Here is a 277,485-nt window from a genome sequence, read left to right as displayed (position 1 = left end):
TAGGCTGGACTTAGTGACTCACTTCTGAAGACTAGCTTGTGGGAAGAGAGAGCTAGTAACTGGACAGTGGGAAACCTGCAGACACCGCTAGGCGACAAAGGCCAGTGTCACCAACGGCAGGACGTGCTGCTTTCACACCCACCCCAATGTGCTGTACCAGGAAGGCACTTCACCTCTGCGGTACTTACCGGAAGTCCTATAGCCTTAGTCTAACCTTAGTCCAAGCACCAAACAAATTGAGGAGCATCTACAAGTGTCCGTTCCTCCCAGAAATGTCCAGGTCATGCAAGACAGGAACAGATTGAGGAATCAACAGAATGGGGGCTGGGGACTGAGGCCTGATAAGAAATGCCACATGGCATCCTGGCTGGATCCTGCAACAGAAAAGGGACGTTACTGGGAAAACGGGGGAAATCCAAAAACAGCCTGAGGTTTAGGTAATAGTTCTGTGTCAGTGTCTGTCTTAGTTCTGACGTACGAGGCGGTAACATCAGCTGGGTGAAGGGCACGTGGGGGCTCACTGTCTCCCGGCAGCTCCTCTGTGCCTCCAACAAAACACTTGAAAGAAGCTGGGATCAGCCCTTCCTGTTGACACTCCTGATGGGAAACCCCCTCATTTCAGGGATGATGCAGTGTGTGATTGCCGTCGCGGACAAAGTATTTGACGCCTTCCTGAACATGATGGCGGATAAAGTAAGCCTGGCCAGGGCACAAGTGCATGCCTGCCGTAGCATGTGGAGGGCGCCCGCTGTACCTCCCTCTCCTGCATCTCCAGGCTAAGACCAAGGAGAACGAAGAGGAGCTGGAGCGGCACGCGCAGTTCCTCCTGGTGAACTTCAACCACATTCACAAGAGGATCCGGAGGGTGGCTGACAAGTACCTGTCTGGCCTGGTGGATAAGTAAGCTCAGTTTCCTTTTATTGCCATTTGTACACGTGTGTGAGTGCACACGTGTGTAAACTTTCAGATTTGAAATGCAGGGAAGAATCATCCTTAGACTGTCGGTACAGAAAAGAAATGGAGTCAGAATTCAAACTCCCAGCTGGCAGTGCAGCCCCCACAGAATGCTGGTGGGTCTGCTGCGAGTCAGCTTTGGTCCTGGGACCTCTGCTTATTTTGAGGTGTTAATGCCACTTTCATTGTGTCTCCTGGCTCGGGGAGTCATCCCGGAGTCTCTGCTTCCCACTCTCCCTGGGGAGACCTGGCCCTCCCTCCCTGCTGCAGGGTCTCTGTGCTGGTCTGGGGAGCTCACGGCCATCCTCAGTGTGACCACCTGGCCCAGGCCCTGCCAGGTGTGCCCGGTAGCATTGATGTCTTGAAGGCTTCTCAGAGAGGAAGGAAAGCCCACACTGCCCATCCCACTCCAGGTGCTCTGTGCCGGGAGCCAGGCAGACTCTCGTGGAACATGGACAGGAACCGTCAAAGGTGGCCTGGGCCAGCCTCTCGGCAGTGAAAGCCAGAGGCAGCAGACAGCCATGTCAGCCTGCCCCAGCTCTCTGCAAGCATCCAGGACTGCTGGAGCCTGCCACACATGCTGTGTGCCCGGGCCAGGCTGAGCCAGGGGGCACGTCCAGCACATACGTGGCGTGTGTCTGAGCTAGACCCGCTCAGCAGTGGGCCACTAGGAGTCACAGGCACGCAGTCTTCTCCCCTCAACCCTGGGGCCACCACGTTCAGGAGCAGCTTCTCCGTGCCCCAGGGTTTCATGCAAATATGGCTTTTTCCTATTTGTGCCATGGTGTGAAAATATTGGGGAGCCCCGGTCAAAAGCGAGGAGGCTCACTAGGGAGTGTGGCCTAGCCAGTGCATAACCAAGATGCGTGGTGTCAGGCTGGGCGGTCACTTGGTGCCGTGTCCAGTCCTCTGGAGTGGGCCTGACGGGCCTGGAGAGTGTTTCCCATGGCTTCCCTGCCGTGGAGGCCTCCTGACTCCCCTCAGCCCTCAGTGGGGCAGCAGGAGATGGGGGCCCCTGGCCCTGAGAGGTGGCTCTTGTGCAGGTTTCCCCACCTGCTGTGGAGCGGGACGGTGCTGAAGACCATGCTGGACATCCTCCAGACCCTGTCGCTGTCCCTGAGTGCCGTGAGTGTCCTGCTCGCCATTCACCCAACCTAATTATCGCTGCAAGTGGCCGAGTGAGGGGTGGGGCCCAGATCCCGCCCTGGCCTTTGCCAGTAAGCCGCAGCGAGTGTGACAGCCTGCCAGACAGGGCAGGCCGGGGAGGGTGGCTGAGGGACGGGTCCCCTTGTGCTTTCAGGACATCCACAAGGACCAGCCGTACTACGACATCCCCGACACCCCCTACCGCATCACCGTCCCCGACACCTGTGAGGCCCGAGAGGTAGGCCTGAAGCAGTGCCGTCTCCCGAGTCTGTAGGGCTGGTACATTCTGCACATTGTTACCCAGCCCCCAGCAGTTTGAGGGGCGCGTGGGATGAGCCCCCTCCCACGTGTGAGACCACAGCCGCTGAGGTCACCCCTATGAGTGGGGTGCCAGCGCACCCAGGCTGGTCTGCCCACCGAGCTTCCCATCTCCACTCAGCCGGGCCGGCTCTCGGCCCTTCTCTTGGTTCAGCTGCCAGTCAGTTTTCAGCATCTCAAGGCTGCATGAGCAAGCGCGGCTTGGCAACAGACAGCGCTGCTCTGAGCTGGCCGGCTCCCTCCGTTTCTGTTTCTCTGGCTTTGTAACAGACGGAGTGAATGGCTCCAGGTAAAGAAGGTGTGCTGTGTCGGTCCGACTCGGAGCCCTCCTGTGAGGCTGAAGCTCCGCTCAGCCCAGAGCTCCCAGCCTGGGGGCGGGTCATGTCCCAGCCTCGGGGCCGCCCAGCCAGACCCGCTGCCAGTGGGGAGTTCTGCATGCAGTGACCCTGGCTTTTACTTCCCGTACCTTCTCCTTCAGTCACTGATTCAGGACATGTCACACAGTAGTCGTGTGATGGGCTGTGCCTCGCAGCCTGATGCAGGGATTTCAGACCAGGACGTATATATACCCAGAGCCCTGGTGTTAGAACACAGTCACGGTATTGGTTTGCCGGGACAGCCGTAATGAAGTGCCACAGGCTGGGGGACTTAAACAGACATTTATATTCTCACAGGTCTGAGGACTTTGGTCTGAGATTCAAGGTGTTGACAGGGTTGGCTTTTCCGGAGCTCCCTCCTTGTCTTATAGATGCTGCCGGCGTCTCCTGTCCTTACGTGACCGTCCCTCTGTGCCTGTCTCTGTCTTGGTCTTCTCTTCTTAAAAGGGCACCAGTCTTACTGGATTAGGGCCATCCTAATGACTTCATCTTAGCTTAGTCACCTCTTCAGAGACACTGTCACCAAACATAGTCACATTCTGAGACTCTAGGGGCTAGAGCTTCAGCCGTGGATCTTACAGGGACGTGCTTCCATCCGTAACAGTGACTGACTCCAGCATAGCGGTGACTGACTCCAGTGCAGTGGTGACTGACTCCAGCGTAACAGTGACTGACTGCAGCATAGCGGTGACTGACTCCAGTGCAGTGGTGACTGACTCCAGCATGCAGCCGGCTGTTCTTTGGCAACCCAGACGCACTGACCTTGGGTTGGTCACACCCTTTCCAGAGCATCGTGAAGGACTTCGCTGCACGCTGTGAGATGATCCTACAGGAGGCAATGAAGTGGGCACCTACGGTCACCAAGTCCCACCTACAGGTACTCTCTTGAAATCACCAAAAAGCAATCTTGATAAGCTCCTTCCAGCTATCCAGAGAGCTTTCACAGACACAGTAAACTCTCAATACCAGTTGCACTAGTGAGAATAAACAGAGACCAAAAACATAAGTGCCTGAGAAAGATAGAGGCCTCGGAGGCTGCCGCGCATTAGGAGCACGCCGAGGGTGAGGAGGGCAGGGTGGTGCAGTCTGCAGGCTGGTGGCCCAGGGACCTGACCGCTCACACCAGGTGAGGTGGCAGGGCTTGGGGCTGCTTGCGGGGTGGGCGAGGGTGGCGTGGTAGGCTGCCAGGGAGGCCTGGAGGCCAGGGCTTCAGAGAGGCTGCTGGAGCAGAGGCAGGGCTCCTGTCCCATTAAGGCTCTGTCCAGCCTGTGTATGTGGCCACTTGTGAGTCTTTTCAGACCAAAACACTGGCTTGTAAACACCAGTGACCACAAGCTGAGCCATTGTTCTGAAGATGGGCAAGAAGAGATGGACCCAAAATACCACACAGTACATGAGAGGTAAAAGTCGCCTTAGAAGGGGTCAGGGGTAAAAATGCCACTGTCTTAACGAGAAGGCACATTGAGGGGAGTTTTTGAAGTTGATCTTGGCAACCCTGGTCAAGGTAAAGCTAGTTCCAAAGTGTTCCTGGGTGTGGAGTCCAGGAGGGACAGAGCTGCCAGCTCCAGGGGCCTGGGAGGACGCATGGGAGTGTGTTTTGCAAGAACCCGTGGGTTGTGCCAAGGCTTGCCACACAGTTCTTCCCTCCACGATGATGTTGGAGTGCCGAGGGTAGAGCCGTGAGGGAAGGAAGAAGATGGAGCCCCTGTTCGGGCAGACTTGGACAAGCTAGGCCCTGTGACTGAGCCACACCTGGAACGTGACTAGCGATCTGGTGTATACACTGGAATTCTCAAGACTGGCAGCTTCTCAAACTATGTGTGAGAAACGCCAATTTCTTACGGTCCATGTAGAGGAGCCCTCAGCTCCCAGTGCTGTGGCCTGAAGGGGGAAGCCCCTTGAACTCCTTAGTGGGCTCAGTGCACAAAAAAGGGGTCAGTGGGAAGAGCTGTTTCTCTTCTCCCTGGCCTGAGAAGGAAGGGGAACCAGAAAGGCTTGACATGGTCTTCACACCTTCACACCCGTCCCCTTGGTCCCCTCTCCCTGCACTGCCAGTCCGTCTGACCCCCACCCACCTGCTGCCAGTCTCGGCCCGTCCTGGCACGTCCCCCGTGCTGCCATGCACCAGCCCACTTCCAGCAGCGAATCTGCACGGCGTGCCTCCCTGCCGCCCCTCGTCCCCACGGGGTCCCTGCTTGGGAGTTTGAGGCTCTGGGAACCCTCCAGAACCACTGGCCCCGTCCTCAGGGCAGTTACGGGAGTCATGCTGAGCTCCCTTGCCTGGTACCTGAGGCCTGTCGGGCCTGGCCTGCCTCTGACCTGGGCTTGCCCCCCGCCATCTTGCCCCTTGTACTTGCTGCTCCTGCAGTGCTGCCCCCTGTCCCCTGCTGGTCCCCAGAGCCCAAGGCCTCCTCCAGGCTCTGCCAGGTGCCCCTTTGCCCCTGCCCCGGGTGGCCACTTGGACCCGGGCACTTGCCCTGCCTTCCTGCTGCCCATCAGGGCCACCACCTCAGGCCTGCCTGCAGGACCAGGCCTCGCAGCTCTTCCCCTGGCAGTCGGCACAGCACGTGGCCTGTGGCACATGCGAGCGAGGATGTGCTGAAGGAGTAGGTGGTCCTCTCGCATTCGCTGTGACGGCCCCTCCCGGGAGTCCGTGCCCGCTCACACGTGGGCAGCAGCGTCAGAGGGACTTCAGCTTGTCGGGAGGGGGCAGGCGCAGCCGTGAAGCCAGCGTGTGCTCTCCTGCCTCACACCTGTTTATAAAGTGTTATTTTTACCTTTAAAATAAAACCGCATCTTTTTCCTGTTTCAGGAATATCTGAACAAACATCAGAACTGGGTGTCGGGACTGTCCCAGCACACGGGGCTGGCCATGGCCACCGAGAGCATCCTTCACTTTGCCAGCTACAACAAGCAGAACACGACTCTTGGGGTTCGTGTGCACCTCTCGGGAGCGGCGATCTCCTTCAGCTGTGGGAGCCACAGTACGGGGCAGGGGGGACTGACACTGTATGTAGTCTTCACGAAAGGCACCTCGGCACCCGCTTGCCGCGCGGGTGGCTATGCCTGCAGTGTCTTGTCCGCAGCCCGGAACCCCGTAAGAGACCCTCAGGTTCAGGGAAGAGCTGGTCAGCGAAACGCGTGTTCTTGCTGTGTTTCTGCTTAATTGTGCGGATTGATGGACATCTCGGTTTGATCCACTGAGGTCACATTTGGATTTCTGTGCGCCCACGAGGAAGGAAACTGACCTCCGTTAGACACGGTCTGCGTTGGTGTGTAGTTGTGTGTTGGTCTGAAGCATTCGTTGGGCCTCCTGGTAGTCCCGTTTACAGCGGGTGCTGAACTGCGTGTGTACAGTCTTCAGTCTCGTCTCTTCTGCTCAGGATTAGTTGAGAGGGCTGCACACCCTCTAAGTTGTACTTTCTGAGTGAAAGTGGAGCTTAGGATCAAAGTGGGGTTGGCACTGGGCAGTCTGACTTGGCAGCATTGCATTTTGGCATCTCTGACTTCAGGGCCTGGCGTGGCCTCCAGCCGTCCATCTGAACTGAGTGTGGCTGTGTGGCTCCCGTCTCCACGGAGTGGTGGGTGGGAGGCAGGCTATGGTGGAGGTGCAGGGGCTGAGCACCAGGGAGGGTGGACGGCCCTGCGACTTCTCAGCATGGCCACAGCCCTGCGCAGGAAGGAAGGAGCCATCCGGCAGGCTAGGTGCCCTTGGCCTCTGTGCGGGGCCGGTCGCAGTGCCAGAGGAAGCCAGTGTCTTTCCACGCCTCATGTCACCCTCAGGGCTCTCAGCTGGAGGTCACTGCATCTTCTCTAAAGATATTAGTGTCTGAGAATGTGACCAGCAGAGCCAGGCGCACCTTGTGTTCAAGGCTGGGCCCCCAACTCTGGGTCTTCGAGTTCTGGCCGGGCCCAGGGGCCTGGCTCGGCTCTCTGACCCGGGTCTCCACCACTCTGAGGACCCAAGCAGAGGCCAGAATCAGGGACACACAGGCGAAGAGTGCAGTGATAGCCCGTAGCCCTCTTCTAGGCTCTAGCCTGTGGAGGTAAGAGATGAGTTTTGCCTGAAAGATTTAAATCTTTTTCCTCAGCATTTGATTTAGGTGAGGTTTTCCCCTTTTCTGTTGCTAAAAAAGAAGGGATATTTGTGTTGTGTGCTCTGATCATTGGTTGCACTGGTGTTCCTGGCCAAGGCCTCCACCCCACGGGAGCCTGCAGGGTGAGGTCTTCCTGCCACACAGTACTCGGCGAAGAGCAGCCGCCAGGCGCTGTTTCGGAAGTGTGATTTCAGTCCAGTGGGTCACATTGCCCTGAGAAGTGAGTCAGAAAACAGAGCCGGGCAGTTGGAGCATTTGTGCAAGGGACGAGCTGGCTGCCCTGGTGCCGTCCGCTGCCTGGGGGCTGTGTGGGTGTCACTGAGCCCCGCCGCAGTCGGGGAGAGGGCCGCTGCTGTCCCACTCTGCAGGGGAAACGTTGAGGCACAGGACCAGCCAGGACCTCCCCAGGGTCTAATGACTGGTCGGTGCCAAAACCATGTTCCAGCGCTGGCCTGTCCAACGCAGAAGGCCACACTATCTTCAAGAACAAAGCAGTTTTAGCTTAATTTGATAAAAAAGCCATATATTTTTGTTCTTGCTTATATTCTCTTTTTCCCCAAAAATTCATTATTTTCTTCCCCTGATCCTCTTTCTCCCCATCCATTCTCTCCAAAAAAATTCCTCAGACTCTTAACAATTGAGATACTCATTTTCCCCAGTAGTATCCAAAAGTCAACAGGGTGTGTCAGTTTGTCATAAAATGTGCCGAGGGGAAATGTGAAAGGTGGTCACCTTAGACCCATCAGTGCCCTCAGTGACTCTGGGAGCGAGATGATAGCAGTGACAAGCCAGGGTTAGGTGGGGCTCCTGGGGCCCCGGCCCTGGCGTGGGAAGGTGGGCTGGGGCTGAGGCAGAGGAAGGGGGGGGATGTGTGGAACCCCCATTCTGTGGGTTGCTCGGTGCACTTCTGTCTTCTGCCATTAGACTGTCGCAGCTCGTGGGTGTTTCAGAGGCCTGCTGGCTCCATCACCCCTGCACTCCATTTCAGTCACCTCCACCGTCTTTAAGTCATGTGCATACGCAGCACCCTCACCTGCCACAGAGGAGTCAGCCATGACCGGTAACCTCGTGGCATTTGCATTGTGGATCGCAGTGATTTTCACACCATCTGGGGGTTATTTATGTCGCAAAGATTTATTTGCCACTGGGGTGAAAGTAGTAGGGGCAGCAGAGTGGAGCTATAGTACAAGCTTCCTCCCAGAGAAATTGTCCATACAAAATTTTTTTTAAACTCTTTATTTCATGGGACAAATCAGATAGCAGAGGGTGTACTAAACTATTTCATTTTATTAACTTGCCAGTACTGAAGATTTTTAATGACCCCTGGACCTGAATTTGACTTCGTAATAGGACTTGGGCTTACCCAGATGGAGATAGCATGTCGCAGTGGTCTGAAATAATTATCGACATTTGTCTGTAGGCAACTCAGCTAACTGAGCGCCCAGCCTGCGTGAAGAAAGATTACTCCAACTTCATGGCGTCTCTGAATCTGCGCAACCGCTATGCAGGCGAGGTACTTTTCCCGCCCTTGCACCCAGAGCCCTTCAGAGGGTCCTCCTCGTTGAAAATGAACAAGGGATCTGGGTGAATGTGGAACTCACTCATTTAGGTGGACTCGAAGGTGTTTTTACAGATAAAGAAACTAGGGCTCCTGAGATGAAGTAACTTGCCAGAGTCACATGGGCGCAGCAGGATGGGGAGCCACGTCTGACCCCCATGAGGGCTTTCGTTCACCTCACCACTGTTTAGCCCAGCCTGGCAAGTCGATTCCTCTCTGGGTAAAACACAGAAGTTAAGTTACACCATTTCAGAGGTCCCTGAAAGTCCACTGGGCCTGGTCTCGGGGGGCTCACCTCCCACCGAGAGCCCCACAACTTGCGTATTCCAGCAGTTGCTCTTCCTTGCACCTTGGCAGGTGGGACCCGTGCTCTGCTCAGCGACTGCTGACCCCCTGTTCCCAGTCCCGGGAATTGCTGTGAGGGCCAGTCCCACCTGTTCTCAGTACCCCAGCGGTAGTGGGAGTTGTCTTTGGGGGTAGGTGCGGCTTCTCAAAGAAGTCGGATCTCCTCTGTGGTCGGGTCTTCTGAATGAGAGCGGCACTTTCTTTAAAAAAAAAAGCATAAACTTAAAAATAGGCTGGTCTTCTTGTCTTGAGTCGTTAATTGACTTTGAAAGTTTATTTATTCAGCCCACATTCATGCAGCCCCACTCTGGGTCAGACCCCAGGCTCAGTGCTGGGATGTGAGGATGCCCAGGCCCCTGCCCTTAAGGACTGTCTAGAACTGTGGGGATGCCAACACATATTTCCAAATGAGAAGTTCCCAAAGAGATGGAGCAGAGGTAGCATCACTGAAAGGAGCCTGTCATTCTCCACATGCAGCAGCTCTAGTTTGAGACAGTGAAGCATCTGCCATGCCTCATCCCTGTGCCCGGATTACCTGACACCCTGCTGACGAGCATGCTTCTTGCAGGTGTATGGGATGATTCGCTTCTCAGATGCCACAGGCCAGATATCTGACCTGAACAAAATGATGGTCCAGGAGCTGAATACAGCGTTAGACCTCAGTAACCCTCAGCACTACACGCAGGCCATGTTCAAGTTGACGGCAATGCTCATCAGCAGCAAAGGTAACGGACAGAAGCGCCACGGAGCTCTGGCTCATTGTAAATGGGCGTTTGCCCTCATCATCCTCAGTGAGCTGGAGACCTGGGTCCAGCCTGCGTTCGTGGCCCCTGAGCAGGGTGTGTTTGGCTTCAGATTGTGACCCGCAGCTCCTCCATCATCTGTGTTGGGGTCCCCTGCGGATGTTCGACGAGCATGGCATGGAGACCGCCCTGGCCTGCTGGGAGTGGCTGCTGGCGGGCAAGAATGGAGTGGAAGTACAGGTAGGGCGTGCGCTGTCCTGGCCGCTTGGCTGGTGGGCATGGAGATCCTGGGCAAGCCCCTCACCCTTGGGGCCTCAGTCTTCTTGGACGTAAGATCTTGCTGTTACTGCCTGACCGCAACAACTGTCATGAGCATCAGCGGGGAATATGTGTTAAAAGTGTCCCTCCCAGTGGTGTCGCGAAGCTGGTGTTTCTCACAGCCTCGGTAGGGGGAGCCATTTATCCAAGATGATACCTGCCGGCGAGGCCGTGACTGGGGTGGCTGGTCACCCACAGGGCGTTTGTGGCCTGCGGCTTTGGAGGGCAGCCTTCCTGATGTCCCTGTTCCTGAAGCTGCTACTAGACGGGGGGGCCCATGGGGAGGTCAGATACTCCCTTTCAGAGTATGTGACTGGATGAACACCTACGAACTTTTATTTTTCAAAGATCCTTTTGATGTTTTTTGTTTCTTAAGATGAGGTAAGTGGTCGGTCATAAGGGGTGTTTTATCTTTCTTGATCCCTAAGGGAAATTGGGATATTTCCAAAGATGGAATTGGATTGTTGCGGGCAGGTGGGTGGGTGTGTTAATCATAGTACCTCACCTTTGCCTGGCATGTTCTAACTGCAGTTCGTGACGGGCACACCATTCAGAGTTTGAGGAAGTGGTTTGGTCCAGGTGGCTTCTGTGGGAAATGACTTGGTCAGGGAGAAGAGGCAGCCAGCTGGGGACCTGGGCTGACCGGCGGCTCTGGCCCCTCTCTGAGTGGAACTAAGGTGGACCCTGGGTTCGTGGCCTGACCAGCGCTATTCTCACCGGGGAGCACGAGCAGGGGCCGATGGGAGCCGCACGGTAGCCCGCAGAGGCTGATCCAGAGCAGGGCTCCTGTCAGTATAACGGGGGTCACAGCAAGGGCACCTATGGCATAGGGTGTGAAGACCCAACCACTGAATTCGCCTCTCGGTCCCGGGACAGGGCACTTAGGAAATGCTGACCGTTGCCGTGGTGGCGGTTTTGTTGTCTCCAGTGGAGGGGGCTGTGTCAGAGGCGCTCTGCGTAGCCGTGCAGCTGCCGCTGTCACATACACCTACCCATGCTTTGTTTTCACCTATTCTACTACTACAGTTGATCCTTGAACAACACAGGTTTAAACGCTGGGGTCCACTTATACGCAGATTTGTTTTCAATAAATTGGAAAATTTTTTGGAGATCTCTGACAATTTGAAAAAAGCTCACAAAAGAACTGCATAGACTAGAAATATCGAAAAAAATAAGATATCATGAATCATGAAATATATGTAGGTAGCAGTCTGTTTATCATTTACTACCATAAAATCAACAATAGGCTATTAGTAGTTAAGATTTTGGGGACTCAAAAGCTGTATGTGGATTTTTGACTCTTCAACACCCCTAGCTGTACATTATTCAAGGGTTAACTGTACATGTGTTATAAACCTTATAATAGTGTCATTTTTTTTTCTAAAAGTCAGAAGCCTTTCAAAGAAATTCAGAAAAGGATTTTTAAAAGCCTTACCCATTTATCCAAATATTTCCCATTTCTTATACTCTTCAGGTTGTCCCATAGACTCAGATTTGCCATTTTCTTCAGTCCAAAGAGCTTTCTTTCTCATTTTCTGTAGTGCCAGGTCTGCTGGGATGAATTCACTCAGCCTTAGTTCATCTTCATTCTTTGTCTATGTGGGTATTTTTCCTGGAGTGAGGATCCTAGGTCGACAGTGTCTCATTTCGCCTTGTTGCTTTACCATGTCAGGTGCGTCTTCTGCTGGCTGTTGGCATCGTTTCTGGGAGAAGTCAGCAATCATTCTTATCTTTTTTTTAAATCTTTGACATTTAATAAATTGACTATAATGTGTCTAGGTGTGGTTTCTGTGTATTTATCCTGTGGGGATTCATTGAGCTTCTTAAATGTTGAGTTTTTCATCAGACTTGGGGAATTTTAGGCCAATATTTCTTTAAATATCTTCCCCATTCACTCTTCTCATTTCGGGATTCCAGTTACACTTACGTCGATGACCTGATATTGTCACCAATGTTAGTGCCGACAAACGTTCTCTTCAGTCTTTCTCAGTATTTTTTCTCTCTCTCTCTGTTCCTTTTGGTTCACTTTAATTGGCCTGCCGTCCAGTTCACTGAGATTTTCTGATGCCTTATTCATTCTGTGGTTAAATCATCTCATGTGTACATTTTTATTTCAGATATTATAATTCTCAGAAACAGGATTTCTATTTTGTTTTATAGTTTGTATTTCTCTGCTGAGATTCTCTATATATTCACCTATTCTTTCCATCTTTATAAATCTTTGGATATGTTTATAGTATTTATTTTTAAATCCTTACCTGGTCTGTTCCAGTCATCAGGGTCATCTGTGAGTCCATTTCTGTTGATTTTTTCCTTAGGACCCTAAAGTTTTCGGTTGTGTACCAGGCACTGCGCGTGGACAGCAGTGGGGACTGGGGAGCACTGCTAGAGAACAGGTCTGTCTTATGTTAGGTGGCTGTGATGAAGGTCATTGTCCTCGCCCCTGAGGCAAGAACGGTGGGTTCTTCCTGCTTTTTGCCCCACCTTTATTTTCTTCATTTTTTCCATCAACTCCAGGAGAGGGGTCATGGAGGGCTTTTTATGCCAACCAAATTGCATTTGGGGTCTTTGAGACTCTGGTCTGCCCCCGCCCCTTCAGCCCTCCCCTGTGTCCCTGCCGCCCCCTGGGCTCTGCTGGCTTCCGTCTCTCAGCCTCCAGCAGGCCTCGGCCACCCAGACTCGGGTCCACCCACTTGTACCCAGACCCACGAGCTGCTGGGACTTGCTGCCTCCGGAAGTCTCTCTCTGCCCGCCGGTTCCTTGTGGGCATCTCATCTGCCGCTCCCTAGCAGCCCAACCGACGGGCGTGGTTTCTCATCCAGATCTTCCTTGCCGTTACCTTGGGGCTGAAGGTCGTCTGTCGCCTCTCACTCCCCATCTCTGCCTCTGCAAGGCCCTGCTGTCCAGGCCCAGCAACACCCTGGGAGTCCTTTCAACTTTTGTTTCTGTGTCTTTTGTATTGTTGGATTCTGCTTTTCAATTTTTTCCATTATAAAGTCAACATGTGCTCATTATGGAGAATTTGGAAGATATGAGTGTAATGAAAAAAACAAGTCATCGTAATTCCAGCTTTAGACAGTTGCTCACGGCATCTTGCGTCTTTTGCATTCATGGGGAGACAAAAGAGCAAGCAAGCTGGCGATCTCTTCTCAGTGTGGGGACCCTTCTCATGAGGGCCTGAGGCCTTTATTCCATTAAGGTAGGAAAGACCTCTGATCTCTTGGTATGGTGCTCAAAGTCACAACCCAGAACAAATGAACTGGGCCCGCACTGGCCTCCACCTGTCTCCAGATCTTCCCTCTGCTCAAAGACAGAATCCTTGCAGCCTTTCACACGTCCCATAAATGATGCTCAGCAAATCCTGTCAGGTTTATCTTTTTGCCTTTTAAGTATATCCAGAAACTGACCGCACCCAGCATCCCAACTGCTGTCCCCTGGCCTCCCTGCTTCCACCTGGGCCCTCTCAGTATGCACTCAGAGCAAGCCAGTAAAACGTGAGTCAAATCAGGTTCCCCCTGTGCCCCAGACCTCAGGGCCCCCCCAAGCTCACTCAGAGTTGAAGGCAGGCTTGTTTCTATGAATGTGTGTCTCACTCACACACTCACTCACTCACCCTCTCTCTCTGCAGACCCCTTCATGGCCGTGTTCCCCCTTAGCAGGTATCAGTGTCCACTGTCTCTAGCTTACTTCTCTCGTCTGCAGCCCTGCCTTAGACTGGGTGGGTGTGTTTGTCGTGTTCACCACTCCATTCCCTGTGCCTGGAAGGCTCTGGCCTGTAGCCTGGGACCGAAGCATGCTTGTCAGACAAGTGGGGGGGCTGCCTAGGCTGTGGCTCATCGGCCCTGCAGTCCTACCGTGAGACTTAGACTTGGCTTCAGAAAAGAGAAAGCAGGAAAAGAAAAAAAGAGGCAGAAACCAGGCACCTGCTTTGACCACCAGGGGTTCATCTTCCTGTCTCAAGCCGGCTCATCGCTCTCTGGACTCCTGTCTCACTGCTTCCCTTAGTGTGTGGGCTTTGTCCTTACCCTCAGGACCTCTAGGTGGCTTCTGTGCCTCCAGGCAGGAAGGGGGGCCCTGACCTTTTCCTCTAGGGGCGCCTCATGCAGTTGACACTCATCTGCTCTTTAGTGCTCATGAGAACCCTGGGCACCCCAACCAGCAGAGGCCTGAGTGAAGGACGTGTGTCTGGCTGCTTGGCCAACTTTAGCACCATAAGGAAGGAGGGGATGGATGTTGGGCATCTGCCCAGGCACCAAACCTCAGCTGCCCCCTCTCTGCAGAGGGGATAGATGTCCTCGAAGGAACCGCTTGGCGTCATCAGGCCCGAAAGGGAGGCTGCTGCCCTGCAGAGCCACGCCGTGTTGGTCGGACACATCACTCGGCTCCCGTAGTTATTCCCAGGCCCGGTTAGCGGCTTAAAGATGTGCAGCCACCGTGGGGGTGGAAAAAAGGAAATGGGTTCATGGCCAGAATTCAGTCCTGTGCTTGTCGCCTTAGAGGGCCTGGGAAGGCAGCCTTCGCCCTAGACCTGCAGGTGGTTTTCAGGATGGTCAGGAAGGTTCAGCCAGCCGAGGCCGGTCGAGGACCCACACAGCACTGAGTGTGTCATGGGAGTGCCCCGCCACGAAGCGGTGCCCACAAAACCCGGCCTGGTGCTACTTCAGGAGCGGGCTTTCTGGTGAAGGGAGCTGGAAGCGGGGTCAGACGTAAGCACGTTTCTGTACGGTCTGAGGAGCTGACGGTCACTCACTCACTCGGCAGTTCATGCGGGAAATGGCAGGCGCCTGGCAGATGACAGTGGAGCAGAAGTTCGGCCTGTTTTCTGCAGAGATAAAGGAAGCAGACCCTCTGGCAGCATCAGAAGCGAGTCAGCCCAAACCCTGCGCCCCCAAAGTGACCCCCCACTACATCTGGATTGACGTATGTGCCTGGTCCCCACTGGCTCCCCAGGCTCAGCTGTGCTGTGCCTCCTCTCCTTGGGGGTCGGGGCTCCCCCTGGGGCCATGGCCCAGCAAGCACGGGCTCAGGCTTAAGGCTGCCCTACCTGGGGAGGGAGTCGGCCGCTCCAGCCACCCCATGCCCTCCTGTCAGCTCAGAGCTCCTGCTCAGCTGGCCTGGCCGGCTCTGGGGATGGGCCGGCCAGGCCCCAGCTCAGCAGCATGTTCTTCCCACGCAGTTCCTGGTGCAGCGGTTCGAGATCGCCAAGTACTGCAGCTCCGACCAGGTGGAGATCTTCTCCAGCCTGCTGCAGCGCTCCATGTCGCTGAACATCGGTGGCGCCAAGGGGAGCATGAACCGGCACGTGGCGGCCATTGGGCCCCGCTTCAAGTGAGGGCCTCTCTGCTCTGTGGGGGACTGCGTTGCTCACGCAGTGGTTCCCCTCCTCGGGTTCCCCATCGTTGGTCATTTATTCATCAGACACTGGCCGAGCCCCCAGTCCGTGTAGGGCCCCCAGGTGGGGATCTGGATGTGCCCGTTCTGATCCACTGTGCCCGGGAAGGTTGGGCAGCATGCTGTCCGCAGCAGGGGAGTGTCCGGGAGTGTGGCTCACTCGTGGACCTTGGGTGGCTGAACATGGGCAGCCTTTCTAAACTGGTTGTGGGTGGGTAGCAGCAAAAGGATTCCAGTGACATGGTGGTGAGTAGAAACCAGCAGGCATTGTGGCACAGCTCAGGCATGGCGAACTCAGACTGGGGGCTGGCAGTGACTCTGAGCAGGTCTCTTTGCCCCTCTGAGATGGTTGCAGGAAAGTTCTAATGCCAGCTGAACACCAAGGCTTGTGCACAACACCAGCCACTCCTGGCGGCGTGTGTGGTCTGATAGGGGGCCAGGTCCTGTGGTCCTGGGCACTAGACAAGGCAGGAGAGGGTCGGCCTGGTGTGGGGAAGGGTCTGAGCTGGGCCCACAGGTGCCTGGGTGGTCAGATAGCAGGACGTAGGGGGACCCCTACCAGCATGTGCCACTGGTTGGGCCTTACCCCTTTCCTGCTGCCTGCTGGTGACGCCAGCTCTCTGCTCCTTGTCTGAGCTCCAGAACCGTGTGCCTGCAGCCACTGGGCTCCCCCTGGGGCCACGCTACTCAGACCACTGTGGGGAGGAGTTAGTTCTCTTTTCCCCTAATTTCCAGTCTGTCACGGACTCAAACCTTTGTAAAATGCAATGAGAATGAATTACTGGGAAGGGGTCCACACTGGATAATCACAGCAGTGTGAGTTGCCGTAGAAATGAGCAGGCGCCCTCTCCGCATTTCCACGCCTTGTCACCGACCAGCACCTTCTGCAGATTCCTGTTAAGTAGCCCTGACCTGGCAGAAACCAGGTACTTGGTGAATTTCTTTCTGTTTTTTTGTTTTTGTTTTTTTAGCTGGAGTTTAATGTTTGACATTTGTAGCACCTATGGGTGCCTGCAGCCCAGGGAGTAGTTTGCAGGTACTTTGTTAGACTGAAGGTTCTGGCCTAGGCAGAGTAACACACAAATTGTTCATTTTCCCCCAACAAAAGTAATCACCGGGCTGATGTCACAGGCATCTGTTGTCCAGAGCCATGCCCTGAGCTCAAAGGCCGGGTGGCTTGCACAGGAGACAGGGACCCCTAAAAGGGTCAGCCCAGGCCCAGCAGCTCAGACTCGCCCCTGTTCTGTTTCCTAGACTGCTGACCCTGGGGCTGTCCCTCCTGCACGCCGACGTGGTTCAAAACGCAACCATTCGCAATGTGCTTCGTGAGAAGATCTACTCAACCGCCTTTGACTACTTCAGGTACTCCCCAGCTGTGCTGTGCGCCGTGCCAGAGGTAGCCCAGCCATCCCATGCCCCCAGTTACCCGCGCCCACAAAGTCACCCTCAGGGGGAAACAGTTTGCCTTCTTATTCGGCAGCACTGGCGCCCCTGGGTTTGAATACCCGCAGCCCTGTGCTGTGTTTCCATGTGTGTACTTACAACTAGCCTCCCTGTGAGACAGACACACGTTTTCCCTCGGTTCAGTTGACTTAAGAGATCAGGTGCGTCCACTTAACTGTCTAGTTAATAGGAATGGTCATCGCACGAAGAATCACAGGGACCAGCTGCCTGGGCTTTGCACATGTGGGTTTTGTCCTGTGGACACAGCCACAGTTGTACGATCTGCCATGAGCACACCACTCAGCCGGGCACTGTAGACACGGGAGAACAGTGGGGGGGGTGCTCGCAGGAGTCACCGCGTGTTCCCGTGCCCATCAGGGAGTTAGCTGCCACTTTAAGAGCCCCTTGCGTCACCTCGCCACCCTGGGGTGTGCCTGATTCCAGACACTCAGCTGCTGTCCCCTTGTGGTTGTTTGAAGTTGTCCACCGAAGTTCCCTACTCAAGGAGAAAAGAGGTTGCGTGAAGACATAAGCATAATGATTAAATTTTGGACCGCCATGTTCTCAGATAAGAAGTACCTGACTGCCAGCCAGCTTGTCCCCCCAGGTAAAAGCATTGCTGTCAGTGGTGCAGCTCAGGGCCAGGTGCGGGGGTGCGCAGGCCGGGCGGGCAGTGGGCAGCCCTGAGGGAGCCGGGTGGGAAGGGCAGTGAGGGCGCAGCCCTGGCCACGCTGCAGTCATGGTGACCCACAGCCTGCCTGGCCCCCCTGAGCAGCACGAGTGGGTGCGGGAGGCCCTGAGCAGGAGCTTGCTTCTCAGTGTGACTTGCCCAGCACCAGTGCAGGGCTCAGGCACCCGCTGCATATCTGAGGCCTGTGCCGGGCGGAGGCCAGCGTGCCAGGATGCGTGTGGTGCAGTCCGTGTCATCTGTTCGGAGACGATGACATGGACAGGTGGTGCCAACATATGAGGGGGTCACGGGGGCAGCCCTCAGGACGGGCACTCGGCCTGCCAGGGCTGGGGAGCAGGGAAGGGTTTCTGGGAGAGGCGACGAGAGCCCCTGAGGATGACCAGGAGCTCCCCGGCGGGTGACGGTAAGGCACCGAAGCGTGAGCGGGTGGCAAGCCTCCAAGGAGGAACCACACTCTCGCTGCTCCGAGCACGGAGCTGGCGGCACCGCCAGGTGTTGACTCCACACCCCGAGCAGAATCAGCAGGCCCAGCTGGCAGCCCGACTGCTGGCGAGAGGAAAGGAGAAGGGGAGGGCCAGCCCGGCAGCTTTCTCAGTCGGCTTCCTGGCTCTGCCTGGAACTGGGCGAGCAGCGCTCCCCGCCATCACCTGCCCCGTAGCCGCAAGCTGCTGCCATGCAAAAGGGTAGCCTGGCGCTGGAGACGGAACACTGCCATAGTGCGTCAGGATGGCTGCTCGTTCCTGTTTTGTCCTCCGGTAAAGGCTAGGCGGAGTGTAACTGGTAGTGAGCTCTCATCTGGAATGGTCAAGTAAAGGACATGGCTCTGGTTCTGCAGAGCCAACAGTGGCTGTGTCCCCCCACTCCTGATGGCCTCACCTCTGCTGAAAATCTAGACGCCTCATTCTGGAAGCAGCAATGTGTTTGCCCACAGATAACCAAGATACCCGGAGCAATCTGGACATAGCAGTTGGCTCCCGCCAGCAGGCTACGCAAGGCTGGATCAACACCTACCCCCTGTCCAGTGGCATGTCGACTATCTCCAAGAAGTCCGGTGGGTTGAAGGTTTGCCGATAGGTCCCTGAGGTCCAAGTCTCCTCCAGGCAGCTCAGGTGGCGGACTGCTGAAAGCATCCTGTGGTCCCACACTCGTGCCTTCTCCTTCCTGCCCAGGCATGTCAAAGAAAACCAACCGGGGCTCCCAGCTGCATAAGTACTACATGAAGCGCAGGACACTGCTGCTGTCCCTGCTGGTAAGGCACTCCCACCATGTGCCCAGCGCCAGGCAGGGGAGCAGAGAGGAGCAGCACGTGGTGCACACAGAGCGCACATTGGCCTCTGTCTCGTATCACCAGGCCACCGAGATCGAGCGCCTCATCACATGGTACAACCCGCTGTCCGCCCCGGAGCTGGAGCTGGACCAGGCTGGAGAGAGCAGCGTGGCCAACTGGAGGTCCAAGTACATCAGCCTGAGCGAGAAGCAGTGGAAAGACAACGTGAACCTTGCCTGGAGCATCTCTCCTTACCTGGCCGTGCAGCTGCCAGCCAGGTGGGCCCAGGTCGCACCCGCCTGACAAGGGCCTTGTCGGGTCTGGGGTGAGGGCCACTGAGTGGGGAGGAGCGTGATGTGTGGGGGAAGCAATCCTAGCAGGCTGGTCCTCTGCCCTGTCCTGTGCGGTGGTCATACACGCACACGCTTCTGTCTGGAGCCCGAGGAGGTGACGACAGGGCACATTTAGGGCCCCAAGCCTACTTGAGGAGGAAAGGAAGCTCATGGAGACTGTCACCTCAGAGAGGTGGGCCTGGGGGTGCTTTCACTTTGTCTCTGGGGGTCGCCTTTGAGCGGGAGGCTGTGAGAGGAGGTGGCCAGCAGCTGAGTGACCCTTGAACACTCTCCCCTGAGTGTTGCACAAGAACGGAACTCCTAGACCTGCGGTGGCTGAGAGGGACTGCCGAGGTCTCGTGTTAAACCCCACCAGGGGATTGCATTTCACCCCGTGTGACTATGTCCAGGGGTGGACCTTTTTCCTCTGTGAGCCCACACTTGCCTTCTCCTTGTGGTCCCAGTAAGTCCTCTGGGTCAGGACTGCAGCTGGACAGGTCACTGAAGGTCTTCCTAGTGGGAGCCCGGGGCAGTGACACCTGAGGTCGTGCACCACCCTCCCACCTGCTAAGGGGCCTTCTGGCCCATGAGCTGCCCTGCTGCAGAAGGGCTGTTTTGGGGGCCAGGGACAGAAGAGGGAGGCGTCCTCTGAACGGTGATGTAGGATGATCCCTGTTGGAGAGAGTTCTGGCACTTCTTCACAGCCTATCATGATGCTTTGATTGTAAACATCCCTCGGAGTTACCAGTATGTCAGCGGCTAGAGAGTTTAGAAGTCACTTGGCATTGATCTGCACCCCTCCAGTTCAGGGCTCGGCCGCTGAGGCCGCCCCACCCATACCCGCTGTCTGCTGTAGGTTTAAGAACACAGAAGCCATTGGCAGTGAAGTGACGCGCCTGGTTCGGTTGGACCCAGGAGCCGTTAGTGACGTCCCTGAGGCCATCAAGGTGAGTGGCCCATGCTGGGGCCTGGGTTCACAACACAGGAACAGCACTGCCTCCAGAAACGCCTGGAAACGAGAAACCGACAAAAGCCTGGTGACCCTAGTGGTGTAATAATTGTTCTAATTTCCTGGATTTTTTACTCTCATATTAAGCATTTATTATGTTTACAGTAGAAAATACTGAACAATCTCACCCCAGTCTGAACTGGGTGTTTCACGTCATGTGTCAGAAGCATTTCCCCACGTTGCTGCAGCTGCTGTGGTCGCCCCTCGGGGAAGTCCCTGGGTGCGGGCGGGGCCCGTGGCAGAGGGCAGGGCACTGCCTGAGCCAGGCTGCCGCCCTGCCTCCCCCCAGTTCCTGGTCACGTGGCACACCATCGACGCCGACGCGCCCGAGCTGAGCCACGTGCTGTGCTGGGCGCCTGCGGACCCGCCCACCGGCCTCTCCTACTTCTCCAGCATGTACCCCCCACACCCTCTTACGGCGCAGTACGGGGTGAAAGTCCTGCGGTCCTTCCCGCCGGTGAGCCCGCGGCCTGCCTGGGCTGGGGGACTGCCCGGCCGTGCCCCGAGACGGGGGGAAGACGGGCTTTTTGTCAAGCCTCGGTGAAGGCGTGATGAATACTGGCCCATCTTAAAGCATGTCAGCACTTCCCATTTCTGTTCAAGTAGGCACAGAATGTAGATTCAATTCTAATTTTATTAGTGTTTACTAGTGGGTTTAACAGCCATATTTGTTTTTAATTAGGCATTTTGATTGAAAAGGGAAGTCCACTTGTGTCTGGTGCCAGTTGGGGCTCTGTGGGCACATCACGTGGCCTCAGGCTGTTGGGAGCCCAGAGACCCCGTGTGACAGCCACTGTGACAGGGGTTTGGTAGAAGGTTCCAGAGTGCCAGGCCTGCTGTATGCTCAGCCTCGTCCCCTACAGGCCCCAGCGGTGAACACAGACGGGCCTCCCCCGCCTTGTAGGTGCGGGGGGCTTGCTGTTTCCCCTTTTTCGCACCCACCGTGTGTTTCAGGTCTTTGGCCATTTTCCTGGCTGTCCTCTGGGCTTTCCCCAGTTCTCAGTTCTCTGTCAACAATAGGACAGTGTCCCTTAAGCTGAGCCAACAGCAGGGCTGTTCCAGGTCGGGGTGGGCCCCGGCGGAACTGGAAGCGAGGAGCTACCCCCCTCTCCCTGGAGGTGACAGCCCCTCCTCCCACCCCTTGCAGGACGCCATCCTGTTCTACATCCCCCAGATCGTGCAGGCCCTCCGGTATGACAAGGTAAGGCTGTGCCAACCCGTGCTGTCCGTCGCTCTGGGAGTGGTGCTGGGCATGGGGCCAGAAGCCTTCAGCGGCCGGGCAGGGCCCCCAGACTGCGACCATGGCCCCCAGCACCTCTCACACAGCCCCACCATGATTCCCTGGCACCCATGGCCAGGAGGCCCCAGTCCCTCCCCGACCCGAGGCCCAGTCTTGCTGTGTGGGTGAGCAGGTTCTGGAGGTGTCGCTGGCCACTTCCTCTGGGTGGCAGTCTGGCCTGGGTCCCCCACTTGGATGGGGGTCTCAGCAGGTCCCCTCATTCCCTGAATCTAGTTCCTTGTCTCTTCAGTGGGAAATAGGATTAGACAAGGTGACCTTGTGTGTATTTGCTGCCGTAGTGAAGTACCACAGATGGGGGCCTAAACAACGGATTATTTCACAGTGGGGGGGCTAGAAATCCAAGATCGAGGTGTTGACGGAGTCAGTGTCCTCTGAGTCCTCTGTCCTCTTCTCCCTGTGGGCGCAGCGGCCTGCGTGCCTCTCTGCCTATTCCTGATCTCTTTTCGTGAGGACACAAGTCGTGTTGGGTCAGAGCCCACCCTAGCGACCTCACTTTAATTTGCAAAGGCCCACCCCCAAACAGTCACACTGCGAGGCGCTAGGGAAGAGGCCTCAGCAGAGGGATCTTGATGGGGCACAGCTAGCACAGGGCCTGGCCCGCAGAGCCCTCGCCAGAGCCGACACCGCCCCTTCGCCCTGCCCCAGCACACCACGTCCGAGCGAGGCAGGAGCAGCTGCCCGTCCCCTCTGCACAGGGCGCCAGGCCTCACCAGGGTCCCGGCCGAGCCTCCAGGCCCGACCCACTTGGGAGTCGCCTCCTGCTGCTCCTGCCCCCAGGGGGGCTGCCAGCCCGGTGCCAGGTGTTCTGGGCTGGCTCTTTCCCCACAGATTGGCAGGCTGTCCCTCAGTCTGTAGGCCAGAGTGCCTCTGGAGCCACAGCCAACCCCTCGGGAAGGACTGAGTGCTGGCGTAGCTAGGTAGCCACCAGGACCCTTCGGCTGCAAGCAGACAATTCTGATGATGGGTAGAACTCCAGCACGTGGACTGTCATGAGGCAGCTTTTCTCCCCTCCTCTCCCTGGCCCAGCATCGTTTCCTGTCCTCTTTGTGTCTCTGCTCTGTCTCCCTGTGAGGGCGCGGTGGCGGCCACGAGAGAACGCCACGCTCCCCAGCTGTGTGCCTAGGCCGCTTGGCTGGGCTGTGTTGGCGTGTCGGGGCGGGGGTGCGGCTGAGCCCATGGAGACTCGGGCCTGCAGTTTGTTTTATTGGGCTACTGTTTTACATAGGCTGCTTCCAAAAAAAATCCTGATATATTTTTCCTTTATTCCTTTTTTCTAGTTTTCAAAATAATGAGTTAATTCTTTATTTAGCATTATCCAAAGGTGACCAAGGACGTTTTCTCTCTTTCCCCAAACATCATTATAAACTCATGGACTTTGGTGTTTTTGATGTGTACCAGTCCACTCTAGTTACTTAGGGTGCCCACTGGGAGCCCGATTACCCACTCTGTTCTTTGGTCTTTAGTCCTCGATAACCCCCTGCATTCCAGAAGGGCTGTGTATTCTAGGCTCTTGCCCTTTTTCTGCCTCATACCTGGACTCACCAATTTTCCAAGGAACTCTGGGTCATTTAGTGAGAAACGGTATTGAGACCGTAGCACTGGGCTAAGCATGCTCGCTGGAATTGAGGCGGTTGTTTCTAGGCCTTTTTCGTAGATAGAGCCTGCCTTTTTTCAAGATTATACTGATACATCCAATTCAATTGTAGGGTTACAGGGGTTTGTGGAGTTGGTTTTTTGCCTTATTTGATTTTGTATGAATCTTTTAACTAAATATTAATTCCTAACATATTACCTTTTTACTTCTATATATTTTCAATAGTTTCAGAATCACAATACTAGTATTATTCACTCATAATATGATTACTGAAAACTGGGTGAGATTTTTTTGCCTTTTAGTTCTTGGTATAGTTTCCATTAGGGACACACAGTCATTAGGGATCATGTTGATGCTGGGGACACACAGTCTGATTATTTTAAAGTCACTTGACATGACTCTTCTCTGTGTGGTCACACCAACTCCAGACTCAGCAGCTTTCCTGGTTTCTTCCTTGCTTTCCATTTTTAGAGGGTTTTTTTTTTTAAGTGTAAGCTTGAGTGGATACAAACATATGTATGTATTTGCTTTTATTAAGGTATCGTTGATACACAATCTTATGAAGGTTTCACATGCGCAGCCTTGGGATTACTACATTCACCCACATTATCAAGTCCCCCCCAACCCCACTGCAGTCATTGTCCGTCAGTTAGTAAGATGCCACAGAGTCATTACTTGTCTTCTCTCTGCTGCATTGCCTTCCCCATGACATCCCTACATTATGTATGTTTATCATAATTTGCTTATATTTTTTAAAAAAAGAATAAACTAATAAAAGTGGCTGCAGAGGGAGCAAGCAGGACAGAAGTGACCATGCTCAGTAATTTTTTACTTAAGTAGATGTATTTGCATAATTATAAACCAAACTTAGATTTTTTTCAATCCAACTAGCTAGCAACCTAACCTATACATTAGATGGACTAAGAAACACGTGGGCACAAAATGCTAACGTTTTCAAAGCGGGTCGCCGTGGCCCTGCCTGCTTGGGCTGTGCGGCCTTGGGCGCCATTGCTGTTGCCATCGGCCCCTTATTACACCGAGTCACCCTCCATGGTCTTGCAATACTGACTAGATTGTACTGTGAAAGCACGGGGCTCAGGAACAGCCGGAGGGACGGGATGCGCTGGGCACCACGTGGGGGGGGCACGGGCTGCCCTGTGCCTCGGGCCCCGCTGCCCTCGCACCTCCAGGAGCCGCAGCCCGGGAGCTCTGCCAACTCCCATTCAAGCCACTACCAGCTGAACAATCTTCATCTATCTTTAGGTCCATCTCAGAAACCCACCGTGACCGGTCATTTGGAGTCTAACCCACCCACGCCAGTTGAGGATATTCACCTGAGGAATTCTTTAGGGGGGCGCCACAGATGACTAGTCAGGGAGAGGCACCCCCTCCAGGATCTCAGAAAGGCCAGCCAACTTTTTAACCGAGGAGTAGGGTTATGAGTGGCAGAAAATTACTAAGAAAGAAGAGGAGGAGAGGCCCTTAGAATGGTGGCCACGGGACGTCGACTCATAAAGTACCTGTACCTGAGTTGGAACCTGCCCATCATGGTGGAACGTTGTTTTAGACAACCAGCTTGCAGATGAGTTTTAGGCCCAGCCTGCTCATTCCATTTACTTGACAGCAGCAGAAATGGGCCAGAAAGTCGTGGTTCTTAGAATCCAGGGGGAGGAACAGAGGAAACAAAAGCGGGCTCATGGCTGCCTGCTGACCCCACTGCCCGGGGCTCCAGCCGCCAACAAGCTGGAACTTGGGCGGGACGCCACATGGAGGGGAGCCCGCTCACGTAGCTGGGGGCCGCGCAGCCTCGCTGCTGCTGGTCCGTGAGAGCGGGGAGCCATTTCCTGCATGGGGCGAGGAGGAGTCTGTCTTGGCAGAGAGGCACCCCAAACCCGGGCTGATGGTGGCCTCCTCCCCTGCAGATGGGCTACGTGCGGGAGTACATTCTGTGGGCGGCATCCCAGTCCCAGCTCCTGGCACACCAGTTCATCTGGAACATGAAAACTAACATCTACCTGGATGAAGAGGGGCACCAGAAGGACCGTGAGTATCCAGCATCTTCCCCGAGACGTCACCCCACCCTCAGCAGCTTCCCAGGCTGCCCAGAGCCCTCCTCAGCCCCCGGGGCCCTCGGGCCTATGCTTCGCCGCCAGTCGTCTGCTCCCATCCTGGACAGGACCACCTCACCTGATGCGCAGTAGGCAGGGCCCCCTCGCTCACGAAGCCTCTGTCACCCGCCCTCTGGACACCCTGCCTGCCCTCGTGCTCTCCCAGTCACCCTGTGCTCCGGGCAGGATGGCCACCCAGAGCAGCGGTTCTCAAACCGAGACGTCTTTGCGGGCCTCACACCCTGGAGAACTGTTGGGACCCTCAGACATCTCTGCTTTATGTGGGCTTTATCTGTCCTGGTTAACGTTAGAAAGCAAAGCACACCTTTCAAAATACAAACCCGTTACATGTTAACATAGCTCGTTAAGAATACTAAGAAAACCCAGGAGGACCAGTGACCACTGACGCCCACGTGCAGCCTCACCACCACCTCTATACAGTGAGGCAAACAACCTTTGGGTGTGGTTTTGACCGTGGGGTCCACTGAGAGGGACCCCCAGGTGTCTGCAGGCCACACTGAGGACAGCTGGTCCGGGTGCTGGGCGGCACCTGGGCTATGCCCTTGGCCAGTGTGTGCGGTGCCCTGTCGGGCCTTTCTGTGGCCCGGCTGCAGGCTTACCCTCTTGGTCTCTGCCAGCCGACATCGGTGACCTCCTGGCGCAGCTGGTGGAGGAGATCACAGGCTCCCTGTCGGGCCCGGCCAAGGACTTCTACCAGCGGGAGTTTGACTTCTTTAACAAGATCACCAATGTGTCAGCCATCATCAAGTAAGTGGCCCTCCTTCCAGCCCAGCCTAGGGGACTGCCAGGAGCCAGGCCTGCCCCACGGTTCTAATGAAAGTGGGGGCCAGGAGTCTCTGCTGTGAGGATTCAGGTCTCTTGCAAATGTAGCAAAATGCACGGCCATGCCAATTTCAGAAAACACCTTCATTTCGTTTGGAATATTGTGCCAGAGTTAGAGGCCACACTGCTCTCTCCAGGTGGGGGGCAGAAGCAGACCCCTCTGCAGCCACTGTCGCCCTCACCGAAGCACCCGGGCCCTCCTCTCCCACAGAGCTGGGGCCGTCCTTGGACATCTGTGGCCCTGCCCGTTTGTGGTGGATGCGCACTGACAAGTGCCGGGGGTGGCCCCAGCAGGGCACTGGGGGCCATTTCTTCCCAGACACCTGTCTCCGGGGCTGTCCCCCTGTGCCTAGGTGTCTCCCCGTGGTCTCTGAGTGGCCTAGTCCTTGTGTCCTGTGGCCCTTTCCTGGGCTGGGTACTAGATTGAGCAGTGATGTGGCAGCAAAGATAAGGGGCGGAAGGTGGCATTCCCTGGGCATGCACCCGTAGCTGGAGCATGAGTCCCCTGTGCCCCTCTCATCCTCACCCCAGAGGCCACACAGGAAGTGAACACAGGCGGCATTCGAGCACCAAGCTCTCTGTCCCCACAACCAGCCGTGTTCTGTGTGCCTGTGACAGCAGAGCGCCCCCCATACAGGAGAACAGCAAAAACAGCTAGAGAAATGCCCAGCCTCGGTCCCCAGGGCCACCGGGCTTCTGGATGAGGAGTGCGAGGCAAGGGCCGCTCTGAGGGGCCTCCTGGAGGGACTGCGCCTGGTGGGCCTGCAGGAGGAGCTAGAACTAGGGAGAGAGGAACAGAGGGGGCAGTCGGGGGGGACCCCTGGCTGTCCCCAAGTCCCGAGGCCAGCTGCTACGGGAGACAAAGCAAAGCATTTTTGTCTGGTCCCTCAGGCCCTACCCAAAAGGCGATGAGAGAAAGAAGGCTTGTCTGTCGGCTCTGTCTGAGGTGAAGGTGCAGCCTGGTGAGCACGCGGCCTCCCTCCGTGGGCTCGGGATGGGCCTCGTCTGTGGGCAGGCTGCTCTCTCCCGGTAGTGCAGGGTGAGCCCCACTCGCACTTGGGACTGGTGTGCCTGGCACCCCCTAGAACCTGTGCCCTGGGAGTCGGGAGTGCTTCTCAGCGGGCACTCTATCCTCTGCTGCCTCCTATTGTTCTGAATGCCAAGACACTGTCCTCAGCCGCTGCTACTCCGGGTCTCTGAATTCCTCTGTAACAGGAGCGGTGCAGGCCGCAAGGGTGGGGGTCGGGTCACAGATGTGCGGGACCTGCTGGCCGAGGGTGCCCAACCCCAGTGAGAAGCCGCTCTGAGGGGCCTGCCGGAGGCTGCTGCCGCACATGGGGGCATGAGCCCGCTGTGGTCAGATCCGTACTTCCTCTTAGTATGGAAACCTAGGCTTCGCTGCACAGCTCTCCATTTATAACTGTTGGTGCAAACAGGTTACTTCAAAACCCCGGCTGCCCTGTGCAAACCCACACAGTGGCTGACCTCTGTGGGGGGAGTCAGGCAGGCTCTGGGGCAGAGGACAGGTGCGGGAGGGGATGCTGCCCTGTCCCCCCACCCTCCTTTCCCTGCTGGGACACCCAGCTGCCCCCCACAGCAAGCCCTCACTTGGCTCCCCAGGAGATCCAGGCCTTTCTGTTTCAGGACCCCTCCTCAGAGCTCGCCCATGGGGGAGAGCTGTCCCACCTTCCGGGGCTCAGGGAGCACCCACCCTCCTGGGAACTGCCAGGAATGGGCTTCCTCTTGGCCTACTTGAGCCATGTGAGCAGGATGAGTCCAAGAACGCAGGGCCTCCGGTGAGCAGAGGCGGGGCTGGGAGCCCCGTGTCCTTCAGCCCGGGCAGCCACATGCCCGGCACTGCAGACACGGGGTCCCAGGAGCAGCGTGCCAAGTTGTCAGGCCCAGGGCCTGTGGGTCCTCTAAGAGAAGGGTCCCCCGGGAGGGGGTGGTGCCTACATCACGTATCAGAAGGGATCCAGGGAAAGAGCACAGGTCAGGGGAGGCAGAATGAACTGTCCGTGCCTCAGATGAGGACCTAGCGGCCCCGAGTGCCGCCCCGTCAGCAAGACAGTCTGTGTTGAAGATGGTTGTGTCCTCACCATTGTCACCTGTAGCTCCGTGTGACTTGCCTTCCATCCCTGCACAGGCTGCTACCTACCCAGCAATCCCGAGGCCATCGTGCTGGACATTGACTATAAATCTGGGACGCCCATGCAGAGGTGAGGCCCCCTGCAGCTGCTCCCTCCCGGGCTTCCTGTTTGCTCCATCCTGTGCTGTGTTCTTGTCTTTGCAGTGCTGCGAAAGCGCCATATCTCGCTAAATTCAAGGTGAAGCGATGTGGAGTCAGTGAGCTTGAAAAAGAAGGTCAGTGAGTCTGAGTCTGGGCTCTATGCGTTTCCCCTGTAACACCCATTTCTTTTGGCACACTTAGTTTATTACCAGCTCCGCATGAAAGATGCTGTCACGCTCAGTCTGACCCATTTGGGGATGGCACAGAGTTCGTGTGCAGTGACAGAGGCCCTGGAGGTCGGCCGTTGGGTCCTGGGCCAGCCAGGGCTTCGAGGGCAGTGCACAAACGACCTCAGACTGGCGGCTTCAGCAACGGGAATTGATTCTCCCGGTCCTGGGATCAGACGTGCAGTGTCAGGGCGCCAGCAGGGCCATGCTCTTTCTGAAGGGACTCTTCACATTTCTCCTCACGTCTGGTGTTGCTGGCAGTCCCTGGTGTTCCCTGGCTTGCAGCTGCATCGGCCACCTTCTGTCTCCACCCTCACGGCCTTCTCTCTGGGTGCCATGTCCACATTTCCTTCCTCTGATACGGGCCCACCCTAACCCAGTGTGGCCTCATTGACTCAGTTACCTGTGCAGAGACGCTCGTTATATGCACAAAAACTCTATTTCCAAAGGAGGTCACATTCTGTGGTTTTAGGTGAGCATGAATTTTGGAGGGACACTGGTCAACCCAGGAAAGGGCGTGTGGCCCCTGGCCAGCATGGGGATGCACCTTCTGTGGTCTCACCTGCACCCCGGCCCCATGTCCTCCCAGGCAGCCTAGGGCACAGACACTCCCCCAGCTCGCAGTGCCCACAGCCAGTCCTGGGCCTCCTGCCTCGTCACTCCCGATGAAAAGAGGGCTCTGTCTTCTGTCCCATTTAAGGCTAAACATCCTTAGGAAGAGACCCTAGTCCCAGGCCTCCACCTGCTGACCCCGATGTCTGCTGGGGCTCCTTAGCCTCCAAGAGACTGTGCAGAGACAACCCCCAAGACGCCCAGGGTTCCTCCCAGGCACGTGGACAGGGCTCGTCCTGGGACCACAGCACTGCCCCTGGGCTAACGGGCCTCCGCCTCCACACACAGGTCTGCGCTGTCGCTCGGGCTCTGAGGATGAGGGCAGCTCACAGGAGGCACGTGGCCAGAAGATCTCCTGGCAGGCGGCCATCTTTAAAGTGGGAGACGACTGCCGGCAGGTGTGGGGCCAGGCCTGCCTCTCCCTGAGGCTCTGGGTATACTTAGGGGTTAAGCCTCCACGCAGCAAAGCAAACCACTGTATCCCCCGTTCAGTCCCGGCGTGGTGGGGTAAGTCGGCTTTCTGCTGAACCGAGAGACCTCTGGCAGCTCCCCTCCCACCACACACCCGCTGTGCCCCTTATTCCCACCCCCAGCCGGGCAGCATGGCCTCAGGCTCAGCCCAGTGCACAGGACTGCTGCTCAGCTTAGCCTCTGCCCCTCCTCACTGGACAGACCGCCACGTGTCCATGAGCTGGAATGCAGGAGGCTGGCTGACCACTTCCATCTGCTTGGTCCCCAGGACATGCTGGCCCTGCAGATAATCGACCTCTTCAAAAACATCTTCCAGCTGGTCGGCCTGGACCTCTTTGTGTTCCCCTACCGGGTGGTGGCCACCGCCCCTGGGGTACGTTCCCCACAAAGAACCCAGATGGCTGCCCCTAGAGGCCGCAGGCCTTGGCACTCAACCCTTCCTCCCTAGTGTGGGGTGATCGAGTGCATCCCTGACTGCACCTCCCGGGACCAGCTGGGCCGCCAGACGGACTTCGGCATGTACGACTACTTCACGCGCCAGTACGGGGATGAGTCCACGCTGGCCTTCCAGCAGGTGACCAGCAGGGCCAGCAGCCCGCCTGTGGGCCACACCCGGCTTCCCCCATCTCCCTGCTTTTCTGTGTCCTTGCACATTTGGGGGTACAACCAGGGTGCCCGTGACCTTCACTGGGCTTCAGGGGAACCTCAGGGAGGGCTCCCTAGGAGAAAGCTGGTTCTGGGTATGGGAAGGAGGGTCTGCTGATCCTGAACCTCCCCAGATGGAGCCCCTCGTCACCCCCACCGCTAAGGTCTGGCTTACTGACTCGAGCTCCCCTCCAAGGCGGGGGCCGGAGCTGGGGGAGCGCCCGCAGGCCCCAGGAGGCGGGGCTGCTGGGGGCCGTCAGCGCTGGGCCCTGTCCGCACAGGCACGCTACAACTTCATCCGAAGCATGGCCGCCTACAGCCTCTTGCTGTTCCTGCTGCAGATCAAAGACAGGCACAACGGCAACATCATGCTGGATAAGAAGGGCCACATCATCCACATCGGTCAGCCGGGCCCCAGGGCCCCCCTCCTCGCCCTGCACCCACAGAGCCGCGGCCTGGCCGCCCAGCCAGGAGGGTTGGGGTCGGGGCTCAGTTCAGCTCTGAGGCCGGAGCTGCTGGCCAGAGGCTCTCCTGCCCCAGTAGCAGCCAGGCGGCAGGGCCCGGGTGCCAGGGCTGGAAACGCGCCAGGCAGCGCTGCGCTCTGTGCCTCGGCTCAGCCTCGCCTGCCCCAGCCGTGCGCCCCATGCCACCCCCATGCCGCCTCGCCAGCCCCGAGCCCCGGCTGAGACGCCCTCCCCCATGCGCTGGCGCCTCTACCCCCTCCGTCAGCTTCTGGGGTTTTGCAGACTTCGGCTTCATGTTTGAGAGCTCGCCCGGCGGCAACCTTGGCTGGGAGCCTGACATCAAGCTGACAGATGAGATGGTGATGATCATGGGCGGCAAGATGGAGGCCACGCCCTTCAAATGGTTCATGGAGATGTGCATCCGCGGCTACCTGGCCGTGCGGTGAGCCCGGGGAGAGTGGGCAACCTGGCACCTGCCCAGGCACCCCCATTCAGCCCCTTTGTGGAATGGAGGGACAGTGGTTCAGGGAGAAGGGACGGAGGTGCTGGAGGCCACCTGGTGGCCCCAGTGTGCCCGGGTCTTGCCTTCCTGTGGCCCCTGCCCACCTTGCCTGGGCGTTTCCTGCTCTGGGCCTCGAGTGCCGCTGTGTCCTGCCACACCTTGGGGCCCCCAGAGTGCCCTTCCCCCGCATCTGAGCGCCGGCCACCCCACTGGCTGCACGCCGCAGACCCACTGTCCTGGCTGCATTGACGCCTGGGCTCCAGCCTGGAGTCTGTGGGAGTCTTGCCTCATGCCTGATTGGGACCCACAGCCTGGCAGGGAGAGGAGGGGCAGAGCACCTCTGTGTGGCACAGAAGTCTGCAGGCCCTGTGGGGGGACACAAAGCAGGGCTGCTGATGGGTGTTCGCAGCCTGGCCTGGGCACTGCAGGGGCTGCCTGGGGACCTGGAAAAGGCAGGGAGTAGCCAGCACTTGGGGACATTTGGGGACAGCAGCTGGGCTGCAGGACTGCCAGCAGGGCCGCCCTGCTGAGGCCAGCCTTTGTCCCCTCCCCTCCCCAGGCCCTACATGGATGCAGTCGTGTCTCTGGTCACCCTCATGTTGGACACCGGCCTGCCGTGCTTCCGCGGCCAGACAATCAAGCTCTTGAAGTAGGTCCTGGGCACACGCACAGGCCGCTTGAGGACCATTGTTCCCTCCGAGGTGGGGAGGACAGACAGGTTTCTCGGCGAGGTGCTGTCAGCAGACTGGGTTTGTCAGATGCCCTGGCTTCCTCCGGCCACAGAGGAGGACCTACCAGAAGCCCCCTCTTGTCTCAAGGATGCAGTGGCAGCCCCCACAGTGGGGAGCCCAAGGCCACGACTTGGCCCTTGCTAGTCCCCCGTCCTGGGGGGGCGGGGCAGGCCCAGCTGAGACCACTGTCCCCATCACAGACACTGCCCCCGGGAGGGAGCATTCCTGGGCCTGACCCTCAGCCGCACCAACTCCCACACGCCAAGCTGAGTGCGGCCTCCAGAGCAGACCCGTCCTGAGGGGAGGGAGCCCCCCCTGATGCCGCCCTCCCCTCCAGGCACAGATTCAGCCCCAACATGACTGAGCGCGAGGCTGCCAATTTCATCATGAAGGTCATTCAGAGCTGCTTCCTCAGCAACAGGCGAGTCACCCCCAGCCCTGCCCTCCTGCATCACCCCCTGCACCCCAGTGTTCTCTGGGCACTGCATGGGGCCACACTTGGGCCAGGTGACAAGGGTCCTGCTGTCCCAGGAGACTGGGTCCCATGCACCCTGAAGGGAACCCTCCCAGGGCAACGGATGCTGGTTTACAGGGACTGGGGACAAGCTGAGGGGAACACTTGGCCAGAAACCATGCCCACCTGGGACCAGGCATGGAGGCCAGGGAGGCAGGTGGCCTGGTGACGGGGGCGCGGGTAGCAGAGTGAGTGGTGGTGGAGTGGAGGGGAGTTCTGAGAGGCTTCGGCCCACGTCTGCCCGCTCCACCGCCGTGGCTGCCTAGGTGGTGAGCGACAGGAGGCAGGGTGTGCGTAGCTGTCACCACTGCTGTGACAATTGGTGGCGCCATGAGGAGATAGGGCCCCAGGCTTCGAGGGCGGGCTCCGGAGGATATGACGTGGGCACCATTGAGGTTTTGGGCTGAACAACTGGGTGGACATGAACCCAGCAGGTAGCTGAGGGGCACCACCCACATGGTTGCTGAGGCCCGGGAGGCACAGAGACTGTCGGGGCCCCAGGGAAGATGGAGAGCTGCCCCTGGGTGGGCTGCGTGGGGTGCGGGCTGCGCTCACAGCACGGGAGGGGCAGAGAACTGGGACGCAGCTCAGGGCAGGGTGGGGAGCACGCCTGTCAGAAGGCAGGACACGGAAGGGCTCTTCTCCGTGCTGTGCTGACAGGTTGGGGGGCTGAGCACATTCACTCACTCGGTCGCCACATGCCAGGCTGAAGGGCTACAGTGGCATCTGGCATAAGGGCAGCTGCAGACTCACTCCCAGGCCCAGGGAGGCCAGCTGAGAGTGAGATGGCCTCCGAGCGGACCGAACAGGGGATGTGGCGGAACAGGACTCACAGGCCTTGGCCACTGATGGGAATGGAGTGTCTCAGGACGAGGAGAGGCTGGTGGGGGCGGCCAGGGAATCTGCACAGTTGCAGTTTGCTGGGAGGGGAGCAGGGCCCCAGGCCCACGTGGGCTCCTTAAAGCCTCCCGTTGCCCCCCTAGGAGCCGGACCTACGACATGATCCAGTACTATCAGAACGACATCCCCTACTGAGGACGCAGGCCACCCCAGAGCCCCCCAGTCACGGGGCAGCATGAGCCCCGGCTGCTCGGCATGTCGGTGGGGGTGGACTGCTCGTGGCCCCGCTGTCGTTTTTACAGAACAAACACGCACCCCTGCAGAGCCTGGCAGCCTGGCTTTCCAGGTGTCACATTTCCAAAGTGACAATCATCTGATGGCACTGTGCACAGGTGTGAACACACCTTGTTTGTACTGGACACACAACCAACACATTCCCTACCTGTTTCATAGGTACATGAAGTATTTTCTTGTGTATAAAAAAAGTTATATTCAACTTAAGATTTGACCAACATGAACAAAATTAAAGTGCTGTGTTGGAACTTGACTGTCAGCTTCTGTGTCAAGTGCTAAGCGCGCGGCTGAGGGGTGACACCACTCCGCTCCCTGTCAGCGCCTGTGCCCTGGTCATGAACTTCACAAAAACAGCAGAGCACAGATGTTCCAAAAATAACACCGTATCTTCCCTGCCAGCCCTCCCCCGAGGCTGACTGCCGGGGCCCCCCTCCCTGCCGCCCGCTGCCCCCTCTGCCCCGGCCTGCCCGGCCCTCCGGTCCGTTCCCGCGCTCCGCTCCGGGCGCCAAGTCTGTGTGCAGCCCGCCGCTGGCGGCAGCCTCCCCTGACGCTCTAATTATCTTAAGCAGGTAGGAAGACCCCCAAGTTTAAAAACAGAACTGGAAATGAATCTCTGAAATAAAAGATGCAAAAGACGAGTTAAAGAGCAGGGAACGTACAGGTGAAAACCAACCGATGAAAGAACAGCGGCGTCACCAAAAGAAGCGCCAGCAAGAGCGAAGATGGGCGAGAAGCTCTAGCCGACCTCCGACGGGGGGAGAACAGCAGGTCGGCCTCAGGAAATAGAGTCCTGAGCAGCAGAAACCAAAATACGAATGAGCCAGTGTGTAAGTGAAAAGAACTAAAAATACTGAAACCAAAAGCAGGCGGGGAAGGAGGAAGAAAGAGCCGACGAGACAAGTTACTCGGCAGTAGATGCCATCTGACTCCGTCATCAGTCACGTCGGGTCCCAGCGGGCTGGCCGCTCCGGTGAACAGGCGGGCCCTGTGCACAGGGATTCTGCTGATGACAAACCCACCTTATATATAAAGTCACAGACCTAAGGCAAAAGTAAGAGGAAAAAGGACACGTAATCATGTATGAACATTTACGAGGAAAATTTTTACAGAATTCAAGGGAGAAACAGCTCCGCAGTCAGCCAGAGACTTGACCCCACTCTCCACACCTGATGGATCAGGCGAGAAGGTCGGGCGGCGGGCACAGGAGGCCTGAGCGACGGCGTCCCTGCCACCAGCAGGGCGCCGGGTCACAGTGGGTTCTCCGATACGGACTTAGGTCAGGAGTCAGCGAGTATCCGGAAGAATCCTAAATATTTAGAAAGAGTGGAACTAAAATTCCAGACAAAACACACCTCAGCCCTGAGGGAAATGACCAGTTCACATGCTTTGAGGTGGTTTTTGGGGGGATGATAGAGATGAGCCGAGTTCAGTAGAAGAGATATCAGAATATGGGGTGTAACTTTCAGAAAGATCGAATGCAAGGAAGGCCAGAGAGAACATAGAAAGGTACCGCAAACATTATAAAATGGTAGAGGTATGTTCAAGCATAATAGAAATGATCTCAAACCACACTCAAAAAGGAAGCTTGTCAAACTGTCTTTGAAAAGCGAGCCAGTCCCATGCTATGTACACAACTCCAGCAATATGGCAAATTATGTATTTTGGAAAATAATCAATGCTATTTACAATATTGGGGAGAAAATCTAAATCCACGAGCCAAGAAGAAAATAAGGTCTCTATGGAGACTAAACACAAAATGAAATAAAATCTTGGGAGACAGAAGTCCAACCCAGGAGCCCAGTGCCTTTGAGTCTATTAGGGAAGCTTGGCCTGCACTCCGGGCCTACTAGGAACAAAACCGTGTCCTAAAGACTGGGGGCTTCTCAGCGGGAATATCTGCAAACACGGAAGTGTGCCCCCAGATAAAGGACGAGGTGTGGATTCAGGCGCCTACTGTCACTGCCCCTGTTCAGCATTGTACTGGAGGCACTGGCCAGCCCAGAGGGGCAATAAAAAGCAGTTTATGGATCTGGAAAGTGGGTAAAACTCAGATACGGCATTTGTGTACATAAAAATCCAAAATCTATGAATATGATCTATAAGGTTACAGGGTACAGGTCAATATACAAAAATCAATTGTGTGTGGGGTGGGAAGCTGTGCATACACACATCTCAGCAAATAGAAAACTGCCCTTTATAGTTGTATCCCAAAACATCAGATACTCAGCAATAAATCTCATGAAAGATTGCAGACCACAAATGTTGAAAGAAGATCTAAACAAAGTGATACATTCATGGAAGACTCAACATAATACAAATGTTTGCTCTCTCCAAATTGTTCAAATGCCAATCAAAATCACAGAAAGTTTTATAGTGGAAATTGGCAAGTCTAAAATTTATGTGGATATGCAGCAAAGACCAAAATACAGCTATTTCAATCTTGAAGACTAACAAACCTAGACACCAAGACTTATCCTGAAGCTGGTGTGAGGGAAGATGAACACACAGTGGAAGAGATGAGTCCAGGAACGTCCCGACCTACGTACAGCACCCTGCAGGTCTGTTCAATAATGATGCGTCAACTGGACACAGATACAGGAAAAGATTTCATCTCGACTGCCTATCTGATAGCAGACATAAAAAGCAATTCCAGGTGAATTGTAGAGCTGTATGCTAAAGGTAAACTTTAAAGCCTTTTAGAAAAAAATACATTAGAGAATGTCTTGATGACCTCAGGACATCCAACGATTTATTCAACAGAACCATAAAAGCAGTAGTTATAAAGGGAAAAATCTATTTTAGACTACATGGAAAGGCATGTCACAGGCCTGGGAAGACATCTGGAATATGTAATCTGTTCAAGGAACTTATATCCAGAATACACAAAGAACTACTAAAAATCAGTAAGATACAATGGAATAGAAAAATAGACAACAGACCTGAATGAGCATTTCACAAAAGAGATTATCCACACAGCCACTAAACATAATAAAAGGTGTTCAACTTCATTAGTCACCAGGGAAATGCAAACTGATACCTACTTACCCACCTGCATTTCTGAAATATAAAAAGGAAGGCAATGTCAAGTGTTGGGTGCAACTGAAAAACCTCAGAAGCTGCAGGATGACAGGTAAACTGGGACAAGCATTTTGGAAACCTGAAGATTTTCTCCCCAAAGTATGAAGCTGAGCTCATACTCTGACCCATCATTCACTGCCAACGTCTGTGCACCGAAGGACACAGGACTGTTTGGAGGCACACTATTTGTAACAATCCAAAACTGCAGATGACCAAAATCCCTTCAACAACACAGAAATAATTGTTGTTCCTACAATATAATGCAGTGATGGAAATAAGTGAAGGGCTGCAACAGGCAATGTGGGTCACTGTCACGATGTTCAGCAGGAGATGCCAGACACAAAGGAACACCTGCTGTGTCGATTCCGTTTGGAGTTCGAGAACAGGCACAAATACCTGATGTATAAGTCAGTAAACAAATTATTAAGGGGTAATTTATTTATTTTTCACCATAAAGCCAAAATGGGTCTAAACGTTCAAGGAAGAAATAATGCCAAGTTACACTCTCAGAAAATAGGAAACACTTCCCAATTTATGTTTTATGAGGGGAGCACAGCCCTGACATTGAAGACAAGGATATTCCAAGAAAATATAGAGCAATATCCCTCTCACGAACATAGATGCAAAAACCTTTAATGTCCGCAAACTGAACACAGTGTATCAAAGAGCCCGCCATGGCGGTGCGGGCCTTTCCCAGTAACGCAGGACTTGCCCTGACATTCGGGACTGGGCGGTGTACTTCACAGTAACAGACCAATGAAGGAAAGCCCTATGAGCATTTCACTGGGTGCAGAAAAAGCACCGGACAAAATCCACCACCCATTCATAATAAAAACTCAGCAAACTAGAAATAAGAGGAAACTTCCTCAATCTGACAAATATCATTTAAGAAAAAGCTAACATCTTAATGATAAAGTACTTAAGGTGGCCCCCTAAATTCAGGAACAAGACAAGGTACCCATTATCAGGACTTCAAAGCGTTGCACTGAGGGTGTGGCCAGTGCAAGGCCAGGGCGCGCAGACTGAAAAGGACAAGAAACCGTCTGCTTCACAGACAACGAAATTATCCAGAAAATCCAAAGAAATCTACAGAAAAGTTCAAGGAGCAAGGGAGTTAAGCAATATGGCAGTATACAAGGTCATTATACAAGTCAATTTTATTTCTATACATGCAATGAACAGATGGAAAATGAAATTTTAAAAAAATCTTCACGATTTCTAATAGCATCCAAAAACAAAATACCTAAGGACAAATGTAAGTGCAAGACCTCCACACTGAACAGTACAGAACATTGATGAGAAAATGAATGGAGACGGACATCATGTTCCAGGATTGGAAGACTTAATTTTCTGCAAATTGATCACTAAATTCAGTGTAATTCCAATCCCAGATATTTTTATGGAGATTGACAAACTGAGTCTAAAATTTATATGAAAATGAAAAAGATCTTCCTATCATAAAGCATGATAAGTCTGAAGCTGACCAGAGGTTGAAATGTGAACTAAGAAACCATGCAAATTTTGGAAGACAGGGATGAGTTTCCTTAATAACCCAGAAATGAGGAAAACTTCCCAGACAAAATCCAGAATCAGTACAGAAGTAAACTGTTACCAAAACAACATATGGTAGCAAAGAACTCCATGAACAAAGTGTAAGACAAACTGCAAAAGTATTTAGAACAGAATGCAAATTTAAAATGCCTAGAAAACGCCCTCAATCCTATATTTTTAAGATGGGCAAATGACATGACCAGTTTACAGAAAAAGAAAGGCAACTTCCCTTAAACATTAAAAATTTCTCAACCTTGATCATAAGAGAAGTACAAATAAAACTACACCCATCAGACTGACAAAAACCCCAGTGTGAGAGTATTCCCGGTGGGCAAGGCTCGGGGGGAAGGGCCCTCATATCCAGCGATGGTGGGAATGCAAAACAGTCCAGCCGCAGGGGAACCTGGCCGGTCCCTAGCAGTACGCTGCCCCACAACCCCACGTTCAGGAATCCATCTCAAAGGCTCGCTGGCAAACACAAGAAGTTCGCAACGGTCTCCTCTCCACCCACATCACTACCTGACCTAAGGCCGCATCTCACCCGACGCCACCCAGAGCCCGGTGCCCGGTGCTGAGGAGGGCAGAGGCCTGCGGTGCTCACCTAAGAAAGGAGGAGAGGGCCGTGGCTGTGTGTTTCGTTCAGTTAAGGGGAATAAAGGAAGGTCCATTTTTAAAAATAGTTCTTATAAAGGAGTGGGGGTAACAGGGTAGGGGGGCATAGGGATAAAACTTGTCTTCCCTAAGCTGTCCTGTTTTATAGGTTCGACTTTGTAATCATAAATGACAAAAATTAGAGAATGCAATCTCTAAAAATTGAAAGCAAAAAAGTCACACCTTTAACATACAACATTAACATACAACAAAACAGGAAACAACAAGTGTTGGCAAGGATGTGAAGGAAATGGAATCCTTGTGCACTACTGGTGGGAATGTAAAATGGAGCAGCCGTCAGGGAACACAGCCTAACAGTCCCTTGGAAAATTAAACACAATTACCACCGGTCCAGCCATTCCAGTTCTGGCCACAAATGCAAAAGAAGTGAAAGTGGCAACTCAAGTATATTTGCACCCCGATGCTCACAGAGGCAATTCACCACAGCCTTTCGGTGACAACAATCCGAAGGTCCATCTACAGATGAATCCATAAAATGTTTAGCAGCAAAGTGTTACAATGAATGGATAAACAAAATGTTTACACCAATTAAAATTATTCAGAGTGTGAGAATATCTTCATGACTTCCAAACAAAATGGATCTTTTAGGACACAACGCACAGTTCTTGAATTTGGTAAAATATGACACAAAGGAGTCCATAAGCAATTTAAACAAAAAATGACTAAACACAAATCAAAAAAATTGTTTAAAAGCCATGGCAAAAACCCATGTATGTGTGCACAAGGAGATACACAGAGCTTCATTACCAAAGATAATAATAATAAAAGTAGGGCAGTATTGTATCAGACAAAATGAAACTTTAAGTGTTTATTTCCACAAAGCAGAACATTTCACATTAAAAAAAGGATTTCCCACGAAGACTGCAGTGGTGCGCGCGCTGCCAGCAGTGCTGGGACGCACTGCGCCTGGGGCTGAGCCCACGCAGCGGACCAAGGGAGCCGCGGGGGAGACGTGACCCGCCAGCTCCCCGCCGCCCCCCGCTGCCCCCGGCTCAGGCTCGCTAGCAGGGGAAGGTAAGTTCAACAAGATACTGACCACCTTCCGACGTGGCCCTTGTGCAGAGGCCGGGGCTGCGGGAGAGGGGCTCGCTCCGGGCGCGGGCCCGGGTCGTCAGCTCCGCCGCGGGGCGCCCCGGGGCAGCCTCTCGAAGCGCGGGGTCCGCCTGGAAGGTCCCGCCCCCGCCGAGCCCGCGGTGCCAGGGCCCGCAGCTCTGCCACCAAGGTCACACGAACCCACACCCTCCCCGGACGCCCCCCTGCAGGCGCCCAGAAACCAATCGCCAGGGTCACACGAACCCACACCCTCCCCGGACGTCCCCCTGCAGGCGCCCAGAAACCACACGGGACACTGAGGTGCGGGCGGCCGCGGCCGGCGTGATGCGCTCTAGGTGGGCAGCGGCCCGCGCGCGCGCAGCTCGAGCAGCGGGGACAGCGCGTAGCGCAGGCGGCGGAGGGCGGCGTGCGAGCGGAGGCGCGGGAGCGCGCGGCGGAGGGCGGCGGGCTTCACCGCCACCGGGAGGACCAGCGGCAGCGCCAGGAAGCCGAGCGCGAGCAGCAGCAGCCCCAGCGCCCACAGCCTGCGGGCAGACCGACGAACGGACAGGTGACGGGCGGGGGCTGCGCAGGGCGCGGCGCAGGGGCGGACCCGAGCCCAGGCGCCCGCCAGCCGCTCACCTGCTGCCTGCCGAGCCCGCGCCCCCGAACAGCCGCTTCTCCTGCGGGGGGAGGGAGCGGGATCCAGCTCGGGGCCGGGGCGCGGCGCGGGGCCCCGTGCGAGGAGGGTCCCGACTCCAGCACCCCCCAGCCCCACCCGCCGCGCGCTCACACAGTCGGCCTTGGCCACCTCCTCCATGAGCGAGCAGTCCTGCACCCGGCGAGGCTGTGAGCCGCATCTGCGGGGTCAGGCATCAGTCTAAGTGGGCGACGCGCCCCGGGCCCACAGCCTCCCCGCCCGCCACACCCAGCAGTCCTAACCCCTTACCGCTCCGGGCCGTCGCGCGAGGCGTCCAGCGCAGCCGCCGCCTCCATCACCTTCCCCTGCAGCTCCTGGCGGAGATGGGAGTGAGGCCTCAGGACGGGGAGGTCTCGAAGGGGCCGGGGGCGGCCGCAGCCCGGGGAGGAGGGCCGGAGGCCGCCGGTGGGGTCGGGGGGAGCGCTCTCGGCGCGGGGCGGGGCGGCACCTGCAGGACTCCGCTCTGCTCCTGGAAGCTGGCCCAGGCCTCCTCCGTCCGCTGCGCGCCCTGCGGGGCGGGAGCCCTTACACTCGGGAGACACACCCCCTCCGGCCTCCCGCCCCTCCCCGCAGGCCCGGCTCTGTCCGCACCTGCCGCAGGCTCTCCGCCTGCCTGGCGTGCTTGGCCTCCACCAGCTCCAGCTGTTTCTTCCGGAAAATCCCAGGAACGTCAGGAGGGCCTCCTGCCGCTCCCCCCGCCGAGCCTCGGGGCCACGCCCAACGCCGCTCACCCCGACCCGCCCCCCCCGCCCAAGTCTCTCGGGCTCTGCCCGCGCCGCCCCAGCGGCCGTCGGGGCCCCACCCGAGCACCTGCAAAGCCATCAGTTGGGTCCCAAGGTGCCGCTCCGCGCGCTGCTGTCTCAGCTGGTCCGCTCCGTAATAGAAGAGCTGCGGGTGGGGCTTGTGAGGGCGGGCTTTGCGGCTCCTGGGGCGGGGGACGACCTGGGGGGCGGGGACGGGGGGCCTGGGGGCGGGCACTGGGGGCGGGAAATGAGACGGGCCCGTACCTGACTGGACAGCTCTTCCCACTGCTCCTGCAGCTGCAGGTTCTGCTGCTCCTGCGGACAGGTCGCGGGTGCGGTCCGGCCTTTCCGATGCCCGCCCCGCCCCACCCAGGGCCCTGTCCCCGCCCCCTCCCGCCCCACGCAGGGCCGCGCCCCCACCAGGTCGCTCTGGCGCCGCTCGGCCGCCTCCAGCAGTCCGCGCGCCTGCTCCGCGTGCTGCCGCGCCGCCTCGCGTGCCTCCCGTCGCAGGGTCCGCGCCGTCTGGCTTCGCCTGCCCTGCAGGCTACAGAGGAGAAACTGAGGCAGTTGCCACGGCGGGAGGCGGCGGGTGTTCAGACTCCCGTGGCCCCGAGGAAGGCATAGCCGCAGGTCGCTTGTCGCCACAGCCTCGAATTCGGAGGTCCCCTGAGCCAATGGCCCTGGTCCCGCCCTCCTAGAACGAGGTCCGGGCCCGGGCGGGGCGGACGAACCGACGGGGCCGCGGGACGCCCTGCGAAACCCCGAGTGCCCCGCTAGTGGAGCCGCGTTGTCCGCGCAACGGCCGCACCTGCGCTCGCGCTCGCGCAGGTCCTGCAGGCGCCCAGTGAGGCTCTCGCTCTCGGCCTCGAGCCCGCGCACCAGCTCCTCCAGCTCCTGCTTCCGCAGGCGCCCGTCGCGGTTGTCCTTCCGCAGCTGCAGGAGCTGCTCCTGCATCTCAGCGCCGGCTCCCGGGGCTCTGCCCACGGCCTCCCGCCGCGGGACCCGGTTTGCGGCCGGCGTCACAATGGGCGGCAGGGGGCGCCCGCTCAGTAGCCCTTTGAAGGAATGTTACGGAAGAGCCACAATTGGATCAATAAAGGATTATTAGCACTTGACTACCGATCAATCTCTCTTGTGGAAAAGGCTTGGAAATACATATCAGGATCCATTAATATGTTCACATGTATTGATCCCGTTATCCCACTCCTCAAAATTCATGCCGGGAAGAAAAACAATTTTTAAAAACCAGTGTGTATTAAATGGTCCATTGAAGTGGTTACAGTACAGTAATCACACAAAAGGGAAACAATTGTGATTATTAAAATAATCTATTACATGGCATGCATAGATGATGTCTAGTGGAAAAAATATGATTTAGCATTTATACTAAAATAACTATGATTATAAAGAAGATGGACAAGATCTTTAACTGAAACAGGAGGACAAGCTGTTTCATTGTTTGGTGAGACTGCAGGTAAACTTGTCCTTTTAAAATCTGCCTTTATTTGGCTGATTTCAATGATGAACTTGGATGCCAAAATCCTAAATAAAGTATTTACTAGCCACACCCCAAGGGGTACATTGAAAGGTACTTGGAAACCAACCAGAGTTTATTCCAGGGATTGTTCAAGATCAGAAAATTGATGTTCCCCACACAGACAGGAGGAAGGACACCACCATTCAGCGGTGCGTTTCAGCAGACGCAGAGTATGACAGAGTTCAGCATCTACTGATGGTTTTAAAAGGTATTTTGAAAGAGGGATAGAAAGGGACTCTCTAACCTAATGAAGGCTACTTAGTAAACAGAGTAGAGGAAGTATTAGCAGCTTCCCTTAAAGATTTTAAGAGAACAGTGACCCTCCTAGTAAGTTCTAATAAAGTGCTAGAGGACCTGCAAGAAGGAAGAAAAAGACGTAGAAAAGTCTGAAGAGTTTGTCTACCCTAAAGCTACCCCTGTCCAGTTCCTTCTTGGCAATACAAGCCCCTTAGGGCATCTCTTTGCCAAGGGCCTTGTTCTTCTGGGGCAGCAGGCCCATCCTTTGCTAGTCCCAGGCGTAAAGCAGGACTGGTCTAAACCCATCCCTGGCTGTCTTGCTTCCCTGTGAAACTCAAGGGGTGTCAGCTGGGGTTTTCTGGGAGGCGTGCCTCACTACAAAAAGAGATACTGGGGAGATATCTTGTTGCTGCTTATTGATGTTGTCTTCATGTGATGCCTGCAATCGCTGCAGCCACCGTGTAAGCATGAGGGGCCTAAAAGAACAAGTCAATCTGTTCTATCTTGTGGTATCGCTCTTAGATTTTCCCTCACCTCTCCTGGGCCAGAACTAGGGCACATGCTCATTCCTCGAGCAGCCACCAGCAAATGGGAATGGGGCCAAGGTGAAGGTACAAAGGATGCTGAGGAGGCATCCCCATGGCCACATGACAGATGGTGCTGGGAAAGCTGGCTCATGATAAGAGAAATAAAACAAGATCCCTACATCAAATTCTACATAAAAGACAACACGACAAGGATCAGAGACTTAAATTGGGTAGTCGTAGATTTGGGACTTTGGTTCAGGGAAAGATTTCTTAAGCAAACACAGCCTCTGGAGGGAAACTGATGGACTGGGCTCTGTCAAACTTAGGGATTCCTGCTTATGGAGAGCACCATGGCACCAGCAGTACTGCATCCTGACTGGAGGTGACTGGGGCACCATACCCAAGTGTAGGCAGTAGTCAAAACTCATCAGATGGAATTCTTAAGATCTGTGTATTTTACTGCATATAATCACACACTTAAAAACAATCCACTTAGACAAGTAATGACTCTATGGCATCTTACTATGCTAATGGACGGTGATTGCAATGGGGTTGGGGGGGACTTGATAATATGGGTGAATGTTTAAACCACAATGTTGCTCATGTGAAATCTTCATAAGATTGTATATCAATGATACCTTGGTTTAAAATAATAATAATAATAAAACGGTCCACTTGGAACAAAAGACACCATGGACAGATGTTCTAAGTGGATGATAGAATGGAAAAAGACCTGTGCAAACTTTGTAATCAAATGATTAATAACTAAAATATATAGGAAATCCTGGGCCCAATCCAAGAAAGACCAAACGTGGAAGAGCAAAGGGTCTGATCGGGCAATGCCCTGTGGGGAAGCCTTCCACACCCAGCAGAGTACAGACGGCACTTCCCTTCCCCAGGCAGCCAGGATTAAGACGATGGTTAACGTCCCATATGAGCAATGAGCTGAGTACACAGAGGTCCTTGAGCGCTGACACCAGCACCATCCACGGGCCATTTGGGGGACCAGTTGGGTAGGAACATTGACCAGGTATGGCGGCCCTCCACAACCCACAGCTCCACAGAGGAAGTTTCTTACATGTTCTCAAAGCACTGGGAACAGTAGTCCTCTGCCTGTGGTGTGGGACTGAGTGAAATGTGTTCTATGAACTTAATATTTAAGGGAATCCAGTAGAGAAGTTAAAATGGGCTAGGAGCTGCTAAAATCAACACAAAGAGACCTGAAAATAATGTTGACAGTAAAAAAAACAGGAAATAGAATGAGCTGTACCCATGATAGCAGTGACATAAACTATAACGCGCAGGGGTGAGTCCCAGGGGCCACCCAGGACGAGGAGAAGGACCCGGGTGGGAAGAGGGGATGGTGTACGGGCCGGGGAGGGGGTCTAAGGTCCCGCATGCTGTTCCCCAGGGCCGGCAGCGGGTCACCAGAAGGGCAGGCTCTCGGGGGAGCTGAGGAAGCCCACTGCAACCAGGGGCTGGGCCTCCCTCCACTCATGGTGAGACATGTAAGCAAGACTGAGGTCGCTTGGTTACTTACAGTAGATTAAAAATGACCCCAGTTTCTCTGTCTTTCTGCCAACAGGAGCTGGAGTCTGCATTCCAGAACAGGAGTCTTGTTCTGACAATAGAAGGAGGCAGAACTGACCTGGGAGCCTGGGCCTCTGAGCCCTGGCAGCCCCACCTGCCCTCTGAGGACGAAGGGAAGAAGCCCTGGGAGCTGGCGGCCAGAAGCACCCACCTCCCGTGCAATGCAGCCAGATCAGACCATGCGGCTCCCGGATACCCCGAGAAGATGGCAGACCCCAGGCAAGATCTGCAGAAATGTGCAGAGCCCAGCTGGGCCCAGGTCAATTTGCTGCCCCAAGAGAATCAAAAGCAAATGAATTGGGTTTTGGGGTGGTATGTTTTGTTTGCAGCACGAGGTCTGCTGTGTGACAGAGGATTACTAGATGTTTGGATTGCTAGCAAAGGATTACTAGTTACCAGATGGCACTCATATGAATGTGACACCAAGCAGTGACCAGGTCATGGGGTAGGGTGACTTTACACTGGTTACTTTGGGCATCTCATGTGTTGGAATCTGTCCCCTGGAAGTCCAAAGTGACCCCCAGGTGGGGCAGGGGTGGGCTTGGGGGCAGAGTGGGCAGCGTAGCTGTGTCTCCCTCAGCAGACTCGGGACCCTGTGAAGTCAGCGGGGGAAGGCGCGTTCCCCCTCTTCAGCTGCCTGTTCTGGGGATAGAGCATTTCTGCCCTGTTCTGTAAGTACTGTCTCGGGCTTCCTATGAATGAATGTTCTGTCATTTTCAAATACGTTAAATACATTTATCAAGGCTATACCTATGTAGTTTGTATTTTCTGTTACTATTATGAAAAGACTTCTAAAAAATTCTATTTTCTAAATGGCAATTGTGGTGTTACGGGTTGAATTGTGGCCACCAAATTCATCTTTTAGGACCAAATTAAGATCTCAGTACCTCAGAATGTGACCTTATTTGGAAACAGAGCCATTGTGCATGTAATTCATTAAGATGAAATCATATTGCAGAGGGGGGGCCACCCTCATCCCTGCCCCACCTGGGGTTCATCTTTGACATCTAGGGGACAGATTCCAGCATAAGAGATGCCAGAAATAACAAATGAAATTCATTTATATGAAATAATACATGCTGACAAGTCATCTCCTGGGAGCACAGAGCTGGCCCTGTGGGCGACATTGCATCTCCGCAGCCCGGCAGGATCCCTTTCACCTTCAGGTCAGCCTGTGTGCTCCTCAAGACCCCTGCCCATGCCAGGCAGGCATCTGGATCCCATTTTACAGATGGAGAAATTGAGGTCTGGTGATGACAGGTGCACCTTCCCTCCCCTCTGCCCCACACTCACCTGGGTTTGGGGGAGAGGCTGGAAGCCAGCACGGAGCCACGATGGGTGGTAACATTGGCCTAGCCCCCGTGTGCCCCAGGAGGAGGGGATGGACCTTCTGGGGCTGTGCTCCAGGCAGGGCATCTGCGGAGCAGCCTGTCCCAGCCCCGGTCGTGTGAGGCCGGGACGGCCTCTGCGGGGAGAACCCAGCACTGCCTTGCCTGAAGGCTGAGCTGCTTCCCCTCAGCCCTGGAGGTGGGTGACACTAGTTCCGGAACAGCCCCTCCTGGCTCCGGTGCCTCCAGGCCCCGCTGGGAACTGCCCAGCATGGCCAAGGCCACAGCCTCTTTGCTGGCCCACAGCCCTGCCCAAAGCACCAGCCTTCCTCCCTCCCGGGCCAGCTGGCCCGTGTCTGCCCTTCCTCCAGGCTCAGGTTCAAGGCCCTCCTCTCCGTGGCCTCCCTCCACCAGGCTGGGTTAGGGGCCACCTCCTCTGAGACATCTGCTTCCCAGGCATCCATCAGGGTCACGCTGGACAGACTCTATGCATCCCACTAAAGGCCACACAGAGCAGGGGGGAGGGCACTGCCCACCAGACGACCACCTTGCAGGACGCCAGAGGTTTTAGTGTTTTGATACTTTCCAAATGACAGTTGATTATAAACAGCCTAGTGTGTGTAGGCTGCCCTTTCCCCAATGTTTATGAATATTCGGGATTTATGAAATTTGTAAATTTATGAAAATGTCCAATCATATACAAAAGCTGAGAGAATTTTAAAGTGAACCTCCAGCAACCCAGGCCCCACAGTTTGCTTGCTGCCAGCACAGCCACCCAGCAGTCCCTCCGAAGGAAGCGCCAGCGTCAGTTCCTGGCTGGTGGCCGGCTTGTGGCCCCCTCTGCCCTCCTCTGTGGCTGAATATTGTAATTTCATATTTATTGCCTAGTCTTGTGAGAACATCTATATGATGCTAGAAGATCAATACATGTCTGATAAGAGAAAGAACAATTATAAAAACTATGTCATGCGGGCCCTCTTTATTTGTATTTGAAGTTTTTATTTTGCCCAATAATAGAAAAAAGATTTAAGTAAACTATGACAGATCAAATATTGGAGGAGTTTGCTGAAAACAACTCTGTGGTAAAAAAGGTTAGGTAGTTTTAAGCAACAAACACAAACATCACATTAACTTAAATAATAGAATCTAAAATCTTTTGCGTGGCATTCAAAGTCCTCCGATGCCCGGGCCCTGCCTGCCTCCCCAGGCTCTTCTTGCCACTTCCCTGCTGCAGCCAAAGTGAACCCATCTCAGTGCCTTAAACAAATCACAGAGTTCGTGCCTCGGTGCTCCCATACGCGGTGCCCTGCCCGGGGAACCTTCCCTCCAGACCCTTGGCCCCGCCCTCCCGAGGGCGCGGCGTCTGCGGCCCCGCCCGCCCAGCTCCCCCCGCTCCCGCCCGGGACCTGCCGTCCCTGCTGAACGCGCAGTTTCCCGAGACGGACTAGTTGCCTCTGAAGATCAGATGACAAGACGTCTCGTTTGACCCTTTTGTGCATCTAGAGGGTTTTAAAGGCTTTTTTCCTGCTTGACATTTGTTGCTTGTATCGTAAGAAAAAAAGATATTTGTAATTGGAAGGAGGAAAGCTCGACAGCTACCGCACGTGACAGAGCCCGGCCAAGGACCCGCGCGGCCCGCCTGGTTTCCCGGCCGGAGCGCCGCTCGCGGGGCGCCGTGCGGACCTGACCGAGGCCCGCCCCGCGGGGGGACCAGGGCCTCCTGCAGCCAGGCTCCCTCTGGACGGAGGCAGGACCCCCACCCCCCGTCAAAGCCCCTGCTCCGGGCGGGGTCCCTGCCCTTCTCGCCGGCTGGGGAAGGCGGACACCGTGCCCCCATCCTCCGGGGCCTCCCGGGTCACAGCCCCCTGGGGAGACAGCTAATCCTAGGTTTTCTTTGCTGCACCAAGCCAGGCGACCCTGCGTGTCCACGGTGGCCTCCCTGCCCCCCGCCCCGCTGCTCCTCCTCCGGCCCCTCCCCCACGCGGAGGTCCCGCCCAGGGCCCGAGGTCTCTGCAGGCGAGGTCCGGATGCCATCTGGATGGGCTCCCCCTGCCCCGCAACTCCCTGCTCCGCATGCCCACCAGGAGGTCGGCGGCACCGCTGCTGCCACCACACTGACCCCATGCTGGCCCCACGCTGGCCCCATGCTGCCCCCTCTCCTCCAGCTGTTGTCCTGATTCCTCGTGTCTTCTCACCCTTTCTCCAGCTTGTCCCTGGTCCTGGGGCCCTTCCATCGCAAATTACTGCCCAACCTGTCTGTCGCTCTTCTGCGCCAGTAAATGGGATGTCATCTACCTTGTCAACGCTCTTAAAAGAGTAAATGAGCCGGTATTTGCAAAGTGCTCAGAACAGTGCTGGTATACAGCAAGTGACACACAAGCGTTTGCTCCGGAAATTTGAACACAGAACAAATTCTGACTTCTGACCACCTTCAGTGCCATTACTCTGGACTAGATCGTTCCAAAATTTCTTAAGTAGTTGGTCTGCTCCCCACAGTAGCCAGAGGGACCCGCACTCGGGCAAAAGCCCACACCCCCCCCCCCGCAGACGCCCAGGCCCAGCACGCGTGCACCGTTCCCTCCTGGGAGCCCGGGAACCTGCCTCCTGCAGCTCGGCAGTCTGCCCGCCCGCTCGCCCGCCCGCCCCAGGGCCTTTGAGACTGCTCCTCTCTGCCAGCCCGTCCCTCACACGCTTCACCCAAAGCCCCGCTGCTCAGCAAAGCCTTTCCTGGCGACCCTGCCCCAAACTGCAACTCCCTCCTGGCAGCGCGGCTTTCCCGTGCCCGCCCCAGATACGTTTCCTACCATCTGTACCGTCTCCACCGCTGGAACAGGAGCTTGACTAGGTCAGAGCCTGGCACATATTTATGTGTCTGATGGACACGTGGACAGCCTTTTTCCACTGCAGAGATGTGGCATCTTGCCCCAAACCATAGACCACGATCGGAAGAGCGGGCATTCAGACGCTGACAGGTGTGGCCCAAAGCCACGCTCTTCCTCTGACCCACAGCCAGCCCCTTGCTGTCTGCCAGAACCTCCCACTGCTCCCATGCCCTCCCTCTGCCCCGCATAGGGACACGCTTGGACGCGGGTGCCCGAGCCACCTGTCCTGCCTGGCTGGATCACTATCACTGCAGCCCGGAGCAGCTCCACCTCCTACCAAGAGGCAGAGGCTGGTGGACGGCTACCTCCCGCTGCTCCTGACCGCTGGGTCCCCTCGGCAGACAGGCTGTGTAGGACACGGGAAGGTGAGATCTCAAGGGGTCTGCTGACAGCCCACTGGTGAGAGCCGGGAAGTGGGGACAGAGCTGCCCACTTCCTGGGAGGCACACCGAGTCCTGGAGAACAGGGCGCCCAGTGTCTCCCACCGCCTGAGAAAGCCACCACCTCAATCCTCGTGGCTACTGCAGGCTTCTGATGGTCACAACCAACCGTGCCACACACCTGTGCTGTGGCCATGGCGACCGTGCACTATGACAGTGACAGGGAACCCATGCAAGTGGCCAGAGCATGGTGCGGCCCCTGTGGGAGGTGTGCCCGACTGCAGGACGTGTGACCCCAGCAGGCGCTGAGAGCGGAGAGCGTCTGAACCCCGAGGAACAAGGCTGTGAGCAGGGCTAAGAGCACTGGGGTCACCGCCCCGAGGAAGGAAGAGGCTGAGGACGGGGCCTGCCTTTTGGCAAGGATGCGGGCAGGGGCTGCACACGGCACATGGGTCCCCATTAGGGGCTGAGCTGTGTCCCCGAGTTATTGGGGACCTTGCCCCAGCACCTCGGAATGTGAATGTATGTGGAGATGGGGCCTCCACAGAGGTGATGGGGTTAAAACGGGATTGTTGGGTGGCCCTAAGCCAATCGGACAGGGGTCCTTATAAGTAGTCAGGACACAGTGGGATGGCCAGGTGAGGACACAGCCCCCAGTGATGGTCTACAAGCCAAGCACAGGGGAAACCACTCCTGGTGACATCCTGGTTCTGGGCCTCCGCCCTGCAGACTCTGGGAGGTGGGTCTGCACTAAGGCCTGGGGCCTGAGGGGCCTCGTTTCTGCCTCCCCAGCCAACTCACGCCCGCTTCCTTCTCCCTGAGGGTGGTCCAGGCAGGGCCATTGGGGGCTCCTGGGGGGCAGGGCCCATAGGAGGCAACAGTGGGGGGAGCCCCTTTGCCTTGGGGCCCAGCCTGGCTCTTTGATTCGGCTCCCGGGCCCTTGGAGACCCAGCTGGGGACAGGGCACCTCTCCCGCCGCCTCCCACCTCTAGGCTGCAGGGAAGCTGCTTTGGTTCTTGCAGCCTTTCCCCTGCCGCCATGTACACGGTCCCCTGCCCTGCCTCTGCTGTCTCCAGGCGCTGTTCTCCGAGCCTCTGAGGGCGGCCTACAGAGCCGCCTGGGGACTGTCCCGTCACTGCGCTGTCTCCTCGGCCTGTGAGCTCGGGGCAGCACACCCACTCCCCCCAGGGCACCAGCGCGGCTGCGGAGGACTCCTTCCCTATGGCCGCCCCTGCGTGACGGTTATTGTCTCCTCCGCGGGGCTCACGGGCGGGGAGGGCAGAGACCACGTTTATGCATCGGTTCTCTCCCTCAACAAGGTAATCTCTGTTCAGGCCCACAGCCTGCGGTGCTGTCCCGGCTGCCCGCGCCAGCTCACACCCCCCTTCCCCTCTCCCTGAGGGAAGCACATGGTGCCCTGTCCCGGGCTCCTCAGAGGTGACGTGGACACATACCCTCCTTCACATAGACGCCAACAGTAGTGTCCCGTTGCTGCTGGCCCTGATCTTACACCAGAGACACCTGGAGGTAGCAGTTGGCTTAGTTACCCACGGCCAGAAAGTTGGGCCAAACATAAAGTAGGCTAACAGCAAAAGCGTTCAGAGCTGCCGTTTCCTGACTTGACTGGTCAGCGGCATCAGGAGAGCGGTGTGGGTGGAGGGGGCCCAGTGGGTGCTCCTCCCAGGCCAAGCGCCTGGGGCGGGGGCTTTCTTACAGCTGGGCAGTGACTCCTAAGGCTCCAGCTTGTCTGCCTCCTACACTGTCAGGGGCCCCCCAGGCAGGCTAGCCTCCTGCACTGAAGTCCACACCTACCTAGCGCCTTGACCTTCCTCAGAATCAGACCCTTTCTCTCTGCCTGTCTGGTCTCTATAGCAGGGAGGCCATCTTTCAGTTGGTTGGAAGAACGGTGGTCTGCGGCATACAGCCACCTGGTTTCCCAGAAGCCTATGCATGCAGCCCTCAGCTTGACTGCCCTCCCCAGTCAGCTGCTTGGTGACCACCCCCTTTAGTGCAGGAAGGCCAAGGCTGGCCAGGCTAGGTGGGTGGACAGCACAGGCTGGGTCTCACATGTGTCTACATGTCCTCATCCTGGGGAGGTGGTGCCGGTGTGCCCAGTAGCTGTCAGATGACCCACAGAGCTTGGCATCTCAGAATCACCAAGTGACACTCTGCAGCTGAGACCTTTCAATGACATGCCTCGACTCTACTAGGCTTTGGGAAGGAGCCAGCCAACAGCTTCCTCAAAATTTGCTGTCCAACTTAGCAAACATCCTCGTAGAAAGTCCTACAGGAACCATTTCTTGAAATGTTTAGCTTTGGGGATACTTCCTTATGCATGAAGATGGAAACAGCCATTAGTTCACTCTCCTTTGAGCCCTATTTTCTCTTTCCCTCCCTATTTTGGACACCAGGACAGGCAGAGCCACTGTGACGCTCAATCACAATTTTGGCCCCATGGCAGCACAGTTTTGTTCCTCTGCTGGCTCCTTTTTTTGGCCCAAATATTCTCCACTGTTTAGAATTCCTTCATTACCATCTGCCTTAAATGGCTTTGGGAAGAGGCATGTTTGAAACAAAACTTTATGAGAGGAAATAGCACCTACCACTCAAAGCCTGTCACTTATCTACCCAGGGATTACTCCCCAACCCAGCCCTGACTTAAGCTCAGTCTGCAGAATTTCACCTCACCTTTCATCCTCCTCTGGACTGTTCTTCAAGTCCCTGGTGATAAGAAGCTCCAGGAGAGTTTGACGTAAGGTCCTCACCTTCGCCTCTCTGTCAGACGTTCCTCAGGCTGGCTCAGCACGGGTGAAAGTGAAGCCTCACCTCCCTCCATCCCACCATGCAAGGGTGAATGCAAGAAACTCACATCTTAGGGAACCACTGCATCGGCTCCAAGCAGCTTTTCAGGGCCTCATTCTTAAATATGAGACCCTGTCAAGGTCATCCAACATTTGAGGATAGCCTTCAAAATTATTTAAAAAAAAGATAAAAATAAACCAAAATTGGGGATCTAAAAGGGAGCTAGATACAATGCAAGGAGAGGAAAATGTCAAAAAATTTAAATTTCCTCAGGAAGAAATTATATCCATGAACAGAGAACAAAATGCAATAATCAAGGAACAAAGAAAATTAAAAATAATTGCTGAGACATTTTAAAAGTCAGTAAGAGTTTACTATAGGGAATGAGTCTCTAGAGTGAAACCAACCCATCAAGTGCCCAGCCCAGTGAACAGACAAACCATCTAAAATAAAGAGATGGCATTAGAGGCTTCCAGAGAGGAAACTGCGCCACAAAGGGAACTGGACTTCTCATCACATTGGAAGCTAGAAGCCACTGGAGCAATACCTTCAAAGTTGAGGAGAAAATTTTTCATCCAACCTACAATTCAATACCCAGCCAAACTATCAGTTCTGTGTAGCTTAAAGGCATTTTCATTCAAAAACATTCAAAGTCTCAAAAAACCTACTTCCCATGTGTTCTTTCTCAGGATGTACTGAAGGAAAACATGCTACCAAAGCATGTTTCCCATGAAAAGACATGGGATCCAGAAAGCAAGGCTTCCAAGGCAGGACAGAAAGGCAGAAGAACTCCCATCCAATCTGTGCAGGGTAACAGCGGCTCCAGAAGGAAGGTCCCTGGGGAAAAAATAGCAGAACAGATAGTGCCTGATTCCGTGAAACGCTGTACTAGGAGGCATTTCAGAGTTAAAGGGCAAAGGAAGAGACACACACCAAACCAAGCAATTGAAAAAATAAGGTAAGCTAACCTCAAGAAAAACAAGTTGTACCAAAAATACCCAGCACACTCTTGGCTCAAATGTAAACAAACTTACATAATAATAAGTATGGATCAGCCAACTGCACGTTGCACCAGTTTTTATGAATGAAGTTAAATGGGACATAGTCATGTCCGTCTGCTTACATCATCGATGATCGATGTGATACTTTGACAGCTGAACTGAGTAGACACACAGAGACTGTATGGTCCACAAAGCCTAAAATATTTACTGTCTGGATACTTTACAGAAAAAGTTTGCCAACTCCTATGTAGGAGAATATAAGGGAAGGGGAAGAAGGTATAAATGAACTAAAATCTTCATCTTTTAAGTCTAGACTCTAAAAAATGTTGAATTAAGATAGTAAAATACTACTATTGAAAAATGTAGAGATAAAAATGCCAGAAAAAAAGTGCTAAAAATCAAGTGTTTGCCTGCATAATGTGCAGTGGGGTTGGGGAAACAGAAAACTAGTTTCAAGCCTTTATAAGAACCATTTGGTTACACTATATTCAGGTATTTCTTTGATACAACAAGAATTTTAAAGCAACTAAATGGGACTTATCATGATTTAGAGCAGCAGCGCCCATACTCTTCTGGAGGCCTGGGATCATGGGCTCACCTGCTGCTCCTCTGGAGCCACTTGGGCACCCACAGCCTGCGTCAAGGGGTCTAGGCCGGCCCCATCCCTGCTCCTCCTCCCGGGTCTTTACTCGTCTTGGGACTCCCACATGGTGGCTGGGACAGTTCCCTGGGTACCAGATCTACGGTCCCAGCCCCTAGAATCTAGGATGACCCTCCTGCCCACCACCTCTGCCTTGACCTCAAGGCCAAACAGGGAGCAGCAGGCGGGAGCAGTGAGCAGCAGAGTCCCGACCCAGCCCTGCCGCTCCAGTGGGTGGCCCCAGGGACCCACTGGATGACACCTGACGTTGCCTCTTCCACGCCACCGGGTTCACACCCGTCTACACACCCACTCTTCCTGAACTGCCTCAGCCAACTCAGGCCAGCCCTGCCTGACGCTGAGCCCAGTCCGGTTTCCTGGCTGTGTCCAACCCGACACATGCACACGCCGCCAAGGGAAGTCCCAGCCCCATCTGAAACCTGCTCTTAGGAGAGTGTGGGCAGAGACCCACCCCAGCTCCCATCCCCTAGGTGTTGGAAGCTCTGGACAAGGAGGAAAGCGGTTTGTCATTTAGGAAGAGAGAACAGTCACAGAACACAGAGGGCCCATGCAAGACAGTTTTCAACAAAGCTTTTAATGAAAAGATCATAAAATAACAGTTTCTCATCACTGTACATTAAGACTGCACGCTTCTGAATGGAGATCAGTTGTCGGTGAATTGCTTTTCTGACACTTGAGGGCTGCACATCTGCAGCTCTGACCTGAATTTATCCTCTCTCAAGGGAGGGGAAGTCAATGTGATGACGGACAGCGGCGGTGGCCGGTACAGGAGTGCGATCACGGTGTCCCTCCCCCTTTCTGGGAAGGGCATAAAACAGGACATGATCCCTCCTCTTGCAGTTCCCATAAACAAAACAGCTATAACCCCATCCCTGCCCCTCCCCCTCGAGGTATTTGCGAATGGGCCAGTGCCCAACCTGGGTCCCCCAAGGGGGGAAGGGGAAAGTAATGGGTGGGGTACAGAGAGGTTCCCCTCAGCACCTGGCCCCACAGGGCCCCGCCAAGTGGAGGGGGGGAGCCCTGGGGATCCTCCCTGCCCTGACTGAGGTCTGTTATGCAGCATTTTTGAGGTCAATAAATTACAGCAATAAATAGTGAGGTAGGGGGAGGGGTTCCCGGTAGAAAATTAAAGTGAGTTGACTGAAGCCAGGGGGTCCTATGAAGGGGGTCCTGGGCAGCCACAGTTCCCACCGTGCACGCCCACCCTGATCTGGAATGTCAGACTGAGGCCTGGCCAGGCCCCTCTCCAGCCCCACTCCAGCCACTGGAGTCACAGGTTCCGGAACGTCTGCCCCAACAGGCCTCTGGGGAGCCAGGGCCTTGGTCCCTTGGAGGGGGGTGCGTGGCAGGGCTGAGACCCCTGATCTATTTTCCTATGGCCTGGAGCCTCTGCTTTGGCCCCAAGCAGAGGGTACAAGGCAGACGCAAATGCCTCTTCCCTGAGCCCTGCCTTTGTGGCTGCCCAGGGCTCGCCTCAACTCAGGACGCCTGGGGAGGGCCGCTGGGATGTGTGTGCCCAGCAGCCCAGCCCAGATCGCACTCCTGCACTCGGCCGAGTCCAGTGAATACTGATGGGGCAGGGTGAGCAGCCCGGCAGCCCATGGAGACACACGGAGACACGTGGCTGCATGAAGCTCAGAAAGTCAGTCTGGGTCCGGATTGTTCATTTCACAGGCTGAGGTGTATGGCTATGCTGCGAGTCTCTGAGATTCTTATTTGCTTAAAAGTTTGTCTTTTCTTTGTCACCTTTTTTGCAATCCTAGAGGAGCCCTTGCGGTGGCTCGGTCTGGCGGGAGCGCGCGGTGGCAAAGGGGCCTGCCACTCACTCACCCCAAGTCTGAGAAATAAATACATTCATCACTGCACAAATATATTGATACAAAAACAACACTGTTCAGAGTGTTTGCACCGTCTGTGTTGGTAAGGACCAGCCCAGTGAGCCCCTCCCACTGCTGGGGGTCAGGGTGGGGAGCCCCTGGGGTAAGGGACCCACTAGAGTCAACAGAGCTGTGCAAAGGTCCCGACTTTTTGGCTTGAGAGGGACCCTCACATCAACCCCCCTCCCCCCCACCAGGGTCCGGAGCAGAGGAGCAGGGGAAGCAGCCCCTGAAGTTACACCCCGGGGCCCAAGCCCAGACTCAGGTCCTGTGGCCAGAGCTGACAGCCAGCCCCTGCTGTGCCAGCTGGCCAGGACCACCACAGTCCGGCCAGGCCCGGGAGCTGGTCAGCACTGCCCAAGCTCTTTGGTGCCAGCTGGGCTCAGAGGGCCCGGGGCTGGGGAGGAGGGCTCAGGTGAGTCCAGGGGGCTCCACGCCCGCCTCTCTGCCCGTGAGCCCTTCCAGGGCTGACTCTGAAGGGCCTCCAGGGGAAGGCGGGGACTCACTGGAACTGGCCTTACAGCTGCTGAGGTCTGAAACTGTAAAAGTTTATGTAAACAATGAGATAAATATATTAGTATCTTTTTTCTGAGCCCATTGAGGTTCCATACTCATTCAAAATGTGCTTTGGTTTAAAAAATAGGTTTTATGAATTTGGATATGAGCTTTTTTTTCTTTTTTGTTTTTCTCCTCTCTTTCCTACATGACATCTGCTATTTTCTCTGTTTCCTGTTTCTCCGAAACATTCAGGAATAAGTGACTAAAGCAGAGAACTGTAAGCCGCCCTTGGCCTCCAACGGCCTAATTTCCTTGGGAGGTTCCTAACACATCTCCACGCATACTCACAAGCACACACACTTTTCACATGAAATCAAAGGAAAAAGAAAACAAAACCAAACCAAGTGTTGTGTTAATCCCACCCCGTCCCACAAACCCTTAAAATCTTAAATAGGAAACTAGTGTTTTGCTTTCTTGGTAGATACAGAAAAGGCTCGATACAATACTCAGGTGGGCACAATACTACGTCGCACGGACATCGTCGAGTGAGGGGCCTCTGCGCCCAGTCCCTGAAGCTCTGCAAATGAATCACCTACTTTCACGGGTCACCTCACTGATGTGGCTGCCCACGGCCTGAGAGGCCACGCACTTCCGTGCGGTACAGACTTTGTGTCGTGTGGCTTAAGTGCTGATGGAGTGGGGTCAGGAGAGCAGAGGGGCCCGGAAAGGGCCTGACCCTCACTGGGTGGAGGAAGGAGCCCAGGGGTCTCCCCCAGCCAGATTCTCAGACTGGCCGGCTGGAACACGAGACCCGGGGTCCAGATCCCCGTTTCCCACCCGAAGGGAAGGGCCAGCAGGGCAGCCTTGGGTGGGAACTCCCTGACTTGCAAAGCATGCCCTTCACCACTAGGGTCCCTAAACTCAGGCTGTTTTCAGCGGGACGGCCTCTGAAGGGGCGGGGTGGGTGGAGCTAGGGGATGACTCCAGAATTTTTTGGTCTGAACTTAAAAGTAGAAATAAAAGGAAGAAAGAGCACAAAGCAAAAGCCACTTGCCCAGCCCTGTGGCTCCAGGGGGCCAAGGACAGCGGGGCTGACCATGGCGACCTTGGCCTGGCCTTGGGAGCCTGGCTTCCAGCCCAGGGAGGTATCTGAGGCTGGTGGAGAAAGCCCAAGGTGAGAGGGCAAGGGTGGGACTCCACACAGGGCAGGGCCCCCACCCCGCCCCTCAGGGGGACACAGTGCTTTGGTCAGCGCCCCCCTCAGGCCTCTGCACTGGCTGAGCAGGGGCTGCTCTCCCAAACTTCTGCACTCACAGGCCCAGGGGACAGGATGAGGGGGGGCTCACTTCCGCCTCATCCTGGCCCTGGCAGGAAGCTGCAAGGACCTTGATCCTGTAGTGTGCCTCCTGCCTCCCAGGTGCCCAGGCCTGGCCCAGCCTGGGAGCTCCTGTGGGACTGGAGCACCCGCTCACCTGGACCCAGATCAGAGACACGCTGGAGCTGCCCGACGCTCAGCAGTATACCCAGAACACCTGCAGAGTGGACACAGCAGCTGCACGCTCATGGAGAAGACACACAGGCAAGTCCCAAGACTGCAGTGGCAGGAGCCCCCCTCTGAAAGCATCTTGGGCCACAGCTGGGTCTCAGGGAAGCTGAGGACCTCCCAGGCCAGCCCAGGCCCGCCTCACTCAAATTCACGTCTTCCTTTGTGCACTAACAGGACAAAAACAAGTGTTATAGCCTCAACTGCCAGTCACCAACATACTGTTCTCAGGAACTGAAGAGGTAGCAAAAGGCCCGCATCTCTCCGCCTTGATGGGGAAGGAAGGGGGAAGCACAGGAGCTGCCCAGGCGCACCGCGCACACCACACACACAACGCACAGGAGCCAGGGGCACCGACAGCCTGGCGTCAAATCCAGCGCCCCCCACCCCCCACGAACCCCAGACCTTCCAGTTCAAACATTCGCATAAACGTTACACTGGGTTTTCTCTCAATAAAAAAGAAGTACCTCTAAACAATATTCCTCGGAAACTATAGGAAAAGCACTCTCTCTCCTGAGGCAGCCGAGGCAGGGCTCGGGGCCCAGGGAAGCCTTTGGCCAAGAAGGGCTTCTGGGGCCTGGAGGGCGGGGAGGGGCAGTGGCCCCCTACATTCAGTCTGCAGACCCAGGCTCAGCCCCAAGGGGGCCAGAGGAAAATAAACTCTTGTTGGTTTTGGTTTAAAAAACAAAATTTGAAAAGAAAAAAGGAACACATCAGTAGGAATAACAGCAACGCGGGCCCAGAGGGCTCTTCAGCTGTGGAGAGGTAGGCAGAGGGGCCCCTGGCTGTCCCAGTGCCAGAGAACAGCGGCCCCTGGCTCAGGGAAGGAGGGCTCGGTCCCGCTGCTCCGGCACGGCTCCCGAAGCCAGGGTGGCCTGCACACACAGGCATCGGCCCTGGCGCAGAGGGAGCTGCCTTCTCCTGCTCAGACCCGGCCTGCAGGAGAGGGGCCGGGCCCAGACAAGCACCCAGACCCACTCCCTCAGGCCTGTGCAGCCCTCTCAGGAGCTGGGGCACACCAGCGGCAGCCCCCTCCTCTCTTCCCTTGGTACAGACTGTGGATTAAAGCTCTGGGTGTGGGGGGCTGGCCAGAGTGCCGCCAGGAGCCACCCCTACTGGACCTGGAGGTCCTGGCCCGCCCGGCCTCACTTCTGCTTCCATGTTGACTCCTGAGGCCGAGTCTACGCAGGGCCCCTCGGGCCAGGGAGAAGGGTCTTTGGCTTCTAGGAGGGGGAGGTGTGCATGCGCAGGTGGCTGATGAGGTTGCGCTGCTGCGTGAACTTGCCCCCGCAGAGCTGGCACTCGTAGGGCTTCTCGCCCGAGTGCACACGCATGTGCTCCGTGAGGCGGTACTGGCGGGTGAAGCGCATACCACACTCGTCACAGGCAAAGGGCTTCAGGCCCAGGTGGCTGCGCATGTGGCGTGTCATGGTGCCACGCTGCGTGAACATTTTCCCACAGATGTTGCAGGGGAAGGGCCGCGTCAGCCAGTGCGTCTTCTCGTGCTGCCTCAGCGTGGCCGGGTCCTTGTAGCTCTTCTCGCAGACGGAGCACTTGAAGGGCCGGGGCTCAGCTGGATAGGCCGTGCTGGGCGCTGACAGGTCCTCAGCCTCCTCCTCGGCACCCCCGCTGCCTGTCTCGTAGGCGCCCTCCTCCTTGATGAAGAGCTCCTCCTCCGTGTGCGTCTCCACATGGGCATTGAGCTGCTCGGAGCTGGGGAAGCCCTTGGCGCAGGGGATGCACACGTACAGGTTGTCCCCGTAGGAGACCGTCTCGTAGCCCTCCTGCCGGTACATGTAGTGGGCGCCAGTGTGGCCGCTGCCCCCCTCACTCCCACTCTGCCCGCTGTCCTCACTCCCGTCCTTGCCGTTCTCCTCCTCCTCCTTGCAGGGGTACGGGGGCTCCCCATAGGGCCCACTGGGGCCGCCCCCTGCAACACTGCTGGCTAGAATGCCATTGGGAACCCTGTCCCCAAGCCCCTCACCCTCCTCCCCGGGGCAGGAGCTCTTGGGCCCCACTTCTCTCTGCTCAAAGGGAGAACCCGCCAAGGGCTCCTTCTTGCTCCAGTCCTTCTTGCGGGCTGAGTGCCGGAGGCTCTTCCGGGGTTGCCCGCCAGGCCCCTCCAGCAGGCTCAGGTGGTTGTCCTCAGCCCCCTCCAGATCCATAGGCTCAGCGGGGGTGCCCCCAAGCTCGGCATAAGAGGCACTGCTGGCAACAGGAGGGGCGGAGGCCGAGAGGGGTGAGCCGAGCTGACTGTCACTCAGCCGGGCTGGGTCGTCAGGGCTGAGGGGGGCTCCGGGGGTGGCAGGGGGCAGCGGGGGGCTCTTCTTGGACAGGTCCAGGCCCAGCTCTTGCTCACAGCCCCCGCTGCTCCCACTGGTGCTGCACCCGCCCAGGCTGGCCTCCCCTCCGGTGGGGCAGATGGCCCGGCCCAGGCCACGCGCACTCTCTTGGGTAGAGCTGCCGAGGAAGAGCTCGTCATCAGAGCCTTTGGCCTGGGGGGGCTCCTGGGAAGTGTGGGCCCCCTGGCGCCCGTCTACAAGCCCTGAATACCGAGCCTGGATGACGGAGGCCGTGGACAGCCGCTGGCTGCGGGGGGGCCGCCCCATGCCAGCAGCACCCACCCTCCCAGAGCCAAAGGGCTTGCCAGCTCGTTTGAGTTTGCGGCGGCAGAGGGCTGCCAACTCGGGCAGCTGGAGGTAGCTGGCAGCAGTGAGGAGAGTGCTGAAGTTGGGCTCAGCTGGTTGGCCGCTGGGCAGCAGCTTGCCTGTGTAGATGAAGTCCAGGACCTGCTGGAATACTGTGGAGCTGACCATGTCCGTGTCCAGGCTGATGAGGTTGTCGTGCAGAACCAGGGACTTGAAGTAGATGCTGCTAGCGGCCAGGACATTCTTATGGGCCCGGAATATGGAGTTCTCCACCATGATGACGACGTCACACAGGAAGCCCTTCGTCCTCTGCTGGTTCAGCTGCAGCAGGAGCTGCTTCGAGTGGCTGGGCAGCTCCATGTCGGGCCCCATGTCCCCACGCCCTGCCCACGCACACCACCTGCAGGCAAGAACAGGCACACACACACACATTAGTGGATTGGGACCCTCACGCGAGGGCCCCAGGACAAGAAAGGACCGAGGTGGCAATGAGGGGGCCTCCCCAGGCATAGTCCAGGGAGGGAGCTCACACAACTCAAAGAGGCCTCAGGCAGTGCTGGCCCACGTGCTGGGTTGAGGACACGGAAGCAGAGGACAACAAAGGTCACTTGGTACTAAGGAGAGGAACGGGGATTGAATCTGGCTCCTTTCCATGCTAAAGGAAGTCACCCACATGCCCACAGGAGACCCAACAACAACCAGCAGGAGACTGTGAGGTTCTGGAAGGGGTAGAGACTTCCCATGTGGCCATGCAGCTTCACAACATCCAGGACAAGCTAGAAATCCAGGTTTCCAGGTGAATCTCCCAATGCTAAACAAGGGTTTTTTTTCTTTTAATGTCACATGGACCAAATCAAACATGCGGCCTCTGGCCTGTGACCTCTGCTCACAGGTAGCCCAGCAATCAGCCCTCGAGGCTTTCCAAGACTTTGGATTTGCCAAAGTCACATTCCTGCCTCCCAGACGCTGCAGCCCAGTCCACATCCCTTGCCAGTGCCTGCCCCACCTCACAAGGCCCTTGCTCCTGGATGGGCACTAAGCACTTCCCTGGCCTGGGTCTCTAGGTCCTGAGTGGAATAGGTGGCCTGGCCAAGCCCTGGCACCACCTGGACGCTAAGGCAGGCAGCCAGCTGGCTTTGCTGGACTGTCATAGACACTAATGAAGTCATTAAATAATAAATACGCCAAGGCCTCTTGCCCCGACAGGAACCCTGCAGCAGGTTGTGTGCACATGGGTCTCCTGGAGTAGGGGACCCTGAGCACACACTCACCCCACTGAGCAGCAGCGCCCAAAGCACATGACCACGGCCCCCAAACCTCCAGCACCTCAGAATGTGCACCTCCCACAGGCAAATCTACCACTCAGCTGCCAAGGGTGCCTTTGCGCACTTCAGCTCCGGCCCAGTCCCTGCAAGTGACCGCTGAGCGTCGCCCCACCTGGGACACCGCTGCTCCTACAGCACGCCCAGCTCTGCCTCCCTCGGGGTAGAACCTGCAGAGATTGCTCTCATCCTGTCTTCTCATGCCACAAACACTCCCACCTGCTGCACACCTGCCCTTGTTCACTAGCACAGAGAGAAATCCTAACAATCATGTGCACCCAAAGGAGTTCAGAGCTCATTGTGAACACACGTAAGTGGACACAGTTTCAAACTACTCAGAGCCTGATGGCAGGAGGAAGAAAACGCCTGCTGGCCAGCCCGGCATTGCTAGGCTGCTCAGCCAGCGCTCAGAGGTTGCGGTCCAAGTCGCACGGGAACCAACCCTGTGCCCCCACCTGTTCCCCACTGCCAGCCAGGCAGGAACAAAGAGGCAAAGGCATGGCTTCCATACTGGCTAGGATACCCAGCCCTGGGAGAAAGGCAGCATCAGCTCTACCAGCACCCAGAATGCCTGGTGCGCCAAGCCTGGAAAGGGGACAGGCTGAGGGCAGGAGGTCCTGTCCTCCAACAGCCTGTGAGGCCACAGCAGCCCCGCCTCCCCTTCATGCGGTGCCGCATGCACACAAAGGACAGAGGCCAGAGAGCTGCAGGGCTGTGCGGGCTGCCAGGAAGCCCAGGAAGGGGCAGGTAGGAGTCCTCCCTCCCGCCTCAGGCCCTGCCAGCTCCCCCCTCCTCGGCCTACCGGAGTGCCAGGGGCCCAGAAACCATGTGAGCAGCAGCCAGCGGGGGTCAGCCTCCTTGAGCGCGTGGCCTCCCTGGGGGTGCATCAATGCCTGGTCACCTGGGGAGGAAAAGAGGGACATGGTCACCCAGACAGGCATCAGCATGAGGGAAGGGCCAAGGAAGGTGCCTGATGGCCCTGGTATCCTTGCTCCCAGGAAGGTCTGGGTTCCCTCTGGCTGGGATGCCATGGGCAGCTGGGCAAGCAACAGTGCCCAGCAGTCAGGCCCAGTGGTAGGGAAGGTCTTAGGTCTGGGGAGCTTGGCAGGGCTGCACCCTCCTTGGAGATTTAGGGTACTCCAAGGACCACCTGGGGAAGATGGTGGCAGGCACACAATTCCTGGCTGCGGGTGTGGTGGCAGGAGGCCTGGGCAAGGCCCTTCCTAGGCTGGCCACATTTACATAACAAAAGGTCAAAATTGGAGGCACTGGTGCAGCGGGCTATTTATAAGAACCAGTCTCAACCGCCTCTGGCTCTCCTGCCTCCTTCCCTTCCAGATCTGCTCTCGCCCCCTCCCTGCCCAGAGGGCCCAGCCCCCTCCTGCCCAGCCCAGCCTGACCACATGGCTCCCCTCGCAGGAGTGTTTGCAGGCTCTGCCTTTCAATACCAGCCCGCCAAAGCCGCTGGCAGCTGCCACCAGATGTGGAAGGCTCCCCTGCCCCTGCCAGAGCTGCGGGTCCCACGGGAGGGGGTCCTGAGGTTCTGGCTCCTTGCACCCCGTTCTGGCAGGCCTGGGCTCCTTGGAATGGAGCCAGGGTGGGGAAGGCAGCCCGCCTCGAGCCCATCCCTGCCTGCCCTTCCCCCACCTCCAGGGCCAGGGAGGCTCAGCAGGTCCCTCAGGAATGTGACCAGACCCGGGGTGCGGGGTGGCTGGGAGGCCTCAGCTCCAGCCTGCCAGCTGTCTCTGTGGCCCCAAGCACAGCTCCCCTCTCATGGGATGGCTGCAGTGGTGGGGAGAGGGCGCACAGTTGGTCTAGGATCCCACCAATGGCCCAGAGAGCAGCAGAACCAGCTCTGTGGGTCCCGTGGCCAGAGAGCACCCACGTTGAATGAGGGCGACCTGGGCCCCTTGCCTGTGCGCAGGATCCATGCTTCTCTGCTGGGGGAGGCCAGAGATGGCCAATGCGGCAGAACCAAGCCCAGCCTTAGGAAGAGGGAGAGACCACCACAACGCTTTTGAGAGCAGCCTGGAGGGACAGGCAGTAAGTCACAGTGATGCGCTGGCGCAGACCAGGCATCCGCCGCCCAGCCCTGTGCCACCCTGCCTACTCCTCATCAGGGCAACCAGGCACTGCCCAGGCCAGACCCCGCCCCTAGGGATGGCTCGCCCTCATCAGAGATCAGGCCATCAGCTCCTGGACCCCGTGCAGGGAGCGAACTGCAGAACAGGACTCAGGGGCCCTCCGTGGGTGCCCGCCGGCCCAGCCTGCCAGGCGCTTCCCCAGTCAGGGGAGGCCGAGGGATGACCAAGGTCTCCAGGGCTGCATCGGATGTGGCTCTCCTTGAACCCGACCCCGAAGGCAGTGCTCAGCAGGACAGGGCAGAGCAGACCTCACTGTACTTGTCACTTGCGGGCAAGAGGGCCACAGCACAGCAGCCTGCTGGAGCCCTCATCCAGCCCAATGCCACCCTGCCCCCCATCCACTCGAGGGCCACCAGCCTGTGACAATGCAGCCTCACTACAGGTGAGGGGGTGCCCCCTGCTGCAGGGCCAGAACCCCTTCAAAGAATTCCTCTTCTCTTCCCAGTAAAATGAGGACAGCCAGAGACCTCTGTCCTACCGCTCAACGCCAGGTATGGGGGCAGCAAGTGCCTATCTGGAAAGGCCACAGCCTAGGGGGTGCCAGGCAACTAGAAACTTGGCTGTGGGGGGCTGACCCAGCAAGCTGGCAGCATAATGCCCCACTGGGATATGGGAGCTGGTACTCAGCCCTGGCAGAAGCCCACCACAGGCTGAAATGAGGATGCTGTCTGGCACCCGTTCCTGGCACCCAGCAGCCCCCTGCCAGCAAGCCTATCAGCCTCAAGGATCCCACAGCCAGCTCAGGCCTGCTGCCTGCCCAGAGCACCGGCTCCAGGAAGCCGAGGACGAGGAGCTATAAAGCTAGTCAGATACACCTCGAAGGCCGAGACCTGGCCCTTCATAGGCGGGTGGATGGGTGGGTGTCCCTGGCTGGGCAGACCCTGGCAGAGAAGGGCGGGAACGCAGTCCCTGGGGGGCCAGTTCTGCCCCTGTGTGAACACACGGTGTGGGGCAGGGAAGAGAGAGACCTGGCTGCAAGACCTGACTCACCTTCCCAGATCCTTGTTTACAATACAGTCAACACCCACCCAACGAGGGTGATACACACACCTCCAGCTGGGACAGGTCCTGGCTGAGTCCTTTCCTTCCCCTCCAGGTCCCTGCCACGGAAAAGCCAGAGGCACCCCACCCACCCACACTCTTCAGATAGGTCCAGGGCCAGGGGCTCCAGACGCTCAAGGCCCACGCCCCAGGGAAGGCCAGGCCCCTGCAGTGGAGCCGGAACCCCCCGCCCCCACTGCTCCCTACTCCCTCCCGGTCCACCCTCCTCAACTAAGAAACACCCTGGAGGCACACACACAATCAGTAAACAGAGTATCTCTGGGGGATGGAATTACAGGAAAACTAGTTTCTGTATGTTCATTTCTATAATATTCAAAAAATTTTCAAATATTACTTTTAAAATCCTAAACAGAAAAACCGAAGAGCAGAACTCAAGCACGAGCATAGAGAGCCCTCAAAATTATTATCCTGAGTGAAGGGAACCTTACCCCCAAAAGAATATAGATCTCATGATCCCACTGATACAAGATCCAGAGCAGGCGGAAGTATCTGTGGTAGAAACAAAAGCAGAACCGCCTGTGGAGGGTGAGGTGAGCCTTCTTAGGGAAGCTGCACGAGGAACTCCGGCAAGAAAGCGGCCCTCCGGCTCAGGCGGAGTTTGGGTCAAGGTAGACAAACGCACTCACTGGTCAAAACTGAAGGGGCCATCTGAGATTGGGCACCTGTCATATGGTCGTATCTAAGTTTTACTTCATATGACGGGAAAAAGTCCCTCCGAACAAAGAGGAGGGGCTTTCACAGAACATGCCTGTCCCAGCAGCTTCTCACCAGCTAATACTCCCGGCCAGTGCCCTACACCTTGCCCAGTAGGCTCCAGGGCCCACAGGAGCCATGTATGCATTCTCCAAGTGCTAAGGCGGAGACTCTCTCATCTTCACACCCACCGGACCGCTCACCTTCCACCTCTCAACTCCTCCACAAGGCAGGAGGGCCCCAGGCCAAAGCATAGAGGGGACATGTCTGTGGCCATGGGCAAAGCCCCACTCCCCAGTGCTGGATGGTGCCAGTTCAGCCTCACAAGCTTGCGGGCACACGCGAAGCAGCTTGAGAGTGCAGAGTGGCCACGCTGAGAGCAGATCTCTGCACCTCCCAGCTCGTCTCTAGCTGGGCAGCCCCCATGGCCCTCCAGCAGGCAGGCAAAGCCCCAGGTCAAGGACACCTGCAGGTCCCCTGTCCCCTCCCACACCAGCCAGAAGGCCACGGCCAACTGACCTGCGGAACAGCACCCCAACAGCACTCCCCCATGACCCCAGGGGGCGAGGCCCTACCTGTTCCAGGCAGTCAGCATGGCCTCAGGGGCTCAGAGCTCACGGGAGGCTAGGGGAGGCTAGGACAGGGCCGTCTCCAGGCCTCTCTTCCTAGCACACACACGGCAGGAGAGTGTGTGCCGGCCCGGCACCCTCCAGAGGCCACGAGAAGAGGTCTTAAGATGGAAAGGGATCCTTGCTTAAGCAGAAAGCCCAGGGGAATGACCCCAGCTGCCCATCTGATGTGAGCTGCCCCAACTCGGCACGGAACACCCACCATGCCCAGAGCCTGGGCTCAAGGAACTCCATGCACACAGAACTGCTCCAGTCACTCGGCCTCCAAGCGGTTGCCCTCTGGAGGCCTGGCTAGCAGCCCTGCCCACCCAGGCCCTGGTGGCAGGCAATCCATCCCGCCTGAATACAGAGGAGCACCCACACCCACCTCCAGGCCCACCTATGGGGGCCAGACTCAGGATGTGGTTTCACAGCTTGTACTCCTGACCTTCATGAGCGGTATCCCCATGAAGAATGCTGTCAACTCAAGAGCCTTCCAGCTGATGCGGGGGGCTGCCCATCGCCCAGCCAGAGCTCCACTGCCAGGCGGGAGGCACCAGCTATGCCAGGCAGAGAGGCAGTGCGGGGCAGGGCCCAGCCATGGTGCAGCCTCCACACCCAAAGGGTTAAAGCACATCTAAGTCAGAGAGGGCCCCAGACACACTGGCTGCTGCCCCCACGCCTGAGTCTGCTGTGCGCATCGCCCGGTCCCAGCTGGTCCTGCTGGTCACCTGGTGCTCCTAACAGGTGCAAGCACTGCCTCTTCCCTGAAGGCCCGGCCACTCCCTAGTTATAGGAGAGCTGCTCAAGGGCAGAGTGGAGACAACGCGGAAGGTACAAACAGCCCAGGTTCCAAGAGAGCCCAAGACCCAGCCCCAACCCACCAACGAGACCCCCACCCCAGCCAGACACTAGAACGCCTGTATGTATGGCCTGGAGCCCCCCACTTCAGTGGGGACTCCTCTATGAAGCCTTTCCCATTCCAAAAAGGCTTCTAAGAGCCCCTCTCCCTTCACTACTTGCAAGGCCAGGACTCGCCCTACACCATTCTGCGCCCCCTGGCAGATGGCAGCCCGCCTGTGAGGAGGACTCTGAGGTGTTATATCCACCTGCACTCAGATAAGACAAGGTTCCGGGGGCTATGCAACTTGCCCAAGGTCCTGAGAGCAAACAGCTGGCAGAGTGGGGACTCCCGGCAGTGCTGCCCCCACACGAAGTCGGGAGGGCCTCGGCCTGCCCTCCACCCTCATCTCTTCCACCACAGGCTGTGTGCCTATTACAGCAAGGCCTCCCCAGGGCTGTACTCTCCTGGACTAAGTGTGCACGGTCAGCTCAGCTCCTCCACCACCCCACGGGCACTGAGAAGCTTCCAGCTAGGAGCGACAAGGTGGGGCCCCATCACACTGCCTGCTTTGGGGGCCCAGGATGTGCCTGCTGCACCTTTGGGAACACCCCTGGCCTCATGACCTCTCTGCCCTGTCCCTCCAGGCAAGAGCTGGTGGCAGGTAGGGCTTGGTGCTCCAGGCAAGCCCAGCCATGTAATATAGCCCAGACCTGGACGCTGGCCAGCAACTCCTGGCTCTTCTCCCGGACCGTCCTCCTGGAAAGCAGCAGGCTCGTGAATGCCAGGAGCCCAGCCCCACCTCCGACTCGGCTTCTATGAAATAAACACTGGGGTCCACTCAGTGCCTTGGAGCCATGGTGACTGGAGATCTGGAGTTGGCTTCCTTCTCTGCCCCTTGGGCCAGCCCTGTTGCCTACCCACCGGCTCACCTGGTGAACAGTTGTGGAGGCAGAGACCACCCCAGCCCCACTTCCCCGAATCTGTCCTGAAATCCCTGTGGGCCCTACTGAAGACCCTGTGCTGCCCACCTGGGCCAAGTCCACCTGGGCTCTGAGCATCTTCCCTTCCATGCACTCCCATCTGAGAGGTATGGAGGCTCCTGGATAACTCAGCACCAAGCAGAAAAGGCAGAACAGTGCTGCTGGGTGGGGTGGCCTGGCAGGAAGCCCCATACCACACCAGGCCCTGCGGCCTGCAAACCTTACTTCTCCAGAGCAGCTGTGGGCCCTGTCCCCCACTGGGCCTATAACCCTCCCATTACTCCTATCTTGAAGCCCGGATGACCTTGAGGACCTGCAACTGGATGTGCAACCTGGCTCCAGGAAAGGCCAAGGGCAGGGTCCCACCAGAAGGGCCAGGCCTGGCAGTCGGGCCAAGAGTGCTGAGCTAGGCCGAGACCACGAGTGCCACTGGGCAGAAGCAGGTGAGCGCTGCTCCAGGAAGGGGAGTAACGATTTAAGATTATGGTTCATTATTTTGAAAACTAGACTTACCTCCAGACTCTGCCCCCTGCCCTGTACCACCCCCTCCATGGTTCTCACGGGAAATGCAGAAGCTCAGGTCTCACTCCAGACCTTGGAAGCAGAACCTGTATTTTAACCCTGAGGGACTCACACATGTATAAGAGTCTGAGAAGCACTGAGGTGGGTTGTCAGCCGCCTATTGCCCATAAAGCTTGACACTACACTCTACAAACAATGAACGCTCAGCTGTCCAGAGGAAGGAGACAGCCCCTAAAAAGGAAGACACATTTCCCAAGTAAATGAGCCCAGAGGATGATTAATAAAAATTATGGACCCAGGATGTGAGAAGGTAAGGCCAAACCTTATTACCACGTATTCCAGAGCCAGGACAGCAGCCACAGGCGGGGGTCCTGGGGGTGGATGGCAGGCAGAGGCCTCAGGAAGGGAGGAAAGCCTGGCAGGGATGGCGCCGCAGGAACAGGTAGGAATCCCACTGGTGAGGAGCTGCCAGGCTCCAGGGAAGCCTAGGCCCCGGGTGGAAGACACTATCACGATCGTCTCACAAGCCTGGGATACTCTTCGGAGACCACCGAGCCAGAGAGACGTGAGTCACCGCTGAGTCACAGAGCAGCAGCCCCCCCAGCCCACAAGTCCAGGAGAGTCGCTCCAGCTTCCCAATTCCAAAACCAATCCAGGTAGCTAAGTTTCTTATGCCAACTGAAGACTCTGAAAGAACCACACAAACAAACCCCTATCATCTTCTGTCATCATTACTGCATACAAGAAAACATTTCATGACTGAAAGGCAGGAAGAACCACCTCTCCATGCAGACAAGTCTTCCCCAGAAAGGGCGGTTGCCAATCATTCAGCCACATCGTTGCTATGGGCTGGTGGGAACTCTGAGGCAGGCTGGCACCCAGGAACCTCTGCCCTGCCTTGCGAGCACATGGCTCTCCTGGCCGGGATGAGGCTGAGATGGCAGCTAAAGGGGAATTAGAACAAAACCAAAACCTGATGCTTGGCAGTAATGATAGGGTTTTAATTCGCTGAACAAAGACTAAAAGACTATCTCCTAGAAAGGAAAGAGAAAGGTAGTATTTTAAAATAAGACCAAGACTGAAAGCATGCAAACTCTGTGGCCCCAAAAGCACCTTCCAAGCTGTGCAGACATGCACGGGTCCTTAATGCTGAACGACCCTTCAGCACCACTGAGACTCCGTTTTAAAAGGAGAGCGTTTGCTTCTGAAGCTGGAGTAGATGCCTCTGTCTAACTCCCTTTCTGAGCTCACGGCCACTCTTCCATTAGGCCCTTCAAGTCACCTGCTGAACTGGGGAGACCTTTTGGATAAAGCACCATACCTGGAGACTTTTCAAGCACAGGGTCCCCACATGCTCCCCTAGCCCCAGGCATGCAGGGCGCCTACCGAAGGGGTGGTGAAGGCACAGGGACTGCAGGACTGAAGCACATGAATTCACCTTCTGTAGGCCAGAAATGGTTGACTGTTGACAATGTCACATGGTCTGACTTACACACACACACACAGATGAGTCTCTCAAGCATACAGCTAGCCAAGGCAGCCAGACCCAAGAGAGACTATCTGTTCATGTGAGTTCAAGTTGGGAAGCAGGCGGTGTGAATCCAGGGGTGAGGGGAGGGGCTTGGTGGGAGAGGGGGTGACTCAAGGACACACACGAGAGACTCCTGGAATTCCTTCTCGTTCTAGATGCTGGTTACACAAGTGTGTCCATCTGTGAAGAGTCCTTGGGGCTGTCGCTAACAACTGTGCACAAGCAGGATGTATCTGAATTCAGTACAGTGCACAGAAATCTTCAGGAGGGGAGGCAGGGCCTGGTCTCAGTCCTGATTAGCAACCAGATCCAAGCCGGGCAGCAACCTCCCCAAAGCCCCAACTTACAACAATCACAGGACAAGAAGCAGAACACTGACTGGACAGGAGGGAGACTGGCCACGTTCAGAGTGGAGTGTGTGTCTTAAAAGAGGGAACTCTACAGACCAAGCAGGAACCACAGGAAACCTAGGCAGGCCCCTTTTTAGGGGTTAGTGTCAAGCTGATGCCCCATCCCTCCACTCCCTACCACCAAAAAAGAGGACTTCCAAATCCTGACAAGCAAGCCCAGGAGAGAAGAGGAAATTCAGAGTCACAGGCAGGCTACAAATGCACCTCCCAGTAAGGGCCTGAGCAGGTCCCTGCACAGCCAGCTGGGCACATCAAAGGGAGGAAGCCAAGGAGAAAATGGACGAGGCCCTCAGGAACTGGGGGTCAAAGGGAACTGCTAAACAGGAGGAGGAAAGGCCCTGTTGCTCCTGTGTGGATGGTCAACCCCCCAAGTGTCCAGAGTGTCAAACAAATGGCTCAAGGAGCTGAAGCCAAAGAGCAAAGATCAGGTCGCTTCAATCCAAAATGGTAAAGAAAAAAAATCACACAAGAACACCCTGGGCATCCACCAGTTTTTAAAAAGCCATTTTTAAGGATAAAATTAGGGAACTGTTATGGAAACTATTACCCTCTGTGACCCTGTGCTTGAAAAGTCTCCAGGTATGGTGCTTTATCCAAAAGGTCTCCCCAGTTCAGCAGGTGACTTGAAGGGCCTAATGGAAGAGTGGCCGTGAGCTCAGAAAGGGAGTTAGACAGAGGCATCTACTCCAGCTTCAGAAGCAAACGCTCTCCTTTTAAAACGGAGTCTCAGTGGTGCTGAAGGGTCGTTCAGCATTAAGGACCTGGGGTTAGAGACAGAGGACAAATTTAAAAGGCACGTCTCTGCAAGGAGCAGCAGAGCTGGGGTGGGCATGTGTGTGTGGAAACCAAGCTTCTTAAGGGGCAACAAATACAAAACCCCTGAAAATGACCCACACGCTCCACTGGCAGTCTGGCCTCGTGATGGCATGTGGGACAGTGACACCTTGCAACACTCCAAGTGCAAGACAGGAAAGCAGAAACTTCAGTTAATCTCGAAATAATGATTAGCACCCGGCTCTGCATACACAAAGAGCAAACTCAGCCAGACCCAGGCAGCCGCTGTCCGAGGATCCAGACAAGAGTGGGGAGCAACAAAGCTAGGGAATGGTTGATCGACAATTCGGAAAAAGACTGGCAACTTCTGCGGGGAGGTAGGGTGAGCCAGGGAGCAGCGCAGGTGGGCCTCCAGGGGACCACTGGCTGCCTGTTACGTGGGGGTCAGGAGAAGCAAGGGTGTGTATTGCCCACTAGCATGTACATGTGTGCACATGTAATTTACACTCTCTGATTAACTTTTGAAAGGATCCTGGAACACTGTTTCCAAGTCTACTGAGGAAGCCAGCATGCTCCTCAAAACAATTGTCCCAACACAAAGGGGAAAGGGACCCGTGACCTTCTAGATCCAGGTGGGAGCCAGGGGCCCAGGCTGGGTGACACTCTCTGAGCGTCCCCTCCCATCACAGAACCCACAGACAGCACCAGCTGGGCAAATACGGCAACAGTACGTGAACAAGGGCTTCTGAGGACTCACTCCCACAGAAGGTGCCCGGAAAATAGCGCCCTCTCCTAAGAAATAGAAAGCAACAGAGGCCAGGGCTGCCGCGCCTGGGAGGGGACGCGCCTCGCCCACCAAGAGGGAAATCCCAGGAACCCTCCCAAGGACTAGAGGGGAAGAAAGGCACAGACAGAGCCACCCTAAGTGGAAATACCAGAGTCTAGCACACAACTCCCCTCAGCAGCCCCTGGCCCTCTCCGAAATGGAATCCAATCAGCCCAGAGTTATCTCCCTCAAACACCAATCTCATCAAGTCACTCCCCTGCTTAAAGCTTTCAATGGATTCCCAACGCCTGGCTAAAGTCCACACTCTGGCCAGGCGGGCAGAGTGCCTCCGAGGGGCTGGGCCGCCTCACAGAGCTCGGCCCTTCCATGGTCACCCCTCCTCTCTGCAAAGCCAGCCCTGCACGCCTCCTCCCACCCATCACCAGCACTAGCTGCCCTCTGCCTCCCTCCATGCACCCGCTTCTGGCCGGCCACCAGGCTCCTGGGGTGAGGGACCCTGGCTCCCACTAGCCCCGCAGCTGTGCTGCAGCAGCATGCCCAGGCCCTCATGAGCGTTCAGGTGAGCAAGCTCCACTCAGGAGGCAGCACTGGAGGAGCTAGGATGGAGAATACCTGAGGGCGCACGAGGTGGCGGTGAAGAGGCCCAGCGCACTCTCCTGTGAGCAGCTCCAGAACTACTGCTACATTCTTAAAAATCAGTGAGGACCCCTGACGAACTGCAATGTTACTGGGGTAGGTGTCATGTGTCACTGCCCTATTTACCCTATTAGAAAAAAAACAGTAACTTTAAAAAATAATTAAATGACTTATCAACAACAAACCTACTCTCCATTAACATAACTAACATTTTTCATGGGGGGCAGGTGGAAACTATTTCAAAAGAAAAATTAGTGAGAAGGGTGGCAATGTTTTACTTTTTTGCTAGTAGCTGGATTCTCTGATCTGTCTACATTCACTCTGTTGGGATATGTGGTTTTGATTGACATCTATGAAGACTTTTAATAACCTTTTTGTATAATTGTGGCTAATCTTCATTGATATTACACAAATCTTAACAAATGGTAGTTTCTTAGAAGTGGCAATGGAGAATTTGAAATCGTATCCATGGCTATTTTATATTCAGTTGTGCAAAAACCCATTGGTCTGTGTTGTACTCACATCCATCCAGAATGTTATTTCATCAAACACTGGTCATCTGGAAAATACTGGTCCACTGAGTTAATCAGATCTTCCAAACATTGTCACATTTCATTATACCACACCAAAAATATCCATGTGCATATGTATCACTGCTGATCTCATCAGAGAAGTCAGACTCCCAGTGATAGATAAAAAAGTTTTCCAAAATTCTCATGTTCCCTTGAGGGCTCTATCACGGCAACAAATACTGTCAGCTGGTTTTCCTTAAAGTGGCAAGGTTCATTTTTTGTTCTCTTGAGAAGATGTCTGAACAAATTTTCCAAGTCTGAATAACCACACCTTGTCTGTCAGTTGTTCCAATAAAAATAATGTTCCATAAGCAAAAGCAACTAGTAGAGCGCACAGCCCAAAAAACGGTGAAGGGCTCTTCCTAGAGACAACAGTCACACTTCAGTGCATAGCGGGAGAGCCTCCATGCAGCCCTCATTTCGTCACAGAACTCTAAAAAGACATGTGCACCGGGGTCTAGGATTTACTACTCAATCGTCATGTCCTGCTTCCCCAGCACACACATGAATAAAAGCGGCAGACTCGACCTGGAGCACTGATGGGGAGAGGACCTGACTGAGCTGTGTGTACCACCCTCTACAGCTTTGCAACCCTGCTGCAGATGTCAATATAGGCACAAAGGTCAATGCCTTCTAAGTATTATGAACAGGGTCTTGGGGACCACCAGAGGCCCCCAATCTGAGTAAGACTGTTATGCATTATCTCAAGTATTTCTAAAAACCCATTTACAGGCAAGGAAAATGAGGCACAGAGGTTACGGTCCAGCATGTGGAGGAAACAGGCTTGACACCAGAATTTTCCCACAAAACCACAGTTTTCACCAAATGCCCAAATCCTGGACCAGGGGCCTCCTGTCAAACCTGTGATTAACAAGTTTCAAACAAATGAAAAAAGATGCTATCTCAAATGGCACCCACACACACTCTAAGAAGCAGGGCTGGTAGAAGCAATTAAGGACCTCCAAAGGCCTGTGACCTCACAGAGCAGGCACTGCCTTGGGGGTCCTCACAGGCTGTGCACTCAGCAGAAGCAGGCAGAGGCAGGCAGTGGGTCAGAGTGGTGGTGGGGAGTGGGGGAGGGGTGCTACCGGAAGCAGGATATGCACGCTGCCTCTGGGGGCACCAAGTCAAAGTCCCCTCCTGCCCAAAGCAGCTAAGCCAGCCCTTCTGCCCTTATCAGCGTCAACACACGCATGGAATGTGGGACTTTGGAAACAGTCCTCTCCCCTCAGCCTGCACCCCTCTGGGGCTCAGGTTCACCTACAACAGCCAAAAGACCTCCGAAGATCCGTGCTCAACCCACCCAGGCCTAGAGCCTTCTGTCAGGAGAGAAAGGCACCTGCTGACAGTAGCCCAGGGCACCTCGTCACCAGGACTGCCTGCAGGCCCACCTAACAAGCCTTACATTGCCGAGAGGCCACCCTGCCTGAGTCCCCCACCCCACCAGCAGCAGTTCCCAAGCACCTCATTTGTTCCCCGAGAGAGAGTACCAAGAGAAGGACAGGAGACCAGCTCCTAGTCCCTGGGAGTGGCCACACCGTCCCCTACATGGCTCTCCTGGACGTGTTCAGCAAAGGCCCAGGTTTCCATAAGGAAAAGGCATTCAATATGCCAGAAGGGAAGGAGCTGTGACAGGAAGGACAAGGTTGACCAAGGAAGTCCTCTCCACCCACCAGGTCCTGGGGGAAGGGGACACCTGCTCAAAAGGCTTGTGGTGGTCCCTCCCTGGCTTATAAGGCACTACCCTCCAGCTGCAGGCTTGGTCCAGGGCAGCCATTCCGCCACCCGACTCAGAATGAAAACCATGACTGTCCTCAGGCCCGAGCAGTGCTCGGAGGAAGGAGCCCACACACACATTCGTCTTCACATACATGTGTGGTTGTGTTTCTCTTACTCTTAGAACTGTTCTACCTACACCCTAGTTGTGTCACTTGAGACTAATTACTTAACCTCTCTGAGCCACTTGCTCAGGAGGGATTGATAAAAATGATCGGGACTGCACAGGTGTGTTCTGAGGATTCAATGACTCCCACAAGGCCCAGCACGGGTGAAAGCCCCAAAGGGTGCGCTCGGCCCTCTTCTGCCACTGCTTTCCTGGACCGTCAGGAGCTCTGTGGGGGCCATCCTCCCCCTCCATTTTCAAGCAGAGTTGCCCTAGCACCTGCCAGACAGGAACCAGCAGTCACCTTCTACCCCAGGGAGGGGCACTGAGGTTCTGGGGAGGGGTGTGGCAAAGACACAAGAGATCCGAGGCCAGAATTCACCCCCAGGACCAAAAGCTTTCAAGACAACCCTGGTCCATCCATCCAGATGTGTGCAAGCAGAAAGGAGCAGAGAGGGAGGCCCCCCACCTGCACACCCCGTCACAGCCCCTTCCTCCTCCACTCACCAGACAGGACCACTCTCAATCCCACCTCCTCCCTTGCCCCAGCAGCCCAGGCTGTTTGTCTCTTATGGATGGCACTTCCCGCCAGGACACCGACCAGGACCCAGCAGGCCACACCACACCCAGGGGCCTCACGGCCCACCTCATGCGGTAAGCTGCCCAGAGCAGGCAGCGGCTGTCTTGTGGCCTGTCTGCCCACAGACAGGAACGCAACTCCAGGATGGCCCACTGTTCTGTCCTGGCAAAGGGGGCCTTACCCAAAGCTCTGCCTCCACCACCACCTTACAACCCCCCATGCCACCCTGCCTCCTGGCCTCTTGTGAGTGGCCCCCTCACTCACCTTACCCAGATAGCCCAAGAAACCAACCTCAGGGACCAAGCTCTCTCTCCCAGGGACCTTGAGGTCACGGAGAAAAAGAGGTGCACAGTTCCCAGGGGTCCCCAGCTGTGGCCACAGTGGGTTGTCAAGCAGCCACAAGGAGACCAAATGTTACTATGCCAGGCCCTGCCAGGGCACAGAGGCCAACTAGGGCCCAAGAATACAATGAAGAAACCAAGACAGACTCTGAAGGCCAGGCAGGGCCAAGACTCCTGAGATCAAGGGCAAAGGCAGCTCCCTGAGGACCTCCTAGGAAATGCCCCCCAAGTGCACATGCACACCAGCCTGGGGGCCCTCCCACTGCCACCCAGCTAAGAGGAACCTTGCAAAGGGGGGTGGGGGGCCCTGTGTCCAGTGCTTCTACAAGTCCCTGGTAACCAACAGAGAATCAGCCTGACTTGTTCTGTAAATCTGATCCCACTGGGCCCTCAGACAAAAGCAGCGTGTGGCCACCCCAAGTTACACTCGTCTACTGGGGACTCACCAGAGTAAAGGAATTCATGGCCACCCCCAGTCATACGTGCTGGGTCTATCTGGACTCACCACCTGATTGATTCTACTACAAACAATGATGTGTCACTTGCTAAAGCAGTGGTTCTCCAACTTGGCTGCACACTGATCATTTTCAAAAGCTTTAGGAAGCGTGGATGCTCAGACCCACCCCAGAGATGCACTGGGCTGGCCTTGGCCAGCTCCCAGGTGACAGTGATGTGCGGTGTGAGAACCAGGGCAGACAGACCTCTGCCAGGCAGCACACACTCAGCTCCTGCTCATCGCCAGGAAAAGTTCCACTGTGTCCTCAGCCCCTCCAGCCCCAAGCCCCACCCTCCCACCATCGACCCTACGCTCCCTTCTCATACATTTTGTGAACAAGCATTCACCAAGAGCCCTCCATCTGCCAAAGCAGCACAGGTGAGGGAACTGCAAGGCCATGGGTCTGTCGTCCCCCTGGAAAGGGCCCATACCCAGACTGGTGAAGAGGCCAGGGGAAGCTCAGACCCCAGGTGCCATGTTGGGAAGAGCACCTTCACCACAAATGGGGAGTGGGGGGCAGGAGGTGCTGTTTGTTCCCCACACTCACCCAAGAGAACCCACCCACCCAGAGGTGCTGCTGGGAAGGAAGCCTGAGGTCGTGGCAGCAGCCTGGGACAAGTCTGCACAACCCCCACACCTGTGCGGAAGCCTGCAGCCCTTCCACAGCCAGGAGAGGCCGACTCCCCCACCCCCAGAAGAGCCCCCAGCCCAGCCCAAACCCTGCCTTTCCTTAGCATCCCTCAGAACTTCCACGGAATGGATGGAGAGAGCTGGCGGACGGCCTCAGGAGCCTGGGCACCTGCCCATCCGTATACTACCCTTCCCGCTCCCCAACACCATGTACCCACAGAGGTGGGTCGGCAGCAGAGGAACCAGGAGCCCACCGTGCACTGCTGATCTCAGAAGCAGCAGCAAGGCCACCCCCTTCCCCTTCTCCTCTACCGCAAGAGAATCGCCATGAAAAATTCGGCAACTAAGCAGTCTAAAGGAGGGGCTCTGAGCCTCGTCCTGACTGGTGCACGCAGTTTCTTAGGGTCACTCTCCCCACTGAGTCTGGCTGTGCCCTCCCAGGCGGCACCCCCTCAGCAGAGGTGCTCAGGCCATTCACGGCCGAGGCCTGCAGTTAGCTCCTGGCTTTCTCTCCCTTATCAAGCTCACTGGGGGCCACACACAACCCCAACCCCACCCGCTTTTCTTGCTTTGCCACTCCCTGCTCAAACTGGGCTCCAGGCAAGCCTGCAGTCCCTCAGCAGGGCCCTCCCCCAGCCCAGGTCCCTAACCCTTAGGGCCAAGGCCCCTCCCAGCAGGAAGCACAGCCTGGCGGTGCCAGGCCAAGTCAAACTGGCCCAGCTTGTTGGGAAGCCCCTAACCAGAAGCTAGGATCCTGTGCTCAGCACTGGGAGCTCAAACCTTTTCAGACTCCATACCACTTGGGTCCTCGAAGGCCCTGGAGTCAAAAGCATTTACCCTCCAGCCCCAGCCAGACCAGTTGCATACCTGCAGCCCCAGCAAGTTATGTAAGAGAACACTATATTGCCCGCTGACCCAGAAGGATTCTAAGAAAAGGCAGGAGTGCCTCTACTCCTGCATTAAAGCCCACCGTTTGGTGGCAAAGCCGTGAGCACCAGAGGGCAGGGGGTGCTCAGAGACCATCAGGATTCAGTCCAGCCACATGGGCTGGCCACTCCATTTGTTCTCAGAAAGTCTTGCTGAATGAATTAAAGCGAGTGGAAGAGCCTCCCAGGTGCCTCCCTGCACTAGCTTTTCTTTGCAGCACCTGCGGGCCCCCACCGCTGACACTGCTTTCCTGACTGTCTCCCTGGCCAAGCCCCACTGCCACTGCCTTTCTAAAACTGAATACACACCCCATCAAAACCCCTCTCCTTCAGCCAAACCGGACTCAGCATGGCATCCCTGGCTCTCCTCCAGCCCAGAGCAGACCCCTCCCTCGCCTGGCAGCCGCCATCCCTGTGGTGCCCTCTGCGCTCCAGCCCTTACCACCTTTATCACCCCATCTTACTAGTGGTTTGTTTGCTTGTCTCTTTTCCCCAGGCTGAGTTCTGGAGGGGAACAATAGTGAATGTAAACTCAAGTTCTGTTCCCATTTTAGGAACGAGGACACTTAGGCTTTGTCAGTCACTGTCCAAGGTCACACAGAGAGTAAAGGGAAGAGCCAGAGTTTCACTCCAGACTTTCTAAGTCCAGTTCTCACACTGCCCTCCAGGAGTCCCTCCTCAGCCAGGCTCCAAGAGCCAGGAGGGGCAGAACCTGAGGTGTGAAAAGCTGCCTCTCACGCAGCATGAGCAGGAAAAGCCCCCACCCTCTTAGTGGTCAGGTCCCGAGGGCAGTGGCCCGCAGCCCCACTGGGCAAGGCAAGCAAGTTACGGGGTGGGGCTGACTGCTCGAGGCCAACAGGCCAACCAAAAGGGCAGAGCCACAGGTCCCCTGGGTAAACTGAACTTTATTCCTTCCTCACTCCTCCTCCGACTCTCCAGAACTGTCCAGCCGGCCCTTCTCCAGGGGCTAGCTGCTGATTAAAAGGCACTGCCCCCACCTCCACACACCCCCAGATCTGACCCTGGCAGACAATAAGGACTCCGAGAAGGCAGCAGGCCTGTCAGCTCAATAATGCAAAACCCTGTTGCTCTGAGTCCACGACAGCTGACTTCAAGTGGATCAGAGGCTGTGCTTATTAACAAAATGAGAAATCTGATCTACGGGAAGAAAACACTACGTGAGGATTAATCCAGGACTGCAGCCTGTGGAGAAGGCTGGGCTGCTGGCCAAGACCAAGGACCGAGAACGGGAGTGTCGCCTACCTGTCCCCAGAGCAGGTACTGCGCAGCAGGACAGGACGCATCACCTCCGCCCCACCTGCACCTCCTCTTCTCCTTCAAGCAATTGCAGCGATCATTTCATTTTGCTTTAATTAAAGGCCTGGCTCCCTCAGGCTGCTTCTTCCTCTACACAGAGCCAGCAACCAGAGGGAGATTTTTCTTTTCAGGAATTGCTTGTAAAAGCTGAGTGACTAATCTACAAGTCCCAACAACTGAAAGGAAAACACTGCAGGGAGAAATTCTGGGCACACACCAACACTCTGAGTCAAATGGCCAGAGAAGCTAATCAAGAGGCGCTCAGCAACACCCCAAAGCGGACCTGCAGGAAGCCAGGGGCCAAAGAAAAGCAGACCAACCAGGGAGCCCCCTCCCAAGCCTTCTGAGTCTCCTGCTTGCCCATGGCACCTACAGATTTTCATAATAAACCCAATTCCACAGGACCAAAGGTTCACTCAAAGGCTGGGCAACCTATTCCCAAGCGAAAGGACTCAGTTCAACCCCCAAGAATCAGCCCCCCATTCAAAGAGCCCGCTAAACCAGCAATCTCACCACACAGCTTTGTCTCCAGAGGCCAGTGTGAGACCGGCCCATCTGCTTTCTTTCAGACCACTCCAGCAACCCTGCCCTGCTAGGCGTACACTCTCCTGGAGGCAGGACTACAGACTAACCGCATGGCCTGTGCTCCTGGAAATGTCTGCTGAAAGGCCCAAGAGTCCGAGGTTGGCTGATGGGAATGGAGGGGAAGAAGTAAAGCCAGGAGCCAAGAAGCAATGAATGTTAGCTCCGTAAAGGTCCTGAGTTTGGGTGACCCAACTCCATCCCTCCAGCCAGGGTTCCCAGAGAATAGCCCCAAGTTCAGTCTAGAAGCTCTGGAAGCCCCTCCACTACCTGCCAGCTCTCGCCTTCCCCCAGCGCACAGGCACAGCAATCCCCACATCAGTCAACAACCCACCGCCACAGGATTCCTCTGGGTAAGGCTTTGCCCCTCCCCCCGCCACATATGTCAGAGGGGTGGCCTCCCTGGGTTACACCCCTCATGCTGGGGGGTGGCGGGGAGCCTGGAACCTAGCTTTCCAGATGTACTTGGCAACTCCTACTAGAAAAGGCACTGGAGGTGGAGAGGAGAGAAGACATGGATAAATAAGTTCAAAACCGTTCCAACGCATCCGGATGGGCCCCGGGTTCCCTTCCCCAGGCAGTCCCACGCTGTTCTGGGTGGGGCCGCCGGGAGCGTTATCTGGCCGCGTTCTCTCCTCTCCACAGTCACTGCCCCCCAGGGAGAGGCATCCCCGCCTCTCACACCCCCCGTCCACGAGTGAGGCCTGTGTGACTACGAACCATCTCGGGAGATAAACACAGAGTGACAAGCTGGGGCCCTTCGGCCCCCTCCCTCTGCCAGCCGACCCCCTCCCCCAAGCCCATCTCTCTTCCTGCCAAGCGGCTGCCTACAGCAGAGGTCTGGGGGCAGGGCGGCGAGACCACCAAGCCGCAGGGCCCGGCCCTCTGGGAGCGGCTCCTCCAGGCCCGACCCTGCCCCAGCCCAGGCGGGTCTCCCTGCGGGGAGGGGGCAAGGGACGGAGACCGCAGACGGTGCAGGGCCGCAGTTCTGGAAACAGCAAAATTCCCCTGTGAGGGGCAGCCAGGAGCAGGGCCGTTTGCATAATGGGCGCCCGCCCGCCTGTCAGGCAGAGCAGCTCGCCCGACGCTGTTCGGATTAGATTGCTAATGAAAAGGCACAAAGAGCCGGCGCCCGCTCGCCCGCCGACCCCCGCTCCGCAGACCCGCGCCCCGGCCTGGCGCGGCCTCGGGGGCTTTGTGCCCGGAGTCCCCCTCAGCCCGCGCCCGGCCGGGCACCTGGGCCACAAAGCCCGGGCGGACTGGGTCGGGCCGGGGGTCCCGCGTGCGCCCCCACCCGGGCCCTGCGGGCGCGCGCCCGTCCACGCCCCTTTCCCCGGGAGGCGCGCCCGCCCACGGCCCCCGCCCGCGCCCCGTTGCCCCCGACCGCCCCTCACCTCATGTGTGTCGGAGGCGGCGCTCCGCCGGCCGGCCGGCCCCACCGGCGGCCCCTTGTCCTCGGCGCCCGGCCCCCGCCGCCCGCGCCCGTCCGCCGCCGGCCCGGCTCGGCTCCCCGCCCAGCGCGCCCAGAGCGCTGCTCACAGCGCCGCTCACAGCTGCCCGCCCGGCGCCATCTTGGAAGCTTGTGACGTCGGCACCGCCCGCTCACCCCTGACCCACATCTGAATGGGCGAGCGGCGGGGCGGGGCGGGGCCTGTGGGGCGGGGTTGTGTGGGCGGGGCCTGTGGGGCGGGGCCTGGTCCGACGAACGGTCAGAGCACGGGGCGGGGCGGGAGGCTGCGGACAGAGCAGTGGGGGAGGGGTGCAGGAGGAGCCCGGGACCCCGACCATGGGCGCCCTGCCGGATACCGACCCCAGGTGCGGGGGCGGGCCTGCGACCTCGCCCCCGCAACCCCGGACCACATAACCCACTCCCGGGAAGGGGGACTCTGCCACCACCACCCCGCAGGCCCCCGCCCAGGCCCCACATACTCAGCTGACTCCCTTATACCTTAACCCTACCCCTCGGAGCCCCCATCAGGGACCCCTAACGTCCTGCGCCCTACCTCCACGACACCTCCGCTCCCCCACTCCATGTCCCGCGCAGGGACCCCACCGTCAAAGGCGCAGCCCGGGGGGACCGCAGGCGGCATGGTCCGGGCTCCTGAGAAGGCCGGGGCCATTTGGGTTCGGAGGAGAAGGGGAGCCCCCTATGCCTGACCCCGGCGCTCCCTTGGGGTCCCGCGCCTGCAGCCCTGCTGGCAGCCCCTACCTGCTCAGAGGGCGCCGAGGTCGCGAGCACGCCGTGCTCAGCCAGCCCCTTCCGGTGACCGCAGCCCCTCGCAGGCCCCTAGGGTCAAGCGACGCGCCTAGGCTGGCCCGCCCGGACCCTGCCCGTGGCTGTCATTCAGACGGCCTGCCGAGGCGCTGGAGCTGGCCGTGAGCCGTGGCCACTTCTCTGGGGGGTTACTTAGTGGGACCCTCTACTCTGAACACAAACAACAGAACATACCACTGTCAGAGTCTGAGAGGAACCCAGATCTGCCCTATAGGGAAGTTGCTTTCCAGCACTAGTCTTGATTGAAAACCAACTCCATAACCCCTCAGGAAGGCTGCTTATGCCACCATTCTTTCCAAAGTAATATGTTTAATGTAATCCTAACAGGACATTTCTCAGACTTAACAGGATTCTAAACTCACCTGGAAGAATAAATAGCCCAAAACTGCTATCATTTCCCCCCTTGGGAACAACAACAAAAAAATAAATGAGGAAACCTAGAAACAGATTCTAGACATGATAAGAACATAATAGCAAATATCAAACATCTTCCAAGAAGAAAAGGAATATTCCGTGAGTAGAGGTCAGTATTCGAAAAAACTACTGGAAGTATGTCAATGCTCTACTAACCAAAGACATGCAAATTAAAACTACTAGATGCTGGGTTTTGTGTTTTCTTTTGGGGGTCGGGGGCTTGTTTTTTTTACCAAATTAGACATCAGTTTCAAATGATTACCTTCACACAGGCAGGGATCTGGTGGGTAATCACTCTCCTATACTGTTGGAATTATGTAAATTGCCTCAAAAGTCCTGAACATGAGTTTGGCAGTATGACCCAAAAATAAAAATCTTTTAAAATCATTGTACCTCCTTGGACCAGTAATTCATCTTCTGGGATTCTGTCCTAAAGAAATTAACCCCATTTGCCCACCTTGCTCTTGATGATCTGTCTTTCTAACCAGACTGTAAACTTGGAAACCCAGTACCAACACCTAAAACTTAATAAGCACTCAAGAGTCACTTGTTTCATTTGCATTTGGAAATTAAGCACAGTCATATTTTTTCAAATGTCATTTATAATGAAAAAATCACGCACAAAATAAATGACTGACAATAGGGAATTCATTAAATAGTCCACATGATGGAATGTTTAGGAACCATTACAAATAGTGCTTATAAGGACATTTTATGATCTAGAAATGTGCAAATCATACTATGAAAAAAAAGGCAAATTACAAAATTGCACATACTGTCGTATACAAATTATTGATCCATGAGAAGCAATTGAAGAAAATATACCAAAATATTTGCAGATGTTCTGTCTAGGGACTGGGATTCTTTTTAATATGTATGTTCACATGCATATTTTAGTGTGTTTTATAACAAAAGCAACATGTCTAACTAAGAATTCTAGCTATACTGAAATACATCTTTTAAAAGTTACTAATTTTTCTTCCTCTGGGCCCCTACTTGTCCTCTGAAGTAACATTAACAGTTTGGCATCTATCCTCATTTTCTTCTCTCACATCAACATGTGTCTGTTCACATGTTACAAAAAAGAGCTTACTTTTTTGAAACTGTAAAATAATATACTACATAAACTGTAAGTCACTCCAGAACCTGCACTACAGTTGCTCTTTGCCCCCTAAGAATCTATCCCAGACATCTTTCTAGTTCATGTCCATAATTCATTTTTTAATAGCAGACAAAGATTCCAAACTATAGGAGTTCCATAAACATGCCCCTTAATCAATGTTATTCAAGTTATTTACAGTTAGGTGCTATGTAAAAAAGGTATTTTTAGGTCCTTGGATATATTTTACATACTCCTGACTTTATTTGTATAGAACAGTTTACTGGAAGTAGAATCTGTGGGTTAAATGATGTGTGGGTATTTTTTATTTAAACAGGTCTTACCAGGTTTACTTTCCCAAAATGGTATAGGGATTCTTATCCTGCAAGGGGAGGTTTTATTTTTCTTCCTTCCTTAACTTCCCAGGCATTCCAAGATTTCCATACTTCCTACATATTCCTTTTGTAATCAGAAAGAAAAGAAGTCCAAGAGAAAAAAAAATGTCTAATCAAGTTGAGCTAAACCCCCAGCATTTCTGTCATGGTTACTAGGCAGACTTGTGTCATATAGGGCCCACCCCAAGTCCCTTTCCTGCCAAGCACCTTATAAAATCCAAGCATGGTTTCTCCCCTGCTTCTGGTAAAATATTACATAGCACTGAAACTTGAAAATGTGGGGAAATTTTTTTGATCTAATAGTAATTGAAAATAGCAGATTTCAACATCTTGTTCTGACAGCAATCCTGTAAAATTATATTTGGGTAGAAGACAATAGGAAAATATAAAAACCACACGGCGGTGGAGATAGGAGAACCATCAAGCCTCTCTGATGGTCTTTCTTCATCTGTCATTTGGGAATACAAATGACACCTGCCTGTGGGGCTCTTGGAAGGGTTGATTGAGGCAAGGCAGGTGGAACACAGAATCAGGCTCCGGCAAGTCCTGGGTAAAGCAGTTATGATTGTTACGTCATGCAGGGTGGGTCAAGTGGACAGTAGAGCTGATTTATTACTTTACCATCATCTTTTCTCAATAAAAAATAGAAAGAAAGCAAATAATATAAAATATACCAAATGGGTTAAGTAGCAGCTTAACATGACAGCAGATTTAACAAATAAAAGGAAAAAATACAGGATTCCCAATTAAATTCAAATCTCAGATAAACAATCTATAATGTTTTAGTGCAAGTATGTCCCATACAATATCACGGCTTACGTCCTCCATCCCAAGCTCAAGCCACATTGGAAAATTCTTGGTTCTATGTGTCGTGATTTCTCCTCCTACCTGTGGGCATCAGAACCCAGGGCTTCTTCTGCCTGGACCACCTTTCCTCCCTCTCCCCACCTCTGCCTGGTAAACTCCTACTCAGCCCAAATGTCATGTCCTTTAGGAGGTCTCCCCAATCCCAGGCTGCTCTCCTTGATACCATTCTGATGCTTGTGGGCAGTTGCCACGAGGGAACAAGACTTGTCTTGCTCATCCTTGTAGACCCAATAGTTGGCTAATGCCTGCCACAAAACAGGTGCTCAATTGAAAATGGGGTGAATGAGTGAATGAGTGAATTTCCTGTCAACTGCCCCTTCCCTCCTGCCACAACGCACGTAGGATTCATTCATTCCTTACTGTAGAGAATGCAGTGTGGGTGGTGCAGACAGGAGACAGGCACTGCAGAAGCTTGGCATTCAGGTCACCCAACCGGGAAGCAGAGTCTCTCTTGCAAGAGCAACAGCCCCACCCAAATTCTGGTCGCTAATACTGGCCTCTAACCTTGAGTTCTCACTCTACATGTGTGCAAAGCACTTAACATACAAGGGCTTGCTGTTCGTCATCACTGCCTATGAGGGATATGCTGCTATTACCCCATTTTTTAGATGAAAAAAACTGAGGCTCAAAGAGGTTAAGGGCACCTGCCCAAGGTCACACAGCAAGTTTCAAACCAGCCCTCCATCCCCCGGGCCCCCATGCCCTCTGTCTGGCAAGAGCTTGCTTAGTACAGCCTCTGAAAACAGCACACCACATGAAGAAAGTCCCCTATGCGTATTCCTTAGAATAAAGGACATGCCTTGTGACGGGATTCCCCACCACCACCACCTTTCTCCCCTCACTGTGCCATCCTTCACCTGGCAGAGCCAGGCACCCTGAGCCCAAGAGAGACCAAACTTTCCACTGTCATTCAACCAACAGGCTGGTGGATAGCACAGTGACAGTCCCCACCCTGGGATGGTGACCTTCAAGTGGGGAGATGAGAGAATACTCACAGGGGAGCTGGACTGGGCAAGGAGAGGTGTGGGCTGTTTTGCAAGGTCCTAACAGGGGAGCTGATTGCCCTGGTTTGCAGGGCCGATGAAGAGGCTCTGCCCAAGCCGTGCCCTCTGCCTGGCAAGCCATTCTTCAGCATCAGCACTAATGTTGCCCCTGGCATGGTTTTCTCTGACTGCCCTTTCTAAAACAGCCACCCTTCACTCTCTATCCTCCCTCCCAGCCTTTATGCCGTCTGTGAAGACGTACTTGCTGACCAGTGCACATGCTTCTTGGCTCATGTCTCTCCCACTCGCTAAAACGTGAGCTCTGCACAAGTATCATGCCCTGCTCACAGCTGCCGCCAGTGCCCCAGATGGGGCCAGGCTCCTTTGTGGTCAGTACGATTTGGTGCACCTGTGAATTGAGAGGTGCAACCTGAAAGCAAACTTGAGTGGGAGGCAGGGAGAGGCCAGGCAGGGGAGCAGCATATACAAATTCCTAAAGGGAGAGAGGGCTTTTTGAGGTGCCCAAAGGAGGCTGGCAGGGCAGGTGCCTGCGCCTTGGAATGTGATGGTAGCTGAGAGGCATAGAGCCTTATCAAGCCAGGTCAGTGGCCGGGGGCTTGAACACATTTGTGCAGGAGGCATGTGGAGGAGCCCACTCTATCAGTAACCCAGAGATGGCCATACAGCCCTGAAACCCAGCAGGAGGCAGTGGCACTGTCCGCAGGTGACAGGCAAAGAAAGGTGACAGGTTTCCTAAGTCGGCCGAGACATTCTGCTGAGCGGAGGGAGCAAGATGCGCAACAGCACATACGGCGCAATCCCATTTATGGGTTTTCGAAATTACATATGCGTTTTCATTGCTATATATGCTTATAAATTCCTAAAGAAAGCTGGGCAGGAGCCTCATGGGAGGAGGGGCATTGAAAAAGGAGAGGAGGGAATCTTCACATTTAACTTAATGTATTCCTGTATTTGTGGAATTATTATATCTATGTATTACTTTTGTTGTTTTTGAGGAAAACCATTATGAAATTAAAAAATCTCAATGGGGCCTCCCTTTCTTGGCAAGCTTTGCCTGCCCCCTACTTGGTTACAAATTGCCCCCAGCCGTGGGCCCCCCACTTCTGATCAGCTCCCCACTGCCCCTTTGGTTTCTTGATCACTCCCACCGTGAGACTGGCAGCGTCTGTTCTGGGATCCCTCTGAGGGACGTTGTGCCCCCTGAGCCTGAACACCCTGGCCCAGGTGATGTTCTGGGATGGGCAGACTGCAGATGAAGGCTAGCAGGCCCGTGCTCCTGGGGCAGGCTCATGGAGAGGCAGTCAGACCTGGATCAAACTCCTAGCTATGCCACTGACCAGCCAACTGCAGAGCTGACCTCTAGCACCCTTAATTTTCCCACTGGTCAAGTGGGGCTAATAGCCATGTCTGCCCTGTTGCCTTGGATGGGGCAGGCAGAAGCCAGCAGAGCCTCAGCAGATGAGGAGACAGGGAGAAGTGAGCAAAGACAGTACCCCCAGGGCAAAAGTGGAGGGCCAAGGTGAGGCAATGCTCCCCAGTGAGATTCCTCTCCAGCAGCAGAGGGGGGCCAGGGTGGAAAAGATCTCTCCTGAACCCCAGTGTGGGGACTGGGTCCTGGAGCCCCCAGAACCTTCTCGGGGCTCTGCTCCTGTAGCCAAAGAGGTGGGAGTGGACCAAGTGTGGGGGTCTTGGAATTTCCAAATTCCAGTTTTGCAGCTTTATGGGGGGAGCTCTCTCCCATTCCCAGGGCCCAGTGGGGCTTCCTGTGGTGGCAGGGGAGGTGGGGAGCTCCCACATGGCCAGGACACCAGGAAGCCCCCGGGCTGGGACGGCAGCCTCTGGCCACAGTCACGAGGGAGGCTCTGCCCAGAGGCCCTTATCTTGCCTGACCTTGTGGAGGCTGACCACTCCCTCCTTCTGGAAAATGTGGCCCCCTGCCTTCTCTGAGGCCTCTTTCTCCTTAAATCCTGATGGTCCAGAGGTGTGGCCTCAGCACCCAATTCTACCCCTTGGCCCACCACCCTGGGGTGCCTTTACTGGCCCCAACTCATGGCCATCTTCCTGACGTCTGCCCCAGAGACCCTCGGGCATCTGACTCAGCAGCTCTGTGCCTGCCCTACTGCCCCCTCCCTCCTCCCAGTGCAGCTCTGCACAGCACCCTGTTGCCCAAGCCTTAACTGCTGGCCACTCCCAGCCTCCTGCCCTCCCCACCCCCACTACCAATTTGAATTCCTGACTACCCCTCCCTCTGGCCTCCTCCCTAGACCCAGGCCCTGCCTCCAGGCTGGGGGAAGGAATCCTCCAGATAAGGGCAAGGGGCAAAGGGACACACCTGGGTTCAGACCCTGGCTTTGCCCACAGCTTAATGAACGACCTTGATGAACAACCTCCCCTCTCTGTGCCCGAGTTTCTCCATCTGTAAAAGGGGGAGGTAATTACACCATCTGGATAGGGCTGCGGTGAGCAGTACGTGAGCTAAGGCACACGGCGAGGGCTCATAAAGGTCAGCCTTCTTTGGGAAGCATGGCCACCCAGAGCCCCAGGCCAACACTCTCTTGGGGCAGTCTCTGTCACAAGCCAGTCGGTGCCTTTGCTCGGTTAGGAATGGGCTAGCACACAGCCCCCATGCCTGCTTCACACCAGGGCCAGATGCCTGCATTATTATTAAGTATGCACCTTAGAACAAGACCCAGTCTGCTGGAGGAAGCAGGGGTGTGAGTGAGTAATTTATTTACTGGGATAATGCCTGGGTCCTGTCCATATATATGGGATGGGCAGCTAAGTCCAGTGAAGGTAGGGCAGGATGGAGGGTGCTTTTGAAGGACACCTTGGAGTGAGCTGGCTGAGAGACAAGGCCAGTTTTAGGGAATAGGAAATTGAGGCTGAGAGTCAAGGAATTGCCTGAGATCTCCCAAGCAAGAAGTGGGGGATCCAGGATTGAGTTTCAGTCCCTACCCCACTCTCAGGAGGGGCTGACCCCCCAGGGGAGCCCATTTTAGCCAAAGCACCCTGACAAAGGGGGTGTGGCCAGTGAGATTCCCCAGGCTGAGGACAATGTCCTGGAGGTCCAGACAGGCAGGCACAGCCTGTTGGGTGGTCCATTACCAGAAGATTTGAGGGGAATTTACCTGGGTATTCAGGACACAATGGGCACACAAGCCTGTAGCCAGGTATCAGACACCAGGGCTTGTAATGGAAGTGGGGCCTCCAAATACAGGGCATTGCAGACCCCACATGCCACCCAGGACAGGGCCAGACAGAGCTAAGCCCAGAGGCTGGCTGGATCTGTGGGGCTGGCTGGGGTGTCAGCAGTTCCACCAGGGCCTCAGGAACCCTCCATGCCTACCTGGAGCCCGTTCCAGCTGGTTTCACAGGACTGAAGTTGGCCCAGCGTGTGTTCTACCTAAATGACCTCCCACACCCTCCCACCCAGCCTCCAAATCCCCTCCAAGGGCGGTGAGACAGGGAGAGCAGGGTGTGACCAGAGACGGGAATGAGCTGGAAACGGGCCTCGGCCTCAGAGCTACTTCTGGACGTGTTTTACGTCCTTCACGCTGTGTTCTTGTGAACACAAATTTCATATGATGACTCTGAAACACATTAACCCTGTGTTACCTTTATGTTTTGAAGATGCACAGGGGCAAGAAGGCAAGAGGGGACAGGTCACCAAGAGGTAGAGGGGGAACAGATGGGCTTGTCCTGGAGGCTCCAACAGAATGGGGGGCCCCATGGCAGGTGGGCCGTGAAAAGGCTGTCACGCTGTTTTTGTGGCAACTGCTTTTTTTTCCTGCTGCTGGGTCTCAGTCTCCTTGTCTGTGAAATGGGGTAACCCAGGCCCACATTGTTGGGTGAGGAGCAAGAAATGAGGTCCGTAATGAGAAATGACTAAAAGCCTCTCCTCTGTGGGTGGAGGGCTGGAGAGGTGCTGAGACCTGCTCGTACCAGAGGCCCTGGGCAGAAGTGACGGCACAGGGACAGGCTCACTGACCCTTGCTCCAGTCTCTCTGTACGCTGCCCCTTTTGCCCTCCAGCCAGCTGTGCTTCCTATCCCCCCCCCACCTCCTAGGCAGGCCCAGACAGGCTCTGGGCTTCCAGGTGGTCCGGTCAGCTGCAGAGGGAGCCCAGCACAGGCCACAACCAGGCCTCCACTCCTTCTCAGCCTGCCCACCTTGCTAGACCTGTGTGGCCTCCCCTTGGGCCTGCTCACAGTCTTTGGGATCTCAGAGCCCTTCGGGGAGACAAATGGACCCAGAACCAGCTGCCCCTGCCACGGAGTCCCACCATCTGTGCCCTCACCAGCTCTTTGGTTTTCCTTTGGGTCCGTTGCCAGAACAGGGATGGTGGGGCCTGAGGCCCAGGCCTGAAGAATCAGAGACAATTCCTGTTCACCATGACACGAGGCAGGGGGAGGGGGCTCAGGGCTTGAGCGGGCAGGTGTGGGGCCACGATGCTCTGCCCAGGTGCGCACCGGCTGGGGAGCAACCCGCAGTACATCTAGACTGCCCCCTGGTGGTGGCATGAGGAAGCTCCTGGGGACTTTAAAACCCTCACCAGCTGGTGGGCAACTGCTCCCAACCCTTTTTCCCCTGCCTGTGCTGCTAATCCCCTGAGTTTCCCAAATGTGTAATCGTTCATATTCTCATGCTTTGGGGCCTTTGCCTCTGCTGTTCCGCTGCCTACGACGCCCTCCTCCTTGCTGCCCCAGTGTCCTGTGGTCAGAATTACCAACGCTTTCCTCTGTTGCTCAGGGTCCATGCCTTACTCTATTCCCGGGACTGCAGCTGTCCAGTGTGTGGTACAAATGCCTTAAGCGCAGGCCAGTATCCTGGTCCAGTGCAGAGGTCATGGTCAAAAACCACTTGTTCCTTCATTCAGCATTCATTTATTGAGGACCTACTATGAGCCAGGCAATGACTAAGCCAAAGGAATCTCTTCATGTGTGGAACTTACATTCTGGCTGGAGAGATGGCTGTGTGGATGGGACACAGCCAAAATAAAAACCACAGGTCACATACCAGGTGTGCATGAGGGCTATGGAAATACAAAGCAAGATAGAGGCTGGAGAGTAAGGGCTGGGGTACCACCTCAAGAGCCATGACATAGACTATTCTGTAGCTGTTGGAAAAAAGGTGAGTGATTTTGGCCAATGGTCAGGGAAGGATGCAATTAAGTAAACAGCAATGATACACATGGCTAGTGTAATTCTTGTTGGGTTGCATTGTCATTCTTATAAAATTCTACTGTCTTTGATTTTGAAAGTATATGGATTAATGTTTCCATTTTCTCACTAAATTGTGATTTTTCTTCCAGTGTGTAGGAACCATACTTGCTCCCACCCCTCAGCCCATGGGCCATCCCCAAAACCCCCCATCCTGGTGCCCAGGAGCTGGGAGGACTGGCCTGTCCTTTCTTGCAGGATCCGTTTCCCATTGCTCATTGTGCTCAGGTTCCATTCTGGGTTGTGAGCTCACAGGGATCTGATGGTTTGAAAAACTGTGACAGCTGAGAAGAGATATTTGCACACCCATGTTCGTAGCATTATTCACAATTGCTGTGGGAGCAGTCCAAGTGTCCACTGACAGACAAATGGGTAAACAATATGTGGTATACATGAAACTCAGCGTTAAAAAGGCAGGAAATTCTGACACATGCCACAACGTGGATGAACCTTGAGGACGTTACGCTAAGTGAAATAAGCCAGACACTAAGGGACGAATTTTCTATATGAGTCCACTTATGTGAGATCCCTAGAGCAGGCAAATTCAGAGACAGAAGACAGATGAAAAGAGTTACTAGTTATCAGGGGCTGAGGAGAGCAGGGAATGAGCTGTTGTTTAATGGGTACTGAGTTTCAGTTTTACAAGATAAAAGGAGTTCTGGAAATTGGCTGCACAATATGAATGTACTTACCACTGAATTGCACAGTTAAAAATGGTTGAGATGGTATATTTTGTTTTGTCTATTTCATCACAATTTAAGAAACTGTGAGCCAGTCTGGGCTGCCTCCCTAGGGCAGCGAAAGCCTTCTGGGCCTTTCCTGCTGTACAAATGGGTGGTTGTGAACATGAGGGGGCATGATCTTGGCTCTCTGTGGATGGAAAGCAAAAAGGGTTTTCTCCCCGGGCTGGGCCCCACAGCTGTTAGTGGGCACATCATCTCCTGCATTCTTTGACGGTAAGGCAGCAGTGTGTCAGGTTGAGACAGCCGCCAGGCCTGCTTCTTCCCTGTTCCTGCCTTCAGCCCTGAGGGACAGTGCGGTGCAGCACTTTGAATCCAGCTCACCAACTACCCAAGGAACCTGCCCGTGGCTCCATCCTTCTGCTGGGAATGGTTTTGGCCCGTTCCTCCTGCTCCAGGGGAGCTGATGCCCTTTCTCTGACAGTGTTGCTGAGTGTGGGAAAACAAAAGGGTGTCAAACAAAAGGGGACAGTGAAGACTACCCTTCATCCCTACCCTCCCGGGACGGGGGTAAGGGCCCTGAGACCATGGGAGGAAGCAGCTCTACAGCCATGTGATCTGCCCAACAACGGGGGGAGGCAGGGCGTGAGCCTCAGCGGTTCTGAAAAACGGGGTCAATATGGAAAGGGGGCTGTTACTAATGCCATGCACAGTGGGGTCCCCAGCTCGGAAGACTCAGGCCCCACCCTCCAGAAAGGGCCAACACCAGGGACACAGCCCGAGGGCAGGGACGCCCCTGGGAATGACTGGCCATGCCAAGCCTTTGGGGCCCTGCTTCTCAGCCCTGGCTCTGGGGGCCCCGTGGAGGCCCTGCTAGCAGTGTAAGGGGGCACCCTCCCCCTTTGGCCGTGAATGTGTCTGTATCCCGTGCCAGCCCTGGCCAGAAGAGAGAGAGGAGAGGCAGGCTTTTAATTCCCTGGTTGTGCTTGCACTTCTAAAATATTTTCTTTTTTTACTATGAACATTTTAATGAGGGGTTGAACACAAGATGGAAAAATAACATTCTGGTCTTCTAGTTTTTTAAGAGGCAGGCTTTTCTTGAGAAATTTTCAAATATACAGGACAATGGGCGAGTTAAGTTAAAGTCTCAGGAAAGCCCACATTGAGTACGGAAAAAGGCACTTCTGCAAATACCTGCAGGAGCGAACTGACAGTCCTAAACAGCCTGTCAGGCCCTCAAGGGGCTGCTTGTTCTATTTCCTTTTGGAAACAGCTCAGTTCAAACTTAAGCCCTACTGCTCTCAGAGGCTAGGGGATGCCTGGGCACTGCTCTCCGTGTCGCGTAGTAGCACTGGAGCAAGTGCTGCTTACAGAGGCACAAGGAATGCGTGCGGATGCTTCTGGGCTGGGTGTGCATGGCCAAAGGCCACTTCCCAGGCAGGGAGCCTGGCTCATTCTCCATGGAGGGACATGCAGTCCAGCACGTGGGCCGGGACCAGGTCCCTCTGACCACCTGACTCCCCATAATAGAATCCCTTGTCATCTACAGTAAGTACATGTGGCTTACTGTGGCTACATCCTCTGCCCTCAGTGACAACTTGCCCTTCACCTGGTCCCGTTTGCCTATCCTTGGGGTCATAGTCCAAAGCAACCACCATGGTTGTTGGATCCCCCAGTTGGGGCCTTCTGGGGTTCCCTTGGGACATGGGGAAGGAGCCCTGGGGGCTGGTGAGCCCCGCAAAGTTATTGAGGTGGGCTACAGAAGGCAGGGGCCCTTGTGCTGGCAAATGCCACCTCGCATCAGTTCTCTCCATGTCCACTTCCACCTTGGCCACCAGGTGCCCAGGGATGTTGCCCACTTGCCCATTGCATTCTCCATAGTAGGAGCCATGGGGGTCCTGGGAGCCCCACAGTCTCAGCAGCTGCCCTTTCTGAAAGGCTAGCTCTGCCTCGGGGTTGGCAGACATCACCAGGGGGTCATAATCGAAGAGGGCAACAAAGACCCTGACTGGGGTATCCACCCCTGTCCCCAGCAGTGGGGGGCCACCCCTGGACATCTTAATAACTTTGCTGGATGAAGCTGGGCAAAGGGCTGCACTGGGCTCCTGGAGCTGGCACTCCCTCTCATCCCCCAGAGCCTGACCTCTCCCCCTCTGGGTCTAAGCTCCTTTCTCTGCCCTTGCTTCTCTGTGTCCCATAGACCAAAGCCCACTGCCTCCTCCTCCTGCAAAAAGTCATGGAAGCCAGACACATATTGTTGGCTGGTGCCCAGCTGGGAAGGGGTGAACACTTGTGTGTGTTGCTTTTGCCCGAGGATCTTCTCAAGGGCACCCTTCTAATATGGTTCCTTCCTGGGTCCACACTCAGGGGCTTTGTCGGGTGCCCATGTGCTGGTAGTAGTCTTCCTCCCTCCTGCACTGGCCACTGGGCAGAGGCAGTCTGTGGTTCTGGGGACTCTTCTAAAAGAGCAGGGCCTTTCTGCGGACCTCCCAGGCCTCCTCAGGCCTCTGAGCTTGACTGTCAGATCCCGCACTTGGACATTCTCCTTCTGAACTCAGGCTGGGCAGTGGGGACCTCCTCGTTGGGGTTTCTTCAATGATTGCTTCTAGGAACTCAGCCTGGTTCTCCCCGCAGCGTCCAGGGGTGTGAGGGCTGCTGTTGGAGCTCAGGGAAGCTAGTGTCAGCCTCTGAGGGCAGACAGGGATGGTGACTGGGCAGGTGGATGGGTCACCATAGGTGCACCTCAAGGGAGAAGTCTCTGGCAATTGGTGACAGGCTAAACAGTTGTGAGGGATCTGAGCTGGCACAGAATCCAGAGACTCGCCACAAAGTGACATAGTTCTCACCGAGACCTTCTCGCACATCAGGGTAGGCTGGAGCTGGGAAAATTCCAACACGGTGCTCCCAGCTGTGGCTTCGGTGACCTCCGCAACCTTGAGCCCATCAGCATATATAGCATAGCCAGTGACCTGGACTCCGTTGGAGGACCCAGCTGAGTCGATGGTCACTGGGAGCCAGCTGACCACCAGGAGACCTGATGAAGGGTGACATTCCACCAGCACATCCAGGGGAGGGTCAGGGGGTCCTGCCACGGGTGTGTTGAAGGTGATGGTAGGAGACACTGTTTTCCAGCACACCTGCAGTGAGTCCCACGGTAGCTGCACCTCCACCCGCACCTGGTACCTTGTGCCAGGACACAAGCTGTGGAAGGTGTAGCAGCTCACCCCTGCTGGGGTCAGGGCATGCTCCTGGTCATCAAGGTATACCATGTGGGCATGGCTGCTGCTGCTGCTGTGGACCCAGATGATCTCAGCTGATGTGGCTGCAACTCTCTGCAGGTGTAATTGCATGGGGGCCACACAAAGGATCCCTCTCGCCCCCAGAAGGGATCTGGAGAACCTCTGCTCCTGTGCATAATTCAGTGAGTTCAGACAGCCATCTTCCATCTTGGCATCTGAGAGCTCTGTCGCCACTTCTGTCTTGGAGCCTACCCTCACCATCTGGCATGGCCCCTTGTCCACAGTTCCCTGGGCTTTCCCAGGCAATAGGCTTTGCCCAGTGTTTTCCTTTGAAGCTTTGCCCTGCCCAGCCAGGAGCCATGGGGGGCCAAGGTCAGGGAATGTCGGGGGCAGGCAGCCCAGGATGTCGTTGTCTGTAATCTGCTCCACCAGGTTGGAGGGCACCAGTCCTCGCCGGCCGTCCTCAAGCTCCCCTTCATAGAAGCCATCTTCATCCATGTCCCCGAAGATATATATATAATCCCCAGCTGTGAGGGGCAGCTCACTCTCAGGGTGCTCATTGGGTCCCTCAAGTGGGTTGTAGCTATACCGAGCCAGGAAGATCCTGAGCTGGGGGGTGGGGGGAGCCTCTGAGTCCCCCATTTCCAGGGTCAAGGACACACTCTCAGGCTCTAGATCCTCCACCTTGCTGGCTGTGTCCATGTCCAGAGTCGGGCAAGATGGCACAGTCGCCCACGCGGACCCCACCTCAGAGGAGGAGTCCCACTGGGAGCTAGCTTTCTTGGCCTGGGGCCTGGAGTCCAAAGGCCGGCTGTCTGGGATGCTGTCTGGCGCGTGGGGGTCGCTGGCTGGCTCCCTGAGGGCAGCTCGGCTCTCCAGCAGAGACTCTGCCTTCTCCTCCACTTGGTCTCTGCCGGGCTGGGACAGGGCTTGGTCTTTAGGCCCTGGCTGCAACTTGGTCCTTCCGCTACCCGCAACTCGGAACTCCAGGGCGTGGGGGGCTCCCTCGGGTTCCTGGGGCGCGTGACCAGCCTGGCACGGCAGGGCGCGCGTCTCCTTCCGAGGAGCCTGCAGATCACACGGCGCCTTCTGCAGGTCGTGTTCCAGCTGTTCCCGCCTGTCCTGCCCGCGCGCCGCCTGCTGCAGCAGCTGCCCCGCTAGCAAGCCGGCGGCGTCGCGCTCCTGGCACGCGCGGCCCAGCTGTTCGCACACGTCCTTGTTCTCGTCCGCCACCTTCTGTGTCCAGTCGGCCTGGGCCTGGAACTGCGCCTTCTCCTCGGCCAGCCAGGAGCCCTCGCATTGAGCGGCCTGCAGCTGCGCCCCCGCCTCCTCGCCGCGCCGCTGCGCCGCCGCCGCCTGCGCGCTCAGCTCCTCGCACTCGCGCCGCCGCGCTCCCAGCTCGCTCTCCAGGGCCTGCACCTGGCCCCGCGCCTCCTCGCAGGGTGCGCTGCGGCCACCGGGCTTCGGGCGGGTGCTGCTGGTGGCCTGCTGGAGCGCCAACTGCCTCTGCAGGCGCAGCACCTCCCGCTGAGACTCTCGCTGCCGCCGGTCCAAGTCGCTGATACTGAGCCACTGGGCTTGGGAGACACCCACCCCAGAGTGCGGGGCGCTGGCGAGGCCCGAGGCGACGCGCGCCTGCAGCAGGTGGCACTCCTGCCGCAGCTCTTCGATCTGCTTGTCCTTGGCCAGCAGCGCACTCGCCTGCTCCGACAAGTCCCGGGCGCGCTGGCAGGCGAAAGCCTGGCACAGCTCCAGGCCAGCGCAGGTCTCGCCCAGCACAGGAGCGCTCACAGCCCGCAGGTTGGTGTCTTGCAGCTTGCGGGCCCGGTCCTCTAGGCGCTGCGCGAGGCCTGTCAGCTCCGCGCGCTTCTCCTTAAGCCGTTTCACCTTCTCATCGGCCGCGTCGGGGAAGCCCGCGCGCCGCAGCGGCGTGTTCTTTTTGTGCAGACCGGAGCGGCGGTGTGCCCGCACGTGCAACGCCTCAGACAGTTCTGAGTTCCGCTTCATCAGCTCGTGGTAGTTCAGGACAGGCGGCGAAGGGGTCAGGGACTCACAGGGCTGGCTCCCGGAGTCGTCTTCTCGTGGAGGGTCGCCTGGGGCCCTGTGCTCCGACGGTGGTGGTGGCGATGGTAGCGGCGGCGGCGGGGGTTTCCGGGAGCCCAGGATGGAGACGGCTGGCGAAGAGGCGGCCCGAAGGGGCTGGCATTCGGGGGCTTTGGGGCGACTCAGGGTGCTGTCGAGCGAGCGGGAACGCGCTGGTGCCAAGGAATTGAGGGAACTGGCGCGCTTGGGGAGCAGGCTGTCTGGAGAGTTGGGGCACGCCGCACGCACCATGTCCAGGGAGCGGGAGCGCGCGCGGTAGCCAGCGCTCACGCTGTCGAGGGATTCGAGGAGACTGGCGGACTTTGGGGGGCCTCGAGAGTCCCCGAAGGTCTTGGGGAACGGCTCTTCAGAGAAATGCCCGGCCTGAGGTCCCAAGGGACCGGACAAAGCAGGGTGCCAGCGGAAGTGCTCCAGGATGTACTTGAGGAAGAGCTGGCGCTCCACATCGAGCGCCGCCTGCAGGTGGCGGATGCGCGAGGCCTGCTCGCCGTCGGTCTCCCAACGAAGCTGCGCCAGCACTTCTTGTAGGCGACAGCGGCACTGTGAGACGGCGACTCTGGGCGCCCCCGCGCGGCCGCAGTAACCCCGGTTCACGAGCTCCTCGGCCAGCTGGCGCTGCAGCTCCCGGGCCTGGCGCACCACGTCGTCGCGCTCGCTGTGCAGCAGCTGTTGCAGCTGCCGCTTCTCGGCCTCCTTCCAGCGCAGCAGCTGCCGGATCTCGGCCTCGCGCTCTCGCCGTACCTCCGCCCGAAGCTGCCGCAGCTCCTGGCAGCGCTGTGCCTCCCACTTGGAGCGCAGGTGGTCAACCAGCTGCTGCCGCTCCCGCTCGGCCGCCTCCCGCAGCTGGCGCGCCTGGGCCGAGAAGCGCCGCCGCTCCGCCCGCCTGCTCACCCGCTCCGACTCCAGCTCGGCCCGCAGCTTCTCCAGCTCCCGCCTCTGTTCCTCCAGTACTGCAGCCGCTGGGCCCCGACTACCCGGCTTCTTGGGTGTCGCACGGCCGCCGCCCAAAGAGCTGGGCGAGCCGTTGGTCATGGTGGCCGCGGCCTGGCCAGACGCCTGACCTCGCCTGGCCCAGGCCGCTGATTGCCAACGGCCACCGCCCCGGCCGCGACCAACCGCCCAGCGCGCCCCTTCCGGCGCCCCCTGGGGGTCTCCGCGCGCCGCTTCCGCCTCTGGGTGTGTTCTCCCACCGCATCTCGGGTGCACTAGCCTGCGTTCCTCTCCTGGATGCCTAGACCAGGCTTAGGTTCTGGACGCCCCTGCTCAACACAGAGCCCACGCCCTTCCCAGGATGCCCAGGGGTCTCTCTGGCCCCGGGCCTTTCCCTGTTGTCGGAGATATGCCCCTTGCAGCCCACCGCGGGCGCTTTTGCAGGCACAGTACAATCCTTGCACAGGCCAGCATGCACTGTTGGAAACGCAGGCTGCTGCTCTGGGCCGAGAGAAAGTGGCTCCGTGTGTGGGTCAAGATCACCATGGGGTGTGAACAGACGTGGGCCTGGCCCTGCCCTGGGTTCAGGTGGCATGTTTGGCTATGGTGGCTGAGAACCACAACAGGATATGCCCAAATTTAGTGAGTCCTGGGCCCCTAACCAGGGGAGGGTACATCTGATGCCTGCATTCCCACTGCACCTACCCTTCCAAGGATCTCTGCGGTGCTAAGCACTTGCATACATTATCTGTTTATATCGCCCATGTCCATTTTACAGAGGAGATGTCTTGAGCTGGTAGCCTGGCCATGGTACCAGCTGAGACAGTAGAGAAGGGCTCCTTTGGCACCAAAGCCCTCACCTGTGTTTTCTTGGTTCACTTTTACAATTTTTTGGTAAGGACGTTATGAGAGATAAGGGCCTCTCCCTGGTCACACAGTCCAAAGTAGCTAAGTGGGGAGTCATACCTGCAAAAGTCCACCTCCAGCGTCTGTGGGCACTCTGGCTCCATCTGCTGGATTTCAGGGTCACAGCTGTGAAGCCTCCCACGCTTCCCCCCAGCCCCCCAAGGAGTTTCACATTTTGTGTCTGCAGAGGGAGTGGAAACCAAAGAGGCTGGTTAGTTGGAGGAGCAGGGAGGGAGATGAGAGAATAGGGCTCCCATGACCCCCCCGCCTTTGTTCTGGCCCAGGAGTGTCCAAGGCTACCTGCTTCTCCAAAAGATAAAGTCAGAGGCCCCTGTGGGCCCAGCTGAGTTCCTACACCATCTTCCTGGAGACAGCAGGTCAGAGAACATTCCATGGTTCCCCAAGGGGCAGTGTGGTCCAGTGGTTAGGACTGGTGGGCCTTTAGAGTGAAACAGTCCTTTGGCTTCTTGTGCCACTTCCAGGTCCTCATCTGTAAAACTGGCTAATAATGCAGCTGCCTTTGGGGCTGTGCGACCTCCCAGATTTCCCTGACTTCTCTGAATATCCATTTATTTTGTTTGTGAGGTTTCAATGAGGTAGGAGCACGCAGTGCCCAGAAAGCTCTGGTTGGCAGCTCACTTATCCTAGTCCCCTTTTTTGCAACTAGAGAAACTGAGGTCTACATGGCAGGAATGTGGCTGAGGCCAGCAGGGCTGCCATGATAGAGGCAGGAAGGTATTCTCTGTGTTCCCTGAAACTCACTCCAGATGCCTGATGATGAGTGGGGAGCGTCAGAGACATGGATGTCCATCTAGGCTCTGCCACTTTTTGGTTGAGTGACCATGGCTGGTTATTTCAGCTCTCCCAGCCTCTACACAATGGATATATTGGTAAAACTAGGCTGCCAAGGCTGGAAGAGCCACTGGGACTCTATCAGCTGAGGGCCAGGTGTGCAGTACGAGCTATCCTGAGGTCTGGTAAGTTCTTCCCATCCAGGGCTTAGCCTAGACCCTCACAACCTTCTTCCAGGAATCTGAAGAATACCCCTGTCTCAAAAGCCTCCGGGCCTTTCCATGTGGTTTCCTCCTGTCTGGGATGCCTACCTCACCTGGTATAAAAATAACAACAATGCCCACAGCAGACTGAGCACCTACCATATGCCACATGCACTCCTCAGGGCTTGCCATTCATTATTTAAACCACCTATTTTACAGATGACAAGTCTCAAACTTGATCCCAATGGACCAAGAGTTCTGTTCAAAATGACAGACTGGTTGTGGGTCCCACGTAACCCCTGTTTGTGTTCACTTACCTACTACTAACCTTGTCTTGTCCTTTGGTCTCCACTTAGCAGTTCTTCCTCCAGGAAGCCTTCCCTGACGCTCCAGGCTGAGCCTAGGCTCCGCAGAACTCTACAGCCCTGATCATCCCACCTGGCACCTCTCTTTTTAAAGCAGAGACATGTCATACATATTTGTGTCCCTGTCTAGAGTGGGTGCAGAGGAGGTACAAATGAAAAGCCCCTCTCCAGAAAGGAGGGATAGAGACCCAGGGCCCAGCAGGATGGAAGGACATAAAAGGCCCTGCCTGATCTTACCTGGCTCCCTGGCTTGCCTACCCATTATGCTCAGGTGCCACCTGGTGGCTGGGGCTGGACTCCCAAGCTCTGGGCTGCCCATTAGGACCTTGGGCAAAGGCCTCATGCTGGGCCAGGAGGGAGGGTCAAACCTCAGCAAAGATGTTGATCAGGTCCTGAGCTGTGCAACACACATACACACACACTCATGGTCTCTCTCAGCCTGGCCACCTGTGTGGCTTGGGAGCTCAAGAACCCTGCTTAAATGAGGCTCTGCTCCGCCCTCTCTGCCTCTGCACCAAGTGGCTCCTGAAAGATGTGAGTGGCATCTGGTACCTGGTCATTTGCATCCAGGCCTTAATGCTGTGGTCATATTAGAAACCCCTTTGCCTCTCAATCTATGGTGTTGGCCTGGCCTGGGCAGCTCCTGGGTTCTCTCACAGCTCAGGCTCTGCAGCTCTGAGGGTGGCTGTCTAACCATGAACCATCACAGAACTCTTCTGAGTGAATTTCCCCTCCCTGGCACAGCTTCTCTTTTGTGGTTGCCCTTCCTGGGTTGCTCCTGGTGTGCAGCAGACAGACAGACAGGCGCTCACTTAACCCAGCCTAATTGTAGCTGCAGATGTTCTCTTTGAGAGGTAAGGTGGATATGCAGGCAGATAGGTGAGACACAGGGATGGCCTGGTCCTGGGTCACTGGACTTGCCAGCCACAGGGAGGGCATCTTCATGGAATCCTACCGCTGTTTGACAGAGAAGGACCTGAGGCTTGCTGGGAGCAGATGGCTTGCCAGGGCACATGTGGCAGAGCTGGACTGTCACTTGAGGGCAGTGGGTGGGGCTCCGCAGTCTGGATGCCCTGCTACAGCCTTCAGTAGGCCTTTCAACAGTCAGGAGGGCGGGCTGCTGCCAAGGAGAGGGATCCTGGGGTGAATCTCTGGGGACCCCACAGTCACCAACCAGCAGCCGCCTATGCTGCCACCACCCTTGTCATGTCAGAAGCCTTCTGGAATGTGGTTGAGTGGATGAGCAAACCAGGGCTTCTGCAGTGCCAGGCTTCTGCCATCTCCCCACTTACCATGCTGTACAGTGACCTGCCTGTCATCCCCCCTGGACTCTGAGCTTAGGGAGAGCAGAGACTGTCATTAGCTCGCCATGTCGCTGCATTCCTTGGTCTTGCCTATGTTATGAAGGAGATGGATTCCATGGGTGGTTTTCAAACTGGGTTCCTTAGAGGTCCAGGGTTCCTGGGAAATACTGTAGGACTGCTAAGGGTGGTGGTGGGATGTGTCAGTAAATGAAGCAGAGACACTGCCCCTAACTGCTTCAATAGTCATTTATTAAATGAGTGTCATTTATCAGGTTCTAAGGAGAACTTAGGTTTAATAAAGAGGTATGCTGCTAGAAACAAGTTTGAAAACCTCAGGGTGAGGGACACTCTTATCTATTATGTGCACACACAAACACTCCCCCACCCCCACCCCCACAACAGCCTGACACTCTGATTCCACTGACCTCAAGAGAAGGCACATGTCCCCTCACATCCTGGTTCGCCCCGGGCCACCATCCCTGTATGCCAGCCATCATGCGTCTCCCCATGGTGCCAGTCTGTGAGCTCTGGGCTGCGTGGTCATGGGGTCTGGGATTCTGGGCAGTCTGGCTCACATCCCTCCTCCGCCAGTCTAGTCTGGTTCTGTTTCAGTTGTGCCACCAAAGCCACGAGCTTTATGGTGCTTGCCTAGCCTTGGTGAGGGGCGTGGGCTCCATCCTGAGAGCTCCCTGACCCCCCGAGCTGCAGCTTTCCACCTCACTGCCCTTATTTTGGGGTCAATGTATTTTCTGTCATTTTTCTGATGTGTCCTCAGAGTCTAGAACAGTGCATGACCCCTGGTAGATACTCAATAAATATATGACTGAAGAAGACAGGCAGACAGGCCACATGTAGCTTCTGTCCTCATGGAGTTGACGGTTGAAATGAGGATGCAGAGGTTAAACACAAATATGGCAAAGAAAGGGAGTGAATTCTGGGCTTGGGTGGGCACTGAGAGTATGGGGCGTGGTGCTGATGGGGAGAAGAGCCCCAGAGTGGACTTCCCCCAAGGGGCAAGTTGGGAGAGGGCGCACCACCGCCCAGAGCTGAGACTGGGTTTCAGGCAGCAGGACCTAAGATGTCTGGCTGCCTGCACTGGCCTTCTCCCATGTCCACCCCACCTGGGGTAGGCCCGTACCCCTTCTGCCATTGATTCTTGGCAATTCTGTCATGGTTCTCACTTGCCTGAGGAGAAATTGAAGCTCAGAGAGGAAGAGTGGCTCAGCAGGATCCCAAACAGATGTCCTTCCTCCAGGTTTGGGGGGCCTGGCACCCCTAGCCCTGCCCCTTCTCAGATGGGGCTGGGAACCTGGGGAGGAACTGTGTTGTTCTACCCCTCCATTTCCTGGGCTCTGCAGCCTGTGCTGGCCTGTCCGTGCTCTTCTGGAGGAGCAACATGTGCCAGCTTCCAGCTCTCTGGCTGGGGCCTCCTGGCCTGCTGGGCTGGCCTCTCACTCTGGAAGCCCTGGCCTAGCACCTCAGGCATGTGCTTCTGTGGGTGGCCAACTCACTGCCATCTGCTCTTTACAGGCTTGGCCCTGAGACCTCACCGCAGCTGGGGAGGCTGGCACTGTCCTCTCCAGATGAGGAAACTACCCAGGGTCATACAGGGACTTGTGCCCAGGCCTGTGTGACCCAAGTCTGGACTGTGAACTGGTGCCAGTATAGCTCAGCCCACTGGGTCTGGCAGCCTGAGTGTAAATTTAATCCCCATGCCTTCAGGCAGCTGACTGCAGGCTCCTGGGGCTCCTGCTGCTGTTGGCAGCATCGCGGTTTCCAGCTGCCCACTGTTGCCGGGACAGACCTATCATCCACCTTCTGCTGTCCCCAATTCTCTCTCCTCCAGGCCTGTTCCAACTGCCCTCCTTCCTCGGCAGCCTGCAGCATGAAGCCTGGCCCATCTTCTCATGACACCAGTAACAATACTATTCGTCAAGTCATTTGGTCATTGCTCTGGTCACTAACAGTCCTTCATCAAATGTTTGTTGAGCATCCAATCCGGGCAGGCAGGGTGGAGGCCAGGCACTGCATGAATTTCTCTATTCACTAAGCATGGCGAGCCCCCAGTGGAGTTGGCTGAAGGAAGGAGGGAGGGTGGGAAGGAAGGAAGAAGGGCAGAAAGGAGTCCTGTCGGCCAGCTGAGTCTCCCAGACCAGCCCAAGGGCAGACTTGGGCTTGCTCTTCTGACCAACCAGGTGGCTGAGAAAAAATTGATTGAGTCCTTGAGCTTTAGTTACTTCTTCTGTAAATGGGCCTGATAACATCCAACCTCAGAGGGCAGTTGAGGGAATCAGTCAATGGCTTGCTTGTCATTTGCCTGTGGGACGCCAGCACACAACAGGCTGTTAAGTCACCTGAGCAAGCGTGGTCCTTGAGTTCTTAGGAATGACTAGCACCTGCCAGAGGGAGAAGGAGGTGTTGGAGCGGGGATGACAAAGCCTCACAGGCACAGGGAGCAGCTTGAGGAGGGGCAGGGGGTGAGATGGCTGGATCCCTGGTCACGGGAAGGGAGAGATGGGGTGCATGAAGCTTTGGGCCAGCGGAGGGAGGTCTAGGCAGAGCCTCACCAGCATGGACCACATCACAGTCTAACTCCTGGAGCCCTGCTTCCTAGCTGGGTGATGCAGGGCAAGTGCTTCTCTTTGGGCCTCAGATCTCTCATCTGTGAAACAGAACATCTTAGCACTGCTGTGTGGTGCCAGTGAACTTGGTGGTGGGTGTAAATGTCGTGCCCAGTGCCAGGCAGGTGTATGGAATGTGAATGCCCATTGCTGATTCCCTGCCTTAGCAGACGCGCTTTCTTTTCCTCTCCATGTGTTTTGTTCTCTCACCTGCTGCAGAGCTCTTGCGGCCCCCAGCCCCTCACGTGGCCTCTGTCAAGTCCCTCCTCTGAGACCCCACACCTCACCAAATCATCGCTACTCTCTGTGGTTTTCCTTGGTGTCTTCCCAGGATGCTGCGAGCTCCGTAAGTGCAGGTGCCGCCTTTCTGTCTCTGTCTCTGAACCTAGTGGGTGAGCACCCAGGATCTTGTGCGAACTGGAGGAAGGAGCAGCCTCTGGTGAGTCCCAGCAGAAGGGCCTGGAGTCCAGGAGGAGGAACAGGAGGGAGACGCCACTTTTGATGGCAGGCTTGGGCAGATGGCACAAGAAGCCAGATCTGAATAAACTCGGTTGGCTGAATGGAGGGGACCTGGCATGAACAGGAGTCGGGCCTTCCATGGGGAGTGATGATGGTTTTAAATTAGGAAAGGACCCCAAGACCAGGCATCTTTTCCACTGGGACTGGGTACATTTCCTGTGTGCTTGTTAACAATGAACCTCTCTGCTGCTTAGAGCCTTGCTTTCCCACCTGCAAAGTGGGTGCAAGGGAGCCATCCTACAGGGAATGGTGATGACACAGGAAGATGCCCTGGAAAAGGCGAGTTCTGGGCACTTGTCCTCTTCTGATCCCGCCCTCTAATCCCAGTTTAGAATATCAAGGCCAAGAGTATGCAGTGTGCTTCCTCAGCTGGCTTGGAACCTGGCAGGGCTCCCTTTCCCTCTCTGGTGTTCCATGGTGGGAAGCAGTTCCCAATAAAGCTGGGCCTACTAAGTGTCAGGCCCAGTGCACACAATAGGACCATGGGGTCTGTCCCCACACCAGGCTCCAAGCCCCCTGTGCCTCTAGGGAGCTAGCTAGTGGAATCCCTCAATGTTAGTTGAGCACCCACTGTGTGCTGGCCCTGGGCGGGGTGAGAGCGGGGAGATACAAGGGAGACAGGGCCTTGACTACTGCATGAGGCTTGTCATCTAGTTCTTGCTGCCTGTCTCCTTGTGTCAAGCCTGGTCTTCCAGGACACTGTACGGAAGGCCAGCCATATTCCAGGCTATATAACATCCAGTGCTCTTCTCTTCTCCCATGGGAAGCACACATTGCTCTTAGAATGAAGAAAACTCCTTCACAAGGACTAAAACTGTTCTGATGCTGTAGCCTTCTTTTTGCCCACATTGCTACCCAAGGTCCAAACCACCATCACCTCTGTTTTTGAATGGCTTCAATAAGCTTCCAAATGGCCCCTACTCCCGCTCTTATGCCAGGACCTCCATTCTCCATTCTCCAATCAGAGAACGTTCCTTAAACACGTGCCATCTGCCCACGTGACTTCTACTTGCATCCCTCAAAGGCTTCTCACAGAACATGGAAGTCAAACCCTTAGCATTGCTACAAAGCCCTGAATGGTCTTTCACCACCTGTCTCCCTCACTCCCTCTAAGCCTTCTTTTGTTCTGGCTACCCAGACAAATTCATGGTCTTCCCAGTTCTGTTTCCTCTGCTTGAGACATTCTCCTCCAAGCCTTCCAGCTGCTCCTTCCCATCCTTCAAGTTCCAGCATTGGCTCTGCAGGGCAGCCTAACCTGGAACAGCAAGTTCAGCTCTGCTCCTGGCTGGCTACACGGCCATGGGCAAATAATCAGCCTTCCCTCTGCTTCTGTTTCCTGTGAAAGGGGGCTGTTAACGGTAACCAGGGTTAGCTATTATTATTTATACTATTTCCTCAATGAGGCTTCTCTGACCTCCCAGTGGAAGTAGGTCTCCACAGTCACTTTCCCATCCCTCAGTTTTCATTTCTTCACAGCATTTGGCGGTGCCTGAAATAATGTTATTCAATGATGTCATGCAACCGATATTTATTGTGCCTACTATGTGTCAGGCACTGTTTGTAATTGCCATTAGATTGGCCACCGTCAAAAGCAGTTCTCTGCCTGTCCCGATCACCTGCGGTCACACAAGCCTCTCTCGCACTGTGGCCTGCACACAGTAGGCGCTTTGCACGCCTGGGAGCACCCCGCCCCGCTCGCTGCAGGAAGTGCGGGGGCTCCGGCCACTCGGCCGGCCGCGATGCATTCTGGGAAAGTAGCAGCACCAGATCCAAGATGGCGGCCAGCAGGAGGCTGATGAAGGTAAAAGCCATTCTCCGGCGCCGGCCGGGTGGGGGGCGGCGTCCCGGGCCCGGGGCCCCCGCGGCGGGCTGGGGCTCCTCCGGGCGCCGTCGCCCGGCCTCGCTCGCCGCGTGGCCCCGCCGTGCTGCCCGGAATGAGCGCGGACTGAGGGAGCTAACGGGGCCGCCTAGGCCGCAGCCTGGGCGGGAGCGCCAGGCCGCGCTGGGAGCCGCCGCTGGCCCCTCCGCTCGGCCGCGAGAGCCCACGCCGCCCTGCGCCCGGAGCCCAGCCGGCTCCCCGCCTCCCGGACCCGGAGCGGTGTCGGAGTGGGGGCTTGGCCGGGAGGCCCCCAGCGGGGCCCCCGGGGAAGGCCGGAGCTCCGGAGTCCCGGCCGGGAGCCCGCGCCGCGGAGCCGCCCCGCCCTGGGCCGCAGCGCGCCGGCCCGTAGCCCGTCCCGGCCGGGCTGCAGCCCGGGAGGCCGGGAGGCCAGAAGCCTGGGAGGCTCGGGCTGGGAAAGGAAGGAGGAGGCCAGGTCACAAAAGTTAGACCAGTTTGTTGGTGGGTCGTTTGAAACCGCGCCGGCTCTCGCGAACCGCCGCCTTGTGCCTGCAGAGCCCCCAGCCGGCTGGTGGTCACTTCGGGGAGGCGTGGGGTCGGCCCCGCTCGCGCCGCGGTTCTTCGCCTCCTCTCCTGCCCACCGCTGAGAGGCACCCCGATCCCTTTTCCCTGCTGAACCAAAGTGCCAATTTTAGGGGGGCGGGGGTTGGTTTCCGTCGTCGGAATGAAAGCCAGCTAAAGTTTATAAAAATAACCTGGTACTTTGTATCTTCAATGCAGCGAAGGTGCCTTCTTGCTAAGTGGCTCCTTTGATGAGGAACAGAGATGCTATGCTGGCTTAGTTCGTTCGCGAGTGTTTGCCGGCGTTCTCAGGAGTCGAACCTCGCCAAGGTTTGTGAGAAGGCACCGGGCCGGAAATAAAAAAGGCCCAGGAGCTGGTTTCCTGACCGGAGATAAAAGAGCTGGTGTTCCTCCTGGGCAGAGCAGTGTTTGGGAGAACTAGACGTTGAACTTGGAGTCAGCCTCTGGGCCTTCCCTCCCTGGGAAGTTTCCTTTGTTTTGTTCACTAAGGGCTCCAGACGACATTTAACTTCATAAAACTGGGTTGAAAGTGGGCACAAAAGAAAAGTCAGTGGACTCCAGGCTTCTCATCATATATTCCGTCTTTGATACCACCTTTCATTCACCCAGCATCCAGAGGAGAGGACTCTTGTTTACATATTTCCCTACTTTACTCCCCAAATGCAGTCATCCATTAAGCCTTGTGGATTGTACTGTAGAAAGGTTTGAGTGCTGGTCTTCCTTCCTAATCGTAATGCAATGACTTGAATCCATGCTTGTCCGTTTCTGACTCCCTATCATGGACAGCAGAGTAATTTTTTTCCCAAAGCAAGTTAATGCTTAACACTCCTTTTGAAAACCTCTGTGATCTTATTGTCCTCGGCAGTTAATCCTGATTTCTTACTTGGCATGCAGACCCTCCTTAGGCTGGTTGAAAGTAATCTGTTCAGTCTCACCTTCTTCTGCCTTTGGGTTCCCCACTACCCTTGCTATTTTTTTTAAAAACCTTTTTGTGCAGCTCTGTCCTTCACATTCGTGATCATGTTTTATCCTACCTGCTATGTAGACACTATTATTCCCATTTTGTGGATGAGAAAATGAAATGCAGAGAGATTCATGGTTTGCCCCAGTTTTCCTAGCTGGGGAGAATGAGCCGTGATCGAACTCAGTTCTGTCTGACTCCAAAGCCCCCTGCTCATACCCGTTTGCTAGGTGGAGACCACACGTGCTCTGCACGTGCTGCGTGCTCTACCTGAGAAAGGCTGCCTTCTTGCCTTTCCTCCCTTCCGGGGAGGTTCTGGGCTCAACTCGAATGCACCTAGTCTGTGAGCCGTCCCCATTCCCCTTCAGGATGAGTTGTTCCCTCCTTTGTGTGACCACAGCACTTGCTTTATGTTTCTCTTTGAGCTCTTGTCACTATCTGATTTGTGTTAGACTTGTCTTTCCTACTGGGTTGAGTTCCTCAAGGGCAGGGATCTTGACCTAGTTCATCCTGGTATCCCCTAGGCCAGCCCAGTTGATCCAGTTTGGGATTCCTAGGGTCCATGGGTCTGAGAGAGGAGTTACTTTGGCTTTTGAATTATTTTTGTGTCTCCAAAAAATTGGAGCTTAGAAATAATATAACATTAACTGAGTACTTATTAAGTGCTAGTCCATTTACATTAGTTCTTTTCAAGAACACTTAAAGTTGGTGTATTGTTATCTGTATTTTACAATGGAGGAAATGGTGAGGCTTAGATAGGTTGAGTGTTACTTAAGGTGGAGTAGCAGTCTGGGTTGGGGAGAGATGAGATGGTAAATATCCCTGGCTTCAAATCCCATGTTCTCTGCCCCTTGTCACTGAACTGCCTCCTTTCTTACTCCAAAGATGCACTGGGGCATCCCTGGAGTAAGGAGCTGGGGGAGGATGTCATTTCTTGAGTTGTGGATGGAAATTCAGTTCAGTAGGGGAAATGCTGGCCATGTGATGCTGATCATTGGCTCTGAGAGCCAGTGTTTAAGCGTGGTTGGTTAAAAAAAAGATTATTGATGCAGGTTGATCAATATATGGGGTGGAAATAATAGAAGGGATTTTTGATGGTGAAAAGTAAACATGTTGAATAATCAAATGAATTACATCTTTAAAAATTTGAGATATCCTCAAAAATTATTTTCCAGGACACTTGAGAATCGAAGATTGCTTTGTAACAATGGACTGTCTGCAGATATTTACTTAACACTGTCTGCAGTGTTAAATACATTATTAAAAGAACAGTGATTTGCATCATTTCAGGCTGAGAAGTCATTTTAGGCAAAGTGAATATGATAAAGTCTTTAATTTAAAAAGCATTTGCCAAAACGATTAGCCTTTTTAGAAACAATGTTAATAAAAGATTAAGTACATTTTAAATTAGCAAGCAGCTAGTTCAGCATTGATGACAACAACAGATTGTAACCATTGCTTCAGTCTGGAAGGGAAATAGCTACAAAAGTGAAACCTGTAGTTGCTGCTAAGGGAAACTGATTGCAGTCTGGTAATTTTTCAGCCTCTCAATTCTGGACATCTTCTCTAAGGCCTCTCCAGCTGAGTATCTTTCCACAGGACTTTTCTCAGTGGGGAAATTGGTGGGTTGAAGGGAGGAGTGACATTTTATTAGTACTAGGGCAACCACTGAGATAAGGAATTGAGATTTGTAGCAACCTTTTAATGCTGTTTGAATAATGTTCAGTCAGAACACCTTATTGGTGTGCTTTCTCTTGGTCCATAATCACATGTGAATGCGTAAGAGGGGTCACTAAATAAGAGTTCATTCCTTGGAATTCATTGTACTAAGCAGTGAACTAGTTTGCTTTTGAGCAGGGGTTTAGGTTCTCTCAGGCTGGCTAATTAACACAAGAGAGCAGTGAATGTGTCTGGTAGGTGTGTGTGTGTGTCAGTTGAGGGGAATTTTACAAGTTATGTTATACCAGCATAAATGTTCTGAATCTGCTGAGTTTTGGGGAATTGAGAAAAGCATTGCATTTTTTATCCTAAATAGAAAATTCCAGTATGTTGGGGTATTTTCAGCCTCCTTTAATGATATTCTTTGTGAATGTTTCTCTACTAAAAGATAGTTGGGACAGGTCCTGGGAAGGAAGGTATACTCAGTTATTGCAACATGTGGAACCTCTTCCTAAAGTATATATTAGAACAAAACACTTGTCTCAGGGTGTTTGGACCTTTTCTGATATTGTTACAACTCTAATACAACTCTTGTTAGTAGGCTGTTGATTTAGTGCTTTATTGTACCAAGTCACTAGAAAATATTCTCATCCCATGGAAAAGTATGGCTCTTCAAGAGATTTCTCTGCTGTAATAGTTAGGAGTTAAAGCCTAGAGACACAGGAAGACATCCTTGGGGGCCCAAACTTTGTATCGAGCCACCATGAGTTTTCCTCTGAGTGGTGGCTGAGTCTAAGGTCATTCTTTGCCCTGTGTTTCTCTTGTCTTGTCTATTCAGTCACCCAAGGAAGAACCTAGGAGGCCTGCCTCGCCCCTTCCTCCCACATCTCACCACCTGCCAGATTCTGCTGAACCACTCCTTCACCTCTGTTCTCTGCCTGTCTTTTCTCCATCCCCAGTGGTGGCAGAACACCTGCATTGGATTCCCCATTGGTTTCCTTATTACTTAATTCCACACAATTCCCAGCCAGCAGGGCGTTGAAGAGAAGTGCACGTGCCCAGTTTCAGCTCTCAGAGATTGGAATCAAATTCAGTAGGTCAGGACTGTGTTATTTTAAAATGCACATCATGTCAAAATTCATCAGGCTGTACATTAAGGTTTGTGCATTTTATTGTATGGACCTCATTGTATGTAAAAATAATTTAAAAAATGAACGTTCCTTAGCATGTTCCTTCAAGATCTGGTCTTGCCAGGCTTCTCTCGCCCCACTTGCCTAGGGAATCCCCTAAACACAGCATGCTTTGCACACCCTGGGTCTCTTGATGGGTGTCCCTCTTCCTTCTCTGCACCTAACTACTTGTCCTGTAAGACTCAGCTCAAGGGTCACCTCTGGGTTCTGCACTTGAGTTGCTCAGTGAGGGAGAAAAATGGCACGCACCTGCCTAGAACAAATAAACCCTGGGCTGTCCACTGCATGCTGCGTGTAGGCCGGCTTAACGATGGGGTACAGCGGAGGGATAGGCCTTCTGACATTGGGAAGGAGGTGGGACTTGGGCTGGCCCCTCCAGAATGAGTGGTTAAAGGACTCAGCAGCCAGTGAGGTGGAGTAGCTTTTATCCCTCGGAATGAGTGTGGGCAGTGGCTATGAGAGGTGCCCTGAGGAACCCCAGTGACGGCCTGCCTACCCCCCAGTATGGCTGCATGCTTCTGACCTTGTGCTCTCCTCTCCTTGGGTTTTAGTTAGGCCAGCCCCTGAAGTGCTTCCCAGAAGCACTAAGGAACTGGCTTGGTTTTGTCTAAGGTTGGCATGTCCAGCACTACAAGCCTCCAGAGCTACGAGCCCTCCTTCCCTCCACCCTGGTGGGGCTAAGTTTTCTGGCCAACTTCTGGAAGAGTTGCCTCTCATGAAAGGTCATCATGGAAACTCATGCTGATGGGCTTAAAGACAGGTGGCAGAGAGATGCTATGTTTTCAATTTTTGGGGTCACGTGTGTTCTCAGCTGCAGCGTCCAGGTGAGGCAGCAGGCCACTCGCTTGTGAGGACTTCTGCTTGCAGGGCTCCTCTGGCCGCCTCATCCTGTCTGTTCTTGACGGCATAGATAAGCCAAACTCTGTCCCCAGTAAAAAGGAGAGGAGAGGGCCATTAACTGAGGACACAGCTATTGAGAGGGAGAATAGTGTGGTCCTTAAGAGCTCAGGTTTTAGAGTCTGAGTCCTGAGGCTGCCACAGCTTGGCTGAGGGAACCTGGGCAAGTTACCTAACCTCTCTCTGCATTAGTTACTTCATCTGTGTGTGAAGGTTAAATGTGTTAATATTGATATCCAGTGCTTAGAAGAGTGCTTGGCATATACTAAGTGTGAGAAGCTAGGTATTGAGAAAATAGATACTGGCATTTGTATTGGGAGTGAGCAGGATGTTCCAGGGCAGTGAGAACAGCCTGGTGGGAGGGAAGGGGTCGGAGGAGTGAGAGGAGAAAGTGCTGGAAAGGTGGGTCGGGGCCAGGTAGGGGCGGGCCTGCCTGAATGTGACCCCCACCCCAGCAGAGCCTCTCCTCTTGTGGCACTCTCCTGAAGAAACCTGATCCTTACCGGTAGTGAGAAGTTAATTGAGATGGCTGCGGGAATGTGTGTTTGTTTAAAAATGTTCACTTTTCTCAACAAAATTGAAAAGGTCTTGAATTCAAAATTTGTTTTCCCAGAGTGTCATACTCTCTCCCTGTGTATTTTCTCTTCCTGTCCTGGATGGTCCTGCAGTGAGGACAGTGACAGGCACTGTGTCCAGAGATGAACCCAGGTGCTTTGTGTGGAAGGGCCCCTAAAGGGGCTGGCCTGGGACTGGGGAGGTGGGGTGTGAAGGAAACTTGAGAACCAGTCGTTGCATCCCAGAAATAATACTGTTGCTTTTTGTCTTCTCTTTCAGCTTCGAAGCAGAAAGTTAAGAACTGTTGCTTATGGTGGCTGTTCCATGTCTCCTGGCCTTTGCTGCAGTCTCTAGAATTTCAGAGCTGCAAGGGGCTCCCTTGACAGGCAGGAGCCTGAGACTTAGAGGGCACTGCCCACGGCCTGGGTGGCCCACTCTCTGCTCGCATCGCCTGCCCTGAGGGTCTTGCTCCTGCTTTTCACAAGGCTGCTGTGGGTTTTCAGGAGGGGCGGGGTGCAGAACAGGGGAATTCACTTCAGCTTAGTGGTTGTTTGGGCCTTGTTCTGTTTTTGACAGTTCCAGGTCTGTGTTGATTATAGTTTGTTGCACTTCATTATCCTGTCATATTTTGCTTCCACATCTTACTGGCATAGTTCAGTGGAGGGGCGGAATACTGTTTGGACAACCCCTAGCCCAGCAGGCACATTGGCAACCAAAGCAGTCAGTAAGGTCAAGCCCAGTGCTCGTGGCTGTGTGCTCTCTGGTTCTGAGTGGGGACGCTGCCTGACTGTCAGAGGTTGGGCAGCGGGGTAACTCAAGTTGAACAGCCTCTGAACCCTTTCTGAGTTGGCTTGTAAATGTCTGCCTTACACCAGTGTTCCTCTCAAGAACTCTGACCTTGCAGAAGGATCTGCCACGGGTTTTACACACGCAGTTGCCACTCTGCTCACTCGTCCTGGGGCAGCTCTGGAGTGTGTGATATAGGTGAAGAATGTGAGGCACAGCCATGATCAGATGGAAGCAGAAACATTTTCCAGGAGTGAGGCCGGTGGCCAGAAGCTGGCCGAGGAGCTGGCAGGAGACCCTGCTTAGGCGGGGCCTGGGCCACGCTTGCTTGGAGGTGTGTGGTCTGTGCATCTCTTTGAGCCTGTGTTGAGTGTTTTCTTAAGCCATGTCCTCTTAGAATGACCTCTTGACAAGTGGCAGATCTCCCTGGAGCAGCGTGCTGTGGTCAAGTAACAGGGACCTGAGTTCAGATCTGCCATCGCCTCGTTTGTGTCGTCACCTAGAGCCTTAGTGTCCTGATTTCTCCAGTAGGATAATGAAGCTACTTCACAGAGTTCTGATGACAGTTAGATGTACTAGTTTTTTAAAAAATTAAAGTATCATTGATATACATTCTTATGTTGGTTTCAAATACACCACACAGTGATTCAACATTTACCCATATTATTATCAAGTCCTCACCCCCTCCAGTGCGGTCACTGTCCATCAACATATTAAGATGTTACAGAATCATTAATTGTGTTCTCCATGCTGTAGTGCTGTCCCCATGACCTACCTATATTGTGACTGTGAATTATTGTGTCCCTTAATTCCCTTCCCCCTCCCCCTGTTCCCCAATCCTTCCCCTTGGTAACCATGAGTCCCTTTTCAGTGTCTATGAGTCTACTGCTATTTTGTTCCTTCTGTTTTATTTTTATACCCCACAAATGAGTGAAATCATTTGATATTTGTCTCTCTCTGCCTGGATTATTTCTCTGAGCATAATACCCTCTAGATCCATCCATGTTGTTGCAAATGGGAGGATTTCTTTTCTTTTTATTGCTGAATAATATTCCATTTTGTTTATGTACCAAGATGTACTAGTCTTGATGATAACTAAGTGTAAGATAGCGTGCAAACTGCTGAGCCGTAGAATGGCTGATGTGTTGGGGTTGTTCCCACCCCCTTTGCTGAGTATTAATTGAAATAAGAGAATTGCATTCCTCTACTCTGAAGCCTTATATTTAGGTTTACAGTATACTGAATTATGCCAAAGTCGTGATTTGGTATCATTGCCACTGGTTGTATTATGCAAACTTGGAAAATACATTTCTGTCAAAATTAGTCACTATACTAGTCACACAAAAGCAGGGAGTAGCTCTTTCTTTTAAAGTTATTAAAGTCCTACCAGTTGTGTGGCTGGCGTTTGAGAGCAATTTGGTTCTTAGACTTGAGGCAGGTTTGTGTAATTTTCCCTCAGACATCCGGCTCCATCTCCCAGGTTTCATTTTGCTTGGACAGGAGGAGCCCAGAAATGTTCCTTGCACAACGTGAACACTTAATGATTAGCTGTGAAGGCTATTCCGGAGTAAACTAAGCCTCCCTGGATCCTGCTCAGGAAATAGGAGCCCCTGCACTGCCCAGTTCCAGTGGAAGCCTTCCACCCTACCTGCCTGCTTTGTGTGGTGAGGTGTTCACCAAAGAGCAGTTCAGGCCCTGGCGCTAGTCCTGGCCCTGCCCTGTACCAGGTCTGTGACTTGGGCCTCTCTCAGCCTCAGCTTTATCTTACGTAAAATGTTGCTGATATGCCCGACTTGCCTATCTCAGGTGTTGTGAGCTTCCTTCCAGTCATATCATATGTGCTATGTTCATTTTTAACACTGCAGAGTGTTGTCACGACCACCTGCTGCTTCTCCCTCTTAGAGTCTTGGCCCTGCTTGTCACGGACTGCTCTTTGGTGCATGTGTCTTACGTCAGAAGCATGCATCTTCCCTAGCATCTCTTCATTTCTGTTTTTTTTTTTTTTGGGATTTTGAATGTGAGGACATGCTAAGCTGATGCCCTCCAGAGGAGATATGCTGTTAGCAGGCCCCCCTGCTTTACGTTTCTTTTTCTTGAGGTATAATTGATGAGGTCATTTCTGAAATGTGCTAACAATCATAAACTTATTCATTTCTAATTTAAGACCCTGTGAGATCTGGTCATAGGCTGTCAATGCCATATTACGTCTGTGTCCTGTTATACAGAATGCAGACTCTGTTGGTGCCCTGACGCTGTGTTGGATTTTAAGAAACGTGATGATACAATTACAGAAGGGAATGAAATAATGTTAATTGAATACATACTAGGGGTTCTAAGTGTTAAACTGTAAAAAGTTTCTTGTAATTCTCAGTAGAGCCCTGTGAGGTAGGTTTCCTGCCATTTCGTCTGGTGGTGTGAGGGGTGGGGCCGTGGTTTGAACCCAGGCTTGTCTGACCCAGAGGCCTCTGCTCTTTCTAGTCCTCTGTTGATTTGATAGCTGTTGACACATGCCCAATCAAAATACTGTTTTTATGTATAATACACAAAAGAAACGTTAAAGAGAATGGTTGGGAATTAGAATATCCTGATTTTATTGCTTATAGGAATTTTAACAGAGAAGAGTAAAATATGCAGTATAAATTACAGTGAGCATTCACCCAAAAAAAAAACAAAAAAACTCAGAACAGTTTTTGGGTTTCTGTTAACCACAGACTTGTTGCAGTAAGAGGAATTCCTTACATTGCTTCTGTGTGTCTGGCTCTGTGGGAGGTGTTAGCTCTTTTAGGAGCTTATTTCTAGCAGTGGAAATGACATCAAATTAGGGCCTCAGTATCTTCTGGGCTGAAAGATTAGGTTGAATGAGCGTGGTGGTTCTTAGGTAGGGGTGCAGCTCACTGTCACCGGGGGTCCCGGGCACTCTGGAGATGCTGATTCAGCTGTCCATGGGTGGGGCCTGGGCACCAGTCAGGCTTTCTCTCACCTTGCCCTCCCCTCCCTTTCTACCGCCGCCTCTCCTGTGTGGGTGTTGAACAGCTCTCCAGGGGCTTTGGGCGCACACTCTGATTGAGAGGCCCCCAACATTAGGGAACACTTCCTCCACTGCTTCCCTCACACACCTGGTGATTTCGTCCTTCTGCGTCTCTATACGTTTCCCGACCAGGTAGACCTGTTCCCTCCAGAGGTTTGCTTCCTCCTCAGCCTCCAAGGCCCTTCTCAGCCTCTCTCCCATGAGGCCGTGACCTCTCGTTGCCTGTGGAGCCTGTCCACCTCTGGCCTTCAGCTTCCTAGAGCGGTGTCTCTCCACCGTTCTAACCCAGCCTCCGCAGCCCAGATGATGGCAGTCACCTTTGCTTTCTGTGGTTCCTTTAGGGGTATAATGTGCCCTTTTCCATTTAACAAATACGCCACTACAGGATAATACTGCATGTACCTTTTTAAACCATACACACATTCCCTACCTTGAGACTTGCTGTCCATAACATCAGTTTGCCATCTGAAGCGGCCCCGACTTGCACAGCTGATTTTTCCTCTGTATGTATGTCTGGATTTCTTTTTTCTTTTCTTTTTTAATTGAAGTATATAGCTGATATACAGCATTATATGGGTTTCAGATGTATATAACAGTGATTGAACAACTATATGCATTACTAAATTCTCACCATGATAAGTGTAGTTACCATCTTTCATACAATAATATTACAGTATTATTGACTATATTCCCTGTGCTGTACTTTTATCTCCATGACTAATTTATTTTATAATTGGAAATTTGTGCCTCTTTATCTCCTAGATTTCTTAGAGGACCATAGCCACCAGCTAGTTACAAGGGTTCTCATTCAGGCCGTGCATGAAGATTATCCAGGAAGATTTTGAAGTTGATTTCGAGGCCGCATTGTAGATCTCCAAGGAAGAAAATAAAAGATTTTGTTAAATACTTTGCCCAAACTCAGGTGTACACATCCGAATTGTGTGCCAGAGTGCTCCCTGCATGCAAATGTGCGCTCTCCCAGGGTTGAGTCAGGGCTTCTGTGCAGGTCTTGGAGCGGTGCGTGCCTGCTAGGCCAGGGCCAGCCTCCTGCCCCTGCCAGCAGTGGTCCGTTTCTGGCACACGCCCCGCTCTGGCCTGGTGTGGGCACCATACTTTCTGGGCTGCAGTTTGGGCAATGGGTATTTTCCCGTTCGAAGAGCTGGACAGCCTGCCGGGTTCTTTCAGTTCCCGCAATGCGCTGAGCTCCACCTCTGGGCTTCTACTGCATTTAAGAGGCATTGCTTTCCTTCCCCCTCGCCGCCTGCCTGACGGGGAACGAGCAAGTGGCCCGGTTCTGCTTCCCCTCTCTCCTCTTGGTTTGTCAGTACTGCGCCAGCAGCACGGCGCAGCTGGCCTGGGACTCCTCACTCTAGCAGAACCGAAACTAAACTTTGTGTGAGGCATGTTCTGTAAGCGCCTGCCGTCGTTGGCTTTGATCTTCCTGTCTGTTCATCGAGAGCTGGGCTGCTCTCAGTTTCTGTTTGTCAGGGCCTTTCTTCTGTCATTTGTAATGCTCTTTTCCACTTGAGCTCTGACTTTACATTGGCTTCTTTAAATTCCTTACCCTGTTCTTTATTCTCAGGATCGTTGTCAGTTACAGGGGTGCAGTTTTGCATCAGGGTCTATCAGTCCTTGACTCATCCTGCCTTTTGGAGTCTCAGACCTTCATATGAGCTTGTCTTTTCTCAGAGTGACTTGAATCCATCTTCAGGTTGTTCTCAGTGGAGGTGTGATTGGGATTTGGGGCTGAATAGTTCTTGTCTGCAGACTGTCTTGTGCAATGCAGAACTTTCAGCATTCTGACCCCAGATAGTACTGGTGGTTTTCAGCAGCTGGGGCTCTAGAGGATGTCGGGAAATCAGGGTCAGGTGGTGTCATGATGCCTGGCATCTAGTGGGCAGGGCTCAGGGTGTTCACAGTGCAGAGTCCTGCCTGGATGCCGGATGCCGGCGCCACCCTGCTGAGAAATGTTCTCCTAGGGGCTGCCCAGCATTCCCTGGAGGTGACAGGGTTCTCTTGCTTGGTTGTTTTTCTTGGTTTCTCTCACTTCTGCCTTATAATCAGTTCTTCCTTGTTGGTTAAGAGTTATGCAAAGGAGGTTCTCTTCCGTCTTTGGTGAGCTTAACTTGACAGCAACTAAGTAGAGAGTTCATCTCTTACCCAATTAACTGATAACTGAGCTTTGGATTCCCTGACCTCCCAGCTCTTCGGACTTCAGTGTCTTCTCTGCCCAGGGGGTACGTGGCATCCTTCTCCCATGGAACAACCTTTCTCTTGGTTCACGCCTCTGATAGCAGAGCACCCATGGGTGCCCTCTCTGCACCCCTGCCCATAAGTGCCCACTCATTTCTCCCCTTTTCTTGAGCAAGATGCAGGTTTTCACTGCCACTTTACAGTTGAGTCCCATGTTGCCATGTTTGTGTAATTCTTTTGAAATTTACTTTCTTGTTTATTACAGATACTTTTATTACCATGACTGTTGTTAGTATGTGGATTTCTGAAGCCATAAAGCATATTTACAGATTATTTTAAAATTTACTTGCTTCCATGAATATTGGATGTACTCTTCTCTGTTGTTTCTTTTTTGGTTGTCGAATGTCAAAGTTCTATCTGGAATTTTTCTTCCTGTCTGTATTTGGTTCAAACATTTTTGGTGATTTGGTAGGACTCAGCCCTTAAAGGACATGCTATCTTCTGTCCTTATCCCAGAACCCTAACTCTAGTCTTGCACCAAGGATCAGAAAGTCAAAATACATAGAGAGCCCTTTCCGTTCCAGAACTGTTTTCCCCCTCGGCATGCCCCAGCTTCCCATCTGTTCACTAACTTGATGATTAACCAGGTGTTTGAGCATGACCATGAGCTACAAGGTTGCCAGGCCCCTGCCCTTGTGGAGCTTGGCCTCTGTCTGGAGAGTGGGCCAGAGTGTGCTGGAGGCGTGAGACTGCTGCTTCCCCTTCCTGAACCTGCCTGGGCTTCACAGTCCTCAGAGGGGTGTTACTGGGGCGTCCTGGGCATTAACAGGAGGGCTAGATGGCACTCAGCAGGTTGAATGGTCTCCAAGCTGCCATGCGTTCCCTCCCGACGGCTCAGGAAGAGGAACTGGGCCCTTTCTTCCCCCACTGCAGGGGTCACAGCCATTATCACTGGCATCTTCCTCACGGATGCTGAGCATTGCTTAGAAATGGGCTCCTCTCTCAGTGGCAGTGGCTCTCCCCACTGTGCAGCTTCTTAAAGATCCCCATTTCAGACTCCGCCCTGCACTTGCTGGACCAGAATTTCTGGGGCCGGGGCCGAGGCCCAGATGACTATGCTGGGCAGTAAGGGCCAACAGGCAGCACCCTTGTGGGTGGGAAGAGCCTTGGGCCTGTCACCTGCCAGGACGCTTCAGTGTGTCCCAGCAGCCTCTTCTGGTGTGCCGTCCCCAGTCTGCTCTGTGCCAGGCACACTGGAGTGTTTCCACTTCCTTGGGAATTGTTTCCCCAGTGCCCTATAAGCTGGTGGCTGTGTGTTGGGAATACGGGGTACAGAGGATCTTTTGGGCTTGATGTGGGGGCTGATTCAGAGCTTCTGTGTCATTGTGAGCTGCAGCACCACATGATCTGGGGCCCCCCGTTTCTACAGGAGTACATGGGCTGTACGAGAAGGAAGCAGGCCAGAGAGGAGGCTGTCCTGCCTGACCAGCAGAGGGGGCAGCTCAGCTGGCCGGTGCTCTGAGGTGGCAGAGGAGAAGGCACCCAGGAGACGTGGAGGAGGCTGTTGGGCTGTGGTTGAGAGGCCAGGCTGGGACACCTAGGGGGCCCCCTCCTTCCAGGTGTCTGAGAATGGAGGACTGTTGGGGATGAAAGTCGTGGGCTCACCTTGGTGGCTTGGGTCATTAATGCTGTTGGACATTCACCTGAGTTGTTGGGAAGCAGTGGGAAATGTCAGGCTGGCACAGGTGAAAGAGAAGTAGCAGGCAGTTCCAGACAGGAGACCCCTCAGGCAGGGCCCTGGAGTAGCCGTGGTGGCCGGGCTTTCTGGGTGAAATGCAGTTGGCTGAGTTGACTGTATAGTGACAACCCCTCATATTCTGTTACTTGCTGCGTGGTTTCCCTTTCATTGTCTGTGACTCGGGGGCCTACTGCCCCTCTCTTGCTGCTGAGGAGACCGAGGTCCGGTGAAAGTCCCCTGTTCCCCGCCACCCCCTAATCCTGGCCGGGATAGTTCTCCTCACTGTGCTGCTGAGGGGGCGCCTTCTGAAGTCACACAGCACAGGGCCTGTCGCCTGCCAGGGAGCGCCACTGTGTCCCGGCTGCCTCTCCCGGTCCTGGGAACTTCTGCTCCTGGTCCGCACTTTCATTTGTCTTTTGATGTGCTCGGTGTCTGCACATAGCTTACTGAACCGTGGTTGGAAGAAGCCAGGCCTGTAGCACCTTCCTTGTACCCTTGCTGTGAGGCTGCCCTGCGCAGGGGGCTGAGGGGGTTTAAACGGGCATGGTGAACAGCCCAAGGAGGACACTTACCCCGCTGCCGTCTGTGGGTTCACCAAGGTGGGGGCTTTTCTTGGTCTGGGACACGGGTTGAGCTCTGGGCCTCTTGACCAGACCAGGGCCATCTAGTCCGCACTCTGAAATTCTGTCGTCAGCGGTGTCGGCACTTGGTTTAATGTGAGGGAGTCAGGAGGGATCTGAATATGTGGTGCTTTCCCCTATTTGACACCCCTTTATGCTTTGTTAATCAACAGGAGCTTGAAGAAATCCGCAAATGTGGAATGAAAAACTTCCGTAACATCCAGGTTGATGAAGCTAATTTATTGACTTGGCAAGGGCTTATTGTTCCTGTGAGTATTGAACACTTCGGCTTCTCATCAGACTGTTCTCTAAGGTGCTGTGTGTGCTGCTGGGCTTCTCTCTCCGCCCCAAGTAGGCTCTGGCCCCTGAGGTTAGGCGGGCAGCAGATGCAGAGGCAGGCTGTCAGTCTAGGGCACTACGGTGGGGACTGTAGCCCCGGGTTCCTCAGGAGAATCATCTTTGCCCTGGTTTTGAAACAGTCTGGAGGTCCGGAGCTTTCCAGTGTGTGGCCAGCCTGGAGAGCAGTGTGTGTCTGCTCCGTCTCCTGGCTTCTCTCCGCCTCACTCGTTCAGACAGGGCTGCCTGCTCTGACCTCTCTTAGGGTGGCTGTTCCTATCTAGACCGTCTCTTTGCTTTCCTGCCTGGTTTTGCGTCTGTGTCTGACCCTCTGGACACGTGTGTTCCAGGCTTTATTCCTGCCCCCCTCCAATATAGGCCTCCTCTTGATCTCAAATCCCTCTGCTTAATGGCTCACCTGTTCCCCTCACCCCGCTACCTTTTCTGGGGATTCTTCCTCCAGTGTCTGCCCCCGATAGCTCCAGGTCCCCCATCTGCAGACTCCTGTGTCCAGGTAGGCTTGGGCTTCCTCCTGGTAATGGCCGTCCTGAGCCTCACCGCCCTCTGGACTGAGGTCTGCTCTGCTCTTTCTCTGTCCTTTCATCTCCCCCCAGAGATGTGTCCTATGCTAACTCCAGTTGGCGATGCTCATCTCTGCCCTCCTAAAGCACATGGGCTCCCCCCAGCCCTCACACCTCTGGCTTGGTACCCCTGGAGTCATGGGCCCTACTTCCTCCGGAGCCTCTGAAGCGCGCACAGGGTCCCTGCCCTACTTCTGTGGCCAGTGTGCCACTCGCTTCTGTCTTGCTGTCTCTGTCCCCTTACACAGGGACCTTGTTTAGTCTGTCGCCTTCCTCTCGTCCTGTTTGTTTCTCGGGGACCCTGCTGCTTCCAGCATCTCTGCTGTGTTGACAGAGTTCCCCCTCTGCCTCTTCCGGCCTGAGTCCCAGAGAGAGCCACACTGTTCACAAGGTGGCTTTGCTCAGTCTCCCCAGCTCACAGCGGAGGCTTTGGAGTAAGTAATCCCCGTCCTTCCTGTTCTTCTGCCTCCACCCACCTTCTTTTTCCATCTCCACTTTCACCATTTGAGCCCCAGGCGCTTGCTCTGTGCTGCCCCTGCCCCTGCCCCACGCTGTTATATAAACTCTTTCCTTCTGGGCAGACGGGCTGCTTTGCCGAAGCAGAGCCTGGAGTGTGCTTGCCGTAGGCGTTCTCTTCTTGATGCTCGTTATAGGTCATGCCTTCTGTTACAGTGCCTGGAACCTGAACAGCAGATACGGGATTTGTACTTTCTTTTCCTAATCTTTTGGGTAACTAAAGAAAGATACCTTCATGGTGTTGCAGTGCAGACTCAAAGACTTTAAATCTCGGAGCGTCCAGTCTGTTATGAGGAGTCCTTGAGGTTTCTCCAGGCTTGGAGATGGTGGGCTCTGAGCCTAGGGTGTGAATGGTGGAGAAGCCCCTGACTGGGAGGTGTTAGCTGGTGACCCCAGGCCTTGCCTGCCATAGTGACCTTTTAGGTGCTGAGCAGAAGGGTGATCAGAAACATCTGACCACCTGTGCCCTTGCTAATTGAGATTGTTTTATCCTGATAAAATAACTGAAGAGTTAATTACTGGATCTTTTGAGAAATGATAAGAATGAATAGAATGGTTCTAAGTGGTCAGGCTTGGGTAGTCTATCCCGTGAGCCTAGTGGCCCAAGAGACTGCAGGCCGACTATAAGGGTGGGTGGCTGTCAGGCAGGCTCTGCCCCGGAGCACACACGAAGGCCTCCCTCTGGTGCCATGTTGGCAGAGCCTGTTCTCTCTGGTCTCCTAAGGTCTCCTGAGCCCAAGGTGGAGGCTGGCTTTTGTAGAATCCCCGTATGCTTGGGTCGAGGCTCTGGGGAGGGTTCAGGCCCCAGCCTTGCTTTCATGGGGGAAGCTGGAGACAGAGAAAGCAGGCCATGGCAAGGGCTGCTCTCGACCCTGCCCACGCTGCCCCCTCCCATTCCTCTCTCACATCCTTGCTGTAGTCCCTGCCCGGGGCTCCTGGTTGGTGTGAAGAGCATTTCAGGGATTTCAGGGAAGCACTTAAGGAGTTCTTGGCGACTGGCCCCTCCACAGCCCCTTGTAGTACCCCAGACCTCGTCTCATGGGGACTCTTCTCCCCAAACTCACGTGGGTCCACCCCGCTGAGGTGAAAGCAGGGCCAGGCTGAGAAAGGCATTGCAGCCCAGAGCATGTCTGCGACAGGATGCTAGTCCTCCAAGCCTGCTTGATAAATGCACCTTAGCAGTAGTTCAGAAAGGGGACACACGCACGAACCCCAGAGAGGGGAGGGGGCCGTGAGCCTGGAGTGGTGCTTCCTCAGGGTGCCTCATTGTTACTGCAGCAGTTAAGATTTATTCCTAAAAACACAAATCTTCTCATTTGAAATTCAGATATGCCATCTAGGGAAGAAAATAATCCCATAATCTCATGAAGTAAATTTTCAGGCACCTGCCCTTCAGGAGGTAGGGGCATGTAGCTGGCATGCCTTCTTGAAGCTTCTCACCCAGTGAACATGTTCATTTTTAACTGTTAATATTTCTCCCATCCTTTTTTTATGTGCAATTTTTAATGGACCATTTGATAATTTCACAATTATTGCACATTTCATCATTCAGTTATTTTCTTGAAACTTTTAATAACTAAACAACATCCCATAATATTTATATGATCACTTATTTAATCATTCCTTTAATTTGGGCTATTGAGATTGTTGATACTTTTCCATTTTCAAAACAATTTATCTGAACATCTTTATGTGGAAATTTTAGTGTGCATTTTTGTTTATTTAGGTTCTAATTTTACAATATAGTATACTGTCTGTCAGGATGAGGGTTATATTATATAAGGAAGGGACCATCTATAAGCCTATAGTCAAATTATTTTCCAAAAAGGTTGTGCCAGTTTATGTTCCTTTGGGCCCTGCACAGAAGTGCCTGCACATGTCCTTGGCTGTCATGGAAGTTTGCTGGGTGATCTTAAAGGGGAATCTGAACGACAGGCACTTCAGTGCCCAGACTGTGGGGTCCATCTGGCTAGGGCTGGACCTCCAACCCTGCCCTGGACTGGCTTGGTGATCTTCAGTAGGTCACACAGTTTGTCCCAATATCCTCACTTCTAAAAGGAATACTTGCCTCTCTGGCTGTTGTAAAAGTTTAGTAAGTGCACCTGTGTGAGGGCTTAGCCTCACTCTTCTTATAGCCTTTGTGGGCCTCTCTGGGAAAATGGAGGTATGTAACAGAGAGCTTATGAACAAACGTACAGAAAAAAATCGTTGTCGGTTTGATAGGTGTAAGAGTTCTCAATTTGACTTTTGTCTTAGTTGCATTCTGGCAGCTGTATAACAAATACCAGATACTGGGTAGTTGATAAACAACAGAAATGTGTTTCTCACTGTTCTGGAGTCTGGAAGCCAGAGATGAGGGTGCTAGTCTGATGAAGGCCCTCTTCTGGGTCACGGACTTCCCCTTGTCACCTCACATGGCTGACACTCTCGAGTCCTCTTTTACAAGGCACTAATCCCCTTCACATGTGCTCTGCCCTAATGATGATACAGTCACCTCCACAAGGCCCCACCTCTTAACACTATCGTCTTAGGCATTAGGTTCTCAATGTATGATTTTTCGGGGGATACAAACATTCAGACCTTAGTAATTTACATTTTTAATTTTGTTATTATAATTGAAGTGTATTTTAATCTATTAACTTTATATTTCTGCAATCTATTACATGTGGGGTTTTAGTATATTTATTTGTTGAATTATAGGAATTCTGCTTACTGATCATTTGTGTCTGGGGAAAAATATTTTTCAACTTACTTTTCTTTTTAATTTTCTTCAAAAATTCCTAATTTGAAAGTTTCTCTTAAAATTAAAAAAATTTTTCTTCCTTAATGTTTTTATTGTAAAATATGTGTAACAAAATTTGCCATTTTAATCATTTTAAATGTATAATTCAGTGATTTGAATTACATCCAACTGTTGTATAATCATCAGTTTCCAGAATTTTTCATCACTGGAGCTGAAACTCTGTAATCATTAAGTAATAACTCCCACTCCCAGTCCCCCAGCTCCTAGCAACCTGTGATCTACTGTCTGTCTCTGAATTTTCCTGTTATAGATACATAAATGAATCATGTCATACTTGTCCTTTTGTATCTGGCTTATTTCACTTAGCATAATTTTTTTTTTCAACATTGTATATGTTGTACTATGTGGAATGTGATTCCTTTTAATAGATAAATAATATTCCATTATATTTGTATATCACATTTTGTTTATCCATACATCTGTCAGTGGACACTGGGGCCGTTTACACCTTTTGGCCATTCTGAGTAATGCAGCTGTGAACACCGAGTTACCTGCTCGAGTCCTTGTTTTCATTTCCTTTGCGTATGTATGTGTAGTAGAATTGCTAGATCATATAGTAACTCTATTTTTAAAGTTTTTGAGGAACTGCTTAACTGATTTTTACAGTGGCTGCACCATCTTAATTCTTACCAGCAGTGTGCAAAGGTACCATTTGTTTGTCTCTCCTCACAGATCTTATTATTTTCCTTTTTTAAAGTTACAGCCATTCTGGCAGATAGGAAGTAGTATCTCGTGGTTTTGGTTTGCTTTTTCCTTATGACTGAGAATGTTGAGTATCTTTTCCTGTGCTTATTGGCCATTTATGTATATTCCTCAGAGAAATGTTTATTCAAGTCCTTTGCCTTTTTTTAGAGCAGTTTTAGGTTCACAGCAAAATTAAGAGGAAGGTATAGAAATGTCTTATATGCCTCCGGCTCCACACATGCATGAGCTCCCTAATGGACTTTCCCAACCAGAGTGGTACATTTTGTTACAATTGATGAACCTATAGACAATCACCTAAAGTACATAGTTTATATTGGAGATCATGTACATTGTGGTGGTACATTCTCTGAGTTTGGATAAACGTATAATGACATATATCCATCATTATTATATCATACAGGATAGTTTCACTGTCCTGAAATACTCTGTATGCCACCTATGCATTCCTCACTGTCCCCCAACCACTGATCTTTTTCCTTTTTTTTTTTCCTTTTCCAGAATGTCATATCATCATAGAGAATGTCATACAATCACATGTAGTTGGAATCACATAGCATGTAGCATTATCATGGTTGATAGCCCCTCTCTTTTTTTTTTTTTTTTTATAGGAGGTATTTTTTTTTTTTTTTTTTGAGAGGGCATCTCTCATATTTATTGATCAAATGGTTGTTAACAACAATAAAATTCAGTATAGGGGGGTCAATGCTCAATGTACAATCATTAATCCATCTCAAGTCTAATTCTCGTCAGTCTCCAATCTTCTGAAGCATAACGAACAAGTTCTTACATGGTGAACGAATTCTTACATAGTGAATAAGTTCTTACATGGTGAACAGTACAAGGGCATTCATCACAGAAACTTTCGGTTTTGATCATGCAATATGACCTATAAACAATCAGGTCAAATATGAATATTCGTTTGATTTTTGTACTTGATTTATATGTTGATCCCACATTTCTCCCTTTATTGTTATTATTATTTTTATTTTTAATAAAATGCTGAAGTGGTAGGTAGATGCAAGATAAAGGTAGAAAACATAGTTCAGTGCTATAAGAGGGCAAATGTAGATGATCAGATGATCAGGTGTGTGCCTATGGACTAAGTATTAATCCAGGCTAGACAAGGGCAGCAAGACATCCACGGATGCAGAAGATTTCTCTCAAAGCAGGGGGGGTGAGGTTCTGAGCCTCACCTCTGTTGATCCCCAAATTCTCACCTGATGGCCCCCCTGCGACTGTGCCTGTCTTAGGTTGTTCCTCCCTTGAGGAATCTTACCCGTCTCTGGCTAACCAGTCATCTTCCGGGGCCATACAGGGAAATGTAAAGTTGGTAAGTGAGAGAGAAGCCATATTGTTTGAAAAGGTTAGCTTTTTACTTCTTTGCAGATTTATGCCCTGTGGCTTCTATGCCCAGCACTTGTCTCGAGGTATCTTTACCACCTGGAGGAATTATGATACTCGGTAAATTCGATATGAGGCACGAATTCTATTTAAGGGTTGTAATTAGGAAGAAAGAAGAAAAGCTACAGATGTAGCATATGGAAGGAAACATGGGAGGATTGATTATTTCTTTGACATATCTTCTTGTAGAGTACCTTAAGTATGTATAGGTTTAAACTACTAACTAATTTGCACACACATATTAACATAATAGGAATACGGTGACATAAACAAAGCAAATCTATAATTACCATCCATCTCCAGTGAAGCCAAGAAAACCATTTAGGCACCCTAGGCATTTGTGAAAATTTGTCTGATATGATGGCTATTGTTCAACTGTACTTGAACAGTCTGAGAGAAATCAGACAAATTAAAGCAGCCCATTTCTGGGATCTGTTCACATCCCATATGTTCTTTTAACTGTAGATAGTCTATAGTCATAAGATTTTGGAGTGCTACACCTTGCACCCCTCCCAACTCCTGGTTGAGTTCCAACAGTACAGATCCGGTCAAATTCGTTGTCTCACTGTATGCACATGCCAGCCTAGACATCTCCCTCCTCATTCCTATGGCAAGGCCAGGAAACGGTGGGGTGGATGCAGCCACAACCGCAGCATCGTCCGTATCCCTGTGGAGGCTTTTTGATGATCATCCCCCGGCACAAGTCCTCCAGAGAGTGCTGATGCCGGAAGCTCCTCCTCATATCGTATCTTAGTTCATTTTCTGGGTATCCAAGCTAGGCCTTGATCTTCTGCATAGAAACAAACAGACCCTTTGCCCACACTTTGACATGCCCTCTATATCATTGTGCAGAACTCATTGGAGGTCAGCACACAGTAACTGCTTTTTTTTTTTTTTTTTTTTAAGAGAAAGGAATATTATCAGAAAAGAGTACCTCCATAGCTGATCATCTGACACCCTTTAAGTGATCAACATTAAGGATATTTAAAGCATGCGTTGATCTTTGATTTACCAATAGTTTTATCCTATCAAGGAGTAATCCCCCTTTTCTTTCTTTCTTTTTTTTTTTTTTAATTTTTAATCTATACTTACATGAAGAATACTATGTTTACTATGCTCTCCCCTATATCAGGTCCCCCCTAACAACCACATTACGGTTACTGTCCATCAGCTTAGCAAAATGTTGTAGAGTCACTACTTGTCCTCTCTGTGTTGTGCAGCCCACCCTCCCCTTTCTCCCTCCCCCCCATGCATGCTAATCTTAATACCCCCCTTCTTCTTCCCACCCCTTATCCCTCCCTGCCCACCCATCCTCCCCAATTCCTTTCCTTTTGGTACTTGTTAGTCCATTTTTGGGTTCTGTAATTCCGCTGCTGTTTTGTTCCTTCAGTTTTTCCTTTGTTCCTATACTCCTCAGATGAGTGAAATCATTTGGTATTTCTCTTTCTCCACTTGGCTTATTTCACTGAGCATAATACTCTCCAGCTCCATCCATGTTGCCGCAAATGGTTGGATTTTTCCACTTCTTATGGCTGAGTAGTATTCCATTGTGTATATGTACCACATCTTCTTTATCCATTCATCTACCGATGGACATTTAGGTTGCTTCCAATTCTTGGCTATTGTAAATAGTGCTGCGATAAACATAGGGGTGCATCTGTCTTTCTCAAACTTGATTGCTGCATTCTTAGGGTAAATTCCTAGGAGTGGAATTCCTGGGTCAAATGGTAGGTCTGTTTTGAGCATTTTGATGAACCTCCATACTGCTTTCCACAATGGTTGAACTAATTTACATTCCCACCAGCAGTGTAGGAGGGTTCCCCTTTCTCCACAGCCTCGCCAACATTTGTCGTTGTTTGTCTTTTGGATGGCAGCTATCCTTACTGGTGTGAGGTGATACCTCATTGTAGTTTTAATTTGCATTTCTCTGATAATTAGCGATGTGGAGCATCTTTTCATGTGTCTGTTGGCCATCTGTATTTCTTTTTTAGAGAACTGTCTGTTCAGTTCCTCTGCCCATTTTTAAATTGGGTTATTTGTTTTTTGTTTGTTGAGGTGTGTGAGCTCTTTATATATTCTGGACGTCAAGCCTTTATCGGATGTGTCATTTTCAAATATATTCTCCCATACTGTAGGGTTCCTTTTTGTTCTATTGATGGTGTCTTTCGCTGTACAGAAGCTTTTCAGCTTAATGTAGTCCCACTTGCTCATTTTTGCTGTTGTTTTCCTTGCCCGGGGAGATATGTTCAAGAAGAGGTCACTCATGTTTATGTCTAAGAGGTTTTTGCCTATGTTTTTTTCCAAGAGTTTAATGGTTTCATGACTTACATTCAGGTCTTTGATCCATTTTGAGTTTACCTTTGTATATGGGGTTAGACAATGGTCCAGTTTCATTCTCCTACATGTAGCTGTCCAGTTTTGCCAGCACCATCTGTTGAAGAGACTGTCATTTTGCCATTGTATGTCCATGGCTCCTTTATCAAATATTAATTGACCATATATGTTTGGGTTAATTTCTGGAGTCTCTAATCTGTTCCACTGGTCTGTGGCTCTGTTCTTGTGCCAGTACCAAATGGTCTTGATTACTGTGGCTTTGTAGTAGAGCTTGAAGTTGGGGAGTGAGATCCCCCCTACTTTATTCTTCTTTTTCAGGATTGCTTTGGCTATTCGGGGTCTTTGGTGTTTCCATATGAATTTTTGAATTATTTGTTCCAATTCATTGAAGAATGTTGCTGGTAATTTGAGAGGGATTGCATCAAATCTGTATATTGCTTTGGGCAGGATGGCCATTTTGACGATATTAATTCTTCCTAGCCATGAGCATGGGATGAGTTTCCATTTATTAGTGTCCCCTTTAATTTCTCTTAAGAGTGACTTGTAGTTTTCAGAGTATAAGTCTTTCACTTCTTTGGTTAGGTTTATTCCTAGGTATTTTATTCTTTTTGATGCAATGGTGAATGGAATTGTTTTCCTGATTTCTCTTTCTATTGATTCATTGTTAGTGTATAGGAAAGCTACAGATTTCTGTGTGTTAATTTTGTATCCTGCAACTTTGCTGTATTCCGATATCAGTTCTAGTAGTTTTGGAGTGGAGTCTTTAGGGTTTTTTATGTACAGTATCATATCATCTGCAAATAGTGACAGTTTAACTTCTTCTTTACCAATCTGGATTCCTTGTATTTCTTTGTTTTGTCTGATTGCTGTGGCTAGGACCTCCAGTACTATGTTAAATAACAGTGGGGAGAGTGGGCATCCCTGTCTGGTTCCCGATCTCAGAGGAAATGCTTTCAGCTTCTCGCTGTTCAGTATAATGCTGGCTGTGGGTTTATCATATATGGCCTTTATTATGTTGAGGTACGTGCCCTCTATTCCCATTTTGATGAGAGTTTTTATCATGAATGGATGTTGAATTTTGTCAAATGCTTTTTCAGCATCTATGGAGATGATCATGTGGTTTTTGTCTTTCTTTTTGTTATGTGGTGGATGATGTTGATGGATTTTCGAATGTTGTACCATCCTTGCATCCCTGGGATGAATCCCACTTGGTCATGGTGTATGATCCTTTTGATATACTGTTGAATTCTGTTTGCTAATATTTTATTGAGTATTTTTGCATCTACGTTCATCAGGGATATTGGTCTGTAATTTTCTTTTTTGGTGGGGTCTTTGCCTGGTTTTGGTATTAGGGTGATGTTGGCTTCATAGAATGAGTTTGGGAGTATTCCCTCTTCTTCTATTTTTTGGAACACTTTAAGGAGAATGGGTATTATGTCTTCTCTGTGTGTCTGATAAAATTCCGAGGTAAATCCGTCCGGCCCCGGGGTTTTGTTCTCGGGTAGTTTTTTGATTACCGTTTCAATTTCTTTGCTCGTAATTGGTTTGTTTAACTTTTGTGTTTCTTCCTTGGTCAGTCTTGGGAGGTTGTATTTTTCTAGGAAGTTGTCCATTTCCTCTAGGTTTTCCAGCTTGTTGGCATATAGGTTTTCATAGTAGTCTTTAATAATACTTGGTATTTCTGTGGAGTCTGTCGTGATTTTTCCATTCTCATTTCTGATTATGTTGATTTGTGTTGATTCTCTTTTTCTCTTAATAAGTTGGGCTAGAGGCTTATCTATTTTGTTTATTTTCTCAAAGAACCAGCTCTTGGTTTCGTTGATTTTTGCTATTGTTTTATTCTTCTCAATTTTGTTTATTTCTTCTCTGATCTTTATTATGTCCCTCCTTCTGCTGACTTTAGGCCTCATTTGTTCTTCTTTTTCCAGTTTTGATAATTGCGATGTTAGACTATTCATTTGGGATTGTTCTTCCTTCTTCAAGTGTGCCTGGATTGCTATATACTTTCCTCTTAAGACTGCTTTCGCTGCGTCCCACAGAAGTTGGGGCTTAGTGTTGTTGTTGTCATTTGTTTCTATATATTCCTTGATCTCTATTTTGATTTGTTCATTGATCCATTGATTATTTAGTAGCATGTTGTTAAGCCTCCATGTGTTTGTGAGCCTTTTTTTTTTCTTTATAGAATTTATTTCTACTTTTATACCTTTGTGGTCTGAAAAATTGGTTGGTAGAATTTCAGTATTTTGGAGTTTACTGAGGCTCTTTTTGTGAGCTAGTATGTGGTCTATTCTGGAGAATGTTCCATGTGCACTTGAGAAGAAAGTATATCCTGTTGCTTTTGGATGTAGAGTTCTATAGATGTCTGTTAGGTCCATCTGTTCTAGGGTGTTGTTCAGTGCCTCTGTGTCCTTACTTATTTTCTGCCCGGTGGATCTATCCTTCGGGGTGAGTGGTGTGTTGAAGTCTCTTAAAATGAATGCATTGCAATCTATTTCCCTCTTTAGTTCTGTTAGTATTTGCTTCACATATGCTGGTGCTCCTGTGTTGGGTGCATATATATTTAGAATGGTTATATCCTCTTGTTGGACTGAGCCCTTTATCATTATGTAGTGTCCTTCTTTATCTCTTGTTACTTTCTTTGTTTTGAAGTCTATTTTGTCTGATATTAGTACTGCAACCCCTGCTTTCTTCTCACTGTTTTTTGCCTGAAATATGTTTTTCCATCCCTTGACTTTTAGTCTATGCTTATCTTTGGGTTTAAGGTGAGTTTCTTGTAAGCAGCATATTGATGGGTCTTGCTTTTTTATCCATTCTATTACTCTGTGTCTTTTGATTGGTGCATTAAGTCCATTTACATTTAGGGTGACTATTGAGAGATATGTACTTATTGTCATTGCAGGCTTTAGATTCGTGGTTACCAAAGGTTCAAGGTTAGCTTCTTTACTATCTTACTGCCTAACTTAGCTCACTTATTGAGCTGTTATATACACTGTCTGGAGATTGTTTTCTTCTCTCCCTTCTTATTCCTCCTCCTCCATTCTTCATATGTTGTGTGTTTTGTTCTGTGCTCTTTTTAGGGGTGCTCCCATCTAGAGCAGTCCCTGTAGGATGCCCTGTAGAGGTGGTTTGTGAGAAGCAAATTCCCTCAGCTTTTGCTTGTCTGGGAATTGTTTAATCCCGCCATCATATTTAAATGATAGTCGTGCTGGATACAGTATCCTTGGTTCAAGGCCCTTCTGTTTCATTGCATTAAGTATATCATGCCATTCTCTTCTGGCCTGTAGTGTTTCTGTCGAGAAGTCTGATGTTAGCCTGATGGGTTTTCCTTTATAGGTGACCTTTTTCTCTCTAGCTGCCTTTAAAACTCTTTCCTTGTCCTTGATCCTTGCCATTTTAATTACTATGTGTCTTGTTGTTGTTCTCCTTGGATCCTTTCTGTTGGGGGTTCTGTGTAATTCCATGGTCTGTTCGATTATTTCCTCCCCCAGTTTGGGGAAGTTTTCAGCAATTATTTCTTCAAAGAGACTTTCTATCCCTTTTCCTCTTTCTTCTTCTTCTGGTACCCCTATAATACGAATATTATTCCTTTTGTATTGGTCACATAGTTCTCTTAGTGTTGTTTCATTCCTGGAGATCCTTTTATCTCTCTCTATGTCAGCTTCTATACGTTCCTGTTCTCTGGCTTCTATTCCTTCAATGGCCTCTTGCATCTTATCCATTCTGCTTATAAACCCTTCCAGGGATTGTTTTACTTCTGTGATCTCCTTCCTGACATCTGTGATCTCCTTCCGGACTTCATCCCACTGCTCTTGCATTTTTCTCTGCATCTCATCCCATTGCTCTTGCATTTTTCTCTGCATCTCTGTCAGCATGTTCATGATTTTTATTTTGAATTCTTTTTCAGGAGGACTGGTTAGGTCTGTCTCCTTCTCAGGTGTTGTCTCTGTGATCTTTGTCTGCCTGTAGTTTTGCCTTTTCATTGTGATAGAGATAGTGTGCAGAGCTGGTACAAGTGACAGCTGGAAGAGCTTCCCTTCTTGTTGGTTTGTGGCCTTCCTCTCCTGGGAGAATAGCGACCTCTAGTGGCTTATGCTTGTCAGCTGTGCGCAGACAGGGCTTCTGCTTCCTGCCCGTTTGCTATTGAGTTTATCTCGGCTGTTGCTGTGGGCGTTGCCTGGCTGGAGCTGCTCCTCCAAAATGGTGGAGCCCCGTTGGAGGGGGAGCAGCTGGGAGGCTATTTATCTCCATAAGGGGCCTCTGTGTTCCCTGCTTCCCAGGGGGTTAGAGTGCCCAGAGATCCCCAGATTCCCTGCCTCTGGTCTAAGTGACCTGTCCTGCCCCTTTAAGACTTCCAAAAAGCACTCTCCAAACCAAAACAACAACAGCAACAATGACAGAGGGAACAGAAAAAAAAAAAAAAAAAAAAAAGGAAAAAACACGTGATTTTTTTTTTTTTGTCCTCAGGTGCCGGTCCCAGGCACCCACTCGCTGGTCCTGCTGTCCTGCCTCCCTAGCACCAGGGTCCCTGTCCCTTCAAGGCTTCCAAAAAGCACCTGCCCACTGGTCCCGCAGGGAAAAATGCGCGATATTCTTTGTCCTCAGGCGTCGGACCCAGGCACCCGCTCACCAGTCCCGCCGCCCTGCCTCCCTAGCACCGGGGTCCCTGTCCCTTTAAGGCTTCCAAAAAGCACTCGCCAAAAAGAGGGAAAAAAGGGGGAAAAACGCACGATTTCCTCCGTCCTCAGGTGCCAGTCTCAGGCACCCGCCCACCGGTCCTGCAGGGAAAAACGCGGGATATTCTTTGTTCTCAGGCGCCGGTCCCAGGCACCCTCTCACCAGTGCCACCGCCCTGCCTTCCTAGCACCGGGGTCCCTGACCCTTTAAGGCTTCCAAAAAGCACTCGCCAAAACGAGGGAAAAAAAGGGGAAAAACGCGCAATTTCCTCTGTCCTCAAGTGCCAGTCTCAGGCACCCGCCCACTGGTCCCGCAGGGAAAAACGCGGGATATTCTTTGTCCTCAGGCGCCAGTCCCAGGCACTCTCTCACCAGTCCCGCCGCCCTGCCTAGCACCGGGGTCCCTGTCCCTTTAAGGCTTCCAAAAAGCACTCGCCAAAAAGAGAAAAAAAAAGGGGGAAAAACGCGCGATTTCCTCCGTCCTCAAGTGCCGGTCCCAGGCACCCGCTCACCTGTCCTGCCACCCGGCCTCCCTAGCAACGGGGTCCCTGTCCCTTTAAGGCTTCCAAAAAGCACTCGCCAAAAAAAAAAACCAAAAAACCGCTCTGGTTTCTTTCCACCCGCCAGGAGCCGGGGGGAGGGGTGCTCGGGTCCCGCCCGGCCGGGGCTTGTATCTTACCCCCTTCGCAAGGCGCTGGGTTCTTGCAGGTGTGGATGTGGTCTGGATGTTGTCCTGTGTCCTGTGGTCTCTATTTTTGGAAGATTTTTCTTTGTTATATTTTCATAGCTCTGTGTGTTTTTGGGAGGAGATTTCCACTGCTCTACTCACGCCGCCATCTTGGCTCCGCCCCCGCCCCTCTCTTTGTAGTGCTGAATAAATTTCCATTGTCTGGTAAACCACAATTTAGTGATCTATTCATCTACTGAAGGACATCTTATTTGCTTCCAGGTTTTGGCAGTTATAAATAAAGCTACCGTAAACATTTTTAGTTGTGTGGTTTGTCTCTTTGCTTTAAATTGCAGGAGTTCTTTATGTATGCTAGATATTAATCCTTATCAGATATGTGATTTGCAGATATTTTCTCCCATCGTGGGTTTTCAGTTTCTTAATAGTGTCCCTTGATAGTGCAAAAGTTAATGTCAATGAAGTCTTGTTTTATTTTTCATTGCCTGTGCTGTTGGTATCATATTTAAGAAACCATTGCCAAACCCAAGTCATAGAGGTATTCCCCCATGTTTTCATCTAAGAATTTTTATAACTTTAGGCCTTGTCTTATCCATTCTGGCAATCTCTGTTGTTTAAGTAGAGAGTTTATTCCATTTATATTTCAAGTAATTGCTGATAAGAAAGGATTTGCTTTTGTTCTTTAGCTATTTGTTTTCTGGATGTCTCATTTCCTTTTTTCCCCCTTCACTTCCTCCATTATTACCCTTTCTTTATATATTTAGTTGCTTTTTTGTAGCATACCGTTTTGATTCCCTTCTTTCTTTTTCTATAGACTTACAAGTTATTTTCTTAGAGGTGATCTTGGGGATTACAGTTATCATCTTAATCTTTTAACCACCTAGTTTGAATAATACCAACTTAATTTCAGTAGTATTCACACACTCTGCTCCCATACATGCCCACCCATCCCACTTTATATTGTCACTGTCATGAAGAGGGGTCACAAACCCAGAGCACAACAATCAGTAATATTGGCTTTTATTTTTTCCTGACCTTCATCATTGTTCTACATTTCTTTGTATGACTTTAAGTGAACTTCCTGGTGTCCTTTCATTTGGCCTGAAGGACCCCCTTTTGTATTTCTTTTAGGGAAAGTCTATTAATTATGAATTCTCCCAGTCTTTGTTTAGCTGAGAATATCTTCATTTTGGAGGATAGTTTTTGCTGACAGTCTTTTCCTTTCAGTTCCTTGAATATCATCCACCTGCCTTCTGGCCTCCATGTTTCTGGTGAGGAATCAGTTTGTCTTACTGAGGACCCCTTGTATGGGACAGGAGAGTCTTGCTGCTTTCAAGATGATCTCTCTCTGTCTTTTGATGATTTGCCGACAGGTCTTGGTTCGGATCTTTGAGTGGATCCTGCTTGGAATTCATTGAGCTTCTTGGATGTGCAGATCATATCTTTCATGGAATTTGAGAAGTTTTTGGTCATTATGTCTTCAAATACCTTTCTGCTCTTTATCTTTCTTATCCTTTTAAGACTCCCATAATGTGTATGTTGGTCTGTTTTATGGTATCCTGTATGTTCCTAGGCTCTGTCACTTCTTCATTGCTCCTCAGACTAGATAATTTCAATTGTTGTAACTTCAGGCTTGCTGATGCTTCGTTCTGCTTGCTCAAGTCTACTGTCGAATTGCTCTGGTGAGCTTTTCATTCCAGTTACTGTACTGTTCAGCTTCAGAATTTGGTTCCTTTTTAGAATGTCTGTCTCTTTATTGGTGGTCTCATTTTGTTCAGACATTTTCCTGGTTTGTTTAGTTCTTTGTCCAGAATTATCTTTACCTCTTTGAGCATGTTTAAGATAGTTGATTTTAATTCTTTGTCTAGTAAATCCAGTGTCTGAGCTTCCTCAGGGATGGTTTCTGTCAATTTGTTTTATTCCTTTAAATAAGCTATACTTTTCTGTTTCTTTGTATGCTTTGCAATTTTTGTTGTTGAAAACATTTGAGTTTGCTGTTCTTAATTATTGAAAGTTTTTATCTGAAAATGTCCTCATTTTACCTGAAATTTCCTTGAATGCCAGAAGCTTAAAAACAAGTCTCAGTCTTCACAGCCTAACTCTGTGCCAGGGTACTGATGTAACACACAGCCAGGCCAGTTACAGTCCTCCTCGGTCCCTCACTTCCTGCTGTCGTTGAGGCTGTACTTAGCCAGTGCTGAAAGCTTCAGGCCTTCTCAGGACTTTGCTGAGCATGTATCCTGTCTTAGGCATGTGCATGAGGTTCTCAATTCCTCACTCTGCTTGTGTACTTTTGAATGCCCTAATTTCCCCCAGGTTTCCCTGGCTTTTCCTCCTTTGCTTTAGGCAGATCTCTTATATGTCTCAACTATTATCTTTTGCTTAAGGAAGCTGGGGTTTTTCTATTGCCTTAAAATATTCTTGAGCAGTGCCTGCGCTTTTCCTCTCTGTGTGGGTTCTGAGTTAGACAAGACAGAGATGAGCGCCTTTTGTCGGTTGCTCAGGTAGTCCCCTCAGACAGACACAGCAATCTGTGAGTAAGGTCTGCTCTGAAACCGGGAACCAGGGCTCCCCTCTGGGAACAGATGCTGCCATCTGCAGGACTGTCTGCTCTCCAGCCAGGAGGACGTGGGTCAGGATCAAGTAGAATTGCCACAGAGCTCTCCTACCATTGTTCAGTTGCCTTTTTCTTGCTCTTGCATTTGTTTGTTTGCTGTAAACCTTTGGCTGTTTTACAGACTTCTGACAAAGTTCGTTCTGACAGTTTCAGCAGTATTTTTTTTTAATGTTTCTGTGGAGAGATGAGAGTTAGAGCCGCCTGCTTTAAAATGTTCCATTGTATTACATTTCCTAGGATTAATTGTGTTTTCATCTATGTTCATATGCGAGATTGGATTATTTTCTGTGTGTTGGTGAGTTTTGGTAAGATAGGCATATGTATGGGCATACATGTGACTTCATGTATCATGAAGTAGAAATGTCATCCTTTTTCCTGGGTTCTGATGTGCTGACTTTTTGTTTTATTACAGTATTTTTGTTTTATTACAGTATACTATTGATATACACTTGTATGAAGGTTTCACATGAAAAACAATGTGGATGGGTATAGAGGGCAAGTACCTCAACGTGATAAAGGCCATATATGACAAACCCACAGCCAACATCATACTTAACAGCAAGAAGCTGAAGCTTTTCCTTTAAGATCAGAAACAAGACAAGGCTGCCCACTCTCCCCGCTTCTATTCAACATAGTGCTGGAGGTCCTGGCCACGGCAATCAGACAACACAAAGAAATAAAAGGCATCCAGATTGGCAAGGAAGGAGTTAAACTGTCCCTGTTTGCAGATGACATATTGTACATAAAAAACCCTAAGAATTCACTCCAAAACTACTAGATCTAATATCTGAATTCAGCAAAGTTGCAGGATACAAAATTAGTAACACAGGCATCTGTTGCATTCCTATATACTAATGATGAACTAACAGAAAGAGAAATCAGGAAAACAATTCCATTCACAGTTGCATCAAAAAGAATAAAATACCTAGGAATAAACCTAAGCAAGGAAATGAGAGACTATACTCTGAAAACTACAAGACACACAGGAGAGAAATTAAAGAAGATACCAATAAATGGATACACATCCCGTGCTCATGGATAGGAAGAATTAATATTGTCAAAATGGCCATCCTGCCTAAGGCAATCTATAGATTCAACGCAATTTCTATCAAAATACAAACAGCATTCTTCAATGAACTAGAGAAAATCATCATAAAATTCATATGGAACCACAAAAGACCTCAAATAGCCAAAGCAATCCTGAGAAGGGAGAATAAAGCAGGGGGAATTACACTCCCCAACTTCAAGCTCTACTACAAAGCCACAGAAATCGAGACAATTTGGTACTGGCACAAGAACAGACCCATAGACCAATGGAACAGACTAGAGAGCCCTGATATAAACCCAAGCATATATGGTCAATTAATATACCATAAAGGAGCCATGGATATACAGTGGGAAATGACAGCCTCTTCAACAGCTGGTGTTGGCAAAACTGGACAGCTACATGCAAGAGAATGACCCTGGATTATTGTCTAACCCCATACACAAAAGTAAACTCAAAATGGATCAAAGACCTGAATGTAAGTCATGAAACCATAAAACTCTTAGAAGAAAACATAGGCAAAACTCTCTTGAATATAAACATGAGAAACTTTTTCCTGAACGTATCTCCTTGGGCAAGGGAAACAAACTAAAAAATGAACAAATGGGACTGCATCAAGCCAAAAAGCTTCTGAACAGCAAAGGACACCAACAGCAGAACAAAAAGTCATCCACAGTATGGGAGAATATTGTATTTGTAAATGACATATCCAACAAAGGGGTTAACATCCAAAATATATAAAGAACTCACACACCTTAACACCCAAAAAGCAAATAACCCTGTTAAAAAGTGGGCAGAGGGTATGAACAGACACTTCTCCAAAGAAGAAATTCAAATGGCCAAAAGGCACATGAAAAGATGCTTCACATCACTAATTATCAGGAAATACAAATTAAAACCACAATGAGATATCACCTGACACCAGTTAGGATGGCCAACGTAGAAAAGACTAGGAACAAAAAATGCAAGTGAGGATGCGGAGAAAGGGGAACCTTCCTACACTGCTGGTGGGAATGTAAGCTAGTTCAACCATTGTGGAAAGCAATATGGAGGTTCCTCAAAAAACTAAAAATAGAAATAGCATTTGACCCGGGAATTCCACTCCTAGGAATTTACCCAAAGAAAACAACTTCTCAGATTCAAAAAGACATGTGCACCCCTATGTTTATTGCAGCATCTATTTACAATAACCAAGATATGGAAGCAACCTAAGTGTCCATCAGTAGATGAATAGATAAAGAAGAGGTGCTACATATACACAATGGAATACTATTCAGCCATAAGAAAAAAACAAATCCTACCATTTGCAACAACATGGATGGAGCTGGAGGGTATTATGCTCAGTGAAATAAGTCAAGCAGAGAAAGACAAATACCAAATGATTTCCCTCATTTGTGGAGTATAACAACAAAGTAAAACTGAAGGAACAAAACAGCAGCAGACTCACAGACGTCAAGAAGGGACTAGTGGTTACCAAAGGGGAGGGCGGGTGGGGAGGGAGGGAGAAGGGGATTGAGGGGTATTACGATTGGCACACATGGTGTGGGGGGATCATGGAGAAGACAGTGTAGCCCAGAGAAGGCAAATAGTGACTCTGTGGCATTTTACTACACTGATGGGCAGTAACTCCTTTCTTGTGAAACCTTCATAAGTGTATATCAATGATATCTTAATAAAAAAAAAAAGAAAAATGGTTATTACATTCACCCATATTATCGAGTCCCCCCTATACCCCATTGCAGTCATCACTGTCCCATCAGTGTAGTAAGATGCCACGGAGTCACTATTTGCCTTCTCTGTGCTACACTTTGTTTTAATGGTAATTTCTGTTTTTATCTTATGACATCTTCTGTCTTCCTTGGTGTTTGCCTGCTCCTTGGTCTTTTCCAATTTCTTTTTTTTGTTGTTCTTTTCTAATTTAATGATTTGAGTGCTTAATTCTTTAAGGCAGGACTTACCCCACTTGAGTTCCTTTCTTGCCTGGGAAGTCATGTCCCATGTCTTTGTCATACTAAATTTGTAGTGCTACAGTTGCTGGTTTTACCTTGTGTGAAGCAGGTAAGACATGGCAGGTGAGAACATCCCTACAACAGTGAGTCTTCCCTCTGTCTGTGCCTCAGCTCCTCATTTGTGAAGTGGAGCTCGGAGTGTCTCCTCAGAGGGATCAGCAGGCCGAAATCGGCAGCGCTCCTGGGCCTGCTGGCACAGAGCACGTTTACTTGAGCTAACAGTGCAGTTACTGCTGCAGTCAGACTGCCCTGGGTTTCTTTGTCTTTGGACTTCAGAAGCATGGACTTGTGAGTCATCCTTGTGTCCTTGAGGCCTTGTGTATCGAGGGCTGCCTCAGGAATAGTTTTTAAAATGAAATGAATTTTTGAACTGCCTTGGTGTTTACCCTGTCAGCCTGCTGGAAAAGGAAGTAGAATCTCTCTGACGTTACAGTTTCTCTGGCCTCCACTCCGGCTACAGGTGCCCACTGCTCCCCTTTCAGTACCCACACACACCAGGTTCTGGTGAACCCCTTTAGAATATTTTGGGAGTGGACAGCAGGTGTACTGGTAACACCCCATTTCAAAAACTGGAGTGGCCTTAGCCTTTGTGTGGGCTTTTCCAGCTCAGAGGTTCTTTGTAGCGCCTCACAAGGCTCTTCAGCAGGTCTTTCCAGCCTGGGCTCAGATACCAGCCTCTTTTGAGCAACTTTGCTCCTTTGTCCCCTGGGCTGCAGGTGGTGGGGACCTTCACCAGTTGAATCTAAGTTGGTCTGAGGCTAGTTGTTGAGTTACATGCCTGACTAATTGTTGAGTTAAATGCCTGTTAAGTTCCAGAAAGAGGCCCTCTAGAGACCATCACGCCCCTTCCTGCTCATGAAGCCACGTGGGCTCCTCCTACTTAAGGTCCCCATCTTCCTCCCTGAGTCTGGCAGCTCAGCATTACGAGCAGGGACCGAAGTCCAGCTGTCTCTTTTCCCATCCTCAGCCCCTTCCAGGCCAGCCTTCCACCCAGTCTTCAGAGAGCTGCTGCAGCACAGGGCACACATACAGGCACCACAGCGTCCAGGGGAGAAGAGGACCTGCTCTTCTCTTCCAACTCTTCATTTTGAGATAATTGTAGATTCTCGTGTAGTTATATTAATAGAGAAAGATCACCAATACCCTTCACCCGTAGCATGACTGTATCACAGTATCATGACCAGGAGATTGAAAGTGATGTAATCCACTGAACTTATTCTGATTTCTCCAGTTTTCATATGTTTGTGTGTTTACTGCTAGGGAGTTTTGTTCTGTGTGTAGTTTGTTGTGACCAAGAACGAAGACCTCCCTCCCAGGAGCTGCCCACAGGCCCCTCACATCTCATTATCTAGAACCAGGACACGTGGCTGCCCCACCCCAGTCTGTTGCCGGCTGCCATGTGGGAGGTACCACAGGGGGCAGTGCTGCCCAGTAGGAATAGTGCTTTTAAAGTGTTCTCGTAGCCCCATTAAAAATTTAAAAAAACAACTGAATTTACTTTGGTAAATATTTTACTTAGTGCAATATGTAAAAACTACTATCCAATGTGTCATGTAATCAATAGAAATAATTATTACCAAAGTATTTTACTTTTTTAATATACATATATACAAAGTCTCTCCAGTCCAGGTGGTATTTTACACTTATACCACATCTTAATTCCCAGGAGAGTCACTGTTTTGAGTACACAATAGCCACTGTGACTGGAGACTGCAGTGTTGGACAACACAGACAACACAGGTTTAGACACAGTCAGGATTTTCCCCCTGGTCACAATGAGGGAGCATATACAGACACAATTGGGGTGTTGCCAGCAAGTAAGCAGGGGAATGGCTGTTGGCTATACAGCCTATTAGGGTCTGCTGTGACCCACCCCTACCCCCTCTCTTTGGGCATGCCTCACAGTGTGACTGTGCATGTATGGATGTCTGTCTCAGTGAGTTCTGGCTCAGGCAAAAGGCTTTATCTGTTTACATCCAAATCCCCTTTCCCAGCACTGTGTGTACACATAGTGGGCACCCACAGTCAGTGTGTAAATTGAATTTGTACTTCTCTTAGAGCATTGTTTCTCAAAGGGATCACATTGAAACCTGCATTTTGGAGTGAGTGAGTGAGTGAGTGAGTGAGTGAGTGAGTGAGTGAGTGTGTGTGTGTGTGTGTGTGTGTGTGTGTGTGTGTGTGAGAGATTGTCCCTGTTTTTTGTCCACTAGATGCCTGGTAGCCACCCTTGTCATTGGGACAACCTGAGACACCCTCTGGTGTTTGTTAACCTGTTCAGAAGGACAACACTGTCCTTGGTTGAGAACCACTGTTCCTGAGTTAGCTTTGATTTTTCAAAGTTTATTGAGATTCATAAACCATGTATTTCACCCATTTAAAGTATATAGTTTAGTGGCTTTTAGTATCTTCATAGAGTTGTGCATCCATTACAATTTTAGAACATTTTCATTGATCCCAAAAGGAACCCCTACCTTAACCATTCCCCTCCGCTCCCCAGGCCTAGGCCAACCACAAATCTGCTCTGTAGATTTAACTATTCTGCATATTCTTATAAATGGATCATCCAGTACATGACCTTTTTGTCTGGTTTCGTTCTTTAGCATAATACTTTCAGTCATCCATGTTGTAGCATGTATCGGTCCTTCATCCCTTTTTATTGCCAAATACTATTCCACAGCAGCAGATAGGTCATAGTTTACCCATCCATTCATCAGATGACACATGTTTGAGTTGTTTCTACTTTTTGGCAATGATGCATAATGCTGCTGTGAACATTCGTTTCCAGGTTTTTATGTGGACATACGTTTTCATTTCTTTTGGTTATTTACTTGGGTGTGGAATTGCTGGGTCATATGGTAATTTTGTTTTAACCATTTGAGGAATTGCCAGACTGTTTCCACAGTGGCTGTATTCTTTCATTCCTACTAGCAGTGTATGAGGGTTCTAGCTGCTTCACATCCTTGCTAACACTTGCTGTTTGTCTCATACCAGCCCTCCTAAGTAGGTGTGGAGTGCTATCTTATTGTGGGTTTGATTGTATTTCCTTGATGGCTAATGATAATGAACATCTTATCTTGTGCTTACTGGCCATTTATATACCGATTTTTTTTTTGAGAACTATTTTTTCAAGTACTTTGCTCATTTTTAAATTGGGTTTTTAGGATTTTCTTATTAAGTTGTAATTAGCTTTGACATTTTTAAAAAGCACAGGTTTGTCTTGTCTGAGAAGAAGTTGTTTTATTTCCGTGTGATGACCTAGAATCGACTCCCTCCCTCCTAGATTGGCTGTGAGGTTCTCCTGCCTCCTGCCGTATTAGCCACCGTCCACTGTGTCATGACCGGGATGTCCAGAGATGCGGAAGTGTTCTCTCTTCTGTATAACAACCTGCAGGCTGATTCTGGGTTCTGGGTCATTGTGTTGCAGATATATTAAACCATATTTTGAGAGTTTACATTTTTGTCAGTGTTCAGAAGAATAACAAACACTGCCATTGATGCTTATAATCAGAAAGAGAATCTGATAGTCCAGCAATTCAGTCAGTAAATGTTTGAGAGCTGGTTCTGAGGATGCTTTGGGTCCCTGCTCTCAGTGATCTCCTGGGCTAGTGGAGAAGACAACTAATCAAAATGCTCTGATTATCCCACTAGAACAGCAAGGAACCTTCACCACCACCTCCGTCTTGGATAAACTTAGGCTTCTTCCTCCTTTGAAAACGTTGTTGATCTGTGGCTCGCAGAGTAGGTGCTGCCGTTATCTTCTCGCAGCTCCTTACAGCCTTCATCTGGGAAATCTGTGTGCATGGGTGATGAGGGTAACGTCGGCAACAAGCTGCAAGGCCCTGGCCCTGTGCACACAGACTCCCATCTTCCAGGGAGAGAGGGCGTGCACCCAGATAAAAGGTGGCAGGAGTGCCATGGGCCAGGATGCTGGCCATGCCCAGAGGGAAGTAGTGTGCTGTGCCTGCTCACATCCCATGTCTTCTACAGCAAACACAGACTTTTCCCTCTGATAGTAAAGAATGTTTTAGTAGCACCTCTGGAGGCTGGGTTGTGGAGGCAGTGTGTGTTCTTGGCTTGCCTTGTACTCTGCCTGAGCACCCCTCCTCCAGCCTTCTAGGGGAGTAGCCACCTCTGGCCAAGCCCCTCAGCCTCCACTGAAGCAAAAATGTAATTTTTGAACAAAGCTTTATTACCTCAGTTTTCCATTTGTTACTTGATGGAAACAGTGTTTTTCTGGGATGGAAAGTCTGAAAATTAAAGGTGGTTGCACAACATCATGAATTCACTAATTGTAGTGGGTTATATATGCCAAAATAGTTAATTGCATGTTACATGAATTTCACCTCAATTAAAAAAATTTTCACCACTTGTAACAAAACTTTAAAAACTGGCTGACCTTACTTAGTAGGGTGTTTGAGTATCTATGACCCAGCCCCCCACCCCCTTTCTTTTCTTTCCTGTTGGCTTCTGGGATTGGTGTGGTGTTCTTATAAAAGCATTTGGCACTGTCCTGGGCACAGTATAAAGTCCCTTCAGTGTCAGAGGTCATTTTTTCTGTCAAGACATTTCCCTGCAGCTGGCCTCCAGGAGCGCCTGTGGGCTTCCACTTCCTTCTTCCCCTTTGGCACCGCGGTTGTGATTCATGCCTCCCCCCCCCCTTGCTGCATTCACGTCGCACTGGCAGTCCTCGCCCGCAGGCCCCTTCCTTCCTGCCGCATCGCCCCTCCGGACCGAGGGGGAGCTGTGTCCTGCCTCCCTCGGGCCCAGCCCTGGCCTGTGTGCTCTGGGCTCCGCTCTACTGCCGATTCTTCTGTAGCCTCTCCTTCTGCCATCTCCCTTTGTGGAGCTGTAATGGTTGAGGCCAAACAAGAGGATTCCTGTTTCCTGACACAGAACCACACAAAAAATAATGTTGCTGCCAACCTCAGAGTTAGTACACTGGGGTTGCTTTAGGAGAAAGAACATGCCTCCGTGTTACTGGGGGCTCCGAGTTCCTGTCACAAGCCAGGCCCGGGCTTTGTGGACGTAAGCCACAGTGGCATTGCCCTTCATGGTCTCCCCACCTGCAAGGCTCTGGGGCCGAACAAAAGGGGGGAACATCTGGATTGCGGAGTGGGAGACAGTGTGTAGCAGCATGAACAGAAGTTATGAAAGAACATGGAGGTACAACTCTAGTTTTGTGACTACATATGAGTAGAGTGAATAGATGTCCACAATAAAAAGCCTTTATGCTATATATGCATAGAGGACATGGCATGGCCATGCAGCAGTGGGCTACCAGCTGTTTTCCTAGGGGATGGAATGTTTATTACTTTTTTTGGTGTGAATATTATGTTTATATGAAAAAATAACAAAGCTACTTGTGCTTCTAGGGGGAAGTGATATGTTGTGAGAGGTACATATGAGTTCAGAGGAGGGAAAGTTCCTTCTTAAATTCAGTTGTGGAGATTGTGGTTTTAAATGTAGAGTCCTGCCTGTGGTGCAAACAGTCGGTTGTGCACACTCCATGGGGACAGTTGTGTGGCAGTCCGCATCGGGGGGGTGGGAGGAGTGACCTGCCTTCCTCCGTGGCTGCCAGAGAGCTTGTGTGCCCTGACTGCCTCAGGGAAAGTGGTCTCAGCGGTGACACAAAACTGTGACTTCTGTGGAATGGTTGAAGGACTCTTTACTTGAAGAATGGAAGACATGGGGTACTTTGGGGTCTTGGGATTCTTGGAGGGTCCCATGGGAAAGATTAGATAATGGCCACAGGGTTAAAAGTAGGACACATGGATAAAAGGCCCCAAGTGGTTTGGGGCCACACCTGAAAGAGCTTCCGTTGATCTTAGTTGCCACCAAATGGCTCTGTGCCTTGGGAGGTTTGTGTCAAGAACTGTGAAGGTCTGAGATTTCCCACTACTTGCAAGCTAACAGAGTAGCCCGCTGCCCCTCCTTAGCTGCTGCCTGGACAGAGACAAAAGAAGGCTGTTCCTCGCGGTAGCGTGTGAGCAGCAGTTCCCCTCACCCCCGGCCCCCAGAGGTGGCAGGGGCAGGCCCAGCGGCTGCCTGCCCATGCAGAAGAGGCCAGCCCAGGTTCAGGGGTCTCAGGCTGATCACTCAGTTCCCCACCTCACTTGCCACATTTCCAAACACCGGTGAGGACAGCATCTGCCTGGGGCTGCTGTCGGAGAGGGAACTGGGGAGAAGGCAGGAAAGCACCTCGCATACAATAGGTTTTGGTGAACATTGGTCAGATCCTGTTTATGTGCATGCACATATTGATTAAAAGCAGATGCAGGAAAATGTAGACTTCTAGTGCAAAAGTGGTGCCAAAATTATTTTTTCTTTCTTAACCATACTGTTTATAAAATAAGTAATAAACAGTATAAAGCCAGTTATTTAAGAGAAAACGGATTGAAAAATGCCTTGGTCACAGGGACGACAGTACAGCGTAGGGATGAATACCACAGTAGAATCTTTGCATGTTGAGTGTCTGTATTTCCCTGTGGTGAGATGTAGTAATGTATAGAATCGTCGAATCGCTGTTGTTCACCTGAAACTAAGATACATCAACTATATTACAATTTTTTTAGGAAAAGAAAGACTAAAGAGATATGAAAAAAAAAGTGTCTTGGAATTTAGACATGGATTGAATTGGGTTTTTTGAATTACATGTTTGGCCAGTCACCTACAGCACTTTCAGAAGAGAGATAAGGGAAATTTAAAGTCTGTGCACTAATTTAGGACATGTAAAATCATCAGAGTAAAGTAATTTTACATCTCTAAGGGTTCCCTGAGGCAGCAATGTCAGCTGAAGGGGGAACGCAAGGCATCCAAATAAAGGCAGAATAACAGAAAAACATTGCTCAGGGTCATGTGTAAAGGTGAAAATGCTGAACTTTTTGGTTAGCTTGATAATGGAATGAGGTTACAGCTTGATCTTGAATTTGAGGCAAATTTCTGACAGGTCATATCATGTTTTTCTACAGCAAAAACATTTTCTCATAGAGGTCCCTTACAGTTTCTGAGCTGCCTTCCCACAGAAAAAGTTTAATCTGAAATGTCAAAAATTCACACATGGGGCTTTAGGCCAGAAGGTATATCCTATTTTCAAGTTTTGCACCTCCTTCAACAAAAATCACTGGGACTGATGGGCAGTGTGTGATTTGTGCACATTCGGGTCACTCTGGGATCCGCAGAGCCCCAGACGAGGACAGAGGCTCAGAGAAGTTAGGACGAGCTTGGCCAAGTGCCCTGGGAGGTAAGAAGCTCGGCCTGTCCTGCCTCCTGTGGCAAGCGAGCTGCTTCTCTTGAGCTTTTCGCCCCCTGTGCCAGACACACTGGACTTGACAGCTCCTGTCTCATCAGTGTTGTGCCCAGAGTCGTGAATCCCAGAAGACCACCAGGGAGCCAACACCGATGCAAAAGCAAAGAGCCTTTATTCGAGCTAGCTCGAGCTCAATCTCTCATCTACACCAACGCAGTGGCAAGATGCCAGAGAAAGAGAGCGCGTTTCAATACCACAAAGGTTTTATGGGGTTCTAGGGCAGTTGGTGGGGTGATGGTCATGGCTCTGGCTGATTGGCTGGATCTAGGGGTAGTTGGTGGGGTGATAGGTCTTGGCTCTGGTCAATTCGCAGGGTCTAAGGGTGGTGGGTGAGCTCCTTGCTGACTGGAGAGGAGAGAGACGAAGCTCTGATTGGGTGAAATAGGATCCAGGTCCCGATTGGCTGAGGTAGGATCCGGGCCCCAATTGGCTGAAATAGAATCTGGGAGCTTGCCCTTTCAAGAGTGCAGGCTGTTACCCCATTTCACAAATGCTTGGGGGAGAGGTAGAGCTGAGGCTAGGCTGCTAACCGGGACCGGCTCCTCCTGACCCCGGCCCCTTGCGCGGAGCCTGGCACACACTGGGGCACTTGGGTGGCCCATCTCTCCTGGGCGATGAGTGGACAAACCGGGCAGGTCTCACCGGCCAGAAGTCATTCAGGAAAGTTCTTTATTCAAACAATGTAAATGACTGTGATTTTTACTTAGGAAAAAAAAGTCTCTCCTTAAATACCCAAAGCAGTATTATCTGAGCCCCCAATTCGCTTTTGGGTAGTAGTGAGGTACCCTTTTGGGTGGCGAGTAAGTAGCTCAGGGCAGACAGACAGGACCAGGCCTGGGAGGTCCTTTAACGTTAACTTCTGCAGTGTTGTAGAGAATTCTGTGTTCCCTCAAGAAGGGATTAGGGAAGTTTTTGTTGGGGTGAAAATTATTTCCCAATCTTGTCTTGACCCTGCCTTTCCCAGGCGTGCAGGTTCTGTCCCCTCACACGTGTACACTCAGCTGGGACTGTCTGCTACCATCTCTGCCCTCTTCCGGACTGAGTGTCAACCTTCTGGACAAGGTTCCCCACAGCTTACTCTTCTGGCAGCGTGTCTAGTTACCAGGGTGGGTAGTTCCGAGCCCTGCACGTGGCCCCAGCCTTTCCTCAGGCGGGCCCTGCGCCGCCTGCTCCCAGCCTCCTGCCGCATTCCATGCTGTCCCTTCCAGGTCCCTGCCATCCTAGTCCTCTCTTCCTGGAAGTTCCCTCTCGGCCCTCAGCCTTCCCGACTTTCCCCATCCTTGACAACCCCTGCACCATGCCTCCCTTTCCGGGTGGGAGAGTGTGGAGACCTGGTGTGTGTGCCAACCTTGCTCCCCAACAGAGGAACTCTATGTTGGAGGGAGCCAGGTAGGCTCGGGGCTTGAGGAGGAAGGGCTGTGGTGTGGGGGCAGCCAAGAGCATTCCCGGGCACGCTGCAAAGCTTGGCCTTCTTTGGGTTGGGTGTGATACGGCATGCAAAGGTGAGACCCACGAGGCCAGAGTACTGGGGATGAAGGGTTTGCTCACTTCTGCAGTGGGGGAGGCAGTAAGGGAGAGGCTGGGGCTCTTTTCATGGGGCATTTTCAGAAGCTCTGTGCGTCGTCAGGGTGTCCAGGCGCTGAGGGTTAGATATGTGAGTGGTCTTAGGGACAAGAGTATGGGGCATGGTTCTGGCCCTCCCTGCCTGTCTGCCAGTGTAGGGGTGAGCTCAGCCCCCCAGGGTCCAGCCACCTAGCAGGGGTTGGCTTTACCCTGAGGAGACCAAGGACTTGGAGTCCTGGCTGTCTCTCTCAGTGTGGCCTGGGTTAGGTTGTTAATTGCCCCTGGTGTGACTCTTTGTATCTTAAAAAAAGATAAGAGATATTTGCAAAAGACATTACCAGATAAAGGGTAGTTATCAAAAATACCTTACTGAGTTCTTAAAACTCAATAATAAGAAAAAGAATCTGATTTAAAAATGGGCAAAAATCCAGACACCTTAACAGGAAGATAGATACATAGATGGCAAATAAGCATATGAAAAGATAGTCAGCATCGTGTGTCATCAGGGAATTATAAATTAAAAGAAGATAACCACCACACACCTATTAGAATGGCAAAATGCCAGAAGCACTGACGGCACCAAATGCTGGGGAGGATGTCTTGGCGAGAAATTTTCATGGCTGATGGGCATATACAATGGTAGCTACTTTGGAAGACAGTTTGGTGATTTTTTTTTTACTAAACTAAATATGCTTTTAACCTGTGCTCCAGGAATCCTGCTGCTTGGTATTACCCAAAGGAGTTGAAAACATATTCACACAAAAACCTGCATACAGATGTGTATAGCAGCTTTCTTCATAATTGCCAAAACTTGGAAGTGACCAGGAAGTCCTTCAGTAAATCAATGGATAAAATGAGCCCTTGTGGAGAAGACAAGTAGTGACTCTGTGGCATCTTACTATGCTGATGGACAGTGACTGCAATGGGGTGTGGGGGGGACTTGATAATATGGGTGAATGTAGTAACCACATTGTTTTTCATGAGAAACCTTTGTAAGAGTGTATATGAGTGATAATTAAAAAAAAAAAAGGCAGTGGTAAATCTAGGCAATGGAATACTATCAGCTCTAAAAAGAAAGGAGCCATGAGAAGACATGGAGAAGTCTTAAATGCATATTTCTAAGTGAAAGTCTGAAAAGACTGCAGACCGTATGCTTCAGCTACAATGTATGATACCATTCAAAACCTATAGAATGCACAACGCTGAGAGTGAATCCTAATGTACAGTATGTACCATGGCTGATAGGATGTGTCGCAGTTGGCTCATCGATTATCACCAACACGCCACTGTGGTGTGCGGCGCTCACAGTCGGGACGGCTGTGTGGGGGAGACATGGAGACCCTGTACTTTCTTTCCAGTTTGGCTCTAAACCTAAAACTACTAAAAAAAAATATAGTCTATTAAAATACATGTATATAAGGAGGCCGGGACATCAGTTTCAGACCTTTCTGCAGCTTAGCAAACATTTGTTCTAAAACTGATTTTTTGGTTGCCTGAAGGTGATAGGCTTCAGTTGATAGAATACCTTGAAATAAATTGTTTTCAAACAGAGTATTCCTGTCTCAGTTACAGGTTTGTGAACTGTTGTTACATTCATTTTAATCTCTTCCCTTTCCCTCCAGGACAACCCTCCATATGATAAGGGGGCCTTCAGAATCGAAATCAACTTCCCAGCAGAGTACCCATTCAAACCACCGAAGATCACATTCAAAACAAAGATCTATCACCCAAACATCGATGAAAAGGGGCAGGTCTGTCTGCCAGTCATTAGTGCTGAAAACTGGAAGCCTGCAACCAAAACCGACCAAGGTAGGGCATGTTCCTTGTGTCTTCCTTGGGTGGTGCAGTTCGGGCCGGTGCTGTGGCGCAGGGGCTCCGTGGGCCCTGCTGATGCCGCACTGCCCAGAGTCTAGCAGAGCCGACCTGACCAGCTCCAGTGCACGCGGAAGCGCTGCCGAGGGCCCGCCCGTCCTTGTGGGCAGGACGCTTGTTAAACTGTGGGCCTGCACAGGTATTTGGGGAGGCCTGCCTGTGCTTACGGCCCAGAGAGGGCATCACATAGACAGACTGGCCCAGCATTTGCTGACTGTGATGGGGGTGGGCACTGCCCCTGGAAGTTTTCATGAAAGGCTGTAGAGCTGCCTTGAGTGGGGAAGGAGGAAGTGGTGTTTAAGGTGGCCTCACACAGCAGTCAGCAGGTGAACTCAGACTTGGAGGAGGATGGGGGCCTGGAAAGGGCCTTCCAGGCTTAAAGAGGGCCGAAAGCCAAAACTGTCTGGGCAGCAGAATGCCAGTGGCCCAGAGTGAGTGGTGAGGACAGCACGGTCAGATGCAGGGCTGCGTGCCGAGATGAAAGTACGGCGTTGGCTTTAGCAGTCCTGGAACTCTGCAACTGGATGTGGCTGTTTGTGTCCACAATTCCAGTGAGTCAGTGTAAACATACACATGCTTGTTTTTTTCTGGGAAAAGTACTTGCTTCAGTATTGTGGTTGTCCCCTGGAAGTAACCAGATTTTGTTAATGAACTGTGTCTTTATTTCTTACTTCCAGCACTTTCTTTTGAAGATCTAATCTCATATTTCTGGTGGCTTTCTTGTGAATGACTACCCAAACCACTGTACAGTCTTTAGATTAAGACAGTGGATGAGGCTGGAATTGCGAGGCTGCAGATGGCTTTGATGTGGTCATTTTTCAGTTGAGCCTCTCAAAAATGGAGTTGAGAGCCTTTCACATGAGTGTTTTGAGCCTCACTCATCTGAAGCAGTCACTGTGGAAGGCGGCCCTCGGACTCCCTGGAGGAGTACAGAAGAGTGGGTGCTGAACGTCCAGTCAGAGTAGAAAGGTCTCCAGTGGACTTGGCATTTTGTCATGTATGAGCTGAGGTTTATAAAAGCCTGGCACAGTTGTTCTTAAGTGACTTATCTTTTTCTATGTAAATTCCTAGCTATTTTCCTAGCTAAAAACCTGTCGCTGTATTTGTTCAAGAATGCCTCCTCAGCCCCTCATGTAGATCCCAGAGCCTTTGCTGAGGTAAATCCCAGGCCTCAGACTGCTGGGCCGCAAAGAATTACACATTCTCCTCCCCATACCTGAGAACTGGGCTGGGAAACAAGGGCTGAAGAGGCTTGCAGGACAGAAAGCCTCAGGGCTAGGTGCAAAGCAAAAGTGAGCTGATACTTTATCCCAAGAGTTGGATAACCTAAAAAAGGCTTTTTATTCTTTTTGTACTTGCTGACTTGTTTGTTTTTGGTGCAGGGTGCTGTTCTTTGTGCAATGGCAGGCAGATTGTGATTTGGGGCAGTTAGGGTTTCCTTCTAGAAAATCATTCTGTAACTTCTTCCCTGTGTGGCCTTGACCTCATCTGTACATCAGAAATGTCCCTAGAACTTGATGTCACCGGCCCATGTTTCTATTACCTATTGCTGGTTTTTTAAAGTATCATTGATATACCTATTATTGTTTTACAAATCACCTCAAGACTTTAGTGGCTTAAAGTAACAACAACAGTTTATCATTTCTCATTCTGCAGGTTAGCTGGACTGAGCCAGGTAGTTCTATAGCTTGTTGTTCCTGAGACCACTCATGGTTCAATATCTATATATATAATTCAGCACATTCATGGCAACTTTATAGTACATGACTACTGCAAACAGTGAGAATCACCTGTATATGGAATGTCCAGAATAGGTAAATCTATAGAGACAGAAAGTAGATAAGTGTCTTTCAGGGTCTGGGGGGAGAGGGAATAGGAAGTGACTACTAATGAGACTGGGTGTTCTTTTGGGCTTGAAAATGATGATGATGAAAATGTTTTGGAGTTAAGTAGTAGTAATGTCACACAATTTGTGAATATACTAAAACTGATTGAATTGTATACTTCTAAATGTTTATTTTTTGGTATGTGAATTATATTAATTTTTTTTGTTATCATTAATCTACAATTACATGAAGAACATTATGTTTACTAGAGTCCCCCCTTCACCAAGTCCCCCCAACAAACCCCATTACAGTCACTGTCCATCAGCATAGTAAGATGTTGTAGAATCACTACTTGTCTTCTTTGGATTGCACAGCCCTCCCCATGCCCCCCACCCCCGACATTATACATGCTAATCGTAATGCCCCCTTTCTTTTTCCCCACCCTTATCCCTCCCTTCCCTCCCATCCTCCCCAGTCCCTTTGAATTATATTAATTTTTATTTAGAAAGTAAAGAAGCATTAAAACTTGAGCAAAAATAGCATGAGAAAAGTCAGGAAATAAGGCAAACTATATCAAATAGAAAGCTGGCAGGAGTTGGCAATAATACCAAAGGAAAGAATGTGAGGACAAAGTTTGGTTCCACAGTGTGTCTGGCTGTGGTAGGTTATCTTGCAGCAGAGCAAGGGCTTAGTTTGGTGGTTGACTGTGGTTTGCTATAGAAAATAGCAACAAAGCCGGCATAATACTGGTTCTCTATATACCGAACAACATAGCAACGAAAATATATGGAGAGGAAAACAGTTTATAAATGGAATGTTTCAGTCCCCCCATATACTATTTTCTTACAGCAAATCAAGTAGATAAAATCTAGAAATAGGACCAAGAAGTGAACAGGTTAAGATGAATTGACTTACATTTTAAAGCGCATTCTCTGGAAGGCTACTTCATCGCACACCTTCACGGCTGGAGGGGAGATGTCGTTCACATGTGAGACGAGAGATCCTTGGATCTCTGTGGAAAGGGGGAAGTTTACAGATACTGTTTACATTCTCCAAGACAAAGAAACTGTAAGAATACAATGAGGAGATTTTGTAGCCTTTATTCTGTGATCATACACAGTGAGAATAGGATGTAAAATTCGGTAATGTTTTTAAGCCCCTACATTTTGGAGGGGAAAAAGTGCTTCTGAGGAGCATTTGGATCAAGGAAGAAACCAGGAAACGAGGGCTGGACCATTTGTAGACTGTAATGAGTGTGCTGCCCTGTGTGTGAAGAAGGGTGGCTGAGAGCACAGTTGCAGTGTGAAAAGTAGTCTTCACTGTCAGTGTTCATGCTACCAGACTGGCTCAGCTTGGCTGAAGTTCATTCTTAGCTGAGGAGTCAGACATGCACCCAGAGGTGCAGAGAAAGAAGTGCTCATCAGAACTACTAAATAAGCTGGAAATATTTAGACTTAATCAAATAAGTCAAACTAAGTTCTGAGAAAATAATTAAATAGCAGGCTTGCTAGTATCTTTTGAAAAACAAGTCTTAATAACTATGAACGGTTTTATACTATATATTAGGTATTAAGATGATCATAGAAGCAGAGAGCCCAGGTACCCATAACAGAGGGTGAGCAGGAAAATTTGAAGACTCATCAGGGTCCCCCACAAAGCACCCAGCCAGCTGAGAGCCCCGATGAGGTTCCTGAAATGCGAATGAAGCAGTAGTTGTGTTACAGAACCATTTGTATACAATGATGGGTAAAAGATCGGAAGCCACCTTTAATGCTGTAAGTTAAATGTGGTTCAGGTTTCCAGTTTGAAGTCAAGAACGACAAAGGAAAATGGGACAGGCCCACACCTGGGCATGGGGCAGAGCTTCTTGGAGTGTCCTAAAACAGAATGGCCAGGGAGCAGTGTTTCAGAGAAGCTGAAAAAGGTGCCCTTTGCACGAGAGTTTTATCCCAGTGTGGCCACCCCCTCTGGCTAGACCCAAGGGAGTCTTAGGCGCTTATTTGATGTTTGATGATGCGCGCCTTCTGTCTATGGCGATTGAAAAGTGATTTTCCATTTGAGTTACTAACATTTACAATTTACAATTAACCCTTGAACAATGCAGGAATTAGAGGTGCTGACCCCCCTGTGCAAAGATCCACATTTTTTTTTTTGAGAGGGCATCTCTCATATTTACTGATAAAATAGTTGTTAACAACAATAAAATTCTGTATAGGGGACTCAATGCACAATCATTAATCAACCCCAAGCCTAATTCTCAACAGTCTCCAATCTTCTGAAGCATAATGAACAAGTTCTTACATGGTGAACAAGTTCTTACATAGTGAATAAGTTCTTACATGGTGAACAGTACAAGGGCATTCATCACAGAAACTTTCAGTTTTGATCACGCATCATGAACTATAAACAATCAAGTCAGATATGATTATTTGTTTGATTTTTATACTTGATTTATATGTGAATCCCACATTTCTCCCTTATTATTATTATTACTAGTTTTTAATAAAATGCTAAAGTGGTAGGTAGATGCAAGATAAAGGTAGAAAACATAATTTAGTGCTGTAAGAGGGCTAATGTAGATGATCAGGTGTGTGCCTATAGACTAAGTATTAATCCAAGCTAGACAAGGGAAGGATCCACATTTTTGTCTCCAAAAAAGTAACTACTAAATAGCCTACTATTGTGACCAGTCGATCAACATATATTTTTTGTATTACATGTACTGTATACTGTATCCTTACAATAAAGCTACAGAAAATGTTTTTTCAAATTGTCCCATCTCAAAAAAAAGTCCCATATATTGAAAAAACTCCAAAAAATCCATGTGTAAGTGGAACAAACTCATTATTCAAGGGTCAACTGAACAATATCTTTTTTTAACTGTTTATATTAAAAAGTGAGGTGATTTAGAGAAATACATAATACTTATTTAGGCTATATGTTGATGTAGGGCAAATAGTGAAAATACCAATGGTTCAAGTTGGGGAAATAGAAACAAACAAAAGAGCTTTATCATCATTTCTGCTCAGTTAGGCAAGAATAAAGTATCTTAACAAAGAGACAAAAAAATGCCTGTTTCCTCGTAGAGATACCACAGGTGTGTAAAGGGTGGTGGTAATGCTGTCTCGCGGATGGTATGGAGGGTGAATCAGAAAACTGCCCTGGCCTGCAGTCTTCCAGGTCTTTCAGCCCAGCATGTGGCACCCCTCTTTGCCTGTACCCTGCTGCCTCACCTGTGCCTGCCATGGTCACAGGAACCCTGATCGGCCCCATCCTGCCCAGTAGCATTAACACTTAGAGGTGGGGCAGGAGATCTTTGGACTCCTGGCCAGGAGTACCCCCTCCCTCAGCGTGGTACTGTTGACCGTTTGTCTTTGTGCCTGACTTCACCAGAATTAGCATTTTAATCCATGCTTTGTAATGCTGGGTCAGAAACCATGGCCCCCAGTAAAGGAGTCGGTGGCATCGGGATTCCAGAGGAAAAATGCCTTTTTGCTAGGAATGTGGCCATGGGAAGGAACGCAACATTCTTGGGGTGTGGGTGCTGATGGGGGCCAGGGGTGAGGGGAAGTGTGTGTATGGGAAGGCTCAGCAGCTGCATGTACCCCACTTCTGAGGACACCTGGGGCTCCTGGACCTTTTATGCTCCCCCTTGACCTCCCTTCCACGCCCCCCATTGCCTTGTCATTCCATCACAGGACTAGCCTTCCAGCACATTTAAGATTTAATGAACTTCAGGGGAGCATTGTGGAACCCACCTGAAGCCGTCAGTGTGGTTTGTGTCTCTGGAATTGACAAAGGTTATCAACTTCTCAGCAGTTAGATGGGGTGGTCAAGTGAACCGTTCTCAGCTGTTCAGAAACTCCTAGGGGTCTTCTGGGGTGGGCTCATTGTGCATTACGTGGTGCAGGCCTGTGTGCACCCTCCATTCTCATGCCCAGTCAGTGTGCCTTTTTTTGAAACTGCCCTGTATTGAGCATGGTGCAGGGACACTCACCCATTCCCTCCCCTGGAGAGCCCTCATCTGCACGAGTGTGGGGTTGCAGGAGGGGTGTCATACTAGGCCTGAGATCTCCAGAGCTCGGGAGATGGATGGGGGTGACTGGGGCTGGGCATCTCCAGGGTGTCTGTTCAGGAAGGTTCCTTGAGGGGGAGGAACAGTCGCCCCTATAGTGTCAGCTCTTTGGTGCTTCCTAATTACAGAGGGAAGATGGGTTGAGTGCTGGCGGTTAAACTTCTGCAATGGGAGGCTGCTTTGTCTCAAAAGCAGAAAGATATGAGTCATTTGTGGTTGGCCGCGTTTCTTGCCGTGCCCTCTCTGTTCTAACCTGCGATGGGTTGTCCTTTTCTTGGCAGTAATCCAGTCCCTCATAGCACTGGTGAACGACCCCCAGCCCGAGCACCCACTTCGGGCTGACCTAGCTGAAGAATACTCTAAGGACCGTAAAAAATTCTGTAAGAATGCTGAAGAGTTTACAAAGAAATATGGGGAAAAGCGACCTGTGGACTAAAATCTGCCGCAATCAATTCCAGCCAGTGTGAGCAGAGGCCCCAAGCAGTGCGTTCAGACCCCCGCAAAGCAGGACTCTGTGGAAAATTGACATGTGCCGCCTGGCGTTTGCTTGTGGCAGTTACTAACTTTCTACAGTTTTCTTAATCAAAAGTGGTCTAGGTAACCTGTAAAGAAAGGATTAAAAATTTAAGATGTTCTAGTTCTGCTTTCTTTGTTTTAAAAATCACTGCTTCAATCTACTTTAAAAGAATGGTGTTTCTTTTCTTGTCCAAATTTTATCCAAAACCTCCAAATTTACATTTAGCCCTTAAAGTAAAAAAAAAAAAAAAAAGTTGTGGTTCCCTTGCCTCCCCTGCCTGGCAGCTCCCCCTTGCCCACTTTGTTTACTTTCCACTCCTTCACTTCCAGACCCGGGCAATGGAGAAGAGACCGTTCTGGCGTTTCTGGTGGTTTCTCTGCTCCCGTGTCGCACTGCCCGTCATGGGAGTCGGTTCAAATTCTCCTGACCCCAATTTATAACATCCTTTAAAAAAGTTTTAAAAACAAACCATATATCCTTCACCCTCCCCTGCCAAAAAAAGCTGTGGAAAGGGAGGCCCAGCTCTTAAGTAAATCTGGCCAGTGTTACCGCAGTGTTAAGCGGGCAAACCCTGACTTGTTTGTGATGAACTCCAGCCTGGCCCGGCCCGCTTGGGGAAACCCTGCAGTGTCAGGTCTGTGCCCCCGCGCCCCGGGGAGGGCATGCCAGCCAGAGGACCCTATGCACCTGTGTGAGGAATTTCTTTCCAGAGAGGCTCCAGAGGCCAAAGGTTGGCCCTCCTCCCTGCAGCCGTGTTAGAAGATGTGCTGGCCATTGCAGACCACGCTAACGCCAGAATGTCCATTTGAATTTCTACGCTCACCTGTCTCTGAGCTCCATCCGATCGTGCCGCGGAGCTCGCTTCAGCTCCTGGGTGCAGCGGCCCCACCACAGCCTGCCCCCCGCACAGTTTGACCCTTTGAGGGGTTGGAATTGGCAGGACTCAGCAGTAGCCAGCACCGGCCTGGGGTCGTGGTGCCTTGCTGGCCCGCCCCTTCCTTCGGAGCAGCCAGCCAGCCCAGGAACAAGTCGGCCTCCCTCCCTCTGGACTCACAGCCTTTGCAGAGTCAAGCTCCACATGAAGCTCACTCAGTGATATCCTTTACATGTGTTTTATATTGTTTTGACTGCCTTTTTTTGTAGTAATAAAAATTGACCTTAGAATTTATCATCAGATGAACTTGTAAGGATTTGAATGTTAATGTCTTTTCAAAGCAGGTGGGACTGTCCCTGGAATAGTAGAGTACGTGTCACTGACACCCAGAAGCAGCCAATGGTCCAAACGCCATGTGTCACCAACTGCATCTGCCGCTGGCAGCTTCTCTTGGTTCTCATGGGGGACTAGATCCTGTGGAGATGACAACTTAAAGATACTCTTTCTGTTTTCATTTTAGCTCTCTAACTCGAGACCTTTCCAAGGCTTACGGACCTGTAAGACAGCTTGGTTGTACCTGTACAGGAGTGGTGGGTGGGTTAGGCAGCACCGCGGCAGTTAGCGGTCCAAGCGTGTGGTCCCGCGGTGTGTCCGTGAACTGCGCTTCTGTAGCCCTAGTACGCAAGGCCAGGCTCTGGGGACTCTGTGTGCCCGGGGTGACAGAGTGCTGGCCTGGTGTTTCCCCACTGTCTCTTCCTTAGCAGAGAGGTGATGTGGGACTTTATTTCACTCACATGCAGATTTGTAATAAAATGCCAAATTGTGTCAGAAGCTATCCAGATAAGCTACTATTTGTTCTTGCTGCTTCTCTGAATCCAGAAATATTGCCATTCTTGGACACTGTCCCATTGCTTTGAATTTCTACCAGTGTAGCTCTGCCCTCCTGTCACCCCCTCACTACCCTGCTCACCACAGGACACCTTTGTCAAAGCCGGCAGCCCTTCAGGGACTCTCGGCCCTGGCACTGCACCCTGTGGTTGCCTTCAGAGAGCAAGACAGCGGGTGGCCCCCCCCCCAGGCCCGGGCAGCTTGCTCCATCTGGCTGAGCAGCAGCCGAGTTCTTCCTGGTGTTCGCCAAGGCCCTGGGCTGGCTTTCCACGACCACAGCTGGGCCCTGGGGGAAGGGGAAGAGGGAGAGCTGTCCAGCAGCCCACTCAGGAACTCGCCCCCATCAGGTTTCTCCAGGTGTGACGGGGCCTCCTTCCTCCTCACCCTCCCTTCATGGCGGCAAATAGGCTTTCCAAGATGCTGCGATCCTGTTCTGCTGCCCTTAATAAAAATGCTCTCCAACGCTGTCTGGTCGTGTGGGTTTCTTCCTTATCAGGGGTGGGTGGGGTCGGGCCTGGGCTCCTGGGAGCGGGGGAGGGCGGCTAGGACCCAGGCCCTTGGGCCTCTGGTCTCCGGTAGCTTCTGCGTGCTCCTCTTCCCCATGCCCAGCTCTCCAGAAGAGGCGCAAAGACGTGTCCCAGCCTTCCCTGAGGGGAGCAGAAAAGGCTGGAGAGATCAGTCCATAGGGGCATGTAGAGGGACCCTTGCATGTCTGGGGAGGGGCCTGGAGGGGACAGCAGCTTCTGTATTCGCATCACTTTAATCCACCTGTCCGCCCCAAGCAAGTGACAGCCACACTTGGCAGAGGAGCAGACTGGCCCTGAAAGGGTGCTGTCTTGATCAAGGTCGTGGAACTAATGAGGGCGGGGCTTGGCCATTTCCTTGAATGGTTCAGCTAGAAAGCTGCCTCCAAGTCCACACGAAGGCAGCTGTAGTGCTGACTCAGTATGAGGACCAGCGGGGGCCGGACACTTGGTTTCAGTCAGCCGGGTGCCCTGCCTGGAAGTTGACAACAGCTGAGACCAAGCTGGCCCTGTCAGCCATGTCTGCAGGTGTCCAGGAGGGAACCCTTCTGGGCTTCCATTTTAACCAAGAAGAAAGGAGCTGGTCCTTTCCTGTGATCACCAGTAGACTGTTCTGCTGTGGCCTAGCACCTTATCCTTTATGGAATCTCAAGACCCCACAGGCACCATTGTCCCTATTTTTAGTCTGGCTAAAGAGCCTGTTGCATTCTACCATGTGGGGCCCTTTGAGCCCAGACAGTGGTTCCCCCCTCCAAAGCCAGAGGCTGCAGACCTCATCCTTCTGGCCTCTGGAGCCACCGTTTCCTTGCCTTCCTCACTCCTGTGCCCACTGCAGCTTGGTTCTGTCACAGTCCAGCCCCCTGAGGCTCCTCTGGCAAGGGCCCAGGACATCCTCATGGCCAAGTCCACAGGTTGGCAGCCCCTCAGCCCTGCTCTCACTTTCTTCATTTGGCAGCACCTCTGCCCCAGTGTACAGGCAGCCACCTGACCATTGAAGGCAAAGCCAGAGCTGGTCTTAGTTCTTCCTGCCCCCTCGCCCTACTTCCCTCATGCAGCCAGGGGAATGACATCAACCCAGGAAGGAGCAGAGCTGAAGGTGGAACTTGGTAAATGAAGTGTCATTTGGGCCTCAGAGGATCAGAGTGGAGAGGTCTACCCAGTATGCAGAGGCCACACCTGAGGCCCACAGAGAAAGTCACTTCCTCTGGAGAGCAGTCCCTAACTGTCCTGGCTGGGTTAGGAATCCCCTTTGGCCCCACAGTTTGCTCTGCCATTGCAGCCTGTATCCACCTACTATTTGTATGTGTCCGACTGACCTTGCAGGCTGGGCTGTGTCCTAGCACCCAGCCCTGGCCTGGCACAGAGCACCCCCTCTGTATGTGACCAATGGGTGGATAGCAGCAGACCCCTTGCCTAAGCCAGAATACAACAGGTATAGTGTAAGAACTCCCTGCATCTCTTCAGTGGGCACCAGCGACCAGCCTCACATTGGGCCCTGTGCTGCCTGTGGCCTTCTGCCTTCTTACCATCTACCCTCCACATACAAGGTGGGCCTTGGTCTGCTGATCATCCCCAGGGCTGGTCTGGGCCCTGATCCCTCTCTCCCTCCCTGGGAGACAGTAGCCACTCAGCTGCAGCTAGCATCCGTGCAGACCCCCAGTCCTCTGCTGTCTGCCCACACCTCATGCCTGAGCCTCAGGGACACAGCCAGCTGCCACTTCCTCTCAAAACAGCAGAACCCAACTTGAGATTCAGATTAAAGATGGAGGCATGAGAGGTGAGATAAGAGGCCTCCCAAAACCACATATAGTATGAAAATATGATTAATACAATTAATCCTAAAAGAGCAGCAGGAAAGAAGGCTGCGCCAGACTGCATACCCCTAGAGAAAAGAAGACACCTCATGGAACAGGGTAACATACCAAAGCTGTCAGCCGGCGGGACCCAAGCCCTCCCCTCACCCCAACTCACCAGCGGGAGGAAGAGAAACAGAGTGGGGAGGGGGTAGAGGCCTGGGACTGCTGAATACCTAGCCCTGAAGATCTGCTCTGGGAGCACAAACCTACATTGCATGGTGCTCCGGTGATTGGTGGGTTTGGAAAGCTAAGACAGGTGGAATACCTGGAGAGACTGAGATTGCAGCCACTTGTGGAAAACAGGGATCCATATCTGGCTGCTCTGGGACAAAAGAAAGGTGGGCAGTCTGAGAGACTTCCTAACAGCAAGAGGGCTGCTAAAGGGGCAAGGATTGCACGGAGCTTACTGCTCAGGAGAAAGGTAGACAAAATTGTCTGGGCTCACTCAGCCCAGCAGGTTGAGAACTTTCAGAAACTTCAGGCGCTCCATCCCACTGGTGGCTATGCAGCTCCAAAGCCCCCCACCGTGATACGCAGCCAGCCCGCACCTGGCTCACAAACCACCAACCCCTGCCCTGGCATCAGGCCAGCCAGAGGGAAGCCCTGCCTACCGCAGCTTCAATTGCAAAGCATAGAGGCTTACACCTGTGTTTTGGCCCACTGGTTCTGGCAGTGGAGACAGGAATTGCAGCCAGAAAGCAGGAAATAGCTCTTTCTTCCCCCAGGCACCAGCACTGCTCACTTGCGAACCCAACATCGCTCCAGGGGCTAAGCAGTTCCAGAGAGTAAAGCTTCTGGGCACTAGAGGGCGACACATACAAATATGAAACAGCAAAGGAACCTAGTTTAAACGAAAATCCCACAAACACCAGAAAAAGGGTGAAATGAAACTGAACTCATCAATCTTCCTGAAAGATTTCAAAATGAAAATATAAACATCCTCATGGAGGTACAGAAAAATATTCAAGAACTCAGGAATGAATTTAGGATGGATACCCAATCATTGTGGAATAAAATGGAGGGTTTTAAAAGCAGATTAGATATGGTGGAGAAGACGCTAAGTGAAATAGAATTTAGAGAAGAGGAATACAAAGAAGCTGAGGCACAGAGAGAAAAAAGGACCTCTCGGAATTAAAGAATATTGAGAGAACTGTGTGATCAATCCAACTGGAACAGTATTTGTATTATAGGGATACCAGAAGAAGAAGAGAGAAAAAGGGATAGAGAGTATCTGAGGAGGTAATTGCTGAAAACTTCCCCAGTCTGGGGAAGGAGATAGCCTCTCAGGCCATGGAGATCCACAGATCTCCAACAAAAGGGACCCAAGAAAGACAACACCAAGACATAATAATTAAAATGGCAAAGATCAAGGATGAGGACAGACTATTAAAAGCAGCCAGAGAGAGAAAAAAGATCACAGACTAAGGAAAACCCATGAGGCTCTCATCAGATTTCTCAGCCAAAACCATACAGGCCAGAAGTGGGTGGCATGATATATATATATATATATTTTTTTTTCATTCTTCAAATATTTTTATCAGAAGGCCATGCAAAGCCTTCATTTATTGTATTTCAAATCACTGTACATTTACTTTTGTGAAAACATTGCCTGCATTTTCTAGTACAAAAAAAACCTAAAAATTGTTTCAGGAATGTAGAGAAATATCCAACTTAAATAGCAAAAAAGTGCACCATAATTACTGCTGCACTGTAGTCGTTTCTGCATTTCCCATATTTCTTAACTATCTTATCTGGTAATACACAATATAAAGAGCAATTACGAAAAACAGACATTTATGTATACCTCTAAAGTCTTATTGAGAATATCCTGTTGGCATTGATTGGATGACCAATCATAGGCGCAGCTGCAGTAGCACGATAGGCATATGCCTGTTGGTTCACACCATTGTGCGTATTTGGAACATTACTTCCATATTGCTGAGTGCTATCATAACCATTCTGGTAAGTGCCTGTTGGGTTACCAGTCCTAAAACTGGTCTGTTTACCAGCAGACACAAAATTACTTCCAAAGCTCCCATTTATGTAATCTGCAGCACTGTAAACGACCATTCTGAGTTTTTAACCCAAAATCCCTCTTTAGCAATCTAGAGTAACCCCTGTCATAATTTTCCCTGTCTCTAAAGGTATTAAATCCACCCCTTTTGCCCACAGCATATCCCAGTGACCATCCTTCAGTGGCATGATATATTTAATGCCATGAAGCAGAAGACTCTTGAACCAAGAATACTCTGCTCGGTAAGATTTTCATTTAAATTTGAAGGAGGGATTAAACAGTTCCCAGATAAGCAAAAGCTAAGAGAATTTACCTCCCACAAACTGTCTCTACAGTGTATCTTGGAGGGACTAGAACTGCTATAGATGGAAGTGTTCCCAAGGCTAAATAGCTGTCACTAGGGGAAATAAAACCACAGTAGAGAAAGTAGAACAATTAATTACTAAGCAGATGCAAAGTCCAATCAACTAACCCCAAAGTCCTTCAAGGGAGACAAAGAGTACAGAATATGACACCTAATATATAAAGAATGGAGGAGGAAGAAAAAGGAGGAGAAATAAAAGAACCTTTAGATTGTATTTGTAATAGCATATTAAGTGAGTTAAATTAAGACTATTAGATAGTAAGAGAATTACCTTTGAACCTTTGGTAACCACAAATCTAAAGCCTGCAATGGCAATAAGTACATACCTATTGATAATCACCGTAAATGTAAATGGTCTGAATGCACCAATCAAAAGATATGAGTCACTGAATGGATAAAAAAACAAGACCCATCTATATGCTGCCTACAAGAGACTCCCTTCCCAAAGACATACACAGACTGAAAGTAAAGGGATGGAAAATGATATTTCTTGCAACTAATAGGGAGAAAAAAGCAGGAGTTGCTGTACTTATATGAGACAAAATAGACTTCAAAACAAAGAAAGTAACGAGATAAAGAAGGACTTACATAATGATAAAGGGGTCAGTCCAATAAGAGGATATAACTATTATAAATATCTGTGCACCCAACACAGGAGCACCTACATATGTGAAACAAATACTAAGAGAATTAAAGGGGGAAATAGAATGCGATGTATTCATTTTAGGAGACTTCAACACACCACTCACTCCAAAGGACAGATGAACCAGACAGAAAATAAGTAAGGAGACAGAGGAAAAAAAAAAAAAGTAAGGAGACAGAGGCACTAAACAATGTATTAGAACAGATGGACCTAATGGACATCTACAGAACACTCCATCCAAAAGCAACAGGATATACATTCTTTTCAAGTGCACACGTAACATTTTCAAGAATAGATCATATACTAGGCCACAAAAAAGAGCCCCCGTAAATAAAAAAAGACTGAAATTGTACCAACCAGCTTCTCAGACCACAAAGGTATGAAACTTGAAATAAATTACACAAAGAAAAGGAAAAATCCCACAAACATATGGAGGCTTAAAACATGCTCCTAAATAATCAATGGATCAATGATCAAATAAAAACAGATCAAGCAATATATGGAGACAAATGACAGTAATTCAACACCACAAAATCTGTGGGATGCAGCAAAGACCATGCTAAGAGGGAAGTATATTGCAATACAGACCTACCTCAGGAAAGAACAATCCCATATGAACAGTCTAAACTCATAATAATGAAACTAGAAAAAGAAGAACAAATGAGGCCCAAAGTCAGTAGATGGATGGGCCATGATAAAGGTTAGAACATAAATACATAAAATCAAGAAGAAGAAAACTAGAATCAATGAAAGCAGGGGCTGGTTCTTTGAGAAAATAAACAAAATAGATAAACCCCTAGTCAGAATTACCAAGAAAAAAAGAAAGTCTACACTCATAAACAGAATCAGAAATGAGAAAGGAAAAATCACTACAGATACCACAGAAATACAAAGAATTATGAGAATACTATGGAAAATTATATGCTAACAAGCTGGAAAACCTAGAAAAAATGGACAACTTTCTATAAAAATACAACCTTCCAAGGCTGACCCAGGAAGAAACAGAAAATCTGAACAGAGCAATTACCAGCAAGGAAATTGAATTGGTAATCCAAATCCTACCTAAGAACAAAACCCCTGGACCAGATGGTTTCACTGCTGAATTTTATCAAACATTTAGTGAACACCTAATACCCACTCTTCTGAAAGTTTTCCAAAAAGTAGAAGAGGAGGGCATACTCCCAAACTCTTTCTACAAGGACAGCATCGCTCTAATAACAAAACCAGGCAAAGACACCACAATAAAAGAAAATTACAGACCAATATTCCTGATGAAAATAGATGCAAAAACACTCAACAAAATATTAGGAAGCCGAATTCAAAAATACATCAAAAAGATCATCCATCATGATCCCAGTAAGATTCATTCCAGCTATGCAAGGATGGTACATTTGAAGATCTATCAACATCATCCACCACATCAACAAAGAGGACAAAAACAACATAATCATCTCCATAGCTGCTGAAAACTCATTCGATAAAATTCAACATCCATTGATAAAAACTCTCAACAAAATGGGTATAAAGGGCAAGTTCCTCAACATAATAAGGGCTATATGTGACAAACCCAGAGCCAACATCATACTTAACAGTGAGAAGCTGAAAGCTTTTCCTTTAAGATTGGGAACAGGACAAGGATGTCCACTCTCCCCACTTTTATTCAATATAGTTCTGAAGGTCCTGGCCACGGCAATCAGACAACACAAAGAAATAAAAGGCATCCAGATTGGCAAGGAAGAAGTCAAACTGTCCCTTTTTGCAGATGACATGATATTGTACATAAAAAACCCTAAAGAATCCACTCAAAACTACTAGATCTAATACCTGAATTCAGCAAAGTTGCAGGATACAAAATTAATATACAGAAATCTGTTGCATTTCTTTACTCTAATGATGAACTAGCAGAAAGAGAAATCAGGAAAACAATTCCATTCACAATTGCACCAAAAAGAATAAAATACCTAGGAATAAACCTAATCAAGGAAGTGAAAGCCTATACTCTGAAAACTACAAGACACTCATGAGAGAAATTAAAGAAGATACCAATAAATGGATACACATTCCATGCTCATGGATAGGAAGAATTAATATTGTCGAAATGGCCATCCTGCCTAAAACAATCTACAGATGCAATACAATCCCTATCAAAATACCAACAGCATTCTTCAACGAATTAGAGCAAATAGTTCTAAAATTCATATGGAACCACAGAAGACCCCAAATAGCCAAAGCACTCGTGAGAAAGAAGAATAAAGTGGGGTGGATTATGTTCCCCAACTTCAGGCTCTACTACAAAGTCACTGTAATCAAGACAATTTGGTACTGGCACAAGAACAGAGCCACAGACCAGTGGAATGGACTAGAGAGCCCAGATATAAACCCAAGCATATATGGTCAATTAATATATAATAAAGGAGCCATGGACATACAGTGGGGAAATGACAGCCTCTTCAACAGCTGGTGTTGGCAAAACTGGACAGCTACATGCAAGAGAATGAAACTGGATTATTGTCTAACTCCATACACAAAAGTAAACTTAAAATGGATAAAAGACCTGAATGTAAGTCATGAAACCATAAAACTCTTAGAAGAAAACATAGGTAAAAACCTCTTGTATATAAACATGAACAACTTTTTCCTGAGCACATCTCCTCAGGCAAGGGAAACAAAATAAAAAATGAACAAATGGGACTACGTCAAGCTAAAAAGCTTCTGTATGGCGAAGGACACCATCAGCAGAACAAAAAGGCATCCTACAGTATGAGAGAATATATTTGTAAATGACATCCGACAAGGGGTTAACTTCCAAAATATACAAAGAACTCACATGCCTCAACACCCAAAAAGCAAGTAGTCCTATTACAAAATGGGCAAAGGATATGAACAGACTGTTCTCCAATGAAGAAATTCAGATGGCCAACAGGCACATGAAAAGATGCTCCACATCGCTAGTCATCAGGGAAATGCAAAGTAAAACCACAATGAGGTATCACCTCACACCAGTTAGGATGGCCAACATAGAAAAGACTAGGAACAACAAATGCTGGTGAGGATACAGAGAAAGGGGAACCCTCCTACACTGCTGGTGGGAATGTAAACTAGTTCAGCCATTGTGGAAAGCAATGTGGAGGTTCCTCCAAACACTAAAAATAGAAATAGCATTTGACCCAGGAATTCCACTCCTAGAAATTGACCCAAAGAAAACAACTCAGATTCAAAAAGACATACACACCCCTATGTTTATCACAGCACTATTTACAATAGCCAAGATATGGAAGCAGCCCAAGTGTCCATCAACAGATGAATGGATAAAGAAGATGAGGTACATATATATACACAATGAAATACTACTCAGCCATAAGAAAGAAAGAAATCGTACCATTTGCAACAACATGGATGGAGGTAAAGGGTATTATGCTCAGTGAAATAAGTCAGGCAGAGAAAGACAAATACCAAATGATTTCCCTCATTTGTGGAGTATAACAATGAAGCAAAACTGAAGGAACAAAATAGCAGCAGACTCAGACTCCAAGAAGGGACTAGCAGTTATGAAAGGGGAGGGGTGTGGGGGTGTGGAGAGGGAGAGAGAAGGGGATTGAGGGATGTTATGATTGGCACACATGGTGTGGGGGGTCATGGGGAAGACAGTGTAGCAGAGCAGGCAAATAGTGACTGTGGCATCTTACTACACTGATGGACAGTGACTACAATGGGGTGTGGGGGGGACTCGATAATATGGGTGAATGTAGTAACCACATTGTTTTTCATGTGAAACCTTCCTAAGAGTGTATATCAATAAGACCTTAGTAATAAAAAAAAAAACAGCAGAACCCCCCCAAGGGAGGTGCCTCAGTGCCTTGAGGCGGCTGCTACCCGCCCCAGCCTGCAGCCTGCCAGGAGCGTGGCTGGACCCCAGTGGGCTGAGGCGAGGAGGCGAGGGCCAGGCAGTCACAGGACCCAGACTGGATGACTGCAGTTCACAGCCACAGATGAAAGGCAGGAGGAAAAGGCTTATGGCTAGAAGAGTCATGGTCAAGGTAAGATTAGGATGGGAGATGCAGCCAGAAAAGGGGTGCTGAAGCCTCAGTCACGGGGCTGGAGGTAGGGGCAGGTGGAGGCAGCAAAGGAGACCAAGACCCCATGGTCACTCCTGTGGGAAGCTGTGGAGCCTCCATGGTGCCTGAGGGCAGGAGAGCTCTTTGGCACTGGATTCCACAGCTTCACAGGGCATGGCAAATAAATGTCAACAGGTAGCTTCAAAGCCCTGCTTGGCCACCCCCACCTCTAGGTCTGTAAAATGGGGGCACTGGTGCCTGCACGTAGGATTTATTATCTGAGATAAATGAGATGAGAAGGATCGTTCATCTGCTTCTCCAATACTCCAGGGCAGGGCAGGACTGTGCCCCTGAGAACTCCCTGCCCCGTTCCCCATCTGTTCTTGTATCTGCTTGATGCAAGCCACAGGAACCGCAGTCAGAGCACGTCCAAGCATCACTAGGCCCTGGGGCAGTCCCATTTCCACAGAAGGCTGTCCTTCCTCAAAAAGTTTAAATGAGCTCCTACAAGCTTGAAAGACCTCCTTAGATCTGTCCCCTAGGATGGCAAAGGACTGCCTACTTAGAACAGGTGACTTCTTTTAAATAAAAATTGGGATCACAATATACTTTCCCTAAAGCGGCCCAGTGAGAAATTCTTCCAGTGACCCTCCCCTACAATAAGGAGGAAAACAGTCATGAACAAAGCCAGACTATGGGGCATATTTTACATAGCTTTTCTGGAATAATGACCTGGTTTGGGCCCCAAAGGAGTTGCTTTTGTACCTTGTGTCTGTGAAGGTTTTCTGGGCACAGTTTATAAATCACCCAACTTTATAATACACGTATGTTATATTTTATTAATACAGTCATCTTTCTTCACTACACCTCAAGGAAGATGACTACATAGCAATACGAAGGGCACCAAATGCTTGGCTGGCCCTAGGCCCAGATGTCACAGGCTGGTCCACCTGTACCCAACAGAGGTTCCCAAAGCTCTGGCTGCCACTGAGCCGTGAGGACCTGAGCACAGTGCCTGCCCAGGGAAGTCACAGAACCCCCTCCGGGTCTGGTTCCAGGCTGTCCCAGGGCAAGACCATGGCCTCCTTTCTGCACACTAAGGGACAGACATTAACACTTGGTCGTCAGGGGCACAGTGGAGAGGGCTCCACGAAGGTCTCAGGAGGGGCTTCACCAGGGATCCCCTCTCCGGGTCTCTTGTAGTCTAGCTCTCGGAGGGTGCAGAGTTGCACACCGTCCTGAGCAAGCCGGGCCCGCAGTGTGGGCGCGGTGAGGACCCGAAGCTCATGCAGCCGTTCCCAAGAGCAGGAAAAGGCGTCTGGGCCCTCTCCGCAGCCCCCATCGGGAGGCACGCTGGGGTAGCCGGGGTGAGCCATCAGCTCGGCTGTCAGGGCATAGTCTGTGGGTATACCTTCCAGGGCCCGTGCTAGCGCCCCTGACACGTGGTGAGCTGACATGTGCCGGCCACAGGTGCTCAGGCCCACGAAGGCATCCGTCCACCTGTGTACGCCAGGGCATCAGTGGCAGGGACTAGCAGGACTGCAAAGGGCAGAGCTATGCTGGGGGTGGGGATGATGCCAGTCCGTGCTTGACCCCCTCTGACGTTGAGAAATGGACACAGCTGACCCATTGGTACCTGGGCTGGGCAGAGGGCAAGCAGTGGGGGAGCCTCACCGTAGTCCGTGGTGGGAGAAGAGGCCCACGGCGGCCTGGGCGTCGCGCTCCACGGAGCTGGCAAAGGCGCGCGCAGGGGCCTCCAGCCACACGCAGCCGCCCACCCCTCTCTCCATAGGCAGGCGTGTGAAGCGCACCCTGTAGGCCTGCAACGCCTCTGCGAACACCTGGCATACACCTGAGGGCGGGGTGGAGTCAGGGAGGAGCACGTTCCCCGCCTCCAGCCTGCGGCCACACCCCCTTGTCCCCGCCCCGCCTGGGAGCCCCGCTCCCCAACCTGGGAGCACGTGTACATGCTGGTGCCCGTCCACGTGCGTGGGGTCCCTGCCCAGTAATTCCCGGAAGCGGCTCAGCTGGGACTCCAGCTCTTCCCGCACCTGGAGGGAGAGGACGATAGGCCCCTTTAAAGTCCGGGAGCAGCTACCGAGCAGGACCCCCTCCAAGTGTCTCCGTGTTTGAACTAGGGAAGCATCAAGCGCCTGATCCTGCCCTTAGTGGCTTCACGGTACCCTCCGGGCAGAGCCTTGGGGGTCATCGCGAGCATCTTTCTGCAGCCGCACCTCCGCACCTGGGGCAAGGCCACGTCTCCGGCCGCCACCGCCTCCCGGAATCCCATCTTGCCGAGGAAGAAGCCTTCGGGGCTGAGCAGAGACGAGGGGCCGTGGCGGGCCGGGCCCACCGGTCGGCCCTCGGACAAGTTGGCGTGGAGGCCCGTGGGGATTTGGTGCCTGCGGACAGAGCGCGAAAGGCAGCACGAGCGGCCTCGGGGCGGCGGCGGCGCCCAAGCCCGCCTGGGTCCTGCAGGGGCCGCCGCTCACCTGCGCTTGGGGCTGCCGCTCACCTGCGGGCCAGCTCCGCCGCGCTCTCTGCGGCCGCGCCGTTGACCAGCAGGGACACGCTGGTCACGGCCCCCGCCAGGAAGGCCTCCACGATGCCCTCATCGCGCCGCGGGCAGTAGCCAAAGTCGTCCGCAGTGACCACCAGCCGCACACGCGGACGAGCCATGGACGCCTGCGCGAGATGCCCGCGACCCGAGGGAGGACCGGACAGTCGAGGCCCCGCCCCGGACGCAGCCCGAGGCCCCGCCCCGACGCGTACGCCCCGATGCGGCTGCTCTCCGCCTTTGTCCTCGCCACCTGTCGGTCTCCGTGCGGTCCTGCAAAGACCGCCCCGCTCCGCTGCCCGGCCCCCCAGTGTGCGCCGCCCTAGCCAGACCATGGCTCAATTTATTGAGACGCAGAAGCCTCAAGTGACTGCAAAACTTATATTTAATATGAAAAATACAGAAAAAAAAAATCTCTCAATCCTTGCCAAAGAAACTTCTGCAAACTTCCTGGGTAGTGTTCTTCCGGTATTTTCTCTAAGCAAATAAACACACCTAATTCCTCTTTTCTACCAGCCCAAAGTTTTTGTGTTGCTTTGAGAAGAGCGAAATCACACCATTTTATCCCACTCTTGCAATGTTTCATTTTTTTGATAGTGACTATGACTTTTTCATGTTTTTATTAACTATATTTCTTCTTTTTAAAATTGCCTATTTGTCTTTTGCTGATTTTTCTAAGAGTTTTTTTTCTTAATAAAAGCTCTTACCAATAAGAAAATGAAAGAAAACATATATACCAATGGCTTCATCTGAGAAAGCATTTACTCCTGTTTCCATCTCTTGAGCTCTGTGCCAGGTTACACTTTTACATTCAGAATGTCTTTTCTCTATGTCCAGACATCTTTTATCAACGACTACAAATAGTTACCATGGTTACAGCCATAATCTTCATTGTGATGTGGCTGTTTTGATTTTCCCAACGAAAAGTGTGGTATTTGTATCCAGCCTATGAGATTTGTAATGTCATTCCTGTTTTACAGATGAGGAAACTGAGGCTCAGAGAGGAGTAGTGTCTTGCCTGAAGTGACCCTGCCAGGGATAGTGGAGCTTGGACTGGCTTCCTAAGCTCTGGGCCTGAATCAGGGCCTACATTGGTCCTCTAGGCCCTGGCTGCCCTATAGGTCAGAAGCAGAGAGGGCAGAGGCCAGCTTGAAAATAGTAATACACACCTCATGGAGTGCTGTGGGGTGGTAGAAGGACTGGACGCTTCACGGAGCCCTTCACCGAGCTCTTGGCGTAAGGATTGTTGTATTGTTGTGATTATTGAGTTAGACCTTATCTAGCCATCATTCTCCACTGGGAAGCTGATTCCCCAGAGGCCCTGAGGGTCTGCAGATGGGAAGGAGGAAATTGACATTTATTGAGCACCCATTGGTTCTAGAAATATTAGAACTCAGGGGAGAGTGCCTCAGTTCCTCTACCCAAGGAGCACCACCTGGTAGACGACAACAACATGATACGGCAGTGTCTCGGACACGGGCAGGCTTGCAGTGCATCTGTTGGAGGTAGGGGGCCTTTTGGGAAGGCTGTTTCGAGAAGAGTCCTGGGAAGCGGACTGCATTAGGAGGGGTTTACTGGGCAGAGAAAGGAAGGAAGGAGAGGGGCTGAAGATATGCAGGGCTCTTAAGGGGTGCCAGGTGTATGAAAATCTGATTTAATCTCTATACTCCCATATGGAAAGATGCTCAATCCATTTAGAGGAAAAGCAGATGATCAGAGTGTATGAGTCACAGAAGCAGCAAACAGCAGAGCTGGGAACTGAAGCCGGCACGCTCCACTGCACTCAGGGAGACCACAGGGGGGAGAGGGCTCAAGGCAGATCCTGGGGTTGTCCACAGTGGGCAAGGGGAGCACCCCAGCAAGGAGCAGAGAGCAGGAGGCCCAGGACAACGCTGCGACCAGAGAGGAGCCGGGGGAAGCGCTTGTGCCACCAGGGGAGGTCGTGGCTTTGTCCCTTAGGCTTCTCTCGGGGCAGGATGGCGGATCCGAGCCTCAGCCTCCGGGCTTCCCCTGGCGGGGCGGAACGAGTCAGCCGTGGTCCCTTGCTCCCGAGCTCCAACCGCGAATATGGGTTGGGGCAAAGCCCGGCTAAGAGGGAGGAGCCAATATAGGCCCTGCCCCATCCATTGAGTCGGTAGTTGGAAGGCGGGGCATCTCGTTGCGAGCCAATCAGGACGCTGCATGCAAATAAATGAACGATGGGCCGCCGAGGGGCACCCAAGCGCAGAGGCGCGGTCTGCAGCAGGTGCCGGGCACAGTGACTGGTGCCTGCGCGAGGCGCGAGACTCTGGTGAGCGAGTCAGCTCTGGCCAGGGGCAGACTCCAGGGCACCGCGGTCTGGGAGGCGGAAGGGTGGGAGGGCCAGAGAGGGTCTGAGACAGGATGTGGACGTCCTCAGGGACCCCACTGCCCACGACTCTGACACAGACGGCGCACAGACTCGCAGGAGCTGAGGAGAGGAGGGGCTGGACCAGTAAAGAACGTGGGTGCAGGGACTGAGGGACCCGCGGCCCTCGGGGCTGCTGATGCAGTGGCTGATGGACGGAGGGGGGATCGGACCCATGGAGAACTGGGGGACCCTCATGCCATATCCCTGCTTGGCGCAGAGAGGAATCCGTGGCTGAACTGCGGAACAGGAGAGTGAGGAGGCAGGCGGCAGGCCAAGCCACCCGTGACCAGCGGCCGCCACCCCTCGGGGTACTGGGCAGACGATGAGGTGGGGTCACACGGTGTCCATGGCCCGGGTAAGTATCCCACAGGGCCCTCAGTCTGAGGTCCCCAACATGTTCCCCACCTGCTCCAGCGCCCAACGGCAGCCGCCCGACTCACTTTCTACTGACCGCCTCTCTAGGCCTCTTAGTGGCATCCTTATCACCTTGACAGTGCCCCTGACACCCTGCTGGGTTATAGTCACCCTCAACTTCATTGCCCGTGTCCCGACCTCCAGTGGCCTGGAGGGTCTTGGTGGACTGGGACCCCAGAGCAGGGAGCATGGAGTCCACTCAGGGCCTAGGGCTCAAGCTGTGGAAGTGGACATGGGGTGCTCAGGGCTCAGGAACACAGGGGGTCTGTGTCAGTCCAGCGGTGAGACAGGGCTGACATTCTCTACAGAGAGATGAGACACTTCTGTGGGACACAGGGCTTTTGTGACTGCCCACTCATGTCCTGTGTGAGGCCAGAAGTGGGCTTCCAGGCTCCCTGGCCACGTCTTGTATATGTGAAATGCACACATCAGGGAAGAATCAGGGTACCCCAAATAGATACCCACTCTGCAGAAGAGGAACCAGACCTCAAGAGGGGCCATCTTGCCCAAATCCAGGGCTATCTGACTCCAAAACATAGTTTCTTCCACTGTCCACTTCCCACCCAGCTTCAGGAGGACCCCTAGGGACCCCTCCTCCTGTGGGACATCCCTGCCCCCTGTGACATACCTGCCTGCTCAGGTGCAGCCATCTAAGAAGCCACTGTTGCCGGAAATGGGACAAGCCTCCAAGCTGGGCCACACACCACACCCACCATCGCCATACCCACCCACAGGCAGCTCAGGGCCTGGAGGCCACCGCCGACACCGAAGGGGCCCTCAGTCCTTTAGTAGCTCCCTGGATTTCCTTGCCAAGGGCCAGGTGCTGGACAGCCTGCAGACTGTGGTGGAGGAGGCAACTGAGCTCATGGCCACCATGAAGACAGGGCGGGGTGCCCCTGGTGAAGGTGCAGGACCCCGTGGTGCAGGCCCAGGGTGGGGTGGTGGGCACGTGCCAGGCCCAGCCTCTGTATCAGGCACCCCAACAACTACCCATCCTGCTCCAGCTCCACATCCCCCTCCCAGAGCAGCTTCACAGCTGACTGGCTGGACTCCCACAGCCACCTGGGCACCCACAGTTAGGGTTCACTGTTGCCCACGAGGGACAAACTCTTGCTGGAGAAGAACCTCAAACAACTGATGTGTCTGGAGAACAGAGGGGTGAGATCTGGGGCCATGGCCAAGGGTGGGTGGGATGGGCCCCAGACCAGAGCCCAGGGCTAGCCCGGCTTGACTGCTCCTGGACGTCCCTGAAAGCCCCCCTCTCTCTGCAGAAAGGCCTGGGTCAGCCCTGCTCCCAGAGGGACTCCCTGCTGTGGGACTCACTGGGCAGTCAGGCCAACAGCCAGTGGACTCCGGAGCAGCTTGTCCTGGTTCTCAGGCCTTCTGGGCTCATGCTCCAACACGCCCCAGGTGTCAGAGCTGGGGCCTGGAGAGCCAGAGCTGACCTTCCTCAAGAGAGAGTTCAACAAGGAGCTCAGGTCCTTGCTGAGGCATCCCGCATCCTTTGACCTGCCAAGCTACTGTTCGCCCCAGCGCAGTCCCCGACACCCATTTCACCGATCAGGGCGCAGGCACCAAACCCTGGACTCCTGGCCGAGCCCCGTCTCTTCCCGGCCCTGCAGAGCGCGGTCAGCCAGGCCGTGGATAAACTCAGTGGCACCTGCCGTGGGAATGGCTGCCCTCTCTTCCCAGCCACCACAGAGGCTGACTCTTTGAACTCTCAGGGCTTCAAGCCCGCCACACCGCTGAGGGGGAAGAGCCCTGTGATTGGCTTCCCATCACAGCCTCCAGCCCTAACATGGAGCACAGAAGGAGCATCAGGCGCAGAGCGCGGGGCAAGCCCAAGGAAGGTGGTTCCCCCTGTCTAGTGTCCAAGTGGCCACCAGATTCAGGCCCAAGGTGACATCCACGGAAGAGCTCAAGGTCCCCTCAGCCCACCCCAGTCAGAAGGTGCCTGACCAGGACCCTAAAGTCCAGAGAATACCTGCTTCTGGGCCCCTGAGCTCCAGCTAGTGGGCCCTGCCCTGGCGGAGCCTGCACCTCACCCTGCCCAGGATTGCAGTGGAGTGCCCTCCAGCCAGGCCCAACTCACCTCCCAGGTCACAGCTCTCACCTCCCACTGCCCTCCCTCCGCCTACCACCCTGTGTTCTCACCACTCACCTCTCTGGTAAGAAGTACCCCCCATCTCACTCTGCACCATATCTGGAAATGATCTCCTCAAAGGCAGGGCTGCAGGGATCAGGGATGTGAATGCAGGGGAAGGGCTCCTTCAGCCACCGCTCCTAGTAGCCACTGTCCTGGGCAGTGGCCCGAGTTTTGTGGAAAACACCTGAGCATGAGACAAGCTGATGAGGAACCAGAAATCCCAGCCTAGCTACTGCAAGAGGAATACTGTCAAAGATGAATAAAGGCTATTTTTCGTTCTGGGCACCTTTGAACATTTGCACGTGAATCTTGGAGGCCGTCCCATATGGGGAGGGTCCTGTTCCCAGCTCCCTCTGCTGCTCTGCCTGGGCTAGGACTCTCCCACATGTCTGCAGTGCTGAGAGGCAACTGCTCAGGAAGGGCATGGAGGAGGTGCAGGTGGCCTCCCCCTCGTGGGTCCCCCAGCGCAACCCCCAACACCCATTTCACCGATCAAGGTGCAGACATGCTTCTTTCCTCTGACTCTTGGCCTGTGCAAAATCCTGCCAGAGCCTGGATAGTCCAGGCTCCAGCTAGGCTGACACTGTGGTGAGGTCACAAGCCTTGCCCTAGGCCTGACTGGTGTGCCCAGTGAGACGATGTGTGAGAAGTGGGAGGGCTGGCCAATGGACAGGAAGTGTGCTTCGCTGCTGATCGGGACAGCAGAGCAGATGTGGCAAGGCTGTACCCTTTGTGTGACCAGTGTGGCATCCATGTGGGTGATTGGAGGGTGTTTTGGGTGTGTGGGGCACCCGAGGGTGGCAGGAGTGGCATGACATATCTCCCTTTCCCTCCCTGGCTGCCACACAGAGCCCCAGTTACAAGTTCATGAGGAGGAAGCCACTGCCCTCCATCTCCTCCGAGTCCACCATGTCCCACCTCTCCAGCCCCTGGTACGAGGAGCTCGTCAGCGGTCTGATGGAGCAGGCCATCTCCTTGCTCATCTGCAAGTACGGGTTTGAGAAGAACCTCACCAGGAACCTGGGCTTCATTTCCTTCCCTGTCACTGAGACACTCATGGACCTCTTTCTGGGCTTCAGGAAGCTGAAGGGCTCCCGCATCTCCCTGTCCTCGGAGATCAACTGGAACTGCCTGCTGTGCAACCTGGAGGAGGCCAAGCGGGTCCACTGGGCCTCCTGCCAGGTGGCGCGGTCCACGTTCCAGCTGAGCGACACCTCCCACCAGGCCTCCCACCACAGCACCATCTGTCACAGCCCCGAGTCCCTCTCCATGCTGCCCCCAGCAGCCACCTGGGAGGATCAAGCCAAGGCCGCAGAGCCCTGCCTCTCCTCTGAGTGGAGCAGGAGCCCACCAGCCCAGGGAAGCCCAAGCACCCCACGCTGCCTGTCACCAGCGCTGGCTCCAGTCCATTTCAGGAAGCGCTGCACGCGGACGAGGCTGAGGATGAGCCCCAGGGCCCTCCCGAGCCTCAAGTGGCAGCGAAGGTCGGCCGCTCGGCAGATGTAGGCCACAGTGAACCCCCCAGGAGGCGCCCCACAAGTGGCACCGGGTGCTCAACTCCCTGCTGCTCCTCCCGCTCCGTCGGATCGCTGCGCACTGGACGCCTGCCCCAAGCAAAAGTCAGAATGGTCTGAATGCCCACGAGATGCTCAGACGCGCCTCTCAGGGGCGCCAACGGGGGAAATAAAGCTTGTGTTGATGGAGCACGGTTCTCTTGTCTGGACCTGTGAGCCCTGAGCCAGGCCTGGCCACACCCAGCCTTCATGACAGCTGCTCGTGCTCTGAGCTTTGTGGCCTCACAGGCTCTGCTTGGACACTAGTCCCTGCTCACGGCTCTTCTTTGCTCCAGTCTGCATCTTCCTGGCTCTTCAAGCCTCTTAGGACACCTGGTCCCTCTCCCTGCCAGCCCCTGGGCATCAGCCTCTGCTTCTGGGGACCTCTTCCTCTGCCAGGGCAGCTCCCTCCTCCCTTTGACATGCCGCACACACCCGCCCGTTCCCCCCAGGACCGTGCATCCACCCTGTCCTAATGCTCCTGCAGCTATCTTCCTAACTGGATTTCCCACCTCCAACTCCTGAATTGGAGGCTCAGTGCCAGGTCATGTGCAGGCTGCTGGTCTGTCAAGCTGTAGATGGGTGTCCCAGGCTGGCCACATGACTGCCCCTCCAGCAGTGCGCCCCAGGCAGGGCAGTCTCTCTAGAAAGGTCTGTGGACATGGCTCATGCTGTGACTGGAGGGTCTCAGCTCCGTGGTTCTCCTGGGGCTTCTGGTCTTCCTGTGCCACCGGCTCAGCACCCTCCTCTCAGGGAGCAGCCAGCCTTCACCCACCACCCTGCCCCTATGCCTGAGAGGACATGAAGATGCTCCATTCTGCCTTGCCCTGCTGGATGCCATTGTGCTATTGCAGGAAGCTTGGTAGGTGTCTCATGCCTCTCCCTGGAGCCTGCCCAAGGGCCACAGAGGCCAAGACTGCTAGATGCAGTCTGCCCATGCTCGGTGGCCCACATGTGAAGACAGAGCTACTATAGAGCTTCCTCTGGAGCCAGGCAGGGAGGTCCTTCCACACCACATCCATGCCCTGCAATGTGGGGAGGAGGACGTGCTCCAGAGCCAGCCAAAGAGACCTGGGTCCTAAGGTCAGGGACCCATTTTTCAACAGAATTCTTGTGGCAAGGATCTTTTAAGGTATGTGTTCAGCTCATAAGGTCATTTTCTGAGGCCACCCACTAGCCACTGTCATGTGGCAATGTGAAGCCATGACAGCCATCTTTGTACCTTATTGCTATACCACTTGGCCACCATTGACTGGCCCTATTGGCACATCTCTATCCCACACTAGGCCAGTCAAGTTCTCTCCCAGGGATTCTGGGTCAGTTTTCACTGACTGCTGAAGACAAGTATGCATGTTGTGGCGCAAACATCTTTCACCCCTCTTCAGAGAGGCAAGAAATCCTGTTGACAGAAAAGAGCTGAGAGGGGAGCCTTAAGGCTCTGAGAGACACCAGCTGTGATTCTCCCTGGCTCCCCCATCCCACCGCCAGGTCCCCAAGAGAGAAGAGAACACCCCACCCCCACCCCACCCCCGTCTCAGAGGCACACGTGTAGGGAATGTCCCTGGGATGGCCCTTTAGAGACCACTGTGCTAGAGGCGTCTAATCTTCGCTCCTGTTCCAGGTATCTGTTGCTGTGTAGCAAACCACTCCAAGACTGAAGTGGCTATGAACAAAGTGATCATCCGTCACGATGCTGGGTCTTGACCAGTTCATTTGACAGTGGTGTGCTGCCCACGTGGCTGCTTTCAGCTGGGGGCTAGGCTGAGGCTGGAACATCCTACATAGACTCTCCCCCTCCAGGGTCTCTCTCCATGTGGCCCCTAACCATTTAGGTGTCTAGCCTGCCCTTCCTGACAGCATGGTGCACGGGCTGGCCTCCTAGAGGGACGGAGCAAGAACTCCCCCATTCCTGTGGCTTGTGCTCAGAAGCCCTGAAACAGCACGTCTGCGACATCCTTTTGGTCAAAGCGAATTGCAATGCTTGCTCAGATACAAGGGGAGGGGAAATGGACTCCAAGTCTTGATGAGAGGAGCTGCTTGTGCCTCTAGGGTGGAGGAATTGTTGGTAGCTGTATTTGGAGACTAGCTAACACTTCTCCTGCCCCCATAGCTGACTGCAGCTTGAGCACTTCCTGGAACCAAGTGCAGCAGATTGGACTATCTTCTGAGAATCTGAAACTGAAGACAGACTGTGGCCAGGAAGTGGAGGACCCTGGAGTGGCATCCATAAAGGGCCCCAAGCATCTGCCCACAGGGTGATCTGGGGAAGGTGGTCTGCAGGGGGATGCAGGAAAAGGGAACATCTAGGAGAGGCCATGAGGCCACAGGAGGTGAGGGAGAGCCACATTGGCTTCTCCTGCTCCAGTTCGGGGGTCTCTGTTATGCTTGGACTCCTGTCTCTGCCTGTCAGAGAGATTGCCTGCTGCTTCCCACCATCCTCTGGTCCTATATGCAGTGGGAAGCCATTGGAAGCTTTCTGCATATGGCTGGCATGATTTGATACATTAATCACTTTCCCGTGTGGAGAATGTCTTGGAAGGGCCTGAGAAGTAGGAAGATCTGTCAGGAGGCAGTGCTAGATACTTGGACGGGAAAAGGGGTGGCTTGATTAGGGTGGGATACAGGCTTGATAGGGATACAGGAGAGATGCTTCACAATCTGTTTTGGAGTTAACAGCCATCAAGATGCATTGCATTAGGTGTGAGGAGTGGGATAAAGAGAGGACTCAGAGAATCCCAAGTTTGGTGCTGAACTGAGGTCAATGGAGGTGGCATTACTTGGAAGCCTGGGGTAGGAGCAGTTTGGAGGAGAACAGGAATTCTGCTTTTGACACATTAAGTTTGAGATGTTTGTTGGTATGTCCAAGAGGACATGACACATCCATTGCTTCCCAGATTGTGTTCTAGCCCATCCACTCTGGGGGAGTGGAGGCCCCTCAAGAGCAGGGTCTGTGTATTCTAGAGCCAGCCATTAGCAATTTAGACACTTTAAGCACTGAAAAGAACGAGGTACCTTATCCCAGATGTAATTCAAAATAAAAACAATAGCAAACATGAAAAACCCAAAATAACATGGTGCTGTAATTAAAATGACTCTACTCTGGATTTTCTGAATGTAAATGAATGATTTAATTAAACTTTTCTGCCTGTTTGCAAGTGCCCCACGTGCATGGGTAGTCAGCCTATTGTGTAATGGAGCCCAGAGCCAGTTCCCCTGCAGCTCCCAGCACAGGGCCTGCAATGCAGTCAACATAAGTATGTTCCATGAATAAATAAATAAACGGTGGTGTAAGTTTTTCCCCCTTGAAGACTGAGCCTACAGTCCTCTCAGAAAGCAGTGAGACTGAGACACATTCGTGACGGAAACCTGGGATGCACAGTCACCCAGGCTTGGCGCTCTCAGTCACCTGGTTTCTGGGTTCTGGTTTCTTAAGACAGCTTTGGGGCTTTCTGGTGAGAAGCTGCCTATGGACAGCACAGCTCCCTGCTGCCCTCTGCTTCCCAAGGGCCTAGTGACCATGAGATTCTGCCATGAAAAGAGCCCGTGTGTGGCCAAGGGAATTCAGAAAAGCCAGAGTCCAGGGACTGAGATGACCCATGTTAGAGAGGGGGCCATGACTGGGTGACTGAGGATTTAATTAATTTCGGGGACCACGGACTGAAGGACCAGGTGATAGATTACTGAGATCCGTCGACTTTGTGACCACAAAAATCTAGTGGTCGAGCAACCTCAAGATCCTACAAGCTGTGAACCCAGGGTACCAGGGAGTGACCATGATTGAGAGCCCGGAGATTTGGCATCAAGGGGCTTCGTGAACCCGTGCCTGCAGGGTCTTTGGATCCTAAGCCAGGTGTCCAGGGGCCCAGCAGCCCCTGGGTGGCACACCGTCACCTGCAGCCTCCCCTGGAGGCTCTCACGTCACTTGGCGCAGCATCAACTTTCTCTTGGCACTCATTGGTGAGTCTTCGGAAGCGTGGACCAATCAAAACCGTCTTCGTGTCTCCAGCCCCTCCCGTCCTCTGCTCTTGAAAGCTGAGGGCGGGTCCCTTCTCGGCCGGCCCAATGGAGCGCCGTAAGGGCCGGTGATTGGCTGCCGCGACGGGCTCTGTTAAACCGGATTGGCCGGTGGCGGAGACGGAAACTGCCCCAGCACCTGAGCTGTCGGAGCCCTGCCGGGGCGATGTGGAGCGCGGTCTGCGGCCGAGCCGCTGGACTGGCGCAGCTGGGACTGCTGCTGGCGCTCTTGGCGGCGGGCAGCCGTGCCGCCAAGCCCGGCGTGGAGCTCGTGACCTGCGGGTCGGTGCTGAAACTGTTCAACACGCAGCACAGGGTGCGGCTGCACTCGCACGACATCAAATACGGATCTGGTGCGCGGGGCAGTGGACTGGAGCACCGCCAGGGGGCGGGACCCGGGGCAGGGAGTTTGAAGGCGGGGTGGTCGTGGGGGATCTTCGGGCCAGGAGTGTGGGAATCATCGGGGAGCCGGGCTGGGGGACTGGAGTTGTTGGGGGATCGAGGGGGACAAGGACCGGCGGTTTGAGGGAATCGTCGGGATATCGGGGCGAGGAGGGTAGTCCGGGAGCGGAGAGGCATGGAGCCTTTAGCCGGGGGGTAGGGGGGCTGGAGGTGAGTCGTTTGGGTCCCAGGGTCGAGGTTGTCCGGGAAACTTTATGGCTTCCGGCTAAGGGTGGGGAGTTCCGGGATTGAGCTAGACCCCGGGGTGGGCTGTCGCCCCTCAGGCAGCGGCCAACAGTCGGTGACAGGCGTGGAGTCATCTGACGACGCCAATAGCTACTGGCGGATCCGCGGCGGCTCGGAGAGCGGGTGTCCGCGCGGGTCCCCGGTGCGCTGCGGGCAGGCGGTGCGGCTGACGCACGTGCTCACCGGCAAGAACCTGCACACGCACCACTTCCCGTCGCCGCTGTCCAGCAACCAGGTGAGCCCCCTTCCCAGCCCCAGGAGAGGCTCCTGGTGTGTGTACGAGGGGCCGGGGACAGAGCCTCAGCCCTTCCTCTCGCCTGCTCTAAGTCTCAGCTTGCTCTGTGAAATTGGAATTTCAGTTCAGAAGTGTTTACTGAGCGCCCCTTCTTGAGACACAGAGGTGACTTGGTTGGGGTCCCGCGCCTAGGAGCTCTTGGCCCCGAACAGAGACAGAGAAGAGAGATCTGGCTGAACAGTTTCTCTTCTGGGGGCCAGCTGGACACCGGAGAGGGATCTGCCCGGCCTTTGGTGTGGGGAGTGGGGAATTCCAGTGGAGAGGAGGGACTCAGGCTGGGTCTAGAAGGATGAGTAGGAGTCCTCCAGGCCACAGAGGGGAGACAGTGGGCTGGGGAAGAGCTTGTGCTTGGAGTTCACTGGAACTGGGTGGGGGGAGGGGGTTGCTGATGAGGGAGGGTGTGGAGTGGTGCTTTTGGGGAGTTCTCAGAAGAAAAATTATGAGATAGAGACCTTGACTTGACAGCCTGAGGGGTTGACCTTTATGCTGAGTGAGGGTCAGAGGGGTTAGGACGGGGAAATGTGGAGGAGAGAGGAGGAGGCCTTAGCTCTGTGGGGGCCAGTGGTTATCTCCCAGAGAGATGAGGTGAGGCATGTGCGTTAGAAGAACCCTTGTTGGGGAGGGCCTGCTGGGTGTCCGGGGTGGGGGTCGTGGTGGTCCATTTTGCAGCCGTGGAAGCAGAGGCTCAAAGAAAGACCCAAGGCCCAGTATCCTGAGTGTGAGTGCTTCTGCCAAGCAAGTGACCTTAGGGGACTCAGTGTGCCCTCTGTGGTGACCCGTTCTCCACCTCCTCACCCCTAGGAGGTTAGTGCCTTTGGGGAAGACGGTGAGGGTGACGACCTGGACCTGTGGACAGTGCGCTGCTCAGGGCAGCACTGGGCAAGGGAGGCTGCTGTGCGCTTCCAGCACGTGGGCACCTCTGTGTTCCTGTCGATTACGGGAGAGCAGTATGGAAGCCCCATTCGTGGGCAACATGAGGTGCACGGCATGCCCAGCGCCAACATGCACAATACGTGGAAGGCCATGGAAGGCATCTTCATCAAGCCCAGCATGGATCCCTCTGCAGGTCATGATGAACTCTGAGCACCTGGCTGGGTGGACGGAGGGCAGCAGGGTGTGGGGCATCTGCTGGGCTACTCTTGGTGGAGACTTTGGGTTTGTAGGGGTTCTCAAGTGCCTTTGTGATTAAAGAATGTTGGTCTGTGATTGTGTTTTACTGTGAGCCTGGGGGTTCACAGCCCTCCATGGGCTGTGTTTACCATGGCCCAGTTTACCATCTCTTCCTCGGTCAAAACCTTTGTCTTCAGCACAACTTGACAGCTGAAGCCATTCAAACCTTTTTAATGATCTTCTGTGCACTCAGTCACTGCTGTGGGTGACTAGAGTCCCCTTCTCCTTTAGTCTGATGGCAAGTAACCCCAGTTTTCCAGCCCAAGACCTTCATGAACCTTTCTGGTAAGGCCTGGGGCCAGGGCCAGGGCCTCAGGAGGAGTGGGAGTCCTACTCCCTGCCAGCTGGGATGGGGCCCCCCATTCTCCTGGCACCCCTCCCCTAGCAGTTATGGCAGTCTTGACACTTGCCTATGCTCAAGCACCAGGCCAGGATATTACCCATCTGCTGGAAGTTAGCATGACAGCTTCCTTCAGTCCTGGTGCAAATGGCACCCCACACCCACAGCCTGCCCAGGCGTGTGGCATCTCAGGCCTCCATTAAAATCTTCCAAGGTCCCAAGGAGATAACAAAACTTCAAAAGATATCACAAGGGAGAAGGTAGCCGCTGGGAACTGCTACATGCAGAGATCTGGTAAGGCTTCCTAGAAGAAGGGGAACAATTTGGGTGGCAAATCATTGCAACTTCAAAGCAGGAACAAGAAAAAATGAGGGCCCTAATCAGGGAAGGTAGGTTAATTTTGCTGGTGTGTGGGTGACCTCTAGAGGTTATAATGGAGACTACAGGCTGCCTGGACTTGCTAACTTGGCCCAAGTGGGGCCGCTTTCCTGAACAGGATAAGCCCAAGAAGAGGCTGGAGGTAGCAAGTGGTTAGAAGGGTCTTGGAGAAGTGTGGGCAGAGCACCTTACATTTGAGAAGTCAATTTACCTTATTGGGGTGGGTGAAAGCTCTAGCAGATTGTGAGGCCTGAGGGGAGAAGGGCTGTGTGCAGGCCCTGGGTCCTTAACCCCACACCCTCTCCCCCATGAGCTCCTGCTCTGCTCAAACATTGATCCCTCCACTGACAAACCTCTTAAGCATTGTCTGTAAGTCTACACTCCTCTCCCATCACTCACCTGACCTGAGACAGGGTTGGAATGCCAGTCGATTATTGGAAGGCAATCCCAGAAAACACTGAGCCAGAGGAATGAGACCATGGTGGGAGAAGGCAGACAACTGGTGGAGTTTGCATTACTGAGCGAGTTCCTCCTGTGGGCTACTGGAGCCTAATCCCGCTGGGGAGCTCTGGGACCTAGGGTAGAACATGCATGGAAGCTATCCCAACCACGGGCCAAGTTGGTGGGGGTACTTATCCAACCAAAGTATCTCCCTTCATTGACTGAGGGCTGCTGGGAAGGTGGGAGCATCACTCTGCAGCCCTTGCCCTGTGCACTGGGAAATGTCCCTGAGGGCTGCAGCCAGAATAAAGCCCTCAGGCAGAGCCACGGTACTTACAGGGAGCATCCTCCGTGGAGGTGAGTGCTCTGGGATGTGGGCAGGGCACCAGCAGTGTGGGCCACACTCTGCATATCCAAGGGGCACTCCTCTGGTCCACCCATGGCTGCAAGAGTCCACTTGGGCCTCCATTACCTCCCTACTACCACACACACCTAAGTGAGGAGTGTTAATTTAGAGCAGAAATAGACAGGGCAAGCATGTAAGACTCCTTGGGAAACCAAGGCAGAAGCTGTGGGAGCAGGTAAGACGGCTCCAGGCAGAATGCAGGACAAGACCAAAACTTAAAACTGCAGTGGCAGCAGAGCTCATTTACTGAACATTAAGTACTGGGCGCTGGGCCAGCATTTACACAGCATCTCATTTGCTCCTGGTTATCGTCTTAATTTTACAAAAGAGGTTCGTGAAGATTCAAATCCATGTTTGCCTGTCTCAAAAATATTTGCTCTCAGCCATTGGACTAAGGAAGAAACAGGAGGGGTGCCAGATGTACAGTAGCCTAAACATACAACGAACACACACCCAACTATGTGAGGGCCAGGTGGTCTGTATCCTGCCCGGCTGTCAGCCGAGGGCAGGCACTTAATGAATGCTTATTCACAAAATGGATCGCAGTCACAGAGGAACCCAAGCCAACATCCCTTCCTTGTACTTCCCACAGATCCACAAGGCTCCATGGGCTCAAGGGCACGTTCTCTGCAGACCAGGCCGACCCGGGAGGCTTCGGGCAAATCCCACTTGGGTCAAGCCGGACAATGAAATGGAGTTCGGTAGGGCGGAGGGCTACCCCGTCCAGAAAGCGCACCACAGCCGAATATCCCGTTTGGGAGAGGCTCAGGGAGCGAAGTCAGCACACAAAACGAGGCAACTTGCGGCCCTGCTCCACGGTGGGCTTGACAGCCCCCCCTCTCCAGTGCGATCAGCCTCGCTGCTGGCGCCGACCACGGGGCTTCCTAGAGCTCTTGCCAGCCACGCTGGAAAACTCGCGGAGGCTGGAGCTGCGAAAAGGCGGGCAAAGTTCCTTTTGATAAGTTATGAATGGGGAGAAAGTGTTTGTAGAACTCATTGTTAAAACCACGGGGCAGGAGATTAGGCGAGCGTCAGGCCAATAGGAACCCGAAGGCTATTTTGAAATCTTTTTTGTCTCAGCCAATAGGCACGAGGGAGGTGAAGCTCCGCGCCGGCGCTGGCCAATGAGCGCGGCGTTATGCTAAGGAGGCGGTGGCCGAGCCGCGCCGACTGTCAGCGGGTTAAAGATGGAGCCGGCGGGAGAGAGGGCGCCACGAGGTGCGGGGTCGTCCTGGTGGGGACGATAGGGGCGAATGACCTACAGGACTGATCTCCCGCTAAGCCTCCGCGTCCTGCGCTGGTTCGGGGCTGAAGGGGTGTCCCGCCGCGTGAGTAGCAGGGTCCCAGATGGGGGGCGCGGGCGGGCGGCCCCACCCCACGGGACTGTGTGGAGGGGCGCAGCCCGGAGCCCGGGCGCCCTCTCCGGGCAGGGGACTCCAGAAGGGCGGGAGGCCTCCCCCGTTCCTCTGCTCCTCGCTGGACCACCGAGCAGAGAATCTTTTAGGACAGAATGCGGAGCCCAAGTTGCGGTCCAGGGGCCAGGGAAGGGGCCTGAGCTACCACGCGGGCGTCGTCTGGAGTGGGGCCACCCTTCTCCCGGACCCCGCGGGCCGGGTGAGGGCACAGGGTCGTGGGGCTGTACCCACTCCCACCCGGGGCGCGAGTGGGCTTCGGACTGAGGTGGAACGCGGGGCCTTCTCCTTTGTGTGGGCGCCTCCTCCCCTGTCTGCTCCTGCTTTGGGGTGGGAGCTACTCCTCAGTCTGGGGTCTCGCTCCCACCCCAGTCTGGAGCGTGCTGAGGAAGGTCCGGGTGCCCTGGGGTCCTGAAGACCCTGAGGACTGCAGCCCTGCTGAAATCCTCCTCCACACCCTGATGCCCAGGACTGGGCCTCTAGCCCCACCCACCCACCCACAGTTGAGCTTCCCGCCTTGCGTGTATAAGGGGCGGCGGGAGTGTCCCCCCTGCTGGCTGCAGGTGCTCTGACTAGGTTGCACTACTGTGCTCTGAGAAGCAGTGCAATGATATTGTCAAAGCATCTGGAACCAGCCTTGGGGACCCCCTCCCCCACACCTTCCTCTCCTCGCCAGGCCCAGCAGGCCCTCTGGGCCTGCTGGCCTCCCCCACTTGCCCAGCTCACTCCCTTCTCCATGGAAACTTGAGAACTGGCCAGGCCTGGGCCTCTGAGGTCAGAGGGCACCCTTCCTCCCGGCACAGGCCCCACCCCAGTACGCCTGCATTCCAGGTCTCAGAACCCTACAGACCACCAGGAGAGGCGCTGGAAGGTCTGCCTGACACTCTTTCCCTGTTGCACTACTGTGGGCTGCTGGGAAGCAGTGCAATGATGAAAGGGCATCGGTCAGGCCTAGCCCACCCACAGCGCCTGGGGAAGGTAGTTTTGCTGCCTTACACTTCCCAGCAGTTAAGTGCAGGTGCAGAGCTGGGCTGGACCCTCCATTAGAGCATTAGGTGAATGCAGGCTTGGGCAATCATCCCACAAGCTCTCCATCTGGGTCTTGGCTGGATACGTGCAGGCGCAGAGGCTCAGGATTCAGAAAAGCTCTGGTTTGAGCGTATCTTTCCACACCAGTTCCCATGGTAAGACTGGGGACTCCAGGTTTGGTCTGGGCTTTGTAGAGAAATAGAGACCTGTTGTTTTCTACAGACGATCTGCCAGGGCCTGCTCAGGCCCAGCTCAGGCCCAGCTCATCCTTGACCTGGAGGCAAACAGGGCTCAGCCCTTCTTGAAGACATGCAGGAGGGCCAGATTCTGGAGATAATGTTCTTTTGGGTTCTCAGCAGGAACAGCACTATCTGGGGTGGGTAGGAGGACTTGGGATATGAAGCCTGCAGTTGATGCCCACCAACCATGCCAGCTTGTTTTCTTACAGGGAGATATGCTGTCCTGAGCCTGCAGGAGGGACTGTGAGGTGCCTGGCATGCCCATCATCGTAGCTGCAACTAGGGGGATTGGAGCTGAACTGCCAAGGAACCTGGTCCCACAGGTGTGCTTGCAGGGCCATCTGTACGATCAGGGCCTGACTCAATGCAAAAGGTTTTTATGTGCCTGGTCACACTCATTCAAGCCTATCTCCTTAAAAGGAGGACCAGATCTCCACATAGATAGTTGAAAGTACCCCTCACTCCTGGCTGAGTATATCAAGATACCAGCTTCACTCCTACCCTGGAGGGAGAAGTCCTGGCTCCCAGTAGGAAGGATGAGGGGTAAAGACACATGTTCCTCTCCTCCCAAGCCTGGCCCCTTCGATAGGGTTTCTCCATCCCAAGGCCACTAACTTAGGCCTATCCTCCCTTTCCCTTGGTTCAGGTGCCATGGTTAGAGGTGGGCACCCTTTCTCCTGTGCAGATTCTACACCCTGTAAACTCAGGGCTCTGCTCAAAGGTTCCCTCGGGGAAGCCTTTCCTGGGCTCTGCAACATCCAGTGTCCTTCCAGCAGAGCTCGTTAGAGCTAAATTCTCTCCTTGTGGCTGAGGTTCCCATTGGACCAGAAGTTTCTGAGGCTAGGATCAGGCCATTTTTTATTTCTTTTGCCAGTGCCTGGCACAAAGGAAGGGCCCAATACACTTTTTAGAAATGCAAATAAATGTCTAAAGTATGAAATAGTATTAGTAAAACATGATGGGGGGATTAATCAGGGGTCTGCTTGACCTTTCAGAGGATGCTTGTCCTGTTTATAAAAAGGAACATACTACAAATTTTAGAGTGAAATCTCGTTTTGTAAGTCACAGGAGTCAGGAAGCATGAGGGAGATTTGAACCCAGGTGTATCCAAGTTGGCCTGCGCCCCTGGGCAAATACACAGGCTGGACCTGCTCCCTCCTTGGTTGTCTCCAACTCGCTCTCTGACCTCAGCAGGAGGAAGTGCGTGCCACCGCCTGTGGCGGGGAGACCTGAGGCTGGGGGCTGGTGGTTTGGCAGTGGGAGGTGGAAACTCAGATTTCTCAGGTACCCAGTACATCTCAGGGCTGGTGGGGGCGTGTGGATGGGCAGGGAGGAAGCAGTCGAAGGTGCACCCCCTCACTAGTGGCTGGGGTGGACGGTGGTGTCAGCACTGACCGAGTCGGAGAGGGAGAAGAGAAGCAGGTTTCTGCAGCGTAAGTGAGCAGCCGTGCGCCGTTCCTGATGTGCTCGGCACGAGATGTCTGGAATACACCCGATGAACACTTGGATGTGGATTTGGAGCCCAAGGGAGGCCTGAACCGGAGACACAGGGTCGGGTCAGGAAGGTCGGCTCTGGGCTGGGGCCGAGAGGTGGGTAAGATCGTCCAAGATGGTATGGCGAAGACCAGACCTTCTGAAACGCGTAAGGAGCAGCCGGAATGGTGGTGAAGAGGCGACCTCAAGTACAAGGCAAAGTGGTTGTGAATGGGAGGGGAAAGGACGGAAGGTGGAGAGGGGTGGGTTTGATGCTGGGGAGGAAGAGGGTGAAGAGTCCGGGCCTAGAGGAATTAGGCGCAGAGTAAATCCTTAGGGCAATGTCTGCAGACAGGAAGAGGGGGAGCAGCTGGGACGGAGAGGGGGCTGGAGGCCGGCCTCGTGGTGACCGCCTTAAAGGGTTGGAAAAGTCAGATGCTGACCAGTTCTTGGCGTGGCCCTCATCAAAGCCCTGCTGTACCCCATTGGGACGGGCCTCCACTGCGCAGAACCGTGTTCGTCCCGTCGAAGGCGCGAGAGCGCATGCCCAGAGCGGCGGGCATTGTCACGTGCGCCGGTCTCGCGGCCTCTGGCTCCAGCCGGCGAACTCGGGGGTTCGCGAGCGCCGGGGCCGCGGCGGCTGGAGCGGAGGGAACCAACGGCGGCAGTGGAAGAGAGCCGGTGCGTCCCCCTGGCCGCCTCCCCGTCGGGTCCCTGCCGCCTGCGGTGACCCGAGCCCTGGCCTGCGGCCTGCGAGAGCGGCCCTTCTCCCCCGACCCGGGGCGGGAGGGGGACGCCGCGCCCTGAGCCTCTCGGCGGCCCAGCCCCGACGGCTGCTCCACCCCCAGGCACCCGGGACCGCCGTCACCCCTCCGGGATGGAGGTCCTGGACGAGTTCGACGGCGAGTTCCCCCAGAGTGTGACCTTCTGCCAGCTCATCTCCGAAGAGGACTTCGAGTGGCAGGCGGCGACCTACACGGAGCACGCGCTGCGCCGCCTCTTCCACAGCCTGGACAGCAACCCCGCGCTGGCCGAGAGGGTGGTGCGCCGGGGCAAGCAGGCCGAGCGCGAGCGGCGCGGGCTCCTCTCCTTCCTCTGGGTGCGGCCGGCCGGCGGGCTGCAGACTGACCTCCAGGGCGGAGCTCCGAGGAGAGGGGATTGCAGCTGGGGGGTGGGGGGGTGGTCGGCGAGCCAAGCCCGAGCCGCAGGGTAGGGTGCCCCAGAAAACCGCGGCGGCGCGGCCTGGGGAGAGCAGCGGGCAGGCGTCTCATGTCGCGGCTTCCTCCTGCCCCTCCTCGCCCGCTGTTGTCACAGGCGAAGTTCGTCTGTGCCGTCCAGGGGGAGCTGAACTGTTGCAACAGCGTGGGCGCCCTGGAGATGCAGCAGCGCCTGGAACAGCTGAAGGAGCGCATCCACCGCGTGCACCTCTACTCACAGGGTGAGGCCCCGGGAGCCCAGCAAGCTCGACCCAGGACGCCTTGTCCCCGGTCCTGTGCTTGGCACTTTTTTTTTTTAATTTTGAAGACTTATTAAAGTCTTCATTTTTGAAAACAAACAACAAAACTAGCGAATGAACACTCCAGCCCGGTCACCCAAAGTTGCTTGCTCCCCCCATCTTGCCACGTGTTTCGCTTTTGAGAGTCCCTGACATTTGGCTCATCCTTCGTCCTCCCTGGGTCGTTACACACTTGGTCTGTTGTCAGGACCCAGCAAGGCCCACACCTTGGTTTAGGTGTCAGACCTCTTAGGTTCCTTTTCCCTGTCATGACCATATAATTTGTGTCCACCTTGGGACACCTGTGAGAGTGAAATGGAAAGGGGCCACATTACTGACCACATGGAGGACAAATGAGGGCCCGTGGCCACATCTGTTGAAGTCCCCTTTGAGATTGGATGCCCTCCCTTTTTTCCCCACCAACTCATGAACCTGAAAAACTGTTGTCTTTTGTGGTATCCCACTATATGAATTCATATCTGTTGTCATGGTCCCCTGGTGGTGGTCATTTTGATCCCCCTCTGCCTGTATTTCTTGGACAGTCGCTCTAAAGCCTTGATTAGATTCGGGTTTCGTTCTTTTAATGTATGTTCAGTGATACACTCCATTGGTGGTGGGGCTTTGTTCTGTATGACCTCGGGGGGGCCCTCTTTGCCTGGGGGATTCCACTTGAGCTCAGATCTGGGTTGCTCCTGGGGCCGGCCCTCAGCCTCCAGGCCAGTGTTCCCAGGCGGTGGTGGTGACTGTCATTCTGGGTGAGCCATTCTGGTGGGTTGTATGAGGAGTCTGCTGGTGATTTCCAAGTCTGAACAGAAATAGCCAACCTTGTTGATTGCAGGAGAAAGAGCCAAGGTGGAGAGATAGGAGGGAGTGAACCCCCAAAGCTTACCTCCCTGAGCCCACCTCTGCAAGACCTCCTCCATGTGGGTTTCTCACAGAGGAAGGGCCATTTGCCCACCCTGGGTGGCCCTGGTCTGGGTGTAGTCAGCAGGCTCACTGTCCAGGGCCTGGATACCCCTGAGGTTGCTGGCAGGCTGCGCCTTCCAAGACGTGTGGGGCTGGCTGGCCAACCGAGCTGCTTGGGCCCCGCCCCGCCCTCCTCAGGGGTGGCACTCCAGCTCTGCCTGCGAAATTCCGCCCTTGGAGTCAGACAGCAGGGGACTGGTCCTGCCTGTGCCTCCTATAGTTGGAGCTTCCGGTTCCACGTGTAGGATAGAGACAAAGGCCACCTTTCCCCGAGGGGTAGTTCTGGGTTTGGTAAGATGGTGTATGTTGGCTCCTGTCAACAGTGGCTCTAGGTGTTGTTTCACGATGCCCTTCGGCGGGGCCCTTGGTGGAGGGACTGTGTGGAGCCCCTGCACCGCTGTGTTTGGCCCCTTTCTGCCCTGTTCTGGCCGCAGGGTAGGCACTCACTAGCACTTTTGGTCATAGGTGCCAAGAAGAAGAGAAGGAAGCCAGAACCCATCCTTTTGCGGGACCGACCCACCTCTGCGTGCCTGCCTTCAGCTCTGCCGGCACCTCCATCGTTGCCACCAACTGCCACCACCACGGCTGCCCTGGCGGCCCCAGCAGCCCCTGTGTACACTATGCCCAGGGTCTTTGGCCCCTTCCCTGTGCTGCCCAGCGAGTCGGTCAGTGGGTGCATCCTCACCCCCCTGCTCAGAAGCACCCTGGGGGCTCTTCTGTGCCCACAGCAGTGGCTCTCAGAACTTTGTATATAAGCAGCAGAACCTTCTGTGCACACAGTTGGGTGGAGCGGCAATGGCTGAAGCAGACGGAAGGGGGGCTGCTCTGGTTGAACGGTGGGGTATGGTTGAAGGCGGGGAGCTCCACCTGCTTGGCCTCAGCTGGGCAGGGCAGTCCCAAGTGCTCTGGCAGAATCCTCCCAGAGGGCAGGTGGAGGACCACGTCTGCAGCCCCACGCCTGCCTCTCCCCGTGGGCGGTGGTGGTCTCCCTGCCGCCCTCTGAGTGCCTCTTCGGTGCCTTTCTAAGTCCTGCCTCTCCTGGCCCCTGCTTCACCTGCACTCTCACTGCAGGCAGCCCTCCAGCCCCCAGCCCCTCCTGTCTCCCTAACGCCGAGCTCAGGGTGGGCACCGGCGATGAGCCTGAGATGACTTGTTGAATGAATGACATTCAGGCAGCTTTCACAGTCCTTGTATAAGGTGTTTCTCTTCACAGCAAGGCCCCCAGGCTTGTCCTAAGATTTCCTTTGTTTCCTGCAGGTGGAAAACATAGAAGTTTCAAGGTCAACAGTGAAATTAAACTGGACTAGCCTGTCATCAAACCCAAAGAGGTGGAAGGAATTTATTCTGGGCTCATGGCAAATGAGAAATTTTGAAGAGGATTTTGTGAACATGTTGTGGGCCAAGCTGGTTTGCCATTTCTCCCTACTTCTTAGTTAACCCTGAGTGTGGTTATTCTTATTTTCAGGGGAGGAGTCCAGGCCCCGAGGTCTGCTCTATGTAGGGGAGTCCTTATGCCCACGTCATAGAAGTGCACCCCGAGGCTAGGGAGGGCCTGCCTGACATCCCCCTCTCTGCCCTGTCTTGCAGCCACATGGTAGATCTGACCCCCGTGGTCCTCAACCCTGGAGGCGTCCATTTCTCGTACCTGGCTGGGAACAGTCCAGACAAGCTCCATGGCCCTGACTTCCCCTGGTAAGTGTGCCTCTGAGCCTCCCTGGGGCCAAACACTGCCCCGGCATGGCCCCAGCCCAGCCTCTGACTGGCATCATGGCAGTGTGCATGGCAGCTGGAAAAATGTTCCATGGGACGGTCCTTTCCACTTCCAGGAAGGTCTGTAATGGAATTGGGGCTGCAGGAAAAATTGTTCCCCCTCCTAATGTTGGTAACGATAAGAAACCAGAAACGAGAAACTCAGGAGGCCTACGAGAAAGGGCACAGTTCTGTCACGGTGGGCAGTCCCGTGGTTTATACACATGCCTGTTTTGCAAAGGAGGGGCTACTGAACAGGCTTTTTTCTTTTTTATCATTTTTTTCCACTCATGGTGTTGTTAAGTACTCAGTAATGTCACTGAGTGTTATTCCAAAGTGTAATTTAGACTACCAACTTCACTGCATCAGACGACTTTTTAAAAAAAATAAACTTTTAGAGGGATTGCAGATGCACAGGAAAAACGGAGCAGGAAGTACTGAGAGGTCCAGTGTATCGCCTGCCCCTGTGCAGACACAGCCTCCCCCTCTAGCAGCCTCTCCCACCAGAGTGGTTTGTTACAATTGCTGAACCTATGCAGACACATCATAATCACCCAGTCCCAGTTTACATTAGGGCTCGCTGTTGGGGTGCACATTCTTTGGGTTTGGACAGAGGTCTGAGGACAAGTACCCACCATTATCATGTCATACAGAGTAGCTTCGTTGCCCTGACAGTCCTTTGTGCTTTAGTTATTCGTCCTCCCTCCCCTAACCTCTAACTACTGTTGACCTTTTTACTGTTTCCATAGTTTTGCCTTTTCCAGGCTGTCATACAGTTGGAACCCTACTGTAGCCTTTTCAGAGTGGCTTATTTGACTTAGGTTCCTCCATGTCTTTCCATGGCTTAATAGTTCATTTCTTTTTAGCACTGATAATATTCCATTTTCTGGATGTACGTTTTATGTATTCACCTACTGAAGGACATCGCAGTTGCTTCCGACTTTTGACAATGATGAACGAAGCTGCCATAAACATCTGTGTGCATGTTTTTATGTGGACATAGTTTTCAGCTCCTCTGGGTAAATGCCAGGGAGCATGATTGCTGGATCGTATGGTGATAATAGATTTGGTTTTGTAAGAAACCACCAAACTGTCTTCCAAAGCTGCTGTGCCGTTCTGCATTCTCACTAGCAATGAATGAGAGTTCATGTGACTTCTTATGTAAGAAACTCATATAGTTCTGTAAAGATGATTCTAAATTCCCAGTTGATAGAAAGTTTACTGAAGAAGACACCCAAAGAGAAAGCACACCTTTAAAAATTGTTTTTGGTTCCCTTAGTAATGAAAGACTTACACATGAAGGTTGCTAGGATGTATGTTATAAGCTTATCAAAAAACCCAAAGTAAAGAGAATGCTGTGCTGTCAAGGCTTTAGGAAGAGACTCATTTTTACGGTGAAAATAGAAAATGGCTTTGTCTTTTGTTTAATCCTTTACTGAGGTAACTACACAGCATATCATTCATCCATTTAAAACATACACTTCAGTGGCTTTTTGCATATCCACATTTGTGCAGCCATCACCACAGTCCAATTTTTGAACCTTTTTATCCCCTCAAAATGAAGGGAGGGAAAAGACAACTCAGAATGGGAGAAAATATTTGCAAATCAAGTCACCAACAGAAAAACAGCCACTCTAGAAAACAAGCATAGGACTTGAGTAGATTCATCTTTAAAGAAGACATACAAATGGCTAACGAGCACAGGAAAAGATGCTCACCACCGTAAGATCTCAGGGAAATGCAAGGAAAACCACAGCGAGTTACCGCTTCACACCCGCTAGGACAACTGTAATAGAAAAGAGCAAGCGCTGGTGAGGACATAGAGCCATTGGACCGTGGGTGTGTGGCTGGTGGGAATGTAAAATGGCCAGCCGCTGTGGGGAAGGGTACGGTGGTTCCTCATACATCATAGCAAAATGTTAAGTAGAGAATTGCCCCAGCAATCCTACTCCCAGGTATCTGCCCTAAAAGACAGGTAGGTACTCAAACAGATAGTTGTATATGAACATTAATGGCACCATCATTTGCACCATCTCCAGAAGGAGGAGACCAAATGTATCCAAGACCTCTTCATATAATGTAATGTTATCCAGCCATAAAAAGCGATAAAGTTCTGGCACATACAACATGGATGAGCCTTGAAAACACTACCCTAAGTGAAATAAGTCCACACAAAAGGACAAATTACTGTGTGATTCTGCTTACAGGGGGCATCTAAAATAGGCAGAGCCATAGCCATAAAATAGGTTAGAGGTTGCCAGGGCTGGGGTGGCAGGGATGGGGAGGCATTGCTCAATTGGTCATTTCTGATTAGGATGATGAAAAAGTTCTGGAAATAGGTAGTGGTGATGGGCACACACATCATGGTGAGTGAGTCTAATGCCTCTTAATTGTACTCTTGGAAATGGTTAAAGTGGTTAATTTTATGTATGTGTTACCACCATAGAAAAAAAAAAACCCTCCTAAACCCAGCTCCTCCTTCTGGCCCTAGGCAACCATAACCTACTTTCTGTCTAGATTTGCCTGTTCTGGCCATTTCTATACGTGGAATCATGGTATAGACTGGTCCTTGGTATCTGGCTTCTTGCACTTAATGTAATGTTTGCAGGGTTCTTTCATGTTGTAGCATGCACCAGTACTGAATTTCTTGTTTCTCTAATTCCTTCTTTAAGACTTTTTCTAAAGAGCAGTTTTAGGTTCACAGCAAAATTGAGAGGAAGATGCAGAGATTTCCAGTACTTGCCCTGTGTGCACACATGTGTGACATCACCCACCGGAGTGGTGCTTGTAGACAATTGATGGACCTACATTGACATCACAATTGCTTGAAGCCCATCAGGGTTCCATTTGGTGTTGTACATTCTCTGTGCTGGCCTTCTTTTTATGGTTGAATAATATCTCATTGTATGGATATACCACTTTTTTGTCCATTCATGGGCATTTGATGTTTCCACTTTCTGACTTTTGTGAATGGTGCTGTTATGAACATTCTTGTACAAGCTTTTGTGAGGACAGAGTTTTCAATTTTTGTGAGTATACTTTCAAGAGTAGAATTGTTGGGGCATGGTAACTGTGTTTAATATTTTGAAACACTGCCAGAGACACAAGTCCCTTATCAGACATATGATTTGCAAATATTTCCTCCCATCCTATGAGTTGTTTTTTAATTTTCTAGATGGTGTCCTTTGAAGCACAAAATTTTAAGGCTTAGTCCTTTTGAAGGGCACTCTGCCAAAACATATCAGGAGCCATAGCAGTTCTCAAATTTTTGGAAACTGGCCCCAAGGAGATGATTAAGGGAAAGAAAAAGGCAATTCGGGACAAAAATATTATGGCAGCATCGGTTAAAAAGAGAAAAACTGGAAACAGCTTAAATGTGCAATAATGCAATGATGGAATATTGTTCAGGTGTTAAAATTACAAACATGATTATGTAGATTAATGAATTTCACCTAAGTGGAAGCAATAGGCTATTGAATCAGATTGGAAGGAGGTAGGAAAATGACTGCTGGGTGACAGAGAAGGGATTGTCAGCGTACGCTTTTGGGGTGGTGTTGCAAAGCAAAATTTAGAAATAAAATATTATTTAGCATAATCAGGTCCTCACAGAACAGTGGAGCCATATAGCAGGACTAGTTCATCATCCCAGCATATCTTATAGCTTTTCCTAGGCTATTTTTGTAGAGTTTTATATTAAGTTGTGATTCAATTAGACAATGTCTTCTTTTTCAATCTTACCTTTGTGACTTAACATCAAGGCCCTGGGGAGTTGCACACGTCCTGAGAGTCTTTTGAGCTCAAGCTTCATTGGCTGTGTTAATAAACGTCTGCTGTACGTAGCTCCATCACCCACTTAACCCCACTAGGTGCTCCCGTGAACCCATAAGGGCTTTCCAGTTTCCCAGTAGTATACAGCTAATGCTGGGATTAACATCTTTATGTGTTAAGATGTTCTTGAATTTCAGATTAATTTCCTGTGGTGGAATTATAAGGGGAAAGATACAAACAGTTTTCAAAAGGACTACCATTTTTCAGATTCTAAAATAATATGTACTTACTTTAGATAATTTGAAAACTACACACAAAAGACACACCAAACCACTCTTATTCCCACTGCCAGAATAACCTCTGTTAATAGGCATTTTCCAGCGGATACACAAGCGTGTACACACAGGATAGTTTGTTACCTAGTTGGAAGCTTTGGAATGTGTTTCTTTCTATTCTTTAAAAATACTTTTAAATTCACCAGTAATATGATGCAGAATACTCCATTGTATTTTGCTTGTTGAACTATTTCACTAATGGGGACAATTTTTAGGCTCTTGTTACATATTGCTTAATGAACGAGCTTTGCTGTCATGGTGCCATCAACCAGAAATGGATTATATTTCATTGGTTTTAAAAAGTTTACAAAAGCAGAACCTACTCCATGGAAAAAATTTCACAATACAGAAATGAATACATAAAATACAGGAGTCTCCTGCTGCTATGAGTTCCATGTGTACTCATCTGGTGTATGTGCGCGCGCGCACACACACACACACACACACACACACACACACATTTTTTACTTGAAGCAGGATCACAGTGCACGTACTTCTCAGCAACTTGGTTTTTTTCTATTACCATACCACTGGGGTGTCTTGTTAGGATAGACAGACCTACCTCATTCCTTAAATAGCTGCAGAATAGTCTGCTACCATGGTTCTTTATAGTTGTTCCCTGATGGATGTTCACAGTGTTTCCAGTTTTTCATAATCACAAACATTGCTGCAATGCAATGAACAGCCTTGAACAAACATCCGCGCGAGAGATTCTGGAAGTAGAACTGCACTGAGAGCCATCCCACAGTTTGGGGTGTTGTCATGTGCACCTCCAGTGGCCCTGTGTGCTGGTGTCCCACATCAGGACTATGTCTTGGCTGTCTCCTGCACAGGACCTCGGCCTGTAGTGACTCCCACAGCACCGAGGAGACGCCATCCCCTCCTTTGAAGGCCTCCGTCTTTAATCCGCCTGTCCTGCTCAAGTTCCAGCCTGTGCCCAGACCCAAAGATGACTCAGAGAATGACGCTGGCAGCATAGAGCCCAAGCCCCACAAGAGGGACCCGTAACCTCTTCCCTCCAGACCATGGCCAGAAGAATGAATAAAGTTCCTATGGAGGCTCTTTCCTTGTGCTGGTCTCCCAAGGGGCACAGCACTACCCCTGTCAGGATCCTAGCACAGCCCCCACTGTCCAAAGCATATTGTCTAACTTAGCATAATATGGACTGAATATGGGCCTGGCAGCCCCAGGGACTCCCTGCAGTCCGAAGGGGTTGTTGGGTAGTGTAGGCCCTTCAGCCCAAGTCTGCGTACATTAGATGGTCAGGTCAGTGCTGCTGTGGAGGCCCCTTGCTTGCACTCTAACATGGGACTTCAGCCCATGTGCACTTTGAAAGAGGAATGAGGAGAGAGCGCTGCCCTTCCCTGAAGTGACTGGCCCCTTTCACCTCACTTTACCCACCGAGTTGCACGTCTGCTGTTTCTTCCTACACCTGGTCCCTAACACAAGCCTTATCTGGGTTCAGGTTTAAGAACAGTGATCAGTTTCCTCCCTGGAGATGTTTCCTTTTACGACAGCCCCTCTGTAAGGAATTTCAAAGAGCTGTGATTCTCATTGTCACCTCACTAATGCTGGAATCAAACCTGCATGTGAGATGTGAGTCCTTACAAAATGATTGATGACTGCTGGACACTAACAGAAATTGAGCCCTTGTCTATGCCCAGCACCTGGCCTGGGACTGGAGATGATAAACCAAGCAGTTGGGGTTCTACCCTTGAGGAGCTTACACCCTATCCTCTGGCATGGGTATTGTAGGCCAGTACATAGATCAAATTCACCCAGGATTATGAGTTGTGATAAGCCCTATGGGAGCTGAGATGGAGATGTATGGGGCAGTGGTCAGGGAAGGTCTGAGTAGGTGGTATTTAGGTTGAAACCTAGAAAGTGAGCCAGTCATGAGATGACAGGGGGCAAGGACAACTGGCTTTGGGTGACTGTGTGGTACCGTTGAAGAGTGGAGACTAGGACTAGAGAGAATGGAGACGTCAGCTTTGACCAAACGTTGCATTTCAGATCACTGGCTACCCAACTAGACTTCAGGAGTCTGGAGTGCTGGTGATTAAGTGTTGGGAGCCGAGGGAAACAAGTGACATTTAAAGACGTGAGCCTGGGTATCACCTAGTACTTGGGTGTAGATGGTGGTCCAGGGTTTAGACTAGGCCACACGTACCTAGTGATGTAGCCAGAGAGAAGCGTCTGTCAGAAGAGATCGAAGGGATTAGTAATTGGACCTTGAGTCAAGGGATTGGACCTTCAGGCTTAATGGCCACCTACCCCGGGGCCTCTCAGGAGAGGGATCTGGAGGCTGTGGGGACCGAATATGGGCGGTGAGAATGGGAGGTGAACGGGTAGACAGCGAATGTGGACGTCGCTTTGGAGGCGTCTGCCCTGGAGGGGAACAGAGAAAGGGCCGAGGCTGGTGGGATTTTAGGCTCCGGGCGGACTTTTTAACACCTGAGACTCAGGTCCAACCGGGCTGGGCGGATAGGCGAGGCGGACAGGAGACAGCTCAGCCCCGACAGGACGCGGGCCCGCCTGGAAGCAGCCCACCACTGAGCCGGGGCAACCCGGCCTTTTGCTTGGTGCCGCGGACCACAGCTCCCGGCATGCCAAGCGTCCACTTCCGGGGACGGGCCCGAGGCACCCGGAAGTATTTGCGGCGCGGAGGAGACGCCGCGGGCCGAGTCGTTTGTGTGCTGCTGTGCGCAGTTTTGCCGCCGCCATGGGGAAGCGACAGCACCAGAAGGACAAGATGTAAGTTAGGCCGGGAGCCGGCCCCGCGGTGCCGCAGCCCCCGCCCTCCCCGCCTCTGCGCCGCCCTCCTTCCCGCTCGGAGCTGGTCCCCAGAGCCGCTGTCCAAAGTCGCTTCCTCCCGGAAGCCTCGGCCTCCTCCCCGGGCCGGGCAGTCACCGCGGCGGCCGAGGTCTCCCGGGGCCCCGGCTCTCCGTCGTTCCGGAGGCGCCCTCGCGGCCGCTGTGCACACGCCGCCCCGGCGCCCCGCCGGCACAGCCCCCTCGCCTTCGCGTCAGCCCTGCGCGCCCCCTCTTCGCTCGCCATGCTGCCCCTGAATCAGCCCCTTTCTCTCCGCACCTCCCGTCTCTCCCTGTCTGCGGGTTCACGCCCCTCAGTCCGCTCAAACTGCAGAAGCTTCCAGTTTAATACACACCGACCTTGCCCCGTGTGCCACCGCGTCTCTTTTATATCGTGCATAACAAGATGTGAAAAATCTGCATCTACTTGCTGTTTTCTTCTGTCTCTTGAAACCCTGTAGTCAGGCTTTCGCCCCCAGCACTACTCGTGTCAGGATCCCAGTAACTTCCACGGTGCCAAGTCTGGTGGTCAGTTCTCGGTCCTTATTTTGTTGGGCTTCTGACCTAGACACAGTTGCCCCCGCTTCTCCTTCGGAAGCCCTTTGGTACCCGGGACACCACACTCATTGTTGTCTGTCTACCTTAGGATTCTCTCCTTTCTCTCCTTCGCCGGCTCCTCCCCGTCTCCCAGACCGCAGAGTCCCCGCGCACCAGGTTTATTCTGCGTGTACGTTCTCCCTGGGTGAACTCTCCAGTCTTTGAGGAGTCCCTGCGTACTGGACATTTCCAGTGGTATCTGGTAGACATCTCCGATTCCCTGTGCCCCGCCCCATTCTCCCTGACCCAGTGGTCACACTGCCACTCACTGCTCAGGGCAGAAGTCCAGGAGTTGGCCTGGGTGCCTCCTTCCCTCAGTTCTCCTGTCCATCGGGAAGTCCTGCCGGCTCTTCGAGGGACTGACCACTTCTCCCATAGATAGAGTTTGTACCATTTCCTCCTTGGACATTTATAGCTGCCTCTCTCGCTTGTCCATCTACACCCAGCAGCCAGAGCACTGCTTTGAGAACTTACATGAAATCATGTCCGAGTCCTGCTCAAACCCCTCAAACAACTTTCCATACTGCTTAGAGCAAATACAGCCCTTACAGGGCCTGCAAGGCCCCTCCTGAGCCAATCACCGCCCATGTCCCCTCTCTTGCTGCCACATGCGCCCCGTGCACACCTCTCCGGGGACTTCGCCCTTCTTTGGGAACACACCAGCTTCTCCTGCCCAGGGCGTTTACACATCATGTGCCTGCTTGGAGCCTCTGCTTGGAAAGCTGTCCCCCCAGGCCTTCACATGGCTAGCTCCTCCTCCTCAGGCCGTCTTTTTAATTCAGTTTATTTCCTTCAGAGCAAAGTAGGACTGTTTGTATTTACTTACCCGTGTGTGGATCCTCATGTTCTGTGTATTTACCACTATGTGCCTGACACACAGTACCTGTTGAGTAAGCATTTGCTGAATGAGTGAAGTGCTTCAATCATCAGTTACTTCTAGAGCAGTGAGTTCTCTCTCTTACTCAGGTACATTACCTGTGCTGAATACACTCATTTCTATGGTGGCAAGAAACCAGGTAAGTCATGAAATCCTTTCCTTTCCTTGGCGGTGTGGGGGTATGTAACTAAGGGATGAAGTCTTCACTATACAGTGAGCCTTTAAGAATCAACAATAGGGATGCTGAAATGTAGTAGGCAAATGGGCTGAGGGCACAGACAATTCACAAAAAAGGAAATACACTAAACACCTGAGAAAATGTTTAACCTTGGTGGTGATTTTTTTTTTTAATGTAGGTTACAATAACATTCTTTATCAAGTTAATAAAAAGTAAAAAGAGTGGTAATACCCAAAGCTATGCTGGCCATGGTGAAAAGAGCACTGTCATGTTGCTGGTGCGAATAAGATTGGCACAGCCTCCTTGGAAGCAAAGCAAAGACCTGTGGCAGGGGTGTTAGTTGGGGCTGTGGCAGGAACCTGACTATGGAGACTTACACAAGTATGTCTTTTTTCTCTAAGTTCTTTCTTGATGTATCCATGTGTGTGTTCTATCTAGTGAAAAGTTTTTAATCTACAGCAGTTTTCACACTGGGTAATTTGCATGAACGTTTCCATATAATTATTGCTAGGAACACATAGGTGAAAATTTTCACAGAATACATTTTCTGTCTTCTATTTTCATTTCAAACAGATATCCCACAAGCAAATTTTCGCCGTTTACCTTTTGACCACTGCAGGTAAGAATTTTGAGAGTTAATCTTTCCCTTGTGGTGTTTCTCTGATACTCAGAGAACACATATTTGACAGTGGAGAGGATATGTGGGTCTGTCTGTGTTTCCCCACCCATTATTTCGGAGGTGACCAAATGATGCTAAGAACTAATGATTATTTTCTTCTTATTCTGTGTCCATTTATGGGCATTATCTTTTAACTTCATTCATACTGTCTGTGGTAGGTAACTCTGTTGTTAAGCCTGTTTTACAGTTGAGAGAATCAGTGCTTAGAAGAGTGAAATCCCTTGCCTTGTGTCACATCCAGGCAGTGGTGCCACTGAGACTTGAACCCAGGCTCCAGGCCTGTGTCTTTCACACTTAACGTTTGGTCCCAAGTCTAAGAAGCAGCAACATCAGTGGCCACAATACCATGCACCCCTTTCCTAGAGACAGGCCACCAGTGGATGTGGGAAGGGACCACTCAAGTGCTTCCCACCCTAGTCGGCGTGTGTATGAACAGAAGTGGGTCTGCTGGGAAAACTGGGACTAGGATCAATGAACCCAACACACTGAGAGTTGGGGGGTGGGCAGGCCTGGTAGTCCCCGTGGGCCTAAGTGTCCCCAGGCTTGAGCTGTGGTCATCTCTGCCCTGGGCACTTGCCTATCTACAGAGCATGTGCCTCCGGCCCCCCACCCCCCAAAGAGATCTGATTTCATAGGTCAGGGTCAGGGTGAGCCTTGAGCACTAACAGAGTGTCCCTGGCGATCTGGCATCCTGGTTACAGCAAGTCAGCCTGATGCCACAGGGTGCTGAGGGTGCAGGGAAGGCCGCTGGACCTGCCTGGGGCCCCAGGATGCAGTGGTGAGGGAGGGCTCCTTCAGCTCAGGCACTTGCTTGGTGGGGGGACCACGAGAGGCCCCAGCGCCAGTGGCGGTATTTCTCCCCCTTCCACCAGATTTTGTGATCAGCCTCATGGGAATGTGCTCTCATTCAGAGTGGGCATGAATTGGTTTTATGGAAATATCTTCATCCTTGGCTCCCAGATCCTCGAAGAGGTCTCTGATCTATGCTCACCTGTTTCTTAACTACTTTGGATTCTGGGAAAAAATGTGCTTTAAGAATGTGCCCTTTGGGTGTGGTTGAGGAGAAGCAGCACGGACCTTGTCTTGCTCTTGGAGCTTGCTTCAGGGTTGGGTCCTGCTCTGGTCAGTCCCCAGCAGTACCACTAGGTTAGAATAGAAGACTGGGCCAGAGTGGGAGGTGGGGAAGTTGCCCATGAGGGCTTCCTGAGGCAGCATTCAGGGAGGAGACTGCAGGGTTGCAAGGCTGTTCAGGTTTTGGGAACTGACCTGTGGTGACCAAACTTATAGGTGACTGATGTACAAACAAGCCAGTCAGCCAGGGGTCTTGGTAACTAGTTATGGAAACCCCATGCAAGAAAAAAGGGTGTTGGCTCAAGGGAGTCCACCAGGTACAGCCTCCCTTTAGCCATGTCCTGTGCTCTTCGCAAGCAGACCGTCCACGAGGTGGCAGGTGGCTTGTGGCAGTCTGGGCTTCTGCAGGCCCCTCTATACCCACACCAACGTATGAGAACTTACCCAGGGCTCTTGGAGTGTCGGGTCTGGCCTGAGTCACACGCCCAGCCCTTGGAAATGTGTGCAGTCTGTGGTGAGGAGTAGGCAGGACAGCCCCAGACCACAGTAGCTCCACCTGCAGCCTCTTGGGATGGGGGAGGGCAGTTCTCTGGAAAGTGTGGCCTGCCTGTGCTTGCTTTTTTTGGGGAGGGAATTCCATTCCTGCCTCCCCAAGGCCACCTCCAGGGGCCTCGTTTGGGCTTGAATATGATCACGTGTGGTACACGGCATAGCAGAGGCTGGTGTCCCACAGCCCCTTCAGCACCTCCTGGGACCCTTGCCTTGTCCTTATTTGTGCTGGGAGCCTGAGGGGCACCGAGCAGGAGTCGCCTGTCTGGCCCCCAGCCCCAGCTTGCAGAGGGCACCCGGATTGTTGCAGGGGTAGCCTAGCCAGCCCTCTGTAGGACCCCAAGTAACTGTCCTTTCTCAGTCTCTCTCTGCAGCCCTTCTCCTACCCAGTCTGCACCCCCGGAGGCGTTGTCTTCGACTTGCTGTGAGTTTTCCCTGGCCTTTCAGCCTAACAAATGGGGTGAGATTGTTGACGTCCACGCAGGAAGGAGAAGCGGGGCAGCTGGCGGCCTTGGCCTTGTGGCTCCAGGCCGAGCCAAGGCAGGCCAGCCGAGGTTCTGGCAGCGTCGGGAGCCCTTGTGGGCCTCCTGGGACCCAGGAGAGACTGCCAGCCCTTGGGTGAGGCAGCAGCGCCGCTGTGACCCCCGAGATGGCACGGGCCTCCCCCCATGTGGGGTCCTAGGGCTCCAGCTGACACACCTGTACCTGTCACAGAATGTTAATGAACCGAGTGTTTTTCGCGTTCTGAAAGTAGAGACGTAATTAAGGCACATGCTTTCTGCAGTTTGCAGCATTGTCTGATTTATTCTCCAAGATAAGCCAGCTTCTATAATTTTCTTATATTTCAGACTCATTTTAGAAAACTTGGAAAATACTTCAAAGTAAAAGAAAAATTTACCATAATGGCATTATCCAGGCTAACCACTGTCAGTATTTATACTCTTTTTTTCTGAGTTTATTTGGGGTAACATGGTGAAGATATAATACTCTGAAGATAGTTCTGGATCCATTTTTCACTCAGCATTTTTCCCCATGCTGGTCAGAATTCTCCAGAAGTATAATTTTTGATGCTGGCATAGTATGTCAAAGCATGGTCCTATCAACATTTACATACGTCCCTTTTTGCTAATTTGTGTTGTTTACACATAACTGCCTGAACATTCTTTGAAACCCAGTTATCCAGACATAATCCCCAGCTTCCTTTGACAAGGCAGGGTGCTCCTCTCCCTGGCTCTTGCTTGCAGAAGAGGGGTGGCATGGAGCCCCGAGCGCAGCCCTCGCCTGGAAGCAGTGCCCCCGGACCTGGCCCCTCGCCGGGCTGCCCCACCCGCCTCGCCGACGCTGTTTCTCCCCTGCAGGAACATTGTTCCTTGGCTTAAGAAGTATGGGACGGACCCCAGCAATGGCGAGGTAGGTGGCTGTGTGGGGGTCCAAGGGACACTGGTAAGCCGCTTCCTGCCTGTCCTGTGGTGTTCGTGTACACAGGTGCAGCAGAGGACCATTCACGGGGCACCGTGAGAAGGGACCGTGCCCCCCAGCCCCATTCCCTTTCGGGAAAGCTCTCTTCGGGTGTCTAGAGCCAGGGGTGGTACCGTACGTGAGCCGCCCGGCCTTGCTTCGGCCTCCCCACCCCCTGCGGCAGGGCAGGGGCCCTAATGCGGGCACACAAAGGCCTGCCTCGCTCTGCCATGGCTGCGTGCCCCTCCTGGGGAGTACCGAGGGGCACCTTCTGTCACAAGCAGAGGATGCGTGTGCCTTTGGGCGCACAGAGGGCACCCTCCTGGGGCTGCTGGCTCACAGGAGAGCTGTTTTTTGTTTCGGTAGCTACTGGCCGACTGCCCTCCGAGGACGTCCCACCATTTTAAACTCCTAATGGCGGTGAGAGAAAGTGCCTGTCTCCCACGCCCTCAGAGGCCCTGGCCATCGTCTGCTTTTTGTTTTGCTGCTTATGGGCAAAATATTTTTTTAATTTGCCTTTTTTTTTTTTTTTTTTTTTTTTAAGGAGAGCAAGGTAGAGGCTTTTATTTAGAGATAAAGTGAGAGGACAGCTCCCGGCTTGTACCAGGAGGGGACAGGAGAGTCCCCTTAATTTGCATTTTTATTATGAGTCAGGTTAAGAAGCGGCTTATGTGTCGTGCATACAGGCCTGACGTCATGATTCCCTGCTCTTTGGGAAGATTCCGAGTCAAAGGCTAGCTTAGTCCTTTTCTATCCCGTCTGCCTGCCCTGCTGTTACCAGAAACCCGCAGCATTCCCACATTCGAACCGTCACCTTCACGCCCTTGACCTCTTTACTCCTCAGAGGTCTCTTCTCCTCTCGCGCTGTGGCTCGGGCCCGTTTCCCCGTAGCTGCACCGGTTCCTCCAGCAGGAGTGTGTTAGCGCAGCTGTGTGCAGGGCCTGGCGCTGTGAGTGGAGAGCAGGAGGCGGAGGTGCTCCCCGAGGCGGGTGGGCAGGTCTGGGGAGTGTCTCTGGGGCAGTGCCGGTTAAGCTGAGGCCTGGGGGCAAGGGGGGATGATGGCGGTAGACAGAGGCCACATTAGGGAGACCCTGAAGGCCCTGAGGGAGCTCAGGTTTGCTGTGGGCGGGCTGGAAGCCAGGTAGGGTTTTTAGCACAAGGTGTTGTCATCTGGCCTCTTACAGGCTCACTCTGGCTGCTGTGGGGAGCAGGCTACGGAGACGAGGCTGGAAGCTCCGAAAGCAGCCAGGGGGCCGTGTACTTGTCTGGGCAGCAGGTGCTGGGTACTTGTCTGAGCAGGATGGACGCCGAGGAGGAGGAGCGGAGAGCTGGGCCTAGGGGCACCGTGGAGGGTGGGCCAGTGGGACGGGCTGAGCTCCTGTGTCAGGGGCCGAGTCTCCCAGGAGCAGGGGAGACCCAAGGGGAACTGTAATGCAGTCGTGTGTTAGGCGGGTGGGTCAGTTGGCACATCTGATCCAGTCTGCGCTGGGCACTCCGGGCTAGTGGGGCTTCGCCTGAAGGTACGTCCCTCAGAAGCAGAGCCGTGGGCAGCAGGAGGGGTGGGTGCATGGAGCAGGCAGGCAGTCGTGCTGGAGGTGAGATGAGGAGGGCCAGCAGGGAGGGTGGGACCTTGGAGGACAAACTGACTCCTCCAGGCTGGCCAGGGGAAGGCGTTTTGGATCTGGAGGTCAGCCTGATGAGTGGCTGGTGTGGGAAGGAGTGGCGTGCTGGGGGGGATGGGCACTTGGGGCTGGGAGCCGGGCGGGGCCTGGTCGGCTGTGTGGGGGAGAGGGAGGCCCAGGAGGACCCGGGGGCTGGGGGCAGAGGGAGCAGGGGACGGGCAGTGGTGTGAACAGTGCCCTCTTACTGGAGGGCTTTGTGAGCGCTGCTGCCGGACGCCACTGTGGGCTTTAGGGGCTTCCTGCAGGGTCCATGCCGCCTGCCTCTGCCCTGGGTGACTGTGTTCAGGCCATGTCACTTCCCCTCCTTGGCACCAAGGCCTCCCTGGAGGTGGTCCTGTGGGTGGCGGGCTTGCTGGCGCAGAGGCCGGGGCTTCACGGTGCCGCCCTCATCTGGGTCCCCAGCTTGGCGCCTGCGGCTTCCCTCTTGTGGCTGCAGAGGGCCGGACGGCTGGAGACGCCCAGTCTGTGACCAGCCTTGTAGCGTCAGCGTGTCTTCCTATCGGCCTCTTGTTTGTTATTATTAACTATTAATAATACTTCCTCCAGAAACTGGACGGGAAGTCCCTGATCAAGCTGAACTTTGCCAAGAACAGCGAAGGTGAGTGGCCCCTTCCGCAGCTGACTCGGGGGCCACCGGCCTGGGGAACCCGAGCTCCCGCCATGCACCAAGTTCTCTACGGAAGGGGCTGTTCCTTTCTGATCAAGCTGGACACTTGCTTTTAATTTCTCCAAGATGTAACTTCTTAAAGGCCCAGGAAGCTTAATGCTGAGGTGGGTGGAGGATGAAACCTCAGGTTTGGGGCAGTTCTTCCCAGAGGGTGGTTAGGCTGTGGGGGCTGTTGGGGGTCTTTTTGGGCACAGGTGGGCCCTGCGGGGCATGGGCCCTATTAGGTCGAGGCTCTGGTTTGCTTCACTGCTGCAGGCACAGCAGCTCAGGCTGAGGCCCAGCGCAGGTGGCCAGGCAGCGGGTGGGTCTGAGGGCTTTGCTAGGCAGCCCTGCGGCCAGACTGCTCCTCCCCGGCAGTGAAGCCCCACCGAGCCCTGGGGCACTGTGCCCTGCATCCCTACACGCTCTGCGCCCTTCTCTGTGGCTAGACCCCAGAGCTGAGGTGACCCTGTGGGCCTGGCACGGCCCCCTTGGCCTCTGCCGAGGCTGTGGTTGCAGCTGGTGTCAGCGCTCGCCCACTGTGTTTGTTCCGGGATGTGCCGAAGCACCCGAGGCCAGGCCCAGTGGACACTCCTGTCTGACCCCAGATCCTGGCCCACGGCAGGTGCTGGGTCACAGTGAATGAGGAGCGGTCTTCGGAGGCAGAAGCACAGCCCAGTGGGCAGTGCCTGGGGGCACGGAGCTCTGTCCTGGTGGCTGAGCGTGGGGGGTGCTCCCTGCTATGTGATTGGCTGATTCCGGGAGGCCCACAGAGCGCTTCTTGCTCAGCAAAGACCAAGTGCCTGCCCCATGCAGAGAGCAGAACAGGCCACACCTCTCCTAGAATGAGAGGGGCTTATGTCATGGTGAGGCAGGAGACTGGGAGACAGATCACCACAGTGTCGGAGGCCGCCTCTGCCAGGGATTGAGTGGGAATCTGATGGGAGGGAGCAGGCACAGAGGGATGAGGGCGAGCATTCTGGCAAAGGGCTCGCCAGAGCAAAGGCCCTGAGGCATGCCTGGGGGGAGCCCTCTGTTGCGGAACAATGGGTGAGGTGGAAACAGGCTGCAGTCACGGGTCAGGTGGGGACAGGGTGCAGAGCGGTCCTGCAGGTGGCTGCAGGAGGTCTCTGAGGTGTGAACCAGAGAGGAGAAATGAGGTCTGACCTAACTTTTACTTGCTTTTTAAACAACTTTGATCTAGCAGTCGCCTCTTTACTTGGCTTTGTTTTGTTTTTAACTGAAAATGCCCAACATGGTAGCATGGAATGGACAGCAGCCCTCCCCCATTCCCTCCACCCTGCCTCAGTTCTTCCCCTCATGCCCCGTCTGACTGTGTCTGGACCCAGCTTAACACCTGCTTGGGTGATTTTGAAGCAGTTACCAGACAGCAAGCATACCATTTTATGTTTGAAATACTTCTGTGTGTATTTCAGAACAGGATAAGAACCTAAGGTAAAGATCTAAGAAATACTAATCACAGTACCGTCGTCACACCTAAAAAATTAAGACGAATTCCTTAGTACCATCAAATGTGCAGCCAGTGGTCAGATTTCCAGAATGCTCTCAGAATTGTTTTTTTGTAGTTTTCAAATTAGGATTTTTAAAACGTCTGTACAGAAATACATGTAGTTGATACTTCTAAGTTTCTTAATCTGTAAGAGTCCCCCATCCCCTGCCCCCTTTTGCAGATTTCTCATTGGGACTCACCTGAAGAGGCTTCCTGCTTGTCCCTGGAGGGCAGCTGACGGGGCAGGGGCAGGGGCAGCCGGAGGCTGTCACAAAAGCCCAGGCGAGGGGTGTGGGTGGTGAGGGGACGAGGCCGGGGCAGCAGGCTGGCTGCTGGCAGAGCAAACCCTTCCGAGGAAGGCCGTGCAGGGGTGGGTCAGGCAGGATGCATAGGCGTGTCAGTGGATTGGTGGAGGGGCTTGAGCGGCTGGCTGGCTGCCCCCTGCCCCTTTTCTGGGCATGCTGCCCCAGGGCTCGGCCCCCTCCCTCTGAGCAGCCTCTCCCCGTGTGCCTTGTTACAGGAAAGTACCACTGCCCTGTGCTGTTCGCCGTGTTCACCAACAGCACCCACATTGTGGCCATCAGGACCACCGGCAATGTCTATGCCTACGAGGTGGGTTTTCAGGGACCGTGTCACATGCAGGCTGTTTGGGTGTGTGTCATGGGAGTGTCCTGTAGGGAGCCTCGCTGAGAGGGCCCAAGCGCATCTCTGGCAGGACCACTGCTGTGAGCCCGTTGGTTGGCACCCCTCTTCCTCACCTCTGGAATCGTGGCGCCGTCTGAGCGGGCGCCGGGCTCGCACTGCCAGGGCTGAGGTCGGGCACAGTAACAGTGGGCCCCCTCCTGGCTGTAGGCAGTGGAGCAGCTAAACATCAAGGCCAAGAACTTCCGAGACCTGCTGACGGATGAGCCCTTCTCCCGGCAGGACCTCATCACCCTCCAGGTGGGAGTCCCCTTCCCACTGCTGAACCAGGACCACCCCGAGAGCTTGGGCGCAGCTCCCTCTGCCACCTCCCCTCCCCAGCTTCAGGGCTGCCTTCTTTTGACCTGCCTGGCTGGGATTTCCCAGCTGCCCTCAGCCGCTGGCATTGTCCCCACCTCTGGTCACCTGCTCGGTCACCCTGGGTCTTTGCAAGGCCGCTTCCTCCATCTGGTTCTCATGTCTGCCATCTAACACCCATGCTCACTGTTTCAGGGCCCCTTGTCTCTGGCCCCAAAGCCTTCTCGGCCTCCAAGTGGCCCCTTTGCAGGCCTGGCTCTCCTGCCCTCCTGAAGGCAGGGACCTGTGGGTCACATGGAGGCCCTGCCTGTAGGAGTCAGAGACCCCTGAGTGAGTGAATGAGAAACATGGCCTTAGAAAACAATTCTAGTCCTAGAAGGGACTGTTTCTAGGGCTTGTCCCATTCTAATTGGAGGTCGGTGCACATTCCTTCCGAGGTGGTGGGCTTGCATTTGTAGGGCACAACCAGCCTTCTGGCAGCCAGGCTGAGAGAGTCCAGGGCCATGGGCAAGAGGCCTGGACATAGGTCCCCACATCTGCCTGTGTCCCCTTGACAAAACCTGATTGGTCCCATGGCTGCCTAGCAGCTTGTCAGCTCTGTGCCAGAGAGAAAGGGACATAGCCTGGTGAGCAGCTAACCATTTGTGCTACTCTCCCCACCCCCGTCTGGCACAGAGCCCTTTCCCAACCCCTACACCCCACTTTCCGCTCAACCCCTCTGTCCTTTGCCGCCTGCTCGCCCTGCTGCCTGGCCACAGCCCAGGGCCTGTAGTGCTGGGCTCCCCCTTGCTGCATGTTCTTTCTGTTGCAGGACCCCACCAATTTGGACAAATTCAACGTCTCTAATTTCTTCCATGTTAAAAACAATATGAAAATAATAGACCCAGGTACGACAACCAGAGCTGGTCTGGGTACCGGGGGCTTGGGTGGAACAGGTCTGTGTCCCTGGGCAAAGCCCCCACCTTCCCGGAGGCCAGAGCGTCCAGGAGTCCTGCTCATGCCTGAACAGGACTTACATTTCCTGGCTGACGTTCAGCGTCTGAGGTTGGTGGGACCACGTGGCTTGCACCTGCCCACAGGGGCCTGACGTGGTGGGTGCCGTCTGGGGCCACCTCCTGCTCCCCACTCAGGACGGCTTCATGGCCTCTTCCTCCCCGAGGTCCTTGCGTACTGGACGGGGCTCTCTCCCCACTCCTTAGAAACTGTCCCCACTTTAGGGACAGGTGGTTAGTGTGGGCTGCCGGGTCCCTGTGGCGCAAGGACAGGTTCCCTGAGAGGTGGCGAGTACTCGGCTAGCTGGGCACCGTCCCCAGGGTCCCATGATGGGGACTGTTGGGGGCCCCTGCTGAGGCCAGGGCTGGGCTGCTCTCGCTCCTCGTCCTCCCCACACTTTCCCTGGGGTGTGGAGTGATGGCAAGGGTGTCTCTGTGGCGGAGGCTCGTTATGCTGGCCTGTGTTCTGGCCCAGGGCTCCCGGGCAGCCCGCTCTGGCCGCCTGGCCCCGCGGTGCGCATGGTTGTTGCTGGGAGCTCAGCTGCCCAGGGCTACTGCCGTTTTGTAGATGAAGAGAAGGCCAAACAGGACCCATCTTATTATCTGAAAAACACAAACACCGAGACCCGAGAGACACTGCAGGAGCTCTACAGGGAGTTCAAAGGCGACGAGGTCCTGGCAGCCACCATGAAAGTCCCGGAGAAGCAGAAGGTGGACAAGCTGAATGCCGTGAGTAGGCAGAGGGCCACATGGCTGTGCACTGGGCCCCCACCAGGCAGCACGGGGCGGCCGCGGCAGGCCGTCTGGGCCCCAGGAAATCTCTGCTGGAGTCTGTGGGTGACAGCCAGGGTTGCCTTCTGGAGGAGGGGCACTGAGCAGGTGTGGCAGGGGCCGCTGGCTGTCGCCGTTTCCCCAGCCTGCTGGCCTCTTAGGGTGCTACTGCGTGCCCATGTGATTTTCTCGGCAGGCCCACTATTCCACCGGGAAGGTCAGTGCCTCTTTCACCTCCACCGCCATGGTTCCGGAGACCACGCACGAAGCAGGTACTGCCTTTGTGGCTGTTACCAGAGAAACTGCTGGTTGGGCCCAGCGCGTGGCGCTCCTGGGCTTCGCAGCTGCTTAGGCGATTTGGTGGCCGTTAGGCAGGGACTGGCCTTCTGAGAGCGGGTTTGTGGCCGGGGTGGGGAGGCTGTAGTGAGTGACAGGCCAGGGGCAGGAGGTCGCTTGCACCGTGTCCTGCCTGCTGAGGCTGCCCCGTGCGTCCTCAGAACCCCTTCTCCAGTGCTCGCCCTGCCCTGCCCCCATGAGCCTGCAGACCCCTGGGCTCCCCCGAGCTGGGCTGCCTCCAGGCCTCTGTGCCTGGCGTGGGTGGGCTGCCCCGGGGGAAGGCAGGCATGGAGCCTGGGCCTCTTCCCGCAGCCGCCATTGATGAGGACGCACTACGCTACCGGTTTGTGAAGAAGAAGGGCTACGTGCGGCTGCACACCAACCGGGGCGACCTCAACCTGGAGCTGCACTGCGACATGGTGGGTGTGGCCTGGCCCTGTGCTCACCCTGTGCCTGGGGGGTCCCGGGGTCTTAAATGGGCGGTGTACTCAGTCTGTGCTGTGGTAGAAAGTTCCAGGGACTCTACGAGTCACCGCGCCCTCACTCCTGGCCCCAGCGGGAGCCCTGTAACTGCTCTGCGTTCCTCTGGCCGAGTTCTGGGTAGGCCTGCACCTGCTGCCTTTCCTCCAGGTCGCGGCCGCCGCAAGTCACGTCGTTCAGCTTCACGGGTCTTTCGTGTGTCTAGGCCGGGCACCTATCTTCCACTGCCCCATGAGGGCCCCGTGGCTTTTGTGGCCCCCCAGTAACAGCTCATCGCCTCACAGAAATGTCTGGGCTCTTTTGCAGACACCGAAAACCTGTGAAAATTTCATCAAGCTCTGCAGGAAGCATTACTACGATGGCACCACCTTCCACAGGTCCATCAGGAACTTTGTGGTGAGTGCCACGGGGAGGGGGCCCTGCGTCGCCAGTAGGGCAGATGTCCTTGAGCCTGTGTGGCAAGCAGGGGCCTGGCGAGCTGGGCGGTGGGCAGCCATATGGGGGCCCGGGGAGCCACCGGGCATGGGGCCCAGCTCACTCGCTCTTGTTCTTGCAGATCCAAGGGGGCGACCCCACCGGCACAGGCACAGGTAGGTGCTGGGGTTCCCCTGGTAGCTTGGGCAGCTCCCTGGGCATCGGAGGACCTCCCTTCCTGTCAGCAGACCAAGGGAGGCTGGAGGTTGCCCAAAATGGGGTGTTGTGCACTGCCGCGGACCGCTGCCTACCCTCCCACTGTGTCTCCAAGCCCCCCTTAGCCTGGCAGCTGCTTGTGCCCAGGCTGCCCCTCACCCTGTATGACAGGAACAGTAATCATCTGTGGCCTTCACTCTATTCCCGGTCCCTGGAGTCAGGCCCCACATAGGGGCGCTCCAAGGGGCCTGGGGGCTGGGTGGGGTTCAGGGGGAGTTGGTGATGAGGGTCCCTTGGGGCCAGGGCTGCCCTCCAAGGTGCCCCCACCCCAGCCCCAGCCCCAGCAGCACCAGGCCGCTTGGGACTCGGCGCAGATTCCTGGAGCGGGGCTGTGTCCCGCCGGCCGCCCCGGCCGGGATAGTCACTCTTGCTGTCAGCCGCTCTGCTTTCCCTCCTAGGTGGGGAGTCGCACTGGGGAAAGCCCTTCAAAGATGAGTTCCGGCCCAACCTGTCCCACACGGGCCGCGGCATCCTCAGCATGGCCAACTCAGGACCCAACACCAACAAGTCTCAGTTGTGAGTCAGCGGGCGGCTGTGGGAGGGCCTCCGAGGAGCCGGGGTCCTGCAGCCGCTCCCCCTCAGCCTCCCCTAACGATCGCACTCAGCCTGGACCCAGTCCAGAAGGTGTGCGGCCCCCTGGGAGATGTGCACGCCACTCACCACAGCCCGGGCCTGCTGTGCAGAGCGCGTCGCCAGGTGGCAGAGTAGATGGTACCCCAGGAGGTCCAGAAGGGCCTCCTGGAGAAGGCACCCCAGGAGGCAGGCGTGGATGTGGGTGGACAGCTGGGCCGCAGCTGCCAGATGTGGTGCGTTGACAGAAACGGGACGTCTGGGTGTGGGGTCGAGAATTCTCTGCACGTTTAAGCATCAGATGCTGGGACACCCCACTTGGTCCTAGGGATCTAGTTTGGTGCTGACAGGGTGGGAACGGGCTGTGAGCACAGGCCTGGGCATCCCATGTCCCGGTGTAAAGGTGGGCGGGGGGTCAGGGGGTCAGGGGGCAGTCTGGACAGTGAGGCGCTATGGTGGTTCAGCGATGGCGCTCTTGGAAGGTCGGGAGGGTTTGCAGGCAGATGTGCGGCCCGGAGCGGTTCCGGCCGGCCCGGGCTCCCAGTGGGCCGTGGTCACTCCTTCTCTGGGGGCTTCATGCTGCCACCCAGGTTTCATTATTTACAGTTTTTAAAAACCCTTAGTTTCTATTTGTTCTCTGCCCACTTTTTATTAGACGGCTTGTATTTTTCTTGTTAGGAATCTCCTAGATTAGTCTTCTGTATGCCAAATAGACCTTTCCAGGTATTTTTGATTGGAAAGAGACCATGTAATATTTTTATGTCTTACATATCCCAGTATGTCTGTGACCAGGTTTTCAGGTGTACGTAAAGGAGTCTTCCCATTGCAGTCGTACATGGGGTCTCCCAGAAGTTCTGGAGGTTTTGGAAGGCGTGTTACGCACGCACTGGTCACTTCTGCACTTGAAGGCGCACAGAGCGTTCTGGTCTTGTCGCAGCTGTGCTGTCACGCAGAGGGTGGCCCCTCCCGCGCCCGGTGGGGCTGCAGCCCGGCCGCCGGGACTGTCGCAGGGCCAGGGAGCCCATCAGAGCTCCCTTCGTCCCGCTGGGGGACAGCTTCCATCTAACAGTGTGGCATTTTCATCTGTTAATGTGATTGTCTAATTTTTTTCACCTAGGTTCCCTGCCTTCCCAGGGATTTTATAATTTGTTAACACTTTTGTAAATGGAATTTCTTCCCAGTCTTTTGCTCATGTAGTGAAAACCTATTTTATTTCTATCCACTTACTTAATCAAATTCTCTTACAATTCAAATAGCTTTTGTTTAAGAGTCTTCGGTTTTCTAGATACTCAGGATTAGCGGCACCTGGTAATTCTCTCTCCCTCTTTTCTGTGTCGACACCAGTCACCTCGCTGTCAGGCCTGTCTGGGAGAGGACCTGGTGTCCTGCTGTCCGAGGGACATGCTGTTCAGAGCATCTGGTATTTGTTGGGCTTTAGGAGAGGCTGTGGAATTTCCAGGTGCTTTTCTCTTAGCATCTGTCACTGTGGTCGTGATTTTTCCCCAGGACTTTGTGGATGAAGCCATGGTGGTAGTCAGTCCCTCTGTCACTGTCACGTTCTGAGGAAACCTGGGTTGGTCCAACCAGGTGCCACTCTCTTTGGACGTGTGCCAGGCACAGGCTGTCTGGACTGGTGCCTGGGGTCCAGGTCTGAGGGGCTGTGGCCAGATGTGGGGAGCCCATGGTTGCTTCATGGACCACGAGTCAGCCACTTGTTCAGTGAGGTGGTCACGCCAGCTGGCAGGTCATTTGTGCGAATTCCCTAGTCAGGTTCCACTTTGTGGGCGGCCAACTGGATGGTTTCTGTTTTGCTGGAACGTAACCCGTCCATCTCTAGATTCCCAGACTGGTCTCCACGGCGCCCTCTGTGCTCGAGTCCCTCCTCGTGCCCAGTCACATCTGTGTTCTTCGTGGTTCCGAAGGACTTACTGCTCAGACTCTGTGTTTTCCGTTTCTGCCTTACCCTCCTCCGGGTTCCTCCTGCCTCTCCTTGCGCCCCCTCGGGCCCTGCCCTCAGCCCCTGGGGCCGGTGAGGGCTGCCAGCCCCCCTTTGCCCTGCTTGCTAGCCGTGGTAGTGCCCCCTTTAATTTCTTCCTAGTTCAGAATGTTAATTTTAGACTTTATTTTCTTTTATGTTTTAGTCTTCCCTTTTGTTATTTCCCTATTTCCTTCCTTTTTCTTCAGGGCTACTCTGCCCTCTGTTAAGCCTCCCTAACCATGTTAGAAGTCAGCAGCAGAGTCGGGGCCGCACGGGCTGTGATGTCCGTGGCCTCGTCTGCGGGCCGCGCGTGGCCCGGCCAGGTGGGCTGGGCTGGAGTGTCGTCCTGCCTGAACGCGGTGCACTTCCCACAGAGCTGGGGGTTGCTGGGAGCGTGGGTGGCGTCGCAGCGGGTCACAGCAGGGCCGCCAGCCTCCCGCTCCTCGGGAGTGGCTTCGTGCCCTGGCTCTGGAATGCTTGCCCCCTTTGCCTCTTGTCTGATCACATCTTCCATTCTTTTGTCTTCCAGACTCTCAGAGTTTCAGGGCTGCCTTTTTAACGGCTCATGCCTGGGTTTTGGTTTTACCTTAATTGATCCTGGCAGTCCTAAGCGTGCATGTGACTTTTCAGTTGGTGTACCGCTTCGTTACCTTAATCCGGGCTTTTTCTGGTTGCTCTTTGTCTTTTCATCTCCTTTCCTTTTCTTCTAGTTTGGCAGTTAGGTGTTTTGCTTCTGGTGTTGAGAAATATATCTGCCTAAAGCCAGGCGTTGCTAGTCAGTGTCCCTTCCCCCGCCGGCCCCCAGCCGTCTCTCACATAGCACATCTGGGCATTTTTCTACTGAAGCAGATGTGGAAGCTTTCTGGGTCAGCGTTCATGTACGTTCCCGAGGGCCTCGGGCCTCCCATCCTCTCCTGCTGTTCTCTCCTCTGATGGGATGGGCCCCGTGCACCCCCTGCCCAGCCACCTCCAGAGCAGCCCATGCCTCCGGGCTCAGCACGGTGTCTGCTTGCGGGAGGTTGGCAGCACCAGGCCTGGCAGCAGCGCCCCCCTTCCTGGGCCTTCTCCCAGAGAGCCAGGGGGCCGGTCCCCTGGCGGCCTTGCCTGACAGCCTGGCTGGACGGGCAGGGTGTGGGGGCTGCACACAGCGCCAGCCTCCCAGAGTGGCACCTAGGTTGTACCCAGCAGGCTGGTGCCAAGGTGGGCTGTCTGGGAAGCCCTTCCTGACCCATGCCCTCTCTCCCCAGCTTTATCACTTTCCGCTCCTGCGCTTACCTGGATAGGAAGCACACCATCTTTGGGCGGTAAGAGCAGCCGCACAGGAGGTTGGGCATTGCTGGCCCTGTGCTCTGAGGGGTAGGTGTGGGGGCTTGGGGCTTCTCTTGGGCCGGGAAGCTTGGTTCTCCAGACCATCTGCTGAGGAGGGGGTACCCCTCCAGCCCCGGCCCCCCTCGGGCTCTCCTCTGGATGGCCCCGAATCACAAGTCTAGGCCACGCCGTATGTCTCCATCTTCCTGTCCTGTAAAGGCCTCGGTGGTATTTCCAGCTTTGTGGCCTTACCGTCCCTTATACCATCAGCTCTACTGTCAGAGCGCAAAGGCCACAGACAGCATAGAACTAACGGGTGTGGCTGTGTCCCAGTAAAACTTTGACAGCTGCACCACTGGCTGGCACACGTGCCCGCCCTCCCACCCCTCCTGGCCCTGCTAGACCTGCAGCTGGTCTGGCCTGCTCCGGGCCTGTGGAGCCTGCATGCTGTGGGCACTGGGCCTCTGGGGGTGCCCCGGGGCGCATGTTCAGGGGCACCCTCTGCTGCAGGGTTGTTGGGGGCTTTGACACACTGACAGCCATGGAGAATGTGGAGAGTGACCCCAAAACTGACCGCCCTAAGGTATGTGCCCCGGGAGAGCAGAGGGGCTGCCCCTGAGCTCGGGGCCTGTGGATGACCTGGGAGGGGCCTGCTGCCTCCGCACACCTGGCTGCCTCTGCCCCCAGGAGGAGATCCGCATCGATGCCACCACGGTGTTTGTGGACCCCTATGAGGAGGCTGACACCCAGGTGAGGGGGGCCTGGCTAGCAGGCAGGAAGTGGCTCGGGGCCTCCTGCCCAGCCAGGGGGCTTCAGTCCAGCCTCTGCCCTCTCCTCTCAGATTGCTGAGGAGCGCAGGAAGACGCAGCTCGAGGTAGCAGCCCTGGAAAGCACAGTGAAGACCAGCCAGCCCAAGCCAGGGAGCCAGGGCCCCCAGACATACCGCCAGGGGGTGGGCAAATACATCAACCCGGCGGCCACGTGAGTGGGGCCCGGGCTGGAGTCCTCTGTTTGCATGGTGGTCACACAGTGAATGCTGCTGCCAGGTCAGCCCGCCAGTGGCGGGGCAGCAGGCCCTGGGTGAGGCAGGAGGGAGCAGGGGGACCCACTGTGCAGGCTGGAGAGTGGGGCTCGGTAGGCGGTGGGCAGCCACACCACATTAAGTTGGGGGTGTGGGAGGGCCTGGGTCCCACACGGCAGCTGGAGTGGGTGGTTCTTTTCCTAGGAAACGTGTAGCGGATGAAGAACAGTCAACCAGCACAGCCGTCCCAGTGGCCAAGAAGCAGCCCAGCCGAGGTTTTGGGGACTTCAGCTCATGGTAGCAGGCCCACCTCTGGACCCTGGTAGGGGCTCGGCTGGGGGCCTGCATGCATGCCACTCAGTTCTGCCCTTTGGCTACGCACGACTCAGCAAATCTCTTGTCTCTTGCCGGCTCCTTCCAGGGGCCCACAGGCCTCTGCACCCTCCCCCAGTGCCGCCACCTGGCCCTTTCCAGGCCTGGGCAGAACCAGCGTCCTCGGACCAGTGGCCTGGAGTCTGACTCTCAGACTGGCCTTTGGCTCGAGTCTGGTGGGGGAGGAAGGGCTTGTCTCCTCTGGCTTCCTGACCCCACACTTCCATCATCTCAGGGATTATTTACTGTGTGGTCCTCACCAAGTGGCATCACCTGGGATGTTAGATTCTCAGACCCCAGAGCTTCTGACCTGGACACCTGAGGGGCAGGGCTCCAAGGTCTGTGTGTGGAGAGACCTCGGGGGCTACATGAGATCCTGGGTGTTTCTAAAAACCTTTTCTGCCTCTTGGTTGGGCCACTGGGACCCACCTCTGCCTCAGGATGGTGACAGCACCCACGGGGGAAGCCAGCTCCCGCTGTGGCTGACGGACGTGCAGAGGCCCTGGCAGGCCCCCTCTGACCGAACCCTCAGCCCTGGGCCCAGGGCCTCCAGGCCAGCCACGCCCTGAGATCCCCTCCCTTGACCCTGTCTTCTATAAACATCTTCAGAAACCAGCTACTGGTCCTTTGTTGCCTTCCATGCTTCCTGCGGCCTGTGCCGGCCCAGCTTCCAGTCTCCTGACCTTGACCCTGCTACCTCGGCTTTCCTGAAGCTCCACTGCAGAAGTGGGGCGCCTGCCGCCTGTAGCCTGAGGCTCTGAGCATGTTGCTGTCCACCCCACACCCCCTTCTCAGTGCCTCTCACTCCCAGTCAGCACAGGCCACCACGCCTTCTTGGACTGTGTCGTTGGGTTTCTCTCCTTTTCCTCACCCACAGCTTCAACTCCACAAGCAAGTCTCAACAGCTTTCTTCAGGACATACCCTGCCCCCTCCCATCTCCGATGCTGACCCCCAGCCCACACCTGGGTTCTCGCACCTGCCTCGGTAAAGGCCGTCACGCACATGCACACCAGCACTGTGTACGTCGCCTCCTGAGAGCTTGTGGGCTGTTGTCATGTGCCTCGGGCCAGTCACTGGCTTTTCACTGTGCTGAGGACAAGGCCTGTCCCTCTACAGTCCTCGCCCACAACTGTCAGCCAGTGACCTGAGCTCTACAGAGGCCTCGTCCCAGCCCTTGGCCCTCACATCACAGCCTGCCCACCCCCACCCCTACCCCTTCCAGGTGCACGCAAAGGTGTGTGGGACTCCCTCGTGAGGCCTGCCCCCTGGTTTGTGCTGGCGTGGTCCCCAGGAGCCTGGTCCACACTGGACAGCAGGGTGTGGCAATAGTCTATGGGGAGCATGCCCAGGGCCCCTGCGGGGAGGGCGGTGGTTACAGGAGGCTCTTCTCAGGCTTCCCTGAGGTGGCAGGTGGCGAGGGTGGCGCAGCATTCCGGGAGCAGCTTCTGCTGCCGAGAGGGGCTCTTGTCTACCCCGGACCCCCTTGCGGGACACGAGGACGCATCCGTCAGCAGTACAGCGCCCAGGACAAGTGGCGCTACTGAAAAGGACACATCCGACATCAGAAGCTTTATTTTTAAGCCACACAGACACAGGACTGAAGGAGGCTTGTGCACGGGAGTGAGGCAGTCCTCTAGGCGCCGACCTTTGGGCCGGCCCTGGGCTGCTGCCCATCTGTCCAGCCTCACCCGGGCTGGGCCACAAGAACAGGCCTGCCCAGAGCCTTTGACAAACAAGGGTTTACATTTCTGTAGGTTGTTTTGAAGCTTAAAAGTTTTCTACGTATTAAAATCACTTGGATTTTGTAAGTACCTGGTGAGGTCATCAGGCAAATTAAAGGACTTTTGAAAAAAATTCCCATTTCTTCTCCCTCCTAATAGCTGACAGAGGTCACCAAGAATAAGCAGGAAGTATAAAAATACTATATATGTGTGTATATAAAACAGCAGCCAAACTAAGCCACATTTCTACAGCAGATGCACTGTGCCCAGGGGACACCACGGAGGTTAATTCATTTATAATCCTGGCAGCACACCTCCCACTCCTCAAGGAAAACAGTATTTTAAATACTTTAAATAAAAATCACGGGCTACCTAGCGTTGAGGAATTTAAGAGGGTGGGACATTCCAACACCAGGCTCAGGGCCGTGGGTGGACTGCCCTTCCTGGCCCTGTTGCTGTGCTCGGGTCGTGGGCCTCAGAGGGCCTGGGTTTTGCAGAAGACCCACAGACGGGAAAGAGCAGCTGCTGGCGTCAGTTACCAGACAATGCAGGTCGTAAGACCTCTGGTACAGGTGTTCCAACGCCATCACGAGACAGTACAACAGCGTGCCCAACCGGAGGGGCAGCGCCCTTGCCCAGGACATGCAGACGCCCCGAAGCTTAGTATATACAAAGGTGGTCGGAATTATTTCAGAGGCGTCTTCAGTGTAAGTGAAGCTCTTGATGGGGAAGGTGCCCGGAAGCTGCAGCACCAAGGGTCATGCGACCCGAGGCGCCAGGAGAGGGGGCAGGATGAGCACTGTGCCCTCGAGGACAGCGCCTGAGCCCCAACGAGACTCCCACCGAAGACTGGAGCCACTTCACGTGTGAGCTTCACTAGTGACAAGTCTCCAGATTCAGGACCATGGCAGTGAGCGTGTGCTGCGTGAGTGCTGGTGCCCTGGAGGCCGGGCAGGAGCAGAGCCGGACACGGACAAACGGGGACTGCCAGGGCTGCCTGAATCTTTGGGATACGCTCAGGAAGCAGCGGCCAACGGGAGGAACTGCCAGCACAGAGACCACTGTATAAAGACCTGCATTTGCAGGTAAAAGACGTGGGTTACACTCTGCATACTCTCACTGATGTCCTCGCACCAGAGCATCACCCATATGCCAAGGCTTCCAGTCCGAGGCAGAAAGACAGTGCAAAGGGCCACTCTAGCTGGGTGGCTGAACCAGACCAGTTGGGACCAGGGCCTGTCCGGCTTCAGGCTCAGCAAAGGGCTGCAGTCAGGGAGGGGACCCCTCAGCCCAGACTGGAAGCCATTCTCTCACTGCCCCCAGCCAGCTGACGCTCACTGCCACTGGGCTAATCATGTCAAGGCAATTTCAGAGGCGTTCCGCCAGGCTCAGAAATATCTGGGCATGTTGCCTTCCTGTCTCCCTGCCTCCCTAGGGCCCTTTATCTGCCCCTGCACCCTGGCACTGGGATCCTATGAGTCTCACTCCATGGCAACCACATGGAGGGTTTCCCCAAGATGTCTGGAACAGCAGGCCAGGGCCAATGGCCAGAGTCACAACATCAAGAACCAAAACTTATTTGGGAATGTTTTTTGGCCTCTCTTTTCTGCAGACTGGCCAAAACCCCTGTGTAGTGCCCGCTCTCCCTGCAGAGGCGCAGGGGATTGGAACTTAGAATATGAGGCAGAAACACAGGCCTTAGGCCACCATCCAGGTCCCTTCTGTGTCATCCCACAGGACAGAACCAGTGGGGTGCAGGTGACCCACCAAGTAAACCAAATATCTTCATTTACGAAGTTTAACCCTGTCTTCAACTCGCTGAAAAAATTTTAAAACAATCTGGCAAATCGCAGCTTTTGAGGTTTATCCTGTTCTGGCCTCTCTCATATGCAAAAATAATTCTTTTTCTTCAAGTACATCAGAGTAGGAAATCCGATACTACTCGGTCCAGTGCGTTCAACTATTAACTCCACGGAGCAGCCACTCAGCTGCTGACCAACAGAAGCCCGTGTCTGGAGCCCTGCGGAACTGTGGCCCCGTGTGTGGCATGCCTGCAGGGCCCCAGAACAGCTTTTGCTAATGACTAGTTCACTTGCTTTCTGGATAAGGAAGCTGTTGGCTTAAATAAACAAGATGTTCCATAGACACATTTCTCTATAGCTTATTTAAAATGTTTTCAGTGGTGGTCTCTGTTTTTGAACAAGACTAAAAAAATTCCCTTAGTATATAGATTCTTTGACTGCTTTTGGAAATTCCTAAATGAGAACTACACCTCAACAGCTCATCTGCAAGAAGAGCAACCAATCTGTAGCTTTGCAAATTAGAAAAAAGTGGGCTGTGACACCCTCACTCTCAGAGAGGGGTGAACTTGCTGAGATGCTCTGTGGTCTGCGGGGATCAGGTCTGGTTTTCTATGAAACTTGAAGGAGCACACGGCCAAACTACCTTAAAGGCATTGATCAGACAAGGTATTAACTAGACGGATAAGTTATCAGTTGGTTAATTCTTTCTCTAGAACTTGAGAAGTTAGGAAAAGGTCATTGAAACATTTCAGAAACAACCATATATACAAATAGGACATAGACTGGAAAGGATGCCTTACCCAAGGGGATGGCCGGGGGGAGGCCAGCCCGTGAGGCTCAAGTTCAAGAAAGTGTTGTCCAAAATGCTCCATTTCCGTGACGTTCACAGTCTCTTTCACAAAATAATATTCAAAAGAAAATGGAAAGTTTTCTCTTTACTCCCAACCATTGTCTTTGATCATGTGGGCAAGCTCAATGATAAATTTTCCTTCCTTATATTTCTGACTGCTCTCAAAGGCATGCTCCTTGAAGAGAAGAAAGGAGAGAGGTTTCAGGATAGAGAAACTTCATTACAGCTTCATGACCCTCTTAGCCAAGAAACTCGGTCCTTAGCGTTGTGTTCCCAGATGTCCCCGTGCCACGCTCCCCAGGGGGGGCATGGGAGTCACTCTGGACCTGCTGCGCTCGGTAAGTGCAGTCATGCTGGTGAGGAAATGTAAATTCCAACGTGCCACTGAGCACCTACCAGGGCAGGGCCATCGGGAGGCAGCAAGAGGGGCACAGTGCTGCTGCCAGGGCCCTGGGTGACAGGAGGGTGAAGCAGGTACACCATGCACCTGCTGGAGCAGCACGTGGGCCTCCCGGAGCCGTGCTCCACCCCAGGGACTGTGTCCCTCGTAAGTGATGGGGATCAGGGAGACAAGAAATGGCCAGGAATTCCAGAAGAGGGACAGCAGGTGGTCCTGATGAAAACCAGAGTGGCTGCAGGAGCCCACCTCCACGAGGACAGGTGCCATGCCACCGGGCCTCTCCCAGGCTGGAGGTGGGTGGGTGTGCGAGGAGCGGCAGGCGCCTTCTGCCAGGGCAGGAGCTGGGCAGAGCCGCAAGTCTGGGAGTTTCAGCAGGAGCTCCAAGTAGGCTGAGATCAGAGGAAGGCCGGGAGGGTGGCGCCAGAGGCTTCCCAGGGCCAAACCCTAAGCGAGCGAGGGGGAGGCCAGGCCTCAGCGGTGGTAGGAGGGAGGGAGCCACGGACCAAAAGGCTGGAATGGGGTGGGACGGCTTTGCTTAGCTCCCGTGGATAGGTCCTGGGTGCGCAAGGCGCCCAGCCAGCAGGGCATCTGCTGTGACTGCTCCTGCTAATAAGCATGTCACCAGCCACCCTGGGCCCCAGCCAAACAGTGGGACAGCCTCCCCCCCTGAGGGAGCACGGTGTTTGTAGGGGGGCCAGGCACCCCTGCCCTGCAGGTGTGCCATGATACACACATCTTTAATAGGGCCAAAAATTCTATTTGAAGAATGCTTTCTTCGACCAACAGTTTCAGGGAGAGGTCTTAATCCTTTGAAAATTTTGTTTCCATTTCTATGTTTTATTTTTTATAGTAAATCTGAGCCCTCTTTGAATGTCAGAATAAGCCGGTCACTCACATATTTCCACCCAAGCGTGGTTCTGCAGTTCTCACAGTAGATGTCCGCGACGGCGTGCAGGCCGGTGAGGAGCACCCTCTCCTCTGCGGGGCCGCAGCCCACGTTCACCCTGCAGGAAAGGAGGCAGGTGGCGTTGGGGCCTGGGGACGGGCATTTCCAGCCCCTGGCTCCCACCCTTGGCTGGTATTTTCTTCAGCCAACTGGTTACCAGAAACCCAGCACGTTTCTTTTGAACTCCCTGCCTCCCCGACCCCTGCCCACCACCACCTTTTAAGCAGGCACAGCTTTTATTTCCCGTGAGAATCCCAAGATGGGACAGGCTGTACAACGACCACATCCACCAGACGGGCAGAAGCCACACCGTGGGGGGCGCTCATTCCTCAGCGTCACCCTTTCCCGAGACTCTCAGGCTACAGAGCACGTGCGAGATCACATGCAGACACGGGGGGTACGGGGGATTCCAAGCCAGCGGTGACGCCTGCCGACACACTCGGGCTGTGGGACAGGCGGCGGTACAGAGCAGCAAACTCGGTCCGGCAGCGGCCGCGCTGCGCAGCCTAGCGGCAGCCATACTCACACAGCGTTGAAGAGGTAGGCGCGGCCCTGACTTCCCTGGAAAGACTGCAGAGAAGAGAAGCGTATTAAAAGGTCTGCGGGGGTCGGGCAGGAGCGACGGCGAGGGCTGGCTGCGGCAGGGCTCTGCAGACCCGGGCCGTCCGGGCCGGACGACGGGCACCTCAGGCCTTGGGGCAGCCACTACGCTGGGCAGGACGGTAGCCGCACATGACAAACAGACGAGCGTGGCTGTGACCCAGTGACGCCCCAGAACAACGGGCCGCGGGCCAGATGTGGCCCGCAGGTCAAACCGGAGCCTTCCAACCGCCGGGCCTGCGCACAGAGACGACACCCCCCCCCCCCCCGGGCTGGGGCCCTGCCCGCTGGTAACAAGCACTACCGAGGCTGGCCAGGTCCCCCAGGCCGCTGGGCCTCCTCCCTCCACGGTGAGCGTGCGCAGTAACGGCGCAAGGGGGCCAGAGCCCAGGGAGGCAGAGCTGCGGGGTGGGAGCGAGGGGTCATGACCTGGGGGGTAGAGGGGTAGGGACCTGGGCGGGTGCGGAGATGGGCCTGTCACTGTTCCCCGGGGCAGCAGGCGCACCGTGGGAAATGCCCCCCCGTGGCTCACTGTAACACCCCGAGCTGCCGGGAGAGAGTTCGACTTCAGCAGGGGCGCTCCCCGCCCGGCACAGCGCCCAGGGCAGCGGCGAGCCGGGTCAGAGCGCCCCTCCCAGGCATTTTCTTGAAAGAGCCCACCTCCCCCATGATGGCTTCCTTTCTTCCCCACCATTCTGAGTTTGAAAAGCTATTTTCACAGATTCTTCCACACTTCTTTATTCCTTCAGTGTTCTCTGGTTTTACATTAATTTTTCTGCTCTGACAAATGCCCATCTCACTCACTTGATGATGTCTGGGGGTCCCAGCTGCCCTGCCCGCCAAGCCCACCCACTGCACAAAGGTCGGGGGCAAGACGAAGGCACAGCCGCGCCTGATCACGCACGGAACCTCCACCAGTGCTGCCCCGAAGGCTCCAGACTGAGGGCCCAGCGGACCGGAAAGTCACGCGATGCTTTCAGGTGCGATAAGCGCTGTTAAGGAACCTCATCAATGTCTAGACACGAACCACTTGCCTTGGAGATCAGCTCGTCGTGATTGGCCAGGTGGGTTCTGCAGTGGACGCAGCTGTACGTTCGGTGACAGTTGGGCAGGTAAGCTTGGAAGGTCTTGGGCTTTGTCATCTTCACCGTGTCCGCTGGACCCTCCTCGCTCAGCTCGGCGCCGGCACTCGAAGAACGGCAGCTCTGGGCTCGCCGACAAAGCAGACACTGAAACATGCACGCGAGAGCCGCCGGCGCTGGGGGGGCGTGTGCAGCTGTCCACGCGGCTGGAATGAGAGCGAAGCGTCACGACCTGCCCCAAATCAAGACAAAGCAGCGGGTCGTGGAAAGAACGAAGCGCATCAAGGAAGTGTGTTCAGGAGGCATGGGTTTTGGAGAATGGGGTTGGGGGTAAGCAGGACTAGAAGTTAAAGATCAAATTCTCTATATTAATTAATTGTACACAAAGAGAATACTCATGCCTAGTCACTGTTTAGCCATTCTAAATTAAGTTGGAAGTGACAGGTTTTACATACAAATAATTTGACAAAAACATTTCATCAAATACATCTTACAACATGTGGCTTCAGGCAATGTGAAAGCAGCACAGACAGTGAGACCCCATCTAAGTGAAGCTGACAGCGGCCCTGGTCCCATCCTGTCCCAGCCACAGAATTAATGACTCAAAGCATAATGGCATTTAGGACCATGTGTGATGTATCCAGTATTAATTTATCCTTTAAAAATTATGTATCAGTCCAGAAATAACCCTTGAATACGGCCAAATGGTTTTCAACATGGCTGTCAAAACCATTCAGTGTGGAAAGGACAGTCTTTTCAACAAATGGTGGGGGACAACTGGATATCCACATATGTGAAAGAACGAAGTTGGACCCTACCTCCCACCATATACAAAAATTAACTCAAAAAGGATCAAAGACCTAAATATAAGAACTAAAACTATAAAACTCTTAGAAGAAAACAGAGAAGTCTTCATGACATTGATTTGGCAGAAATTTCTTGGAAATAGCACCAAAAGACAGACTTGTATTTAGATTTACAGACGGTAAAATGAGAGGAATGAGGCGGAGAAACTGTATGAAGAGAGAATGATTTCTTCAGTTTTTCCAGAATTGAATAAAGACACCAATCTAAAGACTTAAGCTCAATAATCCTACAAAGAAATAAAAATAAAGCCACACCTGGTCACATAACAATGAAACTGTACAACACCAAAGAAAAAGAAATCAAAGTCTTAGAATCATCCAGAAGGGGAGAGAAAACCATCTTTCAACAGAACTTCCCAAGTAGCACAATGGAACCCAGAAGGCAGTAGGCGAGGTGCCCTTCAGGGCCCTGAAAGATAATGACCTCTATGGGAGAATATATTTGTAAACAACATATCCGACAAGGGGTTAACATCCAAAACATATAAAGAACTCACATGCCTCAACACCCAAAAAGCAAATAAGCCTATTAAAAAATGGGTGGAGGATATGAACAGACACTTCTACAAAGAAATTCAGATGACCAACAGACACATGAAAAGATGCTCCCACTAATTATCAGGGAAATGCATTGTGGTTTGAATTATGAGATACCACAATGAGATACCACCTCACACCAGTTAGGATGGCCAACATTGAAAAGAATAGGAACAACAAATGCTGGTGAGGATGCTGAGAAAGGGGAACCTTCCTACACTGCTGGTGGGAATGTAAACTAGTTCAACCACTGTGGAAAGCAATATGGAGGTTCCTCAAAAAACTAAAAATAGAAATACCATTCCCGGGAATTCCACTCCTAGGAATTTACCCAAAGAAAACAACTCAGATTCAAAAAGACAGATGCACCCCTATGTTTATCGCAGCACTATTTACAATAGCCAAGATATGGAAGGAACCTAAGTGTCCGTCAGAAGATGAATAGATAAAGAAGATGAGGTACATATACACAGTAGAACATTATTCAGCCATAAGAAAACAAATCCTACCATTTGCCGCAACATGGATGGAGCTAGAGGGTATTATGCTCAGTGAAATAGGCCAGGAGGAGAAAGACAAGTACCAAATGTTTTCCCTCATTTGTGGAGTATAACAATGAAGCAAAACTGAAGGAACAAAACAGCAGCAGACTCACAGACTCCAAGAAGGGACTTGCGGTTACCAAACGGGAGGGGTGGGGAAGGGAGGGAGAAGGGGACTGAGGGGTATTATGTTTAGTACACCTGGTGTGGGGGGTCACGGGGAGAACAGTGTAGCACAGAGAAGGCACATAGTGGATCTGTGGCATCTTGCTGCACTGATGGACAGTGACTGCACTGGGGTGTGGGTGGGGACTTGATAATATGGGTAAATGTAGTAACCACATTGTTTTTTCATGTGAAACATTCATAAGAGTGTGTATCAATAATACCCTAATAAAAAATATATAGTATACTTAATACAAATAAATATATACTTAGTATATATCTATATATACTAATTATACATAAATTTATATAGTATATAGTATATATTTGTAATATGTAATTATAAAAAATATGTATAGCATTTAATATATAGATATATTTAACATAGTATACATTTATAGTATATATATAAAATATAGCATATAAATAATAGTATCAATACATTTATATTTTATTACCTCTTTCAGTGACCAAGAGAACAAACACAAACAAGTATGGGTGAACGGGGTGGGCACACCGCAGTGACGGGCCCACGGCCAGGACAAAGCTGTGTCCAAGAGCAGAATCCCACTTATTCGAAGCACACAAAGATTCATAAAAGCCGACCTTACAACTCTCAACAAATTCCCAAATAATGAAACAACAGTATATTCTCTGACCACAATACAATTAAGTTAGAAATCAATAATAAAAAAATAACTAGAAAAATCCTCACATGCTTATAAATTGAGAAATGTAATTCAATATACTTACTCATGGGACTAAGAATAACAGAATTCAGAAAATTTAAACAAGCAATAATAAATATTTACTGGAACTTAAAGGGAAATTATAACCTTATAGGATATGTGTTAGAAAATAAGACAGGTGTAATTAATAAGCTAAACACCATCTTTAAGGTAGAAAAGTAACAGAAAAACAGCCCCAAAGAAAATATAAGAAAGAAAATAAATAAGAAATAAATTAAACAGAAAAGAAAAACATGGCTCCACCAGAGAGGATCTACCAAGCTAAAGTTTGTTCTTGGAAGATATGGGGGCTGACCAATCAGGGTGGGGAAGGGCACACCGGTGGAGTAAGTGGCCAGCAATGGAAACGGGGTCTCTCCTCCTGTGGATAAGATTCATGGGTAAGAGGATGCTGGGATCAACTTGAATCAATGTATTTGGAAAATGTAAACCACACAGATAAATTTCCAGAAAAAATATAACTTAAAAATATGACTCAAGAAAAAATAAAAACCTGAACCATCTTTTATAAACAATACAAAAATCGAATCACTGGTAAAATTTCCTCTCTCAATACACACACAAACACACATACACACACAAATCAAACTTCCAGGCCCAGAAAACCTCCCTAGTAAATTCTACTAAACTTCAGGGAAGGAGTCATTCCAATCTGACACTAACACTCCCAGGAAAGAGACCAAGGGAGCGCCCCCCAGCGTCTAACGCAGGTAGCTCAACCCGGTAACTAAGCTGACCAGGGCAGTGTAGGAACGAAATGAATTCACTGTCATTTTCTTCTCAAGAACCTAGATGCAAACACTCTAACCAATTACCAACAGACTCTAATACTATTTTAAAAGGATAATAAAATACAATAAAGTTGACTTAGTCACACAAATACAAGATCATTTAACATTAGAAAATTTAGTTAATAAAATTTACCAATTGTTCTCTTAATCTTTTCATCTCGACAGGTGCAGAAAAAGCATCTGACAATTAACATCCATTCACAATTTGAAAAACATTCCATGCAGACTAAGAATATCAGGGAACTTCCTTATCCATTAGGAGAGGGCTAAGAACCCCCACAGTACCATTAACCCCATGCTTAATGGTAAAACTTAGAAAACACAGTTTCTGAGATAAGGAATAAACTAGGTTGCCCTCTACAGCTCCACGATCGTTCACTAGGACCAGAAGTCCTGGGCAGCTCAGAGGTCTGCAAGGGCAGGAAACAGGCATAAAGATTGTGAGGGAAAATGCACTCTTATATGCCAGGATAACAACACAAAATAAGAATAAGCCCAAACCTGAAACACCTTTATAGAGCATATTACACAGCTTTGAGGGGCATTAGAGAAGACCCGAGTAAACAGGTGGAGAGCTATACCAGAAAAGAGAAAGATGGCGCATTGCGACCGTCCGATGCAGCAGCTAAGCTCCACCTGATACACTAAACCTCAGGCCAGGACTGGGGATGTTGGTAATAAAGGAATCCTCCCCTACATACTTTTTATTACAATTTAATTAAGGTATTATTGATATACACCCTTGTGAAGGTTTCACATGACATACAATGTGGTTACTACATCCACCCATATTATTGAGTTCCCCCCATATCCCATTGCAGTCACTGTCCATCAGTCTCTACATACTTTTTAAATTAAATGCAACTCAAATCAAAAGGGGTATGTGTGTGTGTGCATGCACATTTGATTTTAAAATTGATTCTAGAAGTGTCTATAGCGTCTCTGGCTGGGTCTGAAAAATTGAGCTGGCAAGGATTAACACAAGAAAGGCGTACAGATTGTGTTGAGCTTTTACATGTCCCTGCGAACCTGCATGAGAGGATGAAGACCTGAAGAACTGTCCAGAGCCAGAAGCTTCCATACCTTTCAGGCAAAGAAACAACTGTGAAGTTGTTTCTGTGAAGAACTGACAAGGCAGCGAGGCCTGGGCTGGAGGGAGTCCCCAGTGAAGTCGCAAGACAGGGTGAATTGAAGAAGGTTGGTTTGTACTGATCTCTCAGCCCCAAACTCCCCTTCTTTGGCAAGAAAAATGTCTTTCCTCCTCCTGGCCAGGGAGGGCACCTTTCACATGGGAGTTTTACGACCTGTTCCAGGGAAAACGGGAGGTGGGAGGTCAGAGTGACCTTCCTGCTTGTGCCATTTTCTCAGATTCCTCCAGCTTAAGACATTCGATATGCCAAGCTGATATATTTCAGGGTGCTGTGTCCTGAACCCCACCATATCAAAGGCCAAAAACTGGTCAGGACACTCTTGGAGTGCGGCAGACGCCCGCATTCTACCAGAGTCGGCCAGAGACAGCCACCTCTGTGCAAGATGTGCCGGCACAGGACAGGAGGCGGGCCAGCGAGAGCTGGAAGCGGGCCTAAAACGGACCTACGGAGACACGACGCCAGACACGGCCAAGGCGCCACCGCAACTCACTGGCAAAGAGGTTTTTCCAGAAAATGGCGTACAACTGGGTATCTACAGGAAAAGAAAAACAAAGTTGGATCGTATTGTATGCCATAAACAAAAATCAACAGCTCGTCACATTTCCCAACAGAGGAAGCCTCCTAGCAATACTGAGCGGACATTTCCGTACAAGGGACACACGCTCACACCCAGACATCTGTTTTGCAAAATAAGGCCCATTTCGTTCTCCAACATATGGTCTCCACAACCAAGGGTTAAGGTATTTCTGAATTAGTCTGATTACATTAGGTTTTCCCAATTAGTGATTCCCAAAACCTTAATCATTCCCCGCACTGGCTGCCATTAAATAATGTACCAATCTTGAATTTTTCCCTGAGTCTCTTGAGAATCAAGGACAGGACGCCACATTAGTCGCAGCACATTTCATTGGACTGTACCTGCTGCCTCAGCCTCCTGGGTCCCTCCCACCTCTGGTAAGCTCGCCAGCGTGCCCCAGGGAGGCCACTGGTTACCGACGCCGGTAAGAAGGAAGGAATTCGTTTTCACTCCGTATCTTATTGAGTCTGTTTTAATATCTTCAACTGAGTTTTTCTCATTTTACTGAAAGGAGCCTTAAATTACTAAACTTCTGTCTGAGCTCCTGTACCCTTTCCTCAGGTTTCCCTCTCATGAGGGTTGTAGGGCCCCTCAGGGGCTGTCACGGCCCCACCTGAAAGACACAGGTGGAGAACTACAGAAACTGCCCTCCACTTTATCTCATTTTGATCCATAATCAGCATGGGGGCACCCCCTCATGTGACCCGTAGTTACCTCTGCATGGGACAGGACCTTTAAAAGTTGCAACTTGCCAGGAGTTTTCTGTGGGCCGTGGGCGGCTCAGTGCCATGCATGGCTGCCATTCCACGACAGGCTCTCTGGGATGGCCTCCACCACGAGGAGCCCTCTGCCTCCCGGGCCACCGGCCGTCCTGAAGGCCCCTTCCCTGGGAGCAGCCCGGTGGCGGGCTCCTGCCACCTCTACTGGGCCCGGCCCGTGCTCCGTGCTCACGGGCAGCCCTTCAAAGGCAGGGTGCACCTCACGTGTCACCTTCCCAGTCCTTCCCTCCACCTCTCACCACCCCAAAGGGGTCCCTGCAGAGCAGAGGCCAGGCCCGGATTCACGGGTCACTGAGCAGCACGTTGTGTGAATTTTAACTTGACTTTAAAATGGGACTCCACTGTCACACAGGGCAAACCACAGCCAAGTCTTCAGGCAACCAGTGTGCAAATAGGCATTTACAACAAGATCTGGCAAGCCAGGAGCCACCCTGGGGTAACTCTAAGGCCTCACACCTACTATGGTCTCTGCCTGGGTCTGGCAGCGGCCATCCCCCAGAAAGATATTAGTATGGGGCAATTTTTTAGAGCAAAAAAAACAGTATTTTGGATTCCAGAAATTTCTCTCCTAAAATAGCATGTATAATTTAAGAGAACGTGACTCAGGCCATGTCCATATGGTGCCGTCACCAGGCTCCTACAGACAAAAACACCGAGAAGTAGACCCACACCGAGCAGCCGGGCCGCTCAGGGGATGGAGGGGGGTGCTGCCCAGGCGCTGGGGGACCCCCTCTCGCTTTAAGCACCGCTGGGTCCTTGTGCCCACAGGGCCCCGTTCTCTCTGTTGCCCATGTTCTTTTTTTCCTCATGGCAGTACCTCCGCCTGGCACGCAGGCTTGAGGTGCAGCCCTCCACCTCTCCTGGGAGCAGGCTAGGAAGCGGGCCTGTCGGGGTCAGAGGACTGGGGTCTGCGCTGGTGGAGAGCGAACATTCTCCAACAGATGCATGACAGCCCGAGGTCATGGCAGGCGGCACAGGCAGGGACGTCTGTGTACATCCCAGAAAACGAAACCCAGCAGCCCTGAAGGGCCTGCCAGCCAGGCCGGAGAGAGAACTAAATGAATTAGCAGCAGCCCTGAGAGCCACGTACTTATTAGCCCCACTGTGCAGACACAGAAATGTGGCCCAGAGGTTAACCAGCCTGCCAAGCTGCACAACTGGAAGATGCGGAGCTGGGATCAAAGCCAGTTTACACCCTGGGCCACTCTGCCTGTCAGACACATCAATGGGTGGGAACACAATGCCACACATCAAAGGTATGATATCACACCGTTAACTGTCTTACATCCGAGCAAGGTGGCAAAGATTTTTTAAAACTCGGTGACACCACTGGTGCGGGCACACAGGTATGCAGCCACTTGGTAGCGCCTATTAGTGATCCCGGGCCAACACCTGGGAACCTAGGGTCCATCCTGGGTATTTACCTCCAGAATGACCTGCACATGTGCAAAATAATGGGCTAAAAGGTTGCTACAGTATTGCCTGTAATAACAAGCAGCAGAAACCATCTCAAGTCTACCCACACGAGACTGGCAAACACCACGATAAACACACGCAGACATTCCAGGGGGCACCGCAGGCTGGAGACAGGGATAATAGGGAGGTGGCTTTCTCTTCACTGTTTTTTGACTTTTCATTTTGATACCAAGTGTTATAGTGAGTATTCAAACTTGCACACACATGGGACCTCAGGAGACAGCAGATCCCAGAGCAAGATGTGCAGAGTCGGACAATGTGTGTATTGCACAAACTTGCACACACAGACCTGGAAAGACCTGGAAGGTTCCCTCAAAGGGCAACAGCACAGGTGCGATTTGCCTTTGGCAATACCGGCTTCTCTGCACACACAGACTTCCTTCCTACATGCGTCACGGGATGAAGGGCTTTTCTCCACACTCCAGGAACGGCGGCCATGGTGAGCACCACGGGGAGGGGTCAGGAGACTCCCTCAGGCCCCCCACCGATGCACTGCCCCCAGGAAGGCCCCTCACAGGCCCCCACCTGCCCCGCCTGTCTGGGGATTTCAGCGGTCTCAGCAGCTCCACTGCCCCCGGGGCCTGTCCCCAGCTCTCCTCCTGCGTCTCCCCCGAGAGGACTGATGAACAGGTGGGCGCTGTGCCGCTGAAGAACCAGTGATGCGCCCTTTTTACTTTTCCCACTAGTAACCAAGCTTCCCCCAGCCAAGGCCCTGGCACACATCCTAGCAGAGGTCTCTGGCTTCCTTTCTAAGAACATGATGAAGGGAAGACACAGGCCCACAAAGGCAAGGCTGGCCTTCTCGGCTGACCCAGAAGACTGACGGGAGGGGAGGAACAAGATCGGGAATCCCCAACTATCTTATTAGTCACATGCTAAACGAAACCTGATCAAAGATTTGAGGCCCCGACTAGCGGCAAGGGAACAACCAGAGCCACAGAGAGGAGTGGGAATGGCCAGCACCCGGGGGAGAGCGTGCTGAGCCCGGGAGGGCAGCAGGCAGCACAAGGGGCTGGCAGGTGAGGTCTGGCAGGAGACAGGCTGCCGGGCAGCAAAGCTGAAAGATGCGACACAGACTGTGCCACACGTGGTGGCTGTGGGGGCCTCAAGCCAAGCTGTCACCTTATCTGTAAAATGGGGGACACACTCAGTTCACGGGGCAGTCCAGAGAACCACATGTGTCGCTGTTAGTTTGGAGGAAGTTGGTGAGCTCATCTCGACTCCTCACAAGGCCCCGGGGAGGGCCCTCCGGGGTGGGCACCTCCACGGGCTGGCTCCAAGATTTCTGCTTTACTGTCACGAGAGGGCAGGTGTCAGCAGCTTCCTGGTGTCTGTCACAGGAGGAATGGTGGCTTCTTTCCTGAATCCAGCGCACACTGTCCTCTCCAGAGCCCTCAGCCCTCTGTGTCTTGGCTGTTCAGAACTTTCTCCAGCTTCTCCAAAATCTCTTGTCAGAATTCCCACTCTCCAGAGGTCTTGCTGATCAGCAGATCTAGCTTTCTAAAAATTTAAAACCAAATGAATCTGGAATGAGGAGTGTCGGAGAATGGTTTTAAAGCAGGAGGACTTCTACTGCTTATTCGTATTCTAAACCATTTTCCATATTCTAAACTATTTTCCATTTATCAGTCTTCCAGGGAGAAATGGACATTAAAACTACACGGCAGCCCCCTGGCCTCTCCACTCCCATCCCTGCCCACCACAGGAACTTAGATATTACAGGAACACTGCTTTCAACAGAAAGAGCTCTACACATCTCAGTGCTGCAAAACTGGAAAGACTTAATGTGTGGAGTCGAGCTAAAACAACATACCCATGTCAGGTTTTAATTTTGGCAGCTGTATGGCGGTGATGTGGGATAGTAACAAGGGAGAACACAGGTGTGGCTATACTGGGACTGCAACTTTCATGTGAATCTAAAGTTATTCCAAAAGGAGAAGTTCACCTAAAAGCAAAACTACTGCTCAGATTGGAAATTAAGATTATTCTTTTTTTTTTTAAATGCCTGATACAGGCCAGTCCCTGCACTGTCTTGGGGTACGACATGATTTTGTCCTGGGCCTTGCTCTGAGGGCCTCCCACAGTAGAAGGCACTCTACCCCTGCACAATGTGCGGCGACGGAGCCTAGGGGTGTAGGAGGGCCTCAGTATTGGCATTCCTCAGACATACCAGTACTGCGGCCTGGGAGCCCACAGCTAGGGGAGGGGAGCCAGGGCAGGATTATAAAACTCAGCGCCAGCTCTAGACTGGGACAGGGGCTCAACAAGCATTTGTCACATCTACCAACAGGGAGCGGAGGCTGGAGGGCGTAGAGATGACAGGAGACGGGCAGACACACCCGGAAAGGTTCCCCAGCGGAGGTAAGCATCCTGCTAAGGCCTTGGGCAGCTAGGAGTGAGGGACTGGGGGGCGGAGAGAATACATTTTTTTTTTGGCAAAGGAAACAACAGGTTAAGGTGTGTATGTTTTGGACCGAAAGAGGAAGAAGAAATGCAGCTGAACAAAGAAAGCTTGGGGGTGGGGAACCTGGTGTCTTTCCAGGCCATTATGGATCTACAATGGAATTCCAGCCTAGAACTGGACACATAACTTGGACATCAAAGATGTCCACCAGAGACAGGCCTGAGGGAGAGGGCCCCTACTGGCCGGTTTCCAAAGCCAAGGCTTTTACGAGCTCTGCCTTAATGAACCCGGTGCCTCAAGGGGAGAGCAAAAACGGACAGTTCATCTGGGTCGCCAGCTTTATGTGGCCAACTTGAAATAAACATTCCTAGGAGACCTCTTTTGTCCTCATTTCCTTCCCCAATCGCGACTTTTTTTTTTAAGAGGGAAAGACCTACTGTCATCGGGCTTCTACTTCATTCTCTAAATTTTTCGTGGCCAGGGTGGGGAGGGGGCGGAGACAAGCAGGGAAGAAAGCGGGGAAAAAACAAAGATAAGGCTTTGCGGTCCGCTCCAAAAAGGAGGGAGCCAAGCAACAACAAACCAGAAAATCAGACCAGACGGAATGGATGGCGGCGCGGCCCGCCCCGCCCCGCCGTCCGGGCGCCCAACAGGTGCCTCCGCGCCCCGCCCGCAGCCGCAGGTCCGCCGGGCGCCGCCGAGCAGCCGCCCGCGCCGCAGGGGCAGGCCCGCCAGTACTCACGGCCGCTCGGCGGTCCGCGCCCCGGCCCGCAGCGCCCATCCGGCCCGGACCCCCGTCAGCGCGGGCTCGGCTCCCAGGCGGCCACGGCGCTGCCCGGCACGCGCTGCGGCCGTTGGCGCCCTGGCAGGGCGCGAGGCATCCTCCCGCCGCCGCCGCCGCCGCCCCGCGGGCCGCCTGCCCTTTGTTTTGGAGCCGCTGCCCGGCCGCGCCGCCGTTAACGGCCTCGGAACGCGGCGCCGGCCAATCAGCGCGCCGCGTCTCCTGCGCCCCTCCCTCGGGCCCCGCCCCTCCTCGCGCGCCCCCGCCCCGCGCGCCTCCGCCCGGAAAGCTAGGCTGGCTCGCGCCCCGCGGGGCTGAAAGGGCGCACGTGCCACGGGGCGCGCCGCGCTCCCATTGGTCGGCCCGGGAGCGCGGCCTGGGAGCCAGCTTATGAGAGCCGAGGGGGGCGGGGCAGGGCGCACGGGGCGGGGCGGGGAGTGGGCGGGCCCGACGAGGAGCGCAGGCGCGGGTTGGCCAGAGAGTCGAGGAAGCCCACAGGTCGGCCGCCCCTCCAGTACGCGTGAGTTGGCTGAGGACACGCCGGGCCCACAGCTTCTTTGGCCGAAGCGAGCTGTGTGGGTGGCTGACGCGGGGCCAGGACTTCCTGGCCGGACCTCTCCGCGACCCGGTCCGCAGAGTACGGGGCTGTCTGCGCCCGCCGTTCCGACCACCCTAACTCTCCAGTCCGCTCTACCTGGGAACCCTGGTTCTGCCCCGAAACCCCCAAACCGGACCCGGCAAGAAGCCCCATCCTCGGGCCGCGCTCCCGGACCCCAGGCAGCTCGCCCCTCTCTGCGTCCACACTTGGCCCTGAACACTTCTCATGTCGTTTTGTTGGCCACACAGCCTTTCTTTGTAGATTTTTTAATTACACAATTTTTCAAAGCACACTGCACATTTCTCTGCCCGTTAGCATCCTCTACATTTGCTCCCCGCAATGCATGTATCCGTGGAGAGCTCTGCGTGTCTGTGGGTGTGCCCCGATCTGTCAGAACTCGGTCATCCTGCTAGGCTCCGGTCCCCTCCGACCCCCTGCTTCCAGAGACCCAGCTGAGACGCGGGAACTCGGGACCGTCTGAAGAGTTTTATGGATGAATGTCAGCATCTTAGTATCTTTTCATTAACTGTTAGGTCTTTCAGGTTTCCTTCCATTCCCAACTGGTTTGCTTTATCTTGTGAATTTTCAAGATTCCTGTGATTGTGTTAAGCATAAGCTGTCGTTTTTGCTATTATCTTATTTTTTTTGATAATAATATCTATTATTTTGAAAATATCTTCTCAGCCGGTCCTTAGGGGAAAAAAAACCCTCTAACTTGGTATGAGCCAGAGTTTATGTGATTTTGTATCTTGCTGTTTGAAAGGGCCTTTTTCTGTTACTGCAGTTTTTTATAAATATTTTCCGTAGCTGCACAGTATTAACCTTAACATCCCTAATATCTAACTATGTGTGGTGGTTGGCCACTTTATTTCCACAGGCCCTTTTATTCTTTGAAAACTCTAGCACCAGATCCACTATTGTTTTTTACGTTAGGTTCCTAATTTCATTCTTGGAGACCCAGCTTTCTCTTAAAATCTGAATATAGCAGGTCTGTGCTCCAGAGGTGCTGCCAGTACCCTGGCCTGTCAGCTCACTGGCCCCTCTCCTGGAAGGAGCTTGTCCTGTGCAAGACCCCAGATACAGACCCCCTTGCTAGCCACTTACCAGAGCCTTTCAGATGTTTTAACTATGACCACATTTTATGGGTACAAAGTTTCAGCTTGGGCTGATGAGAAATTTTGGGAATAGATAGTGGGGATGGTTGCACAACAATGTGAATACTTAATGCCAATGAATTATACAAACTCGTTAAAGTGGCAAATTATATATACACACACACACAATTTATTTATCTCCACAATAAAAAATAGCAGAATACATTTTACATTATGATCAGGTACACATATATGAGAGAGGAGTTTTATGATTCAGTACATACTCTAGTGTACGGCCCTAACATTTTCTGTTGTTCTGTTTTTATTAATGACATCCTGCATACGACTCTCCACATGATCTCACAAGGCGACCACCCACCGGCTGGTCACCAGCCTCCAAGGTCTCTGTTCCAGGCAGCCTTCTCGGCACTAGGAGCTGCAATTCCCCACTGCCTCCTTATCTGGTGGCTGCCCTCCTCCCTCCGCCCCTTCCTCACACCACCTACTTGCCCAGCAGACCCTGTCCTGGGTAAACGCGACTCTCTGTGTGGCTGGAGAAGCACTTGACCTGGGGACACTGGTCCCTGGGGCAGTACAATCCTCCCGACAACCCTACACCTGCCCCGCCTCCCATGTCCATTCAGGCTGCCACCTTCCAGCGAGGTGGTTCCCATGCCTGCCCAGCTCCACCCTGCTTAACTGAAAACATTGATGTTGAGGGGTAGGGGGTGTCCCTGCTCCACCCACCATGCTGTCCCATGAATCCCTTTGCTGTGTCCTCTGAGGCCCCAGTGTCCCCTGTCCATGCTGTCCATCCCGTGCATGCTGGAGGGTCACTCCAGCCATGGCACCTCTTTCTCCTGCCTCCCTGGGCCCCTTTTACTGTCAGCAAGTGAGACACGCTGTCATCTCTGTATTATGCTTCATAGCACCTGCTTCCCAGCAATTCTTGAAAGCAAGACTGCTCAGGAGCAGCTATTATTACCACACGTCCTGCCTGGGCTCAGCTGCATCTTACTGGATGGTCCAAATGCATCTTATATACCTGGTTGGTTTGTTTGTTTCTTTTTTTTTTTTACTTACTTAATTTTTTTATTTTTTATTAAGGTATGATTGATATACACTCTTATGAAGGTTTCACATGAAAAAACAATGTGGTTACTACATTTACCCATATTATCGAGTCCCCACCCATACCCCAATGCAGTCACTGTCCATCAGTATAGTAAGATGCCACAGATGTGCCTTCTCTGTGCTACACTGTTCTCCCCGTGACCCTCCACACCATGTGTACTAAACATAATACCCCTCAGTCCCCTTCTCTCCCCTCCCCACCCATCCTCCCACACCCCTCCCCTTTGGTAACCACTAGTTCATTCTTGGAGTTTCTGAGTCTGCTGCCATTTTGTTCCTTCAATTTCGCTTCATTGTTATATTCCAAAAATGAGGGAAATCATTTGGCATTTGTCTTTCTCCACCTGGCTTATTTCACTGAGCATAATGTCTTCCAGCTCCATCCATGTTGTCGCAATGGTACAATTTGTATGGCTGAATAATATTCCATTGTGTATAATTACCACATCTTCTTTACCCATTCATCTACTGATGGACACTTAGGTTGCTTCCATATCTTGGCTATTGTAAAAAGTGCTGCAATAAACAAAGGGGTGCATATGTCTTTTTGAATCTGAGAAGTTGAATTCTTTGGGTAAATTCCAAGGAGTGGAATTCCCGGGTCAAATGGTATTTCTATTTTTAGTTTTTTGAGGAAGCTCCACATTGCTTTCCACAATGGTTGAACTAGCTTACATTCCCACCAGCAGTGTAGGAGGGTTCCCCTTTCTCTGCATCCTCACCAGCATATGTTGTTATTAGTCTTTTCGATGCTGGCCATTCTTACTGGTGTGAGGTGATACCTCATTGTGGTTTTAATTTGCATTTCCCTGATGATTAGTGATGAGGAGCATCTTTTCATGTGTCTGTTGGACATCTGGATTTCTTCTTTGGAGAACTGTCTCTTTGTATCCTCTGCCCATTTGTTAATCAGGTTACTTTTGGGTGTTGAGGTGTGTAAATTCTTTATATATTTTGGATGTTAATCCCTTGTTGGATATGTCATTTATTAATAAATTCTCCCATACTGTAGGATGCCTTTTTGTTTTGTTGATGACATGCTTTGCTGTACAAAAAATTTTTAGTTTGGTGTAGTCCCATGAGTTCATTTTTGCTTTTGTTTCCCTTTCTTGAGGAGATGCGTTCAGGAAGAAGTTGCTCATGCTTATATTCAGGAGATGTTTGCCTATGTTGTCTTCTAAGAGTTTTATGGTTTCATGACTTACATTCAAGTCTTTGATCCATTTCAAGGTTACTTTTGTGTATGGGGATAGACAATAATCCAGTTTCATTCTCTTGCATGTAGCTGTCCAGTTTTGCCAACACCAGCTGTTGAGGAGTCTGTCATTTCCCCACTGTATGTCCATGGCTCCTTTATCCTATATTAATTGACCACATATGGTTGGGTTTATATCAGGGCTCTCTAGTCTGTTCCATTGGTCTATGGGTCTGTTCTTGTGCCAGTACCAAATTGTCTCGATTTCTGTGGCTTTGTAGTAGAGCTTGAAGTTGGAGAGCATAATTCCCCCTGCTTTATTCTTCCTTCTCAGGATTGCTTTGACTATTTGAGGTCTTTTGTGGTTCCATATGAATTTTATGATGATTTTCTCTAGTTCATTGAAGAATGCTGTTTGTATTTTGATAGGAATTGCATTGAATCTATAGATTGCCTTAGGCAGGATGGCCATTTTGACAGTATTAAGTCTTCCTATCCATGAGCATGGGATGTGTTTCTTCTTTAATTTCTTCTTTAATTTCTCTCATGAGTGTCTTGTAGTTTTCAGAGTATAGGCCTTTCACTTCCTTGATTAGGTTTATTCCTAGGTATTATATTCTTTTTGATGCAATTGTGAATGGAATTGTTTTCCTGATTTCTCTCTCTGCTAGTTCATTGTTACTGTATAGGAATGCCACAGATTTCTGTGTATTAATTTTGTATCCTGCAACTTTGCTGAGTTCAGATATTAGATCTAGTAGTTTTGCAGTATATTCTTTAGGGTTTTTTATGTACAATATGATGTCATCTGCAAACAGAGACAGTTTAACTTCTTCGTTGCCAATCTGGATGCCTTTTATTTCTTTGTGTCATCTGATTGCTGTGGCCAGGACCTCCAGTACTATGTTGAATAGAAGTGGGGATAGTGGACATCCTTGTCTTGTTCCTGATCTTAAAGGAAAAGCTTCCAGGTTCTCACTGTTAAGTATGATGTTAGGTGTGGATTTATCATATATTGCCTTGATTATGGTGAGGTACTTGCTCTCTATACCCATTTTGTTGAGAGTTTTTATCATGAATGGATGTTGAATTTTGTCAAATGCTTTTTCAGCATCTGTGGAGATGATCATGTGGTTTTTGTCCTTTTTGTTGATGTGGTGAATGATGTTGATGGATTCTTGAATGTTGTACCATCCTTGCATCCCTGGAATAAATCCTACTTGATCATGATGGATGATCTTTTTGCTGTATTTTTGAATTCAGTTTGCTAATATTTTGTCGAGCATTTTTGCATCTATGTTCATCAGGGATATTGGTCTGTAATTTTCTTTTTTTGTGGTGTCTTTGCCTGGTTTTGGTATTAGAGTGATGCTGGCCTCATAGAATGAGTTTGGAAGTATCCCCTCCTCTTCCATTTTTTGGAAAACTTTAAGGAGAATGGGTATTAGGTCTTCACTAAATGTTTGATAAAATTCAGCGGTGAAGCCATCTGGTCCAGTGATTTTGTTCTTAGGTAGATTTCTGATTACCAGTTCAATTTCGTTGCTGGTAATTGGTCTGTTCAGATTTTCTGTTTCTTCCTTGGTCAGCCTTGGAAGGTTGTATTTTTCTAGAAAGTTGTCCATTTCTTCTAGGTTATCCAGTTTGTTAGCATATAATTTTTCATAGTATTCTCTCATAATTCTTTGTATTTCTGTGGTGTCCGTAGTGATTTTTCCTTTCTTAGTTATGATTCTGTTGATGTGAATATACTCTCTTTTTTTCTTGATAAGTCTGCCTAGGGGTTTATCTATTTTGTTTATTTTCTTGAAGAACCAGCTCTTGCTTTCATTGATTCTTTCTATTGTTTTATTCTTCTCAATTTTATTTATTTCTGTTCTAATCTTTATTATGTCCCTCCTTCTACTGACTTTGGGCCTCATTTGTTGTTTTTTTTTCTAGTTTCATTAATTGTGAGTTTAGACTGCTTGTATGGGATTGTTCTTCTTTCCTGAGGTAGGCCTGTATTGCAATATACTTTCCTCTTAGTACAGCCTTGGCTGCATCCCACAGATTTTGTGGTGTTGCATTATTGTTGTCATTTCTCTCCATATATTGCTTCATCTCTGTTTTTATTTGGTCATTGATCCATTGATTATTTAGGAGCATGTTGTGAAGCCTTCATGTGTTTGTGGGATTTTTCATTTTCTTTGCATAATTTACTTCTAGTTTCATACTTTTGTGATCTTAGAAACTGGTTGGTAAAATTTCAATCTTTTTGAATTTACTGAGGCTCTTTTTGTGGCCTAGTATATGATCTATTCTTGAAAATGTCCCATGTGCTCTTGAGAAGAATGTGTATCTTGCTGCTTTTGGGTGTGGACTTCTGTAGATGTCTGTTAGGTCCATCTGTTCTAATGTGTTGTTCAGTGCCTCTGTCTCCTTATGTATCTTCTGTCTGGTTTATCTGTCCTTCAGAGTGAGTGGAGTGTTGAAGTCTCCTAGAATGAATGCATTGCATTCTATTTCCCCTTTTAATTCTGTTAGTATTTGTTTCACATATGTAGGTGCTCCTGTGTTGGGAGTATAGATATTTATAATGGTTATATCCTCTTGTTGGATTGACCTCTTTATCATTATGTAATTTCCTTCTTTGTCTCTTGTGACTTTCTTTGTTTTAAAGACTATTTTGTCTGATACAAGTACTGCAACTCCTGCTTTTTTCTCCATATTAGTTGCATGAAATATCTTATTCCATCCCTTCACTTTTAGTCTGTGTATGTCTTTGGGTTTAAAGTGAGTCTCTTGTAAGCAGCATATAGATGGGTCTTGTTTTTTTATCCATTCAGTGACTCTGTGTCTTTTGATTGGTGCATTCAGTCCATTTACGTTTAGGGTGATTATCGTTAGGTATGTACTTATTGCCATTGCAGGCTTTAGATCCGTGGTTACCAAAGGTTCAAGGTTAACTTCCTTACTACCTAAGAGTCTATCTTAACTCACTTAATATGCTGTTACAAACTCAATCTAAAGGTTCTTTTCTTTTTCTCCTTTTCCTTCTACCTCCATTCTTTATATATTAGGTATCATATTCTGTACTCTTTGTTGATCCCTTGATTGATTTTGCAGATAGTTAATTTAATTTTGCATTTGCTTAGTAATTAGCTGTTCTACTTTCTTTACTGTGGTTTTATTACCTCTGGTGACAGCTATTCAACCTTAGGAACACTTCCATCTATAACAGTCCCTCCAAAATAGACTGTAGAGATGGTTTGTGGGAGGTAAATTCTCTCAGCCTTTGCTTATCTGGAAATTGTTTAATCCTTCCTTCAAATTTAAATGATAATCTTGCCAGATAAAGTAATTTTGGTTCCCAGGCCCTTCTGTTTCATTGCATTAAATACATCATGCCACTCCCTTCTGGCCTGTGAGGTTTCTGCTGAGAAGTCTGATGATAGCCTGATGGGCTTTCCTTTGTATGTGATCTTATTTCTCTCTCTGGCTGCTTTTAACAGTCTGTCCTTATCCTTGATCTTTGCCATTTTAATTACTATGTGTCTTGGTGTTGTCTTCCTTGGGTCCCTTGTGTTGGGAGATCTGTGGATCTCCATGGCCTGAGAGACTATCTCCTTCCCCAGATTGGAGAAGTTTTCAGCAATCACCTCTTCAAAGACACTTTCTATCCCTCTCTCTCTCTCTCTTCTTCTGGTACCCCTATAATGCGAATATTGTTCCGTTTGGATTGATCACACAGTTCTCTCAGTATTCATTCATTCTTAGAGATCCTTTCTTCTCTCTGTGCGTCAGCTTCTTTGTATTCCTCTTCTCTAGTTTCTAGTTAATTTATCGTCTCCTCCACCGTATCCAACCTGCTTTTAATACCCTCCATCACGCTCTTCAACGATTGGATCTCTGACTGGAATTCATTCCTGAGTTCTTGGATATCTTTCCGTACCTCTATTAGCATGTTGATGATTTTTATTTTGAACTCCCTTTCACGAAGAGTCATAAGGTCCATGTCATTTAAATCTTTCTCTGGAGTTATATTAATTTTACTCTGGACCAGGTTCCTTTGGCGTTTCATGTTTGTATATGGCGCCCTCTAGTGTCCAGAATCTGTAGTCGCTGGAGCTGCTCTGTCCCTGAAGCAATGTCGGGGGTCGCAGGGGAGCGGTACTGGTGCATGGGGGGAGGAAAGACCTGTTCCCTGCCTCCTGGCTGCTGTGCCTGTCTCCACTGCCTGAGCCAGTGGGCCGGGCACACAGGTATAAATTTTTGTCCCAGAGCAGCTGAATATGGATCCCTGCTTTCCACAAGCGGCTGGAATCTCAGTCTGTCCAGGAATTCTGCCTGTATTAGTTTTCCAACCCCGTAATCACACAAGTATCATGAAAGCACCATGAAATGTAGGTTTGTGCTCCCAGCGCAGATCTCCGGAGCTAGGTATTCAGCAGTCCCAGGCCTTCCACTCCCTCCCTGCTCCGTTTCCCTTCCTCCCGCTGGTGAGCTGGGGTTGGGGAGGGGCTCGGGTCCTGCGGAGCCACAGCTCTGGTACGTTACCCTGTTCCGTGAGGTCTGCTCTTCTCTCCAGCTGTGTACAGCCTGGCACAGTCCTCTTTCCTGTTGCTCTCTCAGGATTAGTTGCACCAACTATATTTTCGAATTGTATGTGGTTTTAGGAGGAAGCCTGTCTCACCTCTCATGCTGCCATCTTTAATCCATTTTTACCTGGTTGCTTTCTTTAAAGCTTTCTTCTCTTTGGTTCTCGGGCTTCCCCTTCCTCAGTGGCCACCCCATCACCAGCCCTTCCCATACCTCTTAGGGTGAGGACCCTAAGGGCTCAGACCTTGGGCTTCTTCTCTCCCCTGCACCCTTGTGACGGGTGGTTTGCCCCAGGCCCATGACTTTGGGTACCATCTGAACAAAGCCATTACTTCCCGCCGGGTGTCTCAGCACAGACCGCCTGACCTCCAGGCCCACACACCCAGCGCCCACTGCGACTCCCTTCGGATGGCTACAAGGCACTCCAAACCCGATGTGCCCCGAATCAGGCTGCAGTGTTTGCAACCCCATTAAAAGGTGCTGTGGTCCCTTCAGTGCAGGCCGAAGCCCCAGAGACCCACGCCCCTCCTCTCTCCCCATCGTGGGCTGAGCCACCCGCAGGTCCTATCAGCACCCAGTCCTGCCACAGGGACCCTCCATCACCTCAGCCACCCTCAGCTCCTGCCCAATTGTAGTCACAGCTGAAGTGGTCTCTGACTGGCAACCTGCACCTCCTTACCTCTCTTCTTCACAGATTGATTTTTTTAGAACAGAAGCCATTCTTGTCACTCCTCAGAAGCCTCCAAGAGCTTTCTGTTTTACTCCCACTAAGAGCCAGAGTCTCTCCAACCCCCCACGGGACTGGCCTCCTCCCTGTCCCTCCTTATTTCCTATTTCTGTCCCTGCAAGTGTTTAGCCAATTATGATGTTTGCGGGTCCACACAGCTCACCCTCACTTTTGACACCAACTGCAGGTTTAAGGGTCTCCCAAACAACCTTTATTTTCAACAGTTTCCTAAAAAGACCCACAGAAAGGTGTTTGTACTCACACACAGCTATAGTTTACAACAGAGAGGATACAGACTAAAATCAGGCATGCGAAATGTGCACTTGTGCCAAGGGCTGCCAGCCCGGGAGGCTCAGGAGAGCCTGGGTGCTCCGAGCTGCGACCGGGGCCCGTGACAGGCGTGACTGACAGGGGGAGTGCCCTGTGTTGCTCTCAGACTCCAGCCCCTAGGTGGCATGACCCCCACGGCCAACCCTGAATCACAATTCTGTTCTTTCTAGTGTGGTCAGTCCCCCCTGAACACCATCGGTGCAGTGTCCCCACTTCCAATCACATGGCCAGGCCACCCGAGGACACAGACCCCGACACAGACGCTCCTGTCAGGGCTTAAAGGTCGCCTCCCAGAAGCAGAAGGCAGAGGCCAGCCTGCGGGGCGAGGTTGACGTCCTTCTGGCACAGCGCCCCTGCCCGCTGCCCCCCAGGCATCCCGCGTGCTTGGTGCCGCCTCCCTGAAAGGCCCCTCTTCTCTCAGGATTCTCCCGGAGGTGTCCTCGTCTCCGCCAGACTGAGCCCAGCGGCCCCGCCCGTTGTTCGCTCTCTGGGTCCGCCCGCTTCCCCCTCCCTCCTCGTCCTGTCCCCGCCTCCAGGCTGCACGTTGTTCTGTGGGTCCTCCCGCCACCAGGAGCGGCTCCCGGGGGCAGGGACCTGGCTCGCTCTCCCCGCACGGCTGCTGAGCGGGCGGCCCCTGCAGGACGCCGGAGAGCCAGCACCGAGCTGACGCCCGGGCAGGGTCCCCCGACGCCCGGTGCACGGGACTCGGCACGAGGAGCAGAAATGACGGCAGCTGTCGGCGAGAGCCGCGCTCGCCGCCAGCAGGGCCCGTTACTGCTGGAATGGCCTCCCGAGCAGCAGGGGTGAAGGGACAGGGCGCGCGTCTCGGGGGTGGATCAGAACACGGACTCTACTCGGCCCTGTGCATGTTCACGTGGCCTGTGCTGGCCGCCGCGTGCTGGGGCCGGGCCTGCAGGGCGCCCGCTCACACACACACACACACACACGCCCAGGCCCAGGCCAGCGCAGCCTCCCCAGCGGACCCAGTCCCGCTGACGTCGCCGGCGGGGTCGTGTCTCCCCAGATGTGACTGTATCGGGAGACGGGCTCTTTGAAGAGGAGAGGTTAAAATGAGGCCGAAGCGCCCTGATCTGGTCCGACTGGGTCCTGATGAGATATTAGGACACGGACGTACGGGACACGTGCCCTCCGGGCTCCGGACCGGCAGAGGCCAGGTGAGGGGCTGAAGGCTCTCTGTTGCCCCAGGGTCTACCATTCCATGATTTGCTGATTTGTGCCTTTAGGATATTCATGCCCATTAGGAAGTGTGCCCGTCGCTGTTGGCATAGCAACCACAAGCCAAAAAATTCTCAGCTTCAGGACTGAGGAGAAAAAGATGCAAAAGCAGAGATGAAATTAAGCTACTGATGGAAGTGGTTGCCATGGCACCAGGCTGTCCCTGGGGCCTGCCAGCTGCCGCTGGGATTTCTCCATCCTTCCTGTAAATGAAGGCGCTCACGAGAAGGTGAAGGCCAGCCTTGCACGTGAGGGAAAACAATGACACGCTTTAATTAGAAATAGTAATTAGTGATGTGAGTTTGTATTTTAAAAGTAACCATACATCCAACAGACAGGGTTTCTCAAAATTCGAGCAAACCACCTGGCAATTTGTTAAAACGTGTTTGCTGAAATGAAGCATGTCTGGTAGGGGGGGCCTGAGATTCGGCATTTTAACTTTTTACTGTGGTAAGATATACATATAAAACTACCATCTTAAACCAGAGAGTGCGTTTTTAACAGGCTCCGGGGAATGGCGATGTGGGGGATCTGCCGCCCACATTTTGAGCATCAGGCTTTATCAGAGCCTTTCTTTGTACCAGAGTCTGAGGTGGGCGGCAGGCATAAAACAAGCAGGCCACACAGTTTGTTTTCCAGGAATGTCCTGGCAAATGGACCAGAGCAGGGGCAACATTACTTCAGAAGAGTGGACAGAAAGCTGTCTGATTTAGAAGTGTGGCCAGGATCTGCGTGTTGGAGCGTGGAAGTGTGGACGGGGTAAGAGGAACTCTGCAAGTGCTGTACTGATTACATGTTGCTAGATGATTCCCTAACACTGGGTGTGGCGATCACTTACCTTCTCTCTGTTATTATACATAATGCTGGTAGAAACACCTTTCTCCATGTAGCTGTTCTTCCTTAAATTTCTGTCCAGGGAAAAAAAATCCCAGGAATGGAATTTGGGAGTCCAAACACATCTTCTGACTGGCTCCAGTCCCATCTGCCAGATTCCACTGTGGTTACTTACAGCATTATCAGCCATGCCAAAAGGTACATGTTTTGTTACAACTTCACATTTGGTTTTTGTAATTTCACATTTGCTAAACAAACAAAAAATAATAATAAACGAAAATAAACCAGAAAGTAGAGTATGCACAAAATGGCCCTTCATTTTATTTTAATTTGCATTTCCCTCCTTACTGTTGGGACTGGATGCTTCTCCTCATTAAGCGGGTGATATTCCTTGATGGATTATTAGTTGGGAATGATGCAAGGTGTTTGTATTTTTGCAATTCTTTTTGTTTGGGAAACAAACTTTTATTACTGGTCACTGATGGCAGATGTGCCCCCGGCTCCTGTGGGCCACCTCCAGCTGTTGTCTCTATTGGCCTGTGTTGAAATCAGATGCAGAGATATTTCTCTCTAGTCCTCCAGTTTGTCCAAGACGCTGGTCTTAAGAGTTTTCTCCAACCACACCTGGTGAGCAAATAGCCCACCGATCTATGGGCTTGTTGGAAAAGGCACTGGGTAGCAAGCATTGATGTAGGGGTGACTTCCAGTTTTAGCTTAAAGAGCTTGGAAGTCATCTCTTCTGACCTCATAGCAAGGAGAAAGCTGAATAAACTGAAAATAAATGACTTTGGACCCCAGTCAATCTAAGGGGACCCCACACTGTTGTGGGGTTTATGTTCAAGGAGTCCCGCCAGGTTCTCACACCGAAGACTGGAACAAAACCCCCTTGTGTTTGCCTTGGTGGGAGCAGGGGGTGGTGGTGGTGAGAAAGTGACTATTCAAATACACCCAGACTGTTTGTTCTCCACAGCAAAGGCCAGCCAGCATGGGAGCTGGGCCCCTCAGAGCCTCAGCCAACACAGGGAAAGGGGCAGACCTGACTTCAGTGCCCTCTAGCCTGTCTGACTTACCTAAGGTGGCAAAAAAGCCCTGAGTAGGACTTGTGAAGGTGTCAAAGGCCCATTAGAAGATGGAAATTTAATCATATGATTTTGAAATGCTTCCCCTCCCTCCATGCCTTGCTACCCACCAACAGGGCCCCTGTATACTGCAGAGGATTGCAGCAGAAAGAGTTGCAAGGCTCAGATTCCATTTAAGAAGCAGTCTTTAGGGAAACCCAATGATGACAGGGGAAACAAAAGCAAGGACACTAGAGGAAATTTCAGCTTCTGACATTATAACTTAGCAAACAGTAAACCCAGCATAACCTCTGGCCAGAAAAACCTCACACTAAAGGCCTACCTACTTCAGTTCTGTTACTGACTATATCACGTCTGGCTTTCAACCGAAAGTTACAAGCATGCTAAAAGAAAATACGCAGTTTGAGGAGACAGAGCAAGCATCAGAACCAGATTCAGATATGGAAGAGCTGCTGGAATTACTGGACTGGGAATTTGAAACAACTATGATTAATATGCTAAGGGCTCTCATGGGAAAAGTGGACAACTAGCAAGAACAGATGGGAAATGTAAGCAGAGAGGGAGAAATTCTAAAAATGAAAAGGACGCAAGAAATCCAAAACACTAACAAGGGTGAAGAACGCTTTTGAGGAGCTCCTCAGGAGCCTGCACGCGGCCAAGGAAAGAATCAGTGAGCCTGCAGGTGTTCAATAGAAACTTCCAAAACTGAAGTGCAAGAGAAAAGAAAAATGGGGGAAAAAAGTAACAGAAAATCCAAGAACTGTGGGAATATTATAAAAGGTGTAACATGCATAATGGAAATTCCAGAAGGAAAAGAAAAGAGAAATAGTTGAAGTAATAATGGCTGATCATATCCCCAAACTAGTGACAGAAGCCAAATCACAAATCCAGGATTCTTGGGTAACAAACACCAAGCAGGGTAAATACAAAATACCTCCATGTAGGTGTGTCCTATCCGAACTGGAAAACCAAAGACAAAGTCTTGGAAGAGGCCAGAGGAAAAACAAAGAGAACACCTAGCCTAGAGAGAAACATATTGAGTGTTACGTTAGACTTCTTGTTAGAAACCATGCAAGGAGAGAGAGGGCAGGGATAATCAATGTTTGTGTAGATTGGAGTTTCTGATCTATACATTTTCCTTCTCTCTGAAGAATTCCTTTTAGCATTTCTTGCAAAGCAGGTCTACTGGCAACAAATTCCCCCATTTTTGTCTAAGAAGGCATTTATTTCTCTATTTTTGAAGGATAATTTCAGTGGATATAAAATGCTAGGTTGGTGGTTTTTATTATTATTTATTTATTTATTGTATTTCAGAAATTTTATGTATATATTTTTTATTTTAAAAACAGTAACTGCTTTTTTTTTTTTTTTTTTTAATTAAGAGAAAGGAATATTATCAGAAAAGAGTACCTCCATAGCTGATCATCTGACACCCTTTAAGTGATCAACATTAAGGATATTTAAAGCATGCGTTGATCTTTGATTTACCAATAGTTTTATCCTGTTAAGGAGTAATCCCCCTTTTCTTTCTTTCTTTCTTTTTTTTTTTTTTTTTAAATTTTTAATCTACACTTACCTGAAGAATACTATGTTTACTATGCTCTCCCCTATATCAGGTCCCCCCTAACAACCACATTACGGTTACTGTCCATCAGCTTAGCAAAATGTGGTAGAGTCACTACTTGTCCTCTCTGTGTTGTGCAGCCCACCCTCCCCTTTCTCCCTCCCCCCCATGCATGCTAATCTTAATACCCCCCTTCTTCTTCCCCCCCCTTATCCCTCCCTGCCCACCCATCCTCCCCAGTTCCTTTCCCTTTGGTACCTGTTAGTCCATTTTTGGGTTCTGTAATTCTGCTGCTGTTTTGTTCCTTCAGTTTTTCCTTTGTTCCTATACTCCTCAGATGAGTGAAATCATTTGGTATTTCTCTTTCTCCGCTTGGCTTATTTCACTGAGCATAATACTCTCCAGCTCCATCCATGTTGCTGCAAATGGTTGGATTTTTCCACTTCTTATGGCTGAGTAGTATTCCATTGTGTATATGTACCACATCTTCTTTATCCATTCATCTACAGATGGACATTTAGGTTGCTTCCAATTCTTGGCTATTGTAAATAGTGCTGCGATAAACATAGGAGTGCATCTGTCTTTCTCAAACTTGATTGCTGCGTTCTTAGGGTAAATTCCTAGGAGTGGAATTCCTGGGTCAAATGGTAGGTCTGTTTTGAGCATTTTGATGCACCTCCATACTGCTTTCCACAATGGTTGAACTAATTTACATTCCCACCAGCAGTGTAGGAGGGTTCCCCTTTCTCCACAGCCTCGCCAACATTTGTTGTTGTTTGTCTTTTGGATGGCAGCTATCCTTACTGGTGTGAGGTGATACCTCATTGTAGTTTTAATTTGCATTTCTCTGATAATTAGCGATGTGGAGCATCTTTTCATGTGTCTCTTGGCCATCTGTATTTCTTTTTTGGAGAACTGTCTGTTCAGTTCCTCTGCCCATTTTTTAATTGGGTTATTTGTTTTTTGTTTGTTGAGGCGTGTGAGCTCTTTATATATTCTGGACGTCAAGCCTTTATCAGATCTGTCATTTTCAAATATATTCTCCCATACTGTAGGGTTCCTTTTTGTTCTATTGATGGTGTCTTTCGCTGTACAGAAGCTTTTCAGCTTAATGTAGTCCCACTTGCTCATTTTTGCTGTTGTTTTCCTTGCCCGGGGAGATATGTTCAAGAAGAGATCACTCATGTTTATGTCTAAGAGGTTTTTGCCTATGTTTTTTTCCAAGAGTTTAATGGTTTCGTGACTTACATTCAGGTCTTTGATCCATTTTGAGTTTACCTTTGTATATGGGGTTAGACAATGGTCCAGTTTCATTCTCCTACATGTAGCTGTCCAGTTTTGCCAGCACCATCTGTTGAAGAGACTGTCATTTTGCCATTGTATGTCCATGGCTCCTTTATCAAATATTAATTGACCATATATGTTTGGGTTAATTTCTGGGGTCTCTAATCTGTTCCACTGGTCTGTGGCTCTGTTCTTGTGCCAGTACCAAATTGTCTTGATTACTATGGCTTTGTAGTAGAGCTTGAAGTTGGGGAGTGAGATCCCCCCTACTTTATTCTTCTTTTTCAGGATTGCTTTGGCTATTCGGGGTCTTTGGTGTTTCCATATGAATTTTTGAATTATTTGTTCCAATTCATTGAAGAATGTTGCTGGTAATTTGAGAGGGATTGCATCAAATCTGTATATTGCTTTGGGCAGGATGGCCATTTTGACGATATTAATTCTTCCTAGCCATGAGCATGGGATGAGTTTCCATTTATTAGTGTCCCCTTTAATTTCTCTTAAGAGTGACTTGTAGTTTTCAGAGTATAAGTCTTTCACTTCCTTGGTTAGGTTTATTCCTAGGTATTTTATTCTTTTTGATGCAATGGTGAATGGAATTGTTTTCCTGATTTCTCTTTCTATTGATTCGTTGTTAGTGTATAGGAAAGCTACAGATTTCTGTGTGTTGATTTTGTATCCTGCAACTTTGCTGTATTCCGATATCAGTTCTAGTAGTTTTGGAGTGGAGTCTTTAGGGTTTTTTATGTACAGTATCATATCATCTGCAAATAGTGACAGTTTAACTTCTTCTTTACCAATCTGGATTCCTTGTATTTCTTTGTTTTGTCTGATTGCCGTGGCTAGGACCTCCAGTACTATGTTAAATAACAGTGGGGAGAGTGGGCATCCCTGTCTGGTTCCCGATCTCAGTGGAAATGCTTTCAGCTTCTCGCTGTTCAGTATAATGCTGGCTGTGGGTTTATCATATATGGCCTTTATTATGTTGAGGTACTTGCCCTCTATTCCCATTTTGCTGAGAGTTTTTATCATGAATGGATGTTGAATTTTGTCAAATGCTTTTTCAGCATCTATGGAGATGATCATGTGGTTTTTGTCTTTCTTTTTGTTGATGTGGTGGATGATGTTGATGGATTTTCGAATGTTGTACCATCCTTGCATCCCTGGGATGAACCCCACTTGGTCATGGTGTATGATCCTTTTGATATACTGTTGAATTCTGTTTGCTAATATTTTATTGAGTATTTTTGCATCTACGTTCATCAGGGATATTGGTCTGTAATTTTCTTTTTTGGTGGGGTCTTTGCCTGGTTTTGGTATTAGGGTGATGTTGGCTTCATAGAATGAGTTTGGGAGTATTCCCTCTTCTTCTATTTTGTGGAACACTTTAAGGAGAATGGGTATTATGTCTTCTCTGTGTGTCTGATAAAATTCCGAGGTAAATCCGTCCGGCCCCGGGGTTTTGTTCTTGGGTAGTTTTTTGATTACTGTTTCAATTTCTTTGCTTGTAATTGGTTTGTTTAACTTTTGTGTTTCTTCCTTGGTCAGTCTTGGGAGGTTGTATTTTTCTAGGAAGTTGTCCATTTCTTCTAGGTTTTCCAGCTTGTTGGCATATAGGTTTTCATAGTAGTCTTTAATAATTCTTTGTATTTCTGTGGAGTCTGTCGTGATTTTTCCATTCTCATTTCTGATTATGTTGATTTGTGTTGACTCTCTTTTTCTCTTAATAAGTTGGGCTAGAGGCTTATCTATTTTGTTTATTTTCTCAAAGAACCAGCTCTTGGTTTCGTTGATTTTTGCTATTGTTTTATTCTTCTCAATTTTGTTTATTTCTTCTCTGATCTTTATTATGTCCCTCCTTCTGCTGACTTTAGGCCTCATTTGTTCTTCTTTTTCCAGTTTTAATAATTGTGATGTTAGACTATTCATTTGGGATTGTTCTTCCTTCTTCAAGTGTGCCTGGATTGCTATATACTTTCCTCTTAAGACTGCTTTCGCTGCATCCCACAGAAGTTGGGGCTTAGTGTTGTTGTTGTCATTTGTTTCTATATATTCCTTGATCTCTATTTTGATTTGTTCATTGATCCATTGATTATTTAGTAGCATGTTGTTAAGCCTCCATGTGTTTGTGAGCCTTTTTGTTTTCTTTGTAGAATTTATTTCTACTTTCATACCTTTGTGGTCTGAAAAATTGGTTGGTAGAATTTCAATATTGTGGAATTTACTGAGGCTCTTTTTGTGAGCTAGTATGTGGTCTATTCTGGAGAATGTTCCATGTGCACTTGAGAAGAATGTATATCCTGTTGCTTTTGGATGTAAAGTTCTATAGATGTCTATTAGGTCCATCTGTTCTAGTGTGTTGTTCAGTGCCTGTGTGTCTTTACTTATTTTCTGCCCGGTGGATCTATCCTTTGGGGTGAGTGGTGTGTTGAAGTCTCCTACAATGAATGCATTGCAGTCTATTTCCCTCTTTAGTTCTGTTAGTATTTGCTTCACATATGCTGGTGCTCCTGTATTGGGTGCATATATATTTAGAATGGTTATATCCTCTTGTTGGACTAAGCCCTTTATCATTATGTAGTGGCCTTCTTTATCTCTTGTTACTTTCTTTGTTTTGAAGTCTATTTTGTCTGATATTAGTACTGCAACCCCTGCTTTCTTCTCACTGTTGTTTGCCTGAAATATGTTTTTCCATCCCTTGACTTTTAGTCTATGCTTATCTTTGGGTTTAAGGTGAGTTTCTTGTAAGCAGCATATAGATGGGTCTTGCTTTTTTATCCATTCTATTACTCTATGTCTTTTGATTGGTGCATTAAGTCCATTTACATTTAGGGTGACTATTGAAAGATATGTACTTATTGCCATTGCAGGCTTTAGATTCGTGGTTACCAAAGGTTCAAGGTTAGCTTCTTTAGTATCTTACTGCCTAACTTAGCTCGCTTATTGAGCTGTTATATACACTGTCTGGAGAGTCTTTTCTTCTCTCCCTTCTTATTCCTCCTCCTCCCTTCTTCATATGTTGTGTGTTTTGTTCTGTGCTCTTTTTAGGGGTGCTCCCATCTAGAGCAGTCCCTGTAGGATGCCCTGTAGAGGTGGTTTGTGGGAAGCAAATTCCCTCAGCTTTTGCTTGTCTGGGAATTGTTTGATCCCACCATCATATTTAAATGATAGTCGTGCTGGATACAGTATCCTTGGTTCAAGGCCCTTCTGTTTCATTGCATTAAGTATATCATGCCATTCTCTTCTGGCCTGTAGGGTTTCTGTTGAGAAGTCTGATGTTAGCCTGATTGGTTTTCCTTTATAGGTGACCTTTTTCTCTCTAGCTGCCTTTAAAACTCTTTCCTTGTCCTTGATCCTTGCCATTTTAATTATTATGTGTCTTGGTGTTGTCCTCCTTGGATCCTTTCTGTTGGGGGTTCTGTATAATTCCATGGTCTGTTCGATTATTTCCTCCCCCAGTTTGGGGAAGTTTTCAGCAATTATTTCTTCAAAGACCCTTTCTATCCCTTTTCCTCTTTCTTCCTCTTCTGGTATCCCTATAATACGAATGTTTTTCCTTTTGTATTGGTCACATATTTCTCTTAGTGTTGTTTCATTCCTGGAGATCCTTTTATCTCTCTCTATGTCAGCTTCTATACGTTCCTGTTCTCTGGCTTCTATTCCTTCAATGGCCTCTTGCATCTTATCCATTCTGCTTATAAATCCTTCCAGGGATTGTTTCACTTCTGTGATCTCTTTCCTGACATCTGTGATCTCCTTCCGGACTTCATCCCACTGCTCTTGCATTTTTCTCTGCATCTCATCCCACTGCTCTTGCATTTTTCTCTGCATCTCATCCCATTGCTCTTGCATTTTTTTCTGCATCTCTGTCAGCATGTTCATGATTTTTATTTTGAATTCTTTTTCAGGAGGACTAGTTAGGTCTGTCTCCTTCTCAGGTGTTGTCTCTGTGATCTTTGTCTGCCTGTAGTTTTGCCTTTTCATGGTGATAGAGATAGTCTGCAGAGCTGGTACAAGTGACCGCTGGAAGAGCTTCCCTTCTTGTTGGTTTGTAGCCTTTTCCTGGGAGAATAGCGACCTCTAGTGGCTTGTGCTGGGCAGCTGTGCGCAGACAGGGCTTCTGCTTCCTGCCCAGTTGCTTTGGGGTTTATCTCCACTGTTGCTGTGGGCTTGGCCTGGCTGGGGCTGTTCCTCCAAAATGGTGGAGCCCCGTTAGAGGGGGAGCGGCCAGGAGACTATTTATCTCCGTAAGGGGCCTCTGTGCTCCCTGCTGCCCAGGGGGTTAGAGTGCCCAGAGATCCCCAGATTCCCTGCTTCTGGTCTAAGTGACCTGTCCTGCCCCTTTAAGATTTCCAAAAAGCACTCTCCAAACCAAAACAACAACAGCAACAATGAGAGAGGGAACAGAAAGGAAAAAAAAAAGAAAAAACACGCGATTTTTTTTTTTTTTTTCCTCAGGTGCCGGTCCCAGGCACCCGCGCACTGGTCCTGCTGCCCTGTCTCCCTAGCACCAGGGTCCCTGTCCTTTCAAGGCTTCCAAAAAGCACCCACCCACCGGTCCCGCAGGGAAGGAACGCTCAATATTCTTTGTCCTCAGGCACTGGTCCCACGCACCCGCTCACCAGTCCTGCCGCCCTGCCTCCCTAGCACCGGGGTCCCTGTCCCTTCAAGGCTTCCAAAAAGCACTTGGCAAAAAGAGAGAAAAAAAAGGGGAAAAACGCGCGATTTCTTCCGTCCTCAGGTGCTGGTCTCAGGCACCCACCCACTGGTCCCACAGGGAAAAATGCGGGATATTCTTTGTCCTCAGGTGCCGGTCCCAGGCACCCGCTCACCAGTCCCGCCGCCCTGCCTCCCTAGCACCGGGGTCCCTGTCCCTTTTAGGCTTCCAAAAAGCACTCGCAGAAAAGAGAAAAAAAAAAGGGGAAAAACGCGCGATTTCCTCTGTCCTCAAGTGCCGGTCTCAGGCACCCGCCCACCGGTCCCGCAGGGAAAAACTGGGGATATTCTTTGTCCTCAGGCGCCGGTCCCAGCCACCCGCTCACCAGTCCCGCCACCGTGCCTCCCTAGCACTGGGGTCCCCGTCCCTTCAAGGCTTCCAAAAAGCGCTTGCCATAAAGAGAAAAAAAAACAGGGGAAAAACGCGCGACCTCCTCCGTCCTCAGGCACCGGTCTCAGGCACCCGCCCCCAGGTCTCGCAGGGAGAAACGCGGGATATTCTTTGTCCTCCGGCGCTGTTCCCAGGCACCTCCTCACCGGTCCCGCCACCCTGCCTCCCCAGCAACGGGGGCCCGTCCCTCTAAGGCTTCCAAAAAGCGCTCGCCAAAAAAAAAACTGCTCCGGTTTCTCTCCACCCGCCGGGAGCCGGGGGGAGGGGCGCTCGGGTCCCGCCGGGCTGGGGCTTGTATCTTACCCCCTTCACAAGGCGCTGGGTTCTTGCAGGTGTGGATGTGGTCTGGATGTTGTCCTGTGTCCTGTGGTCTCTATTTTAGGAAGATTTTTCTTTGTTATATTTTCATAGCTCTATGTGTTTTTGGGAGGAGATTTCCACTGCTCTACTCACGCCGCCATCTTGGCTCCCTCGTATTTCAGAAATTTTATGTATATATTTTTTATTTTTAAAATTTTTTTATTAAGGTATGATTGATACACACTCTTATGAAGGTTTCACATGAAAAAACAGTGTGCTAACTACATTTACCCATATTATCAAGTCCCCACCCACACCCCAATGCAGTCACTGTCCGTTAGTGCAGCAAGTTGCCAGAGATGTACCATGTCCCTTCTCTGTGCTACACTGTTCTCTCCGTGATCCCCCACACCCCATGTGTACTAAACATAATACCCCTCAGTCCCCTTCTCCCTCCCTCCCCATCCACCCTCCCACACCCCTCCCCTTTGGTAACCACTAGTTCATTCTTGGAGTCTCTGAGTCTGCTGCTATTTTGTTCCTTCAGTTTTGCTTCATTGTTATACTCTACAAATGAGGGAAATCATTTGGCATTTGTCTTTCTCCACCTGGCTTCTTTCACTGAGCATAATGTCCTCCAGCTCCATCCATGTTGTTGCAAATGGTAGGATTTGTTTCTTTCTTATGGCTGAATAATATTCCATTGTATATATGTACCACATCTTCTTTATCCATTCATGTATTGATGGGCACTTAGGTTGCTTCCATATCTTGGCTATTGTAAAAAGTGCTGCAATAAACATAGGGGTGAATATGTCTTTTTGAATCTGAGAAGTTGTATTCTTTGGGTAAATTCCAAGTAGTGGGATTCCAGGGTCCAATGGTATTTCTATTTCTAGTTTTTTGAGGAACCTCCATATTGCTTTCCACATTGTTGAACTAGCTTACATTCCCCCCAGCAGTGTAGGAGGTTCCCCTTTCTCCACATCCTCACCAACATTTGTTGTTCTTGTCTTTGCGATGCTGGCCATCCTAATGGGTGTGAGGTGACACCTCATTGTGGTTTTAATTTGCATTCCCCTGATGATTAGTGATGTGGAGCATCTTCTCATGTGTCTGTTGGCCATCTGCATTTCTTCTTTGGAGAAATGTCTCTTTGGTGGTTTTTAATGTGATGTTTTAACAGGAGTGTTGTGAGGGGACATTCTTGCCTTGTCCCTGATCTTAAGGCATAAGTAAGCCTATGGTTTCTCATCATTAATAATGTTGATTGTAGGTTTTTTGTAGATGCTCTTTGTCAGTTTGAGAGCGTTCACTCTGTTCCTGGTTTGCTGGGTTTTGATGATGACTGGTGTTGGATTTTGACAAATGCGTTTTCTGCATTTATTGATGAGACCATGTGGTTTTTCTTCTTTAGTTTGTTGTGATGGATTACATCAACCGATTTCCTAATGTTGAACCAGCCTTGTGGGTCTGGAATAAGTCCCATCTGGGTCATGGTGTGTAATTCTTTTTATACATTGTTGGATTTGATTTTCTAATATTTCATTGAATATTTCTGCATTTTTGTTCATGGATAGTGGTCTGTAATTTCCTTTCTTGTGATGTCTTTATCTGATTTTGCTATTATGGTAATGCTGGTCTCATAGAATGAATTAGGTTTGTTCCCTCTGCTATTTTCTGCAGAGATTTTAGAAATTCATATTCTTTCTTCCTTAAAACATATGTGCCTGGCATCAGGTGAGAAATTGGGGATCAACAGTGGTGAGGCTTAGAACCTCACCCCCCGTTTTGAGAGAAATCTGCATCCGTGGATCTTTTATTGCCCTTGTCTAGCTCGGATTAGCACATAGTCTACAGGCACACACCTGATCATCTACATCTGCTCTCTTACAACACTAAACTATGTTTTCTACCTTTATCTTGCATCTACCTACCACTTCAGCATTTTATTAAAAATAAAAATAATAATAATAATAAAGGGAGAAATGTGGGATCCACATATAAATCAAGTATAAAAATCAAACGAATATTCATATCTGACCTGTTTATAATTCATAATGCGTGATCAAAACTGAAAGTTTCTGTGATGACTGCCCTTGTACTGTTTACCATGTAAGAACTTATTCACTATGTAAGAATTCGTTCACCATGTAAGAACTTGTTCATTATGCTTCAGAAGATTGGAGACTGACGAGAATTAGGCTTGAGATGAATTAATGATTGTGCATTGAGCATTGACCCCCCTATACAGAATTTTATTGTTGTTAACAACCATTTGATCAATAAATATGAGAGATGCCCTCTCAAAACAAAACAAAAAAAAAAAACATATGTGTCTGGGACAGTCATGCACCATGGGGTAGGTATTTACCTGAATGAGCTGAAATCTTAGGTCCACACAATAAAACCTGCACATGATTGTCTACAGCAGCTTTATTTGTAATTGCCAAACACTGGAAGCAACGAAGACGTCCTTCAGGAGGTGAATGGATGTGCAAACTGCAGTTCACACACACAGTGAACCCCCACACAGTGTTTTCCTTCAGTGATGAAAACAAAGGGGCCACCGTAAAAGGAGAGTAGCCAGGAGGCTCCCGGGGGTGGGGGACGGGAGAGACGGGGAGATGCTGGTGCAAGGGCGCGAGACCTCAGTTACGGGACGAGTAAGTTCTGGGGGTCTAAGGTACGGCACGGAGACTAGTTAATGACACTATATTGTAAATTTGCAGGAGAACAGATCTTCCGCGCTCTCACACACATGCAAGAGCTAAGTGAGGTCTGAGTGGTAATCATGTTACACACTAAACATATTTCAAATTATCAGACTGTATACTTTAAATATATACAGTTTTGTCAACTACAGCTCAGTTAAGCTGGGAGGGAAATGAACCAGCATGCCACAGACTTGAAGTGACTTTAAATGCAGACTGCTACAAGAAAGAGGCTTTGAGAAGCACGCTCACCGGCCCACACTCAGTAAGCAGGCACGGAGACAGAGAACAGTGGAGCGAGGCTCTAATGGAGGCCTTGCAGGATTGGGTGTCCTGTGGGCAGGCACACCTGGGGCACTGGGTGCCAGTAATTTGTTCCCTAGCACGTGAGTCCCTGCCCTGGTTCCTCATTGGCTCAGAACTACAGGGTTCACATCCTTTCCCAGACATCACCTAAGCACATTATATCCATGTTAGGCTTTCCCTTACATTTGTCTTAATTTTATTGGCAGGTTTAAAACTTATTTTTCCCAAATAGGTACACCTGGTCCTTGTCAATTCTCCCCCACCCCCGACTCCCAGCCTGAGCAACTTCCTGGCATATATTTTACCACGTGGCCTTTTGTCAATACTTTACTGCTAAAACGTTTAAACCTCCTGGTGGGAATAAATCACATTTAGATTTCATGCTTTCTCTAACAGTTCCCCCTCTTCTTTAGAATTTCTGATTTTATTCCCAGTAATGTATTTCAGCTCATACCCAGTCCTTTTTCAAACTTTTCTAATATATTTTTGTTCTCCTCTTTGTAGTCAAATTTATCTTTGACTACATGTACTAAATGTAAGATTATTTTGGGTGTATGTCATAGGTATTTGTTTATGGCTGCCTCTCACACAAGGGATGACCCAGCGTCCTGCAGCGGTTCCAACTCCGGCAACTGTAACGAGTGATGTTAAAACAGAGGCGGCCACACCTTTCCACCTTTCCATTTTCCACACCATCCTAACCAGTCTGTAAAAGGGTCACTGATGCCAGGGTTTTCAGGTAATTCATTAGCTAAAGTGGTGAGTCCCTGTAGGGCTTTAGTAATAGTACCATCAGGGGCAGTATTATATGGGATAAAAATATACTTTCCTCCCAACATAACACAGACCCCTCCTTTTTCTGCTGACATCATACCTAACGCTGTCCTATTTTTCCAGGCCGTCCTGCTGGTGGCATCTAATTGGCTAGCTTCTCCTTGACAAGCATCCCTGGTATAGTTAATAAACCCTTGATTATAGTAAATGTAATTGATCCAATCTACATTTTTGTTGGTGGTGGACCACCGAAATAGTGCTGATTCAAACCCTGCAGCTATTTGGTTTTGAGCTTTAAATTCATTAGGGACTCCCTTAGGGACTCCTGTTGAGTCAAGGTACACATTTGAATCAAAGGATCTTTGTAATGCTCTGCGATTTCTATGAAATGTTTTTTCCCGTTGGGGTGTGGAGAGAACTGCCAGGGTAAATGGGGCAGACAGCTGGACCGAAGCGCAAGTCCCAGCCCAGCCGGACCACAACGAGTCACGCAGGTTTCTCTCCATGGTACCATCAAACATCTGCGCGGGGATGCGTGATTTCGAGAAGTTGCCCTCTTTAGAGACATTTAGGACGTGGGTACAAGTCAGCAAGTTCCCCACAGGAGTTGTGAAACCTTTCTTTTACCCAGAGAGGCATGAGGAGTGAGTCATCGTCCCTATGGAAAAGGAGGGGGTTGCCCTCGGGGCTGACTTCTTTAGTGCAGGAAGGAGTGGAGACAAGCCCTTGCAGGTCCCATCTCCCCAAGCGTCCTTGTCCTGACTTAGGGCCAACGTGCAGTTCACCCCAGTGGGGGCTGTGCCCCAGCCGAGAGGGAACGGGACCACCTGCACCTGTGGCTGTCCTGCAGCACATGCGTAACAATCACTTTTGTCCAAAGCGATTACTGAAAATTTGACCCATTCTACCCAGGTATTGGTGTCTCCAGAACCTGTCTCAATTTCAAGAGTCTGTTACACATTCCTTGCCTCTGTTCCAGTAACTAGTTTAGGGTCATTACGGGGAAGCTCTGGCTCATTATCTCCCTCAGGATCGGGGGTGGCACTGTGGGTGAAGTCTTGTCTTTGATTAAATTAAGACCAAACCCTCCCACGGCATCTATTCCAGTGACATCTGCACCGAGTCCATAAACACGACGAGCAATCACAGGGTCTGAGCCTAAGTCTCAAGGATTATGTGTGATTAACAAGAGGGGGGCTTACGCTGCCTGTCCTGGCAAGTCTCAGGCGGAATGCCTACAGCCACGCGGGGCTTTCCTGTTAACGGTTTCCCTGCTGCATGAGGGGCCATCCACCCTTGAAACTGGGCAGTCCACCAGGCACTGCTCCACCCTGGACACGGGGCCCACCTGCCCGTTCATCTGTCAACATGCGTCCATTCAGGACAGAGGCGCTTCCACCAGGCACTGCTCCACCCTGGACACGGGGCCCACCTGCCCGTTCATCTGTCAACATGCGTCCATTCAGGACAGAGGCGCTTACTACCTCCGGAAGCTGTCCTTGGCCGTTTGGGTCACCCCACGGGAGTGGGGTTTGGGGGCCTGACGGCTTTGTGATATTGGTCACCAGCTTGACGGGATAACCAGGAGTTCCTTCCCATTCTAGGGCTCCCTGAGACTTGTCTGTAAAATATAGAGTTAGGAAGAAAAAAGTTAACATTTTTAGGTTCTTTTTAGTTTTGGCTTTAAGTGTTGGTTAGCCGCCTGGGACACTTGCCAGTTCTCTGTTGTGTCCCCAGATCCCTCCGTCAGTTTCCTTTTTCTGGTGTAATGAGTCCAGCCCTCTTCAGCCGTCCTCTCTGCGGTTTCCGTGGCCAGGAGCACGGGTAGGGGGCCTTCCCAGCTGGGCTGGAGTCCATCTTCTTTCCAGGACTTTATAACACCAGGTCCCGGGGCTGGAAGCAGTGAGCGAAGGGCTCAGGTGGGGGCGTCTGGGCGAGGAGTCCTTTCAGCCTGAGAGAAGATAAGGTAGAAGAAGCCACGGCCAGCACATGTCCCCTTAGAAATGGATCCTTTGTTTCTACAGTGGGCAGGTCCGCTGCCCTCCCCAGGCATGGCAGCCCATACAGTAACTCATAAGGGGAAAGTCCTAAATCCTCTCGGGGAGCAGTTCTAATCCTTACGAGCGCTAACAGGAAGACAAGGCAACTTGGTTTCTAGTATTAATTTGGTTAAATGTTTCTTTTGAGAGTCTGACTCATTTTTCTACCTTTCCAAAGGATGGTGGCTGCAAGGGGTCTGGGCGCCCCACTGTGTCCTGCAGCGCTTCCCAAGTAGAATGACTCCAGCTGTCTGAGTCAACATTTTCCATTAACCCAAACCTAGGAATTACTTGCTCTACAAGTACTTTTATTACTGATCCTGCCATTGCAGTTGTTAATGGGTGGGCTTCTACCCATTCAGTGGGAGGGTCAACAATCACAAATATTTAAGCCTTCCCACTTTGGCATCCCGGTAAAGTCAATCTGGGTGCTGTGGAGGGGTCTTATTCCTGGGGGTCTCCCTCCAGGTCTGGCTTTCTCATATTCTTTTTATTAATTCTCTGGCACATTATGCAATTCCTACATACCTGTTTAGCAATGGTGTAAATACTAGCACACCCATAAACCTTTAGCAAAGCGTCACACCTTGCCTGGGGACCCCAGCGGCTCCCTCCGTGTGACATGTTCATCAACTCTCACAATAGGTCAGCCGATCATTTCTCTCCCATCTGGTAAATGGTAAAGTCCACCGCCCTTTCTCATCTCCAGATGTCTCATCTCCTGTAGCTTAATTTCTTTTCTTTTTGGAAAACTCTGGGATCAAGGAAATTTTAGGGATATTAGGAGTGAGACTCTAAAGTCTAATTTCATCTTCCAATGCAGCCTCTTTAGCAGCTACATCGGTACTTCTATTACCTGTTATTTCATAAGAATTTCCTTTCCAGTGACCATTCACATGCATGATAGATACTTCAGATGAATTAAGAGATTTTCCAGAACCTCCTTGATTAATTCCCCATTGTGGATAAAATGAGAGTTCCTGTGGCCAGGATTCTCACCTGGCCCTGGTTGACCAGCTCACTGCACACCTGTGGGCAATACATGGCTGTTGACTCTATCTAAAGAGCTTCCCCAGTGCTCTGGGCGTGACACAGTGGCAGGGCTGCAAGGCTGCAGGAGAGCAGAGCAGAGGCTGGAGTGGCGGCAGTGCTGAGGACAGAGGCCCAAAGGTCGGCTGTGTGGGACGGCTGTGCAGGATAGAGGGGCCCAGAGGACGACTGTGCAGGCAGAGAGGCCCAGAGGCAGAGACTGCCTTGCTGCATACAGACTTTCTCTGAGTGGACGGATTCTAGTGACTGACCTGCCACCTGGAGATAAAGTTGGGTATAACCCTTTCACCCCAAGAACATTTTGCTGTCAATTTTTTTGGTCACATGGAATATATAGCGAACTTGCCCGGGGCTGAAACCCATTGGCAAGACACCCATGAATTAGTTCCTTTCCTTTGGCCATTTTTTGTCTAAATTTTTCCAAAGGTATGGGCCACTCCATAGGCATATTTGGAGTCTGTAAATCATGCCCTCATCTAAAAGTAATTTTAAGGCTGATTAAAGGTAAACAACTCACAGGTTTGGGCTGACCAATTATTGGGTAATCTCCCCTTTTCACAGATGGATAATTGGTCTCCATTAATGACGGCACAGCCATGATGTCGTTTGTCCTCTGCAGCGGGGAGGGCTGTCTATAAACAGCTTCCTAGCCCCACCTAGCAGAGGTATTTCCCTTAAATCAGGCCTGACTTTAGTCTGATAGTCTAGCAGGTCCATGCAATTGTGGCTCAATTCTGATTGGCCTTCAGCCTCCCCTGCAGTGGAAGGGTGGTTGGATTGAGGCAGGCGTCTGGGGTTAGGATCAGGCCATCTTTTCAGGTAGAATGGTTTTGTATTTTAAAATTTAAGAATCTGTTTGCCAGCGCCCAGCCCACTGATTAAGCACGGCCCGGACCTGGTGAGAAGCACTGACCAGAGGGTTCCTCCAACAGCTAATTTCCTGCTCTCTTCTACCAGGAGGGCCGCGGCTGCGACGGCCTGGACGCACTCAGGCCATCGTCGAGAGACAGGGTCCGACAGTTCAGGCATGAAGGCCACCGGGTGTTTCTTTCCTCCCTAGGTTTGGGTCAAAACCCCTACAGCGGAACCTCGTTCAACAGTAACAAAGCGAAACGGCCTCTGACGCCAGGAGAGCGGGCGGGGGTGGGGACCAGGGGTCGCTTTAACTGCCCCGGAGCCTGCAGTTCCCCGGGGCCCACGGGACAGGGTCGGGCTCTCCCTCTGACAATTCGGAGAACAAGCTTCGAGCCCCTCCTTCCTCTTTCAGCAAACACTTTCTGAGCTGCTCTCAATAATTCCCTCAATAGGTTCCTCATTCCATTCATCTAATTTTTGTAATTTCTTAGGAATTTCTGGTCAACCTTTAGTTATAAAATTAACCTTTAAAAGACCCTGTTCTACCTGATTTTCTGGGTCACGTCCTGAATACTTTCTCACGTGGTCTCTGTAAAAACGCAGCTGGGGTCTCTTCCTTCTCCTATTGGGCTTCAAACGCCTTAATAAAAGTTTGAGATCTTGGGGCCAGTTCCGATTCCCTGTAGGATTTTCCCTTGAAGATCCTGCATTCCAGTTCCATCCCCGGGTCGTCATCATCCCACCCAGGTCCTGCACTGGGGACTTGGCTCTGCTGGCTGGACACCCTGGCCCGGGGGGCGTTCTTGTTCCCAAGCGGACACAGCAGCTCTCCGGGTCACCCCCTCTCCTCACCAGGGAACAGGGCATTCACGACGGACAGCCGCTGAGTCCAAGGCTCTACATTAGGTCCCAGGAATTGATCTAGTTGGTCCGCTAGGCCAAGGGGGTCTTCTGACAATGGTTTCATTTCCTTCTTGAAATTTCTCACCTCAGTGGCAGTGAGGGGGGCATCCACAAACTCAATTTCCCCTTGTCCCACTCTCTCTCAGTGGAAACATCTGGGGGTTCTAATTCCTTTCTAAGGTTAGAATAGGGGGTTGTAGGGGGCCTGGTAGGGGCCAAAGGCCCCTGGCTCTCAGATGAATCTGGGTCTCCTGCTTGATCTCCCCCGCTTTGTTCCCCTCGGGTCCCAGCATGACGATTATAAGGGGGAGGGAGCCCAGAACCGTCCTGGGGGTGGGTGTCTCTCCCTCCGGGGGGTCTCTCCCTGCTGCTCGGCCTTCCCTTCTCCAGCAGCGAGGCGAATACGGGGAGCGCCCTGGGTGACCGGCAGAGGGCGTGGGCCCCGTCCTCGGGTGGGCTGGGGGCTGCGTCACTCGCAGGAACTTCAGCCTGGCGGGGCCGGGCTTCACCAGAGCCAGAGGGCGGCCGGAACACCCACGGCTTACGGATCGGCTCTTTAGACAAAACAGCAACATTTGGTCTTCTGTTTGTCCTTGACCCTGGTACAGTGGGCGGCCCCCCAGTGCCGCGACCTTCACCCCAGTAGGCTCTCTGGGGGGGGTTTCAGGGGAGCTCAGCCGGCTCCCTTCCCTGGTTCCCTGGGCCTAGAACCTGTATTTCCCACCTCTCAGGAGGTCCCTGTGTCCGAGCCCCCTGCGTACCCGGCCCCCCGTGACGGAGGCTCCTTGCACACACCCGGCGGGATCCCCTCCGTCCGTCCCCGGCGGTTTCCCTGGCGGGAGATGGAACCGCGGGTCGGGACTCGACTCGCTTCGCATCTCGGACGCGTCCCAGCCGCACACACCCGACCCCGGGACGCGCCCGACCCCCGGGGCAGCGCTCACGGCCACCTCCCCTGCCTTGCCTGGTGCACGAGGACGCCTGGTCGCCGCGGCACCTGCGTCTTCTCCCGGGCGTCCGTCACGCTGTCTCCGCACAGCAGTCCCGGGTCCCCCCTCGGCTTCCGGGCGAAGGTGAGACGCCCAGGCAGGGCGGGCCGCCCGAAGCCGGGGGGACGCGTCTTCCCGCCCCGCGTGGGCCCCCACCTCGCACGGGCAAGAGGATCCCGAACGAGCCCCCAAATTCTGAGAAACACACTCACCGGCCCAAACTCAGTAAGCGGACACGGAGACAGAGAGCAGCGGAGCGAGGCTCTAATGACGGTCTTGCAGGACGGGGTGTCCTGTGGGCAGGCACACCTGGGGCACTGGGTGCAAGTAATTTATTCCCTGGCACGCGGATCCCTCCCCTGGTTCCTCATTGGCTGAGAACTGCAGGGTTCACATCCTTTCCCGGACGTCGCCTAAGCAAGTTATATCCATGTTAGGCTTTCCTTTACATTTATCTTAATTTTTTGGCTGGTTTAAAACTTCTTTCTTTTCCCAAATAGGTACACCCGGTCCTTGTCAATTCCCCCCGCCCCTCCCCCACTCCCAGCCTGAGCAACTTCCTGGCATATATTTTACCACGTGGACTTTTGTTAATACTTAACTGCTAAAACGTTTAAACCTCCTGGTAGGAATAAGTCACATTTAGGTTTTATGCTTTTTCTAACAAGGCCAGTCTGAAAAGGCTACATTCTGTAGATTTCCCACTACAGAACATTCCGGAAAAGGCCAAACTAGGGAGACAGTAAAAAGATCAGTGGTTGCCGGAGGTGGGTGGGGGCAGGGGGGAGTGTGCCGAGGGGAGGGGCAGCTGGAACTGTGCTTGCTCTCTGCTCAGTTACTCTGTAAATCTAAAACTACTAAAAACAGTCTACTAAAATAATAAGGATATGAGTCAGAGGGGCTGAGTGGCCAGCCTTAGTGGAGGGGGGCTCCGGCGGGACTCCGGGTCAGGAAGTGACCGAAGTGGGTGGCGAACCACCGCCAGGGAGACACGGGCTCCCCGGCCCAAGAGGATGCTGACAGAGGGAAGGTTTGCTTTCCAAGTTCAGTGCGAAAATTAGAGGCCTGGGGGGCTGAATGGAGTGTAAATTCAGCCCAAGGCCTCCTTTTTGTGCATCAGTGGGAACAGATCAAGTGGCTTTTGTGGGCAGAAATGACCTGGAATTCAGCACCAATGAGCAGCCCCCACTTGATGTCCGACAACGGTATCTTCCGTGAAATGTTTTCTAGTTTTAATGATTTCCCTTCTTCAGTTTCCAAAGTTATGCAAAGTATTAAACCTGTTGACAAACCTTTCTGTCAATTGCACTTTAGAAAGTCCAGGGTACCAGGAGTGCTACCAGAATCTGGGGGTCCCGGGAACAGTTCTCATCAGGTCAGCCCGAGGAGGGGGCTGCCATGGTGGGCAGGGCTCACTGCGGGCAGTGGGGAACCTCTGCTCTCTGCTCCCTGCCGCCACAGGCCTTTCCTCCAACCTCCTGTTTGTTCTGACACCTGTGCTGCGAATCCGCCTCAGCGCTGAGCCCCGAAGCGTGGATCAGCCGCTGGAGCAGTGGGTGGGATGCGGCTAGGCCTGCCACGCGGAAGACCCCTGCAACCCGATGCCTCAGGTCTGGGGCTGCTGTCCAGGTAGGATGGAGGCCACGACGTGGTTGGTGCCAAGGACCGGAGCGGAGCGCTCCCTCGGGGTCCTGACGTGGCCTCCAGAACCAGAAGGGCACACCTGCCCCTCCAAGTTAAAGGGAAACACAAAGCTGAATCAACAAGCACCAGCGGAAAGGAAACGTCAGCATCGGAGGGCAGCGGACGCGGGGTGGGGCCTGCTGCGGGTACTGTCCACCGAGTGTCACCAGCGGAGACCGTGAGCCCAGATGGCCCTGAGCTACTGAGCAGCGGGGCCAAGTTTGGGACTCCCTCGCTGACAGCCCGGGCTCCTCCTGGCATCTCGCTGGGGCAGTGGATCGCGTCCCCAGCACTGGCACCAAGACGGGCTGGTCAGCGGTTCCGCAGCCACTCAGGGTGGCTGGGGGTGTGTGCCTTCCTGTCTGTCTCCTTGGTCTGCGGAGACCTGCGTCCTCTGATCTCAGGTGGGCCTCTGTAGTGAAAACGGAAGTTCCGTGGCCAGGATTCTCACCGGACCCTGGTCTGCTCGCCCACTGCGCACGTGCAGTGCGCGCAGGCGCAGGCTCTGCGCACGTGTTGGCAAGGGACTATTAAGGGGTCTATTTAAAGAGCTCCCCCCAGGGCCGCGGGGGCTGTAGAGAGGCCTGGTGGCAGAGACTGGGGTGCTGCATGCGGACTTGCCAAGGGGCAGACAGGATTTTTGCGCTTAACCTGCAACCGTGAGAATAAAGCTGGGTATAAACGCTTTTACCCACAAGGCTCCGTTGTCATTTTTCGGTGACTGAAACCAAAGTGAACTTGTCCCGGGCTGATACCCTCAGGCGAGACAGGCGTCCTACCTTGACAGCGTGTTCCTGAATCAGGATGGGGGGCTTGCACAGACACGCACCTGTGTCTGCAGCATATGGGAAACATGAGCAACAAAGGGGCGCGAGGGGGTGCGCGCGCAGCCTGGTGCAGCCCCACAGCCCCTACGTGCCCACCACACCTATCATGGCGTCTCTGGATCGCTGCCTCCATCTGCGAGCGCTGAGGCATCCCACTTTCTTTTCTACCTTGACATCATCTGCCTTTTTTGTTCCTTCTGATTTCCCTCAAATTGTGCATTGCAGGGTGTAGCTATCTATCCTCTCCGGGAGGGGACTCGACAGCCTGGCCCCTCCTGTAACCTCTCCTCGCGCTGTGCTCCGGCCCCAGGCACCGCGCCCGCTTTCTGGGGGCAGATTTACCGGCACTACCCCCGCGGTGTTATTTCCAGAGCAGGGTCGCTAGGGGAGGCCACCACCGACAGGTCAGCTCTCCTTGTGGAAACCTGTGCCGGTCCAGCACACAACCAAAGCCGAGTCGGCCTGCTGTTTCTCCATCCCGCGGCAGCACCGCCTTTTCTAATGCTGCGGGGGTCAGTGCCTCCAGTTTCTAAAATTGTTCTCCGCCAGGCACTCGGCATGTTTGTCTTCTGACTAGTCATTTAGCGCCTGGCTCCCCTGCGGGTCGTTTAACCGTCTGGGCGAGGGCAGCCCCATCTAGCAGCAACGCCTACCACCCGCGGGGCCCCAGCACCTCTGCCTTTACGTTCTGCTGCGGCCCCATCCCCTTTACCTGCACCACTTCTCCGATGGTCTGGTCCCTGCATTTTGCAGCCAGGGTGACCTCGCCCCACCTACCGTGAGGGCCCCGCTGATGCCCCGCCCCATCACAGACGCCGACACGAGTTAAGCCACCTGTGGCTTTGTTTTAAGCCATCTTCTGTGGCACTTGCTCTTCCAGTTTCTTTTTGGTTCCCCTAGGGCAGAAACGTCATGTCCCCTGTGGGAGGACAAAGGGGTTCTCGCAGCCCTGCGCTTTCGTAGCTGGTGAGCTCTGGCTGATTTCATTTCACGACAGGACACTGGTGATACAAATACTTGAAAATTTGAGAAAGTGCTGCTGTGTGGGGCATGTATAGGTAGCAAAGACCTTCAGGATCAAACACACAGTTCTTTCGACATCAGCACTGGCTTTGCCGCCCCCCTCCCTGTGGTCTGGCACTGGTGCCTGTTCCTCTCCGAGTGGCTGATTTAGCCTCAGAAACCCCATCTTCCATGATCATGGGAAGAGGTTACTCGGTGTGGAAGTAGTGGCCACTCTGGGAAGGAACTAGAAGCACTCCCTGCGGCTGAGGAGGGAAAAGAGGCACGGCTTTCGGTCCTACTGAAAAAGGAGGAACTGACTGCCCCGCTCCTTTGGCAAGAGACTAAAGGGAAATCCTTCCCATTCCCAGTCAGGTGCTCCCCTTACCTAATACCTAATATTTTTATTCCCTGGCGGTTCCTCCCCAAGCCCAGGGCCCACAGCGCGGTTTCTGGGCATCGAGATGAGAAGGCTGGGTTTCCTTGGACGCAGCGCGGCACATCCCAGGCCGCTGTCCAGAAGCCGCTCAGCCGGGCCCCAGCGGCGTGCTTTCAGGGGCGCTGGTGGAACAGCGTTTCCACGCCCAATCCACAAATGCGAGATGCCATTATATAGCAAACAAACAAATTCGACTGGCTCAATTTTAGGCAGAAATCAGGAAACGGAGGATGCAAGGGAGCAACAGGAACACATTTCTCCAGGCACCGGCGATTATAGATGTTCTCTTATTTCACACTAAGGAGGCTCCTCTTGTGTGTGCACACAGCACAGTGGCCTTCAGGGGAGGCGATGACAACCCAGACGGTCTCTCAAGAGACAGAACTTTGCTTTTAGATGAGAATTACTGTTGTTCACATTCAGCCATTAAAGGCACGCATTTGTGGCCCCACACAGAAACACTGCTGTCACAAAGCTCCGGGACGCAGGTCTCCCTGGTCTCCTGTGGCTGAGAGCTTTCCCCTTCCCCCCAGAACCGAAACTTTAGTCATTTCCTTGGGGGCAGAGACTGTCCTTGGCCCGGCCCAGTCGCTGGCTCTGCACCAGGCATGGTGGGTAGTTGGCTGAGAACAGATCATTAAGTCAGTGTGAAGCCCAGCCAAGGAAACCCACGTGATCCACTCTTCCACTGGGTGACCGGCAACTGACAGCAGGCAAGTCTCTTCCCTCCCGCTCCTCGCCACGGCCGCCCTTATTCCCTGTCCGCGTCCCTGAGGGCGGCGAGGCCGAGTGCTGGCCTCAGCTCCCTGGCCGGCCCTACCTGAGAACGTTCTGCTCTCCACGCTCGCTCAGCCGTCACGCCAGGAGCTGCATTTCCAAAGAGCCCAGCCGCGGGCATCTCTGCCTCCCCCCAGCATGCGCACTGCAGCGGTGGAGCCTGGACACCGGCACCCCTTCCAGGCCTGCGCGTGGCCCTCTTGGTCTTGGTCTACCACCTCGCGGTCTCTCCCAGTCCCCTCGGGCCTGTTTGCCCAGTCACCCAGTGATGTTGCCCGAGAAACGTCCTTACCCCAGGCTGGCACCTGACGAGGCTCAGGGGCATGGCCTCAGGCCCCCCCAGTGGAGGGCATCACTTCAGCTTCTGTCTTACTTCCTTGCGACACAGGCCGCTTCCCACTTCACCTGAAGGTGCAAGTCATGGGCCATCACCTCCCTCCACTTCCTCCTCTCCACCTGGAGAGACTTCTGTCTTGAGCTGTCCGTGGCACTTCTCAGAGAGAGCCCTCATGTCCCGTGCCCAGTGACCCCCCACCCCGGGAGACCCAGCTCTGCCATCCCCTGGCACCCAGCCGATCCCCCCCCCCTCGCCAGACCACACAGGGCGGAGCTTGTCCTCCACAGACACCTGTCCCTTCACTGCTGTGCTGCGGAGACACCCTCCCCCAGCACCCACACTCGGGGCTTCAGGGGCGTCTGCACCTGACTCCTGCGGGATCTGTACACACTGTGAGCTGGGTTTGGCTTCTGTTCCTCTCAGAGGGCCGCCCTGCAGTCACAGGTCAGCTCTGAACACTTTGGTTCTGATTAAATACAGTGAACCAGGCCAGCCAAGACCCTGCCAACTGGAATGGCTGCGCTACCGCTAAAGCAGGCTCATATTAAATGGAAAAAATATTACTAGACTGCCATGTCTAATAAGGGAGAGATTATTTCAATTGCTTTATAAAGGATGGGACAATAACGAAAAGTGGCAATCTCTAAAATGGAAAGCAAAGGCAATCCTCCCATGAGTGTTTCAAACACCCAGGAGCAGCTCCAGGTCAGGTGGCATCAGTTCATGCCCTGAGGAAAAGTTTTGTACTATTTCCCCTCTCAGATTAACTGGCTGCAGTTCTTTCAGTGAGCAGATATTTTAGTGCCACCCTGCAACAAACAAATTAAAAACAAAGGAAAAGGCATTTATGAAGATTTGCTATTTACTATTTGTTTTGAGGTATTATGCCAGAGACTTAAAAATATTTTTATCATCTTCACCACATGCAAGACAAATATAATGGTTCCACTCTGCGGCTTAAGGTCCAGAGCACAGACTTAGGCACAGAGCAGTACAAGGCGGGCCCAAAGCCAGCTGCAGGTATGAGCAGAGGGCAGGTTCTGAACCCAGACTGATGGGCTCAAAGCCTACATGCTCTTTCTATACCAACACACCAGAAACATTTCTAATATTTTTGTCTTGTAAGTAAGTCGCTGTATGAAGCCCAACACTGACAAGAACCAATCAAGAGTCTCTAATATACTCACGACCTTTTGGTCTGAAAAAAGAGGCTGCTAATTACAGCTGCCCCGGCAGTGGAGCTGCTGAAAAATATTTTTAAGTCTCAGAAGAGGAGAGGAGATGCACCTGGGACTCCATCAGGCCTCCCGGCACTGCCGTCTGACAGAGCACGGACACCCCCCTGAGCTCCAGGACGGTACTTGCGGCCCTATCACTGGTCATTGTAAGTGAAGTCAAATCAGAAGACACACTTATTTGGGAAACACTGTAATGAAGGACTAGGCAATTTCATATTTTCACATACGGAATTCCAGTTAAGTCATACATGCACAGTACTATGCTATTTTGGTAACAAAGGGACACAATTTAATGATTCTAATATTTTTTGTAGTTTTCTTTTTTTACAAGTCAGGTGCCATAAACATTCAAATAATCCATCTTTTAAAAAGTACGTTTACAACATCCAAAGAATTAAGATGAAATATAAACCTTTCTACTTACAGTTTTTATACAGATTAACCAAATCACAAATATCACAAATAAATGTTAAACTGTAACAATATAATGAATAAAACATTCAGATTCTTAATAAAATCCTCCTTTGACATTTTTTTTAAACCTACCATCATACTAAATAATCTATGCCGAGAGTTTTGGGGCACAATACCAAGAAGGCACCAAGAGTACAAAGCAGACACAAAGCGGTTCCATCGCTCTCTCGAGCGCCCTCTGTGGGTACACAGCACAAAGACGGGACCGCGCAACCGCGGACGAGTCCCTCTGGAGTCCCAGGCGTTTTGATCCACTGTGCGGGGTGGGATTACAGTGAGAGAAATCACACATTTACTCTACTGTTACATGCTTCTCATCTGCACTATAGGAGTATCGTATTTCAAACCCCAGCAGAACAATTTTAAAGCACAAATGCTTTAAAAATGTGTAAGCAAAAGGATTGCTCAGCTCTTCAAAGCCACTACATTTACAAAAATATTTCCCTTAAACTTGGGATTGCTCCAAAACATTGATTTACAAATATAAAAGTATTACAGAAGGACCCAAAGCATGTGAGCATACGTATGTGTGTATTAACATACTGTTACCACTCTATATAAAAGTTACCAGTTTAAAAACCATATTAACATATAAGCAAATAAAGGTAGAACAGTCTACTCTGGACGGCCTGAATATGACTTGGCACATGGTGTGGGGAATACGCCTGTGTGACACCTCAGAGACATCCACCTAGGCGTCTCTGTGGCTCCTGAAAGCTGACAGGTCCCTCTGCACGCAGCACCGAGGCCTGCAGCAGGAGGAATTTCTGTGAACACACCACACACTGTGTACTGCTCACAAACACAATCACATTCTTTTGCCTACGCAGCAAAATGGTCTGTGTGCCTCTATCAGCTTTGAAGACTTGTGTCAGCACAGTTGCCATGAGTTCCCTCAAATCCATTCCACTGTCTTGTTAGGTATTTTGTTTTATACTAAACCAAAGGATTGGAATGTTCCAACAGGAATTTTTTGCTTACATTTTAGACACCCAAAAAAGCCATTAGTCTGAAAACTTATCCGAGCATACTAATAGTGTAGGCATTTGGTACCATCAGAATGAATTTACATGACCTAATCGTACATTTTTAGAGATGAAAGAAGGTCCAAATGATGAGTCCATCACAAATAATAGCCGGTACCTTGGGTATGACAATCCTCTAACCTGCTGAACTGAGCCTTGGTGTGATTAATAAACAGCACACAACTTCATGGCTCTGGTGAGTCTAGAATGAGGTTAGTGGTTACATGCCAATCTGACCACGATACCAGCAAAAGGGATGGGAAAAGCCCATAGTCCCCAGATATTAGTAACCAAGGCTATGGCTTTCTATCTAGAGGACTAACAATAATACTAATATTCCACTTCAACAGAGTAAAACTGAAACTTATCAATGTACCAAGTGACAGTCAAATCTCTGTATCATGTCCATGCTGTGTGGACCTTCATATGGCAGCTCTGTGCATGGAGGTGAAAATCATGGGCTGTAGGGAAGGATCTACAGGTGGCCCTGACTTCTGAGGAGTCAGCCCTCCTTCTTCAGCCCATGCAGTGTGGGCACAGGGACCCTGGAAGGGGCGTGGGGGTGAAGTGATGCTGGGCGGCCCCTCC

General features: G+C 52.1%; 11 protein-coding genes and 1 long non-coding RNA gene across 36 annotated transcripts in view; 6 read left to right on the top strand and 6 right to left on the bottom strand.

Annotated features, from left to right (window-relative positions):
• PI4KA (phosphatidylinositol 4-kinase alpha) overlaps positions 1–33,617 on the top strand; it is a 102,810-nt gene extending 69,193 nt beyond the window's left edge. For 2 of the 3 annotated variants that reach the window (XM_036993285.2, XM_036993288.2), the window contains exons 24-55: positions 623–693; positions 776–900; positions 1,998–2,079; positions 2,255–2,338; positions 3,583–3,672; positions 5,608–5,727; positions 8,313–8,405; positions 9,364–9,520; positions 9,651–9,778; positions 14,618–14,776; positions 15,033–15,184; positions 16,502–16,609; positions 17,170–17,297; positions 18,313–18,432; positions 18,551–18,630; positions 18,733–18,926; positions 19,837–19,927; positions 20,279–20,446; positions 21,137–21,190; positions 24,806–24,926; positions 25,630–25,759; positions 26,726–26,796; positions 27,981–28,053; positions 28,128–28,198; positions 29,192–29,301; positions 29,643–29,747; positions 29,823–29,948; positions 30,301–30,421; positions 30,766–30,925; positions 31,545–31,634; positions 32,054–32,137; positions 33,214–33,617. In XM_036993285.2, the coding sequence (XP_036849180.2) occupies positions 623–693; positions 776–900; positions 1,998–2,079; positions 2,255–2,338; positions 3,583–3,672; positions 5,608–5,727; positions 8,313–8,405; positions 9,364–9,520; positions 9,651–9,778; positions 14,618–14,776; positions 15,033–15,184; positions 16,502–16,609; positions 17,170–17,297; positions 18,313–18,432; positions 18,551–18,630; positions 18,733–18,926; positions 19,837–19,927; positions 20,279–20,446; positions 21,137–21,190; positions 24,806–24,926; positions 25,630–25,759; positions 26,726–26,796; positions 27,981–28,053; positions 28,128–28,198; positions 29,192–29,301; positions 29,643–29,747; positions 29,823–29,948; positions 30,301–30,421; positions 30,766–30,925; positions 31,545–31,634; positions 32,054–32,137; positions 33,214–33,265 (3,518 nt within the window). In that variant the 3' untranslated portion in view covers positions 33,266–33,617. The remainder of the gene's footprint in view (positions 1–622; positions 694–775; positions 901–1,997; positions 2,080–2,254; positions 2,339–3,582; positions 3,673–5,607; positions 5,728–8,312; positions 8,406–9,363; positions 9,521–9,650; positions 9,779–14,617; positions 14,777–15,032; positions 15,185–16,501; positions 16,610–17,169; positions 17,298–18,312; positions 18,433–18,550; positions 18,631–18,732; positions 18,927–19,836; positions 19,928–20,278; positions 20,447–21,136; positions 21,191–24,805; positions 24,927–25,629; positions 25,760–26,725; positions 26,797–27,980; positions 28,054–28,127; positions 28,199–29,191; positions 29,302–29,642; positions 29,748–29,822; positions 29,949–30,300; positions 30,422–30,765; positions 30,926–31,544; positions 31,635–32,053; positions 32,138–33,213) is intronic. The other variant, XM_036993287.2, reaches the window with a different exon arrangement.
• Positions 33,618–33,915: 298 nt separating this feature from the next.
• On the bottom strand, positions 33,916–46,831 carry TMEM191C (transmembrane protein 191C). Of its 3 annotated transcripts, none has more exons than XR_012125589.1 (13): positions 46,325–46,831; positions 44,982–45,062; positions 41,949–42,195; positions 41,561–41,684; positions 41,405–41,455; positions 41,208–41,285; positions 40,989–41,039; positions 40,846–40,905; positions 40,647–40,711; positions 40,491–40,557; positions 40,340–40,380; positions 38,989–40,242; positions 33,916–34,670 (listed from the first exon to the last, which is right to left on the bottom strand). XR_012125589.1 is itself a non-coding variant. In XM_073222847.1 (12 exons), exons 1-12 carry the CDS (start codon positions 46,377–46,379, stop codon positions 40,050–40,052), a joined length of 1,119 nt encoding a protein of 372 aa, XP_073078948.1. In that variant the 5' UTR covers positions 46,380–46,827; the 3' UTR covers positions 36,904–40,049. The 3 variants fall into 3 exon arrangements, 1 of the variants encoding a protein (XP_073078948.1); XR_012125588.1 differs by having other exon boundaries at positions 33,921–34,670; positions 40,989–41,045; positions 46,325–46,827; XM_073222847.1 differs by lacking the exon at positions 33,916–34,670 and having other exon boundaries at positions 36,904–40,242; positions 40,989–41,045; positions 46,325–46,827.
• A 7,807-nt stretch (positions 46,832–54,638) lies between these two features.
• On the bottom strand, positions 54,639–81,853 carry HIC2 (HIC ZBTB transcriptional repressor 2). 2 transcript variants are annotated; one of them, XM_036993504.2, is made up of 4 exons: positions 81,685–81,853; positions 69,157–69,513; positions 62,776–62,874; positions 54,639–61,051 (listed from the first exon to the last, which is right to left on the bottom strand). In XM_036993504.2, the coding sequence occupies exons 3-4, from the start codon at positions 62,799–62,801 to the stop codon at positions 59,227–59,229; spliced, it is 1,851 nt and encodes a 616-aa protein (XP_036849399.1). In that variant the 5' UTR covers positions 62,802–62,874; positions 69,157–69,513; positions 81,685–81,853; the 3' UTR covers positions 54,639–59,226. The 2 variants fall into 2 exon arrangements, with proteins under 2 accessions (XP_036849399.1, XP_036849398.1); XM_036993503.2 differs by lacking the exon at positions 69,157–69,513.
• Positions 81,854–91,901: 10,048 nt separating this feature from the next.
• Positions 91,902–98,739, bottom strand: LOC108408975 (RIMS-binding protein 3B-like). The gene is given in 3 exon segments (XM_036993258.2): positions 91,902–94,391; positions 94,394–94,608; positions 94,610–98,739. Coding segments are annotated over 3 exon segments (4,920 nt in total). The 5' UTR covers positions 98,617–98,739; the 3' UTR covers positions 91,902–93,693.
• An 8,195-nt stretch (positions 98,740–106,934) lies between these two features.
• Positions 106,935–159,302, top strand: UBE2L3 (ubiquitin conjugating enzyme E2 L3). 4 transcript variants are annotated; one of them, XM_073223578.1, is made up of 5 exons: positions 107,001–107,025; positions 107,842–107,952; positions 121,444–121,539; positions 151,467–151,653; positions 158,464–159,302. In XM_073223578.1, the coding sequence occupies exons 2-5, from the start codon at positions 107,887–107,889 to the stop codon at positions 158,559–158,561; spliced, it is 447 nt and encodes a 148-aa protein (XP_073079679.1). In that variant the 5' UTR covers positions 107,001–107,025; positions 107,842–107,886; the 3' UTR covers positions 158,562–159,302. The 4 variants fall into 4 exon arrangements, with proteins under 4 accessions (XP_073079678.1, XP_036849156.1, XP_073079679.1 ...); XM_073223577.1 differs by lacking the exons at positions 107,842–107,952; positions 158,464–159,302 and adding an exon at positions 157,899–158,254 and having other exon boundaries at positions 106,935–107,025; XM_036993260.2 differs by lacking the exons at positions 107,001–107,025; positions 158,464–159,302 and adding an exon at positions 157,899–158,254 and having other exon boundaries at positions 107,836–107,952.
• Positions 159,303–160,155: 853 nt separating this feature from the next.
• YDJC (YdjC chitooligosaccharide deacetylase homolog) lies at positions 160,156–172,223 on the bottom strand. 2 transcript variants are annotated; one of them, XM_073223576.1, is made up of 5 exons: positions 171,868–172,223; positions 171,595–171,754; positions 171,304–171,403; positions 171,027–171,204; positions 160,156–160,543 (listed from the first exon to the last, which is right to left on the bottom strand). In XM_073223576.1, exons 1-5 carry the CDS (start codon positions 172,029–172,031, stop codon positions 160,339–160,341), a joined length of 807 nt encoding a protein of 268 aa, XP_073079677.1. In that variant the 5' UTR covers positions 172,032–172,223; the 3' UTR covers positions 160,156–160,338. The 2 variants fall into 2 exon arrangements, with proteins under 2 accessions (XP_073079677.1, XP_073079676.1); XM_073223575.1 differs by lacking the exon at positions 160,156–160,543 and adding an exon at positions 170,076–170,852 and having other exon boundaries at positions 171,868–172,197.
• A 3,162-nt stretch (positions 172,224–175,385) lies between these two features.
• CCDC116 (coiled-coil domain containing 116) lies at positions 175,386–178,561 on the top strand. The gene is given in 8 exon segments (XM_073222414.1): positions 175,386–175,645; positions 175,717–175,870; positions 175,984–176,072; positions 176,074–176,297; positions 176,300–176,428; positions 176,431–176,571; positions 176,574–176,611; positions 177,708–178,561. Coding segments are annotated over 8 exon segments (1,692 nt in total). The 3' UTR covers positions 178,365–178,561.
• A 3,981-nt stretch (positions 178,562–182,542) lies between these two features.
• SDF2L1 (stromal cell derived factor 2 like 1) lies at positions 182,543–184,613 on the top strand. The gene is made up of 3 exons (XM_017641761.2): positions 182,543–182,778; positions 183,151–183,347; positions 184,209–184,613. Exons 1-3 carry the CDS (start codon positions 182,592–182,594, stop codon positions 184,488–184,490), a joined length of 666 nt encoding a protein of 221 aa, XP_017497250.1. The 5' UTR covers positions 182,543–182,591; the 3' UTR covers positions 184,491–184,613.
• Positions 184,614–190,621: 6,008 nt separating this feature from the next.
• LOC108384632 (uncharacterized) lies at positions 190,622–199,670 on the top strand. 4 transcript variants are annotated; one of them, XR_012125719.1, is made up of 8 exons: positions 190,622–190,976; positions 191,144–191,394; positions 191,610–191,733; positions 193,222–193,421; positions 194,014–194,084; positions 194,344–194,448; positions 197,178–197,534; positions 199,442–199,670. XR_012125719.1 is itself a non-coding variant. In XM_073223238.1 (7 exons), exons 1-7 carry the CDS (start codon positions 190,637–190,639, stop codon positions 199,614–199,616), a joined length of 1,209 nt encoding a protein of 402 aa, XP_073079339.1. In that variant the 5' UTR covers positions 190,622–190,636; the 3' UTR covers positions 199,617–199,670. The 4 variants fall into 4 exon arrangements, 3 of the variants coding, with proteins under 3 accessions (XP_073079339.1, XP_036849100.2, XP_073079340.1); XM_073223238.1 differs by lacking the exon at positions 197,178–197,534 and having other exon boundaries at positions 191,144–191,337; XM_036993205.2 differs by lacking the exon at positions 197,178–197,534.
• Positions 199,671–201,230: 1,560 nt separating this feature from the next.
• Positions 201,231–222,039, top strand: PPIL2 (peptidylprolyl isomerase like 2). 5 transcript variants are annotated; one of them, XM_036993145.2, is made up of 21 exons: positions 201,233–201,362; positions 202,982–203,031; positions 203,644–203,689; positions 205,731–205,793; positions 206,614–206,779; positions 209,056–209,107; positions 211,186–211,277; positions 211,518–211,607; positions 212,476–212,551; positions 213,225–213,385; positions 213,624–213,699; positions 214,076–214,182; positions 214,550–214,639; positions 214,800–214,833; positions 215,332–215,449; positions 218,729–218,785; positions 219,300–219,372; positions 219,477–219,539; positions 219,631–219,770; positions 220,015–220,132; positions 221,060–222,039. In XM_036993145.2, the coding sequence occupies exons 1-20, from the start codon at positions 201,331–201,333 to the stop codon at positions 220,109–220,111; spliced, it is 1,683 nt and encodes a 560-aa protein (XP_036849040.2). In that variant the 5' UTR covers positions 201,233–201,330; the 3' UTR covers positions 220,112–220,132; positions 221,060–222,039. The 5 variants fall into 5 exon arrangements, with proteins under 5 accessions (XP_073079717.1, XP_036849040.2, XP_073079716.1 ...); XM_073223615.1 differs by lacking the exon at positions 221,060–222,039 and adding an exon at positions 220,623–220,797; XM_036993144.2 differs by lacking the exon at positions 221,060–222,039 and having other exon boundaries at positions 220,015–220,797.
• YPEL1 (yippee like 1) lies at positions 221,740–238,588 on the bottom strand. Of its 9 annotated transcripts, none has more exons than XR_012125846.1 (8): positions 238,364–238,588; positions 236,340–236,717; positions 227,537–227,790; positions 226,429–226,472; positions 225,852–225,960; positions 225,203–225,400; positions 224,507–224,731; positions 221,740–222,977 (listed from the first exon to the last, which is right to left on the bottom strand). XR_012125846.1 is itself a non-coding variant. In XM_036993149.2 (8 exons), exons 4-8 carry the CDS (start codon positions 227,738–227,740, stop codon positions 224,642–224,644), a joined length of 645 nt encoding a protein of 214 aa, XP_036849044.1. In that variant the 5' UTR covers positions 227,741–227,790; positions 232,828–232,917; positions 236,340–236,717; positions 238,364–238,588; the 3' UTR covers positions 221,740–224,641. The 9 variants fall into 9 exon arrangements, 8 of the variants coding, with proteins under 8 accessions (XP_036849044.1, XP_036849045.1, XP_036849043.1 ...); XM_036993149.2 differs by adding an exon at positions 232,828–232,917 and having other exon boundaries at positions 221,740–224,731; XM_036993150.2 differs by adding an exon at positions 232,876–232,917 and having other exon boundaries at positions 221,740–224,731.
• A 23,023-nt stretch (positions 238,589–261,611) lies between these two features.
• On the bottom strand, positions 261,612–269,607 carry LOC118967477 (uncharacterized). Its single transcript, XR_012125519.1, has 3 exons — positions 269,308–269,607; positions 264,975–265,210; positions 261,612–264,880 (listed from the first exon to the last, which is right to left on the bottom strand). It is a non-coding gene; the product is annotated as an uncharacterized lncRNA (long non-coding RNA).
• Between the last annotated feature and the right edge of the window lie 7,878 nt (positions 269,608–277,485).

This window comes from Manis javanica, chromosome 15 (genome assembly GCF_040802235.1).
Source record: "Manis javanica isolate MJ-LG chromosome 15, MJ_LKY, whole genome shotgun sequence".
NCBI lineage: Eukaryota > Metazoa > Chordata > Mammalia > Pholidota > Manidae > Manis > Manis javanica.
This window is presented reverse-complemented; position numbering and strand designations above follow the sequence as displayed.

Bases quoted from the DNA above. Each gene is read 5' to 3' on its own strand.
- TMEM191C (XM_073222847.1), bottom strand. From the start codon at position 46,379: ATGTTACCACCCATCGTGGCTCCGTGCTGGCTTCCAGCCTCTCCCCCA. The intron at 42,196-44,981 runs GTAAGTAACCAA...ATTCCTTCAAAG, and splicing joins GGGGTCATTTTTAATCTACT to GGCTACTGAGCGGGCGCCCC. The intron at 41,286-41,404 runs GTACGGGCCCGT...CCCCACCCGCAG, and splicing joins GGGAAGAGCTGTCCAGTCAG to CTCTTCTATTACGGAGCGGA.
- HIC2 (XM_036993504.2), bottom strand. From the start codon at position 62,801: ATGGTTTCTGGGCCCCTGGCACTCCG. The intron at 61,052-62,775 runs GTAGGCCGAGGA...TCTTGCCTGCAG, and splicing joins TCTGGGCCCCTGGCACTCCG to GTGGTGTGCGTGGGCAGGGC.
- UBE2L3 (XM_036993260.2), top strand. From the start codon at position 107,887: ATGCTATGCTGGCTTAGTTCGTTCGCGAGTGTTTGCCGGCGTTCTCAG. The intron at 107,953-121,443 runs GTTTGTGAGAAG...GTTAATCAACAG, and splicing joins AGGAGTCGAACCTCGCCAAG to GAGCTTGAAGAAATCCGCAA. The intron at 121,540-151,466 runs GTGAGTATTGAA...CTTTCCCTCCAG, and splicing joins GGCAAGGGCTTATTGTTCCT to GACAACCCTCCATATGATAA.
- YDJC (XM_073223575.1), bottom strand. From the start codon at position 172,031: ATGGCTCGTCCGCGTGTGCGGCTGGTGGTCACTGCGGACGACTTTGGC. The intron at 171,404-171,594 runs GTGCGGAGGTGC...CTCTCCCTCCAG, and splicing joins GAGACGTGGCCTTGCCCCAG to GTGCGGGAAGAGCTGGAGTC. The intron at 171,205-171,303 runs GTTGGGGAGCGG...CCCCGCCCTCAG, and splicing joins GCATGTACACGTGCTCCCAG to GTGTATGCCAGGTGTTCGCA.
- SDF2L1 (XM_017641761.2), top strand. From the start codon at position 182,592: ATGTGGAGCGCGGTCTGCGGCCGAGCCGCTGGACTGGCGCAGCTGGGA. The intron at 182,779-183,150 runs GTGCGCGGGGCA...GTCGCCCCTCAG, and splicing joins CGACATCAAATACGGATCTG to GCAGCGGCCAACAGTCGGTG. The intron at 183,348-184,208 runs GTGAGCCCCCTT...CCTCACCCCTAG, and splicing joins CGCCGCTGTCCAGCAACCAG to GAGGTTAGTGCCTTTGGGGA.
- LOC108384632 (XM_036993205.2), top strand. From the start codon at position 190,637: ATGTCTGCAGACAGGAAGAGGGGGAGCAGCTGGGACGGAGAGGGGGCT. The intron at 191,734-193,221 runs GTGAGGCCCCGG...TTTTGGTCATAG, and splicing joins CGTGCACCTCTACTCACAGG to GTGCCAAGAAGAAGAGAAGG. The intron at 193,422-194,013 runs GTCAGTGGGTGC...TGTTTCCTGCAG, and splicing joins CTGTGCTGCCCAGCGAGTCG to GTGGAAAACATAGAAGTTTC.
- PPIL2 (XM_036993145.2), top strand. From the start codon at position 201,331: ATGGGGAAGCGACAGCACCAGAAGGACAAGAT. The intron at 205,794-206,613 runs GTGAGTTTTCCC...TCTTGCTTGCAG, and splicing joins GGCGTTGTCTTCGACTTGCT to AAGAGGGGTGGCATGGAGCC. The intron at 213,386-213,623 runs GTGAGTAGGCAG...TTTTCTCGGCAG, and splicing joins AGGTGGACAAGCTGAATGCC to GCCCACTATTCCACCGGGAA.
- YPEL1 (XM_036993149.2), bottom strand. From the start codon at position 227,740: ATGTTTCAGTGTCTGCTTTGTCGGCGAGCCCAGAGCTGCCGTTCTTCG. The intron at 226,473-227,536 runs GCAAGTGGTTCG...TCTTCTCTGCAG, and splicing joins ACGACGAGCTGATCTCCAAG to TCTTTCCAGGGAAGTCAGGG. The intron at 225,961-226,428 runs GTGAGTATGGCT...CCTTTCCTGCAG, and splicing joins GCCTACCTCTTCAACGCTGT to GGTGAACGTGGGCTGCGGCC.